Raw genomic sequence first — 288,358 nt, 5'->3', positions numbered from 1 at the left:
CAGAGGGGCCAAAAGTCTTTCATCTATAACTCTTTAACGTTCAATAATTTGTACTATATTACTGGAGCAAAGATGCTTATCTTAACGATTTACAACAATATATGATAAGATTGTGATCAAATGTTACGTAATAAGGGGTCACAAGGGGCCAGAATGCTAAATCTTGGACGCTTTATATCTCGAAAAGGGAGAATATTTTGATAAACAATATTGAACAAAAGATGGTCAGAATAATGTTCTAAATAATATGCATCCTTTCAATTTTTGTCAAACGGCCCCATTAAGGACTTGGAGGGGTGGCCCCTAAATATTTCCATTCAGCATATCTCTACAACGAAAAGAAATCTCTGAATAGTTGTTGAACAAACAGTCTTCAAATTCACAAGACCTTTCAATTGATATCAAGAAAAAGGGGCTGACCCCTCAAACTAGGGGCTCAGAGGGCCAAAAGCATGTCATCTATAGCTCTTTGATAATGTTATATAAATCAAAAGAATGAAATCTAATTAGGGAAGTCTATATATTATTATCTTTTAACAATGATCATAGTCAAAATCATATCTCATCTTATCGAAAAATCGGACGGAAGACCTACTCGTTGCTCGCAACGAGATCTCATCTAGTTATTATTATTATTATTTTTTTTTTTTTAATTTATTTTTTTTTATTTTTTTTTTTATTTATTTATTTTTTTTTTTTTTGGCAAAACTTTACCAAACGTAGACCTTGGTAAAAAACTTTTGAAAGATTAGTGCTAGGGTTTATATATTTGATTATGACTTACTAAACCATCACCATATTTTCTGAATGCTTGGTGTTAGGACTTTTATATTTCTCATGTGTATTCCTTGTGAAATGACTTGTCTGTGGGTACCAACATTTTTGAGTTTTTGATCAGACTTTGAGTATGACCTACAGATGAAAAAACTTTAACCTTGACCTTGAGCTGCCATACTGGGGCATCAGTGTTCCAAAGACACAGTTTGTTTTATTAAGTATTTCTTGTACCATGTACATGACTGCCACACATTAAATCACTCTTATTAAAAATTTCAAGCTTTATTTACAGAATGGAAAATAAAACAGATCAGCCAAACACAACGAATACTCCTGCTGACATCCAGGAGTGTCTGAGATTTACTCTTGCTCTCTACTATGACTTGGGGATGCCTATTTATGCGGTACAATATATATTTCTCCATTTAAATTGATTGCCTAAGATATTTTTCATTGTTAAATATTTCACTTCCAACAATGTCATGTATACTGTACAGCAGGAAATTAACTCACGGAGATAATATTCGCGGAAATAAAAATGCCCCGAATTCAACATACAGAGAATAATTCTTCAAAAATTGATAAGGATAAATTGAAATATTACCGATATTTGTCATTAGATTCGGTAACTCTATTTACGTTTCCTTGTAAACATAAAAAGCAGTAATTAATATAGCAGAGATGTAGACTGTCTTCCTTATTATGAGGGTGTACGGATCAATCACTAACAAGTAGTTGTTGTTTTTTAAAAGCTTAATTGATAAATAAACATCTAAAACTAACATTTAATTCTGCCACCCAGTAGAGGTGCCATGTAATTATCTATAAAACATGTATTGTTAGAATTCACCCGTGCATATCACTCAGTCTTATTATCTTTAATCAAGGCACTTACGTAGTAAAGACAACACTGTTACACATGAATTCAATTTTATTAACAGTTCAACATTTTGACTATCGGTACTGACAACTGATTTAGATTCAGAGGGATTAAAAAGACCTGCAAAAAATACTACTCAGTACTCTACTCAAAACATATCTATTCATGAACGAACACCTGCCAAAGGGCTTCTTTTTTTATTCTTTTTTTTTTCTTTTTTTTATACATGTTTGCCATTGTTTGGGATACGACTGGAAATCACTTAAATAAATCACTCGCGCATAGACTCATATGTATTTCAAAAATATTTAACAAAAAGAAAGAAAGAAAACAAGAGAAAGAAAGAAGAAAATTTATATGAATGCATAACAGTGTAAATCGTACAGCATTTTGTCTTCCAATCGGGATCAGTACGGTGTTTCAATCTATTTAATCGGGTTCAGAATCGACACAATATGCAAGGAAAATACTTGCAGTGCGGAAAAGGTTTTTGTAACAGTATAATTTTTCCTTTCCGCGAATTCAAACGACCGCGATTTGCTGCAAGTTGAACAAATCGCGATCTTTTCCGACCGCGATTTTAACCTGCTGTACAGTATAAACAAAGTTAATTTCTTTTGTTTTTGTAAATGATTACAATGCAAGTGATAATCTGGAAAAAAATCACATATTCTGCATTCAAATATTACTTAAAATCTGTGACTTTTGTGAGACAGGTCTTGATAATAAGCATTTATATCGCATGTTTTTGAGCCCATGACACTGTATTTTGAAACTGTATGTTATGCAGTTATCACACAAACTGAAATTTAAACTACTATGAAGATACATTAGGATCATTCTCACAATGCCAGGGGTGCGAAGTCAACACTGGGGTCCCCACGGCAATGTGTTGACGCAGGACAACTGGTATTGTGAAGATGCATCGGGATTCGAATATACGAAAAGGATCGCTGTAGACCGACAATAAAAACTGACTGTAATCTCTTTTAGTAATCGTATCTTTTCGGGTCTTTCCGGCAAGCTCGATAAAACACTCGAATGTATTTTTACATGAGTCGCTTTCTATTTATTTTTAAAAGTATTAAGATGCATATTTCATTGTCCCTTCTGTGGTATATAGTTACATGCAATACTTTTACATTTTAATGACGGTCAGCTAGAAACTCTATAAATAAGAGGTCTCCATACATTATACTGATGTGTTTTTTTAAATGGGCGGTTGTCATGAGCACCTAAATAACACATTCGAGATTGTTTTTCAGCCGTCGAAAAGGCCCGAGAAGTTGATTTTACATGGTATAATATCCACTCATTATTTGACAGACTACACCTCAAATAATACAACGCATATGCTGTAAGCCAGGCAAGCTTAGTGGGAGCAGCTGGCGTTTATTTTGATAACGATACATAACTATCAGACATACATTACATTGTATGCGAAACAATAAAGTACTGCAATATATTTCTAAACTACGTTAATGTTATTCATTATGCCCCTATCGCAGGCATTAAAAACCGCCCAGAAAAAACCATAGACGGGTAACTATGGAAAACCTGTGTCCGCCGCCATGTAAATAATGTCTCAAGGGTGAATGCCGGACGTTCATTCGCCGCAGTACTTAAAATGCAAAAACACTATACAATATGTATATGTACATCATACAATGTTTTCCCGCTATTCTACGAAACGCGGGAAAACACTAGTACATTGGTCTTACTATTCGTCCTTTTTTTTTAAATTAAAATAAATGCCTGAACTATAATGCTAGTAGCAATGAAACATGGTGATAACGAACAGTAATCAAGATCAAAATCCAATTGAACAACAGAGCAAACACAAACCTCCAAAATCATCAGAGGCGAGATCATGTGCCATGGATGAGAAAGCATCTCCTGTCGACCGGTTACACCCGCCGTGTTCTCTTTGTCATGATCAGGTAAACGGAAAAATTCAAAGAAATTTCAGTGTCTAAATACAATTAGTATGAAAAATTTCAGTCAGCATTCGATCGTTTGATAGAGTGTATTTGCTGATATGTCATTGTATCGACCATAGAACTTACTAAATGATGACTTCAAACGATACTGTATATATCTTGTTTCCTCAACTTGTTTGTCAATAGCTTGCCTCAAAATTGATCGTACGAAGAGCATTCTCTTGTGTATTGCATCAACTGGGAGACATAAACCCCATATGCAGGTGTTAAGGGTATAATTGCAAGATGACGATAGAAAAGTTGAAGTCACCACTTTTATCATAAAATTTTGTTATTGGGTTAACATTAACTTCTTTTTCTAGTAAAATATCTAAATATGAAACAGGTGTGTCCGACTCTGTGGTGCCTTTTATTTCAGGTTCAGTGGAATATATCGAATCGACATATCAATGGAAGTAACTATTTTTAATTGATAATACGTCGTCGATATATCTTAATGTCGAGTTGAAGGCCTCATCAAGTGTTTTCTTCATCTCATGTGCAAGTTTTTGAATAAATTTTGCTTCATACAAATATAAAAATAGGTCTGCTAATAACAGCTCGTATAGGGTACCCAGAGGAATTCCAATAGATTGTTGGAAGACCTGATCTCCAAAATCTCTGAGATATTATCAATAAGAAACTCAAGCATCTTTTCAAATATCAACTTCAGAGTACTTACATGAACAATCAGAATGTTTGTAACCAAATAAATTTGTATATGACCATGACAAGGTACGTAAATTTTGAAAGTTCCATTTTCATTGAAAAAGCAGTTCTCTATGATTTCAAAAAGCCTGGACATAATTTATCGTGGGGGATGGTTGTATAAATGTGTATAAAGTCGTACGTTTTTGATGTTATTGATTTTGGTAAAATTATGTGATTTGAAATAAATAGCTGACCACAGTTAAATTTATTTTAATCTTTAATGATGATATAGAGCAGGCGAAGTATGCGTTCTTTAGGAAACTTTTGTTTAAATATTTTACTCACAATTTCATCTTATCAGATGGTGGCCACAATTATTATAACTTTTTTCGAAAAAAGACGATGTAAAGCAGAATTCTGTCATGGTAGGCCAGGACTTCCATTGTGAGTATTCATTCGCTTAATTTTAGACTCTCTGTGTATATGCTAGATATCATAAGTTTAATACATCAGGATTAGTAAAGTTTACTGTCTTTTTTCTCTTTATTTAGACCAACCAACTTCTTAGATGGAACTACAAATTCCATAGCAAATGCTGCAGCCTTTGGATGTACTCTTGAACATATTATGTACTATGTATTTATTGGCCCTATAAAATGGACAAACGAGAGATGGTTATTTTGTGAGTACGAGGGTTGTTCGATAAATTCGAAGATGATCGCAATATATTTAGATTGCGTAAAAGTACCCTTTCAATATTCTATCAATGAAATCTTTAGGAAAACTGTAATCGATATTTACAATATAAATAAAATAATTGAAATAACTAAATAAAATATCATTTAATTCTATGTTATGACTCCTTGCGGTGCAGTAGGTAAAATGCACTTCTTTAGAATTTAAATAGTCATATTGATAGGCAATAGATTTTTTATTATGGCGCTAAATATATTGCCACTCAAGTATTATATATAGTGGTGCAATGGTTAGAGCGCCAGCGTTTGTTTTAGAGTAGCGAAATAACGAATCGATCCTTTCTTCACGGCTGCTCAATGGACTTAAGTGCAAAGTATAGGTCTAAATTTGCACCGCTTCACTAATATTGAGACTCCACCACTTCACGGTGAAGGACTGCAAAATTAGACCCATACTCGGCACTAAGGTCCTTTGAGCAGTTAGGAATCTTTTTTTGTCAGCACCTACTGCGACACGGGACCTGGGTTTATACGGTCTCATCCGAAGGACAGGTTTCCGGCCCCACAGTGGGATTCGAAACCGTGACGTAAGGATCAAGTCCTTTCTCCGCAACTCAAGAGCAAACGTTCTATCACTGCTTCACGCAGGTGAACTTAATCGTAATATTTTATGAAAAGCACTAGTGCTGGCTATCTTTTTTTTGTTAAAAGGGAAATTGATGCACTTTTTCAGCACTCCAGCTTCTCCTTACATGCTTCCTAATGTCTTTAGTATTTTACCCAATATTTGCTTGCTTGAATTCACCATCAAGACTTTTTGGATCAACTATCGGATTTTTCTACACCTTATTATTGTGAGTAGTAAAGAAAATTCGATGTTTTCTTTATAAATTGTCATTTTAATCATTTTTTTAAATATTCAAAACCTGTATTTTATGAATATTATACTCGCAGGACTCTGGTTGTATTTAATCAAAATTACCTCTGTAACCAGGGAGCATGGGTAAGATATTGACAGTTTTCTTTGGTAAAAAATATTTTTGAGGGATAATTTAACCTTTATTTCTTTAACTATTTTAATGTGTGAGAGAGAGAGAGAGAGAGAAAGCGATACCTGGGTAATAAGGTTGGTCGAACGAAATTTTGTTAAGATAGTGCTGTAATAAAAAAAGTTTATACGAGAAGCATTATTTCAACATATGATATGTTTCTTATGTCCGTGTTGCTGCCAAAAGTATGATTTTTTTTTTTAAAGTTGTTTTATGTTTAGGGTGGAAATTTGATGTTTCAATATTAAAAGCATTGCTACAAAGTTTTTATAAGGGTCTCATAATTTAATGTTTCTATGGTGGCATATTTTTCCCCTCGAATGCAAGTTATTTTCCACAGATTATGTCAACATGCAAGTTATTATGTCGACATGCAACATAAATATGTTGACATGAAGGAAAATTGTAATCAGCTAATAATGTGGAATTTTTTTTCAAAATTATCGAAATCGCTCAGATGCAACTTATTTATGTTGATTTGCAACTTATTTAAATTATGTTGATTTGCAACTTATTTATATGTTGACATGCAGCTTATTTATGCTGACATGAAATTTTCTTCTGTTGACATACAAGATAAACATATCAGCATGCAACTTGTTTATGTTGACATGCAGAATAATTATGTTAGCATGATCAAGTACTTTATAAGCTATATATTTTTGTGGTATCGAAATGATATGTTTTTGGAAATCTTTTTTAAAAAATCCGAATTTGCGGAAAAGTCCCCTAGCACTAAGTTCCGCAATTTTCACGATGAGTTGAACCCGGGTTATTAATTCATGGATGTGTTGGAAATACTAAAACAACAACAGAAGTCCTGAACAAATATCTTAGAGCACCATCAGCAGTACATGCAAAAGTTTTTGTAGCAACTGAACTTGAACTTCTGTGTAAAGAATAAAAAGAATATGAAAAACAAATTTCCAGAATTTAATTTTCAAAGCTGCCTGGTACAAATTTGGTGCCCGAACACACAAAGATGTTCTGGCACAAAATTTATATCCGATGCGGCTATATAAGTAACTTTCATGCAAACAAATACATAAATATACATTTTATGTAGTAGTGTGTGTTTGAGTTTTGACTTACATATGTGCATAATTATCTTGCAAGTCAACATAAATAAGTTGCATGTTGACACACATTAGTTCATGTTAACATAAATACGTTGCACGAAGACATGAATAAGTTGCATTTTAACATAAATAAGCTGCATCTCAACATAGATAAGTTGCATGTTGACATGAATAGGTTTCATGTTGACATATCTCAAATGTAAGCACAACATAAATTAGTTGCATCTAGCATGTTGGATGTCATTTGTGGCCGATATTCGATATTTTTTTTTCGGGGGGAGGGGGGGGGGGTCCAGTTCTTAATTGATTAAATTTACCTTGCATGTTGACACAGTTCTGATGCATGTTGATATATTTATGTTGCATGTTGACATAATTATCTTGCATGTTGACATAATCTGTATAAAAATATGTTGCATACAGGGGCCAGAAATATGCCACCACATGTTTCAGATTATCAACGAAATATGTTATGGTACATGTAATAGTGGTGTTTTTTGTACAATCTTTGTGAAATCGAGCTTGCTATACTTTATCATTATTGAATCTGAATTAAGCATTATTTAGTATTCAAGTTACATCTGATTTCAGGAGTGGGCATTTTACGTGGTGGTTCTAATTTGTGAAACTTATCTGTTGGTTCTTTTCATTTACCGTACAGTTACATCACTGTCGAAGAAATCGGTCAATGTAAGTATATCGAGCGTAATTTTAGCAAAGATTAAAAAGAATTTACAATTAACCTTACCTTTGATTTTGTTTCAGTGCAAAGAACCTCTCGTCAAAGTAGATCAATTGTTACATGTCCGAGATTTGGTCCGGAAACCCAAAAACAGTTCTGAAGAAAATAGAATAAAGTAATTTATCATATTTTTTTAAAATAAACAAATCAACAGTTGTATTGATTTAAAAGATTTAAATTTATTGTAAGGTTTTGTTTCTTTAAAATACATGTATATCAAGAATTGAGGGAATGTTTTCGAACATTGTTTAAAGCACTTTTTTCATACATGTAAAAAAAAAAATCCATAAATTTATTTAAAGTAAGAATTTTTTTTATTCAAAATATCGTATCCAATGTCGGGGGTAAAACATATTTTAATGGATAATCAATACTCGGAAAATATTTAGGATAAAATGAAATATGAAGATATAACGAACAGTAATCAAGCTCAAAGGCTGTTGGAACAATACAATTAGGAGCAGAGCAAAAATGGACCTCCAAAAACGTTAGAGGTGGGACCAAGTGCCAAGAAGGAGTAAGCAATCCCCTGTCGATCGTCAAACTCACCGTGTGCTCCTTGTCAAAATAGGGCAAATGAAAAAATCCATAGACAATTCAGTGTGAAAATAATATTCTTACAATTTATATGAAAACGTCAGTCAACATTCGACTGAACGCTAAACTGTATTTGCTAACAAAGTCATTATATCGACCATAAAATTTGCAAGATGGTGTCTTTAAAAGTGACTGTTGATATGCTTGTGTCATCAATTTTTGGTCAATAACTAAAATTGTTCGCGTACATGGAACATGTACTTGCATATTGAATCAACCGGGAGACATAAACTCCACATGAAGATGATTGTTGAGTATTGCTATATAAGTGACGATAGAAAAGTTGAAGTCATCAGGTTAATCATTAAGTTCTGCTTTAGTTTTCCATTAATGTCTTCTTCTAGTAAATTATCCAAATATAAAACAGATGTGTCAGACTTTATGGTGTCTTTTATTTCCAGTTCATAAAGATCAACGTAGGGATGAAAGAGGAATTAAATTATGTCAATTTTTTTTCTAAACTGGTTAAGAACAAGGCAAAATATATGTTTCATACTGTGCTTTTAGAAAGAAGATAATTAAATACGCACACGGTATTTTGGATGAGGCAAAGCTATGCTGTCTACACAAAAGTCTATACAGATGTACCACGAGGACTGTTGCCATCAATACAATAGTCTTGCTTGTCTTTTATTATGTAATATCCTTCTCCAAGATATTCGACTTCTTTAATATAACAATAATATTACAATGAAACAAAACGTAAAGCTAAGATAAATATTCGACATTTTGAAATCTGCTTATGATACCTGTATCATACCTTTAGGCATTCCTATTGACCATCATTGTATCCAAGAATTTAGGACAATTGTATGATGACCTTTCGTCAAAAGAATACATCTTACTGGACTCGATCAAAATTTCAGAGAAAGTTCGCCGCTATTTGCAAACTGGAACACAGGTTATTAGAGGCAAGTACACATAAATGCCCTAACCAAGTTGAATAGTATTTTTTGTTTTCTCAAAGTTGTAAAATCATAAAGAAAATGTTATATTCATTTGCTCTCTCTCTCTCTCTCTCTCTCTCTCTCTCTCTCTCTCTCTCTTTAGGCAGTATTTATTTTCAAGGCTAGAAATGTAAAACCTTGCTTTCAATTTTCAATAAATACTTTTAACCATACATTTTTACATTTCAGTCTCCCTTATCATCGCTAATGTCCTTTCAGCTGTTTATCTAATCGCCAATATGGTCCTCATCTATCGCTCTCAGAGACAACATATCATTCAGATATGGAGAGGAGACAGATCTTTCATTCCTAGAAATTGTATTCAAACACATGGTGATATGGTGGTTTGTAGATCTCTTATTTTATATGTTTTTATTTTCAAAGCTTACCAAAACTGATTCTTATGACTGGCTTATGATTACATTTCCATAATGCAAAAACAATGTAAAAAAACATTACATTTCCTATCATAAAAAAATTGACTGATATTTGAATAAAATCATGCGATTAAAATACATTTTATCTTCCAGATGAAAAGTTTGATGTATGCAGGAAACCAAGTTTCGCATCTTCTTGGAGGTTTAATTTGTCTTTAATTAAATTATTAATATTATAATTAGGATTAACATTTCAACTGTTTTAATGTGAAAAAATAACAGGATATAAAATTTTCTATCGATTGGTCCTGAAATGTCTTTTTAGAATGTAATTTAATATATATATATATATATTTCCCATGTAGGTTATATAATTTCACAGACAGTTGTGTTTTTATTCTGTGTTCTCCTGGCCTATTGTGTTGTCTTACCTATCATGAAAGAGGTTCCTGTAAGCTTCCTTTCACCATTGGAGGCTTTATTGTAAGTATTAGTTTATTTTCATCTTCAATTTTAATATTTAGTTACATTTTTAATTAGATTTTAGTATATATACATATCATTTAGTCGTATTTTGGCTGACTTGTTTCATACCAATTTTTTGGCCTTTGTTTTTATACTGAATTTGACTATGGGAAGTTTCGTCTACCTGATCAATAGATAGGACTCACAGCCGGTGTGACCGGACAGGGAATGCTTACTCCTCCAAGGCACCCTGGGCTCGTATCATAAAGCTTGCTAAGTTTTTTACTTAAGTAGGGTCATAAGTATGAGTTAAGCAAAATCTTAGGACCAGCCTAAGTACTTTTTGTGTATGTCTTAAACCGTAACATAAAACGAACTTACCGAGGTCTTAGCTAAGTCAAACTTACGTTCAACATGATTCTCTAGGTTTTCACTTTATTCAAAAAGTGGCAATGGTTCAGTGTAAATGCATGACTTTTGTTTATGACTGGAGACTGTGATATTTTCAGTTACTTTTTCTTGTTATTCTTGTGTTTTGACAAATGTTCACACGCTTTGTCATTGTCGCAGACATGGCACGATAAACGAAATTGAAACTCTAATAAACAAAAGTACAAAACAATAGGGGTATTTTGAAATCCCGACCCCCACTATATATCAGCGAATGTCAGCAAGCAAAGACTGTGATGTTTTATGATAAACTTATTTACAATTTAATCAAGGATCGAAAAGAATAGCTTTTTGTATGTCTCCAACTTATCAACAGTTCTCTCTCTCTCTCTCTCTCTCTCTCTCTCTTGGACGGTAGAGAATCGATGTCTGAATTTTCGCTTGTTGTGTTCTACTTTAATCTAATTTTCAGACATTCTTTGATAGCTTTCTAGTCAACATCGTCTAATTCACCGACAATTTTCGTATATTTAAAAATCTATTTCATTTCATATTTTCATAGTGAACATACAAATCCATGATTACAGTGTACAATTTACTTATAATGATAAGCGTTTATAACCTAGTCCCAGTAGCATTTCAATAGTATCCAAAAAATAAAATTTGTGTCTACGTGTACTCCATGTAGAGAGTGATTATTGGAATCAGTGATCAATAACACCCCACCCCACCCACCCCCCTTCTCGACGAAAAAATAAAATTCTTATACAAGTACTTAATAGAGATATTTATTTTCCTAATACATAATATGAATAGAGGAATGTTTTAACGTCGGGATTCAACATTTAATAGTTCTAAATACGTGTACATATAAGTTAAAACATACTTAAGTCACCTCTATCGATCGCTTAAGTTTTGCTAAGATTATCAAATCCTAGCACGCTTCTAGTTACGGTCTTAAGTTTTAGACTGTACTTAAGTCCTTCTTAAGCATGGTCTCAATGTTACAACTTTTATGTCTTTATGTTACAACTCCCTAAACCCATTTGTGGAATTTCCAGGGGTTCGTGTTTAATGCCCTCTTACATATTTGTATTGTTTGTAGATATTTTATTTCACTGTTCGTTATCTTCACCTTTTACATGTTAAAATTCTTAATTATTCTACAGTATATTATCTTACCGCTTTCAGACCTGGAGTGGTATTCATGTTCATTTTTCGAGTTGTTCTTAGAATCATCAGTCGTAAAGCTTTCTTACAAAATCATTACATCAGTTCTGACAACGGTGAACATTGGGAGAAAGTACTGGCTTTGGACAACAGGTAACCATGATTAAATGGGTAAAGTTTTTTTTTTCTTTACTTTTTTGTATCATATTTTTCCTCCAAAGTTCTCCAGTGATGGATTCTTTATGAGTGAAAAAACAAAAATCTACATATTTTTTTTCAGGCGAGTGTACCAGAACTTGTCCTATTTCCTGTTTTTCTACTATATACTGATAGGTTTATTCAGATGTCTGTACCGTGTTATGATGTCCATGTGTTTGGGACTATTTTACATAGCGCGTATGGATAGATCTGTGTTATTTCCTGGATATGAACATCTTGATATAAGTAAGTACACTAAAAATGTCGTCTATACTTATGTAAAGAACAATGATTTGATGCAAATCCGACGAAACAAATCTCATTTAATTGATTATGACTTTTATGTAACGGTTAAGTTGAAAAACTGAAAGAAGATTTATTGTATTTTAACTTAGAACCTTTTAGCCACGGTAGAAAAATCCAATACAGTATTCTGTTTAAGGTTATATGACGTACCTTGGCTTCCTGGAAGTAGAACTTCACCATTGCCACCCAGTAGTTGTTGTTTTTTGTGACCAGATGATCAAAGCTGTAAAACTGAGCTCCTCTTCATCCAGTAAAAAACACAATTCATTGCAAAATGCTCATGAAAGTAGCGAGTATGATTTTTCCCAAGGCTACACAGCTAAAGTAAGAAATAAGTGGCAAAAGATGAAAACTTTGATCTGTAACCAGACACTTTGTAAAGATTCTAAATCAAATTGTTCTTTTGAGCATCCTCTTCATGCCAAGAAAACAGTAGTGGAATCCTCAATAATTACACCCCCCGACAAAGTGTAAATAAAAAGTATTAAACCAATTATTTTTTGTCATTTTATAGTTTTGGTATATTTTTTAGAAATAGGAATTTTAAGTTTTCAACGTCATTTACCTCAACTAAAGGAATCTAAAATCTATACAAACATCAATATGGACATTTATTCCAATTTGAGTTTTTGTACCACATAATTTTATTAAATTTATTTAAGTACTAAGCGTTTATATGTGTGGTGTAGATATGATAATTAACCTGTATTGTAAATATTGACCAAAGAAAATCGCATTGTTTCTTTTTTTGATTTTATTTGTATATTGATTAGATTTATTTTCATCTGCCAAAGTATCCAGGGAGAAAATTAATTTTGTTTTACAACACTTCAGAAAGACGATTTACCCCACTACAATTATTATGTTCTCTTTCAATTAGAATTACTTAGTCATAATAATTTTTTTTTCAAAAATACACATACTTCTTCTTTTAAATCTATTTTCTTAACTTTTATACATATAAGACTATGAATTCTTTGATTGTATGGTGCAGGCATGTATTATTCAAACCCTCAAATCAATAATTTACTGAATCAGCTGATTCTAAGATTCATATGCAAAGGAAATATTCAGATACATGTAATGACTATGGAAAGAATGAATTAGATCATTCAGTTTGTACAGAAAAGTGTCAAAATATATTCTCCCTTTTTTAAATCATAGATGCAGTGCTTTCTAAGGAAAGTAAGCTGTAGTAGATGATTAACTAGCAAGAGGTTTTAATTTTGGATTATTTCCATTTTCCAAAATTTAAGGAACTACGAGGGTTCTTTGAGTTAACGTCATATTATATGTGATTTGACATCTTAGAATTCGTAATCATTTTGTAGAATTCATTATACTTATGTATATTGACATGTTTAGAAAAAAATCTTTAATAGCATTATTCTGTCAATGAAATACACGTGTAAGATTCAATTTAGCTATTCTGATCAAAGTTTGCCCGCCGTCTGTTGGTCTGTTTGTGTATCAATTAATTTATCACATGGGTATATGAAAAAAAAAATTAAAAATCTCCTTCTCAGGAACAGCAAAAATATGATTTGTCATTTAAGATGCCAGTATCTTCATCTAGCGTAGATTCAAGTTTGTACATATTATAGTCGGGGGGGGGGGGAACAAACAATAGGAGACAAAGTTCATCATTGTAATATAAAAGAAACGCCTTTTAAAATCTTCTCAAGAACAGCAGTGCAATTATGCCATATCATTATGCAAGCATGAAAAATAAGTAAATCCCATCTTGATACCTTTATATTTATACACAAACACATTATCAAATTGGAATTTGAGACTTTTTTAATTTTTTTGCATTTTTGTCCCCCGATTTCGCGAAAGCGACGGGACATTAAGGACATATGCAACGTACCTTACCTACTGATAATTTTTCAAGATGATCTAAATTTAAGATTATAGTGCCGTCAGACATTCGTAGACAAAAAATCAGCATGCATTACCAGGGGTTTTGAAAAGATATCAATTGATGAAATTTTTTGTATAATTCAAAGGAAAATATACAAAAATTACTGAACATATATTCTAGATGTTTTGTTTATCCAAACTTGTTTTAAAAGAAGTGTACAACAGCATATATAGACATTCAAATGTAGCACACAGATCCTTTAAGTATTGGAACTCTTCAACTCCAGGGAAAAAGACAATAAAGTTCAAACTACGTTGCGTATGCCCTTAAATCTCATTCTTGTGTCCGTCTGTCAGACTGTCTGTCACAATAACTTTAACCTTGGTCATAACTTTTGAATGAGAAAAGATAGGGCTTTCGTATTTCACATGAACATTACCTGTGACCTCTCCAAATATACTGTGATTTTTGACCCCGTGACCTTGACCTTAAAATTTTATATTCTTCTCAAAAATTTTAACATTACTTTAAATTGGCCATAAGTTTTGAATGAGAAAAGATAGGGCTCTCATATTAAACATGTATATTACCTGTGACAAGACCTTTCCAAATATTTTATGATTTTTGAAGTTTGGCCTACTTTTTTTTAAAAAAATTATCTTTGCTTATAACTTTTGATTGAGGAGAGATAGGGCTCTCATATTTGACATGTACATTACCTGTGAAAAGACTCTTCCAAATATACTGATTTTTTACCCCTTCACTTGACCTTGAAGTTTGACCTACCTTTCAAAAAATTTAACATTACTTTAAATTGATCATAAAATTTGAATGAGAAAAGATAGGACTTTCATTTTTGACATGTGCATGACCTGTGAAAAAGTGTTTCCGAGCATGCTACGATTTTTGACCCCTTAACCTTGACCTTCATGTTTGACCTAATTTTCAAAAATTTTAATTTTGGTGATTACTTTCGAATGACATATGATAGGGCGTCCATATTTGACAAGTGAATTACCTGTATCAAAATGATTCCGAATGTGCTGTGATATCTGATCCCGTGACCTAAACCTTCAAGTTTGACCTAATTTTCAAACATTTTTTCAATGTTGCTTACTTTTGAAGGAGCGAAGATAGGGCATTCATACTTGACATGTGCATTACCTGTGACAAGCATTTCCACATGTAATTTGATTTATAACCCCATGATCTCGAAGTTTGACCTAATTTTCAAAAATTTTAATATTTCAACATAACTTTTGATTGAGAGAAGAAATTGCATTTACATTTGACATGTGCATTATCTGGTTTAAGACCTTTCCGATTGTAAACTCCGGTTTTTGATTTTTTTCACATGTGCATTACTTGTGACAAGACCTTTCGGTTGTATCATGATATTTGACCTCATTACCTTGATCTTGAAGTTTGATGTGGTTTTGAGAAGCTATAATCTTTGTCATAACTGTTATTAATTCAGTAATTTATGTCTATTTTGTATAATGCACAGACAAGACAGGACACACAAACAAGACAGTTACAATATGCTATAAATAATGGCATCCCATCCACTAAAACACCGTGAGCGGGGAACCTCATTTTTTTTTAATTTGCTAGTTTTTTTCTGATTTTAGATACTGACATTTCAAAAACTAATAATAATTCTGTTTATAAAAGACAGTCATTCATGGAAAACTTTACTTTATGATAAACGTGTTGAATTAAAATTTTTCAACGTCAACTCCTTTTTATAAGCAATATACTAGTTTCACTTGCAAATGATGTTTATGTCTTCTAGTTGATTCGGTTCGCAAGAGCATGATCTACGTATGATCAACTCATAAAACTAAGCAGTCTGCTGGCAAATAATCTGATGTTAAAGGGTGTCATTTTCTCAAAATTCAATGGTCGATACAAAGTCCTTATTTGAAACGTTTAACCTTTTAAGTACAAACTGTTCGGTTATTATTTTTACCATTTGTCTACACACTACCCCTTTTACCAAAACAAGACAAAGGGTTCGCGGTCGTTATTGCCGGTCGACAGGGGATGCTTTCACCTTCATGACATCTAATCTAACGTCTGATGTTTCCAGGGGTCTGCCATTGCTCTGTCAATGAAATACATGGAGATAACGAACAGAACTCAAGCTCAAAAGTCCATTTAAACAATGCAAATCAGGAGCAGAACAAACACGGACCTCTAAAAGATCAAAGGTGGGATGAGATGCCATGGAGGATTCAGCATCCTCTGCCAATCGGTCACATCCACCGTGTGCTCCTTGTCATGATCGGAAAAAACGGGAAAATCCGTAGATAATTCCATGTGTAAATAATGGCCCAACAATTAGTATGAAAAAAAATCATTCAGCTTAATGATAGATTGTATTTGCCGACAGAGTCATTGTATCGACCATAGAACTTAAGAAATGTTGAATTTCAACGATACTGTTGATATTTTTGTTTCATCAACTTGTTTATCAATGACTTAGCTCGTTTTAAAAATTGTTCATGCGTAGAGCATGCTGAGAGATACACTGAGAGACACAAACCCCGAATGCAGGTGATAATAATACGAGTATATTGCTGCATAAGTTAGGGAAGTTGACAATTGAAAAGTTAAAGTCATCACGTTTATCATAAAGCTTAGTTTCTAGAGGTTACCATTAACGTCTTTTTCTAGTAAAATATCCAAATATGAAGCAGATGTATCACACTCTGTTGTATCTTTTATTTCAAGCTCACTGGGATATATCGTGTCGACATATGCAACTGAGATATATCGTGTCGACATATGAATGGAAATAACTATTGTTAATTAATAATGCTTCGTCGATATATCTAAATGTCGAGTTGAAGGCCACAGCAAGTGTTTTCTTCTTCTCATGCATAAGAATAAATTCTGCTTCATATGAATACAAAATATGTCTGCTAATAACGGAGCGCAGTTGGTACCCATGGGTATTCCAACAAATTGTTGGAAGACCTGGTCTCCAACAATCACATAGATATTGTCAATCAGAAACTCAAGTATCTTCTTAATATAAACTTTAGAATACTTGTGTGTACAATCAGAATGTTTTTAACAAAATATTTTGCAATTGACCAATGATAAGGTAAGTAAATTTACGAGTTCTATTTTTACTGAAAAAGCAGCTGTCAATGATGTCAAAAAGTCTGGACTTCAAAATATTTTTGGGAATGGTTGTTTATATAGTATGAGAAGTCGTTAATTTATAATGTTAATGATTTTGGTAAAATTTTGTGATTTCAAATTTTCCAAATGTTCCCTGGAAATTTTTAGAATCCACGCCTGATTTACACAACTTCTCGAATATATATAATATATATAGAAAGCACTACAAAAACCAACAACACTGTATATCCTAAGTGTCGGATCTACTAAATAGATACAAGTTCAAGGATGGAAATAAGAGCCCCGTTACAGGCCGCATGTCAAGATAACGAATAGCAATCAATACAAAAATTGGTGCAACACTATATATATATATATATATATATATATATATATATATATATATATATATATATATATATATATATATATATATATATATATATATATAATTTAATTTCGTTTGTATACTAGCCTCTGATTGGTTAATATCCAAAAAGGAACACAAATTATTTCTGTATAACCTGGTTTGGTATGGGGACACACCCCCCTGACAACCAGCTGAATCACCTGTATCCATACAATCCTCTCATTTCCAGTCCTCGGGATTCATGGAAAATTCCAGATTTAATAAATGTACCTTTAATTTCAAACAATAATTCGATCTTACCACATGTAACCAAACAACATGGCTGCCATGCCTATGTATCAGTTTTTACCTCCCCTCGATTCCCATCACTTCCGTTACTTCCGTTACTATGGTTGTATTATTGAGCGGCAAATTTGAACTAATAAAAAGTAACGAAATTTTAAACCCATAGTTATTTAATGATTTTAAAATTAAATTATAAGGAATGACTCTAATTCTTGGCCAAATTATTCGAGTATAACCTGGTTTGGGTCAGTTTACGCTGTTTTATAATCCGCTTCGCGGATTATAAAGCGTAAACTGACCCAAACCAGGTTATACTCGAATAATTTGGCCAAGAATTAGAGTCATTCCTAATATATATATATATATATATATATATATATATATATATATATATATATATATATATATATATATATATATATATATATATATATATCCAAAATTGAAATAAAGTCTCAGTAATCGGATTACAATATTAAACAAATATAAAAAGAAAACACAAGAATCCTCCGTAAAGCTTTAGCGCTTTCATTAAAAATCTTCAGAAGCTTTACATTACAAAAATGTATACAACGGTAACATAGTAACAATGATTATGACGTTAAACTAAGCGGAACGTTTAATGTCTATATTGTGACGTCATAGATAAAATACTGCAATGATGATGAAAAAGTTCGGGAAAATCATAGGTAGTTTATAAGAGACTATTAAGTTTTGGCTTTAGAATACAAATAAAATGTTTTTCTTTTTCCCGTCTCTGGATATCACTGGCACATCTGAGTTTATAAAAAGGGAAAATGTTAAATTGTTTTTTTTTTCCACAAGTTTCCAGGTGTGCACTTAACTGGATTTGTCTATATTCAGGTGTACTGATGTGTTGCTTATGTACACGTACACGGGCACGGAGACTGTTGCCAGTTTCACCAATATAATATTCTTTGCATCCAGGACATATGATGGCGTATATGACATCTTTCGTATCACATGACATGTTGGCATTAACTTTAAATTCACGCCCGTTAAAACTATAACTCGTCCCTTCTGTAATGTAGTCACATGTGCCGCAGCGAGGGTCCGTACACAAGAAGGATCTGTACCATTGTGAGCAATATTAATACGAGGGATATCCGTTTGGAGGAATTAAAATTGTATTTATTGAGTCAAAATACCCAGAGCAACTGGTAGATAATAGTATTATGAAAGCCAAGGAGTGTGATAGAACACAATTACTTTCAAACACACGACGTGCGAAGGACGGAGAAACTATACCCTTTGTTCACACGTACAATCCGAGAAATAAAAACATCAATTCAATTGTTTATGAATTAAATAGCTTACTTAGAGAGGATGAACAAACGAAAACTACATACAAAAACTGTCGTTTTATCAGCAGTAAACGTCAGCCCATAAACCTTAAGAGAATACTTTGTTCCTCCCAATTCGCTGACCATAATTATACAGTGTCAAAGTGTACGGACCCTCGCTGCGGCACATGTGACTACATTACAGAAGGGACGAGTTATAGTTTTAACGGGCGTGAATTTAAAGTTAATGTCAACATGTCATGTGATACGAAAGATGTCATATACGCCATCATATGTCCTGGATGCAAAGAATATTATATTGGTGAAACTGACAACAGTCTCCGTGCCCGTGTACGTGTACATAAGCAACACATCAGTACACCTGAATATAGACAAATCCAGTTAAGTGCACACCTGGAAACTTGTGGAAAAAAACGATTTAACATTTTCCCTTTTTATAAACTCAGATGTGCCAGTGATATCCAGAGACGGGAAAAAGAAAACCATTTTATTTGTATTCTAAAGCCAAAACTTAATAGTCTCTTATAAACTACCTATGATTTTCCCGAACTTTTTCATCATCATTGCAGTATTTTATCTATGACGTCACAATATAGACATTAAACGTTCCGCTTAGTTTAACGTCATAATCATTGTTACTATGTTACCGTTGTATACATTTTTGTAATGTAAAGCTTCTGAAGATTTTTAATGAAAGCGCTAAAGCTTTACGGAGGATTCTTGTGTTTTCTTTTTATATTTGTTTTATATATATATATATATATATATATATATATATATATATATAGTGTTGCACCAATTTTTGTATTGATTGCTATTCGTTATCTTGACATTTCTTTGAGAAATTAAAATGAAATTACTGCAATTCTTAATGAAGAGTATGATTGCCATTTTAATCTTATACATGCTAGGTACTAGGTGACCTGAGGAAGAAACCTATAGATTCAAAGATCTGAGTCAAAGACAGTGGTACATGTAGTTGATAAAACGTCAACAACGTGGTGGATACGATTTGACAAAATTTATTTGACAACCAATTAATCACATATACTTGCTATATTTATGTTTGTATGAAGTTTATTCACACGAGTCCAAATCAATAAAAGCGTTTATCAGTTTATTAGGAGCTTTCAGGCAAATAGTCAGAATATAGCTTGGAAGGCGCATGGTTGGCTCACAATCTATAATAATTAACTTTGTAGATTCCAGTACATCGCAAAATCATAAGACTAACTTAGAATACACCTTTTGTGCAAACATTTCTCGCTAAATTACTTACAAACTAATTAAATTTCAGATGCATTCTTGAGAAAAAAATATTTGTTATTAAATTTAGCTACTTAAATTTCTTGATAAACATATTTAAATAAAACATTACGGAATAGTTTAGTTTTTATATTCAGAAAATACCAGTTAAGACTCATTTTTCCATTCATGATAGATTTAATCTTGGTTGTTCGAATTTTTTGTTTGTTTTTGACGTTTTACACAAGGATGAATTGTTACTAAGTGTTAGCATTTTCATCCATTTATTGTAAATCTGGTTATTATAGGCCCTGGCACTGATACTCCTGACAGAACTATAGCTCTTTCTCGCTAACTCTGTTTTACTTGAATTCGGTGAATGTAGACTTAAATCTGTTTTATCATCATGCTCCTTGAGACTTTTCAACAATTCCTCACAGAATACACGCAGTACAGGATGGCAATGGACCAATTCCACGTGTAAAAGACCTATATATATCATGTATCCTTAAAAAAAAGAAATGAATGAAATTATAACGCTATAGTATATACACGCTATATACGGGTATATCTAAAAGTTTATGTTATTTATCACATGTATCTCAGGAAATCAGTAATGTGAATTTTAAAAAAAAATCCAGTGATTTGTTTTACAATTTTAAAGAAATTGGACAAAAATATACAACATAAAAAGGACACATTATTTGATAAATGATAAAATCGTACCATTATCGTAATGTTCAAATCCAGACACTAAGACACTTCTGTCAAGTCTCGGGACAAATACCAGACCAATCACGAGTGAGTACATTACCCGACGGAGACATTTAAAAAGTCCGATTAGTATGTAGAAGAAAAACAAAAAGAAGGAAAAGTTGTGGTAAACTTTCCTGAAAATATAAAAAGAAAACTACTACACATGTATCATGTTTGCAGCATGAAGGAAAACTAATTTGTCTTATTAATCAATTCTTTTTATTAATATTTGGTTTCATTAATTTAATTGCAAATTTGGTGGTAAATTATTTTAATCAGTATTTATTTATAATCTTAGAACAAGATCTTGAGTCAAATCTGAGGGAAAAAACTATATTTTTCTTTGCTATCAGATAATAATATAATAACAATTACAAAATAATCATTGATTTTAGAACCATTGAATGAGTACAAATATTATACAATAATCTTTTATATTACATAAGAAGATTATTTCGCAATTTTTATTGGCTGAAAGAACTTTAAGTGATATTCAGCCTTTTGTGATATTAACGCGAAAGCCGGTCCCTGGAATATGACATCGCATGACTCACCGTTCGGCTGCACCAAAGTTACGTATAACGTGACGTAATAAAATAAAAAAGCAAATTCTTACCATTGTGACGTAAGGACAGCCAAGTCTTTTCAGTAAGGATTGTGTCAGATTTTTCATTTTGAGTGATTATATAACTATTATGGACTTCAGTGAACAGTTACTATGTGGTAAAAAGGATCCATGTCAAGTGATATTGATCCCAAACACAGAAAATAAAACTTTGTCTTCGGTCAATATCACTTGATATTGGTATTATAACTGAAGTCCATAATTGTATATTAGCGCCTACATTATCGATTATAATTTGATCTGAATCTGCATTCGATATCAGTATGCAACATTTTAATGTAAATTCGTCAGATTTCAGATATCAGCGTTTTCATATGCCTTTGCACAAAAAAAATCATTAAATAAAAAAAAAACATACCTATTATCTAAAGCTAATGTCCTTTCAACTCCAACACCATTTTTTGATGATATCCAGTATTTTTGTAAAAATATCTTCTCTGACAGCTTTTTTAACGCATAAACAAAGATGAAAGTAACTACTACTGAGGGTCTGAAATAAAAAGCAGTATACAAATTCAAAACGATGTTCAGTTTCTTGCATTATTTTACTAGATAACAGTCAATGAATCAATATTAATCGTTTTTTGTGGTGACTGTTAACAATACATCTAAAAAATAAATAAGTAACTTGTGTTTATCCCAGGATTTATGCTTTGAAAATAACTTTTTATTCAATCATTTAATCAATGTAAAAGAGAGTATTTGGTACAATTTATCATAGCTGCATATCATAAATAGCCATGTAGCAATACATGCATCAATAGCAACACATTATTTTCATTAAACATACATATCTGTTCTTACATTAAGAATTTCACTGGTTGAAGAAATGCCTCTGGAACCTTTCCAAGGAGAGGAAGAATGACGAAAAACGCAAGGATCATGCATAATACAAACACCACCAGAACAGAAATTAGGTAACCTTAAAAACAGAAAAATTAATTAATTCATTTACAGGTTTATTATTAGACATTCAAGTAAGGTTATTGCACAATCCAAAGAGATGCTGCGGCCATTATTCTCCAATAAATCACAAACGTCATCGGTTTCCTTTAATTTTGACTGCCTTCACTAGGAAAAGGATAGAGGTATCTTTTGATTGTGATGCAAATTGATGGAAAAAAATTACTTTGAGTTCGGATTACATCGTACTTTTTCTAATCCTTGAGATACGAATGAACGAGGATAGCATTTAATTGTGACGTCATAAGACTCAAATCTAGCTTCTGCATTTCTCTATAAGAAAAGTTTAAATATTCGCCGTAGCAGAATAGAAATAATCCCCCTCATCGTCGGAATTGTTGGAGAATATACCCCTCAATCTGGGGATTTTGTTGGCAAATAAAAACCGAGCCCAAAGGGCGAAGTTTTTATTTGCCAACAAAATCTCCAGATTAAGGGGTATATTCTCCAACAATTCCTCCGACGCGGGAATTATTTCTTAATTTTAGGGGGATGAAATATGACACATATTTATTAATTGACCATTAACAAAATGCTTATGGATCACACGTTCAGCTGAGTCAGCATTCCTTTCTAACAAATGAAGTGAAAATTAATGCATTCTCTACTTTTGCACCAACTTGGCTCTCTAGCTTTACTACATGATTTATTTATTTAAAAAAAAAAACTTGTTTCTTATTCCGAATTTCCTTCATTCCTCTGTTCTTCTTCCGTTGGAAGTTTATGCATGGTGTTGAGCGTTATTCTTCGTGTGGTGTTCATGATAAATGCCTTACAGGCAATATATTCAGTTAAAATATGAAGGTTTAAAAACATTTGGCCTCTTAACTTACTCTACACACAGCTGGTGTGGTGGTAAGCTGCCTGGTGCTGACCTGAGCTCTTCTTTAGAACTAGTTGATGTTACTACCGGTAGCAATCTGTTCCATTCCCATATGGTTCGCGGAATAAAGGAGAAAAGATTCACGTCCTTCCTGGTAGATTGAATACGGTCTCTAGTTCTGCTTTCTGTGAGGGTCAGGCAGATGTCTGCTGGGATTGCTTCCAAGTTCTGCTTGATCTTAAATGGTAGCAGGAGGCAGATCTTGACTCTTCTAACTGATTGTTGTTCCCATCCCAAAGAGCTGATCATGTTGAAGACACTACGTTGTTGTCTGTCCCAATAGTTTTTGGTCATAAATTGCATTGCTCTGCGTTGAACCTTCTCTATTAGGGCGCTTTGACAGATGGTATGAGGATCAGATAGGAGCATTGTACTCTAACATAGGTCGTATGATAGCCTCAAATGCTCTGATGTTCTGTATCCTATAAGATTTCGTTTGGGAAAGCCAAGAGTTTGGTTTCCTTTTGCTGTTAGGCATCAATGTGTTTAACTCACGGCGTTGCTGCCCAGGTACTTTCTTTGAGTCACTCAAGAGCGCTGATGACCCTGCACTTGGAAGCCACATGGATCACCACACACTTCTCAGGGTGAAACGCCATCTGCCCCACTCCCTCTTCCATTTCTCAAGAGCTTCCAGGTCATCATTTCACAGAAGTGTCCTCTGCACAGTTGCCTGGTTGATATAATAAGCAGTTATCCGTAAATAGTCGGACCTCTGCAGTAGTTACCTTTGGCAGATCGTTGATAACAGAGAAATAACAGTGGGCAGGACTTGCTGTTGTCTATTGTTAAGGAAGTCCTCACCGGAGTGTGTTCCTCACACCATAGTTTCCTAGCTTGCGTAATAGTCTCTGGTGGGGGACCTTGTCTAATGGTTTTGAGAAGTCAAGTACAATAGGTCTACTTGTCTTCCCTCGTTCAAATGTAAGCATTGGTGATGGTCAGCTGGGTCTCACAGGAGAGTCCTGATCTGATGCCATTTGACAGTCACTGAGACTGGTCGAAATGATCCATTATCTGGTTATGGATGATATTCTTTAGTGTCTTGCAAGATTATTGAAATACACGTTGATATCCGATTAAATTATTTCCGATTACTCAATCAACTGAATAGTAAGTGGTTTATAGTTAAAATATATAAAAAATATATATATTTACAGTGCATTTGAAAGACTAAATACGAAAACAAATTTGATTGATCAGTTCATTTTAGAGGAGAGAGTCTAATGATCAGAAAAGAGCATAAAATATATTACCTTGTAAAAAGGCTAATAAGATTGTTTATTTGAATTTAATTCATTTTCATACTATTGATTATTGATTTACCGGTATATATCATTCGATCCAATGACTCACAGTGAAAATTTAACTTAATTTACGAAAGAAAAGGAAAAGACGAACCTAATTCTTTTCACTCATTTAATTTAATTTTTTAAGCATTTTATACATTATATTGTCTCTGTTGATTTAAACGAGGTAAGTCTTGACAAAATTAAAAGTCAGGAGTCAAATGATAACAAAATGCATTCGTTTTGGCTTTTTCCAACTTAATTGTGTTAAAACAGTTTCAAATAAAGTCATTGAGATTGTAACAAATAATAATAATAACCCAAACCTAGAACACTAGTTGCCTTTTACTCTGGAAATATCAATTTTTTTATGTTTGACAAAAACTGATAATGGCCTGCAAAACTTTTAAAACGCTGAAAGATTTATTCAAGTTCCGCAAACTCTGAGTGCTTACTTTGTTTGAAATGATGAGGTGACGAAGAATATAACGAAATGTTAAATGTATCTAATCAGCAAAGACACTCAACAGATAGACGGACAGATGGACACTTTTGATCAAATAAGCTCATTTGAACCTCTGACTCAGATAATCATAAAATCCTTCATTTTCATAAATTTAAGTAATCTTGAAGCGAAAATTAACTGCTGTACTTACCCCCAAGAAGGTGAGAAACTTGAGTTCCGGCATATATCAGTGACTTTGTCTACAGAATGGATTCTTTTTTATAAGAATGTAATTTGTGTCAAATTTTTGCCTATACAAGATTTACTTGTAGAAAGAACAAGGTATGGTTTCAATAAAAATCTTGCCCTGTGTTTTTCTTAAAAATAAAAGTGATGTAAAAAATTAAAACTCATGCTTTCTGAATTACTGAAAGTCCATGCAGAAAGATCATACAAATCTTTTTTCTCACATGACCTTCCAAATGCTAATTGTGACGTCATAAACTTGTGCATTTTCCCGTATTTTCTTAAAATGTTGCAGAAGACACCAATTTTCAATGGAATTTTCTTTCAGATAATACTGTCCACAGGCATAGCCCACAAAGATTTTGAGATATGTGATTTTTCAAAGAATTTTACACAACATATCTAAAAATTAACGTGGGCGACGGCTGTGGACACTATTTTCTTAAGGAAAATAACCCTTGAAATGGGTCATTTGAGGCTTTTTCTGTTTAAAATAGAGAAATGCATCAAATTAATGACGTCATATATCCAGAATGGTACTCCATCATGCTATATTCTTTCCTGATTCATTACAGTCATATACTCAACTAATATTTAAGCCAGTTTCAAAACTTTTTGAAAACATTAAATTTTTAGGGCACAATAAAGCTAAAACCATACCTTCTTCTTTGCTTTTTAAATACAAAATACACGAGGATCCTTCTTTACAGTATAAATCACGGACAAAATCCCTGCTATTTACAGAATACTAAAGACAAAAATTAAAAGGGAGAATACACTGTTTAAGCAAATTGACATATTATACTGACACTTGGATCAGAACAACTAACTGAGGAACGTTATTTTTATAATTGTCGATGCAAAAAGTGAAATTTCTCTGTAAGCAAGGATTTCACTACTTAGAAGCATCTTTTATCGTCGGGGGAAACCAGACCAAAACATATTTTTATGCAAAAAAAAAAAAAAAAAAAAAAAAAAAAAAAAAAACAGAAAGGTGAAAATGTTGTATCTAAACTTTGTCCGGCTGAGGTTTGGCGGCTGTATTTCACGACTATAGATGGTCTGTTAAGGAAATTTACAGAATAATTATCTAGTTTTTGAATGGTAAACATGTATAATTTTCGTCAAATTTAAAAAGATAGATGTATTTGAATGTGGATGATTGCCGTTATTGACGTTTAACCTTTATTTAATATAACTAATTGCTTCTTCCCTTGTGTCTTTTTATTGGATCTGTCAGTAGTAAAAAAAATTTTGGCGGAAGTTCTGATAATACATTGATTCCCCTTAAATAATTTACTATTTCCATTGGTTGGGGAGAAATTGCTTATAGTGAAGAATGGTTATAGAGGGGTTATAGGGGTTGAATGTTAAGAGGGAGACAGAAGAAGAAACATTAAAGATATTTTGGATAACTTTCATAAAGAATATTGGTAATGCATAAAATTATCGCACGAAGAGTACTAACCACCATGTCCCGGCTGTCCATTTCTAAGCATTTCTTTGGTATAAAGGATCTGTCTCCTCTCCAAACACTGAGGAGATGTTGTCTCTGTGAGTAATACATCATTATCATCGTCGATATCACGTATAAAGCAGACAGCACCTGCGCTACTATGAAGCTCCCTAAAATCGAAAGGTTAAGTCGTATAGTTGGTTACATTGAAAATTGTGTAATTTTCTGCTTTTAATTTTAAGAGCAATTGGAACAAAAGGAGATATTTTAAAACTATTTTCCATTCCCCCTGAAAACTTATGATAAATTTTATAGGTAAACATTACTAGCTTGCTGTTTTTTTTCAATAATGACTTGGATAAAGTACTCATACGATCACTCTATTTCAAAACTTTTGATACATGAATTATGTATATACTTACAACTGACCGAGTCAAGATAAATCTCAAAATTATCAGCTGATACATTCCATGCCCTTAGTTGCAAAATCAAGCCTCTGTTAAGCTTCCTGACAGCATTTGAAACATCCACAAACACTATAAAAAGCTAAGAAGTTTTTTTTAATAATCTTGAATTAGATATTTAAAGATAAGAAATCGTAACATATAAGAAATAGGATCCGCCACGTTTTTTAACAATACCTGTGTGTGCAAAAGACAGGTTAATTGGTCATTTTATTAAATGGTTCGATTTTTCAGGTCATGAGAGAAATAGTTTTAAAAATACCTGATAAAAGCTTAACAGAACAATAAAATTAACTGCCACTGTCCGCATTGTACACAGTTGAATGCTTCGGTTCAGGCAACATAGTTTTGCTTCCTCAACTATCTGAAGTGTCCTACTCTTCAACATATATCTGATAAACAAACACAAAAAATAAGTATAAATTTGACCTATGAGATAAACTGTGTTTAGATGTACTAGTAAATGTCGTCCACAATCTTAATCCAGAATATGTTACAAAATCAGGCAGAAATTTCCATTTGCATGAAAATGGAAAGCAGATTATAAAACAGCGTAAACTGACCCAAACCAGGTTATACTCGAATAATTTGGCAAAGAATTAGAGTCATTCCTTATAATTTAATTTTAAAATCATTAAATAACTATGGGTGTATAAAATTTCGTTGCTTTTTATTTGTTCAAATTTGCCGCTCAATAATACAACCATAGTAACGGAAGTAACGGAAGTGACAGGAAGCGAGGGGAGGTAAAAACTGATACATAGGCCTATCAGCCTTGTTGTTTGTTTACATGTGGTAAGATCGAATTATTGTTTGAAGTTAAAGGTACATTTATTAAATCTGGAATTTTCCATGAATCCCGAGGACTGGAAATGAGATGATTGTATGGATTCAGATGATTCATCTGGTCATCGGGGGGGGGGGGGGGGGGGGGGGTCCCCATACCAAACCAGGTTATACAGAAATAATTTGAGTTCCTTTTTGGATATTAACCAGTCAGAGGCTAGAATACAAACAAAATGAAATTATTATAGAATGTGCCTAATAAAAGTTTTTTTTCCACCCCATTCTGAAGAAATGACAAAAAAAAAATGAAATACCCTAGTGGCACACTTTCTGCTTCTTGATGTTTATCCAAAAGCTCACGAACATGTGTGTACTGTGATGATTTGGCAACAACCTTTGATTTCTGTAATAAAACTTATTTTAAAAAGTAGGAATCAACGTGCACAAAACGAAAACATCAAACATTTAGGCTAGTGAGTGAAAGAAGTTAGTAAAATATCAAACATCATACTCTTGAAATTAATATGACAAAAAGATGTTTTCACGTTATTGAAATAAAAGAATTCATAATTCAATTTTTTAATTAAAACAACTTATGTACTTCAATTCTGCTTTGAAAACAAGATTCACGGGAAAAATAATACTTTAATTTTTTTTACAAATCACAGATCATATCAAATTTAAATGTTCTTACCCGCCTGGCTTTCCCAGTGGCACATTTGTAAATTTGATAAACTAGTCGAAATGCAAATACACACAAAAGATATCCCTCACAAATAAAGAACGGTATATATCCGCAAAGTTCCTAGAATGAAAAGAATATGTACACCAGTACTTACAGAGCTTTTTCTGTTATCAGAATGCCAAATGAAATTCTTATTCTTTTTATCTATACTGTCCGTCCGTAAACTTTTTTTTCTTCAAAACGCTATTCCTCCTACAGTTTTAGTCTGAGTTAAGTAAGACTTGGTACACAAGTACACTATACTAAGAAATATAAATCTGTAATTCAGGATTTTTTATTTCCACCAACGGTGTTGCCATGGTTAATAAAAAAGAAATTTCTGCAAAATTCTTTCAAAATGCTACTCCTCCTATAGTTTCAGTCTGATTTCAATAAGACTTGGACACAAGTAGACAACAAAGTAAACCAAAATACATGTATACCAAGTACACACCAGTAAAGCTACAGTCTGGTTTTTAAAGATTTAATAGTTGTGTTGGATTTTTAGAAATGTTCTTTGTTTCAATGAAATTTAAATAAATAATTAACTTTATATATTTGGTTAAGATACATGTTTTACAAGTATGTATAAACTTCTATAACTATTATCAACTGAAAATGTGTGAAATTAATCTAGGGACATTCTTACAGAAAGCAGAATCTATAAGATAATTGTAAACACAAGATTATTTTTTGAAAATATTATACATGTATACAAACAATAAAATGTTAAACCAAGTGTTTGTAAAAATATTTTACATATGTACATTCTTCTGTAGTATATATTTTTTCTTTTATAATTAATGATAATGTGATTGATAAGCCATATGGTTTAAGGAATAAATAAACAGAAATCACTGGATAGATACTTACAATGAGATCATTAACACAATAATTATACTCTGTTAAGGATATCAAAAACCTGTAACATAAAAATGACAATATCACTAGGTTTTGTACAATCATCTCTAAAACTGCAAAATGTTTCGATTTTTATTCTTTATTTGACTCTTTATCTATTTGTATAGCAAAGGAAATATATTTATTAAGATAACCACACGTTTATACATTGTATATTGTGCGAGTAGTCATTGACATGTAAGAGTGTGAGTTCTATGTTCCTTACAGGAATATTGTGTAGAGAAGTCCAATGATTGGGGGACCGAATTTGGACGGAGAATTCACACAGGAAAACAATGGATAATAGGATATTCCCATAAAAATCACATTCTTCAACAGGTAAAAGGCTGTTTAAAATAAATAAATACATACTTTTTTTTAATTTACGATTGTTTTTTTCTCACAACGTCAATAATGGATATATTTGGTGGTAAAATTATTAGAATCTGCATGCAGTGTTCATTCGAATGTGAATAGTGATTGTGGAATGAAGATATTAGAACTTAATTAAATATGTTTACTTTGATCATTTAACAACCTGATTTTTCGCTAATCAGACAGTAATTATGCAAATACTTACTTGCTAGCCACGGATCAACACTAGTAGAATCGTCTCTCAAGAATAGAATATAAAATAAGTAATTTATACAACATCCAAAACAGGCTGCTGTAGGCAACACATTTTTATTCCCGTCCAAAATATTGATTGGTCTGTCAAAAAAAAAAAAGAAATTAAAAGAAATATTTAATAATTAATTAATTTGACTGTTTAATAAAAATTCGCATCTTACACTGGAAGTCCGGGTCTTCCACAGAAAACATCCTTCTTGTAATTCCTTTTTTCCAAAAATATTAAAACTAATATTGTAAAAATCTGAAAATTTAAAAAAAAAAGATCTGTCAAGATAATAAAAGTCTGCATTACAGAAATAACTTACATCACACTCAAGTAATTATGCAACACAAATCCAATCAAAGATTTACCAAAAACATTAGTATGAAGAACTCTAAAGAGAAGGAACATTTTTCTTAATTTCTTAATATCTGACATTTTTCTCGAAAAGTGTTGCCTTAAATCGTCTGTGGTTCAATCCCCGAAAGACTCTAAGGCAAATGATATATTTTTACCCCTTATCCCCCAAAAAAGGGTGTAGAAAATATGTGTTGGGTTGAAAATCCTTACCCCTAATCCTACGAGGGCGTTATATCCATAGAGTAATTGCTCAACATAAGAACACGTTAAGTCTGTGGAAGAGTTTGTAGTATTGCTGACATCTGTTACCTCGAGAAAGACGGATTCTCTAAAGGTTAAAAAAATAAAATTCATAAAAATACGGTATATATAGTACATCAAATAAGTGTACATCTATATGGTATCAAAAGATCTTACTGATTCTTTTTCTGAGTCACAGGAATTTTACCTGTAAATGTGAATAAATTTCCGTGAAAAACTTCAAATGACAATAAAAAGTCGATGTTGCTAGCGTTCTACGTTTGCTCAAAGAAATAAATTCACTCACCAGAATACCATTGATAAAAGTAACGTACATTAATTAAAGAAAGAATATGCAGGAAAATATCCCTTTATAGACGCATTGTTGAAATAATATTGCTAGCAAAAATAAACATTATAATTCAAAATAAGGACAAGTGCTGTTTGTAGCACCTTTTTCATTACTTTGCCTTCTTCAAACTTAAATTTGAATTTGACTTATCATTTCTGTTCCCAGAATCAAGTTTTCTTTCTTTTGAATTTATCTTGGTACAGTTTGCAGAAAGAATAAGGAAGGAAGCTTCAAATGTCGGATTTCTATGTCTATTCAAGGAAAAAAACTTAATAAATCGGATGTATAGTTAATTTTATAAACCATGCTTTAGAAGATCAAATGTGAAATAAATCTATGCTCTAAGGGGTAGCTTGTGTCGGATACATAGTTTTTTTTTTATAAACCGTACTTTAGAATATTAAATTAAAATCTATGCCTAAATCTTTAAATTTAGTGAGATTGAGTCTTGATTAGCTATTTTACTCTTCATATGGTAATAACATTTCCCAGTCCCTCACTGAATCTATCTTCAAATCTGCCCAAACAAAATATTTTCTTTAATTGTAAGGCTCCTAATTTTAGTGTATTAAATATTCCAAACAATCAACATAAATAAAAAATTAGCATACCTACATGTATACTGTATTCCTAAACTTCATAAAAAACCTGACAAACAAAGACACATAGCGGGGTTCTAGTAAATGTTTTACCAAGCCTCTTGTCGCCCGCGTGGCGCAGTGGTTAGAGCGTCTGCTCTAGAGTCGCGGAGTAAGGAGTTGATCCATACGTCGCGGGTTCGAATCCCACTGTGGGACGTGGAGGCCGGTCCTTCAGATGAGACCGTATAAACCGAGGTCCTGTGTCGCAGTAGGTGCTGGCACGAAAAAGATCCCTCACTGCTCAATGGCCGTAAGTGCCGAGTGTAGGACAAAATTTGCAGCTCTCCGCCGGCAAGTGGTGGCGTCTTCATATGAGTGAAAAATTCTCGAGAGGGACGTTAAACGACATACAAACAAACAAACAAAACCAAGCCTCTTTCCGGTCCTTCGGATGAGACCGTATAAACCGAGGTCCCGTGTCGCAGTAGTTGCTGGCACCAAAAAGATCCCTCACTGCTCAATGGCCCTGAGTGCCGAGCATACATGTAGGTCAAAATTTGGAGCTCTCTGCCGCGAAGTGGTGGCGTCTCCATATGAGTGAAAAATTCTCGAGAGGGACGTTAAACAACAAACAAACAAACAAACCAAAACTCTTTCTTTACTCCTCACTAAATATTAACAGCAGTGAAGGAGAAACTTCAGGAGTACTGTGCAATGTTTAATACAATATATTCGAGAAATGGTGTAATTCGGATGACGATTCTTAAAAACTCCAAGGAAATTTTAGAAAATTTAAAATCACAAAATTTTATCAAAATCAATAACATCAAAATACGGCTTTACAACACTTTATACTACCATTCCCCACGACAAATTAAAGTCCAGGCTTTTTGACATCATAGACAGCTGCTTTTTTTCAATAAAAATGGAACTCGTAAATTTACTTACCTTGTCATTGGTCATTTGCAAAATTATTTTGTTAAAAAACATTTTGATTGTACACGTAAGTACTCTGAAGTAGATATTAAAAAGATCTTGAGTTTCTGATTAACAATATATATGAAGTTTTTGGAGACCAGGTCTTCCAACAATGTATTCATATAAAGCAGAATTTATTTTTAAAAACTGATACATAAGAAGAAGACACTTGCTGTGGCCTTCAACTCGACATTTACATGTAGATATATAGACGCCCTATTATCAATTAACAAAAGTTACTTCCATTCATATGTCAACTCGATATATCCCAGTGAAAGAAAAGATATTTGGATATTTTACTAGAAAAAGACGTTAATGATAACCTAACAACAAAACTTTATGATAAAAATGATGACTTCATTTTCCTTTTCTTAAGTAACAATATATCCTTATAGCATGCATATTGGGTTTATACCTCCCAGCTGATTCGATACGCAAGAGCATGCACCACGTACGAACAATTTCCAAATCGAGGCAATCTTGTGGCAAACAAGTTGATGAAACAAGGATATCAACAGTCTCGTTGAAAGTCATCATTTCGTAAGTTCTATGGTCGATACAATGACAATATTAGCAAGTACAATCTATCATTAAGTCGAATGCTAACTGACGTTTTTCATACTAATTGTTAAGCCATTATTTAAATAGTGAATTGTCTACGGATTTTCCCGATTATCCGATCATGAATGAGCACATGTTGGGTATGACCGGTCGACAGGGGATGATGTTCACTCCTCCTTGGCACCTGATCCCATCTCTGATGATTTTAGGGGTCCGTATTTTCTTTGCTCCCGATTTGTATTGTTTTAATGGACTTTTGGGCTTAATTACTGTTCGTTATCGCCAAATTTCATTCTTAACTTCCTTTTTTTCACTAAGGAAAAAATATGCACATTGTACTTCATTCGCAAGTCACAATACCAGGAAGTAGTGTTAACATTTCTAAAGATAAATACATTTTATGCTATAGGATCACAACTTTATTTGTTCCTTTTAGGCAGTCAACTTAAAAAATGAAAAAATAATAATAATATTTTGCATTTTAATGCAACATAAATAAATATGCGAAGGAAATGTAAAATGTGGCATGGTGAAGACATCAAATTCGAAACATTTGTACCAATTAAAATGTTATGGAACTTTTTTAGTTTTTGATTTGTAAATTTTCATCTTTTCAACTTTTGAAAAAAAGGCTAATTGTTTATGCATTTGGTGATATTTTTGGTTTCAATTGTGATATTTTTATGCCCCCGCCATGTAATTGCCGGGGCATAAAATGTTACCCCCTTTTCCTCCCGTCATTCTGTCATTCCGCCATTCCGGACTTTTTTTCTATTCCTTTAGAAGATGAGCTGATTTGAGGTATGTTACATGTATTTGATATTGATAATTACGGATCAAGTTTGAGTTTGTCAATTGATCATTTTTACAAAAGTTATCGGCCCTAAGGCTTTGAAAATTTCCAATATTTCACTGTTTTCTGGACTTTTGAATTTTCTTTTTACTATGCTTGTAGATAATGAATAATTTTTGTATGTCTCTTGATTTTGTTGACATATAGATCACTTTCCAATATCGCGTTGATTGACCCCTTTTAGGAAAGTTATGGTTCTTCGACTTTAAAATTTTAAATAATTCAGATTATATCACAGGTAAATTGTTATCACATTGTAAATTGTATAATAGGGAGAGTTGACTCTCATGGTTATTTACACATGTTATCCCTTCTTCAGGCATGTAATATTTTTCTTGTTTATCATATTGTATGTACACCTTTTACATATTTTCTCTTCACTATTTTTTAATTATGAAAATAAATTGGTACTGTAGCTGACGTGTGAATAGCTTGAGTTTAAACCCACCACCACCCCCTTTCCTTTTAATAAGGATTAAAAACTATCGAGTTGGCAATATTTTAATGCTTACTTATATAAAAAATTGACTGTACAGACCGATTTCTGAATTCGATTGACGGGTAAATTATATTTTTGGAGAATTTAGCAGTCTAAATTTATTTTCATATCAACACTCTATCCACACGTTAGGTGCTGTGAACATTTCTGTGTAACAGAAGTATTCTATGTTTAAGTTAAAAGGGTCTTTAATTGTAAATTATTGTAATGATATGGCTTATGTACCAGTGAAGTTTGAAATGAAACTTTATTTTCAGAAAATGTTCCGAATGTTCGGCGATGTTATACTTGTAGACAGTGAGCTGATAATTGATATGTTACTTGATATTGATGACTTTCAAGTCAAATATGAGTTTCGTGTTAATTGATCCATCTTTACAATAGTTAGGGTCCTTAAACTTTGAAAATTTCTAATAATTCGCCGTTTCCGGACTTTTTGTGCTATATTTGTAGATGATAAGTTGAAATTTGTTTTGGTATGTTACTTGATATTTTGACTTACAAATCAAGTTCGAGTTTCTCATAAATTAACACATTTTTACAATTGTCATGGCCCTTAAAATTTCTAGTAATTTACCTTTTTTGGAACTTTTTCATTATTTTGCTTATAAGCGATTACGATTTTAATCAGCTTAAGTATGTTGTCATACACAGGTAGAAAACTGACTCCAGAAAACAAAATAGCGGTTTGATATTTTATTTTTGGTGCCATTTTCATCCACTATTATTTTCACATTTTTGGACGTTAAAATATTTCAAGTTTGCCTGTAAACACGGGGGCATTCTTGTTACTCTGACATGTCTAATTACCTTCACATTTTCATACTGTATCATTATATAATTAGTAATAAAATACAACTACTATAAAAGATTCGGGCGCAGAACCGTTTCTAACAAAACAGTTTCAAAATTGGGGGGAGGGGGGCAGCTTCCCTAAGAAAATCTGACAAGCAAAAAGAAAATCAAACTGACCAAAAGGGGGAAGGGCAATTTCCCAAATTATCTGATAAGCAAATAAAAGCTAATTTACTGTCCAAACCTTGGAATTTGCCAGTGCTCAACCTTACAACATCAAAAAGGGGGGTAGCATCTAAAGGATATTTTCCTATATCAAATTCCATGTGAGTGAAAATTTTTCGAGAGGGACGTTAAACAACATACAAACTATAGTAAAACACTATACTCAGAAAAAAGGGGGGAGGGTTCCCTTACCCCCCGCCTTCTACGGGCCTGTCATACTTTGTAAATTCGAAGTAAAATCACTGCATTTTATCCATCTTATCACCATTTTCTTCCAGTCAGTAGGATCGTTACCATATTAAAAAATCAGTCCAGAAAACATTTTAATTTATTAAATCTATTTATGGCTTAGTTTTGTGACATATCAAAAGGAGAGTCAATAATAATGTTTTATTCCTGTATTATTTGTTTTTAAATTTAACAATCACTTTATATTCGGGGGGGGGGGGGGTAAGTTAAACTTTCCTTGATAATGAGGTTTTTTTACTCTGATCGGTGACAACCATCATAACATAAAATTCCTGTTGTTATCAAAAAATAACGCGCATTTAGTTTTAATAAAAGTTGCTAGGGCTTTGCTTTGAGAGAGACAATCCCGCAGTGTATTATGTAAATGTACACAAACCAAAATGTTTACAAACATCGTATAGAATCGAAAAATGACCACCCAAATTTTAAGAAATGATTGTCACCTATCTTTACATTTAATCCCTGAATTTTGGTATCCATAAAGGTTCTCAATCACCTTAAGCTACGTCCAAGTACTGAAATATATACTAGTATACTGTGCTGGTACAATCATTTACTTACGTAGGCATAACCCGCATGGTTTCCAGTCCTTGTCGTTTTATGAAAATACTGATAGCACAATACTCGTCAAGGTTTTATCTAGGTTTATGACCTGAGATTACAGTGAGGTATTATTTCTGTATCAATAAGATAATGAATTTCAACGCATTTGTAAACCGAAAAAAAAATGAACAAGATATAAGTTCCTATAAGATAAAGCATTCATCTTTTAGTAAAGCTGATGTTTATTACGAAACTATGCGGAAAACTCAAAGTCAAAGTCAAAGTTCATTCATGATAACACTAAGTACATGTGTATTCGCATTTGAAACCGTGAAATCATAGTTTAATTTTAAAGTGAAATCACTGCTTAAAACAAGAGACCAAAGATTGAAAATGGTTATCAAAGCGAAAGTACCTTTTGAAAAAAAAATTGATACACGAAAATGTCTGAGTTCGTGATAAGTGAAAGTCCATTTTAATATTTCTTCACTTAAGGCAGGCAGATATGTTAAGAGTTCATTGTATCGATAATGATCCTCTAATTAACTAATACTTAAAGCTGTATTTCGCTTCCATTTTCAATGGAGGTATAGCGTAGTGAAAGCAAGTCTTTTTTTCAACGAGCGGTTTACATATAGCACGTGTAGTATGCTATTCCTACACTGTTAGGAGACGGTGTAATTAATATATATATATATATATATATATATATATATATATATATATATATATATATATATATATATATATATATATATATATATATATATATATATATATATATATTAGGATGTCAACGAGTACCGGGTACTCGATCGAACGTCCGAGTATCGAATACTAAAAATTGTACTTGGTCACTCGGAAGTTAGTTTTTCTTATTTCAGTGTACATATTTTATTTAAAAAAAATATCAAAAAAATAACTTAATACTGCATACGGTTATTAGCGTGTCATCTTCTAAACCTGTAAAAAGAAAAAAAACGTTATCGCCTGGGGCTGTTATATACACCTGGTACACAGTTGTTCTCACCTATTGTGGTTCTTAATTTTTGGATGGCTTCAATGATTGCTTTCAGTGAACATCAATTCGATTAAGTATGGTCTATTATCTTCAAATCCTTTTTAAATTATTTAGTTCATATATGGCAGCGAAATCGGACATGCATAGAAATGACAGTACCAACTTCAAAATTGAAGAAATATTTAGAAATAACTAAAGATTCAAAAAAAATATTGGAAAGCAGTTTGCGTAGTAAGTTTTTTATGGGGGAAACAACCAACTTAGACTAGCGATCCCAACAACGTCCTTTCCTTCCCTTTCGCTAGTCCAATCATCACAAACCTGCGTAACGGATTGTCCTCCTTTTGCATTGATGAAATAGATCCTAAACAAGAATTGTAAACCATTTATAATTTTGATGTATTAATAATGTCTTTTGTGTTTATTTGATAAATAAATTTAGTACTAAAAAATCAATTCCATTGGTCTCGATGTTTCTATACATTTATAAACGTGATAAAAACAGCTCTGGGGTTTAACAGAGCTTAACGTGGCTCAAGAAAATTAACACACTTGTATGTACATTTTTACATGTACCGAGTAACCGGGTACTCGATCGAAAAAAAACACCCGAGTAACATATATATATATATATATATATATATATATATATATATATATATATATATATATATATATATATATATATATATATATTAAGGTCAAGATCTAGTAAATGAAGAGTGCCTACAGATTTCTCAAATTTGAGAAACAAATTCCTTTTAAAATCTATTACAATTATAGCTAAATAAATTAAGGTGTATCGGGACATGATTTTTAGATAAACTCAATGAAAAATCATATTTAAAAATGCCTTTTTAAATGAAAAATGAAGAGAAGCAGGTTTAAAAATGGGAGTTTTCTCCATCTCAAACAAAGGAAATGTATCAATATTGCCTACAGTCTCTCAGAAAACGGCTTTTCATATCTTCTTGACCTCTTTTTTAAAATGATATTAAATTGAATATAGGTATCGGAGTTCCTTTTGATATGATTTTAAATTGAATTCCATGAAAATGCGTCATTTTCTACATAATTCTGTTATGGCCATAAAGAACGGGGAAAAGTATTAGTTTAAATCAATTATGACGTCATAATTGATCTAGCACCAAAAAGACAGTCTAAACTCATTTACTAGATCTTGACCTTAAGAAATAAGGTATCATTTTTAAACATCTATCGGGATATAAATACGGGTTGGTCACGAGATCAAATTTGATCTCGTACCAACCCGTATTTATAGCCCGATATATGTTTTAAAATGATACCTTATTACTTATATTTACATTTGTGACTTATTCATATTTTATATTTGCCTGAATATAATCCTTAACTCGTGAAACGTTTTATTTTTCAAACCCAACGGCACGTGTTTGATCCATTGATTGCGCGTCGACCCTTTATGACGTCACTGAGAAATTACGTCGAACTTTTATGACGCGAGGAACTCGTGTTTATACGGATATAGATACGCGTTGCTTTTAATAGTGTTATATAAAAGAAAACATTTGCAAATGAATATATATATATATATATATATATATATATATATATATATATATATATATATATATATATATATATATATATATATATATATATATATATATTCAACATTAACAAAACCAGAACACCAATTTCACTCTTATATTCACTTCTTAGAAAATTCCTGATGAGTAAATGAAACTAGCATTCCCTTAAAGTACAGTGAATTACTATTTTGTAGGGATGTCTCTACTCTAAAACATTTCCTTTCTGATATGACCTGTCTTTATTTTTTCTTTATGTCACAAAATGTTTTATTTTGTAAGGATGATACTTCTTCCTTTTAAACAAAGAATGGATTGAATGATATTAATTTCATCTGATCAAACACAAAATCATTAAAAATCAGGTTTTCCCACTAAAGATTGTTACTTTAACTCTCTGTGCAAAATACATGATTTATAACAATTATTGACACTTTTAACAAAGAGTATGTTTTTGAAGAGTACTAAAACTGAATACTTTTGTAAAAGTTGACCCGCTTTCAGTTTGTAAAGTATAAACAACATGGAGACCTCTTAAAATCGTCATCAAATTTTCCGGTAAAATCAAATAAACTTCCTTCTTCCCGAATCTTTATTCAAATGTTCAGTTCGAACATATACTGATGAATGTATAAATTACGGAATACATAATTGTGAACCATCATGGAAGTGGATTTTGGTAAATCGATGTACGAGAGAAAACCTAGAATTGTGCTGAATGATGGTAGTGATGATAAGCAAATTCAAATACCAGCTGGAAGAGACGAAGAGACATCAGTGACCGGTATTGCACGCAGAGGATCTCCCCGAGCTTCCTTTAATTTTGGAAACATTTCAGTCAAAGACCTTAAGCAGAGTTTGAAAGAACAGCTTTTTGAGAAAGACAACAAGATAAGCGAAGAATCAAAAGCTTCCAGTGACGTAAACGAAAAGACAATTATTCCACAGCACCTTGGAATTGTACCTGATACCCAAATTTCTGTGTCTGGATCTTTGAGTTCTTCACTCTATTCCAAAGAGAAAAGTAACTCACAGAATAAAAACGAACCTGAGAAATCTAAAGCAAACAAAGAAAAGGTAAACTTAAATAAAAGTGTTACAATTAAGAAGCCTTTATTGGATGACCTGAGTGATGTGTCCGTCAGAGATAGATCCACTCCATTGGTAAAACTGATCGTACAGGAGGCAAGAAAGGCGGACAGACCTAAAAGTGATAAGGGTGAAGAAGAAGAGATTATATTTGAACATGACCACTGTTTAAAATGCTTTGATAAGAACTGCAATCAAATGAAGGATTGTCCGGTAGTGAGATGTAAAAACAAATGTGGCGAGGCAATCTTTCATAAATGCAAACAGAGAGAACATAATGAAATGTGTAAGTATACAATAATTCCGTGTATCAATAAAACTATCGGATGTCAGATGGAAATGCCGAGATGTAAACTTTCGTATCATCTTAAACACTGCTCTAAAATGAAGGAGGATAGGATAGAGAGATTAGGTGCACCTGATTCTTCCACGAATAGGCTCTCTGGGGAGTATCGCCATCGTCTTTCTTCCAAGAGAGGTGAAAGACATACAGAAATAGTACATGAACACTGTCTGCAATGTCACAACATGAATTGTTCCGAGTACCATGAATGTAAGATTAAAAAATGTCCCAGCAAAGGCTGCTCCGTGAAACTTCATGCATGTAAAGTCAAGGATCACAAAAGAATTTGCCTGTTTAGAGAGATTCCGTGCATAAATAAAGAATACGGATGTCAATACAAACTGTCTAGAATACTTCTTACAGAACATTTACGTGAATGTCCAGTTATGAATTTTGAAGAGTTGACATTACCTCCGTATAACCTTTACCAAAACATCATAGAGCAAAGTCATCATTGTGACAACTGCTATAAGCTGAACTGTAAAGCTCAGGTTGACATAAAATGCGCCCTCAGGGAATGTTATTGTGGAATTTTTCTTCACAATTGTAAATGGAGAGACCACTATGAAAACATATGCCCTACATTTGTCATGCGTTGCATAAATTTTGAAGCAGGGTGTGAGATGTTTCTCACCCGTTGCATGCTAACAACACATCTTTTTCACTGTCCTGCCATGAATTGGCAAGGACACAAACAACCACTAAACGAGGAAGGAGATGACCAAAATGGCTATGCTACAATTGGCGAAACCACGAAATTTGCAGATAAAAATAATTCTAATGAGGAGCATGTGTATGAAAAACTCCCAAAACGCAAGAAAAGGAGCAAAAAGAATTGCAAAGTGATGTAGAGAAAAAGCTGTTGTAAATTCTGAAAGAAGAGTAAAATTATAATCAAATGTAAAGCTAGATTTAAACTTTGTCATGAAATATATTTGTAATCAACTTCTCATTTATATTTAATCAACTCCTTTAAAAACATATATTCAAAATATTTTTTTATTATGATGTTATTGTTTATGCATGTGATTTGCAAATGTGTAAACATGTATATGTAAATTTTTTTTTATTTTTTAGGAAAAGAGAGTTAACAATATGACTATTAGCAAAAATACATGTTCTGTTGTTAAAATCGTAGTGTTTCGATTAAGGAAATTGTATCATTATTGTTTTACACATCTATCAGCTTCTTCAAAAATGTAAGAATTGTGTATTATATACATAGAATAAAATAGCTATCTACATGTAATGCTATTAAGCGCTTTATGATTATCAGAACAGCTGATTGCTCTTGATGGTTGATGGAAATATGCAGCAGAGTATCACATACACAATTTATATCATAAGAAAATTTCTAACCTTTAGTGTGTATACTTTCACAAAAATACTTTAAGGGATTTGTCTTATTTTCGTACTTATTGGGTGATGAAAAATGAGAAATTGATTCCAACCCAGACAGGTGGCACGTGATTGTGTTAATCAACTGCCAACGACACTTTCTTTTTCTGGAAGCTTATGAAAACCAAAGTTTCTCAAAGTGCATTTTAAAAAAAATTCTTTGTCCTTCCGGGGACTTAGAAACACTCATTTTTTTTTATCTGTAGCGTACCAAGATTTTTAAAGGTTCATTTTTGAATCAAATTTGAACTTGGGGAACTTGTTCTTTAAAGAACAAAGCATATAAATAATAACAGTAAGAATTGGTGTACAGATTAGCCAGTCCCTCCTCGTATGCCACAGGGTGTTCGTGTCCATTTTATTCCCACAAAAGCCAAGAAAAAGCCTTCAGTACATACATTGTCTGGATAGAATTTCCTCCAAACAAATGCATTGCTTTTTAAAAGTTAATAAGCTAGGCTCCTTTTCCAAATCACACATTTACACATAAAATTTTTTTAAAACCCCTGTTTAATTTTTGCTAAATATTATTCAAAAAGAGTTCAAATTTGTCTCAATAATATCCTTGAAAAGAAATATTCACAACAAATGTAAAAATACATGTATGCTGCAATTGTTGGCATTTTATCAAGTTTGCGCGTATTTTATATCTGAAGATCAGAAACATTAAGAATTCGTGTTTTCTATTTGTGACGTAGTGAAATACACTTTATTACCAATGTTAATATCAGTGATGTTTATACAGTTCCAAATTTTTAAAAATATAAATGCGCATTATTGTGTCACTGTGCTTTTGATATTCCCCTCAGATTTATCCAAATTATCTACATGTATACCGTGGTAGAAAAATAAAAAAAATGTTAATGTTTGCCAAAATATCTTCTTTTTGATTGAGATATTTAAAGCCAAAATAGCATTATCCTTTCTTTTCATATTCTGGCCTTGAGCTCATTGAACGTTAAAATTGTTTGTTCCTTGTCAATCTATTAAAGACTAAGCGTCAGTACAAAAACTCTGACAATATTAGTTAATCAATTATACTTATTAAAATAACAATCTGTTTTACAATGCTCAATTGTAATTAAATTTCGTTACATGAGTTTCTTCAAATACGGAGATTTTCTTTGTTTGATAAAAATCTGAACAGCTTCTTACGTTTTTCATCATGCTAAGGACATCCCATCAAAAACAAAGATTTATTAAAGCATTTCTTTTTATGTATATCCCATTATCAGTCTTTTTGAAAGTTTCTTTGGGATGTAAGAGATCTTGAAATTGTGGAGAGTACTTGATTCTCTCAACTTGTATCATTCGACTTTCCAACAAACATTCACTGAATACAATAGAACATGTAATTATAAATATACACTCGTATCAAAATTTAACCGTTGGTTTTAAAATTTCCAAAAAAGACAAAAATGGTATTCAAGATTCAAACTATGTGCTCGTTATTACCCGTCTGTCTTCAGTGAACAAATTAGGGATGGGGGTATCAATAAATTATGTTCATGTAAGCATGTGAGATATGGAATTATGTGCCTATAGATTTATCTTTGCAACATTATTGAGAATATGAAATCAAAACCCAAGACCACCGCACGACGAAGGTAAAAGATCTCGAAACAAGAGAAAGAGATACAAAATATCAAGCTCAATAAGAGTTAAATTGAGTTGTACTAAAATACTTTGGTCCATTTTTTCTCAAGATGTCATTTCTGTTAATTTCGGAGTTATCTTGATGTCAGATCCTAAATGTTTGATCATTGTAAAAGTCAGTTTCAAAGTTTTTGTCAAATATATCAAATGTCATTAAACCTTCACTATTTTTAATGTAACGATAAGATTAAATCTCTTCTAGAGTCAGTCATTTTTTTTTCAATTTTAGTGCAGTGTCTTGGGAACGTTGCAAGAACTTTTGTGACCTTATTTTCTGTCATTTAAATCCTCGATCTATACAGTTGTTAGACGTTTGCAACAATCATTCAACGAGAATAAGTATCATTAAAAATTAATGTTAGAAATAACATTACCTTAGTTTAGATATGGATACAGTGCAATTTCTTACGATTTTGGTCATTGTAATATTACGTGTGTTTTATTCAGGTAAAACTTTCCCTTCATTTAAGATAAACTTATTGTCTTCTTTAAGATATATGTATGTATTTAGTTTCCTTTGTCTATTTTATCCTTATACTTCAACGATAAATTAAGAATCATTTTCGTCAGATTTGTGTTAACTTTTATTCGATCATTTTTCTTTCAATTTAACTATCAATTTTAAGTATTTTAAATAATTCGAGCAACTATTTTATGAGAGATCTATTTTTAATAGCATTAGGAGCTAAATAGTTTGAGGTCTCAACTCTTACCATTTTTTTTCTTTAATTCGTTGTATATATTTCGTCTTTAAATATAAAACAAATAAAGAATACAAAGGTAACACTGTTTTTTTTTTATTATTATTATTTATTATTGAATGTTCCTATAGATTCCGCTTTAACAGACAACACTCTGCAGGCTTGCTATGGTAATGGTTTTGAGGACTTTTTAACACCTTCGTGTTCTTCCGGCGAAAAAATATATATTTATGACGTGTTTGTGTACGCCAAGCACAGGTCACTCAACTGTCCCACTATAGCCACATCTCTAGACAGAAATATCACATACTGCTGCAATTATGTCAGCCAGAAAGAGGACTGTGGACAAAGATATTTTGGAACCGCAAGCGATTTTGAACATGCACATTATTCGCGATGTACGGGGTTGGCAACGTGTGGCGGAATACAAGTAGCATGGAACTACACAGAACATTTCTGCAATACAACTATTTTTGCCGAAAGGACGAATTACATGAAAATGTGGTATAATTGCATACCAGGTAAGAATTTTTTCCTTGTTAATTAACTTGTAAAATATTTATCAGATTCTACATAAAATGTAAAACAATATGCTAGATAACAAAATATATTAATTTCTCTCGAAAATTGATTTTACTTAATTTAAAAAAGAACAGAATTGCATCAATATAATATGTTCATCCATAAGAGATGTTTAATGTTAAAGATAGAACGAGTTTTAGTTTATCCTTGTTATTGATAACGATATAAGGATGTGACAAATCAAATATATCATTCTTGTTATCTTAAGATGAAAATATTTGATATCATGATACGAAATATACTCAATTCTATTTTACAACGTCCAACTTTTTTCAAACTTGAATTTGAAGGAAACGTGAAATACTCTTAAAATGTATACATCACAATTCTAATTGCCATTAAGTCTCAGCAATGCTTTGTAATATATTGTGAGAAAGAACAACGCATTAAAAATTGTTTTTATTATCTTTCATTCGTAATTATCAACTCGGTATAGTATTTTTTTCATTTTTTTTCTTTTATGCATTCTAATATGTTTTCATGTATTCTATGGCATGTCAAACGTTGCAATATTCGATCTTTTCCATTTGTATTGTATAACTTTCCATTTGTATTGTATAATTTTTATTTGTATTGTATAATTTTTCATTTGTATTGTATAATTTTCAATTTGTATTGTATAATTTTTATTTATATTCTATAATTTTCCATTTGGATTTTATAATTTTCCATTTGGATTGTATAATGTTTATTTGTATTCTATATTTTCCATTTGTGTTGTAAAAAAAATCATTTGTATTGTATAATTTTTCATTTGTATTCTATATTTTCCATTTGCATTGTATAATTTCTTATTTGTATTGTATAATTTCTTATTTGTATGCGATAATTTTTCATTTGTATTGTATCCGAGGATTGTTTATTTATTTCGTTACGAAGGATGTCATTGGTCATAAAATTTAGTCTGTATAAAGGTCTCAGGTGCCCATCACAAACTTAGTCTGGTACCCTTCCCACAATTCCGATCGCGCACTCTCTACAAACACAAACTCGGCTCCTCTATTTGCGGTGCATGCTAAGGGACGACCATTTGATTCTCGGGGGTGTCGAATCCGATTATTTATTTTCATTCTCTCGCAGGAGAGAATATTTATTTCCAATATGACCAGAGACAAGGAGAAAAACAAAAAGAAGAAAATCCGCCCAAACCCGAAAACTCAGTTTTTTGGGGGTGGGGGTAGTTACCACCACTCAAGGTCAATTTATTTATTTTCTCAGTCAGCATTCCTAAGGACAGATTATTTATTTGCCATCTACCAGCGCTCCCTTTTTAGAATCCAATGACCGTCTAACATGCTCGCAAATACATATGCCGCCGAAATATGGCTGAAATATTGCCGACTCGGCGTTAAACAATAATCAATCAAGCAAGCAAGCAAATACATATGAGCCCAGTTTGCTTTGAGCATCCGGAACATCTTCAACCCGATACAGGCTGAAACTTGACCAATGAAATCTTTCGTAACGAAACAAATAAACAGTCCGCGGATACAATACAAATGAAAAATTATCGCATACAAATAAGAAATTTTACAATACAAATAAGAAATTATACAATGCAAATGGAAAATTATACAATACAAATAAAAATTATACAATACAAATGAAAATTATAGAATACAAATAGAAAATTATAGAATACAAATAAAAATTATACAATACAAATGAAAAATTATACAATACAAATAGAAAATTATACAATACAAATAAAAATTATACAATGCAAATGGAAAATTATACAATGCAAATGCAAAAGATCGAATATTGCAACGTTTGACATGCCATAGTATTCAGGTACATTGTATACTAGCAATTTTCATGGGACACTTATAAAATAAAACTTGAAAGATGTCTAAAAAATAATTAGTAACTTACCTTTAAAGTGAGATTTATTTTTACTTCAAGAAGATATTTCTCAAAAAATCAAAAGATTTGCCCTTCATGTGGAAAAAAAATCTTTGTCATACAGAGATATCTCTTTAAGCAAGTCAACAGAATAAAACACACAAGCGACCAGGAGATACTTTCAAATTAAACCTCGATTTTTTTAAATAAACAAAAACAACCCCAAAAATGATAGGAGTTGAAGATGTTTTGTCCATAAAAGAATCTTATTCCTATTTTTAAAAAAAAGTGAGGGAGGGGCTTATTTTGTACAGGTGTGAATGCCTTGAGGGCTTACAGTCTACCTGTGGTCGTTTGTCTCCTAATCCCTATTCACAGGAAGTGAATAAATGCATAGTAAAAGACCCAAGAAGTCAAACTTTACTTGTGCTGGGATTTTGAGTAGTGTTGTCAAATCGGACGATTTTTAGTAACCGGTTACTCGCTTACTTGTTTGATCGAGTACCCGGTTACTCGGATGGTTTTTTCTTCAGACCTCTAAACACTCTTGTTCGTATTATATATTCAATAATAACTATAATATGTGTAACGTCATTACAGTTTCCATATTCATCTTTCATAAGACACAAACCATTAAATGCACTTTATCTATTTATAATTACAAAAAGCTTCTAAATAAATTCATTTTCGAATATCCCCTAACAGTTGGCTGCTTTTGCAGGGTGTCCTTTATATATCGCTGGTTTCAGAATGTGTATGTCAAATTCATTTCACATATTTAATTTTACACCTAACGGATTTAAATCTAAAACAAAAGAAATATTTCGGAATATATGCTTTTGATGGTTGTGTCGGCATCTTGTTTAATCCTTTACTGCGGACTAGCACAGTTTAATAAAGTGTAAAATAAGGTGTTTAAATCTCTGCCTTTAACCTCCTTACCCCCACTGAATCATTGTAAACCTTTCGGAAAAAGAGATACATGTATCTCTTAGACCTAATGAGATATCTCTTTCTGTTTGGGAGATGTCTCTTTAGGAAACGAGATTTCTCATTTAATCAGAGATCAGAAATCCTAAAACGTCTTCAATAAATATTCAGTAAACCTGTCTAAATAGTAATCGACGAATCTTTCAATACCGTTCTCTTTCACTTATAACAGAAGAAGTACCTGACGAATCACTGATAAATGAGTTGTGTAAGTCTGAACACAAAATATTGTAAAAATCCCTCAGCCTTTCTTTGATGACCTCTAAACACTACTATATATATCCAGAATATTAATGGAAAAAGTGTCAACATACTTGAAATAATATTAATTATAATTCATTATTATAGATTCCTCTTCACTTTCTATTAACTCGGTGTCTACGCTAACAGCGGATGCAGTGTTCCTCTTCAGCGAAAATTATCCATCGATGATGTCCGAGTGTTCGACTACATCCGGCGCCACATGTAGAGTACAGATATCCGATGGGTCTCCAGTGCAAATAACCGCTCTTGACATCCAACTTAGTGAAACGTCTGGAATCTGTCAACAAAGAATTTACATTACTGATGGATCCACGAATAGTGAAATTACTTGTGAGAATAATAATGACTTTGTTAAGAAAGTTGTCTTTACAAGTTCAAGTAGCGCAATTGAAATCAGATTAGATAACACAGATACTACAACTGCTGGGAAATTCTGGATTCAAATTGAAGGTTAGTTTTTTTTAAAGCTCTATTCACTGGACAAAATTGCTAACGCACCACTCAATATTCTTATATGTAAACAAACATTTTCTAAATCTGAAGGAGTAAATGTAATATGCAAGATGAAATGGCCATCTTGCTAATTTTTCAAAGGCAGCTGCACACTGTTCTTATAGGTAGTTACCGATGGTAGTCGGGGATGTTGCAACAGCGACTGTATTCCAGTTTTCTCAAATTATAAAGAGTGATACATGTATGTCTATCATATCGCCTAGAAGTCACCCTGTGCTTTGGTTAGCTGCAATAATGTAGCCATCTCCCTTTTTGTTGTTGTTGTTGTTGGAAGGGGGGGGGGGCTACAACTCCTTAGGATCTCCGTAATGGTGCAAGTGATTTCGGCTTAAATTATCAGTAAATGGCTATTCTATGAACATTTCTTACCTGAACTCCAAAAATGTAGTTATGCAAGACATAAACCGATCCACAAATATATAGAACAATCCATATATATGCTATTTTTCGTGAATGTCAACTTCACAAAATGAATTTATCCACCATGTTTACTGACCTTGATGGATTTTATTTTGGGACAGCCAATGAGAAATGGGATATATGAAGTGGATCTATTTAGGAATTCCTTTATTTTAAGCATAAATATCGCTGTTTACGAAAAAAAAAAATATCACATGGAACGGCTTTATTTATCGATATTTAGTGATGCCATACAATACAATCATTTACAACCACCGATATTTGCTTTATCAAGTTATTCTTTTCAAGCGCAAGTCTCAGTACATCACGCGAGAAAAGTCGACTCGATATATCCCAGTGAGATTGAAATAAAAGATACTACAAAGTCTGACACATCTGTTTCATATTTAGATATTTTACTAGAAAAGGACGTCAATTGTAACATAACAACAAAGCTTTATGATAAACGTGAATACTTCAACTTTTTAATCGTGAATTGCAACCTCCCTTACTTATGTAGCAATATACCCTTATCACCTGCATATGGGGTTTATGTCTCTCAGTTGATTCGATACGTAAGAGCATGCTCTATGTATAAACAATTTCTAAAACGAGGCAAGCTATTGACTAACAAGTTGATGAAACAAGGTTATCAACAGTCTCGTTTGAAGTCATCTTTTCGCAAGTTTTACGGAAGAGACAATGACCTTGTCAGTACATACAACCTATCATTGAGTCAAATGGTGACTGACGTTTTTCATACTTATTGTTAGGCCATTATTTTTTACACTGAACTGTCTGCGGATTTTTCCGTTTTTTCCCGATCATGACAAGTAGCACACACGGCGGGTGTGACCGGTCTGCAGGGAATGCTCACTCCTCCATGGCACCTGAGTCTACCTCTAAATTTTGAGGTCCGTGTTTGCTCTGCTTCAAATTTGTTTCGTTTCATTGGACATTCGAGATTGAATACTGTTCGATATCTTCATATTTCATTTCATATTCACTAAACTAGTCACATCATTTTCACTAAAAGAAACAAAATTCTTAAGCCCGTTTTGATATTTTCTTTTACAAAATTATCCAAAGGAACACCCTGAAGAAACCATAATGACTCCCCTACAACAATTTTATGATATGTACTCGTACAACATCGCACTTGAGGTGTTTTATGAATGCTAACATGAGTTTTTTAATGAATGCTTACATAGAGAACACAAACCATAAATATGAATAAAAATGAATTCCTCCCAAAAGTGTGAGTACGATTTCTCGGCATTTCTAATAATGGGTATACTTCATTTAACATAGTATTCATCAATCAGCTTGGGCATTAAATGCCTTTCTTTTAATTATGGTAACATACTAGTAATTATACATCAAATTTTTGATAAACACGTTTGAAAAGATAATTTTTAATTGTGGTGAACTGTCACTTTTGTGTAGTGTACTTTTTTAAAAAGAAAGTGAGCAGTATTTCTGGCTTAAGTTTATTTACTACTTGATTCTGTATTTACAGCCACTCAAAGTTCAGGACGTGTCGATATCGAATGTAAAAACGCCACCGCTTTGTTTGGTTGCGGATCTTCCATAGCACTGTCTAATAGCACTTCTACCGCAGATTCTTTATCAACTAACACAACAGACAGCACAAGAACCGCCTACTCAGTTCAGATTAACTCTACAAATTCTGAAAACTTCAGTTCTTCTACTAATTTTGTTTCTACGTCTAGTGTTGAAGAGACATCCATAACAACAGCGTCATCAGCTGTGGCAGAGACATCAACGACTCCTAATTCGAACACTTTCTCAACAAAGCAGGACTCAACGTCAACGGACAGTTCCCTTGATATAAGTATTAAAATGATAATTATGAATATGTTTCTATATTTTGCTGTTGTAATTACCGGTAAATATTTGTAAAAACAGAACGATATATAAAGAATCATAAGTTTACTTTTCAATTTTAGGCTGGGTGCTTACTATTTTCCCGGGAGCTATAGGCAGTGGTGTATTATTTGGATCCATAGCGTACGCTTTGAATAGGTGCAAGAAAAGGGTAAGTTAAAGACTTGTCTTTACGACATCTTTCATTTCTATATGCCTAATAAAGCAGGTATAAAAATATATCTTTCGAAAATACCTATCTAATTTGAGTTGATATTCCGGGTACTCAAATACTGGAGGTTTGGCCTTTATTTTCAGTTTACTCAAATGAAGGTTACGCCCAGGAGATGAATGGGTTTCAAAGAATGGTTCTATAACAAAGATGGAGAAGGCCAGGGTTTTTAAGTTTTTTAGCAGTGCACGAATCTGTGATAAAATTGTACATGCACTTGTTTTTCGGTCATTCTTATTATTGTTTGCTATGTTTATTATTCATGGTTATAGTTAAGCAACCAAAGAAAGCAGTGTAAGAGATGTGATTACTTCATACTTGTTCATTCTTATAAAATTTTCTTTGTTATTATTTAAACTAACAATTAAAACATTCCAAGAATTCAAAGTCTCTTGTCTTGAAATTGTATAACCGAGCTAACATGCCTTTGCTTTCGGTGAATTTCCATACTTAGATCTCAAGCACAGTATAATTAACCTGTGTGGTCCATAGTAACTTCGACAATTTTGAAGATAAATCTCGAGTTCACCCCAAGAACAGTAGCCGGAAAGCTTATTGTTTTAATTCAGTTTTATTTTGGGTCAATTAAAGTTAAATGTCATTGATCAAAATTCAGAAGTGAATTATCAATAAGGAGTCACCTAAGTCATGTTTTTGGAGTGGATTAAAATCTCTTGGCTTGCAAACATAAATGTAGTGTAGATTCAAGTTTGTATAAAGCATACCCCACCCCCATCCCGGTTCAAAAAGGGAATTATAGTATAGGAAAATCGTTTACGAATTTTTTTCTAAAAACTAGCACAAAGCTACAACTTTTATAACTTGCATGACTGTATCTCCACTGGCGTACAGTGTACATGCGTCCAAAAAAGTGTCAAACACTAAACATTAAAACTGCATTTCAGATACATCCTCAGGTAATAAAAAGTTTGTTCAAGTCTTAATTCCCACAACAGGGACCGCCAAACATTTTATGAAAATAACTTAATCTTGTCAAAATGAAAAAAGATGAAGATAATGAATAGTGGTCGATCTCAAAAATCTACAAACAATACAAAGCTGTGAACAGAGCATAAACATAGAACCCCGGAAATTCCAGAGATGGGATCAGGTGCCAAGGAGGAGTAAGCATCCTCTGTTGACCCACCCGCCGTAAGTCCTATGTATTGATCAGGTAGAGGGAACATTCCGTAAACAAATACAAATTCAGTATAAAAAGGGCTTAAAATTGGTATGAAACACGTCAGCCATAATACGACCCAGTAATAAGTTATATTTGTTAACAAGGTCATTAAAACCATCATAGAATTTAAGAAATCCTGACTTTAAACGAGGTTGTTAAAATCCCTGTAACATCAACTTATCTAACAGTAGCCTGTCTCGGTTGACTAAATATGAGCATGCTTATTTTTATACAATTCAAGATTGTTTAACTTTCATATGTGACCCTGGGGCTATAAAAGAGATCCAAAACTTTGCACTTGTCCTCATGTAGTGTAAAAATCAAATCTGTCTAAATCATAGACCAAGTAGAGAGGTATGAGAGGTTTGAGTTAGTTTCTTACCTTGTCAGCAGATACAATTTATCATTGAGTCAAATGCTGACTGACGTTTTTCATACTCATTGTTAGGCCATTATTTACACACTGAATTGTCGACGGATTTTTCCGTTATTTCCCGATCATGACAAAGAGCACACGGCGGGTGTGACCGGTCGGCAGGGGATGCTCACTCCTCCATGGCACGTGATCCCACCTCTGATGTTTGGAGGTCCGTGTTTGATCTGCTCCTATTTTGTATTGTTTGATGGACTTTTGAGCTTGAATACTGTTCGTTATCTCCATATATTTCATTACAAAGAGGTAGATATTTTTAAAAAGCTCAGAAATTAAAACTACATAAATATGCTCATTAGACGACCTTTAAGTACCTGGGCCTGCCTCAGACGACCGTTCAAAACCATGGACCTGCCTCAGACGACCGTTCAGAACCATGGACCTGCCTCAGAAAGCCGTTCAGCATCATGGGCCTGCCTCAGACAACCGTTCAGAACCATGGACCTCCCTCTTGTTTGGGAAACAATTTAAGCAGAATACATGTAATCTAAGATCCTGTAATGTAAGACATGTCACTTACACGTCTTCATTCTTTAGAAACGATACATTTTTGTTTAATATACAATCTCTTAACTTACGGAAAATGAGCTTCAGTTTAATGCTCTCCTTGCTGAAGATCAAATACTTTATGAAAAATGTCTGGATTCAATAAATTACTGATATGAATAAGATTATGGGTGAATGGAGAATTGTAGAAGCCTTAGAATCAGCTAGTAACCAGTAAAAGGCCTAAGCTGTTCAACCACTGGTCTGAACATAGTAGTCTCTAAGGAGAACAAAGGGATTACAAAATAGTTAGTTTCTTGATATACTGCTCAATAAACTCAATTTTTGTAGACAATTTTTTCGCTTTTATTTAGCTGCATTAGATTAAAAAACAACTTTATTGAAGATATTGCCAAAATTGGTGCGTCAGTTATGTCTAAGGTTAATGTATATTTCCCCAAATAAGCAGACGATTGGCTTGAAAATGTGGCTTTCAGATCTTTCTATTTATGTTCTTTCCATTGAAAGTATTAAAGCGACTAATTACAAGGCCATTTATTAATGTTTCAATCATAATTAATTTATTAATATTTTATGATCAGATTTAACTGGTATTGTTTCCTTTATGCTTCAAGAATACGAAGAAGTTGGGTAATTTTTCTGATGTGAATTCGTAGCCTGAATTATAACAATTTTGTGCAATACAAAATTAAAAAAAAACGTTGCTATTGTTAGTTGTCTTTCTGCAGTAGGAAAAACCTGACAAGAAGATTGTCAGTCATTTGTACTCTTTAAACATAATTATCTTTTTAAAACCAATTCAGTTGTCACTTAACACAATGACCATAAAGCATAATATATCGACCTTTGTGTGAGAAATTATTTTCATGGTATGTCAAAATTCTATACACAGACAGAAAAGGCTTTATTGGCGCTCAATTATTAATTTTGAGATACTAGAACTTTAAGACAGTTTGCTGATAGTGATAACTGTCTTTAAAAAAGAGGGTTTTCCATTAAAAATGATTCTATTTCCAAAACATTTTAATTGAGTAACTTTCTTTACCAAGTAGATTAGACTCTTGGCACTTATTTTTATAATTCACCGTGTATTTCCAGCATTTATTTTAAGTTAAACCAAGTTATATTTTCCTTAAGAACGGATTTATTTCCTGATCTCTCACCGGTCAACTCCACGCGCAATCTTGCATTCAAGGACCAGGAAATACAATAATAATATCTATTGCTCTCTTCTGACAAGAAGAACAGCTGATAAATTTACTACAATACCAAAATACCATTACCTTACTCTGTCCTCATCAAGTTCCTTTTCTATGAAAGCATATTAGGATCAATCTATGGAGAGAAAAAATTTAAAAGGCGTTATAACGCCTTTCGAAAAGGCGTTATTACGCCTTTTCAAAAGGCGCTATTATGCCTTTTGAAAAACCATTTTTATGCCTTTGACATGCCCGTGCTTTTGAAAGGGGGGAGCCTCCCCAAAAATGACTAGCAAACAAAACCCAAGAACCAAAAACACACACACACACCCGAAAAAAAACTAAACTGCCTAAACTATAGCAAGACTATTCTCCCAAAAAGTTGGGTGGGGGAGCCCCCCCCCTCCTCACACTCGTACTACCGGCCTACTTGATAAGGCGTTATATCCAAAAATGGAAAGGCGTTAGTTTATATTAAAAAATATATGAGAGATTGAATGAAAGCCATCTTTATTTATGCAATATTTAAAAGTATTTCCTATTTTCCTGCACATCTCGCAGACAACTGTTTGCATGCGTATAAAGAGAAGTCAACACTCCACTTAAGAAAATCCAGGATATAGGCAGATGCAGCTTGTAGCTTTGCTGGCCATATGCATGTATTAAAAATTCATGTCAAATTTGAAAATATGTTTCTCTCCTCTTGGAAAAAAAGCAGGCAAACTATTTGCATGGATATACTGAGCAATTAGCCTTCAACCAAATTTGTGAAATCCATGACCCTCGATAGAGGTGTCTGGCATCAGAGGAGGACAAAGTTAGTTTAACATTAAAAATTTATTACACATTTAAAAATCTTTTTTTCCTGGAAATCTAATTACAAAATGTTTAAATTATTTTCTGAGAAAATAGCCATATATTTAATTGTGAAATTCATGTCCCGAGGGTAAGATTTCAGCCCCCGGAGTGGGCCAAGTTAGTCATGTATTGAAAATAAAAGGTGGAATAACGCCTATTTGAAAGGCGTAATAACGCCTTTCGGAAAGACGTAATAACGCCTTTCGGAAAGACGTAATAACGCCTTTTTTCGCGTTATTACGCCTTTTCGAAAGGCGTTTTAACGCCTTTTAATTTTTTTTTCTCCATAGATTGATCCTAATAGGCTTTCGTACTTTTCACATCGCACAACAGGTTTTTAAAATTGTCCGAATTTCCTATAACAGACGTTAATTTAGTGCGTCCTTCGAAATTTGGGCGTCTTGCGACGAAAAAGCAACCATAGTCCCTCTTACATTTTGAACAGATTTTTTCAGCAAAAATGACATTTTCTTTGTCACGCTAATTTCAACGTCCCTAGAACTGTTAAGTATGATATTAACTTGGAATATCCAATGTAATAAGTCTGTATATGAGTCTGAGATAACCAAAAAATCTTTCGGGAACGTAATTCCAACTTTGGAACTTGGAAAAGCCTAGATTAAGATTGGAATTACCAACTTTAATGTTGGAAAAACCATGGCCAAGTTTAAAGTTGGAAAAGCCAACTTAAAAAAATACATGGCACAAACGCTTTCGGAAAATCTACTGCCTATTAACACATAATCCATGCATTTACAAGAAGTTACCAGAGACTTCCAATTAATGGCACACCCTGGAAGGTACATTCAAATGTTTCATAATTCAAGAATATTCTGAAAAGTGCATGTTAAATAAGCATTCATAGTACTCTAGACGTTTAAATAAAGTCATTCACAATAAACTGATGAAATATTAGGCATTCCACTCATATATACTACACAACACCATATAATTGTTATGTTAGAATATTGGGAAGTTGGGGAGCGACAACCGATACAAAGAATCACCGATACCAGACCTCGCAGAGTTTGATAAGTTTTGGAGTTTTGGTGACTGTGTAAAACGGGAACCCAGCTTATGCAATTTCTCTTGTTCACAATACAAAGAAAAATAGGATTTTCTTTCCAACCGTGTTCTGGTGTCACAAACTGAACTCTCTTGAATTACCTATCATTCCTGGTTTTGATTTATATTTGTCAATAAAATATTTTTTTAGAAAAAAATTGTGGCCCCAATCCCTGTGCTGGAAAATAAGATTTGAACGAACTCGAATTTGTGCCAATATGAGGATGCTTCCAGATAAACTTGAACCCTTGAAATTCTTACCAAGAAGAAAGAGTAAGAAAAAGTAAAATGTAATCACAGACTTGGATACTGCTTCATTTGGGAATTCTAGAAAACATTAATCACAAGCACTAGTAATGAACACTAAATACTTAGTTAAAATAAAAACAATAAAAAATAACAACATTTGAAATGTAGTCACAGGTTCAAATTCTGCATTGTCGAATTAAATTTGTAAACGCATGTTTCGTCTTGTCCACTGTGAACTGTCCTTTGAAGTCGAGTCCAGTTTTGTTTAAGTTTTTGAAACAAGAGTCGTGTATGACTGTTACAGCTGTAACAACAGTAAATAATGTTATATTGTAATAACGGGTTACTGTGTATGTTTCTGTAACACTAGATGTAGACACGTACCTACTAGGGTTTTATCCTAATTATTAGAATTAGTAGATTTTAGTTGAACAGAGTTGACAATGGTTGTGCTGTCCGCTATATATTAGTTAATGAAGATGGAAAAGTAGAAATAGACATTGCTTCACCAACCACAACCAAACAATTTTTTTTATATGAGATCGGTACATGTCCTGAACTTTGAGATGCAGCTGTAAATTGATTTTAGGAGAAATTCCAACGATTTTCGTCCCCCCACAAAAAAACAGTATGTAAAGATTTAACCCTCTTCTTGAATCCAGAATTTCCCAAAAGTTGTAGTATCTGTGTTATGTAATCTGATTCTCTCGTGCTAATTAAATTTGTCTATAATTATATATACCTTTTTTGGTAAAATGATTATCATTACAAGTATTTTCATTATTTGTGGATGCATCAGTGAAACTCCTCAGATAGGGTACCTACTTTCGCCGATAAAATACTAATAAATCAAGTGAATTGAAATTATACTTCCATTCATATCTATTTACATATAAACAATCTACATTACTACTAAAGTTCATTCCGAAATTCCGTAGACATGTACCTTCTTTATTTTCATTTTACCCCCCAGTTTGTAAGTCGAATTAAATCAACCTATAGGCCTGTGGTATATGTTAAAACAGATTCGATGCCATATGACGTCTAGAAATTTCCATCAAGACTGAGATCGGCGATTGGCACACAGCTTATTTCTTCTATTTCTTCTATATCACTTAAATCACGTTTTGATTGAATAATTCCCTAAGATGACTTTTTAATGAAATATCTAAAGGATTGCTTGTTTTTCAGTTTCATTAAAAACTGTTAGTTACTTACCGGTATATCCGCCATCCGTAACCACCAACGTACTCTCTATTTTCTATTTCAATAAACTTAGGAGAATGTAGACTTTTAAATAAATTTATGATAATTACTATGCGAGTGAAATCTAAATATAGTTTACGGACATCATCTCGTATGTAGGGATTCGGAGTTTATTTGCAAAATTCATTAATTTATATTTTTAGATTTTGGCACATAACTTTTTACTTGTACATGATTTGAGCAGGGATGTAATGTCAAAAAATATATATATATAGTTTGCCATGGTTAAAGCACTTTCATGGTAATTTTGGAAGAAACTGATATTTCAAAAGTGGATCGACAGCTTTTTTTCATGAAACCTCCTGATCACATTGAATGTGATATTAAGTCTTTTGTAAAAGATAACCAAGTTCATGGCCTTTTCATGATTTTAGGTCACCCCCTTTGCCCATTACTTTTCTAAGAATTTGGTAAGAGATTTTAAAATGCAACTACCTGGGATATGTAGTTGAGAACTCTAGTTTTGCAAACTTATTTACGATTGCTGTTATGTGCATGCACGAGCGCGTAGCTTGCGCTTGAAATTTAATAAATTTGGTGGGCATCAACTTTTCGAATATTTTGGCAGCTTTTCACTTGTACATAATTTGAGCAGACATTAATGGAAAAGTTGCTAAGAATAAAACATTCTACACGTTGCACAAAAAAACTATTGGTTATTTTGGTTACAAAGCACTTTTAAGTCATTTTTAGAAGAATCTGGTATCTTTTAAAAAGTGGGTTAACTTTACTGTTTGTAATGAGACCTTCTGATCACATGCATTGAACATGAACGAAAGTCTCTTGTGAAAGACAATGATAACCGCATTCCTGTTTCTAAGTTATGACCCGGTTTTTTGATTTTAGGATGACCTTAGCTGTTGTCCTTCACTTTTCTCAGAAATGAAAAGAGATTTATGCTTGCAAATACCGGTACTTGGAATAAGTATAATAGCTGAAACATACTAGATTTGCAACATTGTTCCAGATATACTTTTTTCGTGAATGCACATGCTCTTAAAAATTGGTAAATGATGTGGAAATCAACTTTTTGTGTAATATAACTTTTCACGTGTGCATGATTTAAGCAGACATGTAATGTAAATGTTGCTCAGAATTAAAATTTCTACACCTTTCATGAAAAAATATTGGTTGCTATATACATGTAGTTACGAAGCACTTTAAAGGTCTTTTTTTTTTTTTTTTAGAAGAATCTGATATCTCGAATTTGTGTTCACTGTTTGTCATAAAACCTTCTGATGATATTGACACGATATGAAGTCTCTTGTAAAAGACAAGAATAACCACAATCAGTTCTCTTCTAAATAATGATCTGCTTTCTGATTTTAGAGAACGTCTGTTGTCCATCAGAAACGGAAAGAGATTTGGGTTTGCAAATACTTGGGTTAAGTTGTTGAGACATTCTAGTTTTGCAACATTATTTCAGATTGCTCTTGCGAAGATGTACATAATTTGAGCAGACGGGTAATGAAACAATTGCTGAGAATTAAAAGTTTTACAGGTTGGACGGGGAAAAAATTTGATTGTCATGGTTACGAAACACTTTTTTGTTAATTTTTAGAGGAAACTAAACTCGAACTTGTGGGTAGACTGACTGTCATCAAACCTTCAGATCTTATAGAACATGGTATGGCGTCTCCTGTAAAGGACAATAATGGCCACATTCATTTCCTGTTCCAAGTTATGACCTGTTTTCTGATATTAGGTCACTAAGAGCTTTTTTCTTTATTTTCCTCAGAAATGGAAAGAGAGGAAGGAAACATTTAGTAAACTTGTATTAATGTAAAAATTATTTAGAATGAAGTTATTTTAGTTTATCGGGCAAATCAATGAATGTCATGATTAAGAGATCATTATGTATTTTTTTTTAAGAAACTGAATTCTCAGAATCAACCTGGCAGATTGTCAAAAAATTTCAGGTATAATGCCTTTACGGAAAAGCCTCTTGCTGCCATGGCAAAAAGTCTTGTATGGCAACAAGTCTCTCTTTTATTTTCTCACGTGAACTATTATTAATAATAATTTAGTAAAGTTATTAGTATCATTTTATTTAGCAAAAAAGATAATTTCACTTCCACATAGTACAACTGTCTTTTGTTTGGATGGTCAAAACATATGAAGCTTTTACACGAGTATTTAATGATTTAGATGTATCTGTCAGAATGAAGTATGTAAGCGAAGGCATCCATAAAGGGACAACAAATAAACATCTATTTAAATAAAGGAAATACTTGCATGTAAAGACAATACTGTGTGTGAAAGCTTTAGCATCTGAAAGCTAAATCGACTGACATAAATTCCATATACTTATGAAAAACAGGTAGCTTTAGGGTGTTATATATGACTTAGTTAAAATTTTGTTACACGTTTGTGTTTCTGTGTGTGTGTATGACAATACCCAAACCCAATCCAAACTTTGCACCACAATATACTAATGACGGAGAATACAAAAATCCGAAGTTAAACAATTCGGAATAAACAGATTTTACTATTACTTTGTACTTTCATTTTCCTTGTGACGTCACAATAAGCGCACCGGTTATTAATGATCTTTATCAAATAGGCGTTTGGATTTACGGAAAAGGGTGTTTTGGTTATTATTGGTAAGTTTTCACTCAGTTTTCTCACATATTTACGAGTTTGAATGGATTTAGTGTATTGAAGAATATTTTCATGATGTGATTGTAAGTAACAAAGTTATAAATCACCTGTAGGTCACAGTATCATGTGACAGTACATTCACGTATACTCCCCCCCCCCCCCCCCCAGAATATGTTATCCATTTACTATTTTTAATAGTAAGAAAAAAAATTGTTAATAGCACAGAGTTGGCATTTTTTTTTTAATTTGTGTAAAATAAATGATTAAATTGTTAGGGATATCGGTAAATAATTACAAGTACATCAGTTCAGGGGGATATTGGAATGGATGGAAAGGTCAGTACCCAGTCCCCTCTCTTTCTTCACAGGAGCTCGTAAAGCTCACTCAGTCACTGGTAGGATTTATGCCTGTTTCTCAGTTATTTTCACTTTATGGATAAAATTGCCGACTCCTATGCTTTCTCCCACACACCCCTACTCTCCCAATTTAGTGTATTCTCTATTGAGAAGTTGATGGTTCATTTTAATACTCCCCCTCAACTTCTCTACAAAAGGCCTAATAAAAGCAGTTCAGAAATTGACTAAAGGAAGAACCAAACAGGGTCCCACTTCTATCGATGTTTTAGGATTGATGCATTATCATAGGCATATTTTGGATGCACAGATGTTGTTTTGCAATGGAAATGCAATTAAAAATACACATTCTGCTGACTTAAAAACATTTATCACAGTAGAACACTTACTTGTGATATCTGTGTCACCGTATTCGTTTATTAATTCAAAACTGCTTAGAATTGAACTCGGCTGACCTCTAAAAAAAGTCTAAAACTTTTTCTCCGGATAAATTGGATTAAATGTTCCAGTGTTAAATAGTTATCCGGAGGAAAAGTTTTGAACTTTTTTAGAGGTCAACCTGGGTTCAAACGCAGTTTTAAATGAATAAACGAATCCGGCCACACAGATATCACAAGTAAGTGTTCTATCATTAAAACCATGTTTTAAGTCAGCAGAACTGGTATTTTATTCACATTTCTATGGCAAAATAACTGAACTGCCATTATTAGTCCTTTCGTAGAGAAGTTGAGGAGGAATATTAAAACGAGCCATCAACTTCTCAATAAAGAATACCAATAGTGTATAAACTTGATTCTGATGTGTAAAGGTATGTCTGTAACAAATAAAACAATATCTGTTAAGTGTTATAATTTATCTTTTTGCTAATACAACTATTTGATTCTAAAGGGGGGATGGGCTGGGAGATGTTGGATATAAGTAATCTATTCTCAGAATGTTGAACATAAATAATCTGCAGTCTGTTTTACATGAGAACTTAATAGGACTAAGACCAAAAACTTCTGTTGATTGTAAAATCTCAAAAAATAAATGACTCTGTTTTTTTAACACATGTTTAAAGATCAAACCATTTTCAAATTTATGTTAAAAAAGAAAGTTATTCCCAAAATTACATTTTTGTCCTAGTCATAAGTTATTTTGTATACAGTGGCCCTGTCCTCAACTGGGAAGAAAATAAATAATCTGACCTTGACTGGTGGCATGCACCTACATTTAGAATAATTGAAAAGTCTTCTAACAGTAAATAATATTAAATTAAAAGCCTGACTACATACATGTACAATAATATGATGCATGTATAATTAATACACTCATTTGCATGTGTTATTATGTATCTACATGTATCTCAATTGGTCAGTTTGAAGCAAAATTGGAACTTTATCAACAACTTACCACCTACATGTATTACTATTACAGACTCAAATAGTTACTCCACATTGTTAGAATACATATGTGTTGTATGTTAATTGTTATGCTTATTTTTGGCCCTAATTGACTAAGAAATTATATTTTATACTGTATACAAGTTTTCTTATTCCGAAAAGTTGAAGTCGTACAATTAAAAGATACATAAGTTAGAGAACTCTTTTTTACCAAACTAGTAACGGTAGCCCCCCCCCCCCCCCCCCCCAGCAATAAACTCGTCCCAATTTCCGCCCAATATTTTACAATCAACATATATATGTTATTTTTGGAATAAGTTTCAGAATAATTAATCATTAGGAATCAAAAATTGCATTATCATGATTGTTTAATTAACACCTTTAAAGAAGGTTTTGTATTTAAATTAATGAATATGAGGGAAAATGTTGATTTTGTCTCATGTTTTATGTACTTGCCTGTACGTTTTATCATGTTTATTACATTTTGCTTTTTTTATCAGTTCTAATATAACTTTATATGTTGAATGTGGAATACTTGCTGTTATGTCTATTTATTTTTTACTTTTTTCTTGAAATCATGAGTATATAAATACTTGCTGTTATGTCTTTTTTTTTTTTTTTTTACTTTTTTCTTGAAATCATGAGTATATAAATACATATTTGCATGAAATGTACATGTATGTATTTCAGTACTTACGGTTAATAAATGTTATAGATGACCATGATTTCAGAAGACATTAGTAATATTTCAGTTAATTTAGTTATCATTAACACAGGTTTTTAGCATAACATTATGATATAAATTTTTAAAAAACATTTGTAGTGTGTATTTTGTATATTATCATTAATTCAGAAGTTTTGAAGTGTATATAGTTCTTCCATAGAAGCAGAATTTTTTTACCAGTAGAAAGAAAAGCTGTTAAGTTTCAATGGACTGACTTCACCTTGATGTATTTTTGTACCCAACTCTTAAAAGTTTCCCAAGTTCATTGCATCATTTTACTTTTTGTCCTGGAAAGTCATCTTGTTTTCGTTTTGTAGAGGTGAATTGTTTAGTTTATCTGATCATCTATATTTAAATATCTTGTCATCATATTGTCATATTATCTCTGGGTTTTTAATGGGACTTCTTTCATTTTCATTTTGTACTTATACATGTATACTTAGAGGTATTGTTTGGAAAATTTTTCTACTAGTCTGTTAAATTTAAGTCTTTTCTTTAGGAGTTAATTGATTTATATGATGTAAAATATATGTACATATATTACAGCAACATTAACATGACTGGAAATACTGTTTATTTAGAATATTATATTGAAGAAGTGTAACAGAGGTTTCTAGAAGACAGGTATTTCAAGAATTGCCCACACATTAGCATGGTTAGGTTTATAAACATTTGTAGATCTAAGATACTGAGCACTGAGCATCTCACTTAAACACATGTATGTATTGAAACTCATTATTGCATAAATACCAGTAGGTTAACATAATATGCACAGGTGGTGCTGAAGATATGTAAATAAGTTTCTAAATTCAGGAAACACTTGAATCAAAGCACATGTATTGAATTTTGACAGGAAAATGTAAAAGAGTCTTAATACATGTACATGATCATTATGATGAACAAGAAATAAGATAAAGTACGGCTTGTTCATCCATGCAAATTTTTTGCTTACCAAGTAGGTAGTGAAATGTTTATTGAGGTACAGTGTAATTTATCAAAGAAATAAATCAGGCCTTTTATGAAATAGGAATAACAGGAAAGGCATGCATGTTAGAGAGTGTGGGTGTATTGATAACACCCTTAAAAGAAAACCCTCTGGTGAAAATTCAGTGGTTGTGTTGGGTGTATGTTTCATTGGTAATTTGCTTATCAACAACATCAACAGTAAGCTAATATAAACAGGTAAGGAGGAGATGGAGGGTACACACCTTTATTAGAGTTCTGTTCAGCTGGTGAGTAATAGTGACCGTGATGAGTGTACATTGAATACATTCTATGGTAATTCATGCAGTCCTCTGTTTCTGTAGTACATTGTCTGATTTTATTTTTTGTAAAAATCATACTGTTATTTTTTCATACATGTATGTCCCAAATCAGGGGTATTGTAAAATATTATAAAAACATCTTGTCCATTCTTAAGCTTCAGGTTTCAATCCTCTCTGGTGTGGGTGTAGATTAAAACTCATGGCTTGCAACGATTCATGTTGTCATGAAAAGTATAATCCCTGTTTGTATCCAGAAAGATCACAATCCATGGCTAATTCTTTATAATATAACGAAGTGTACATGTCACAGATATTTTTTGTCAGGAATGCAGGACTTGGAGTTACTGCAGTTATATGAATATGTAATTATCTCATGGACATTTTATTGATTACATTTTGGTTGGATGTAATAGAGATTATTTACAGATAACATTTATTATTTTAAAAACAAACCTTGATGCATGTATGGCTATCATTTTAGTCAAATTACTCAAATATTTTTAAAAGTTGACATGTTTGGATTCTGTTCATGAAAACTTTTAAGCGCTATAATGACCCTCTGTTCTAAATTTCACAATTTTTTTAAAGCTTCCCAACATTGATTTTCATCAAGAGCTAATCAGATTCAAATGAAAAATAGTATAAGGTATGAAGTGCTGCTTATTTTTTATGTCAGCTCATGATATGAAGAAATTTTAACACAGAGAATGGGAAGAGTAATAATTTTTTGTCACAACATAAAATTTTGATGGAATTGTAGGATTTATTACTTGGAAAGTTATTTCTCTTATCAGAGGGTTGGTCCCCCTTAAAATATTTAAATATAATCAAATTGATTTAGAAATTATCTAATTCATTGACATGTACATGTAGGATATGTATTTTACACAATCTACAGTAATTTTCATATTTTATTCAGATTTTGTCACTGTTGCAGTAAAAAAAAAGAGAAAGATACTCATAGAAAGAAAAAGCAAAAAAAAAAAAGAAAATTCAAAACAACTATTTAAAGGGGGCATCTTGGTTTTGCATTTCATAAATTGGGGTGTTCAAAGCTCTGTTTGAGGAAAAATCTAATATAGAATACATGCAGGTCTACCCTTTAAAAGAAAGGGGGAAAGTAGTAATTGTGGGCTTTATTCTGTAATCAGTAAAGAAATTTTATACTGTAATTGTAGTGATTTCACTGTAATCAAGGTACGTGTATCTGTTATGTATACCATGTCTTTAACCAGTAAACACAGAACAATGAGTTATATGTGTGATTTTATTTTTCTCAGGAATGAAAAATGTCTAAAAATAACAATCTAAATTTTTCGTGAAGCTAAAAAAAATTAATCTGATTTTTTTTTCTGTTGGCTACATGATTAAGCATGTAAAGCACATTACCTGCAGTTTTAAGGAAGTGAGCTCAATTATCTAAGACAAATGAAGATATTATTGTATGGTTGATGGCACGTCTCCTTTCAGATAAAAAAATATTACACTCATTAATGTCTCAGGCCACACAAATAATAATCCCCTGTCTGGACACTCTGTATATTGATTCTAGATTTCTCTTTACTCAGCATTTTGTGATGACCACTGGTGTTTTTAGCCAGTATTTAAATTCCGAACATTCTGTCCTTGAACCTTGATCCTGCTGATCGTGTAAATTGTTGTTGACAAATACTGTGCCTGTGTGAGATTTATTGCCCTGTTGTAAAGAGGTAACATTGGTGGTATTGCCTAATTAAAGACTATCTGTTGGCACCTCTTAGGACACAGGGCTTGATCATTCACGACAGGAGTGTCTATAAGAGAGAAGATAATTATGCACAGTGATGGCTTTAAGATAGATTGTGATGATGGATTAAGATGTACAGACTGTAAATGACTTGAAGGTATTTTTCAGGATTTAAGGATATTAATGAATAGGAAGAATTTTATATGTATGTACATATACTTTTAATTACAAATAATACATGAACATTTTTATGGTATTCAGGAATAAAATGTGAAATACTGAATGTTCATTTATATACCCTTTAGTAGACAAGATATTTTATAAGATCTCTATGAAATTGCATCTCGTGTAGAAAGGAAAACAGTCATTTTTAACATAATACTACATTCATCTGTGTATTCACTTGATGAAAAACCATCAAAACAATGATTTTCTTTAATGACATACTTGTATTTGGTCATAAGAGGAACCGTGCACTTGAGTATTAAATGAGTGAGTTTTAAGTGTTTATTCATCCACATTGAATGAACTTTGAGCCTACTTTCTTGTTATCATATAGTTATGTATATATAGAATCATTTCATTGTTGTGCCTGGTACATGTACATGTGACTTAAAACAATAAATAGTTTGATCACTCTAACAAAGTTTATTCTTAACAATTCAAAATTTATTTATGCATTGAAATGTTTACACTAACATTCACATGCTACTGGCAGTAAATGTTATTTGATGACACGATAAACTTCAAAACATACTTATATACCTGCAGATATGAATTTTATCTGCAGAAACTTGCATAAACAGTGTATTGACATATATATATATACAGCAGCTTAATCTCATATCTATAATGTGTTCAAGCAGTTGCTAAATGGTTTATTTTTAAAATCCCTTATTACCTTTTCTCCTCTACCAGGGATTTTATGTAGCTGTCAGAAGGCATGCATTCCAAGAATCAGTTTTTTTCAGCACTTGCATCCCTGCTGATAAATGTTCTTTTAAGAGTTAAGACTGAAATTCAAGTCACTTCATTATTATTACTTTAAACTTAAGGAGCTCTATAATGTCTCTGACCTAGACGACTTACAAAAATAATCCTAAATATATTTTCTCGAATGTGTATGGGTGAATTGGTGTGTAATAAGATATTTACTCTTGACTGTCAAATTTTTTTTTCAGATGGAAACAAGGCTTTTACCCCAAATCAGGTTGCTAACAGTACACAAGGATGGATTTATTTATGGCACACCTGCATTGGTAATGTAGTGTTCAAGGTGGATTACTGATCAATGAATGCGGATGGCAGCAATGCATTTAACTATTGGACGAAGTGATATTGACTAAAAGTTATCTGTACAGTTGAATGATTACAGTCTAATTTTTTCTGGAGGACAGACACAAAGAAGATGGGGGCCGTCAATAGCTGCTGTATTCCAAAACATATTGACTCGGATTCAAGCACCCCCAAAAAGATGGGACACAGGCGGAATTTGAGTGCAGCGTTTAACATGTCTGCGATGATGGAGGGGGATGCAGGCCAAAATCTTTTGAATATTAATTATGCTACAGAGGAAGAACTAATGACTTTGCCAGGGATTAACAGAGCCACAGCTCAGGCAATTATTGAGTATCGAAGAAAAATTGGTGGTTTTAAGAAAATTGAGGATGTGGCTTTAGTGTCTGGTGTTGGTGCAGTGAAATTGAATATAATTCGAGATGAAATTACTCTTTCTATGAAACGACAAGGTAGTACTGGACCTCCAACAGAAGAAAATTCTCCAACAGGTAGTCGATCAGACATTTCATTTAGAAGTGAGACATCTAGAAAATCTAATGGAAAAATCAATGTGAATTCATCTAATGTGTTCCAGTTAATGAAAGTGAAAGGCATTGGACAAGTTCTGGCGGAGAATATAGTTACATATCGAGACAAAAAAGGACAATTTAAGGCAATTGATGACCTTATAAAGGTCAAAGGAATAGGTCCAAATTTACTCAGTGCAATAAGAAATCAACTAAGTCTAGATGATTCAGAAAGCTCAAACAATACTCAACCTAATGGACATGTTCCAAGTGATTCCATTAACAATGGCAATGCATCTATTCCTCCCAAACTGTCAAATAATGACCATAATCATACCAATTGTAGGATATTATCAAGCTCAACAGAAAATATGCTGGACATTTTAGAACCTATTATCAAATCGGGTACCCGCCCCAAAGTGACACCTTTCAATTTCAAACATAAGAATCGCTCTGTTGTGAGGGTGGCCTCTTGGAATGTGGAAAGATTTGACGAAGAAAAAGCCAACAATATAGGAGTCCGAGAAGTCATCTGTATGACTATTCTGGAGAATGGGTAAGTGTGGAAAAGGAAATCAGGAATTCTTTATGAATTTGTGTACATATTACAGAGTTTCTTCATCTCAGAGGTCTTAGCATTTTATAGGTTTTCTCTGAAAGTGATGTACAGTTCACCATATACAGCATACACACATAACCCCCATCTTCACCCCCACCCCACCCCAATGTCTCCATGCATCATATACCACAATGAAATAACTTGCATCATGATGTAAGCTTAGAGAAAGTTCGTTTTTTTATGAAACTGTCAAACAAAGTAACATACTGAATTGATTTTTAAAATAAAATAGTGAGAGGAATTCAGTTACAAAGTCAATTACGAATATTGTTTTCATTTACACAATGAGGAGAGCACCAAGATCAGACAAAAAAAATTAATAGAAAATAAAACGCAGATGTGATGACGGTTGAAGCATTGTTATACACATCATCACTGATGCAGCTTAATCATTACCAGTAATGACTGTGCCAAGGATGCCTTGTCTTTTGATCATGTGACCTAATTCTGACACAGTGCTCATTAATGTGCAATTAAGCCCCTTTGATTTCAGTTCATTAATACATTGTCTATGATGGACCATTCATACTCTTATGTGTCAAATCTATTATTTCTTTAGTTCATACATGTATAAAGATTTATAACATTATAACATTAATTGTACTTATACATGTCTATATAATAATTTAAGAGTATTATATATTAAAGATTTAATATGAGATTTGCATTTGTACAGTGTACACCAATCCTTTTGATTGAGGACTTGAACTCTTATCTATGAAATTAGGCCAAATAAAAAAATATGTGTGATTCCGGTTACCCGACCTTCCCTATTTTATACCCCCGACCCTAAACTTTTTTTTGGCAATTTTTATATTTTTTCCGGAATTTCCCCTGATTTCCATCAATGGCTCCAGTTTAAGTTTTAGTTTCAGCAATGACGGCCTCCTTGCAAAACATAGCACAAGTGTTTAATAGTGTTTTATCCAAAGCAAGCTAGCATGTAGGTGTCCCCTACCAATATTGACTAGTATATTATCACACCACATCTAAATGCCATTTGCAAAGCAGTGATAGGTATTATTTAGAAAAAATTAAGAAAATCATTTTGTTAAAAAAAAAAAAGAAGAAAAAAAAAAAGAAAATCCCTACCTACCTACCCTAATTTTTTTGGAAGTGTAACCGGAACCACACATATTTTTTTGTTTGGCCTTAGCAAGGTTCTTTCTGATGAAAGATTTCTTTTTAATTGATCAAGCACTACATGTATTAACTGTGGATTTAGAAGTTCTTGTACATGTACTAAAAGTTTGAAAAGCTGTTCACTTTAATCAGTTAAAATCATAGACATTTGATATGTGGAATATATTAAACTGTTAAATGATATGCATATTTGCACATAAAGCATGCAGTGCATGCATTGATAGTGTATTAACTAGTTACTCCTGTCATCAACCACTCTGTGTTGAGCAGAACAGTTAAGTCTTAACCCTTAATTATAGCAGGAGATTATAAATATTTACTTGTTTAAAAAAATACATATTAACTGCTGCACTGTTACAAAGAGGAAATGAAGTATCATTTATGGGGTTATTGATTATTGTAGTAAGCAAATAGAACTTTCAAAAAGATCGATGGTTTCTAAAGTGTAGCATGTATAATATATCTGACACTGTAATTTATTACTAGTTATATCTTTATGTTACAAATGAAGTTTTATTTGAACAAGATGATAGTGGTAACCATTGAATTTCAACATTATATAATATAATACCGATATATATCTTATTTACAATATGGTACAATGTACATAGATCTATTGTTTGTTCTACCTATATTATGAAACCTGGTCTACAGTGTATTTCATATCAATACACTGTCTTCGGGGACTAGTGTATTACTTTTAATATTTAACACTATATTAGTTTAGGTTCATTATCCCCATTATTGCTATGAAGTGTATTTAGATTTGGTCCAAGCAGGGCTTGATAGAGATAAAGACTGAGGGACAGATGATAAAAACAAAAAAATGGATGCCTGCATGCAGGGTAATCCCTAAGAATTTAAATATAAGGGGACATTTAAAAAGTAGAAGGGGACTCTGGGTTCCTTCCCTAGTGGGGAGTTTAGGAGGAATATACCAAAATAACGGGGGTAACCCCATTATAAGTGGAGAAAATCCCAGGCCTCGGATCTTAGGGACAACTCTGCTGCATGGATTGAGATATATATATATATATTTGGACCTATTTTAGTTGTAAATGATGAAAATAACAAATTTCTAAAATATTACGAAATTGTAAACTTTCTATGATATTCAAAATTCTACATTTCTGCATTCATCATCAATCTATATAATCAATCTATACAGTTTTTTATAGGACATTATCGTAAAATTTAAAAAAAAATTAAAATCACTTGTACAGTCAAGTCTTATTAATCTGGACACTCATGTCTTCTGGATTAATGAAGCATCCTGGTTACTGAAACATACCTTTTATAATTGGTAGATATATAAATAGAAATACTGTTCCCCACAAACTTGTCCGGATTATTGGTGTCCAGATTACTGATGATTGAATGTATATACAATCATGTATATTATAATAGGTCCCTGTTTAAATCACTAGGTAGACAATTCAAGTTGCTAGTGTATCCCTTATATATGTACCTGTATTGTAATTAAAAAGAGTATGGTGAAAGATATTATGGTAGCTAGTGTATTATAAAGCGTAATAATTTAATTTTGTTTGTATTCTAGCATCTGATTGGTTAATATCCAAAAAGGAACACAAATTATTTCTGTATAACCTGGTTTAGTATGGGGACACACCCCCCCTGACAACCAGCTGAATCGTCTGTATGCATACAATCCTCTCATTTCCAGTCCTCGGGATTCATGGAAAATTCCAGATTTAATAAATATACCTTTAACTTCAAACAATAGTTCGATCTTACCACATGTAAACAAGCTGCTGGGCCTGTGTATCAGTTTTTACCTCCCCTTGCTTCCCATCACTTCCGTTACTTCCGTTACTACGGTTGTATTATTGAGCGGCAACTTTGAACTAATAAAAAGCAACGAAATTTTACACCCATATTTATTTAATGATTTTAAAATTAAATTATAAGGAATGACTCTAATTCTTGGCCAAATTATTAGCTCTTCTGAGCCAAAGGCTCAAAGAGCTAATGCTATGGCCATTTGTGCGGTGTGCGTAAACTTTTTAGAATATGGGCCATAACTCAAGAACCCCTTGGCCAATTATTGTCAAATTTGTCACAGGGTATCCTTGGCCCAAGGGCTCCCTTTTATACTAAAACTGGGGTTGTGACCCTTTAACAAGGGGAGATAATTAGGAAAATAGAAACAAAAGTACTGGTTGCTAAAAAATCTTCTTCTCTAGAACCACTGGGCAGATTATCACCAAACTTACACAAAAGGATGAGGATATGTTGTAGATTAAAATTTGCACGGGGATTTACCCTGGGGCAAAGGGCGTGGTCTCAAGGTCACTTCAAAGTTGACCAAAAATTACATTTTATTAAAATGTTGATATTTTGCTTACTATAAGGACTAGGATCATCAAATCTTGTCAGTTGGTGCATCTAAGGACCTCATATCATGTTGACTCAAAAGTAGGTCACGGTGACCTACTTTTTAAATTTTGCGGCCATTCTTTTTCAAAATAATTTAGAGGCATATTTTGAAGAATTTAAGGCCTATGATCATCAAACTTTGTCAGTTGATGCATCTTGGGTCCTCAAAGTACGTCAACTAAAAAGTAGGTCACCATGACCTACTTTTTGAATTTTATGGCTCATCTTTTTTAAAACAATTAAGGTCATTAATTCGAATACGGGGAGGCTTAGAATCATTAAATCTTGTAAGATGATGCATCTTGGGGCCATAAAACATATTTATTAAAAAGTAGGTCACAGTGACCTACTTTTTGAACTTTGCAGGCATTCAATTTCGAAGCGTTTTAGAGGCATAATTTGGACATTTTAAGTCCTATGATCATAAAACTTTGTAAGTTGATGCATCTTGGGTCCTCAAAAAAGGTCAACTGAAAAGTAGGTCACTGTGACCTACTTTTCAATTTATATGACTATAATTATATATTTCAGGTACTAATTGGCTTAGAATCATCAAACTTTGTCAGTTGATGCATCTTGGGTCTTCGGAGTAGGTCGACTAAAAAGTAGGTCACAGTGACCGTCTTTTGAAAATTTATGGCGTTAATTAAATATTTCGGGTACTAATTGGCTTAGAATCGTAAAACTTTGCCAGTTTATGCGTCATGGGTCCTCGGAGTACAACAACTGAAAAGTAGGTCACGGTGACCTACTTTTGGAAATTTATGGCTTTAATCAAATATTTCGGGTACTAATTGGCTTAGAATCATCAAACTTTGTCAGTTGATGCATCTTGGGTCCTTGGAGTAAAACAATTGAAAAGTAGGTCACTTTGACCTACTTATAAAATTTTATGGTTATAATTTTAAAAAATATTTTAGGTATTAATTGGCTTAGAATCATCAAACTTAGTTAATGGGTCCTCAGAGAATGACAAGTGATAAGTAGGTCACCATGACCAACTCTCAGGTACTAATTGGCTTAGAATCATCTTGGGTTCTCAGAGTGTGAATTGGAATTTCAAGGGTTTATCTAAATATACAGGATACTTCGAGGCTTCAAATAGAAGTGATAGGTTGTACAGTTTATCAGAAGAGCGATTCAAGGCCCATGGGCCTCTTGTTCGAGTATAACCTGGTTTGGGTCAGTTTACGCTGTTTTATAATCCGCTTCGCGGATTATAAAGCGTAAACTGACCCAAACCAGGTTATAATCGAATAATTTGGCCAAGAATTAGAGTCATTCCTAAAATAAGTGTAAGACATTTGTGAACATTATACACATGTAACTTGTATATATTTCTTTTCTACAGCTTTGGGGTTGTTGCATTCCAAGAACTAGCAGATAAAAATAGTCTTCAAAAGGTATGCATATTAAATGTTCATGTTTGAAGTATCTTAGAAGCAATAATTTATGTTTATTCGTTAAGTTTTTCACTTATAACCATGGTAACTGTTTTGTGTAAGCCTATCATGTATTCTGGCTAAAACAACATGAACAAGAGAAAGAGAGTTTCTTATTAGTACCAGAAGATTATTATGTCATTTGCAGTCAATTACTTTATAGTTTCTCTGGAATCTCTAGTTTCTGATAAAATTTCAATGTTTTAATCATGCACTAGTCCTCATAAAAGCATCAAAGACAGAAAGCCCAAACATCTAATTGTAAAGATGATATAGTTAAAAATTCTAGCATAATTAAATATTTTATAACATTTGTTTTTTTATTTATGCTATTAGATTTGTGATGAATTGAACAATCCCACAATTACCCATGTCATGAAATGGCCTGGAATGAGGGGCACCTGGAAGTGTGTAGTTTCCAAGGCAACAGGAAGAATGTACAGGGTAGGTATCACATGAAATAGGAGGGATCTGTATTTATTTGTTATTTATCGTGTTTATTGTACTGATGTTAATTTGCTTTTGTAAATAAGGAAGCTTTCAGTTACATAAAGGAAATGAATGATTTGTATGAGTCTTTATAAACAGAAAATTTATAAGGAAATTCAAGATATGCTACTAATGCATTTCCACCAATAAAATGGGAGGATGCATAGCATTTACCCAATAGTTTGTTTTATACATCAAGAAAAAATATGAGCATATATATTGTGGTGACATCTTAGGGATGAAAGTCTCATTGAGAGGGCAGGGAATTACCTGGGTATTTGATTTAACTTTGAGGTAGTTCTGGAATATGTATGTAGAATTACTCTCTTGAGTGACCTTTTAATTTCCAGATGTGATAAAGTACAGAATTTAAAGATCTCTCCTGTAAAAATTCCATGTATGGCTATTGAATTCTGTTGGCAAGAGATATAAAAAATATATCCTCAGTGGTAATAACATTTGTAAATACATGTAGTCTCAAAGAATTACAAATTTAAAAGTCTGTATGTTGTGCTTAGAGAATATGAACATTGAGTGTGTTCCTTAAGGTTTAGAAAAGTCAATATGATGAAGGAAATAAACCTGTGAGATTAATCAGTTTTCATACCTTTGTTTACAAATGCAGGGTATGCTTTACTGTCCATGCCATGGCAGGATGAACAGATGTCCCAATGGTTTTTCTGATGACAAACTGTCAAATGTATAACTGTATCAAGTTCATATTTTATGTATGTAACTTAGTAGATGTCTGTTTTTGAGGTCACAAGGTGCCATGACATGTGGATTGAAAATTCATTTTTGTAGAAAATCCATTTGAAGTCAAAAGTTTAAGGTCAAGGTCATTTTTGAATTTGACTGATTTTCCTTTTGCATATTTTTTTAAACGAACCTTTATTGAGACATTATGACATGATGATACATGTAGTTAACAAAGAAGGCCCCCCACCCACCCCAAAAATGGATTTTTTTTTTCAAATTAATGACTGCTTTGAGCCTTTGAATGGATTAAAAAACTATCAAAAAAAGGCCCATGGCAGTTCTGTATATGCATGTGACTTATAGAAATTTGCATTTATAATTTTCTTAACTTCTTTTAAGAAACTTGTACTTTCAAGAAATCAATACCTCCAGACAAGAACAGAAATATCATAATCTGTCCCTGGGGATTAATTATCAAGCTTGCTGTACAACAGCTTGGATTCAGAGTCTAAACTGTCTTTAATGTGATCTGTCAAATTAAAGGTCTTTTTTAGAGTCAGGCCTGCAAGTGATGCCTTATCACTCAATTTATGCAATGTTTCTTGTAGTTGGATTGTGTAAGGTTTGATGAAATTAAAAAAAAAATTGAGACCATTTACTGCTCAATTTTCTTTTATTAATGAGCCCCTAAAACTGGTAAAGCATACCATATTCTACTGTACTATGTGCCCTGCCCCTATTAGTGCCCCTGAATTATTTTTCAGTTGTCGGAGAATAAGGACTCCCTTTTTATTACCTTATAATGAAGTTGAGTGTTGCTGGTGAAAAACTTTAAAGACACATTGCTTCTGGTTTCCAAAAATCTAAATTATCCAATCATCGATATTTTCCCATGACACTACACTGTAATGTTCCTCCTTGATTCACAAAGAACATACTGGTACTGTCTAAATACTAAATAACCTTTTTGAAGTTTGTGATTGCCCAGGGTGCTTAATAGAGAGAATATGGTATTATTTTTGAGCATCATAAAGATGCGTAATGCCTACAAATACAGGACAGTTATAATCACTTGTATGCATGTATTTGTAAATAATCTACTTAATATTTATATATACCTGAAAATCTTCAATGTCATTTATTTAAATTTTGATTTTGAAGAATTTCTTAACCAGAAAAAGAGATCATTTTGTCACAAAGATTATAATTTTCTAACCTTCTGTAGCAAAATTCAAAGTCTGGAAATTCTGCCAAAAGGTTATTAGTTTAGTGATAAGGCCATTTCATTTAAACATTTCTTCAATTTCCACCGTATTTTACATATTTTAATGTTCTAGCTGAATAATTTAGATAAATAAATTAGAAAAGATTTTATATAATGATATAGAAAAATCACTGTCATCTAGGGATAATAATTTGGTGTATTCATTATAATGATTATAGTGTAATACTTTATGAATATATAACATTTGGTCATTTAATTAACACTGCTGTACACTTCACTTTAGTAGGGTACTTTGCCATCTTTGCACTGCTCTCATTATCTTTATAATTCTGTGGTTATTTATTGTAGAGTTTGGAATATAATGGGTTTCTGTATGACACATCACAAGGAATTTCTCTATCAAGTTCTGCCAATTTAGAAAAGCCAGCTAGTTCCACTAGAGACTTTGTTCGCAGACCCTTTATTGGAATTTTAAAGGTATGCACCTAAACATATTTAGTACTGAAACAAGATGCTAAATCTATGCAAAAACATCTTTCTTTTTTTCAAAAGAGTTGCCTACAAAGAAAAGAAAAGTGTATTCAATGGGTATTACAGTGAAATGAAGTTATCCCACTTTCAGCTTGTCTTTTTACATCAAAAGCCTCACTTTAATAAAGAGGGTTTAGGCTTCAAAATGCTCAAAATATGCCTCTAAAACAATTTGAAGATGAATGCATGCAAAACTTTAAAAAAACAGGTCACTGTGACCTACTTATCTTTTGTTAGGACAAAAAATATGCCTATAGGTACGAATGATCAGTTTTATTTTTTGATAGATGAAGAAGTTTGACTGTGTAATGGCTAGTGTCCATCTGAAGGCTACGGGACTGGACAATGAGGACTTGGAGAAACTCCAGGCAGAGATAGACAATGTACCTAAGGTTGTTAAAGCTATAGAGGAGCACTACCCAGGTATTGATCAACCATTTTCTATTTCATAGAAACATTACACATATGTACATTGAGAGTAAAGGTTGAAGAAGACACTGTTTGGGCTTAATTGTGCCCTATAAATTTAATGTTCTTAAAAAGTTATTAAATTGGCTATAACATGAGTTGAGTAGATGAATATGATAAATCATTAAAGAATATGGCAGGAAGGAGGACCATTCTGGAAATATGACGTCATTAATGTGGCACATTTCTTACTTTTATGCAGAAAAGCTTCAAAATGACTCATTTCTGTGTTTATTTTCCTTAAGAAAATAATGTCCACAGCCCTCGCCCACTTCAATGTTTAGATATATTATGTAAAATGCTTTGGAAAATCACATATCTCAAAATCTTTGTGGGCGATGCATGCGCTGTATGTTTTCTGAAAGAAAATTCCACTGAAAATCGATGTCTTCTGCAACTTTAAAGAAAATACGGGAAAATGCACAAGTTCATGATGTCACAATTAGCATTTAAAAGGTCATATTGGAAAAACAATTTGTATGTTTTTACTGCATGGAATTTCAATAATTCAGAAAGAATGAAGTTTAATTTCTTACACCACTTCTAAAGTTTAGAGAAATACAGGGCCAGATTTGTATTGAAATCATACCTTGTTCTTTGCTTCATCATATACAATATGTAGTAACCCATTTTTCTGCTTCTTCAAATGGCCATGAATCACAAGTTGTATTGAATTTCCTAATTCAAAATGGCTAGCAAAATTACATTTAAATGTAGGAATTTTCTATTTTGTTCATAAAGCAGTTGAAAATTAGTAAAGTTTTATAATATATCATGTATCTCTGTGTATAAATGACACTTCAACAGGATAATATAAGTAGGCATATATACCAGGTAATGATTTATCCTATAAGCAGTACCTAACCTATACATATATATACAGTAGGATGTGAGTATATTTACCATACACGCACAAGGGTAAAAATACCTATACGAAAACTTTTGTTCTGGGTGGTTCAATTTAAAATGGGTCACAGAACATAGAGGTTATATTTAAGTGTGGCTTGCATTTGTGTCTATTTAATAATTTTCTCATGTCTTTCTTGTCAGCTTCTTTAGGTAACTTATTTGTATGAATTTTATTATATTAAACAGTTGAGATATATTAGCTGAATTACATGATTTTATATTTGAAAATAAACCCAAGTGTGGTAGGGGTGCGTGCAGTGCAATCCTGTGGTACATCAGAATTACACTAGTAACCTGTGGTCATAGCCTGTACTTCTTATCCAATGGCGTACATTCCTTTCTGCTGATATGTAGGCTAGTGTGAAGTCACAGATTTAACTTGATGTGCAAAGTGTGGTAAGGCAAGGAGCCCTCTCTCGATAGGTATTGGGGGGGTCAAAGGGAGCATTTTTGCAAACTCAAAGAAATCTACGATTGTAATTTGACCAGTGAAAATAATATTGTAAACATATTTTCAGTTTATATCATGACATGAAGACCACTTAACAAAATTGAGAACTCTTAACTTATCCTTTTACTCTGCTTAGAAAATATGGTAACTTCCTTACTGAATAATCCAAATAAAAGCAACGTGTTTAATTTCCTACTAACCAAAAGTATTTCCAGTTATCAATTTCATTTCCTGCACTAATCCTGTTGCTGTCGATGGTTTGAAATTGTCTGATAAGACTTAATATAACACTTGAATTTCGGCTTTAAAAAGCAAAACTGTAAACATTTACATTGGATAGGTATAAAAGTGTGAATTGCTAAGAATTCTTTTTTGGCATTTGCAACAAAATAAGTAAAAAATAGGTTAAAATAAAAGATTTATTATTAACTCCCCTCCCCCATTTTTTCCACTAAGTTTTTTTCCCTGACAAAATGATGTGTAGGCTACAGCCTTTTTGCCTATATGGAATATATGTCACTGTTATCATATTATTAATTCCAAAGACTGGATTTGAATTTTAATAATGACCATCAGGATTTATAGAAAATGGCACATTTGAAGGGATGTACAGCACAGACATCTATACAAAGTTGAGTATGTCATTCACAAAAATATTTGATAATAAGATACAAAACACAACAAAGTATCAACCCAGACTTCATAGCAGACTGAAAGAAATGAAGATAGTGAATCTCATGGGGGACCACCATGTAAAACACAAACAAAATGAACAACAAAAAAGTAGACATTGCCAAACTGTGCATGAGGAGGCAAAATATCTTGGATACGAGGTGGTGAAACATTGTGGATGAAGCAGGGGAGTTATTGTGTACATTGAATAAGAACATAAGGAGAAGATAATGATTTATTTATGTAGGTAAAGGTGATCTAAACAAAATTAATATAATATGTTTTTCTAAGAATACTATTTTCAGAAAGAGATACACAGGAAAAATAAAAAAAAAAAATAACCAAAAATTTGGATGAAAAGCATGAGTTAAAATGCTTTAGCTAAGTTCGCAATTAATTGGCCTAGGACCCTATAAATATGATTTGTGACAGATTGTAAGGCTTGGGGCCTGATGAGTGCATTTGGACTCTGTTGGGTTTAGGAGATAGAGAAGCTTGTACACTTCTACAAACATGAAATACACATACACTGTGGAGCCTCATTTATCTGGATGCCACAACTTCCGGATGAAAGTTATGGAGAACAATTTATATTTATACATGTATATACTAAGTATGTTTCAGTAATCTGGAAACTTCATTAATCCAGACGGTTTGGTCGGGAACACAAGCGTTCAGATTAACAAGGCTTGTAATTTTAAAATTAAATGATATAGAATAAAAGATTTCATTGCATTTTTTCAGGAGAGAAGGATATTATACTCCTGGGTGATTTCAATTTGGAGCCAGATTTAGAAGGTGAGACAAATCTGAAATTGCTTTGTCATTTATGCTACTTAGTGCTTACAAATACCTGTATAGATGGGTTAGGTATTTAAATTACATGAAAATTGAAAAGGAGCATATTGAATTTCAAGGTCATGATATTCAAATGAACTTTGTGAACCCCAATGATGTACTTTTTGTACCATATTTTGTGTGCATCTTAGATGGAGTATTAAATTAAAAGGGCATAGACACATTTGCATTGCTGTTTTGTTTACAATTTTGAATTTCTATTTTTATTATGCCCCCTCAATCAAAGATTTGGGGGCATATAGTTTTAGCCCTGTCTGTCCATCTGTCTGTCCACAAAAACTTTAACCTTGCCCATAACTTTTGATCGGTTGGAGCTATGACTTTCATATTTCTCATGTGTATTCCTTGTGACAAAACCTTTCTTTGGGTACCACTATATTGGACCTTTTGACCTTGACCTTGGAGTTTGACCCACTTTTGCAAAAAATTATCAGACTTTAACCTTGGCCATAACTTTTGAACAGTTGGTGCTAGGGCTTTCAAACTTCTCATGTGTATTCCTTGTGACAAGACGTTCCTTTGGATAGCAACAACTTTGACCCTTTGACCTTGACCTTGGAGTTTGACCTACTTTTGAAAAACTTAAACCTTAGCCATATCTTTTGAACAGTTGGTGTTAGGGCTTTCATTCTTCACATGTGCATTCCTTGTGACAACACCTTTCCATGAATACCAACAACTTTGACCTTGGAGTTTGACCTACTTTTGAAAAATTTAAACTTTTGTCATAACTTTTGAACAGTTGGTGCTATGGCTTCCTTTGGTTACCAACAATTTTGGCCCATTGACCTTGACATCAAACTTGGTACACTGGTACCCTCTAAGGAGTAGATAACCCCTAATGATATTGAAGTCAGACATTCTAAATTTGAACTTGATCCTTTTCAGTATTGTCACACCCGGGGCATTATACATGCATGTAAAAAAAAAAAACAAACTGCCATGATAAGGAATTAAATGTACAATGTATCTCCTTGAATTCCTCATAAAGAGAAGCTTAAAGATTTCCGTCCCACATAAGGCATTAATAGTTTGATGATTTATTTTTTTATATATTTGACAGATTTTGATTGTTTGCGAGAGAGAGGCTATACTAATGCAATACCTGTGGGAGCTTACACAAATATCAGCAATAAGAATTTGAAAGGCAGTCGCACCTATGATCACATCTGGATAACAAAGGAAACAAAGAGTGTAGCCACTGGTAATGTTTGTTTTATATTTATTCCTGTGTGTGTATGTTTCAGTCTTGTGCATCTGTACTGTTGTTTTTGAAAACAAATGAACAAAAATTATATGAGCTCCTGTCCAATATCAAAATTGAAGATTAAGAAATATTGGAAGGATTTTAGCTCACCTGAGCTAAGGCTCAAATGAGCTTTTCTGATCATTTTGTCCTTGTCAGTGCAGGTTGTTGTTGGCATTCTCATTGTAAACTTTCCACATTTTAATCTTCTTCTCTAGAACCAATGGGTCCATTTCGTCCAAATTTGGAATTTTATATGGAAGCATCCTCAGGTAGTGTAGATTCAAGTTTGTTCAAATCATGACACCCAGGGGTAGGGCGGGGCCACAATGGAGTATCAAAGCTTTACATAGAAATATATAGGAAAATCTTTAAAAATCTTCTTCTCAAGAACAGCAAAGCCATGATGAGTCATATTTATATGGAAGCATCTTCAGGTAGTGTAGAATCAAATTTATTCAAATCATGACCCCAGGGGTAGGGTGGGGCCACAATGGAGTATCAGTTTTACATAGAAATATATAGGAAAAATTTTACAAATCTTCTTCTCAGGAACAGCAAAGCCCTGATTGATCATATTTATGTTGAAGCATCCTCAGGTAGTGTAGATTCCATTTTGTTCAAATCATGACACCCAGGAGTAGGGCAGGACCACAATGGAGGATCAAAGTGTTAAATAGAAATATATAGGAAAATATCTTCTGATGAAGAACTACAAAGCCATGATTAGTCATTTTGATATGGAAGAATCCTTAGGTAGTGTAGATTCAAGTTTGTTAAAATGATGACCCCCGGGGATAGGGTGGGGCCACAATGGGGGATCGAAAATTTTACATAGGAACATATAGGAAAATTTCTTCTCAAGAATTGAAAATTATGTTTAGTCATTTTGATATGGAAGCATCCTCAAATAGTGTAAATTCAATGTTGTTCAAATGATGACCCCTGGGGGGGTAGGGTGGGGCCAAATGGGGGATCAAAAGTTTTACATAAGAACATATAGAAAAATATTTCTTCTCAAGAACAGAAAAGCTATGTTTAGTTACCGTATAACGGGTATTTTCTGCGGTTGTCCAATTTTTGCGGAATTTTGCGGATAGGACAAATCCGCAAAAATTACAATCGCAAAATATTTTTCAATATTTCTTCAGATATATATATTTTAAGTATGATAAGTGGTGCGTATGTCCTTGTTGGCAAGAAAATTCTGGTGTCATCGAAATTCGAAGATTTTAGATATCAGGATTTTTCCAAAACATATTGAATTAAAACGTTGCTGTAAATAATATCAATTTAATAAGTTTATACAAAAACATCTTTTCTTGTACCTACATGTACTTCTTTATACGGATATACATGTACATGTAAATGACTAAGAGAGATTTCGCAATTAATGGTCTAAACTCCGATAGCTGCAAACAACACATAGTAGCTTTTTCTTTAACACTTTTTTCAATCTTGTGTTTTATCTGGAGACCATAATTACTGCTTGTATACACAAAGTGGCTTGATTGTCTCGTGAATTTCACACAATGCTGACGACTGACAGGATTAGTTACGCCTCAATGCACATGGCACCTATGATTGTACACGGTCAACTTTAGGTTACCGTAAGTTTTGGGGTATAGGTCGATACTTTTTTTCTCAGAACCGTTGGGGTCGCCCAATTTAACGAATCGAATATGTTAATATAACTAATTTCAATTGCTCACTGTTACATGTACTGGTAATAGTCATTTGCGTGTTTTAGCAAATCCCTGGACAAGAAATATAAAAATGGCGGTCATCGAAGTTAATATTGTACCCCGGTAAACAACGTCGGAATAAAAGAATGTGTCCAAGATGTTCTAAAATTGAAATGGTTATTGGTTGATTTCAGGTATTTCCCTAATAATAGCTGTTGTATACTACCGTATTTATGTGTTTAAGGACAGAGTCAAACTACGACGGCATTGAATAGGCAAGTTGGAGAAAATACGTTATATCACAATTCAAGGAAATTTTAACTATGTTTGTATAAAACACTGTTAAAATGCTGTACTCATAAAAATACCAGTTTATTTTCTCAATACGTTAATATCACGGGTTAAATTAAAGAGGTTTACATGTTCTGATACGTAGTATATACGTAAGAATCTCTAGAAAATCGATAAACAAAGCTTCGTCCTATCTTCCGGATTCGTCCTATCTAAGGATTTTTTAAAAATTACGGCTGAAAATGAGCCTTTCGACCTATATACCCCATCGACCTATACCCCCAAAATTACGGTACTTGATTATGCAACTGTTTGTTTGAGCTTAAAATATAAACACCAGATTAATTTTGATGGCAGTTATCTATAATTGTATTTTTTAGAATATGGCTTGAATGCATTAATTATCTATATATTAAAATATTTTAATAGATCGCATAAAACGTTTGTTACAATGTAGAATAAAGATTTTTTATTGTTGTTTGGGTGGACCGATACTGCAATAATACATTTTAATTGGGACTAGACATAATTTTACAAAGACTAACTGAAAGATAGTAGTTTAATTAAGCTTAATAGCTTAATACCAGTTCTCATGCAACTTTGATCAATATGTCTCAATGAATTTATAAAACGTAAACATGGCAGCTATCTAATTATTCTTAGAGATTGGTGATCATACCCAGTAAATAATTTTTTGCGGTATGATGCAACCGCAGAAATTGAAAACGCAGAAATTAATTTGCTATCTTTTAGGGGTTAAATCGCAAAAATTTCCAACTGCAGAAAATACCCGTTATACGGTATATTGATATGGAAGCATCCTCAGATAGTGTAGATTCAAGTTTGTTGAAATGATGACCCCTTGGATAGGGAGGGGCCACAATGGGGGATCAAATTTTTACAAAGGAATATATGGGGAATTTTTTTTAAATTCTTCTCAAGCACAACAAAGCCATATGTTATTTTGAATGGAAGCATCATCAGGTAGTTTAAAATTCAAGCCCCCCCCCCCCCCCCCCCCCCCCCCCCCCCCCGTTTTCTTTTCAATACTGAACTAATTTGTGCTTTTGCCTAGCCAATGTGCTCAGGTGAGCAATGTGGCCCATGGGCCTCTTTTTTTTTTTTGGTGATAGCATACTTTAAAACAAGATATTGTGTTACATAGTAGAACATGTTATTGAGAACTATCCCATAATTCAGTGTTTTCTCCTCACACTTACTGACAATATTGTTCTTCATTTAGGTAACTCTGGGGTGGTGAGAGAAGGATTGACCAATGCTCTTATTCCCAATGGCTGGAGCTGGGGAGGAGTGGTTAGTGACCACTGCCCAGTGTGGGTGGAGCTTTACACAAGCAAAGACTTGGACAAAGCTGACCTAAGCATAGGGGCAGAGGCTATCAAATTTACACTGGGAACAGAGGGCTAATAGAGACAGCTTTGTTACAATATGATACACTGTGAGATGAAAGTTGAGATTTATCATGTTTATAATCTTGCCACAATTGAATTTTGTATACTCTAGGATAATTAATTGTTGGTTTTTGATAGTTTTCTCAATGCATTAAAAAGACTGTGTTCTTGATTGCTGTGTTTGAGCAAAATAATATGTGTATCATGAATTAAACTTTGTTATTGATTTATATACATGTACTGCAGTGTATGAAACTGAAGAATACTAGTTTTAAGAAACAATCTACGAGTACTTGTTAAGACTTAGCAATAAAAGTGTGTGAAATAGTTTATCAAATCCAGCATCTGGGCATTTATTCACATTTAATTATTTTTTTATACTGCTTCAACTTGTTGTTTTGATGGTTGATTTTGTTTTGTTTTCTAATCTTACCAAAATATTTGTTACATGTATCTAGTGCATGAGGGTAAATCAGAGATGTTAATCTTATTTTACTTTAATTTTATATAGTATTTATGGAATTTTTTCCCCTTTAATATTTTAACATTAATTTTTTCATCATGTTGACCTGAGTCTGACAACCATTTTATTATACTCTTTGAAAAATTATTTATTAACCATAATTTATTTAAATAAACACCAAAGTACATTGTACTAAAATTATCTGTACAAGAATGAATATTTACAATTTCTTAACCAAGTAATTTCATTTCATTTAGCTATGTGTATTTTATTTTCATTTCCACCAAATGATTTAAATAGTAATTGTCTCTTTTTAATTTTACTAATGCAATAAGTTTACAAACAATGCAATGCTACAATATCATATCTGTGTGCCAAAGAAATCAGTCTAGATAAAAGATGAATTTTTGACAGTGGATATTTTTTTTTTACATGATTGTAATTTATCATTATGGTACAGTGGGGGACTATAGATACACACAAAAAACATGTATTTCTGCCCATGTTTTATATATATGAACTTGCATACATTTTGTCATGACACTTTACTGCATGGACATTCTGATTATTTTTATTCCATCATTTTCTTCATTTTATCATCATATGTTTTACATTGCAATTGTACTAACATACATGTACCTGTATATCTACATGCACAGCTAGACAGAAGACATGTCACTGCATTCTATCTACTGATATTAACAAAACATACTCATAACTGAAATTTGTCTCTTTTGCAGCAATATTATCTTCTTATAAAAAAATACCTGTGAGTGTTTGCAGTATTTTTTGTTATCACCATTCATATAATTGTTATCAATTTAAGTACTGTTGTTAAGTGTTTGTGTTCAGCCAAAATAAGAGTTAAAATGTAGTCTTGTTTATTTCCTCTCTCAAACTAACCTGGAAGGAAAAAAAATGTTTTGTTTCTAAGAGATGTTAATTCTTGTTTCTCTGACCAAAATATTTAAAAATAATTTTTAATGTTTTTTTTTTTCTGAAGAATGAAATGATATGCAGTTAGTCTAATACATGCATGTAGTTTTATTTTTGGTTGGGAAAATTAAGTAATTTTTATGCCAATTATTAGTCAAATCCTGAGGAAACAAACAAAATTTAAGTTTACACCTTATGCCAAATTCTATGTTTTTAACTAAATTGTAATGACAATAGTGAATACACATTGATGTTGTTATTTTAGTTTGTATACACCATGTAAAGGAAAATTGTTTCTGAAGTACAATAATTTTAAATTAGATCAGATGAAATAAAAATGACATTCAAGGAAATTTCATTGACACTCAAAAAATTTATGACCTCCTCAAATGCTCAAAGTAAATTTATGTATTAAGGTTAAACATGAATTTGTATTCCAGACAGTTGTACTTTAAGTGGATGATCTACTTTTTTTGATTAAAAATGTAGATGTTTACTCAATTATGGTGACATCTTTGTACCATGTCAATAGAATTCAGATTCTAAAGGATGAAAGGTACAAGTATATATATATATATATATATATATATATATATATATATATATATATATATATATATATATATATATATATATATATATATATATATATATATATATATATAATTATACTATATTGGCCAGTTGTTATGTGATGGAAGAGAGAATAAAATTAACAAAGATGAAATCATCAATAAATAATGATGCAAAACTATTTGATTGTACTTGTCATTTATCACAAAGGAGGTTCACAGAGTAATTTTGTTTTAAATTAATGCATGTACATGGTCTGCAAATAGCTAATAGGGGTTTTGGGTTGCTCATAATACATGCACATGTATGCATCATTCTCTAGACTCGAGTCAGATCTTTTTAAAGGTCATGGCATATGTTTAAATGTCTCGAGTGTAATTTTGGTGCCATGACTCTGGCCATCAGAGGTAACCTTTGTCTTCAGTACAAGCATATGTTTTTCTCTTTCCAAGTCGTTAATCAGTGTTTCTGGTGGATCCATGTACAAACATTAGGAATATTATATGTACTTCGATCCTCTAGATCTTGTTTCATGTGGATTGATAGAATTAATAGTTTTGCAAAATTTTTAAAGATTGCCTCTACAAGGACCTCAAATTATTAGCTCACCTGAGCTGAAAGCTCAAGTGAGCTTTTCTGATCACCCGTTGTCCGTCGTCCGTCCGTCTGTCCGTCCGTCTGTAAACTTTTCACATTTTCAACTTTTTCTCAAGAACCACTGGGCCAATTTTAACCAAACTTGGTACAAAGTATCCTTGGGTAAAGGGGAGTGTAAATTGTTAAAATAAAGGGCCAAGTCCCCTTACAAGGGGAGATAATCAAGAAAAGACAAAAATAGGGTGGGGTCATTAAAAAATCTTCTTCTCAAGAACCACTGGGCCAGAAAAGCTGAAACTTAGGTGGAAGCATCCTGGGATAGTGTAAATTCTAAATTGTTAAAATCATGACCCCCGGGGGTAGGGCGGGGCCACAATAGGGAATCCAAGTTTTACATTGAAATACATAAGAAAAATCTTTAAAAATCTTCTTCTCAAGAACCACTGGGCCAGAAAAGCTGAAACTTATATGGAAGCATCCTGGGGTAGTGTAGATTATAAACTGTTCAAATCATGACCCCCAGGGGTAGGGCAGGGCCACAATAGGGAATCCAAGTTTTACATTGAAATATATAGGAAAAATCTTTACAAATCTTCTTCTCAAGAACCACTGGGCCAGAAAAGCTGAAACTTATATGGAAGCATCCTGGGGTAGTGTAGATTATAAACTGTTCAAATCATGACCCCCTGGGGTAGGGCAGGGCCACAGTAGGGAATCCAAGTTTTACATTGAAATATATAAGAAAAATCTTTACAAATCTTCATCTCAAGAACCACTGGGCCAGAAAAGCTGAAACTTATATGGAAGCAACCTTGGGTAGTGTAGATTATAAATTGTTTAAATCATGACCCTCGGGGGTAGGGCGGGGCCATAATAGGGAATCCAAGTTTTACATTGAAATACATAAGAAAAATCTTTAAAAATCTTCTTCTTAAGAACCACTGGACCAATAAAGCTGAGACATATTTGGAAGCATCCTGGGGTAGTGTAGATTCTAAATTGTTCAAATTTTGACCCCCGGGGGTAGGGCGGGGCCACAATAGGTATATTAAAAGGGGGGAAATCTGGTAAAGAACAGCATGGCCAAAGTTACTCAGGTGAGCGATGTGGCCCATGGGCCTCTTGTTCCATATGGGATATTAATTTCTGAATTTCAACAGAAGGCATACTCAACACAATCATACATTTAATTTGCCTGTAATATGACACACAAAATTCTTTTTTACTCTGCAATTCTACTTAAATCATGAAGTTGGGACCTGGGGAACAAGTGTGGTGGGATTACTGATTGATTATTATAATTAGTGATGGAGGTTATGCTGCCTTCTAGAGATTAAATATAGATTGAAAAATATTTTTCTATAACTGAAGTTTTTTATGCTTAGCCCAGGTGCTTGGCCTGAATAACACAGTGGAATTTCACAGTTGTTTTGGTTGAACGGATGTTATTTAAGTAATAAGATTCATACTTTGTCTTCTAGATGCTCAAGAGTTAAGGACATTTGAAAATTATTATGCATTTTCATTTTGGATTGGCTAACTTAAAAGCCAATCCTGGACACCTTACACAAGGGGCATAAATTTCAAAATGTTGGTAAAGGGCACTTTTGTGCATCATTATGCCTACAATTTGCTTGCCATTGAAAAAGCTTGAAAGACTATTATTTTTTTTCTAGTCCCCCTTAGGCGCATTATAGGCAGACACCATGTCAAACAGTCTAACCTTGTTATGTGGAAGTTGTTGGGACTGAGAAAAAAAACTGATAGAGTCCAAGGGTTTGAGATATTGAGGGTAAAATTCATAAAGAATTTGAAGTTGATACATGTACTTCCTAATCGCTTCAACTAAAGTTCAACTGTACAAAATTTTTCTTCCTCTTTACCCATTAACATTTCAAAACACTGATATTAGAATGATGTAGATATAGACAACAAGAACTAGGTCACATGTGACAAAGACATCCCATTAAATGATGGAAGGGGAACCCCCAGTTAGCAATGCATATATGTATTATAATGTTGTCTTTGAGGAAACTAAAAATGTACACAACTCAGTATAAAATAATATACCTGAACAATAAGACTGCATTAATTAAATATGCTTTTAAGTTAGATAATATTTAATATATTCCTCTGTATAGTTTTTAACTTTTTCAGACGTCAGATTCTGCATTTCAAGATGTTCAACTCAGCTTAATCTTGATGCTATCAATTTATTAAGTTTTCATTGCAATTATAATTACAAAGTGCATGAACAATAGCTTTATACCTTTCTTTCACACTGACATAAAAATTTTAATTCTTGTTGGTGACCACACATGGATTTACAATATGAACAAACAAGTTTGACAATAATAAATAAATTAAAAATTTCCCATTAAATACATCAATGAACTAAGCACTAGAGTAATAAAATTACATCAAATGACAATCCACTAACAATATTTGTGACCATCAGTTTGATAATAATAATAATGTGATAGATACATGTAATATGCATGTAAATAACAAATTGATTAGTAAATTTCACTCTTCACTCGGGAAAACACACAAAATTAATATCAAATATATACTAGGTAAATGGATAAATTTTATGTGCTATATGAAATTCTTTAAATTAATGCATTTCAATGAAATTAGTGAAAATTTCTAATGGTACAAAAAAAAATTATGTCCTTTGACCATAGAGAAGAAGAGGCAAATTGAAAAATATTACTCATTAAAAAAAAAAACTGTTTTCAAACAATTAAGAGATAAATACAGTAAGAGAATAGTAATACTATGATTTTAACTGAGGTATGGAATTCAAACTTTTAAATATCACGTATGTAAACTGTGTGATGAACAACACATGTACAATGTATCACACAACAATTTCTCACTGCTAAATTATTTTTAGTGCTCAAACTCACAACAATTTCATATTATTAAAACATAATATGTACATGTATGTTGTTTTTTTTCCCTACATCACATTCAAAACTTGCAGTTATCATACTTTGATTTTCTCTTGCATCATGACTGAATTAGATTCAATGATAGATTGAATTATTAACAGAACAAATCATACATACATCTACTTCTACAGAAGAAGCATTTGTACAAACATAAGTTATGAGAACATTCAACAAATCACAGTCTGAGCAAAATATGGATTATTCTGAAAGACATTGCCATGTTTAACCAAGAAAAATTCTAGTTTACAAGCTTCACTCTCCAAGCACTGCTGTAAAACTTATTTAGTATGAACAAGTACATAACAAATTTACAGAAATAGTGAAGTTTTTTGGGATCCCCAGTGAAATTCTTAACAAATCCTTGTAATAATTAATTCTGATATAACAAATTTACGGATATATAGCAAACTGATTTTGTAGAAGTAGAAGTTGAAAATAAAGGAAAATTACAAATCTTATTAAGAATTTTCAAAATTTTAAAATTCAAATTATTGACCTGGCATTATTACTTTTCTTGAAGAAATTATACATGTATTTGCAATTCAATGAATCAGATATATTTAGTACCCCAAGGAAAGTTTTGTATTGATTACCTCCCTGAACATATTCAGTATTCATGACATACAGGTGGATATTGCAAATTTGCAATATACAAATACTAACCCACATTCATTTTACAGATACAATAAATTTAAACTTAATATGGATAGAGTGAAATAATTCACAGGTCCCCAGGACTTCACTATAACCAAGTTTTACTGAATCCAGAAAACAAACAATATAGGGAGCTCTGTTTACACTTTTTTTTTGTATGTCTGCACACAATCCTCTTCATCTAAATATGATATCTTTTATCAGACAATATGCCCATTTCAAGCACAAGAAATTTTGTACCTACAAACTGAGTAAAAGTTAATTTAATTTCGACTGTATCTAATTATTTATCAACTTTAGCTTTCTGACAGTATATGGTTCATCTCCAAGAAGTTCCATGCAAATTAATATAGATTTCCATACAAGGAATGTAATTCAAATGTAATTCAAACTGACTAAATCTTTCATTGAGGATTTTACCTTTGAAAAATTCTGTAAAAAGACTTCACTTACAACACAATGTACACATATCAACAATTACTTAAATCAGGTAAAATTAAACATATGTATGTGTAATAGAATTATATGTTCTAAAAGATTATCTTTGGTAAGATAAGAGATCATAACTATACATATACGTTGTTAGCATATATATGTGTTTGAGCAAACTTGGTTTAAAAAAGAATGTACAATGGTAAATCCACATACATGAAGGTAAGATATTTATGGCTAAATTCAATGTCCAAAAGAAAGAGAGGCTGTGAACACATAACTATGAAAGTCCAGCTTCCTTTAGGATATGAAACCACTGTTTTCTAAAGACATTTCATGAAACAACCAAAGTACGAGATCAGTGATGGTTGACTTCTGGAGTGTGATTGATAAGACTAGTTTCTGCCTCGTCTTCAGAATCCGATTCTGAAGGGACGGCACGGACATCTTGGTACCACTGGGTGGCCAGGTGATTAATCTGGGTTCTCCCCTCCTTTACTTCCTAAGAAGGGAAATAAAATGTGTCCCAAAATATGGTATAAAATACATGTGTTACTGTAGATGTACAAGTACAGTATTTCTAATGTACATAAACAAAAGATTTTGTGCAAATAGCAATTCGAAACCAGTTGAAATGATAAAACCTGCTTTGAAGAATTTTTATGACATGATTTACATACTAGTATTTGCATAATTTAAACAAAGAAAACAGTGACGATGTTGAATCACTGACAAAATGAATGAATGTCTAAAGATTGCCAATGTTTCAACACATCAAATATCTCATCATGGTGAAAGTGAATTAATAAATGCTAGTAAATCAAAAAAGGTTAACTCAAAATTTCTAGAATAATGAAATTTCAAACTTTCAACCTGTCAAATTAACCACAATTACAATATTTTGTTCCATAAACCCCCTAATTACCTGTTTGGTAAATCTCCGTGTGAAGAAAGGTATCAAGTACTTTGTGTCAATCTTCATGAAGCCTTTCTGGTGTGGCCTAACATAACCTACTTCATACTCCTCCTCTGTCAGCTCAGATAAGTGGTCTGTGTCCACTGTCTCTCCCTAGTGGACAAATAAAAACCCATCATTTTATATTCTTGTAATAAGGGTAACATGGGATGTGTTTTAATATAATCTCTGATGTAACTGTTTGACTATATATTATATACACATGTACACATTTATACTTGTGTTAATCATCCTTTAGTTAAAAGATTAACCTTTCCAGTATAATTGATGACCTCTTTCACATGTAAAACTATTGTTAGAATACCATGCATTGCTGATTAAATATGTAGATGTGTGTTTACATAAACCAGCGAAGAGGTATATTTATTAGAACCCTTACCGATTCTATTTTTTTTAACTGTGGACACATCAAGGCTTAATGTAATGTTCAAACTTTGCTTCATTACAGAGTGCATAATGGTTGAACTTTATAATGAAAGTGATTAACTGGCATGTTTTTTGTTTTGTTTTGTTTTTGCTATACACGTACACAGTGCCTATCACCATGGGTTAATAATTTTTTTGTTATCTATATGCATACGAAGAATTTCTCTTGAGTGTCATAGTGGGATAAGTTTATCATGAATTTTTTTTTAAGCAAACATGCAAACTGTTTTTTTTTCCATTCATTACACATAGTGGTATTCTTTAATTCATATATAGGTTGTATTTTTTACACAGCTGCTGCTATTCTTTGTGCTATTCTTTGTGAACTTAGGCCAATCACCATAAGTACTGTGAGCTAGTTTCATAATTAATTTGTTGTCTGAAGCAAGTGCAATTTTTCATTACATACATGTATCTGCGGGTGTCTGCAGCAGTTACCAGCTAATATCCACAACTTACCCCTTGAAATATTAAAAGTTATAAGCAAAAAAAGGTTAACTGAATTATAATTTTGGCTTGTTTACTGGTTCTAGAGCATTTCATGTCAAATGTGGTGATAATGATCTGATCAAATGTAAAATTCAGAATGATATCTGTATCTAAATATTCATACACCTGCCTTATATGGGTAAGGTACAGGTATCCTTTTCTTCTGATTTGTTTTTCAGTTCATTTATTTGCATGCTCCTCCAGCTACATATACACCTATACTAATTGTACATCTACCTTGCTCAATTCATATTGCACTGCACACTTAAGATGTATCTCCTTACATGCAGAGTGTATCAAGATCTTGACTTAAGGACATTATAGCAAAGTTCAAGGTCACTAACGGTTGAACTAATTAAAACATAAGATTCCCCTCTCTGAAGCAACAAAAAATGACTTGATCCTTTGAACAATAGTTGTTCTTGTACTGACCTTGTTTCATGACCTTGAAACAAGTTTTATACCTAAAAGGCCAAACTCATTTCTGCATGTACATGTTGAGTGTAAAATGGTTATCATATTTTGGCACCTTTTGCATTGCTTCTTCTTTATGTACACGCTAATACATAATGAAAAGTAATAAAACTGACTGTTTTATTATTGCATTAATCAGTTGAAGAGGAAGAATTGTCTGATCAATATCTTTAAAAAAGATTTACTGGACACTTTTTTTGGATAATTTTGTTAATATTTATGTATTTTACAAATGCTTTTCCTGTTCTAAGTTCAGACCAATGCTTTTAAAATAACTATGGAGGAATGGAAAGGGTATTCTCTCTTATTTATTCTATAAAAAGCTTTAAAATGTCAATTTCAGTTTTAAAAGTAGCTAAGTATAAAAGCTGTATACTTGTTACTATTAATAATATTCTTTTTTTTTCTAAATCAATAAACCTATCACAAATATTTAGGTAGATTTATAAACATGCATGTCTTATAGATTTCATAGGAAACCATTAAATTAATGGCAAAGAACAAACTTTAACACATACATGTATGTACATTGTATGCTCTAGGACATGTAGTACATGTATTTATTACATTTTCAACAGTGAAATACTGTAATTCATTTACTGAATAAAAGTGATATTCTGACAAAGTGTGAAAGGGTATCAAAATGGTATTCTCACAGTGTGAGAATATCAGAAGTGCGACAAAACTTACGATTTTCCTTCCCATCACAAAGAGTGTTTTTTAAAAAGATAGTTATAAGATAGAGTTAATAAGCCATCCTGACAGAGACTAATAGTTATACTGCCAAAGTTTTTCCAAAGATGTTAAAAATCCATGTTTACAACGTTTTTCAATCTCGCAATCGCTTATAGCTATGACGACTCAACCGCTCAACTATGATATCACAGCCTATAACACTTTAATATGAAAAGAAGGCAAAGGAAAAATCTAAGAAAATGTAATAAAAAGAAAATTCAATGTTTTGTAGATGAATATGGAATTTATTTCACTCGTGAGACAGGATTTTTTTATAATTTGACTCGTGCTTCGCACTCGTGAAAATATCAAAAAATCCTGTCCCACTCGTGAAATAAATTCCATATTCATCTGCAAAACATTGAATATCCTCTTTATAGACAATTTGGTTATTTACAGTGTACAAATACTCAAGAAAAGACACGCTGAAAAAAAATCTGCTAAGGAAGTTTAGGAGTCAAAGCAGAAAATTAAATGATTTACCATTTCCTTTGTTTTACTCAGTGAGACTTCTCTCTCTGATTTCTTCTTCTTTTTCTTTTTTGCTTCCAAGCACTGCAAAAGTCCATCATAAAGCCTGACGTGTGTATAATGTCTATGTACATTGATTTCTGGAAATGCTTTATAATAAAGTAAATTAAGAAAAGTTTCATTCAATGATTAGATTATCTTGTACAATTTTTTTTATCAGGTATTGTAGATTCCAGATTTTACATGAGTACCATTTATTACAAAATAAATGACAGACTTCAAATTGGGAGAACACAATTTCACATGTGGAATGTACATGTAGTTATCCATAGTAAAATATGGTCAAACATTGTGATATAAACAAAAGATTTTAAACCTTTCAAAACATTTTTAATATACTTCTCACTGATATGGGCTGTCAGATTGATCTGTTACCTTCATCATTGGTAGGGTCATCCCTCCCAGAAAAATGACGGTAAACAGTACGATGATTAGAGTGGCCGTGACTAGAACGTATCTCTTCTCCTGCTCAAACTCCAGGTGTAGACTGAGAGCAAAAGCAATAGCACCACGTAAACCTGTCAACATTAAAAACATGTTGAACTGAAAACATTTTCATTATGTATCAACCAATAATATGGGAATTTGGGATTGAATGCAAGTTCCAGAGCTAAGGGACATTCTCTCCCTTATCTTACGTTCACTAGACTTGTGATTCTTTGTAAATGTCTTGCACTGCTACTTTACTGGTAAATGTTTTAGGCAACTCATTTTTCTACTACATGTACACAGTATGATATATTTAAGAACATGATTGTATTATGTATATATGCACAAACATATATCTTAACACTGTTCTTGGTAATTTAGATCTCATTTCATACATGTGTGCTACAAATGATATACAAATCAGCCATTGTATGACCCAGCCATTTCTCTTTTGAAAAAAAAAACAACAATATATGCATTTTTTTCTCTCCTTATGTTGTAAGAATATGACCACTGGATATGTACTAATTTAAACAATATAAAAATATTTTGATATATATATGCAAAAATTTTGAATGATACTTGGTAAAACAGATAATGTATTTTCCCAATGTTTGCTATATTTTACAGTTCAGTCTACATTTGCAAATGTATAAAGATATTGACTCCTATTTTAGTAATACAGATGAACAATACTGCACACACAGAAATTTGAATGCTACCCCAGAAACTACAGAAATTAACTTTTATACAAAATACTACCCAAGCGTGTTAATACACACATAAATGAATAATGACTGTACAAGCATATTGTCTTAGAACACTACTGAAATGACACCTACCGCTAAACCACATAATAAATTGATTCTTCCTGGTGATTTTATGTTCCCTGAAGTAGTTCATGATAAATGACAGGGGAAAGATATTGCAAGCTCTTCCTATGAGTATCAGAGCCTAAAAAGAACAAATGTTTAATACCATATACATGTACATTTAAGAAATGAATTTCATTTTTGAAGATTCATGAGGACATGAACTACGACGCTTCACGCCGGCATATTTCATGAAGCGCGTTAGCGCTTCATGATAAATATGCTGGCGTGAAGCGTTGTAGTTCATGTACCTTATGAATTTTCAAAAATGAAATTCATTTCTTATATTTACATTATTTTTTTCTGATGATTTGCCACAAATAACGCCATTCAACTGTCATTTTTAAAGCAAAACAGTTTGCACTATAGTTTTGACGTCAAGTAAGGTATTATGACGTAACAATGGAGATATTCATGCTCATCCATGGTAGTTCATGAGAAAATGAACTGTATTCTATTTTGTAAAGAATCATAGGGGAAATTTATTGGAAATGTAAATATATACAGATGAACTTCAGTATCTCGAATAGTGTTATCTTGAATATGGCATAGATATGTCATTATCATGCTTCAGACAAATTTGTAGAAGATTGATTAATTGGCTACAGACAGATCACATATCGCCCAGAAATTTTTATTACCCCACCTCTGTTGATTTTTCGATGAAATCCTGGCTTACGATTGGTTGAAGTCTGTCACGTGAAGGGGGTGTATTACTTATACCTAGTCGCTTGAAAATCAATACATGGTCGATGTGGAGTTATCGTTCTTTTGTAACGTTCGAACAACTCGAGTTCACGCGATTTGCCGAGTGTCTGTTGACAATGTTACAGTAAACTAATGTAAGTAACGAAGATGGAACCTTTTTCTCCCTTTACTGAAAGTCTTCAAAACTGTCAGTACGTTATTACAGCACGAAACACTCGCAAAACAACATTACGTCACACAAAGTGACGTCATAATAGGCATTGTATGAGTGATGAAACATATATATAGTGAAAAAATATAATTTTACAAACCACAGACCACAAACATTTCATCGGTGGGGTAAATTCGTTACATAGTTTTGTAGTGACAGGGTACGGGATGATACCTGGTTAGTAAATTTCATACCTGGCTCGGCTTCGCCTCGCCAGGTATGAAATTTACTAACCAGGTATCATCCCGTACCCTGTCACTACAAAACTATGTAACTAATAATACACGGTCTCCGATCAGGAGGTGTATTAAAAATTGGGTGCAAGATTCTGTTCTATGTGTTTTTGATGTAAACAAATGGCCGCAAGGAAACGATGTGTTTGTTGAAATTTATTGTACGTATCTTTAGCTGTGATTATGTAATACTGTATATATGACGTTCAATGATATTTTGAATTACTGTATAAGTAGAAATTTTAGCAAGGATTCAATTTTAGCATTTTTAGCAAGGGTATTGAGATCGCTAAAATTGAATATCGATAACAATTCATACTGCATTGGAGATTACCGTTGTCTCTCAAGGCATCAATAAATCGCCAAAATTAACTTGCTAAAACAAAGTTCTTATTTTTAAGGACAAATCGCTAAATTTGTGTCTCGCTAAAAATTCCACTCTAACAGTATATTTTTTAATATGTTACTGAACTTGAAATTAATCTTGTTAAGGTCTTCAGCAGGATAAATTTTTTACACAGTTAGTTAGTAACCTAATATGGAGTCATCCAAGGTGTGAAATGGAAATCCATAATGATACTCAGCCTTCTCCTTGCCCACTATGGATTTCCATTTCACTCCCTGGATGACTCTGTATTAGGTCACTAGCTAACTGGGTAACTAATAAAGTGAGTTGGAGGTCCTAATCACTTTTTTTTTAATGTATTTTTAACCTTAATTTTGATTGCTTGGTCCTGTTCTTGATAATGAGATTTTTGACTGTATTAACAAAGTATCCATTCAAAACAAGAAAATTCTAAATAGATGATATTTCAGTATTTCCTGAGAAAATTTTCCATAAACAAATTCTGGTAAATATTTCACAGGTTTTTAACCATTACAATGAAACAATTACTTACAATGCTCCATATCACAAATGCAGGTTTAACAGTCAATTTAAAACTAAAAAGGGCTAAGCCTAGGTAGGCAAACACACAGGTTTCTGTAAAAGATCATAAAACACAGTAATACGTAAACGTCTGTACATACAAAATGTACAAAAGCCAACACAGTATTCTGAAACTACCAGTACACATATGCAATGTTTTAAACAGGAGTTTGTACATATAATGGTATACAATGAAGAAAACACAACCAAACATCAGGCACAGATAAATGACATAAAAACTCTTAAAATTCTACCAGTTAACACTTATCTTTGCTAAGATCCCTCACTACACAGAATATGTCAGAGCGTGTCTAGTGCTTTCTTACCAACAGAATATGTCAGAGAGTGTCTAGTGCTTTCTTACCAACAGAATATGTCAGAGAGTGTCTAGTGCTTTCTTACCAACAGAATATGTCAGAGTGTGTCTAGTGCTTTCTTACCAACAGAATATGTCAGAGTGTGTCTAGTGCTTTCTTACCAACAGAATATGTCAGAGTGTGTCTAGTGCTTTCTTACCAACAGAATATGTCAGAGAGTGTCTAGTGCTTTCTTACCAACAGAATATGTCAGAGAGTGTCTAGTGCTTTCTTACCAACAGAATATGTCAGAGTGTGTCTAGTGCTTTCTTACCAACAGAATATGTCAGAGTGTGTCTAGTGCTTTCTTACCAACAGAATATGTCAGTGTGTCTAGTGCTTTCTTACCAACAGAATATGTCAGAGTGTGTCTAGTGCTTTCTTACCAACAGAATATGGCAGAGCGTGTCTAGTGTTTTCTTACCAACAGAATATGTCAGAGCGTGTCTAGTGCTTTCTTACCAGCAATGAAGGCTATAGTTCTGAATGTCTGCTGGGTTGTAATTTGTGTCACAGGTGACAAGTTTGGATGAGTATAATGAGACATCACAATGCCACAGAACAGAATGGCCATAATACCTGGAAAAAATTGATTGAAATTCAAATATTTTGCTATAGGAACTTTAGAAATTTATATTAATAAATATTTTATTCATAACATATATATTTGCAAAGAAGGGAAATATTTTTCAAGACAATGTACCTTAATAACAGAAAAGTATCCAAATACATTTACTCATTAATAGGATAAACATGTACATATTATATAAGGATTTTACACATGTAAGTACATGTACAGTGTACATGGTATAATGGTGCTAGTGAGATCCTCTATCTTACCAGATAAATGAATTCCTTCAGCTAAAGCATATGGCAAATATGAGAATGTTAACATGAGTCCAAACTCCAGTGATGGAGTTTTCCTCAAGTCTATGTATTTCAATAACTTGACAAATTTAAGGAAAATAGTCTACTGTTGTAGGACACATTTTATAAATTATACTTTTTAAACACAATTGTTTCCATAAACACAATGCATATGTACTCGCTACTGTACATGTATGAATGTAAATGTACCTAAGAAAAAGAATTATACAATCTAGATCTAAATGTAAATGATTTTGACTAGTTTACAGAACAGAGTTACTTCCCTTATCATGTACAAAACTATTCTTCTGCTTTATGAAGTACCTTTTTTTCTTTAAAAATAAATCAAGATACAAGAACATTTCTAATTCCTCAAAGAGAAATAGCTAAGCTGGTAGGCTTATAATTGATACTGTTAGCGTACAATGTACATAAACTACCTGGTACTAAAAATTTTGGGCATTCTTCTTTTTGTCTGATTAGCACAATCATAAATTAGCGTATCTGAATTTAATAAATGTATAATCATGTATTAATGTATTAGCATGTACATAAATTAACAGACAAAAGGCACCACGAAAGGTGCTAAAATATGATTACCACTTAAACAGGTAATGTTTACAGTACTTAATGGATTATGTATCCTAAATGAACCATTTCTTTCGAGAGTAAAAAAGTTTCACTCATTCAGTTTTAATAATCAAAGCAACAATTTTCATCAAAGATAAAAACCAGTGTAAACATCTGCCCTCTTGTTGTCTATCTATTTACCAGGTTTTTTTTTTTTTTAATCGGACCAAAACTGTCAGAGAAGTAGTATTTTGAAAGAATTTTACAGAAATTTCATATGATCAAGGAAATCAAAAACAAACTCTACTATGTGTTCAGTCAAAAAATCAGTCAAAACTGTAAGAGGAATAGATTTTGAAAAAAAAAATTGTTTCATTTTGGACATCTTACCACTGTATAAGCTCTTCTCACAACACTCACCTGAAGTAACTATGGCCCTTCTGTTTTTCATCAGCAGATTCTTTTTCCTACATATTCTTATGCAAAACTTTGATCACATATTATGCCCCCACCCTACCCCAGGGATCATGATTTGAACAAACTTCAATCTACACTACCTACGAGAAGAAGATTTTTAAAGATATTTCCTAGTATATTCCTATGTATAAATATGATCCCCTGTTGTTGCCCCACCCTACCCTCAGGGGGTTATGATATAAACAAACTTGAATCTACAGTATGTCTTGAAGCTTTCTAATCTTTTCTGGCCCAGTAGTTCTTGAGATATTTAAGATGTCACCAAATTTTCACGAATTTTTAATTATTTCCCCTTGAAAGTGGTCGTGGTATTTCCTGTGAACAAACTTAAATCCGCTTCACCCAAGGTTGCTTTGTGGTATGTTTGGTTGAAATTGGTCCAGTGGTTCTTGAGAAGAAGTCAAAAACGTGAAAAGTTTACAGAAAATACATGCACACAACAGATGACAGACAGACGTACGGCACATATTTTTTGATCAGAAAAGCTCACTTGAGTCTTCGACTCAGGTGAGCTAAAAACTACAGTTTCTGGTACATGTACTGGTATCATATGGATAAAGGATACTAAAGCACTAATTAAGCCACACACAACTCCTATAGCTGCCGAACCAAAGAACATGACAAGAAATCTGCCAGCTGCGGAGAAAACAGCCTCTGCTTTGTTAGTGATCTGTACAGAAGGATCAGCATACTCTAACACAGTACTGAAAGGACATGCAAAAAAAATATTACAGGTTTGTAATAATGAAAGTATGCCTAACAACAACATTGATCTCTCTTTTGAAATAAAAGTTTAAAACTAGTGTTGTCAAGGAGTACCCTGTTAACTCGTTAATCATCGAACCATGTGAGTATCGGTTAGTAAAACTGCTATTTGGTTACTCGGATAAAAATACATTTTACATAGTAAAAGAAATGTTAAATTGTTTATAGATGTATACTAAAACATTTCTCTAATTTTGTTTACCATTAAACTTGATCTAGTGTTTCACAAATAGGATCGATTCGTTTTGATAAGTTTTCAAAGTTTATATAATTGATAGCTTTCATGGCCAGGGGTATACAAGATTCGAAGACCTGAGTTGCAATTACCTCATAATTATTAGTCAGAGGAACATAATTTAACGAGATGCCACTGAAGACATCGAAAGCTTGAAAGTAATTGAAACGAACAGCTGATCTGAAATCTGTTAAATGTACAGCTGTAAATTATGTGAAATGGAGTTAATGTATACTGGTGGGACTACAAATATGTTAAATCACCTAAGATTAAAACATAATTCGTAAATCAGTGATTTACTGGACACTCCACAAAATCAACCAGCAATTACGAGGTTCTTCTTCTTTGAAGATATTGTGGAAGATATAAGTGGAAATTTTAGTGACACGAAAGTTTAGCAATTTATCCTTAAAAAATGATATTTATTTTTAGCAAGAAGTAATTTTAACAATTTTAGAATGCTAACTAAAGACGCTATCACAAATAAAACGCGACTAATTTTTAGCGAATTTCAATTTTAGCGATCTAAGCACCCTCGCTAAATAATGCCAAAATTAAATCCTCGCTAAAAATTCTACTTATACGGTATTTGTTGGAGTTTGTAATTGTAAATAAAGTACATTTGTGTTTTATTTCGTAACGATAAGTAAAGGATGAGATAAATAATAGATAAGGAAATTGTGAGGAATATCATCCAAGTAACTGGGTACTCGATCGGAAAAGTAAGCAAGTAACAGGTTGCTAAAAATCGTCCGATTTGACAACACTATTTAAAACCATATATTATGTATGAAAACAAATGTATATGTGTATAATATGAGCAATAAGTTTCAAGTACATGTACATTCCTTTAGAAAACTTGAATGTACAGCTGCATCTCATTTGAGGAAATCTTGATATTTACATCTTTAAAACTAGTAAAGCTATCAAAGAGTTTTTGTTAGATATGTTAGAATTTGAATTCATCACTGTAAAAATACCACATTTGCAACATTAAACTCTATTCCAGAAAATATGGGTATATACATGTAATTATATAGGTGAATATAAATTTACAACAAATATCAACTTCATGCAAAAAATCTCTCATACATATAAATATTATATAACCTTCTGTTCACATTATAAATGTAGAACATCTTTAATACATACGTAGTAAGTACAATGGACACTGCATCATTCAAAACACTTTCTCCAAACACCAACATGTACAGTACCGGATCCACATCCAGAGCATGAAAAATGGCTAAAGTGGCCACAGGGTCAACAGCTGATATCAACGACCCAAAGGCAAAGGATTCAATCCAGCTTAGTTTGTACACCACTTGGGCCTAAAAAGAACAAAGAAAGATAGAATATGACTTTAATATGGATACAAAGGAATGCATAGATAAATCATACATGTACACTTTTTAAAGTAAAAAATTGGAATGAAATATTATATATACATGTGTCTTTAATATGAGTTGAACCATAAAAAAAACTCTGCTTGAATTATATTTCACTTGATACCCATATGATTTACCAGTAAATGCAAATAAATCAATTTTAAAATTTTGTGTTTATAAATTTTGAATAAAATTATTTATAAGCTCAGTGAGATCCTGAACCTGCATTCCATGTGCATGTGTATATTAAAATCATCTACAAACCTGCCCAAGTAAATAAATCCCACCTCCCACCACTAGGGCTGACACAACTGTCCCAAGAATGGCAAAGATCAATATAGAACCTATATTCTGGAAAAAGTTACCCTGCAAAGATATGCATTGTTAGGTACTGTACATTCTACATAATAGAAGAGGATTATATTAAAAAACAATACAAAAATTCCTAAATCCTCATAAGTATTGATAATATCATTTAAATGTATGCAAGTAGGAAATCATTCTTTAAGTCTTTTTTTTCCTCCTGATGCAAATAACGTGAAATTTAATGTGCAAGAAGTTGAAGGGAAAAAAAATCAAATAAATTTCAGCATCTTCAACCCTTTCTACTTACCTTGTGTAAATTGTATCCCGATTCAAAAATAATAGGTGGCAGTAATACTATGAAGAAAACTGTTGGATTAAAGGCTTCAGCATTCTGAATTATAAAAGAAAAATATGCTTATAAATTACTGGTATGATAATTCATGTAACTAATTTTAAAAAATCACTTAAACTATTTCACATCTGGCATGAACATGAAATCATCTCAATTCAAGCCTTTGATCTGAACAAAGCAATAACGTGCCCTATTAATACTTCAGATATTAAAAATAACAAATTTCTGATATGGGTTAGATAAAACTTTCAATGAGGAAGATGTTAGTTGTACAGTAAAACTTTTCTAATGTTGTGTATTCAGAAAATATACCTATTATGTTATTTTGTTATCTTGAGTCCCCAATTTTGCTAAATTCTATTGTTTAAAATATTGTCTGATACATTATGTTGTTTACTATGGCCAATTTCTATGGAACCAGTGGTATCTGGATTAAACAAGTTTTACTGTACATGTTTACACTGAATGGTAGTCTACTTCCTATAAGGGTACCAACAGAGTGTATGTAATATTTGTTTACCTGTCCATTTCCTGAATTTGTCACTTTTAATAACAATCCAGCAAAAGCACCTACAAAACAAGCCATTTCAAAAATTGAAATCAAACCAGCTTAGCTTTAATACATTCTAGGAGGGTACATGTATGTGCATTAAATTTAAGCTGTTTTAACTTATTTTCCAAAAAAATTGATAACATTTTTATGTCTTTCGGTTGAAATGAATTACAATTTGTCATTTAAAATCAATATACATGTATACTGAACTCACTATTTTCATTCTTTCTTGTGTGCAACATTACTACAAAGACTTACCTAATAATATGTCTGCTATACTCTCTGGCAAATAATGAAATCTCGTTTGAATAAGCATATGAGTTGTCAAAATTGATAAGGCTGAAATTAGAAGAGTTACCAATTAAAACACATGATTACAAAAAAAAAAAACTTCATACATATACATGTACATAGTAAATATATAAAGATGTGTGTTTCAAAGTCAAGTCCAGGGTTCAACATTGAGGCATGTCCATTTTATGATTCATGAAATTAATGATCATTAAATATTTAAAGTCTATGTTGTCAATTTAAAAGAAAATTCCAATGAAAGTTCTACTGGCCTTGAAAATTTCCAGCATATATACAAATGGGCTTATGTCAAATTCTGCAAAACCCAGAATATATTTTGACCCTCAAAAATTCTCTCTGGCTCCTAAAAGTTTACTTCAAAGGGTAATAATGACCCTTGGTTTTCAAAGTTAGCAGAAACACTTTTACAGATCCTGGTATTTCATTCATTTGTACAATTTTTTTAATTGAATAAATACTACAGCATATAATAGATACACAACTTATGATTATTTCATACCAACAAGAAGGAGGATAAAGAAGATAGTGAAACTACTGTGGTGCTCCTCCTCTGCAGATCCTTTTTTGGGGAGGTCCACTGGTACACGCTTGGTAGTGGAGACTGTAGAAGTTGTGACTGTTGTTGAAATATTAAGGATATCTGTACCATTTGTGACATTTTTCATGCTAAATCAAAATAAAGCGTTGAATTATTTGTAAATTAACAGATACTTATTAAAATAATTGTGGATAACGGTTTAATAGAAAAAAAAAATAGTAACATAATTTAAGGTCTGATACATACAAACCCTAAAAAAAAATATACTAGACTGTACAATACCAACATACTACTGTATGCATGCTTTTTTGCATTGAATTAATTTATGCTGTGTACACAGTAACAAATGTTCCACTGAACTGTCACAGTGTACTTAAAGTCAATTTAAGACATATAATGACAATCCAAGAAAAACTGTTATTTTCTACCCATGGATTGAACAGAATTTGTAATTCTGGGGAATTACGACCCCGAGGAAAAAGTACGTTTACACTATTTTTATATCATATCATCACTGATCATATATAAAGATCAAAGTACTTTACATTCACCTCATAGTCATTAGATTCAAGGGCTAATACATCTAAAATACATAATAAAATTATTCTAAATCTTAAGAGCTTAAATTTAAAACCTGTCATTCATGCTCGTAGAGTCATCCTCATGGATTGGAACTTCTGATGGTTTGGGGGGCTTGAAATTTGCATTTTGATTTTCTTGTTTTGACAATGAAACACATAATGCACCAAAAAAGAGAATAAAAACAGTAAAACTCTTCCCCATTGTGAATTATTTCGCTAACTTATTATGTGAAAGTGAATATCATGCTTGCAACTGCCCATAAGGCAGCATTGGTACAAATCTCATTCATTTTTTCTTGACACGGTGGTGTTCCGGAAGTTATGTGTCTGATCTTAGCAAGTCGTCCTATAAATTATCAGTTTTTTTCATTTATCAATGATTCTAAAATGTATTTATTTATATATAAAGGAAATTCATTTTTTTACTTGTGTTAGTAGGTAAATAAGGTATTGATGTAAAATTTAAAACGTAATCATACCATTGAAATGCACACATACGAAATATACAGTAACAACTTAACCAAAACTCGTGACTTTTTTTAGGTTATGATCAGCTGTTTGTTACCAAGAAGATCAAATATTTTAAAGCAGGAAGAAAGGTAAATAAGACAAAGGTACCTTAGTATTTTGCTGGTTTATCATGTATTAATTTCAGCCTTTCGTGGTTTAAATGATTCAAAATAACTCATATTTCCAAATTAAAAAAAAACTAAACAGAGGAAATTCTAATAGATCCTAAATCATGTCCTAGTACCAAATCAAAACACTGTTTTTCGAGATTTGTGTACATAGGTTGAAGTTCTGCGTGAAGGGAACGATTTGCAAAAATGACTATATTACAAACAATGGCAACATATGCTACCCTGTGGACTATATCAGATTCGGTGGAACAGAAATTCATCAGCAAGAAGGAGCAGATGGACTATCAAAAATCTGTCCGGATGGTAGCTGTTGGAACTTTTGTTGTAGCACCTCTTGTGTTTTCTTGGATGTTCATAGCGGAGAGGATGTTTCCAGGGCGAACATTCAGAACTGTGGCAAAGAAGATGATAACTGATCAAGTTGTTTTTGCTCCATTTGCTATAACATCATTTTATTTCTGTAAGTATCAAAGCAATATATCTATCAGCTGGTAAATTAAGAATAAATAAAAAAAAGCCAGGTTTTCTTGTTTTAAACTTCAAATAATTCCCCTTGGTTATATTGATAATCATTGACAAATAAATCATTGTTTAGGGCTGCAGCTAAGAAATCAAACTGAAGGAACATGTGGGCCCATGACTATGAAAGTTTTATGGTCCAACAATGAAATCTAAGACAGTACATGTACATGTGTATATTGATAGTGAACAATACCAGGGTATATATAGACTGAAAGTTTATGAATGTTTTTTTTAATTATATTTCATATAAAGTCATTCGTTGCGATTGCTTTGATTGCTGAGTGATTGTCATGAGCTGCCTGTGACACATTACAATGCATGTCAGGTTACACAAGTGCTGGTTAAATTTTAACTCTTTCAGAAAATGCTTAATTTTATCGATGATGCCACTTTAAAAATTCTTAATTTGGCTAGTAATAGCATTTTAGTTCATTTACATGTATTTGTAGTATTTATTAATTTTTAAGGACACCACTGGAAATGAGTCTTAAGGCTTGTATGGGTTATCCTTGGTATAATAATTTTGATTGTTCTATTATGAAAATTATTTTTGTCATTTTCTAATTTTGCTGCATCTTGTCTTTGTGTTTTGAATGTATGTTAAGTGACTATATAAGCTAAATAAATACCTATCTATTTATTTCACTTTCTTGTCACTAATTTACTAGAATTGGTGAAAAAGTAATTGGTTTTCTGCAGCCATGTTTTTATTTTATATAAATTTCTTAATTAACTGTATATGAATTCCATTTGTTTATATATTAACGGCTAAATCTCATTATAAATTGTATATTTACTAAATTGTATCTTAGTTTAAGGTATTGTAAGAATTTGATCTTAATGTGTAAATTTTAAATTTACCCGATATAGACACATATGTCTTTTTCTGCAAGAGTATTATTCATTCTGTTATCTACTATTACAGCAACTTGTATGCTTGAAAGAAAGTCCCTCCAACAGTTTCAAGAAGAGTGGCTCAAGAAATTCCCAGTCACTTACAAGGTGCTATTTTATTAGTTACTTGAGATCAAGATGTTTCCTTGTTATTAACTGATGTTAACTGAATTGCATTTATTTTTATATGAGTTTTCATTTGCTTATAGCCTCATAGTATAAACCATCAACTTATTATGCCACATACAAAGTTCTGGGGTATCTAGGAATTGCCTTGTCCATCTGTCTGTAAGTCCATGTAATCATGTCTGGACTACAACTTTATAATGGAAAAACATAGGAAGCTCATACTTGATAGAAAGATTTGTTTGTCATGACTTTGACCCAAGGTCATTTTGGCAAGTTTAAGGTCACATTAGTCTGACATAAAAAAGTGCATGCAGTTGAACTTTGGTATCTCAAACATGGATATCTCGAATACCATGGATATGTCAAAGTGATTTGAAGGTCCCAGCAACTTATTCTTTAAGGTATGTCACTCGTCAGCCTTTTTGAAAATTTCAGTCAGAACCTCTTACTTAAAAACTATTTATTACAATTCAATCTTTATAACATATTTAAATTAAACAATGTAAAATGTTCAACATTCAATTAAAAAACTGCTCAAAAATTCACAAAGAAGCAAGATTTATAAGGGACTATTTCTTGTGGCGGAAGGATATTTAGCAGAAAATTCTGCAAATCTACACATTTATTAAATTTAATATCTTGGAACTTTAGCCTCACATACTTTTACTTATAGGATATTTTCCGTTATGATATGCCTGGAATATTAAATATAGGTCTCAATTTATATTTTTATAGCAAAATTTACACCTTCGCTCAACAAACATTGCCAAGAAATGAAGATATATCAAGGAAGTCGAGATAAAATTTACACAGTTTTTTGCCTGAAAATCGCATATTTTGATCAATATTTCAAAATTTACATCACTGACCACAACTTTTTCTTTCATTATTTTAAACTACTCGATACTTTTGACCGATCAGCACTTAAGTCGTAAAAAGTTTGATACAAGAAAATATTCTATTGCCTATTTAGATTTTTAATACCCCAAATATGAGACTTTTTTAGTGCAAAAAGGTCAAACAATAATTTACGCGCATTAATTTGCATGATTTGTTCAATGATAAATATTATTCAAACTATTTTACGTAAAATAAGATTATGTTTATTGCCATGGTTACATCTTATAAAATAATATAAAAATATGATAACGGTTAAAGTGATTAACCAAAGAGTTACAATTTAAGTGCAAAAAGGTCAACTTAATTGTACCGTAGCTCAGTTAGATGCACACTGACCCCCCATTTTCTCTGCGATTTTCAGTCATACTAAACGAGTACTTATCCAAAATATACTTCTCAAAAAATCCTTGATATAACAAATTTCACGAGTGACATACCTTAAGTAGTTTACCCATGGATGTCTGGAAGTTTTTTCTTGGTCCCAATGAGTTCAAGATAACAAAGTTTGACTGTATTTGATGTCTTATTTATAACTTTCTAATTGATCAACAACGGAGGTTCATACTAAAGGTAAAGATTACTTATGACATGACATACATGACACACTGAAGGTATTATGTTCAAGGTCACTTGCATGTATGACAACTGACAAATGGGATTACTTCAGCTTTTCCATCATCAACTTCCCTTATTTATCTAAGAATATTCCAACACCATCTGCATATGGTGTTTATGTTTCCCAACTGATTCAGTACAAACAATTTTTAAACTGAGGCAAGCTTCTTACAAATAAGTTGATGTTACAAAGATTTCAAGAACCCTGTTTAAAGTCAGCTTTTCACAAGTTCTACAATCATTTTAATGACCTATTTTGTGAATACTACCTATTGTTGGGTCACGTTGTCTGCCATGTTTCATACCATATTAGGTCATTGCTTTTATGGTAAATTTGACCATGGGGTACTCTGTCTACCTGATCAATACATAAGGCTCATGGCACCTGATCAGTCAGGTGTTCTTACAGCTGATCTATCTTAACTTTAAGGTCAAGTATTCTTTTAGTTGATCTATCTGGCCTCTGATGAACAAACATGCCTGACCACTACACATGTATAAGAGACACAGTATAAATGAACTGAGCATTATATTGATAATTTGTTTGCTTCTATATCACTGTTTTGTTTAAGGATAAAATTACATTTAGATGATGTAAATTTATTTTACAGACTGGTGTCATGTTTTGGCCATTTGTACAAGCTGCCAACTTCTCACTTGTTCCATACAAGCACAGGTCTAAAGTAATTGGTTGTGCATCTTTTCTATGGTCGATGTTCCTTTGCTATGAGAAAGAACCTTCCAAGGTAAGTGATCTGTAGATATATTTTACCTAAAACAGTTTTGATCTAGGCTGCACTGGTTTAGTTTAATTTGGTGTAAAACTATTTAATTCACATGTATTTATAGGAGATCCTTTTTGTAAATGGAATTAAAGAGAGGGTAAAATAATTAAACCTTGTATACTGCTTTTCAGGAGGAAGTTAGTCAAGAAGAAAGTTGATGATAAAGACATATAGAGTTAATTAATGTTAAATGTCAATAGTACAGATTTTGATTCTTATTTGATTCTGTGATATAATTTTTCTGCTGTTCTTTTTTTAATTTCTAATATATACACTTTATTTATTATGAAATTTTTAACTGAACTAATGTATATAAAACATTTTTGGAATTTTTTTTATAGATATATATACAATGTGCTTCTTTTATTAAATAAAAAGAAAACAACAGCTTTATTTGAAAAAAAAAATGACCCCGTCATATTTTGATAATTTGAATACCTAGTACATTTTTGAACATACTTATGATAATAGTATAATAATAATAAACATAAGTTTTGTGCAGTCACATACTTGTATTGCCATTCATTTTATCCCATAATTATATACTGCCATTTTTATCAGTTTTTGAAGTCATTATATACCAGTATTATTCTGCACTCCATCTGCCAGTGTTTCACAAAGTTTGTAAATCTTGATTGCAAGGTTGTGGTCAGAAAAGCAAAATATGTAATCTTTAGTTGAGAACACTTGCAGTACTTATTATAGTAATAGCAAAGCTTTGCAAAAACTTTTAATTTAAGAAGTTAATTGTCAGCATAAAAAATGGGAAATTATTTACAAATACACATAATTAATACAACTGAAAGACAAAAGTAAGATTTGGTTATTTTGATATGGCAATGAGTGCTGCTATATTGTTTTCAACATCTACAATAACACAAAGTTCTGTAACTCTTAGACTATCCACGTGTATACTAGTAATTGTCTGACGTCATGGCGTCAGACAGTACTAGATTTAGCCAAGGCTTTTTGGTCAAGTTGTTCAATAGAATTTTTGTGATAACTCGATCTTGGAAACTTCATCCTTACTTAACTATCAATTGGAGAGAATGGGGATTAATGGAAACATGCTAAACACCAAAGCAAGCCAGAGCATTGGACCTATTTATTATCACATTATACATTACACGTTACATGACATTTGGCCATTTTCGAATGCATCATTTATCGTTGAACATCAGTGTATCTCCAGCAAAACAGCAGGAATGAAACTGGTCAGGTCAACACTTGTCTGAATACCCTTATCAGATTAACTAATAGATGTTTATTTTCAATGCATACAAAGTCTTTCTACCTTTAGAATTTTATGAAGTCTATACTGACATATTCCTAACTGTGCAAATGTTTGATTTATCCTAAGATTAAAAATACCCAAGTGAAAGAGAAGATGAACATTGTTTTTGCTAATACTAGTATGCAAAGATGATTAGCTAATTTATAACAAGTTTATTATTTTAGAAAATCATAATTATCCAAACTATTTATCAAATGATGTTTAGATTTTTATGTGTTGTAAGTTTTTCTTTCAAAAGCAATGGTTATATCTATGCATTCAGGAACAGGCCGGGTGGAAGAAATTTCACGGGGAGGGGGTGCACAACCCAAAATTTTCAGTTGGGGACGGGCACTATCAAGAAAAAAATTCCTTATCAAGCAAAAAGAAGTTATCATACTTTATTATTGCCATGATTTAGGAGACAAGTAAAATGTAGCTATGTTTTTTGTAGCATATAATTTATCGGCAAAATATTTGGGGAGGGGGGGGGATGTCCTGAGTCTTCACCATCCTCTCCCGGTTCCAATGGCCATGAAAAAAAAATACAAGTAATTCAGTGTATATAGAATAAATTCATGTCTGAGTTTTATTTGATGTAGATGCCACTGGATTGATCCGTCTTGTTTTTTAAAAAAATAAATATTAAATATATTTCTGGACTCAGAGTTATGTTGATTACGTTAGATTTAACGTTTCTTGATTTTTCGTAAAATAGTTTGCTCACGTCAGACAAGCTTTTTAAGAAAGCTAATACTTGTTAAAGATTAGTGCTAGCAGTTTCAGGACTAATTGGTTATAAAAGTGTATGGACTAGGATGTTTCTTGAATTTTCAACACCTCTTATACTGGTATTTACTGTCATAATGTACATATGAAAATAATGCTTTTTTTGTATATTTTAAATCCTTTTTACACTGAATTCTGTTGCACTAGTCCTAGTCAGTGCTGTGCTTGATTGCTATGTAATTTGAATCAACATCTTATTCAGAATATTTTATCTCCAATCAGAAAAGCTGGCAAAGTAGACATATATCTGTGTATTCCAGTCTTGTATTTTAGAATGTATATTGTGTACAGTAGAACATGCTTATAAGAAATTGATGCTTACAACGAAGTGATTTTCATTCCAAGTGTTTATTGTAAACTGAAGGGATAGAAAGAATTACCCTTATAATTAAGCAAATTTATCCATCCCTGGCACTTCGTTATACATGTACATGTTTTACTGAATATTTTTCTGTAGCCTTCCAGATTAATATAGAATTTATTCTAGAAAGTGTTGATGAATAATTTATTATAATAGATCATCCCGGTTTTTAATGTTTGTATGTATCTCCAAGACAGTTTGTTGTTCATGTAGTATTTTGGACTATATACATGTGCATGTTTATTTTTTTTTCTTATAATCATTTGTGTATTCACACATCCTCCAAGTTTAACACATAGGTGGTTCACAGTTACTACATATTTTCTAAAACACTATTTCAATCAGACATCTTTGAAAATAAATCCTCTCTCTTGACTTAAAACCTTATAGCTCTAAACAAGAAATCTATAAAGGTAATGGGAATTTACATTTTAAATGTGTTATAGATTCAGTAAGAATGAAAATGTCTCCTCCAGTAAATGTATTTTGAAATGAAGGCTTCATTTAAGGTAGTCCAATCCTCAGGTTCTGAAAATCAGCAGTTTAGTAATTGTAAAGTCTCACAAAAATGTCTCTGAATTTGCATGTTTTTTATTCTTCGTGGGTATGTTAGTTCTTCTATTTCCTACAATTAGTGTATAATACATAGTGTAAAAAGTTTGTGCTGTTATTGCAAGACAACACATATCACTTCTAATTTTATATCATGCTAAAAAGGCTGGATTAAAGGAAATTTGATTTTTCTAAAAAATTGTATATTTTTGTATTTTTATGGGGTACAAATGTAAACTTTTTACAGGACCATTTTAAGGTTTTAAAATAACTTGAATCATATTTAGATGCATGAAATGAAAATTGCTGCATGGAAAAAAAATGAAGTATCATTTCAAGCTTCATTTCAAGACTTTTCAAATTCAATATCAATTTTAAGAGTTATAGTTCCTGGCTGAGAAGCAGATATCCTTTTAAATAAAACTGTGAAGTACAGAAGGAATAAAGGATTCCATCTGGGTACTATAAAGTTTCACTATTACTTGTAATCGTCCAGGGGTGGGGGGGGGGTCCGGATTTATTCATCACATTAATTATCTTTGTTTTGTCAGGTAAAATACATGTATGATAAACTTTTGGTGTACGTTAACTGGAGAAACTACTAATTACTTTGATTAAAATAAGAATTAACAAAAACCAATATTTCATTTTAATGTCTTATAATGTAAGAGACTTGTAATTTTTCCATATCATGTGAATCAGGGTTATACTAAATACTCAGGGTATATTTGTAGTATTATTTAAAAAAACTGTGGATATTTTCAGGGAAGGAAAACAAGGGAATCAAATTGTTTGAAACTAATTACCATAATGATTGTCGCCTTCTTACAAATGTACAACACATAGGTATGCACATTTTTTTTCTCCTAATTTGGAATGTTTTGTAGTCGTTAGTGACAAATGTTTTTAAGGGTTTATGTATGGTTATGTATAATTACACTTGATTGTCAATAAAAAAGGAGTCATAAATTTACAAACTTTCTTCTACGTCAAGAAGATGTCATTTGCCTTTATTTCAAAGATTCAAAAGTTCCACTGCATAAATTTCTTCTTTGAAATAAAGAACAGGGTGTGATAAATTAGTTGCAGACACTATACAATTATTGCTGTTTATTCTGTCAATAAGATGATTTAGCCACCTTTGTGGTCAAAGTACAATATGCACCTCTCCTGAAGGGCTCGGTGAATATTGTACTCCTTAGGTGGCTAAATCATCATATTGAAAAAAAAAACAAACAAAATTCATTTTTAGCTCACCTGAGCTTTAGGATTAAGTGAGCTTTTCTGATCAGGATTTTTTTCGTTGTCTATATACCCGTAGTTATTATTGTCAGTGTTAACTTTAAAATTTCATCTTCTGGGCCAATTTCAACCAAACTTGGCACAGAGTATCCTTGGGTGAAGGCCATTTAAATTTACTTGTAAGCTTCTTGACATAGTGTAGATTTGAGTTTGTCCAAATCATGACCCCTGGGCATAGGATGGGGTTACATGTACTTAGGCAATCAAAGTTTTACATGAGTATATATTGGAAAAATCTCAAGAAGAGCAAAGCCATGATTAGTCATACATATAAGAAAGTTTTACATGGGAAAAATCTTTAAATATCTTTTGCTCAAGAACAATAAAGCTCTGATTAGTCATAATCCACAGATAGTGTATATTCAAGTCTGTTCAAATTATGACGCCCCTAGGATAGGGTGGATCAAAGTTTTACATAGGAATTCATAGAAAAATTCTTTTAAAAATCTTGTTCCCAGGAACAGCAAAATCACGATTAGTCATATTTATACGAAAGAATCCTCAGGTAGTGTTGATTTAATTTCGTTCAAATCATGGCCCCCGGGGGTAGGGCCGCAATGGGCACTCAAAGTTTTACATGGGAAAACAAAAGACATGCATCTTTTAATTTCACTAGAACAGCAAAGCTATGATCAGTCATATTTATATGGAAGCATCCACAGGTACATGTAGTGTATATTTAAGTTTGTTCAAATCATGACCCTTGGGTGATCATATGGAGTCACAATAGACAATCAAAGTTTTACAAAGGAAAAAGTATCTGCTGTTGAAAAACAGGAAGGGCCCTAGTTATTCAGATGAGCATTGTGTCCATGGGCCTCTTCTTTATTGTATAATTTAATGATGAATTGATACAAACTCGTTAAGCAAACCATGATATTTTTCTTGATTGTGAACATTTGTGGACATCCGAGCCAAACGCAATTAGAAAAACATGCATGGTTTAAATAAACATAACAAGTTGTATTAATCTAGAATATCTCTATCTAAAAAAAAATGTCATGCACGTGGACTCGAAGTGGGGGAAGGGAAGGGGGCAAGAAGGAAAAAAATGATAACTAAATTGAGAAAGAACATTTGACAAGCCAAAAAGAAAGAGGAGAATTCTCCAATCTCCAAATCTTATTTAGGCGGGTGGGGTTGGGGTTAGGATCCATTAACATAGGAGGAACTTGACTATACTGGATCAAAATATATGGGTGGAGTGGGAGGGGGGCAACTATCCTTTCAATGAGCATTTTCTTACAAAATTAATAGTAAAAATTAACATTCAGCCCCCCTCCAATATACATGCAATACGTGCCTCAGTGTAATGTTCGCCTGAATGGAAGTCGGATCCAGGTGAAATAATTTTTCATAACTAATAGCTCTCAATCTATTTTTAGTCCGATGTGGAAAAAATAAATCCTTATGTTGACCTGGAAGGTCATGTGCAGGTCAATATAAGGATTTTTTTCTACAATGTTGGATGCAACGCAGTCTCCATTCACCCAGCAGTACATTTTTTTAGCTAAAGGAGTAGTGCATAACTTGAAATTTAGATTTCTTTACCATCTGTATCAAGAAATCTTGGAAATGCTAGATTAAATTGAAAGTCCACCCAGTAGAACTTTTCATAAAATATTGCTTTATTCAGACTTGTACGCATCGTCTCAAGCCACGGTTCGGAGTCCGCATATAACTCTCTCCAATAGGAGAGGATCGTACATTTTGGCCGTACGCGTGGTTTGCGACGATGACTTGTACTGTATATATTCTCTTTACTGACACAATTCTACAAAGTGGGAATAAACATTAATTAATAAAACATTCTTTTTAAAATTTTAATTAAGAGTTAATTACTTACTTTTACTAAAAGTTAGGAGATAATCAGTCATACTTTATTATTCTTTTTTTTTGGGGGGGGGGGGGGGCTTTTGAGACAAATGTTGAATAAGACAAGAGGCCCAAGGGCCTTAACGGTCACCTGAGTATAATACAACAATTTAGAGGATCCATAGAGTATAAAATGAACTGAAAGGTGAAGCTTTGTTACCCAATAGCAAGAAAAATAGGGTGATCAGGATCAACAAAATAATTAATCTAGTATTCATTGACAGTTTATAAATAAGGTTCTAATCTGTTCCCCATTTATCACTATCACTATAAAGTATATTAAAAAAACTATCAGTGCTTCTATACTATTTTAATCCCTTGTTGAAATCTATTACATTGGCCTCTCTTGGTCTTTGATAAACATTTAATAAGACAAGTTATTTTGTTCCATTTTTATTTATCTATTACTTACAAGTCTACCTGATCATTAAAACTATGAAAATACTTTTTGTATTATACAATAAAAATTCTTGCATAATTCTCTTATTCTATTAACCTTTCAAGTACATTGTTTACAGTGATTAATTATCAAAAGTAAACGGCAAAGGGGAATAACTCCTCTCAGTAGAATACAAATTAATAGAGCCCTGGCCAGGACCAGAACACTTGACCAAATGGTCCAGATGTTAAAAAATCTGGGAAAAATACCCTTCCTTATTAAAACTTTTACTCTCTTTGTCTCTGATATGCCCAAGTGAAAAGTTTTTAAAGGAATAATGCATTTTTACTACAGATTCACTATATCATCAATAGAGCCCCCTCCCCACTGAGAAACACTAGAGTCTCTCACCCTGGGACCAGAAGTTTGCTCATCATAAGTAATCACTTTGTTTATCTGCTTAACACTAAGGAGCAGACAGAATTATTTAATAGAATTAATGCATTTTCAATATATTATCAAGAGCCCCACCCTTACACCAGCACATCTGACCGGGATCATGCAATTCACTACTCTGGAAGAAGCACTCTTGCTCATTATAACTATATACTTAGATTCTTTGCTTTTTAACTAGAAGCAGAAAAGAATATTTTCAAAGAAATGTTGCTTTTTCACTATATAATCAATAGAGCCCCCCCCCCTTTTCACAGAACCCTTGACCCTGGGGCCATAAAATTCACAATTTTGGTAGAGTCATCCTTGCTTATCATAATTATGTATTCAATTTGTTTCAATAATACCCAAGAGTAGAGAAGAAGATTTTCAAAGAAATAATGCACTTTCACTATATGATCTGTATAGCCCCCCCCCCCCCCCCGGAACAGAACACCTGACCCTGGGGCTATGAATTTCATAATTTTGTTAGAGTCACTCTTGCTTATCATAACTATGTATTCAATTTGTTTCAATAATACCCAGGAGTAGAGAAGAAGATTTCCAAAGAAATAATGCACTTTCACTATATGATCTATATAGCCCTGCCCTAGCACCTGAACCCCTGACCCTGGGGCCATGAATCTCACAATTTTGGTAGAGGGGCCAATGCTTATTACAATCATGCCAACAGTTTGACTGCTTGATGTCCAGGAGTAAAGAAGAAGATTTTTAAAGATTGCAGTAATTTTGGTGGTTTTAGCCCCACCCCTCAGGCCCCAGGGGGGCAGGGACCATGATATTCACAATTTTGTTCCCCTTCACACATAGATGTCATATGCTAAAATTCGCTGAAATTGGTTCAGCGGTTTCAGAGAAGAAGCTGAAAATGTTCAAATGTTAACACACGACGCACGACAACGGACGAAAACAGATAGGAATAGGTCACCTGAGTGACTCAGGTGACCTAAAAATGCGTAACCATAGTCATCCTTCATTTGTAATGATTTTAAAAATTAGTCTTTCCATTTAATTCCTAATATTTACATTTGCAAATGTTTTCTTTTACATAACACTATTGAAAGCAATGCGTATCTATATCCGTATAAACACGGGTTCCTCGCGTCATAAACGTTCGACGTAATTTCTCAGTGACTTCATAAAGGGTCGACGCGCAATCAGTGGATCAAACACGTGCCGTTGGGTTTGAAAAATAAAACGTTTCACGCGTTAAAGATTATAATCAGGCAAATATAAAATATGAATAAGTCACAAATGTAAATATAAGTAATAAGGTATTATTTTTAAACATCTATCGGGCTATAAATACGGGTTGGTACGAGATCAAATTTACCATAAAGCCCTTCGGGCTTTATGGAATTTGATCTCGTGACCAACCCGTATTTATAGCCCGATAGATGTTTAAAAATAATACCTTATTTCTTAATTAAATTCATCCAATACCGTGAAACTGGGCACCAAAACGCTCGACATTTCTAAAAATAAAATAAACGTTCTCTTTTGCAGCAATCTGATCCGTTATATTCCTCACAAACCCTTGACCTAGCTATCGTGCTAACAATCTAATTTTGATGACAGGACCTTCCCTAGCCTACCCCGATGTAGACACGGGCTTTTTTTCTAACATTTTCATCCATAGATATTTTTATGACATGCGTATCTGTTATCTGGGCCCAAATGTAATCCATACAATATCAGTCTTGAAAAATTATCCCTTTTTTTAAATAAACATTTGCATTAAACTCAAAAGAGAAGATCCATTACTTAGAATTTTGTGTACATATCTATATAATAAACTGAAAAAAATGTCGCAAAATAAAATTTCAATTAAGGAACCGAAGGACAAGAATCTTAATTCTGTCATAAACTTTAATAAGAAAAGCAGTATCTTGAGTAATAATAAACCAAAAAAAAAAAGAAGCAAAAAACAAACAAACAAAATTGGGAAGGAGAAAATAGAGAGGATTTGGATGAGGGAGAGATGCATGTCCTATTAGAGATGGACGAGAGAGAAATGTGAAAAATTCTAAATGACAAGCTAAAAATAAAATTTAAAATAAAACTTGAAAAAAAACTATTTCGTAGCGGGGGGGGGGGGGGGGCAGTTTTTTCTCTTCAAAAAGACAGCCACCTTTTAAATAAAAAAAATCTCTACTAAGAGTTATCGATCTTTTCACTACGCAAATGAAACGAACGACAACTCTGTGCAGCTGCGGTGTAGCACCTACAATGTATATGCAGTCCTTTAAAAATATTAAACATAACTGACAACATTTGAGGTGAGAAAGGTACATAATCATAAAGAAATTTTGTCTATATTTAGGTAACAGTATACTATATCGTTACCATGTCATTCACAATAATTTTTATTATTTATAATTAATTGTCTCCTGAACCCAGGCATAAAATATGGAACGCCATAGCTGTCTTAAGACACATAACAAAGGCTGTGTTCCATGTAATAAAGAGTCAGTTATATAAGTTAAGTGCATGGTCAAAAATCCTTGTTAAAGGTTGAAGGGTATATGAGTATATTTTGGGTACATATGCATCTCTTATCAGCAACTTATATATCACTGAATAAAATTTAATGAGAACATTTAATGAAGCTTTCCATAATGGAAAAACATGGGCACTGCCATTCTTCCTATGATATTGGGGATATCCATCTCTTATCTGCAGCTCCAACTATATCATGTATATATACCATTAAATAAAATTAAAAAGATGTTCCCAGAATCTTTATTACATATATAGTGCCATTGTGCATATCTTTAAAAAGTACACTTCAGTTCTATGTTTCTGACACAGAGTCGAGATTTCATAAGCTCAGTTTAGAACTTTCCACCTAAATGCCTTGACCCCTATAATCACATTTGATATGAATTTTTTAAAAAAAAGTTTAATTAATTGTTAATATCTGAGAGTATTACTTATGTTTCTTTGATGTTATTGAACAAAATATGCCTGAAATTGGTTCCATAACTATGTTCTCTGGAAGAGTAAAGGTACATGTATACTTAAATACTATTTTACTTTTGATGCTGTAGGTCGCACTTAACATATTCTTCAACAAGGAGCAATTTTTCCCCTCTTCAAAATGACTATGGTACAAACTATGGCAGTCTATGCCACCCTGTGGACTATATCAGATTTAGTTCAACAGAAATTCATCAGCAAGAAGGAGCAGATGGACTATCAAAAATCTGTCCGGATGGTAACTGTCGGAACTTTTGTTGTGGCACCCATTGTGTATACTTGGATTTTCATAGTGGAGCAAATGTTTCCAGGAAGAGCAATCAAAAATGTAGCAAAGAAAATGATCACAGGCCAAGTTGTTTTTGCTCCTTTTGCCATTTCTACATTTTATTTTTGTAAGTCAAATCATTCATAAGACTGCAAATTTTATCTTAAAAATGCATGGACATCCACTGCATGACCATCTGTAAAATATTATACATACTCCTTTTATTACATAAGGTGGCAGTATATACTATTGAATATGCATGTATGTACATAAAGTTACTAGAGAAATTCTTTATACATTGTAATTAAGTTTCAGATTATGAAACCCCCCCAGAATTTATCTGATGTCTTATTTATTGTTTCAGCAACATGTATGCTTGAAAGAAAATCATTCCAGCAATTTAAAGAGGAGTGGTTCAAGAAATTTCCAATCACTTACAAGGTGCTTTTTTGAATGCAAACTTTTTAAAAATAAATTTTTTACAGGTTTTAAAATTTCCTCAGTCTTTGTGCATTGACATTTGATACCTCAGTTTCATCAATGTAGGTAAAGAGTAATTAATATCAATGAATCAAAATGGGAGACAAAAATGGAGACATAAATAAGGAAATATATATATATTTTGTATAACAACACCTAAAGGCAGTAAAAATGAGTGATATTTTGGTGGACAGTCAGGTTCATTTGATTTTGTTCGAATAGCTCATTTTTTTAGAGCACCTGTCAAGAGTTCGGGGTGGGAGGGATTGAATCTCGTCAACTGTATCCCCCCATTACAATATGAATAAGCTGATTAATAATACTTTGTAGACAAATCTCATGTTTTGGCCATTTGTACAGTCTGCAAACTACTCACTTGTTCCATACAAATACAGACCCAAAGTGGTTGGTTGTGCTTCTTTTATATGGTCCATGTTCCTCTGTTACAAGAAGGAGCCCTCCAAGGTATGCCATTCACAATGTTTTTGAGGAAAAGATACCTGCATCTTTGCTGGCCAAGTGTTTCTTCTGAGTTCAGTGCAGCGTATCAGAAACACTTGGATAGCAAAGATGAGATGAAGCATAACATTAATTATGTGCTAACATACATGTAGTAAGAGAAATTGGTATTTTTTGCATCTTTAAAACAAGTACATGTACATATAATTTTTGTTCAGTGTTGTGTACGACAAGTACTGTATACAGTTCAACTTTTGTATCATGAACAACTATAACATCATATGCCATGAATATGTTGACCCCGACAAAGTGAAATAAATGTGTTGTGATTTTTCAGGAAGAAGTAGTGAAAGAGAAAAGCTGACAACAAAAACAGATAGGAAATTGACCAATGAATTTTAAATATCTATTGTGTTGTTTCTCAGACAAACACTACGAGTATTTTGATATTTTGTAGCTAGAACTGTATATGTAAGTACAAATGTAGTATATGTATGGTGATCACTGATGCAAGACTGATGTAAATACATGTAAATGATCTTTCACACTTTTTGTCCTTGCAAAGCTACAAAAATAATTAATCAAAAAGTCTTATTTTCCACAGAAAAACTTCTATAGTTCTTACATACAGAATATACTCTATAGGTGATTAGTACATATTATTTGATGAAATATTCAAGAGAAAAAGTGGGGTTGGTGAAATTAGCCACTAGACACAGTGTTTCACAATAAAAAATTCTTCCATCATATCCTTTCTTTTATAATGTTTAATGCTATCAGGTATTTTTTGTTTTTGTTGCAATTGAGGAATCATGACCTCAAACACCACGAATGTGTCAATAAATTGGAAATCCCAAACACTTCTTTTTTTTTATGAATTTAACCTTCAACATCTCAAACCTTCAGATATTTCACAGTTTTTTCTTCGTCCCAGCATCCTCTTGATAACAAAGCTTGATCTCTATATTGACTGATTTGTTGTTGACACTTATGTGTTTTCTACTACCTCATTAGAGCTACATTAGTTTATTAGTACATAACACATCTCAGGATATACTATTTGGTAGACCTCAATCAATTAGAAATTTGTATTCAAAGGCAGATTTTGAGAGAGAAACACATGTACAACAGAAGCAAAAATATTTCAAAATTTTTTTTCATCATCTGGAAAATGGAAAACAGACAGATAAAAAAATGTACACTTTCTAATTCTAATTTTAAAACATGATGACTCAAACTTAAGAAAGACCTCTAATGATTTTGAGGCCAAAAGGTGAAGGATCAAGATCACAAATTCAGATATGGTATAAAATTTTTAGATTCACCTCAATACTTTCTGTAAAACATGACCCCTGTTGATTTTGAGTTGAAGAGTCACAAAATTGTATTTTGTTACGAGTTGACTAATAATACATCAAATAAATTCTCTGATATATATCTCTGAATTAGTTTGTTAAAAAATTATGAAGAAGATATACATGAATGTATGTTTATGCTTTATTTTTTGCTTTCAGTTTGACTATATCTATATCCATTTTATACTCAAAATAAAACTGGTTTATAATAGATTTATCAACCAAATACTCTGACTCCAAGTACGCTCAGACGTAAACCTGTTTATAACATATACATGTAAATGAAAAGAAATATGTCAAACTATTTTTCTGTTACATCCATAAGTGATACAGTGTATAACATACAAAAAGATATCAAAATTTTGAAAAATAATATTCAATTCCATAAATGAATAATTCTTATAAATAAAAACTACTCTCTCTAAATACAAAAATTTATGGCGGAGTTCTAATATTCCTTTTTTTTTGAAATTATGTCTAAAGGAATATAACATTTACTGTTGAAATTCTCAGACAGACTTAGAAAAAAATGCACAAACTTCTTATTCCAATAAACTTTTTCTAAAAATCACATTACTTGTCTTCTAGAAATGTTTTTTTTTCTTTTTTATTCCTTGAGCATGCACACAAAGCAGATGCCTGCCATTGTAACCTCCACACATTGTGTACCAATGCCAGACAGTTATAAAAGTACAATTTTTTCTGATTAGTTGGTCAATCATACCATAATTTTTCATGTAATTTGTTCATTAGGAAAAAAATCCCTAATTAAATAAGGTTGTATGGGTACTTTCTGAACATCTTAACTGGAGAGTATATGGCACAAGCCTTCATTTAACATTATTTGATATGTAAAGGTTGTTAAAACTAATGTACCGGTAAGCACTTTCAAAGCTACACTGTGGCATAAAGATATCAAAAGTTTACTCTGTTAAGTGTGTGTGTGTAGGTTGTTCTTTTTTCAGAGTGTTCATGAAAAATAATACTTTCACAATTTTAACATAAATAGAAACATTGTTGGTATTCCAAGAAGTTCGGAAAATTTATACCTCAGTAGGCCTTTCAAAATATGCTCTTTTTTTTTTAATTCCAATATTGTTTAAACTAAATGAACTTGTGGCAGAACAGTAAGATATACCTTTTGTAATGACTGAGAGACTATCATTACATATAAAAAAGGAGAGAACTTATGAGAATTTACAAATACAATTAATTCTTGTCTACTGGTACACATACATGTACTTTCAAAATTGCATGCACATGTTCAAAATTTTTTAAAAGAACTGAAATTGAATTTAGACTCAGTACTCTGAAAAATGCCATTAAAAAAAATTTATAGGTCATGGACAATTCATCTACTGACTACTGAATTCACATCTGTAACACAGAAAAGATCACAGAAACATGAAATGTACGGTTTAATAATTGAGAGAATTTCATCAATAAATGTACGCAATGTCAAAAGAAAATTGTGTCATCGTAATAATTTACTAAGGGTAAAACATATGAATCGAAATGTCTGGTTTTAAGGTAGATTTATTGATGATATATGAACAACACTTGAAAACAATCAGAGACTCTTAAAAAAAAAAGAAGAAGGAGATATGCTAGGTATTAAACATGTTTTTTCCTTTTTTATGGAATAAACATTCCCCAGTACATGTATTAAGCTGATTTTGGAGCATCATACATAACAGCACCATTCACTCTGGCATGTGTATGGACAAGTTTCGGTTGGTCAACAAATTCGATTCCGTAGATGTAAATCACAGCTAAAGATACAACACTGGCAGTGCCCCAGAACAAAATGTACATGAACTGCTCACTCCAGGATTCTGTAGTACAAATAACATTTCTTTAATGCATTTATAATATATACATGTATGTAGGTACATGAAATTTACACTTTTCGATTTTTATTCACAAGGCATATACATGTACATGTATTATTTTTCATTATTTTTGCTAAAAATTATTCTGACAAAAGACAATGATCTTTATTATGTTTTATTTAATCTTTGAAACTTATAGTGGCCCACATCCTAAAGTCGAGAATGAAATGGAAGTCGTAGTGCTCCCTTTCCACAGACTGACTTTAGCCTCCATGTTGGAATTGTCTAAGATCCACTTGGCCAATGAAAGATTCCATATCAAGTGCAGATTCAAATTTTAGCTACATTAGACTTGTCATTTGAATAAATAAAAGAGCTGTCAAAATACTTTTGCTCTGTGATCTTTCAAAGTTCAATGAAGGCCACATGCAGCACCCAATACTGAATGGTAATACGTGTACATGTATATACGATGTTAGGCATATAATCACTTAGGCTTGAGTCTTTAACCATGATTAATAGAGCACATCTTTTTAGGAAAGGAACAACTATTCCACATAAGAATTATATTCTTATGCAGTAAAATGGAGGAAGAGTTCCAATGTCAAATTTTTCAAGAAACTACACCATTTAGGGAGCCCAGGGATGAAATATAAAAAAAAATTCAAAAACTTAATGCTCATCTAAATCTACATGACCATTTATCATAATGTATAGCTAATCATGTGCAATAAGAATTTGTTTCATACCTCTACAAATATGTATTATATTATAATAGTACATGTATTGTAAATGTACTTTTTACAGGGTTAATATATTAAATGTCACAGAATCACAATTTCTGTTCAATCTGTCAGTAGAAAATTTTGCAGATTTGCTGGATTGCCATTGGATGATTTAAATGCACTTTTAGTATGCTGTGAAAAATTTTCGTGGAAAATTTGAGATCACAAACACAGTGCCTATAATCCCAATCAGAAAAAAGTACATGTACATCTACAGTATTCAAATATACATATATATTACTTCCATATATAAACTTACCATCTGGCAACAATATACTGATCAAACACATTCCCAGAGCAATCACAAATATCACAGGTACCTGATCAAACAGAAAGTAGGCACTTATACCACATTTATGTAACAGCTATCTAACCATACAGAGAGTAAACAGTTTTAATGGAAAATACAAAAAATTCTTTTTGCCTTAGTTCAAGTAACATACATGCACATGTATACACATTTAACATGAATATAATTTTTTCCCATTAAATGCAATTTCTTTTAAAAAGTAGTTTAAAATTGCATTTGATATTGCACTTGGAATGTTTCATAACTTACAGCATAAAACTTCCAATCTCTCTCTGCCTGCAGAGGAGAAGGTCTAGAAATTCCTTCATTTTCTTCCACAATATAGTTTCCAAGGATAAGGTCAATGGCATCCTGTAGCAATTTAAAAAAGAAAACTCAGGTAACAATATCGTTATACACCTTTTAAAAAAAAATCATTTTTAAATACATGTATGTACAGGTCAAGTATTTTATTGTTATGCTGTAGCCACCATGTTGCTAAATGTGTAAAGAGGATTGGAAGTTTAAGAACTATATTAAGAGGGATTCATCAAATTTCCTTGAACATGTAGATTTTAACTTGAATTTCCTCTACTCATACACAGTGTAGTCTATAGAGCTTGCTAGTGAAAAATTCATGACTTCTAAATTCACATGCTGTAATTAATAAACTGACAGAGTACATGTACCATTGTTTTGCTACAAAATCTTGGATGAGGAGTATCAACTCTGATACTGAAACAACAATATCCGAACATTTTCTGAGAATGTCAAGATTCAAAGGTCCCCTGTATATATGTTAAAGTATGCTATACGTACACATGTATATGAGCAAATACTACAATGATGGTACAGTGTGTCAATAGTAGTTGGCACAAATTTATGTATTCAGCATAATTATTTTCAGTATACAACTATACATGTGTATGTACAAAACAATTTTAAATGTGTTTTCAAGGGGCATAACTCTGATGTAATCTTAATCTACAGAAAACAAGCAATCTTGTGTTGCAATAAACAAACCTGACGAAAACCATCCCCAAAGTTATTCTTAAAATATCTGATTAAAGAATTCCAACCATCCATGAGAAGTCCCATTTTCGTCCTCTTTCCTTGCCTACAATACATTAATTACTTAAGTTAAAATTCTTTTGAAACAGATATAATATTTATAACATACAGTCAAACCTCATTATCTCGAACTCAGTGGGACCAAGAGAAAACTTTTTGAGATATCTGAAGATTTGAGATATCAAGAGTAAAATACATAAAGAATAAGTGGTTGGGGCCTCCAAATCACTTCGACATATCCATGGTATTTGAGATATCAGTGTTCGAGATATCGAAGTTCAATTGTATATATTCTTAAAGCTGCTTTATTTATTTTAGGAACTGGAAATTCAAGATAACAAAACATTACCGAAATTCTTAAAGCAGCAGTGTGCTCATTTCAAAAATATGTCTGGAACTGAAAACTTTGAATAAGAAAACACTACCTTGTGAAATCTGTTTTCAATGCACCAGTGCCTGCATACTGTTTGGATACTGCATCTGCATTGTCTGCCCAAACTGTAAATATTTAAAAAAAAATAAAAAATAAAAACAATTTTATGTAGTGAAAAAAGCCAAGTGTAACCTTCATAATACATGTACATAAATCATTTTCAGTATTTTGCTATACAAAGTAGAATATAATATTAAGGAATCTGCAATAAATGAATAAGTTAGAGTATAGAGTTGGATTTAAAATTCAATTTTTGAACTGAAAGATTTTACAATTGTATAGCTTCTCTTTAGAAGTAGATATACATGGATGTCAGTGCAGAATATTCACTTTTAGTCAAAATATCTTACAAATCTTTTAAGAAAATTTATTCCCTTTGACTCTTTACAAAAACAAGCATTTACTGACTGTAATTTAAATTCAAAGACTTACTGTTGTTGAATTTAGATATGAAAGTTTTCATGTCTGTTATTCTCTGGCTGGCCTCTAGAACACCAAGACGCTACAATATAAACAACAGAGTGATAAAGTTTGTATTTATTTTCAGGACTCACAAATTACAGAAGTTTATGAACCACTAGGATTTTGATAATAACAATAATGCCATTGTTTTGTATTACCGTTAGCTGTTTTTCTAGAATGATCCTGGCAAGTAAACCCTGAACTACATTGGTACGATCCAGACAGTCTATACAATTTGTCCTGAAAACTCCTTCCTGCTGACTTAAACAAGTCCCATCCTTTGACAGAGCAAAATACCTAAAATATAATAAATAACACATACTGATTCAGACAAAATAAATATCTACACCAAAGGACATTTTATCTATTTTCCATAAACGTGTACATGTACATCTAAAACAATAATTTTTAACAAATGAACATAAAAAAACAACTAATTAAAGAAATCCAGTATTAAATCTACATGTACATGCACATTTCTTTAGAGAAGTGAACAGGCTTTTGCCGACATCCACGTGGATGTAGGCGAAAGCCTCTCCACCTCTCTAAAGAGAATACTACAAGTACATGCTCCAACAACATGAACACATACCTCAAATTTTTACTTAACCCAATAAATCAAACAACTGCACAACAAAGTTAAACTTTTTGATACACTTGTACATGATTAAATTTCACAGGAAAAAATATTTTTAAAGATGTCTTAAACTAGCAACATACCCAAATCTTTTAATGTCTTCTCCAAGCCTGTCTGTTAGAATGGACAGTCGGTCCCATCTCATTTTTCGACATTCATGGTGAAAGTCAAAATACTCATACCTACAACAAAATCATTCAAAAAACCTTATCTACTCAACATTATAAATTCCAATGCAAAACCCATTCCATAAGTTGGAAAATCCCAATATTGTTGTAAGTATGAATTGAGGAGCATATATTATAATACCTGATTTTGGGGTTTTGAGTGTTTGTAACTGACTGAGAGAAGGCCTTCTCAAGCTGTCCTTCCCCACCAGTGTGGTTTATCTGAAAAAACACCCTAAAAGTTTAATCTACTGTATCAGCTTATATAGCAATGATTATAACAATCACAGAATGGTATTGGAACTTCATTTAACCAACAACTGTACAACTTAATACTTCTGAAAAACAAGCACATTTTACATTAATGTACACAGTACCAAATATTTCTGATTAAATTGCCAAAATTAACTTACCAAATTTATTAAGACTTGGTCTCCATAGTTAAAAACTAAATCATCGAAATGTCTTTGGAAGACCTCTATCTGCAAATAATTTAATTTTGGTTTTAACGCGTCATTTGATTGGATAAGAAAATTAGTTTATATTGTATAACTTGTGTTGCCTACATCACAATGACTTACATCAAAAACTTATCAATCCACTTGACATTACTTTTAAAATATGTTCAATTTGAAGGCATTTTTGAAGGAGGAATTTTCTTATTCTCTACTCTTAATGATGGAAAATTGAATTATAAGGAATAAATTTAATAGCTAGCAAAGTTATACTGGTATAACCTGGGTTGGAACAGTTTACGCTTTTTTATGAACAATTTTGCAGTTTATAAAGTGTAAACTGTCCCAACCCTGGTTATACAGTATAACTTGGGTAGCTATTAAATTCATTCCTTACATACAATATACATTAAAAAAAGAAGAATTCTATGTTTCTGAAATACACACTGAACATGAAATACAGTATATGTCAAATATTCTAGAGGAATCTAAACATTCTCCTATTCATTTAAATTGATCTAACATACACCAAAATAATTTATAAAAGAGTTCAAGTGAATTTTCTATACAAACATGACTAGATGTGTTAAGTTTGAACTTGGGTTTATATTGCAGATTAGGTCTTTGTGTCCAAAACAGTGGAATGGAACCTCGGATCTGTGAAATAAAAAGATTTCTTCATAAATATACATTGTACATGTAGTATCAAACAGCACAGTTCTACAGATACATTCTGAAAATTTATTCTTCTCCAAATTGCATTTAACGATAGCATCTTAATGCTAAGTACAGTCATTTTAATATTTCCGTCTCTCTGACCTATACTTTCTCTTAATATGTTGTAGTTATGATTATAATAATTTTTACAGATGTGACTTTATGTCTTTTCACATAGAAATAAGGATGAACAAACCTGAACATATGAACACTTGTTTCCTTCATATTGTATTATTTGTTCTGTTTCCACAAAGTTGGCCACCTGTCCCTCTGTGTCAATACCTCGGACATAAAACCGAGTGCCAGCTCTGTATACAGAACGTCGGGAGACCAGGATGTAGTCAAACGTCTTATTGTTGATGCTACATGACTGACATTCTATGACTGAGTGCAATTAAGGGGGAAATAACTCTTTATACGTGTTAATAAAACTGACATGCAAGTCAAAGCAAAATAAAATAATTGACAACTTATTCATATAATACTGGTACACTGTAAGTATGTAAGTAAGAAAATTGAAATTTAATGTACATTGATTTAGAGAATTCATTTATCAGTAACAACCATTAATACTGGAGTAAAATTTCTTTCAGACAAAGGATACAGCCATGCACTACAGGTAAACAATAGCGTCCCATATCTGATAACTGGGATAGTTCTCTTAACAGGTGTCCATTCCACATAAATCTGGGATCAGCCTAAAATACACACAATGAAACAACCCACAAACTATGCAGGTCTGACATATAAAATTATATGATGTAATTTAACCGGGAAGTTTATGGAATGTGTGAGACCATTGTAATGTACAATTTTTACTAGGATATAAGGAGTAATTGCCCTGTATTAGTTTATACATTGAACTAGGGGGGGGGGGGGAGTCCATTTTTACACTAAACTAAAGCTGTTTTGCTGATACAGTATAAATTTTAATACCCTTCCCAAGATTTGAAAAGACTTAAATTAAATCAAGTAGGATGATCGATAAAAAAAAGACAACATTATGAGAATAATGTTTGTGAGCACAAATGTCCTGCAACCAAAAATATAATTTACAACCAAAAAAAGGTAGGAATACATGTATTAATTTCCATATTACAGTATTACATACGCTTTCTACCAGTGACATGGTGTGGAAGTTGGAGCTTGTGTTATAGAGTCTCTGTTACATATTACATACCCTTTCTACCAGTAACATGGTGTGGAAGTCGGGGCTTGCGTTATACAGTCTTTGTTACATATTACATTCCCTTTCTACCAGTGACATGGTGTGGAAGTCGGGGCTTGCGTTATACAGTCTTTGTTACATATTACATTCCCTTTCTACCAGTAACATGGTGTGGAAGTCGGGGCTTGTGTTATACAGTGTCTATTACATACCCTTTCTACCAGTGACATTGTGTGGAAGTCGGGGCTTGTGTTATACAGCCTCTGGAGACTGTGAGTCAGATCAAAGTTGGTGCAGTAGTAATAGCTCTCCATCCTCAGAGCATACTCCAACATGTTCAAATAGGACTTGTTGTGTACATTCTGTGAATCAAATCAAACATCTTTAAAAAAGAGATTTTTCCTTAAAAATTATTAATTATTGCTCATCATTTAAATACCACATCTAGTGGGATAAAACAAAGATTTATAAACCACGTGAATTCAACAAATTGAATGTTCAGATGCTAAAACCTTTCTGCAGTTATTTGTCCCTAATTTGACTTGAAATGACAGAAACAGAGAATTTATTCCACAAAATATTAAGTCTTTACTCTTTAGCAAAGAGCAAGGTTCACTTAGGGCCTATCTGGCCCTGTGAATTTCTGAAAAATCAAACTGATCAGTTTTAGTTGAGAGTACATTAAATATCACCAGAACCCTTGGTGACTGCATGCATGATTTTCTCACTAGTCATTAGTGCTGTTTGATATTACTGAGTAACTGGTGAATTCCGAATTTCTTTGTTCATAATATGTATCACAGTATTTTTTGTGAATACCAGTTCAGGTTCGATATTCTGTAAAATGTTACAAAAATAGTTACTTGCCTATATGTTCAAATAAGAAATCGCTGCAAATGACACAGACCTCAATGAGACTGTTGAATACTATTTTTATTCTTGTGACACATGTGAAGCCAGACAATGTTGATATCAACTTGAGCCAAAACAGGAACAAATATGATATCTGTGTTTGTTTCTTTCTTATTTATAAAAAATGAGAAAAAGCAAAAATAGATATGAATGTAAAATTGTGATATGTTGCAACACAAAATTTGATATTCCAATATATCGAGATACGATTTTTTAGTCGCAATACCCAGCACTACTAGTCAATGTATTATGATGTCATAAATTGTGTCATTATTCTCATATCTTAACAATTTCTTGAAAACAGCCAAAATTTTAAGCTGTTTTTCACTATTCTGCATAAAGTCCCAACCTCTGATCTAAAGGATGCAGAATAAAATAATGAAAGAACTGTTTTTCAAGGATATAAAACATGTTTTAATTTTTGGATCAAGGGGTGGACTCTCATTTTAATTCTTTGCTGAAGGTACTCAAAAACTCCTGATTTCTGCAAAATTCAAGAAATGAAATTTCACAAAGCCTGTTTTTTAATTCCTGTACTCTCAGAAAAAAACATCGTTATAAGAAATGAAAGCACTAAATCTCTACTTCATATTGATGTTTGAAATGGGACAAAGGGTCTTGGTCTATTCATTGGTATATGGACAGGGCCATTTTATGCATGAAGTGAACCTAGCTCTTTAAGTTAATCATCTGATATCACACCTGTTGTTCTGTTAGATGCAGCAGAGTCCTTTTAAAGGATAACACCTCAGTGCCAGCCACCTTCCACACTGTGTGACCATTTATCTCACCAATCTTTTCCCTTTTCGTGATAACAATGAGGTAAGGTCCTAATTAAGAAATGCAAGTTTCATGTTATTTTGGTTTTCAGCAATAGTGATGATAGACATAGAACATTTAACTCATTACGAGTTCCAATAAGGTCCAATCAAAGGATAAAACAATTGTCTCTCCAGCAAATTTGTCAAGTCTTACAAAATACAGCAAACTGACATTCATTGTACTTAAATTATTTTTTTAAAAAAAAATACCTGCTATGAGCCTAATAATCCCAAATACGCCATAGATAGGTTTGGTTATACTGGAAGTTGGAAGCTGCCCTTTGTTTGCTGTAACAAACAGAAAATTTATCTTTATTTGTTACTAATCCTCAAATTCATTTAAAATGAATACTTGTAAGAGACAAAGAAAGATTTATTACATTCTTTTCCAATTAATACTCAATAATTTTATTGCACACTGTGGTGAAATTCAACATTGTGCATGATATAATGCAATTCAATATACTTTACCCTGAAGACTAATTTCTTGTGACACTCTATCTAATACCAATAATTCATCTATCCCAGAATCCACGGGCTGAATATAAAATTTGTCTGAGGTCACATGACTGAAAAAAAAACAACAACAAAGAACTTTTTTTTGTCAATGTTCTTTGCAAGATGCATACATATACCGTACTTTTACTCAGAAAGAGAAATGTATTGAACCCTTTTATATTCTATACATTAAAGATGTCCTCTAATATACTTCAATCACCCTTAATACTAGATTCATTACGTCTCTGAACCAGAACTGCAGAAGTACAGCTTAAAAACGTTACATGTTTATAACCATTAATATTTCATGATTTTATTTTCTTTTATTAATAAATTTCATTTTAACTCGATCTAGAGAATATTGACATGTAACACACAAACTTGCTTCAGAGAGATATTATTCAGCATTTGCATCTCTCAATTACAAGTTTAATTTAGGAATGACTCTAATTCTTGGCCAAATTATTCCAGTATAACCTGGTTTGGGTCAGTTTACGCTTTATAATCTGCTTCGCAGATTATAAAACAGCGTACACTGACCCAATCCAGGTTATACTTGAATAATTTGGCCAAGAATTAGAGTCATTCCTTATAATTTAATTTTAAAATCATTAAAGAACTATGGGTGTAAAATTTCGTTGCTTTTTATTAGTTCAAATTTGCCGCTCAATAATACAACCGTAGTAACGGAAGTGATTGGAAGCGAGGGGAGGTAAAAAGTGATACATAGGCCTAGCAGCCTTGTTGTTTGTTTACATGTGGTAAGATCCGAGTTACTGTTTGAAGTTAAAGGTACATTTATTAAATCTGGAATTTTCCATGAAACCCGAGGACTGGAAATGAGAGGATTGCATGGATACAGACGATTCAGCTGGTTGTCAGGGGGGTGTGTCCCCATACCAAACCAGGTTATACAGAAATAATTTGTGTTCCTTTTTGGATATTAACCAATCAGAGGCTAGAATACAAACAAAATTAAATTATTATACAATATTGTGAAATTATATACAACTTAAGAAACTGTTCATGTGCCGACGATGTAGCAAAAATGAACAGGGACAGATAACTCCAATCTATGTGCATAATACGAACAATTCTGAAACTTCTTAATGGCCATCTGGAGTTTGATAGAAGTTTTTTAAAATGTGTTGGGATTTTTTCCTTTCGGTGGAAGCCATGTATACAAGCTAAAAAGAAAGATGTTTTATGATTATGATAACCAGGTTATACAGAAATAATAGTTTTTAATAATGTTTTATGATAATGAACCAAGAGAGGTTCATTCCATAGCATGTAACAACTGTGAATTATGGTTCCACAGGAAATGCTTAAATATGAACACCTGTGTTTATGAAGCTTTTGGTAAGACTGACGTAAGCTGGTATTGTTGTCAGTGTGGGCTCCCAAACTTCAACACTAGCCTCTTTGAGGATATTGATTTGACCAGCATGGAAAATAGCTGTGGCACGCCATCGCACTCATCACATATTTCCATGGCGTCTGACTTTGACCCTGACACAGTAGGACCACCTCAACACACGTCGTCACCACAAGCTTCTAACAGAGCCATCAAACATGAGTTTGACAAAAGAAAGTTACGTGTTATAATTGTCAACTTCCAAAGCATCAAAGCCAAAAGAGAGTCTCTATGGAACTTACTGTCGGATATTGACCCTGACATTATTATCGCCACAGAGACCTGGTTACATGAGGGAATCACGGAAAAGGAAATCCTCCCAGAAAACTACCAGTTCCTTGATAGGAAGGATCGACTAGGCGACCCACATGGAGGTGTGGCAGTCATCGCCAAATCCAACATTGCTGGGGTCCAAGTTGATACAGACACTACCACAGAATTTACAGCAGCTGCGATCACCTGTAAGCACAGTAAAGATCCATTGATCGTTGGTTCGCTATATCGACCACCAAGCAGCAAGGTAGAATACATAGAGGAGTTGTGTTTAGCTGTCAGAAATCTTGCCAGGAGATATCAAGGTTCAGTCATGTGGATTGGAGGCGATGCCAATCTGCCCGACATCGACTGGAAGTCTTCCAGCACCTCTTCCCATTATAACCCAGCACATATCAACACCACTTTTATCAACACTATATTCGACATTGGAGGTGAGCAGGTGGTAGACTTTCCTACTAGAGGTACCAACACCCTAGATGTTTTCATCACGAACCGCCCCTCCTTACTAAACAGGTGCATACCATGCCCGGGCCTAAGCGACCATGACACGGTCATGATTGATACAAACATAGTGCCGTCCAGACAGAAACCAGTCAGACGCCTCATCCATTTATGGAAGAAAGCCAATACATCGAAGATGACAGAGGGTCCCGACCATGACTTGGCACACTTCCTTGACAACTCAACACATAACACACCCATAAATGATCTTTGGACCACCTTCAAGACCATCTGCCTCAACACCATCAGAAAGCATCTACCAACCAAATGGACCTCAAGTAGATTTAACCAACCATGGTGCAACAGGAAAATCAAGCAGCTTTCTAGACAAAAGCGAAGAGCCTTCAAAACATATAAAAAATCAGGCAGGGATAAGGACAGACAGAGATACAGGCGCCTGCAGAAGTCAACCCAGCAGGAATGCAAGAGTGCCTATGACACGTATCTGACATGGTACAGGAGGATTCCAACAGCAAGAAACTCTACTCCTTCATCAAGAGTAAGAAGTGTGACAGTGCTGGGATTGCTCCACTTCACTCTGACGGAAATCTCCATGGAGACCCACAAACAAAAGCTTCTCTCCTGAACCAACAATTTTCGTCAGTGTTCACCACAGAGGATACATCTGACATCCCATCCCTAGGCACTAGCACCACCCCATCGGCACCTGATATCAGAGTCACGGAGAAGGGCATGCTGAAGCTCTTGCAAGGTCTCAACCCTAACAAGGCGTCTGGCCCAGATGAGATCTCCACTAGATTTTTGAAAGAGATGGCTCATCCAGTTACACCAGCACTCACCAAGATTTTCCAGGCATTCATTGACCAAGGTCAAACACCAGAAGACTGGAAAACAGCCAATGTCTCGCCGATATTCAAGAAGGGTGACAAGAGCAAGCCTGCGAACTACCGTCCAGTGTCCCTGACCTCTGTGTGTTGTAAGGTAATAGAGCACATCATCCACAGCCACCTGAAGAATTTCTTTGAGTGTCACAACATCCTAACCGACTACCAACATGGGTTTAGGAAGAAGCGATCCTGTGAGTCCCAACTAATAACAACAATCCAGGACCTCGCCATTAGTATTGAAAACAACACCCAGGTTGACGCAGTGCTGTTGGACTTTTCCAAAGCATTTGACAAGGTCCCACATGAGAGGCTGCTCGCCAAACTAGACCACTATGGCTAACGTGGCAGTCTACTAAATTGGATCAGGAGTTTCTTGTCTGGCCGAACTCAGAGAGTACTGGTCGAGGGACATTTCTCACCAATCGCACCTGTTACATCAGGAGTGCCCCAAGGAACGGTCCTCGGCCCACTGCTTTTCTTAGCATATATCAATGATTTACCCTCCAGAGTGAGATCAAAGGCCAGGCTATTTGCAGACGACTGCCTTCTGTACAGGGTCATCAATACAGAGGCCGATGCCAGACAACTCCAAATGGACCTTGACAACCTCCAAAAATGGGAATCTGACTGGCTTATGCATTTCAACCCAGACAAGTGTGAGGTCATCCGTATTACCACCAAACGGAAGCAACGCACTACCCCATATTATATCCACGGGAAAGAGCTAGCCGTTACCACCAAGGCCAAGTACCTAGGGATTAACATCTCCAACAACCTATCGTGGAACCATCATATCGATAGTGTTTGTAAGAAGGCAAACAACACCACCGCCTTCTTACGGAGAAACCTCTCGTCCTGTCCAAGGAACATCAAGGACAAATGTTATAAGACCTTAGTAAGACCCCAGGTAGAATATGCATCCACCGTCTGGGACCCTCATACAAAGAAAAACATTGATAAATTAGAAGCGGTGCAAAGAAGGGCAGCTAGGTTCGTGACTAATAACTACAACACCACCAGTAGTGTCACGAGAATGATCGATAGGCTAGAATGGGAGAGTTTACACCAACGTAGAATCAAAGCAAAGGCTACCATGATGTACCGTGTTGTCCATTCCCTTATTGCCATAGACCTGCCTCCCCAATTCAGCCAAACAGGAGCAACCACAAGGGGACACCAACACCGATACAGGATCCCATTCTGCCGTACCAACATCTACAAGGAGTCGTTCTTTCCTACTACCATCAGGATATGGAACCAGCTACCCGAAGACACCATCACGGCCATGTCCCTGGAGTCCTTTAAGACCAGGATCCAGGGATATAAAGCACCTTAAAGGAATGAAGTACGTTTTTATCCGTTTTTTAAATTGTATATAGATGCGTGGACTCCCCCTCCCGCACACGTTTTTAAAACATAGTGAGATAATGTGCCGCAGTTGTGGCCCTTCACTTTAAAGGAAGAAGATTATTATTTAGTGGTTATTTTCAACTTCATAAATATGTATTTTAGATTTAGTGATTAAAACAATTAAGCTAAAGTCGATCTGCTCCATTTTGCTACAACTCAGTGGGACTTATTTTTTTCTCTGTTATAGAGTTAATCAGTTAGATAAAGCTTCTGCCTTAGATTTCAGCATTGTTTCAATGCTTTGATTCTAACTAAAACACAACAGGTGTTCTTCCTGTCTGATAGCCAAACAACATTACATGTAAAATGATGAATAAAAGTAGTTTTATTCTTTCTTATTCTCAAAACATTTTCGTAAAGCCTACTTTTTGGTAATGAAACTTTTTCGATTTAGATATATTTAACGTCGCTTTCTAATCAGTAATGCCTATTGACTAATAAATCGACAGTGATCGATGCCCTCTTGACCAGATTGAATTCAAGCTGCGTGATCGAAAGGTACTAAATCTAAAGCTATTGATCCAAAACAAATTTGTAATTCCATTTCATAAAATTCGCTTAGTAAAACCAATTTTAAGTCACAATGAAGCTCATGGTACAAAAATGAACGCCCACTTACAGATGGAGCGATTCGTGAACCGCCATCTTTGATGTTTTTCACGTGGACTAAATTACCTCAGTAGGCAGAAGAGTTCATCATTTGGTGGTGGATCTAAGAATTCTCGTACCTGTGGTTTGGCAAGGACATGCCCGAGATACAGTTAGAGACTACTAACGTTATATAAATATATTTCAAAAGCATCATTAGCGGACACAGTGAAAAGGAGGAGGGGGATCCGGACCCCCGGGATTTTATTAAAGTAAAATGACAAAAAAATTAATTAATTAAATAAATACAAAAAAAAATAAATAAATAAATAAAAATAAAAATTAGCGCCTATCTTCAGGAACCTGTGAGAACTGGGGGTATTTATAATAACATTGGTGAAAATTCTATAATTGAAAAATTTCACATGAAGTTTATTAAGGAAATTTTAGGAGTACTTTGTAAAACTACTAATGCTCCCTGCAGAGCAGATTTAGGTAGACATCCCCTGTGGACAAGAATACATTTTTCAAGTATAAAATTTTGGAACCATCTTATTACTTCCAAAAATACTTTAGTATTTAAAATCTATAAAGCAACAGTCAAAACAAACTCATGGACTAAAAATATTATTTTAATTTTCAACAAGTTAGGATTTTCATTCATTACCAAAATAGAAAATTCAATAAAATCACTTCTGAGAAACATAAAACAAAGAATATCAGAACAATGCTTACAAGAGGAATATGCAAAGATTCATAATTCATCAAAACTAAAATTTTATCAAGTTGTTTTTAATAATTTCAAACGCCAAGTATACACTGATATATTAAAAAAGAAAACAGGGAGATCAATTATTAGCAGGTTGAGACTTAGTGCCCATAACCTTGCCATAGAAAAAGGGAGACGTTTGTCTATACCCACAGATGAAAGATTTTGTAATATTTGCAACACAGGGGAGATTGAAGATGAATTTCATTTTCTATTCAGCTGCCATAAATACAATAATCATAGGTTAACTTTTGAAAGGAACTTGATGAAATTTTTTCAAGGAAAAATATCAAATATGTCTTATACTCAAAAAGTTAAGCTTTGTTTTAATAGCCATTGTCCAGAAATACTGAAAATAACACACTCACTTATTAAAAAATGTCGTGTATCTAGAAATTATTGCATTACATAATTATTGTACAAATGATGGTATGATTTATAAACATCTATAGCCTCACATTCTATACTAGAATATTGTATATTTATGTATGAATAATTGATGATTCTTATAATGTGTTGTGCCTTTGCCAATTATTGTAATTGTGTTTATGCCAATAAATATTTGCATTTGTATTTGTACACATGTATATACGTCCCTGGTATCTTTGAAATGTTTTTTTTCCTTGTCGATTTTTTTTTTTTTTTTTTTTTTTGCCTTAGACCCACTGGGATTTTCAGAGCTATTAAATTTAGGCATATGTAGTAAAGTAAACAAAACTTGACTTTGGAACACACCTCCCCCCCGAGGGGGGTACGTGATAAGGTTTTCACCTTTAGTTAGTCCCCCCCCTCTTTTTTTGCTTGTCAAATTTATTTGAAAAGGATTTGCTCATGAGTTGATGTGGACCCCCCCCCACCCCCCCTTGAAAAATTCCTGGGTCCGTCCTTGTGGAAATCAACCTCATTTGCAGTCCTGATTACAAGGAGGATCTATATATATTTCCAGTTTTGGTTGGTTTTATAAGATGATTGTGGCGGGGGTTAGCGGGGCAGATTGGATGTGAAGAATATACAGGTTTTGTCCCTTTTTTGCGCAATATTTGTTTTTTTTTTTTTTTTTTTTTTTTTTTTTTTTCACGTGGACTAAATTACCTCAGTATAGAAAAGTTTATGCAGGCTGGTCATCATAAATTTTTTTAAATATTATTTTGCAGTCAATGAGAATAATTTTTTTTTCTATGGCCATCCTAAAAAAAGTTTACTTTCCCTCTCCCGAGGGATAAAAAGAATGGTAGGCTTAGCATGTAGCTAGGCAATTTTTTTCTTTAAATTTTCATGATGCTTATTTTTTTTTTTTATATTATTCATTAATTTACAAAATGTTTTGAAATTGGAGGTATTGATTGAATTAAATAGTTGTCGACGGGCTCAGAAAATTCCGACATGAATTTTTAAATTATCGTTTTCCGAAGGTTTAAAAAAGTTTTTGATCGAACTATTTTTTGTCGGTCGGTCGGGAGAGAGCAAACAAGACATTTTTTATTTATTTTTTTTTTTTGAAAATGGCCTTTGCTGTGCCTTGGACGTATAATTATTAATTAAACTAATTCTACTAGTAAGTATAGTCCCTGGCTGTTCCTGTAACAATTTTAACCTTAATACACCAGCAATAAAGTCGAAATATAAGGCCGTCCCATGCACAGCAATGACGAATGTAGAATATATTCTGTGGGGTTTGATTAGAGATATCTGGAACATTCCAAGCTGACCAATTGAGGAAGCAAGTAGAATAAACCCACACACAGAAACATCGAACATCCGTATGCGATGACAAAAGAACTCTTCAGTGAGTGCAGTAGAGCTACTTAAGGACAATTAAAGTGAGTGGTCACTCAGAGAGCTACCGATTTTTAAGCTCTTTGTTATCGGAAAATTCCTTGAACAGAGAAAAAAAATGTATATCATACAAAAAAATGTAAACTTTATCACGACAATGCTATTAAATGACGCTTTAAATAATGACAGATATCTGATGATGATAAGCAGAAAAAATATATTTGAACACGTTTAAAATATATTTTTTGTTACAGTGCAAGGAATCAGTGAAAATGTGGGTAATGAGCTTAATCCGCCGAAGTCAGCCCACATAAGAGGATAACTGTTTGTATTTAAGTAATCCCTCTTCCGTTTTACTCACAAATTATTTTATGGACCACTGAACACAAGATTATCAGTAACCCATAAATGGCTGTGTTGGATATTTACTTAATTATAATAATCATATCAATGAATTTTACATCTTATCCGGTGAGTTGTGAAGGTAAGTCATATAAATCTCTCTCTCTCTCTCTCTCTCTCTCTCTCTCTCTCTCTCTCTCTGAATCACATTTATACTTTCAAAAAGGAATGACAATTAAAGATGATTAATATGATGTTTTCTTTTATTTAGGTTCTATAAATGGTGATATTAGCTCGTGGTCTGAGTGGTCTGAGTGGTCCGAGTGCAACAGGCCATGTCCATGGTCTTGGTGCAGAAACACAACCTGTATTGGAGCCAAATCAAGGAAAAGAACATGTACGAAGTCAGTTACCAATAACACCACTCCGATCTGTGCAGGTGCTTTTAAGGAAAATGTGCTTTGTATAAAAGCTAACTGTCCCGTGAAGGGAGAATGGAGTGGTTGGACCGGGTGGTCGGCATGCAGTGTTACGTGTGGAAGCGGTCATCGTCAAAGAAGTAGATTCTGTGCAGATCGCAAAAACCCGTGTCAAGGAAAAAACTTTGAAAAAGCTCACTGTAATGTGAAACTTTTATGTCCATTTGATGGTCACTTTGGCGAGTGGAGCGAATGGAGTGAGTGTTCACAGCTCTGTAGTGGGTTTAGGAAAAGGCACAGAACTTGTACTGATTCAGAACCAGGGCAAGGCAAAAACTGCTCGGGAAATCGGGAGGAAACACAAAATTGCTCGGACGACAGCTGTGAAGGTATATATTATTAGCTGATTATAAATTGAATAGACCTTAGATATGCACATAATTTGTTTGGATTTAGTTAATTAATTACGTATTTTTTCCCTAGTCCTTTAATTAAATAGACACATCACAATATTACATAATATTACATATTACATACATAATGTTTCATATTTTAAACGCAAGACTATGAGAGTCAGACTTTGTACCACGCGTTAGAGGTCTTTCTGACTTTTCATCGCACACAAGGGTGTATAGCCAAAGCCCAGTCATGTCGTAAACATGTATAAAAAAAAAAAAAAAAAAAGCGGGGAGGGGTCTACCTTAACATTCCTCTCCTGGTGGAAGATCAGGAAATACTTTAGAATTAAAATATTTTAACAGATTTCTGATTCATTTATTATTTTCATCATTAGTTCACTTCTTTCCGTAATTACAGTGTATATACATTGTATGCCTATATTTGAAAGAGATTCTTTATTAATATAGAGTATATCAAACTGTACTACATGTAAAAATCCCGTTCAATTAATGTTAACCCCCGGATAAAAACACACACAGCTAGTAAGTATACCCAACTCTTATTGTTAATGACAGTCTTGAACCCTTTGACCCATTGCTCAAGTCAAGTTAATGATAGATACTTGAAGCTGAATACTGATGTCAAAGTCTGACCCAATGTGGAGGGTGGTATACCGTAGGTATTAAATCCATTTTAAAGGTGGTTGATCTCGAACCTTTTACTAGAATTATACATTAAGCATTAATATTTTAATTTGGATAATTGAACAAAATTACGAAATTTCATACATTTTAGCAGAAAACAAAACACACGAATAAAAGAAACTTGACTGAAAACTTTAAGTTGTTTGACTGTTCAAAGCTCTTTTAAAGAAAGTTCAAACAGTTGCACAATACATAAATTCAACCTTTTAATCCGAGTCTCGATAAACAAAAATTGTAGAACGAATAAAAAAACCACACAATCATTTTTATAAAGCAGAAGTTGTTCTCTTTTCTGGTTTTAAAGATATGAATCAGAAAAAAAACTTACTGAGGTATAACATTAGTACATGTACAATGATGTTAGTCTTTAATTTCTGAGGAATTAAGATATATATTATTGTTTGAATTATTTAATCATATTACTCTCATAGTAGCTGAGGAAGTTTCCAGCTCAACGCCTATTTAACTTCCTTTGGTATTTAAACTTGATTCCATGACTAAGCAAGTGCTGATCATCATTTATGATTTCAGAGATATGGACGATAATTAGCTTGTTTTTTACGATAAATCTGATTTTAGAGTTATATATGGGTCACTTAAGGTTATACTAAAGGCTAAGCAGTGTAGCCTTTTTTTTTCTGAACCCGTAAATCTTTAATTTTTATGAGGTAAGAAAATGTTCATTGTGCCTACCCCATCCAGAACCCCCACTAATGGACCCTAACACCTTCGCCCCACCCCATCCACCCCACCTCGAAATAAAATTTGGAGTTTGGATAATTCTTCTCGTTTGGGGGAGGGGTCTCGTTAATTTTTTTAAAGACATTTTTTTTCCTTACAATGCCCCCCCCCCCTTCAAAATCCACCCTATTGCCTGACATTTAATTTTTTTTCTACATCGCACCTAGAATAGATTTTAAAAATTTCAATTTAATACAATGAAATATGGAGATAACGAATGGTAACAAGCTCAAAAGTCCATTGAAACAATACAAATCGGGAACAGAGTAAACACAGACCTCTAAAAACATCAGAAGTGGGATCAGGTGCCATAGAGGAGTAAGCATTTCTTTTACTTCCCCTAGTTCTTTAATTAAACCAGTCACTCCTTGTCATGATCGGGCATACGGAAAAATCCGTAGACAATTTAGTGTTTAAAAAGTGGCCGAACAAATAGAGTGAAAAAGGTCAGTCAGCATTCGACTCAATGATATATAGACTGTTTTTGCTGACAAGGTCATTGTATCGACCATAGAACTTGCAAAATGATGACTTCAAACGAGACTATTGATATTCTTGTTTCATCAGCTAGTTTGTCAATAGCGTGTCTCGTTTTAGAAATTGTTTGTACGTAGCGTAGGTTCTTGTGTATCGAATTAACTTGGAAACATAAACCAGATATGCAGATGATAAGGGTATATTGCTGCATAAGTAAGGAAATTTAACGAAAGAAAAGTTAAAGTCATCACGTTTATCATAAAGTTTTGTTGTTAGGCTACACCGTTAACGTCTTTTTCTACTAAAATATCCAAATATGAAACAGATGTCAGACTCTGTGGTATTTTTTATTTCAAGTTCACTGAGATATATCGAGTCGACATATGGAAGTAACTAATGTTGATTGATAATACATGTACATTGTCGATGTATTTAAATGTCGAGTTGAAGGCCACAGCAAGCTTAAGTTTTCTTCTTCTCATGCATAACTTTTTGAATCAAATCTGCTTTGTATATGAGTAAAATAATAGGTCTGCTAATAATGGGGCGCAATTGGTACCCAGGGGAAATCCGACAGATTGTTGGAAGACCTGATCTTCAAAAAATACATATAGATATTCTCAATCAAAGGCTCAAGCATCTTTATAATATGAACTTCAGAGTACTTGTGTCTCCAATAAGGAATTTTTTAACAAAATAATTTTGCAAATGACCAATGACAAGGTAAGTAAATTTACGAGTTCCATTTTATTGAAAAAAGCAGCTATGATGTCAAAAACCCTGGACTTTAATTCATCATGGAGATTGGTTGTATAAAGTGTTGAAAGGTCGTACGATTTTGGTAAAAAAAAATATTTGAATATGATAAAATTTTGTTATGTTTATTTTAATAAAATTTCTCTCACTGCGTTTGGCTAAGACTTCAGTAAATATAAACAAGTAAGATGGCATGGATTGCTTAACGAGTTTGTATCATTTAATCATTGAATCGTATAATGAACGAATTAATACTGTATTTTCAGTCAATAAGATGATTTAGCCACCTTCGAAGTACAATATTCACCTAGCTCTTCGGGCTCGGTGAATATTGTACTCCTCAGGTGGGTAAATCATCGTACTGACCTAAAAACCCCAGCAATAATTGTATAACGTCTGAATCGATTACTTGAGGATTTAGATTTACTTGTACAGGCTATCTAATTTTCTATTAGCTACAAGAAGACTTAAAATGTGACCCTGATTTTTAGTTATGGCATAACATTAAAGTTAGAACAACAACTTGGGAAGAATAAAGTCATTTTCTTCTTGGGCTTGAACAAAAATATGGACCTAATAATATTTTTATACTCAACTGATTCACTGACCACCATCTTTGACAATATGACCTTGGTTCGAAGCTTTGAGAAACCACAAATGCAATTTCAACTACATTGCACCAGAACGTTAAAAGTGTGTGAAGCGTGTTTTAGTTTCCTGGGATGAATTTCGGGTTTGTATGAATTTCAGGCCATGCAAACAACGAATTGACGAATATATGGGATCTGAGATTCCAACCTTAAAGGACATATCTTATAAGTTGCACATTTGAAATAAATAAAGAAAAATAAAGAAAAAGCATATTTTAAAAAGACTATCATTTGACGCAAATACATTTTAGATTTAACACCCCCCCCTTTCCCACTTATGTGTGAATTCAAGTGTTTTCTCATAAACATTTATCTTCCAGAAGATAGAATTTGCACCATACATGTACCAGCACAAGCATGGGATCCGGTTTAAGTATTGACTTCCTCTATTCTCTCCTTGCAGCATAAATTTATTTTTCTCCATGTAGGTGTTTTATGAGGCCAGCGTAGCGAACCAATTCTGAGCAATGGAATTATCCTTGTTGAATATATGCATTTGTATTCTATGGTCAATTGGCTTAAAATTCATACCGTCTATAATAATCTGCGATGGTAAGTATTACAACCTTTTTTTTCGCTCTCGTTAAAATTATCTCGAACACACAAGTAATGTCTATAAAGCTTTACTTTTAGAGTAATTTTCCTGATTTGTGTTTGCATTTTGAATAGTCAAAAACCAATTAGTTTAAAACCAAAAAGGAATAAAAAAAACTATTTCTAATTGCGTTTTACGTACTAGACAACAAATTTCAATGTATGTACCTTCCATGAAAAAATTGCTGGTGTAAGTATATATATATAGGAAGGATGACCGTTCATCTGGATACTATTTTGACATTCCTCATAGCACTAATACTTATTTTAATATTCTTCCCGTTAAGTCTTTGTTTGTTTGTTTTGCACCTTTTTTCTTTGTTGGAAGGTTTTCCAATTTGAATGGACAAATAAAAAAAATCATTAAAGTCATTAGGGAAGCCGTTTTGCCTTTGTGCATTTCTAAAAGAACAAACAGTTGATCTACATTGGAAATCCAGAAGTAATTACGTAATCTCACATCCTTGTTGACATTCATACTAGCCAATAGACAAACACATCTTACATTTCATGTATTGAGGCATCATTAAAAATGCGTAAAGAAGAAAAAAAATTAGAATGATAAAGTGTTTTCTTTCCTTTTTGAAAGAGCGGGCATTTGATAATAGATGTGTGTATTTGACATGCAAATACAGAATGCACATGATTCTCCCTCGCTAATTATTCATTTAACAAAGACCTTGTTTTATCATGTTATATTACCAGGCCAGTAGGAAGCGATTTCAGTTTGGGGAGGGGGGGGGGAGGCACAGCTATGCATTTTCAGTTGAGGGGGCACTATCAACTACCAAAAATTCCTTGACAAGCAAAAAAAAAAGTCATCAGACGTTTTTATTGAGGGGGCACAAGCATAGCTATGTTTTCTTAAATTAATGGGGGGCACGCCCCCCCCCCCCCCGTGCCCCCGGTTCCTACGGCCATGTTACCTTTTATTATATTGTGAATTAGTCGAATCTGATAGCCTGTCAACAGATGTTCGCAAAAAAGAAATATATATGTAATATTACCCTGCGAGAACAGAAACTAAACCCTCCAAGTGACTATCTAGCAACAGATAACAGTACTTGATAATGGGCGATATTATAAATATTATCACTCCTTGTAGGGTTTAATGAAATATGTGTACTATTCAGTATAATAAAACAAATATTGCACGTATAATCATTAAGGTACCAAAACCATTGTCAACTACAAGCACTTAGACGTTTTACTCATCTCTTATCCCAAAAATTTTACCAAAACATTCGATCTTGTTATTTTTAAACCCCAAAATATGGGAATAGCTGCAGAACTGTAGCGTTATGGTTTTATATTTTAGTCTTTGACCATAACGCTACAGATCCCGAAAATGCAAATATGGTGCAATTTACGGCGCAAGATTTTCTGCGCACACGGTTGGGGATGTATTTCTCCACTTTCCAGCATTGGTCAATCAATTAACAAACTTTCATTCCCTAATTCTAGACATATTTTATTACCAACCTGTATATTTCATCCGCCTCCTAACCCTTTACAGTCGTCTGTGCAGACCAATAAACTCGCTTAATTGTTTTGATTTTTTTTGGTCGGATGGAGACTTCGCTCAGAATGGCATGATTAACCATTATAAGAATACCACGACTACACTTCTTTTGGGTTTCGGATTATGACCTTTATCTGCTGCAAGTGAATCAGAATTGTACTGACGAGACAAGGACTATTTTTTTTTATATCGGTAAAAAATACTATTGACTTTTATGAAGAATGAATCATTATAGTCATTCGAATGTTACAGATTTTCAACAACCTTCTGTCTTCCCTAATGACTAAAATAGGCATTACATTTTAATAAAAATTTGTGGGAAGACACTTCCTTTCTGAGAACATAGTTTCTTAATATTTGCGACCTTGTTTGTATCACGATTCAAGAATTTCATCTTAATAGTTTATGTGTCTCAATGGGGCATAAGTACTGTAACAATTGTGGATGCAAGAAGCCCAGATAAAATGTCTCGAAAAGTCACACTCAGGAAGCCTGAATCAAGAAACATTTTAAGTACCCAGTATAAGTGTGTTTGGGGACAGCATGCACTGGAATTTCAGGAATTAAAAATATAAACCGATTGTAAATGTTTCAATTTTTTTCATTGTAATTAACCTCTCTGTGGATTGTCTCCTTTAATGACATAACCGAAAACAATGTTTTCAAGATATATTTTTACATGTGCAGCACAATACTAAAATAAACTCTTTCTTTACTACATCGTCAGCAAGAACTACAACTAATGTAAACAACAGAAAGTTCTTTTTACACTAATCCAAGGCATTTCATTTACGATGCTTTCATTGTCTTCATAAATACGTTCTAAGAATCCAATGCAGGTGACAATTTTTATAAAACCTACTGAACGTATAAAACGTATAGAACTAAGAGTCAGGGTCAGATCCTTTAAGGTATGTAATGTTATGCTGAGGTCAGTTCTGTGGGCTCTGCTGGAGAGGACAATCTTAATCTTCTACAAAAACAACTGGAGATGGTCTGTCGTACACGCCGCGACAAGAAAACGTAAAATATAGGATTGATACAGTTGTTTAACTGCAACAAAAAGGCACTTATAGTAACTGCCATGTAAGCTGGATCATATGCATCAAACTCGTAAAGCAGTGCCAACACATGCCATGGAAGGGGAAGGATGAAGAATGTTAAAATAATAGCCAGGCAAATCTGGTCCAGTTTACTGAGCGAGGGGTTCAACTGTTCAATTTTCTTTCTTTTGACAATGGAGATTTTTATTACATGGAATACTGTCATTATCATCAGTGGTATGAAGTAGGAGAGGACGAAATCTAGAATTTTGTTGCGTTTCCTATGATGCTTATCTGAATAATATGTCTTTAAGATTGCAGTTACAATGGAGAGGGTATACACTGCGATAATCGTAAAAATGACTGAGACTTTTTTAAGGATCTTGTCGGACTTTGAAGGACAGACGATGAATATGAAGCGAAATACAGACAAGGTTGCAATAAAGAAACCGGAGGCAATGTATGTAGCAGACATCACACATGCTATGAAGTTTTTGATATATGTATTGGAGAAATCACCTACACAGTTTTGAAGGTTACGAAAATTGCTCGGATCCATATATGCATAGTAAAGTAATCCCCACAGAACACCACCCAAACAATAGATACCATCCGAGAGTGCTAGAATAGCAATTATGGCAAAACTCCTGCTATGCAGCTTTTTGTTATTACTGATGACGCAAAAAGCTAATCCATTCCCGATAAATCCCACTGTTAACAGAAGAACTTTGAACCATTCCACATCTGGAAGTTTCCAAGAACAAGAGATGTTCGTTGTTTGCCGTTGAGTTGTCAATTCCTGTGTTGTCATAAAACTAGAAACTTTGGAAATGTTAGTTTGCGAAAAACTTGCATTTTCTTGATCATGATCCATATCTACGAATTCCAAACTCGAATCTTCGAACTTGATTCAGTGTCTGTCAAAAGAGCTAACAGGAATTTTGCAAATCTAGCCCAGTACTTTTCAAACATATACTTAACTTTTTTATGATGAAAGTCTCACTCAAACAAAAATGTCCTCTGTGTTCTTTATCAAAGTTAACACTAACAGAACATAGAATCCATTGATAATGTATGAAAAAGGAATAAAAATTCGAGATCAAGTTTTATAGTTATATACATATATTCAGTGGAGAATCCCTGAATACAATCAAGTGTCACCTTCGCTGGCATGAAATGATTTAGTATAGTATTAGATTACAACGAAGGATATTTTGATTTTTTTCTGATACGATTTTATATATTATGATGAACTTTAGATGAACCCCAATTGAGGATGTTTTTTGTGAACAAAAACAGTTCTAGTAGGGTCCAAATAGAACATTAAATAATCTTACGGGTTATTAAAAAGATGCTGTTGTCTTTGAAAAAAAATACTTAACTAAATATACATGTATATGAAAATGTTACTTTAAAGAGGAATGTACCAAAGGCAGATTCATATATTTACATCTTTATGGACATATTGTAACTTGATATTGAAATAAATAAGTTTCGGCTGATTATTAATTTTATGTCTTTCAGCCCAGTCACCAAATATTAGATTAATAGGCGGAACCTCTGCTATGGAGGGTCGAGTGGAAGTTTTTTATAATGGTTATTGGGGAACGGTATGCGATGACAACTTTGATGACAAAGATGCTGCAGTTGTCTGTCATATGCTCGGATTCAGCAGGTAGCTAAAATATTGTAGAATATTCAAAATATTTATATTTCATATACTATTCATATTTATGAAAATTATTTTTTTTCTGTATCCCTATAAACAAAGATTGGAGGGAGTAAACATGAATCACCAAGGTTCGTTTAGCTGTCAGTAGAAATCTTTTGCGTGGGGATTGTCTATGAAAAAATTTGACCCCCCCCCCCCAAAAAAAAATGTAGAAATAATTCATACCATATTAACACGGTCTCTTAGTATTTTAAGTTTAATTGTCAAAATAAGAAATAACACCTTTTTAAAGCTTTCACTGTGAATATGATACAGCTTTAAATTCTGTAAAAGGAATAAGGAGATTGAAATTATTGTCAGCGCGGAATATAATTTTGAAACTGAGAAACTGCAGATATTAAGTTAGCTTGTGACCCGAGGTGTTTTGACCTAGTTCAAAGTACAAGGATACAAATTATAAAATTATTATTCTAGCCGAAAAATTAGAAGCTTCTGCTTGAGACAAAGTTTGCTCGTGACTCGATCGCAACCAAATGTAATTTGGACGTCAAGGTCACAAGGGTGAGAAAAGCAAAGTAAATTTTTTGTGCCTAGCGTCATTTTGAAATGTAATTCTTTTGCCTAGGGTTGATTATGATCATGGGATAGAAACAAGGTAAAAAAGTTTAGAAGTATCAAATTATTGCAATGTATAAATATAAAAAGACAAAACTATGTATTGGAGAGGCATAAAAAGGTCATACTCGGCCTAAAGATTGTGTGAAGGTCTTACTTGGTTCTTAGCCATTCTTGTTTGTATAGGGTCAAGGTCACAGGACTCAGAAGTTAAATTTTCTTTTTGCCATTAATTTTTATGCTATAAAACTCTTTCATGCTCAAAATAAAAGTTTCTCACAGCCAGAGGTGTTACATCATTGAACCAGTTACATTTCAAGAAGATTTAATTAAGCCATTGTAATTTGCACTACAATATTTAGCAAGATGGTTTTATTGAGATATTATTTTATGTGTGCCCTTTTTTAGTTTCCCTGTGGGGAGTCTCACAAGGACAATTCTAATATTTTGTTATTTTGAAAATGAATATATGATGTTATTTATTGATTATAAAGGATAAATGCCAAAGCTAAGGGGTCAGCCTTTTTTGGAGAAGGATCTGGGCAGATTTGGATGGATGAGCTGCGTTGTACGGATTCGGATACCGATTTGTTTCAATGCCCCCAAAACAGCCGTGGCACCCATAACTGTGTACATGGAGAAGATGCCGGTGTCGTCTGCCAAACACTTTCTGGTTAGTTTGTGTGTATTAAGCTCATCGTGAAAAAGCTCTTATAATTATTATTTAACATTTACTACAGTCTGCCTCAACTGAGTGCTTTCACATCATTTTTGATGGTATAAATAAATTTTGACTTGTCTTGAAAGAAAATATCTTAAAACATTAAAGTGTTATTTCCAAAACCATTTTGATTGGATGCACACAACTTGAAACAAAGAAGCATAACAAAGATTATTTAAAACCTGAAAATTTTTAACAATGATATTTTTGGCTATTTCTGTTAGGCAAACGAAAGTTTTCAAATTTGATTCAAAATTTGTGCTACATGTACGTCATTATGTTTCTGACGACAAGCAACGAAAAAAAAAATAAAATGGTGGATCCCTGAACGAAATGGTAGCAATTTTTTTAAAGTTAAATTCCAGTAATCTTCAAATTTGCTTCTGTGCAAAACACTAGTTTAACTTATTCAAAGCAGAAAGTGTTGCGAAAAAAAATCATCATCGAACTATGTTTAAAAGCCAATGTGTGTTTGTATTTTAATATAAGATGCAAACTTTCCAAGATACTAACGTCATATACATTGTACTTTAAAAGTATATGACGTTAGTATCTTGGAAAACTATAACAATTTTTAGAATAATGCTTATAAGATAATTTAATAAAATATTTCATGAAATTAAAATCTTGATTTGTATCCCTTCAATATCAGAATGATTGTAACATTCATTCAAATAGAAGGAACAGATATCAGGCTTGTGAGCGGATCTAGTTCTTTGGAGGGTCGGGTGGAGATTTTTTATAAAGGTGAATGGGGAACTGTGTGCGATGACTCCTGGGATAATAACGATGCAGCAGTCGTCTGCTTTATGCTGGGATTTTCAAGGTGAGGCCTTTAAAATACAATGTAAATAAAATATATAATAATCTTTATCATTTACTGTTTTATGGCAAACCAAACTATAAAAGAATTTACTAATATGCAGAATATGTGCATACAAATTGAATAATGCACACCAGCGTGTTATGTAAATTTGCAAATCTGTGTGACTTATGGTAATTGAATTTTAAAATATGTTTTTAAGCCATTTTGTTTTACCAGAGTGATTTTTAGTAGGATGTGTTTTATGTACACACAACACAAGTGCAAATAGTTCCTACGTAAGGTAAAAAGAAATATTATTCATTTCGTTTGAGGAACGAATTAGACCGAAATCAATTTTTACTTGGTATTATTATGAATTACGTGATTGAAATTGGAAGGTTTTCATTCGAATACCTTTTTATTAAAAAAAAAAATTACTAAAACAAAGGTGGTATAATGAATTTCAAAAATTATTTAATCCCGACTCTAATCAAGACTTTGACACCACAATTTAAAAAAAAGGCTATCAATCAAAAATTACACTTGGAACGTATGATGCTTGATCATCTGCATGTGCCAAATACTTTTCTGAACATAGAAAATAAACGAAGAGGAAATTCGAAAAGTCGTCTATAAAGCAAACAAGCAAATTCAAAGAATTGTGGTCCCAGCTTTCGGTATCTTAGTGGATGGGATGTCATTATTTATGGCATATTGTAAGTGTCTTGTTTGTGTGACATGTTTTTCTGTGCAATATACAAACCAGAAGTCTCTGATGAGACTGTAGCTCTACTGGTCTGTAAGTATAACAAAGGAAAAGTAGCACTTGGATTTGAAACTTTGTAACATGCAGCAAACATTAAGAATTATGTATCTTAATGTAGTGTACTTTTGGCCAAGTTATATTGAAATCAAACAAAAACTGTAAGAGGAGTAGCATTTTTGAAAGTATTTCACAGAAATTTTGTATTTTAAGTAACCATAGCAACACCATTCACTGAAATCAAAAACCGATATACATTATTATGTAACGTAGCGAAGTCTAATTGTGTGCCAATTAGATTGAAATCAGACGAAAACTGTAGCAGGAGTAATGTTTTAAAGGAATTTTACAGAAATTTCTATTTTTAGTACCCATGGCAACGCCGTTCATCGAAATTAAAAACCGATGGACTAAAATATGTATCTTAGTGTAGTCTACTTGTGTGCCAAGTTATATTCAAATCAGACCAAAACTGTAGGAGGAGTAGCGTTTTAAAGGAATTTTACAGAAATTTCTATTTTTAGTAACCATGGCAACACCGTTCATCGAAATCAAAAACCGATGTACTAAATTATGTATCTTAGTGTAGTCTACTTTTATGCCAAGTTATATTGAAATCAGACCAAAACTGTAGGAGGAGTGGCATTTTGAAAATTGTTTACAGACAGACAGACGGACGGACGCCGGACACCTTACTATCGCATAAGCTCTTCTGGTCTCTGACCATTAGAGCTAAAAAGACATCAATTATTGAATTAATACAAGTTATGGCAAAAATTATGACTTCTCAAAACTATATCAAACTTCAAGATGAAGGTCATGAGGTCAAATATCATAATACAATCGGAAAGGTCTTGTCACAAGTAATGTACATGTAAAACAAGATGTGTTTGTGAAACACTGATGCCCCCGTTTGGCAGCTTATGGCAAAGGTTAAAGTTTCTCAAATGCAAGTCAAAATCCAGGCCAAAAGATAAAATATGTTGGTACCCAAAGAAAGGTCTTGTCTCGAGGAATATACCTGAAAATTTGAAAGTCCTAGCTGCAACTGTTCAAAAGTTATGGCGAAGGTTAAAGTTTTTTAAAAGTAAGTAAAACGTCAAGGTCAAAGTTGTTGGTATCCAAAGGAAGGTCTTGTCACAAGGATAACATATGTGAAGTATGAAAGCCCTAGCACCAACCATTCAAAAGTTATGGCCAAGGTTAAAGTTTTTCAAAAGTAGGTCAAACTCCTAGGTCAAGGTCAAAAGGTCAAAATGGTTGGTATCCAAAGGAAGGACTTGTCACAAGGATTACATATGTGAAGATGAAAGCCCTAGCTCCAACCATTTAAAAGTTATGGCCAAGGTTAAAGTTTTCCAAAGTAGGTCAAACTCCTACGTCAAGGTCAAAGGGTCAAAGAGGTTGATATCCAGAGAAAGGTCTTGTCACATATTAAGTTTGAAACCCCAAGCACCAACTGATCAAAAGTTATGGCCAAGGTTAAAGTTTTTCAAAAGTAGGTCAAACTCCAAGGTCAAGGTCAAAAGGTCAAAGTTGTTGGTATCCAAAGGAAGGTCTTGTCACAAAGAATGCATATGTGAAGTTTGAAACGCCAAACACCAACTTTCAGAAGCTATGGACAAGGTTAAAGTGTCATAAAATTTTGCAAAAGTGGGTCAAACTTCAAGGTCAAGTTCATAAGGTCAAATATGATGGTACCCAAAGAAAGGTTTTGTCACAAGGAATACACCTGTGAAATATGAAAGTCATAGCTCCAACCAATCAAAAGTTTTGGGCAAGGTTAAAGTTGACAACAGACAAACAGACGGACAGGACAAAAACAATATACCCCCGGGATCTTTCGATACGGGGGCATAAAAATATCAAAACCTAAGTATACAATCGGAAAGGTCTTGAAACAGGTAATGCACATGTTAAATGTAAATGCCATATCTTCTCTCAATCAAAAGTTGTCAGCAATGTTTAATTGTTTTTTAAATAAGGTCAAACTTCAAGGTCATGGAGTTAAAAATCTTAGTACATTTTGAGATGCTTGTTACAGGTAATGCACGTGTCAATTATGAATGCCCTATCTTCTCTCCTTCAAAAGTTAGCAACACTGATAAAATGTTGAAAATTAAGTCAAACTTGAAGGTCACGGGGTCAAATATCACAGCACATTTGGAAACATTTTGACACAGTTAATGTGTCAAACTTCTCAAATATGAACGCCCTATCATATATCATTCAAAAGTAATCATCAAAGTTAAATTTTTGAAAATTAGGTCAAACATTAAGGTCAATGTCAAGGGGTCAAAACATAGCATGCTCGGAAACATCTTGTCACGGGTATTGCACGTGTCAAATATGAAAGCCCTATCTATTCTCAATCAAAAGTTATAAGCAAAGATAAAAATTTTGAAAAGTAGATGAAACTTCAAGATCAAGGTCACGGGGTCAAAATCACAGTATATTTTGAAAGGTCTTGTTACAGGTAATGCATATGTCAAATTTGAAAGCTCTTCTCAATCAAAAGTTATAAGCAAAGATATTTTTTTAAGTAAATAAACTTCAAGGTCAAGGTCATTGGGTAAAAAATCATAGTATATTTGGAAATGTCTTGTCACGGGTATTATACATGTATAATAAAAGCTCTATATTTTCTCATTCAAAAGTTATGACCAATTTAAAGTAATGTTAAAATTTCTAAAAATTCCTTTGATTTATCAGTCGCTTATCAGAAATCAGTCTCTTATCTTATCAGGTAAAACATTCAGTTCCGTACTTAATAACAACTTATTTGGAGGAAAATGATTTCTTGGTGGATGAACAAAATGTGTTTCGAAAAGACAGATCCTGTATTGATGATATATTTACTCTAAACAGTGTAACTGAAAATAATGAATCTACATTTGTTACATTCATGTACTTGCAAAAAGCGTTTGATACGATTGGCAGAGAATTACTACAATATAGTCTGTTGAAAAATGGTATCAATAGAAACTTCTATCATGCAATAAAATCTCTCTATCTTAACACTGAATCTTGTATCCGGATAGGAGACCGCTACACAGGGTGGTTCGAGTGCTCCTCGGGAGTTCGACAGGGAGATAATTTGTCGCCCACGCAACTTGCGTTTTTCATCAATGATCTCGCTACGACCATCAAAGCATTAAATTAAGGAGTACAGATTGAAGAAAATTTCAATTTAAGTACAATTTAAGTACATGTGTATTCTGTTGTATGCGGGAGATATCGCAATCATTTCTCCGATTGAAAAGAACACACAGGACGTGCTCAATGTTGTGGACTCATGGTAAAAATTTGGCGTCTTCGGATTAATCCAAATAAATCCAAAATTGTTCACTTTCGGGAAAAAAAAACTTATGAACCTTTCTACGAGTATTTAGCTGTAATCTTTGATAAGATTATGGATTTTAAAAGAAATGTGGGAAATTTAGGAAAATCTGGAGGACGAACTCTTGGATCTATGATATCTAAAATACACTCCCTTAAAATGGTCGGATTTGAAACATTCGAAAAGCTATACCTCAACTGTGTTGCTCCTATTCTAGATTACTACAGCGGAGTTTGGTTCATTTATTCATTCATTCATACTTTTTTTCCCTCATTAGAGGATTATATGAAGACATAAAGGTACATATATACAATCAAGAATAAACACATAGTAAATATAGATACAAACAACAAAATAACATGCAATCAACGGCTAAACGAGCAAGGTGAAAGGGAAATAAGAAGATAAATAAATTAGTCAAATAATAAATAAATAGTATTGATATATTCACAAATTTGTAAATTAAAGGTCACTGCAAATTGTGAGTGTAAGTCGGTTGGCAAATTTACTATTGGAATTGGAGGGCTCGGTGAAAACATTTCTTATGTATCGAAAGTTGGACACATTAAGCTGCCGAAGATCTTTTCCAAATAGTGAATGAACAGAATTACGTCCAAGAAGAAAAAGAAATATCTCGTCATCTCTCAATGCACAAATTTCTGTAGAGAGGTGGACCTCGAAATGTCATCCCACCAGCAATTACGTAAATCCGATGTCAGCGAGCAAGAACAGGTGATGTGCATAAATATATCTAGAAAGATTTTGCCACAGAATCTGCAGATGTCTGGAATCTGTTCAGGAGGACTTGCTATGAGTTTACAAATAAATTTACATAACAGGATTTCATACGAGTTCGAAGGAACTGACCATACGAAACAGGGGTTCTGATTTTGGGTTATAGACAGGAAACGGTGGAAATCACTGTCGTTTAACATTCTATTGTTTCGCTGTGATTTATGTTGCTTAGACATTGAAGACCTCACAATCTTTCTCCAGAACTGTTTTGTTGGACATAACCCATTTATAAGCCAGTTTTGCAGGTATTCAGTAAGATTATAAGTAGATAGAATTTTGATAGCATCAGGTTTGAATCCATGTTGTTTGCTGGAAATGTCCTCCAAGAATGAATATAAACGTGTCAGGAAGATCTTCTTTGGGAGAGAGCGATGATCCATGCGACAAAGTCGCCCGAGAAGAAGCAGTTTACGGACGTCTATTTCCGATTTAATAGGTAGAACATTGAAATACTTTCACAGGTATCGGATCTTGTCGAAAAGCTATACCTCAACTGTGTTCCTCCTATTCTAGATTACTACAGCCGAGTTTGGTGAACTACAAATTATTACTGTGCAGAGATGGTGCAGTCCCGCGCCTTGCGGTGTTTTTTTAGGAATACACCTATTCACGCCATTGATTGCAATCCAAGAAAAATGTGGTTGGATGCCATCATACTATCGACATCAGATTAATTCTGAAATCATCTTGTGGACACTATAAAACGACCATCTGAGGTCTGGGACCGGGATCAAAATAACAGAACAAATTGGACTTCAAAAATTAAACTATAATTACTTACTTACTTATAATTAAACTTGGTTCTTTAGAACCGGTTTTGTTAGCAAGGCTATACAGTATAAGAAGTGAATAGATGTTTAAATACTAGTATTGGACGACACATAGAGCATGATAAAATTTTTATTTATATTTTTATTTAACTTTATAATGTATAATGATGTGATTTTCATTATTATATTTGTACAATATAATAAAGCTGCTACGTGTCGTTGCTAAGTCCAAAAGTGTGCTGTTGTTTATCATACTTTCATTTGAAAGTAATGAGTGGATTTAAAGTAGAAACTACATTTAAAAAATATGAAACTAAGAATAAGCACCACGTAATGTGTTTGAGACATCTTTGTGTCGTTATATTTATATTGGCCCATAATTGACTAAATTTTACTTTCTGTATTTACCAAACTTTAGACCTTTCTTTAATTAAAAATATAAATATGATTGCGTGATGAATTTGCAGGAAAACCGCCACAGCAAAAACATCAGCATACTTTGGACAAGGTAATAGCCAGATGAGGATTTGGACAGATGATGTTAAATGCCAAGGAGATGAAAGAGATTTATTTCATTGTAACAAGTCGAGGATGGGTGAACATAATTGTGGACATTCAGAGGATGCTGGAGTAGTTTGTTCTTTAGGTAGGTCTATCCAGTTCTGTATATCGTCTGCGTATTTTATTTTTGGTGATCAAGATTTAGGCAATTTCGTGACATGTCATGAGCTAAACTATAAATATACATATATATATATATATGAAATTGACCAAAAAAATTATGGAGATGATCAGCGCACCGACGACGACTTTTAAATAAAATAAAATAATACATAACTAGTGCTAATTGTAACGGGAACCGTTACAGATGTTCCCCAAACGGATCCCCAATCCCTTATGATGCCCCATTCCCTACAAGCTTCAATAAATTAGATAATACTTTTGTAATATAGATGGACACTTTATTTTTAAGGGTATTTTATTGGAAAACTACTCCGATATAGCCATATGGATATTAGCCAATCAAATTTCAGTGCATGTGCTTGCACATGTTTTCTACATTTTTCACATTTATTTTCTTATAGTGTCTCACAATACATACATTTGTTTTAAATATTAAAGAATTTCATTGATAAATAAGAGAGATGTGACCATTTAAGTATTAGCCAATCAGAATTCAGCATACGCGCATGCATGGCCTTGCATTCAATTTTGATAGTATCGTGATGTAGGAGCTCTATGTGCCTATCCATGTCGTAAATTTCATCCTGTTTTGTTGAAAACCAAGGGAGTTATAGACATTTAAAGTTTCAACTAATCAGATTGCAGCACAACTGCATGCACATGTTTTCAAGAAATTTCCTATATAACATGTTGTAGCACCTTATAATATATACTTATATTCTAAATTTCAAAGTATTTTGCCAAAAAACAAGGAAATTATTGAGATTTTTGTATCAGCCAATCAGAGAAGAGCGCACGTGCATGCGCGTGAGTTCACGCTAATTTGACCATGTCATCTTGTCTAGACTACTAATATATCTTTATATTTTGAGTTTCAAAGCAATTCATCAAGAAATATAAAAGTTACGGCTTCATCAAGTATATCAGTCATTTCACTCATTGCACGCGCGCGCACGTGCATGCATGTGCGCGCAAAATGACCTTCGTTCCGAACACCTACACAACATGCCTATTAACCCTAAAAAGGTTTCATGTCAATCGGATGAGTGGTTCTATGAGAACACTCCCGGACAAAAAAGTACCGGAGAAGAAAGTAGAAAAAAAGAATAATAATAATAAGAACTAGTTATAATTGTAACGGGGACCGTTACAGATGTTCCCCAAACGCTCCCCAACTCCCTTTTGGTGACTTTTTTCCTGTAAGCTTCATTAAATAAGCAATGAAGTATATTGGTCATTTTTTGCATTTCACGCGCGCGCACGTGCATGCATGTGCAGAATGACCAAGTCATCCCGTCTATACTATATATGCATCTTTATATTCTCAGTATCAAAACATTTCATCAAAAAATATATAAGTTCCGGCTAAATCAAGCATATTGGTCATCTTAGCATTGCGCGCACGCGCACATGCATGCATGTTCATAATGACCATGCCATTTTGTGTACACTTATAATATGTCTGTTAATTCATAGTATCAAAGCTTTTCATCAAAAAATATAAAAGTTACGGCTATATTAAGTATATTGGTCATTTAACACATTGCACACGCGCGCATGTGCATGCATGTGCATCATGGCCAAATCATCTTGTCTACACTTTTAATATATATATATATTCTTAATATCAAAGCTTTTCATCAAAAAATATAAAAATTACGGCTATATTAATTATATTAGTCATTTAACACATTGCACACGCGCGCACGTGCATGCATATGCATGCATGTGCATGATGACCATGTCATCTTGTCTACTCTTTCTATATATATATAAATATTTTGAGTATCAAAGCATTTCATCAAAAAGTATAAAAGTTACGATATTATCAAGTAAATTGGTCTTTTTACGCTTTGCGCGTGCGCGCACGCGCATGCATGTGCATGTTGACCATGTTATCTTGTTCACACTTTTAATATATCCTTATATTCTGAGTATCAAAGCATTTCACCAAAAAATATAAAAATTACAGCTATATCAAGTATATTGGTCATTTTACCCATTGCACGCGCACGCACGTGCATGCACGTGCGCGCAAAATGACCTTTGTTCCGCAAATCTACATAACATGCCTATTAACCCTAAAAAGGTTTTAACTCAATTGGTTGAGCAGTTTCCGAGAACACTCGCGGACAAAAAAGTACCGGAGAAGAAATAAGAAGAAAAAAGAATAATAATAATAACTAGACTCTTGTTGCCATGGCAACAAAAAAGTCTTCCGTTCTTCTAAATCTGTAAGAATTTGCTTTTTTCTGTGTAAAAAACATACATATCATATTTACTGTGAAAGAAAAAATAACTGGAAAAAAGTCCTTTCAGTACTTAAGGTACTTTGATTTTCATTATCAATCTTGTATAATACATTTGGCACCTATGAGAGATATACGTATATCATTAGCAATTTAAAAAAAAAAATGTTTGCAATCATTTCTAAGACAAACAAACAGACGAACGAACACCGTACTATCATAAACTTCACTGTGTGTATGTTTTGGCATAATTGTGATGGTGTTATAAAAAAATATAATGAATTAAGTTAGTATCACATTAAACGTAAAGTCACTGAGTTTTGTAAAGTTATAATATCAAGATTTGACAACATACCTATAAGACAGATTATTCAACAGTAATTCTTCAGCAATCGATTGATTGATTGATTGATTATACGTATGTTGTTTAACGTCCCTCTCCAGAATTTTTCACTCACATGGAGACGCCACCACTCGCCGGTGGAGACTGTAAATTTTTGTCCTATACTTTGGCATTTATCGCAATTGAGCAGTGGAGAATCTTTTTTATGCCAGCATCTTCTGCGACAAGGGACCTCGATTTATACGATCTCATCCAAAGGACCGGTCTCCACGTCCCACAATCGAAGTTCATAATACCGAGATATTTTATTTTTTATTTTATTCTATTTTTTTCACAAGTTTGTTGCAGCAGATTTACTTAAAGATCATACTTCAAGATCATTTCGAACTCAGGCTACTTAATTGCAGTGCATACAGCGTCAAGTGATTTTGATTGACAGGTCAACACACGTGCACTTCGTGTGATACTTTTTAAGCTGAAAAATATACAGGATGTGACCATGACTGACTATGAAATCAGAAAACATCTAATAAAGAATGGGTGTGACCGATAAAGAACTAATTTTTGGTCTGGATCGGGATTAAGAGGGAATCTCTCCTCTCTATCTCTCTCTCTTTCTCAGACATGTAAATTGAACATTTCATAATTATAAAATATGAAATTCTGTATACATGTAAATGGTAATGTTATTCACATGTTCCAGATTTAAATCTAAAACGAATATATAATTCAAATTCAAGACGGGGGGGGGGGGGGGGGCTTCAAAGGAATTAGATAATTTTATGAAATACAAGGAAGAGTACGGACGTCAGTTGCATGTACATGATTATATATCATTGCATAAAATTGTGTTCATTCAGATATACTTATCCCACATATCAACAGACTTGTACAATTTTTTTATCATGTTTTTTTTTCAAAAGAAACATATAGCGTACCATTATTTCACACACTCTTTAACTCTTTGAGTATTTCACAAGAATCCAAGAGTCGCCTTTTCACATCTTTTATAATTCCTTGGGTATATAGAGTATAGATCCTGTGTCATAAATAATTTAACCTTTTATCAAATACATATGTAATAACCAAATCTAATCTATAGATTGATTTTCTTTCTTTTCAGTGGCAGATATCAATTTATTTATAAAGGCTTTAAAACAGTACTGTATTACAATTTTCTATCGCTTAATTCCTTTTTTGAGTGTATGTAATATTTTTTAATATCGAAAGTAAAACTCGGAAATCGGGATAATTTCGCATTCAGATCATAGAGAATAATAAATCGTCTGCATTATAGAAGGCTTATAACTATCGTATTCTGAACTTAATATACGAAATAGATAAAACTGCATGCCTGTCCATCACTATAAATGTATATTCAGTGCTTATAATATATTTACTTGAATTAGCTACCTAGCATATATATATATTAATTTTTTTTTTAGATATATTCAAGTGTAAATTAACTAACTGTCAATACAGACTTACACTACACTGGCAACTTCAAACTTTACATGCACTGGAAGCGGTAACCAACGTCCTCTTAAATTTTGAAGAGTGAATATAGAACGTCTAAATATTTTGATATGGAGAGTGTATATGTCTCTAACGTCATCGATACTATTTCCGCCTTTATCTCGAAAGGTCTATTCTCACTTACAAGTCAGAGTTATCTTTCTTTGCCCATTGTCTACACACTAGGTAAATAGGGAAAATGAGGGTACCGAAAATCTGCAAAATGTGGAATCTGATTTCAAAACAAATTATATATTTAGTATTTGTAGAATAACCTCTGTTATACATAATAATATCTTGAAAAAATATTAAAAAACAAAAAAATTGAAAATTGACCAAACACAAGTTCACTTCCGGTTCGGACAGGAAGTACCGGAAACACACGAAAACAACTTCGAAACAAAGAGAATGTCATGATCTAATACCCCTGTAAATTTCACATCTTTACCTCAAACCGTTTCCAAGAAAAATTCCGGACAAAAGTCCATTTAAAAATTGGAAATTCGGCCGTAACTTCGGACCGGAAGTGAATTTTTCAAAAAACGGAATTTTGTATAAACTTCATATATCAGCCTATTATCATGTGAAAAATTGTGAAAATCTATCCAACCATCTCTGAGTAATCGCGCTCACAAAATTTGGGAGGAATAATAATAATAATAATAATAATAACTAGACTCTTGTTGCCATGGCAACAAAAGGTCTTCCGTTCTTATATGATACCGTTTGCATTGTTTTTTTATGTAGAAAAACGTGTACAGTATGTAATAATTAAGTTGTAAAGAATCTAAAATTTGTCCTTTCGGTACTTGCAGTTCATTGATTTTTACTGCAAAAATGAATGTATTTGTTGTCCTTTTATATGAAATTGTATGCATGTTTTTATTCATTAGTAGAAGCGTATTTAAACTATTTTTAAATTTAAAAGTTAATTTGGGGGGGGGGGGGGATCTAGAAAACAACCTGTCAGTTCTTACAGTACTTTGATTTTCACTACTAAAATGAAACTATCCACCATCCTTATATATAAACATAATAAATTATAAAACATGTAGTGTGGAATTGAATTTTGCATTTAGAGAAGCATCTATATGTAAGTCAAAGTAAAAAAAACAATACTTAATATCTTTTCAGTCCTTACGGTACTTTGATTTTTATTGGCTAATGAAAATAGCTTCCATAGGTAACTTATTGTATGCATTGATTTTTATGTATAGAAAAACATGCCTGTTTATACTACACTGTAGTTAGAAAAAATTGGGTATCTAAAACAGTCCTCTCAGTACTTCAGGTACTTTGATATTTACTGCAATTAAATGTAGTCTTCATTCTTATATATGATACTGTATGTATTGATTTTTGTAAGCAGAGAAACATGTAAACATAACCTTCATGTAAGTTAAAGTAAGAAATGCCCTTTCAGTACTTTCAGTACTTTGATTTTTTAAACCAAAACGAAAGTAGCTGAAATCTACAAAACGTGTTATCTGATTTCAAAACAAATCATATATTTGGCACTTATGGACCTATCTCTATTATGCCTAAAGATATCTTCAAAATATATTTAAAAACAAAAAAGTCGAAAAATGACTGAAACACAAATTCACTTCCGGTTCAGACAGGAAGTTCCAGACACAAACGAAAATCACGTAGAAACAAAGAGAATGTCATGATCTATTATTCCTGTAAGTTTCACATCTTTACCTCAAACTGCTTTTGAGAAAAACACCGGACAAAAGTACATTTTAAAATTTGAAATTCGGTCATAACTTCGGACCGGAAGTGAATTTTTCAAAAAACGGAATTTTATATAAACTTCACATATTAACCTATTATCCTGTAAAAAATTGTGAAAATCTATCGAAACATCTCTGAGTAATCGCGCTCACAAAATTTGGGAGGAATAATAATAATAATAATAAAAAGAAACAATACAATCACTATAGGTCTTCCGTTGTGAACGGAAGACCTAAAAAGAAACAATACAATCACTATAAGTCTTCCGTTGTGAACGGAAGACTTAACTAGATACTTATTGCCTAGGCAATAACAGGTCTTCCGTTTTCTTGACTTCTTTGAAAAAAAAAGCCCACAATCATCTCAATAAGATTACTCTAAATAATAACAAAAGTTATCTCAAGGCTTCTAAAGATATGTAGATACAGATAAAAACAAACGGAATTACTTTTCTGTTTTCTTTATGTACTTCGTCATGAACGAAAGTGCTCCAAACGAATAAAATGTATAAAAATAATTTGCATGGTAATGGACTATCTAACATCTGCATTAGCCAAACATTTCTGCAAAAAAAAAAAAAAAAAAAAAACTTTAAAAATTCACTTTTTTGCATCGCTTCCTGTCACGACCGGAAGTGACCACAACGTACGATTTTTACATGATGTAGATAAACTGGTAACTAACTATAAGTTCTGAAAGTTTTTGACTTCAGTCATGTAGTGTTTTTGAGCATTTAGGTGAACAAAATCTCAACTTGAGGACAGAAAAACACGCGACCGGAAGTGCATTTTCCTAAGATGGTTGACTTCACACTAGACAATTGCAGTCTCAATAACATATGTAAAAATCATTTCAAAAACTTTATCAATAAGTGATATTTTTGGGAATGTTAAAAATCCCAATAACATAGTTTCTCTTTTATAATCGGAAAGTGTCGTTTTTTGTTTCCAGTGAGACCAACACATATAGAAACTGTGAATGAGATTCAATTATATGATGCAAGTTTTATTTCAAAAGTGAAAAGTTTAAATTTTCGATTTCTTTGATCACTTCCTGTAACGACCGGAAGTGACGGCTGACGCTATTAACCCAAAAAGTTTTGCCTACTCATTAAATTCTATTACTCATATAAGTTTGGTGTCTTAATCTCTTACCGTTTCTGAGATCTCACTTTGACAAGTTCTTATTTTGCGGACAGTAAAACACGCAACCGGAAGTGAATTTTACCAAGATATTTGACGTTACTCTAGACATTTGCAGTCTAAATAACATATCTAAAAATCATTTCAAATACTTCATCTATAAGCGATATTTATTGGAAAGTAAAATACTCAAATTATGTAGTTTTTCTCCTATAACCGGAAGTTGACGTTTCTGTTTCCGGTGGGACTAACATATTTCGAAACTGTTAAACAGATGCAATAATGCGATGCAAGATTTAATTAAAATAAGAAAAGTTGAAATTTTCGATTTATTTGATCTCCTCCTGTGACAACCGGAAGTGACGGCTGACAGATTTAAACATATTCTGCAAACGTACTTGTCATGATCTATAATCCCTTAAAGTTTGAAGTCTTAATCTTTTACCGTTTCTGAGATATCGTCCGGACATGATCTCTTTTGAAAAAACGGAAATTGGACATATCTGACGACCGGAAGTGAATTTGGCAAAATCTTTAAAAATGTTTTTAGTTTATTTTATTTGTCATAATCCCTGAAAGTTTCAAGAAAATCCATCGAGCCATCTCTGAGAAATCGCTTGGACAAAAAACGGGAAAAAAATAATAATAATAATAAACAGTAGAATCACTATAAGGTCTTCCGCCTGAAACGGAAGACCTTAATAATAATAATAAGAAACAGAGTAAAAACAATATGTTCCCAAACTCCGTTTGGGGAACATAACTAGACTCTTGTTGCCATGGCAACAAAAAGGTCTTCCGTTCCTATATGATATCGTTTGCATTGTTTTTTTTTTCTGTAGAGAAACGTGTACAGTATGTAATAATTAAGTTGTAAAGAATCTAAAATTTGTCCTTTCGGTACTTGTCATCCATTGATTTTTACTGCAAAAATTAATGTATCTGTTGTCCTTATATATGAAATTGTATGCATATTTTTTCATTAGTAGAAGCATATTTAAACTATTTTTAAATTTAAAAGTTAAATGGGGGGGGGGGAGGGGTATCTAGAAAACAACCTGTCAGTTCTTACAGTACTTTGATTTTCACTGCTAAAATGAAAGTATCCACCGTACTTATATATAAACATGAGAAATTATAAAACATGTAGTGTATGAATTGAATTTTGCATTTAGAGAAACATCTATATATAAGTCAAAGTAAAAAACAATACTAAATATCCTTTCAGTCCTTACGGTACTTCGATTTTTATTGGCTAATGAAAATAGCTTCCATAGATAACTTATTGTGTGCATTGATTTTTATGTATAGAAAAACAGGCTTGTTTATACTATACTGTAGTAAGAAAAAAAGTGGGTATCTAAAACAGTCCTCTCAGTACTTCAGGTACTTTGATATTTACTGCAATTAAATGTGGTCTTCATTCTGATATATGATACTGTATGTATTGATTTTTGTATGCAGAGAAACGTGTAAACATAACCTTCATGTACGTTAAAGTAAGAAATGCCCTCTCAGTACTTTCAGTACTTTGATTTTTTTAAGCAAACCGAAAATAGCTGAAATCTACAAAACGGGTGATCTGATTTCAAAACAAATCAAATATTTGGCACTTATGGACGTATCTCTATTATGCCTAAAAATATCTTGAAAAAATATTTAAAAACAAAAAAGTCGAAAATTGACTGAAACACAAATTCAGTTCCGGTTTGGACAGGAAGTTCCAGACACAAACAAAAATCACGTAGAAACAAAAAGAATGTGATGATCTATTATTCCTGTAAATTTCACATCTAAACCTCAAACCCCTTTTGAGAAAAACACCGGACAAAAGTGCATTTTAAAATTTGAAATTCGGTCATAACTTCGGACCGGAAGTGAATTTTTCAAAAAACGGAATTTTATATAAACTTCACATATCAACTTATTATCCTGTAAAAAATTGTGAAAATCTATCGAAAAATCTTTGAGTAATCGCGCTCACAAAATTTGTGAGGAATAATAATAATAATAACTAGACTCTTGTTGCCATGGCAACAAAAAAGTCTTCCGTTCTACTAAATCTGTAAGAATTTGCTTTTTTCTGTGTAAAAAACATACATATCATATTTACTGTGAAAGAAATAAATAACTGGAGGAAAGTCCTTTCAGTACTTAAGGTACTTTGATTTTCACGATCAATCTTGTATAATGCATTTGGCACCTATGAGATATTTACGTATATCATAGAGCAAGGATAATTAGCATTTAAAAAAAATGTTTGCAATCAATTCTAAGACAAACAAACAGACGAACGAACACCGTACTATCATAAACTTTACTGTGTATATGTTCTGGCATAATTGTGATGGTGTTATAAAAAAAAATATAAAGAATTAAGTTAGTATCAAATTAAACGTAAAGTCACTGAGTTTTGAATATAATATAATATTAAGATTTGACAGCATACCTATAAGAAAGATTATTCAATTACAGTAATTATTCAGCAATCGATTGATTGATTGATTGATTGACTATTCATCTTCTTCTCTTAGAATCATTTGGCCCATTTATCACACTGGTCAAATCCTCACATTATATGACAAGAAAAACATTTAGCGTATTAGATAATTAAACGCTCTCGTGTTATGATCAATCCATTCTATTCATGTGAATAATATGTAGAATTCAAACGTATGCTGGAGATGCCCGTTTTCATACTTGTATTAAATGTTTAGTCAGTAACACGTCTTTCCGATGATGGCAAATTCACAGCTAATTAATTACCTATTTAAAATTCTAATATAAGCCTCGTATTGCACCACCGAAACACTAAATCTGTGTCAGAGTCAAGTGAATTTAGTGCGTTACTGTTGGGACCCACTTTCTTTGAAACAGGTCAAAGTGTTAACAATGAGTAGGTTGTTTGCTTAGTTCATTAAAATTTCTAATTAAATTTTTCTTGGTCATCCTTCCAAAGTTTAAATAAAAGTGATGCACCAACTACGGGTGTATATATGATAAATTCTCAAATTTGATTTTTTTTTTGTTTGTTCGTTCTTTAACGTCCCTCTCGAGAAATTAACACTCACATGGAGACGCCAGCACTCGCCGGTGGAGACTGCAAATTTTTGTCCTATACTTTGGCACTTATCGCCATTGATCAGTGAGGAATCTTTTTTGTGCCAGCACCTTCTGCGACACGGGACCTCGATTTAAAGGATCCAAAGGACCAGTCTCCACGTCCCACAATCGAAGTTTATAATACCGAGATATTTTATTTATTTTATTTTATTTTTTCACAAGTTTGTTGCATTGGATTTACTTAAAGATCATACTTCAAGATCATTTCGAACTCAGGCTATTTTATTGCAGTGCAGACAGCGCGGGTGATCTTGATTGACAGGTCAACACACGTGCACTTCGTGTGATACTTTTTAAGCAGAAAAATATACAGAATGTGACCATGACTGACTATGAAATCAGAAAACATTTAATAAAGAATGGGTGTGACTGATATAGAACTAATTTTTGGTCTATGTAAATAGATAGGAGGATCGGGATTAAGAGGGAATCTCTCCCCCCCCCCCTCTCTCTCTCTCAGACGTAAATTGAACATTTCATAATGACAAATCTACCATTATAGAATATGAAATTTTGTATACATGTAAATGGTAATTATATTCACATGTTCCAGATTTAAATCTAAAACGAATATATAATTCAAATGCCTAGCTGCACGAACGTCTCTAAATATTAATCAAGACGGGGGGGGGGGGGGGGGAGAGCTTCAAAGGAATTAGATAGTTGCATTATAAATTTATGAATTATAAGGAAAAGTACGGACGTCAGTTGCATGTACATAATTATATTTCATTACATAAAATTGTGTTCATTCAGGTACATGTATATACTTATCCCACATATCAAGAGGACCTGTGCAATTTTTTTATCATGTTTTTTTTTTCTCAAAAGAAACATACGGAGTAGCATTATTTCACACAGAATCGCATTTTCACATATTTTTTTTAACTCTGGAGTTTTGACAAGAATCCAAGAATCGCCTTTTCACATCTTTTATAACTCCTTGGGTATATAGAATATAGATCATGTGACATAAATAATTCAACTTTTTATCAAAAATACATGTAATAACCAAATCTAATCTACATGTATATACTGATTTTCTTTCTTTTAAGTGACAAATATCAATTTATTTCCAAAGGCTTTAATACAGTCTGTATTACAAATTTCTATCGCTCAGTTCCTTTTTAAGTGTACTTAATATTTTTTAATATCGAAAATAAAACTCGGAAATCGGGATAATTTCGCATTCAAATCATAGAGAATAATAAATCGTCTGCATTATAGAAGGCTTAGTAACTATCTTATTCCGAACTTACTATACGAGATAGATAAATTGCATGCCTGTCCATCACTATAAATGTATATTCAGTGCTTATAATATATTTACTTGAATTACATACCTAGCAGATATAGTAATTTTTTTTTACATATATTCATGTGTAAATCAATTAACTGTCAATACAGACTTACACTACACTGGCAACTTCAAACTTTACATGCACTGGAAGCGGTAACCAACGTACTCTTAAATTTTGAAGAGTGAATATAGAACGTCTAAATATTTTGATATGGAGAGTGTATATGTCCCTGACGTCATCGATACTATTTCCGCCTTTATCTCGAAAGTTCTATTCTCACTTACAAGTCAGAGTTATCTTTCTTTGCCCATTGTTTACACACTAGGTAAATAGGGAAAATGACGGTACCGAAAATCTGCAAAATGTGGAATCTGATTTCAAAACAAATTATATATTTAGTATTTGTAGAATAACCTCTGTTATACGTAATAATATCTTGAAAAAATATTAAAAAACAAAAAAGTTGAAAATTGACCAAACACAAGTTCACTTCCGGTTCGGACAGGAAGTACCGGAAACACACGAAAACAACTTCGAAACAAAGAGAATGTCATGATCTAATACTCCTGTAAATTTCACATCTTTACCTCAAACCGTTTCCGAGAAAAATTCCGGACAAAAGTCCATTTAAAAATTGGAAATTCGGCCGAAACTTCGGACCGGAAGTGAATTTTTCAAAAAACGGAATTTTATATAAACTTCATATATCAGTCTACTATCATGTGAAAAATTGTGAAAATCTATTCAACCATCTCTGAGTAATCGAGCTCACAAAATTTGGGAGGAATAATAATAATAATAATAATAATAATAATAACTAGACTCTTGTTGCCATGGCAACAAAAAAGTCTTCCGTTCTTCTAAATCTGTAAGAATTTGCTTTTTTCTGTGTAAAAAACATACATATCATATTTACTGTGAAAGAAAAAAATAACTGGAAAAAAGTCCTTTCAGTAATTAAGGTACTTTGATTTTCATTATCAATCTTGTATAATACATTTGGCACCTATAAGAGATATACGTATATCATTAGCAATTTAAAAAAAAAATGTTTGCAATCATTTCTAAGACAAACAAACAGACGAACGAACACCGTACTATCATAAACTTCACTGTGTGTATGTTTTGGCATAATTGTGATGGTGTTATAAAAAAATATAATGAATTAATTTAGTATCACATTAAACGTAAAGTCACTGAGTTTTGTAAAGTTATAATATCAAGATTTGACAACATACCTATAAGACAAATTATTCAATTACAGTAATTCTTCAGCAATCGATTGATTGATTGATTGATTGATTATACGTATGTTGTTTAACGTCCCTCTCCAGAATTTTTCACTCACATGGAGACGCCACCACTCGCCGGTAGAGACTGTAAATTTTTGTCCTATACTTTGGCATTTATCGCAATTGAGCAGTGGGGAATCTTTTTTATGCCAGCATCTTCTGCGACAAGGGACCTCGATTTATACGATCTCATCGAAAGGACCGGTCTCCACGTCCCACAGTCGAAGTTCATAATACCGAGATATTTTATTTTTTATTTTATTCTATTTTTTCACAAGTTTGTTGCAGCAGATTTACTTAAAGATCATACTTCAAGATCATTTCGAACTCAGGCTACTTAATTGCAGTGCATACAGCGTCAAGTGATTTTGATTGACAGGTCAACACACGTGCACTTCGTGTGATACTTTTTAAGCTGAAAAATATACAGGATGTGACCATGACTGACTATGAAATCAGAAAACATCTAATAAAGAATGGGTGTGATCGATAAAGAACTAATTTTTGGTCTGGATCGGGATTAAGAGGGAATCTCTCCTCTCTCTCTCTCTCTCAGACATGTAAATTGAACATTTCATAATTATAAAATATGAAATTCTGTATACATGTAAATGGTAATGTTATTCACATGTTCCAGATTTAAATCTAAAACGAATATATAATTCAAATTCAAGACGGGGGGGGGGGGGGGGGCTTCAAAGGAATTAGATAATTTTATGAATTACAAGGAAAAGAACGGACGTCAGTTGCATGTACATAATTATATATCATTGCATAAAATTGTGTTCATTCAGATATACTTATCCCACATATCAACAGACTTGTACAATTTTTTTATCGTTTTTTTTTTTTTTTCAAAAGAAACATATAGCGTACCATTATTTCACACACTCTTTAACTCTTTGAGTATTTCACAAGAATCCAAGAATCGCCTTTTCACATCTTTTATAATTCCTTGGGTATATAGAGTATAGATCATGTGTCATAAATAATTTAACCTTTTATCAGATATATATGTAATAACCAAATCTAATCTATAGATTGATTTTCTTTCTTTTCAGTGGCAGATATCAATTTATTTATAAAGGCTTTAAAACAGTACTGTATTACAATTTTCTATCGCTTAATTCCTTTTTTGAGTGTATGTAATATTTTTTAATATCGAAAGTAAAACTCGGAAATCGGGATAATTTCGCATTCAGATCATAGAGAATAATAAATCGTCTGCATTATAGAAGGCTTATAACTATCGTATTCTGAACTTAATATACGAAATAGATAAAACTGCATGCCTGTCCATCACTATAAATGTATATTCAGTGCTTACTTGAATTAGCTACCTAGCATATATATATATTAATTTTTTTTAGATATATTCATGTGTAAATTAACTAACTGTCAATACAGACTTACACTACACTGGCAACTTCAAACTTTACATGCACTGGAAGCGGTAACCAACGTCCTCTTAAATTTTGAAGAGTGAATATAGAACGTCTAAATATTTTGATATGGAGAGTGTATATGTCTCTAACGTCATCGATACTATTTCCGCCTTTATCTCGAAAGTTCTATTCTCACTTACAAGTCAGAGTTATCTTTCTTTGCCCATTGTCTACACACTAGGTAAATAGTGAAAATGAGGGTACCGAAAATCTGCAAAATGTGGAATCTGATTTCAAAACAAATTATATATTTAGTATTTGTAGAATAACCTCTGTTATACATAATAATATTTTGAAAAAATAGTAAAAAACAAAAAAGTTGAAAATTGACCAAACACAAGTTCACTTCCGGTTCGGACAGGAAGTACCGGAAACACACGAAAACAACTTCGAAACAAAGAGAATGTCATGATCTAATACCCCTGTAAATTTCACATCTTTACCTCAAACCATTTCCGAGAAAAATTCCGGACAAAAGTCCATTTAAAAATTGGAAATTCGGCCGTAACTTCGGACCGGAAGTGAATTTTTCAAAAAACGGAATTTTATATAAACTTCATATATCAGCCTACTATCATGTGAAAAATTGTGAAAATCTATCCAACCATCTCTGAGTAATCGCGCTCACAAAATTTGGGAGGAATAATAATAATAATAATAATAATAAAAAGAAACAATACAATCACTATAAGTCTTCCGTTGTGAACGGAAGACTTAAAAAGAAACAATACAATCACTATAAGTCTTCCGTTGTGAACGGAAGACTTAATAAAAAGAAACAATACAATCACTACAGGTCTTCCGTTGTGAACGGAAGACCTAATAATAATAAGAAACAGAGTAAAAACAATATGTTCCCAAACTTCGTTTGGGGAACATAATTACTGCTAATTTGTTTTGACTCTGTTTTCTAACGGTGGTCCAGGTTTTTTGTTATTGTCACCATCCAACCAAAACACTTTCTTGTCAGTAATTGCTCCTTCTCTCAAATTTTAAAAAGTAGCCAAACAAACCATGTTTGTCCCCACTTTAGTCATCATGATATGGATTTTTCAATCTATATAAGCGTAAAGGATCCTGTTTTTCTTGAGTATGAACTAAAATGTTCGTCCTTAACTAATCTTACATACATTAAACATCCTGGGATGCATAATACCATTCATGCTTTGGATGCTACACATGACCTTTATTTTCTTCATGAGTTCAAAGATTACTTCTATTCTCAAACAGCTTAAGTTCAAGTGTTATAAAAAGATAATTTGATAATGCTAGTAGAGTGTATACTATTCAATGCTTCTGATGTTAGTGCAGGTAAATTTTTCATGGAAAAAAAAATTAACAATGACCAACCTTGCTTGCCTAACCTTCGGATGATAGGTATTTAGTTTTGGAAGATGCATTTACTGGAACATTAACATGGCTCAGACTCCAGGATGGAGGTTGGTCGGTCGTGAATGTATAGTGGCAATACACTTCACATGGACGTAAGCAAGCAAATCATTTCTATGATATGATAAACATTTATATCCACAAATTTTCCTTGTAATGAGGGGAGACAATTCTGGCTATTCGCAGCTTGTTTTTGTGAAAATGTCATTTATTAAAACTAACAAATGACTAAAACTACATTTACATATTACATAGACTTATATCACAATTAATTATAAACATTTAACCCCCAGGAAAAATTCTAAAATTTTACCCCTGGACCAAGTTCGAACTCCAGGGTAGGGCTACATGGATCGTTCACGTATTGAAAATTCATAGCCTTTGAAAATATTAATTTTTACTCTTTCTAATCCTACTGAGATGCGTTTATACTATAGCCGAGTATTTGCATGGCATAATCTACTAAAACTCCCAGGATGGATCTTAGCTGGTCTTATTATGAAAGTACATTAAGTTTCATAAACCCTCTGCTCACTTATATAAAATGTTTCTTTAACGCTTATGATTTTCCAAAAGAAATGTATTTTATGAGTTTAGACATTTATGCCATTAAGAGTTATCTCTCTTATCGGAGTATCGATGAACCTTAAACCTTTTTGAATCATCGTTTAATCCATGGTTCTAGTATAAAAATTGTTTGCTTGATTATAAGGACCAGCAAGTCATTTTTAAAACTGATAAAATTAATTCAAGAAACTTTGTTTTGGTCGAACTCAGCACATACCTGATAGAAAGATGCAAATATTCATCATAAATCATATATTTTAAAACTAATCAGATTTTATACATTACTGGGGTATTTTAAGGCGTATTTCCTATACGGCCCTTAACCAACATGTGTATTTTTAAACAGATGAAGCTGTGCGACTAGTCGGCGGGAATACGTCTTTAGAAGGTCGAGTTGAAATACATCATGAAGGTTCGTGGGGAACAATCTGCGATGACGGATGGGATAATGAGGACGCAGCAGTGATCTGCTCAATGCTAGGATTTTCGAGGTGATTTTCTCATAATTATATTTGGAAGCTTTTAACTAACTCACACAAGGTGAGGAAATAAATAAACTGAAATTATATCAAGATGCTTTTATACATCAGACCCGTAGCAACGATTTCAAAAGTGGGGGGGGGGGGCAACTTCCCCCAAAAAATCAGACAAGGGGTCTAACGTCCCAAAATTATCTGACAAGCAAAACAAAAAAGCTAATTTACTGTCCAAATCCTGGAAATTGCCAATGCTCGATCTTACAACATCAAAAAGTGGGGGGGGGGGGGGCAACTAGCATCTGAAGGAAATTTTACTAATAGCAAAATACTATATTCAGAAAAAAGTGGGGGCCGCCACCCACCACCCCACCCCACCCCTTCCCGCGTTCTACTGGCCGGTTACATGTATTGGATAGATATCAAATACTTAACGAAAATATTGTATTTTCACTTTATAAAAACTTGTTTGATCTTGAAAAACTGAACATACTAATTAAGTGTTTCTGCTCTGCTCTGAAAAGTGAAGGGATGAACTGAGCGGATCAGAAACACTTTGTTGGTAAAGATGGCAAGTACCATTTAAAAAGATTTACATGGTTACAGTAACTCATATGTACCAATAATTTTTCTTATGTGTGTGTAAATGATGCTATTTTTGTATGTAAAAGACGCATGGTCACTTTAATTATATTATATTTATCAGAATCGGATTTTGTTCTTCATTTTCTGAATTATATTACGAAAAATTTTGTACATTAGAAACAACTCCATTGCAAAAGGCGGAGGATCGTTTCCTAATGGTGTGGGTCCAATATTGCTTGATGATGTCGGTTGCACAGGAAGTGAGCGGTTCATTTCACAATGTCGGCACCGTGGCTGGAATAGACATAACTGTCAGCATAGTGAGGACGCTGGGGTGTCTTGTAGATTAAAAGAAAGCAGTGTAAACGGTATGGATCACTGTTTAAGAAACACACAATTCCAAAACAAAAATGATGTGTTAAGCAGTTAGTGATTTCTAATTTTTTTTCCTAGTATATAAGCAGGATGAAAATGTAAGTCAAAATTGTATCTCAGTTGTAGCATTTTTAATTTTCATTTTTATGGCAAATTCCTTTTTGAATAAAGCGGCTATCCCTTTTTACGGAAATAGCTTCATCAATAAATCGAAATAATATACAAGAAGACGATGTAGTTTAGATTAAAATTTCTATAAATTATTCCTCGAATTAAAATGGAGCCTCAGTGGGGAGGGTTATCAAATGATTGTTTTTCATTGATTATTAATATAAAAGGAACATCTTCTTAAAAGTAATACGAGAGTTGTCCGGTATTATCGTAAACAACACACTTTTATTGATAAAAATAATGCGCGCAGTAAGCTGAAATTTCAGCAATTGTTTATTTATCATATTTGAGTACTTTATATATATATATATATAAATGCGGAACGTGTACATATTTAGAAGAGGGAAATAGAATCCAACTTAAATCAGGAATGGAAATTAGAACCAACTCACCAATGAACTGTAAATTCGAAAACGTTATCTACTGTGCAATCTGTCCGATGTGCAAAGAATTCTATATTGGACAAACGGGAAAACTAAATGCCCGGGTTCGTATACACAAACAACAAATTAAAGACCCTTGTGTGCGTAATACACAATGTTGTGAACATTTTGCAAAATGCGGCAAAGGAATATTTTTATAAACTTCCCAATGGAAATGAAAATCTACATTTGGCAAAAGAGGACTACTTTATCAAACTCTTTAAACCAAAACTTAATGGAAAATGATACTTTATTATATAACATATTGTAAGATTTTATGCATATTATGTGTTCAAGTTAATGCAATATTTATACATTATCTAATACGGCAACTTTACGCTACCTTGATCTATTATGACGTCACAATGAACTTTTGCTTTTGGACGTTACTAGGTAACCTACCTGACATTTGTATAACTGCCTGAAGAGCCTAACATGGCGAAAGCGCTTGCAGAAAATATTTTGTGATATTATATATATATATATATATATATATATATATATATATATATATATATATACATACATATGTATGTATATATATGTATCTATGTATCTATAAATGATAAAAGAAGACTAAAACAAAATTATTACTAGATCTTTAGGATAATTTATATTGATTTGCAAGAACATTGAAAGGAAAAGATGACGATAACGAACAGTGATCGATCCCAAAGATTCATATATGTGTAAAGATTGCCATGGGGATAAGGGATGGGCCAATGCTGGGGTACACAGTTTGGCATAAGAATAAACTTTATTACGAACGAATTTAAATAAACTTACTGTGTAAATTTGAGATAATGGTTGCAGTACAATATTTCACTCGTCCACAAAAACCGTACTACAGTACATTTTATGTTTGTATTTCACCTTTTATAAGGTTGTGGAACTGCTGATATCTTGATAGTAATGGACGACAGTGGCAGTGTCGGATCAGATAATTTCATCAAAATGAAAACCTTTGTGAAAGACGTCATCCGGGGTCTAAATTCAGTGCTATTTAGATTTGGTGTGATTACTTTCAGTGGAACTGTGACTAAGAAGTTTGGGTTTGCTGATTATGTTCACCTCCCTGACATTTTATCTGCTGTGGACACTATTGCTTTTAGATCTGGAGGCTCCACACAGACCGGTGATGCTCTCAGATATGTAAGACAATCGATATTTAACGTCAGGCGGCCAGATGCTGCTAATATTGTCATTCTATGTACGGATGGAAAATCTACCAATTCCGATGAAACAAAGCAACAAGCAGCTCAACTTCGCAGTCAAGAAGTACGAATATTTGCAATTGGAGTTGGTAGTGGTCCAGATACAGAGGAACTTAAAGCAATAGCTTCTTCACCCAGTAATGAACATGTGTTCCAAGTTTCTTCTTTTACAGCCCTTCCACAAATTCAGAATGCAGTGCAAAACAGAACATGCGAAGGTATTTCTTTATAATGGTTTTATTGAATTACGAGATTGTTAAACTATGAAGAATATTTTTTTTGTCATTTCAAAGATTGTAAAAAGTTCTTTGGAACAGATAATTCATAAAATAGATTTACTGCAATTTACACAAAATGTCTATTATAGCGTCTGTCGATGGGGGGTTCAGTGAATGGTCTACATGGACACAATGCAGTAGGACTTGTGGTTCTGGAACGAAAACAAGAAGTCGTACTTGCACTAACCCAGTGCCAACAAATAATGGTCGAAATTGTACAGGACGGTATTGGGAAAATGTACCATGCACGATAGCTGGTTGCCCAGTCGATGGACAATGGGGTGATTGGACGGCTTGGAGAGACTGTAGTGTATCATGTGGAAGCGGATATCAACAAAGAATCAGAAACTGTACAAACCCAAGCCCGCAAAATGGAGGTCTTCAATGCCGTGGAACAAATGCAGAGACACAAACATGCAATTCTAGTCCCTGCCCTATTCATGGCGGATTCAGTTCTTGGAATAATTGGAGCTCATGTTCAAAATCTTGTGGACTGGGATCAAAATCTAGAGGTCGTTCATGTTCTAACCCAACTCCGCAGTACAATGGAAGAAACTGCACTGGTGATTTCCATGAGACTGAGGATTGTCTTATAACACTCTGTCCTGTGGATGGAGGTTGGAGTTTATGGTCAACGTGGACACAATGTGACGTTTCATGTGGAGGAGGAATGCGTGTACGAAGAAGAACGTGTGATACACCCTTTCCACGCTACGGCGGACAATCCTGTTCTGGAGAAAATCACGAGGAAAAAGACTGCAATACAATGTCATGTCCAGTAGATGGTGGGTTTAGTCAGTGGAGTGACTGGAGTTCTTGTTCACAAACATGCGGCCTGGGGCAAAGGACTAGAAATCGCAGCTGTACTAACCCATCGCCAATGTATAATGGAAGGAACTGTAGTGGTATTAACAATGAAAGAGAGGAATGTCTCATAAAGAAATGTCCTGTTCATGGTAACTGGGCTATATGGAGTACCTGGACACACTGTAATGTTTCTTGTGGAGGGGGAAGGCGTGAAAGAAACAGACTTTGTAAGAATCCCCAACCAAGGCATGGAGGTCGGCCTTGTTTTGGTGAAGAGAAAGAAAGTATGGATTGTAATACGAACCCTTGTCCGATTAATGGTGGATTTGGCGAGTGGAGTAGCTGGGGTTTATGTTCACAATCATGTAATAGTGGATATAGGACAAGGTACAGGAATTGCATAAACCCCACGCCGTTGTTTGGTGGCTCTAACTGCTCCGGTACATGGGAAGAAACCCAAACATGTAATGATCATAACTGTCCAGGTATTTGAAATTTTATGTTGAGATAAATCAGAAAAAGTCTTATAATGATAATACTAGTAATGAGTATATCTATATATTTTGCAAAGTGAAATAAACATTCATTAGTTATAATATTTTAAGTTCACGGGGGATTTGGTGACTGGACACAATGGTCTGCCTGCAGTAGGACATGTGGATCTGGAAAAAGGCAAAGATACAGGGATTGTAATAATCCATTACCAGCTTTTGGCGGTAGAAGATGTTCTGGCGATTTTGTGGGAGAAGAAGATTGCATAGTTAAAAATTGTTCAATAAACGGCGGATTCTCAGATTGGGGCACATGGTCAACATGCTCAAAAACATGTGGAGGAGGATTGATATTCAGACAGCGATCTTGTAATGACCCACCTCCAGCATTCGATGGGTTAAACTGTACAGGCAGTTTTGTCGAATCTGCCTTGTGTCAAAGTAATCCATGTCCAATACACGGACAGTTTGGATCGTGGGAAGAATGGTCTCCTTGTTCTAGATCATGTGATGGTGGAACCCAATCTAGAGTGAGGAAATGTAATAACCCATATCCACGATATGGAGGTCAGAATTGTACAGGTGGCTTTTCTGAAAGCAGAAGTTGTAACTTGTATAAATGCCCTATTGATGGCAGCTTTGGCGATTGGGCGAGATGGACAGATTGCACAGTAAGTTGCGGCGGTGGAAAAAAATCTCGAACTCGGTTTTGTGATTCACCGAGTCCATTATTTGGTGGTAGAAACTGCAATGGTAGTTTTTCTGAAGAAACAGTTTGTAAAACTTTCCCTTGTCCAATCGATGGTTATTTTGATGAGTGGGAAGCTTGGACTGCATGTTCCCGTACCTGTGGTGGGGGGATACAAACAAGAAATCGGGTGTGTTTTGATCCAAAACATGGAGGCCGTGCTTGTACTGGGCATTTTGTAGAATCTTTAAATTGCAATACCCAAAACTGTCCCATTAACGGTAAATTTAGTGAATGGGAGACATGGACACACTGCACTCAAACTTGTGGAAGAGGGATAAAGAAAAGATCAAGATATTGTAACAAGCCAATACCAATGTATGGCGGAAAAAATTGCAGTGGAGACTTTACAGAAGAGAGTGTTTGTAATATCAATCCATGTCCGATTGATGGAAATTTTGCAGAGTGGAATGAATGGACAGATTGCTCACAAACCTGTGGGAGTGGTAAACAATATCGTAGACGTACTTGCTCAAATCCATATCCGCAATATGGTGGAAATGATTGTATTGGAAAATCCATGGAATCCATGAATTGCAACACGTTTTCGTGTCCTATTAATGGACGGTTTTCGTCCTGGAGTGATTGGAGTAGCTGCACTGCCAGTTGTGGCGGTGGGACATCAAAGCGAGTAAGAACATGCAACAATCCACCTCCTCGGTATGGAGGTAATAATTGCTCGGGCGAATTTGAAGAATTAGTAATGTGCATGAATAGTTCTTGTCCGATAAATGGGGGATTTGGTGAATGGAGTGTTTGGTCTTCTTGCTCCAAATCTTGTGGTACAGGTGAACAAACTCGTCAAAGATTTTGCGATAATCCAAAACCACAGTTTGGAGGAGAAAATTGTAAAGACATATTTGAAAATAAAAAAGATTGCAATACACAGCCATGTCCTATTGATGGACTGTTTGGTGATTGGCAATCGTGGAATACATGTCCAGTTAGTTGTGGAGGCGGAATAAGAAATAGAACAAGATTATGTGACTCACCATCTCCATCCTTTGGAGGAAGAAACTGTATTGGACATAATGTAGAAGAGTCCAAGTGTAATGAAAATCATTGTCCTGTTGACGGAGGTTTTGCTGAATGGAATGAGTGGTCACAATGCACACGAAGCTGTGGCAGTGGTGTAAAGATTAGAAATAGAACATGTGATAATCCTTTGCCACAACATGGTGGGAGGCCATGTATTGGACATTTTATTGATTATACAAACTGCAATTTTCAACTGTGTCCAATTGATGGTGGTTTAAGTGAATGGGGATCTTGGTCATCTTGTTCTGTGAGTTGCGCCGGAGGTATTTCAAAGCGATTACGCTTTTGCACAAATCCAATTCCAAGATACGGTGGGAAAAATTGCTCCGATAACCTTACTGAAACAAGGATATGTCAAACAAATTCTTGCCCGATTGACGGTGGTTTCAGTGAATGGAGCATGTGGTCAACCTGCTCAAAATCATGTGGGCTAGGTTCGAAACGTCGAGAGCGGCAATGTGACATGCCAGTTCCAAAACATGGAGGAAAAAATTGCAGCGGTCTATTTTCTGAAAATGAGTCCTGTAAAATTGGACCTTGCCCCATACATGGTGGTTTTAGTAATTGGGGAATGTGGGGAGACTGTTCCACTACATGTGGTGGTGGTAGAAAGACAAGAGAACGAAAATGTAACAACCCAGTGCCTGCTTTCGGAGGAAATAACTGTACTGAATCATTTTCTGAGGATATTGAGTGTAACACATTTTTTTGTCCGATAGATGGACAGTTTTCTGAATGGAGTGAATGGTCAATTTGTTCTGCTAGCTGCAATGGAGGATCTAAAAATCGAACACGCACCTGTTCCAGTCCACCTCCTAGATACGGTGGAAAACCATGCAATGGTCTTAGCACTGAATATGGTGTATGCAACACTCATCAATGCCCTATTGATGGTAAATTCACGGAATGGGGAAGTTGGACACCTTGTTCAGTTACCTGTGGTGGAGGTTTATCAAATAGAACACGTTTTTGTGCAAACCCAAGACCTCAGTATGGTGGCAAAAATTGCTCTGGTTTATTCAGTGAATCCCAAATGTGCATGGAGAATCCATGTCCTATAAACGGTGGTTTTAGTGAATGGAATTTATGGTCAGAGTGTTCCACATCATGCGGAGGAGGGTTAAAAATAAGGAAAAGGACATGCAGTAACCCTTCTCCACAATATGGAGGTCTGAATTGCACAGGTCAGAACAAGGACACGGAAAATTGCAACACATTACCATGTCCAGTAGATGGTGGATTTGGAAATTGGGAATTTTGGTCTGTCTGCACCTCAAGTTGCGGAGGAGGCACTAAACGAAGAGAAAGACAATGTAATTCACCAATACCAGCCCACGGTGGAAAAAATTGCGATGGCAATTATTCTCAATTACTAGAGTGTAATGAATTTCCATGTCCAATTAATGGTGGATTTACTGAATGGACCGCTTGGTCTCAATGCTCACGTAGCTGTGGAGGAGGTGTGAAAACACGTTTAAGAACATGTACCAACCCATCCCCACAAAATGGTGGAAAGCCGTGTAATGGTCATTTTATTGAATCTCTAAATTGTAACGTTTATCATTGTCCTGTTGACGGAGGTTTTTCACTTTGGGGTGCATGGTCATCATGTTCTGTCACTTGTGGTGGAGGAAAATCAAAAAGATCCCGCTCATGTTCCGACCCATCTCCTTTATATGGAGGTAAAAACTGCACTGGTGACATGGAAGAATTTACAAACTGCAATACACAAAACTGTCCCATCGACGGAAGATATAATGATTGGAGTAGCTGGTCAGAATGTTCCTTAACGTGTGGAGGTGGCCTAAAGGCAAGATCACGACGATGTAATAATCCCTCGCCACAGTATGGCGGGAAACAGTGCAGTGGCAGTGATAATGAAAGTTCATCATGCAATCAACAGCCTTGCCCAATAAATGGTAAATTCAGTGAATGGTCGACATGGTCGACATGTTCCAGAACATGTGGCGGTGGCACAAAAACAAAGTCACGCGAATGTAATAACCCTATTCCAGCATTCGGTGGGGAAAATTGTACTGGGCCGTTCCACAAGTCTACCGATTGTAACACACTCCCTTGTCAAATTGACGGAGGGTTAAGTATGTGGAGCGAATGGACAATATGCTCCGTAAGTTGTGGAGGAGGTGTTCAATTAAGAAACAGGTCATGTACAAATCCAGTTCCACAATATGGTGGGCTGGAATGTGATGGTGAGATGACACAATCACTCCTTTGCAACACACATGAGTGTCCTGTAGATGGAAAGTTCTCCGAATGGGGGTCTTGGTCTACCTGCACTGTATCTTGTGGAGGGGGCAACACAACACGCATTCGCAGTTGTAATAACCCTGTCCCGCAGTATGGAGGAAAAAATTGTATTGGTGAATCTGAACAGATAAAGACTTGCAATTCTGTTGAATGCCCAATAGATGGAGGATTCAGTGAATGGGGTGTTTGGTCAGAATGTTCTGTAACATGTGGGGGAGGGACTACAATTCGTAGAAGATTCTGTTCGAATCCAACTCCACAATACGGAGGTAAACTTTGCCTGGGATCATCAAATGAAACCAGAGTATGCAACACAGAAAGCTGTTCAAGTGAGTACATGTATTTTTTCAGTAAAATTTCTTACAAAAACATTGCTTTGGTTATAATACATCTTTTTGAATATATTGTTTTCTTTCATCTTTAGTTTGTGAAAATCCTAACACTGAATTTGAATGTCATAACAAAGCACACTGCGTTGATAAAACGTTTGTTTGTGATGGCTACCCAGATTGTGATGATGAGAGTGATGAATCAGAGCAAGCCTGTAAGTTATGGTTTCTGAAACGTTCTACTATCTCTTACAATAAAACAAGGAATTGGGGAGAGTATCGAAATATTTGCCATTTCAAATGACTAATTTTGTTTTTCCTATAGAGCTCTTTATGAAACGATATAAGGACTTTACTGGTCATGACGTAAAGTTTAAATACTTTAGCCACATTGTTACCACAAAAGAAATACCCAGTTTTACTTCTCTCCCACGATAAAGTTGGTGAATGCAACATGCAGTGTTATCTAACAAAGTCTGGGGACTACAAAATACCTGCTAAACGGGGAATCAAGTGTTTCACAAACATGCATATCATATTTTATTTTTTAGAAATACATGTAGTAATGTTAATTCACAGGGACGCTCCCTTGTGTCGCATAAGTTATAAATCAACAAATTGTTATCTAAAATATCTTTCTGAAAAGGAACACTTTCACCCCTACCAATGTTATTGTGATTCAAATTTAAGACACGTGGTCTAGGTTTACCCATTCAAAGGTTATAGGATAGAGATGAGTTTATAAATAAGATTAGCAGTAAATAGGAAATTGCTATAGTCTGTTTCTTTTAAAATCATGTCCTATGAAAAATGTGTTTCCAAACCTTTCTGAAAGATTTTAATGATTTTAAAAAAGGAAAGGGGGAGGGGTTAAAATCACAATCTACTTAATCTTCGCTTTTTTGATTATTTAGTAATATTTACGGCGAAAATTGAAGCCCAGTAGCGACAATTTTTCTAAAATGGTCCAACAGGCTGGTAGAAAAAAGTGTAATAGCTTCTACAATGATAAACCTTTGTTTACATTAAAAGGCTATTGTTATTATTGCGCACAGCGGATCTTACCACGAACAATGGACCAATCGCTGAATGAATAGCAACGTTTACTGGATAACTACATGTTTACATTTTACTTCGAACACGTGGTTCCGGTCAATCTACGATCCGATATTAAATGGACTGCAAAAACAATTGAAAAAAAAATATTGTTTTTATTTAAAAAAGAAATACAGAGATTAGAAACCAAGACGTTTATTACTTGTTGTTTTGTTGTTAACTAGAAAACGTACATAATAAAATGTAGTATGTGCCATGTTCAGAACACCAGCGCTTCATTGATAAGGAGAACGAGCAGCATCTATTACTGTTAGGCATGTAAATGGACAACAAAGTTTTTTTTATAACATCGGTGATTATATATGTCTCTGGCCAAGGAATCCACCTGACAATTGTATTCACCGATAGTACAACAAAGGAATACAGACGCAAATCACCTTACAGTATGGCTTTGAGAAACCTAGAATTCCACGTCTATTTAAGAAATGAATTGTTTGTAATTGGGCATAAAAGTTATAGAATAAAAATGGAAATCTTGCTTTTCATCTACGAAATGCATGGAAGAAATGTTTCCGATCGCCTGTAGATTTTGGGGGGTTTTTTTCCAAGCGTAAATTCTTGTAGTATCCGTAGTAACCAATAATGCCAACTCATTCAGCTGGTTTGTCAGTTTAAATCATGAATAAACCTGGTTTGCTAATCTGACGCCAAACATAAAGTCCCAATTCCCATCCAAGTATACTGTAGATCCCTAAATTTACGCGAGGAATTAATTATCGCGGAATTTCGCGAGAAACTACGGAAGCCGGTTGGTGCCAGGTAGAAAAAATATTTTATCTGGCGGCCGCCAGATAACTTATCTGGCGGCCGCCAGAAATTATGTGGCGGCCGCCAGAAACTTATCTGGCGGCCGCCAGATAATTATTTGGCGGCCGCCAGATAATTTCTGGCGGCCGCCAGATAGGTTTCTGGCGGCCGCCAGATAAGTTATCTGGCGGCCGCCAGATCTTTTTATCTGGCGGCCGCCAGAAAATTATATGGCGGCCGCCAGATAAGTTTCTGGCGGCCGCCAGATAGGTTTCTGGCGGCCGCCAGAAACTTATCTGGCGGCCGCCAGATAAAATATTTTTCTACCTGGCACCTACCGGCTTCCGTAAGAAACAACACTCGCGAAATAAAATTACTCGCTTTTATTTTAATGGTGCTCAAAAACGTGTTAAATCTCTTGAACAACCATCCAAACTCGAATTATTGTATTCGCAATTTGACGTTAAAGACCATTTCGCGATAATAAGTACTTGTGAAAAAATAAGGAATTTACAGTATTTGTGAAAAAGAATTACATAACTGCAGAAAATAATGTCATTAAGAATACATAGAAGTTTGAATGAATTCAAGAGAGATTGAAGTACATTTCTACTACATGTAATACTGTAAAGTGGTGAAAACTGAAACGCAAAATAACTTTTCTGTTTACCGTGTCTTCACGTGCTAGTCACTTCCTAGCCACATTTCCGTGAATAATTTGTAAAGTTTACCTTATCTCGCTGTAGACTCGCGAAATCTTGCCAGGTATCATAATTTGCAGAACACCGAAAAATAAAAGATTCCGAACACATTAGTAAGGGTGACTTTTAAATCAAATTCTTAAAAAATGATATTAAATGCAACATAATATGCACTTGCCCTCGAAACGTGAGGAGTTTAAAACTATCGAAAAACCTGCGAAATAATTCAGGGTTAGGGTCAGGATTAAAATGTTAATTGCTTTGTTACACAAAAGGTACGGAAAACAAGATATTTCTTTATGAAATTATTTTGCTTCGAAAATTATAATTACAGGTATGTATTATTGAAATCGGGGCTGAGGCACCAAGAGGGTTGCCCTGCTCGGATAATTTTACCAAAATATACCATAGAAAATAATTAATGTTTTGTTGTTCCCCTAAGTAATAAGGTGAGGAAACATTTTGGGGGGAGTTTTTAATATCTGATCCATTATTGCTTTAACGGTCTGTAATAAATTAAAATTAACCAACTCTTGTTGACAACAAGATGTGTTTGTGAAACACTATGCACCCGCCGGCAACAAAGTTCGAAAAAGCTATTTTTAGCATATAGGTCACAGTCAAGGTCACAAGGTCATTGACCTTGGTGTCATTTGAAATAACTTAATGAGTGGAGTATGCATACCAAATATGAAGTCTCTCTCTCTCTCTCATGGTTCAAAAGTTATGGTGAAGGTTAAAGTTGACAACAGACAGACAAACAGACAGACAGGACAAACACAATATGCGCCCCCGATCTATCGATCCGGGCGCATAATAAATTTTAAATAATAAACCCACTAAACATTTGTTCTCAATTGCACAATTGGATAAACACGATAAAAATGTTACGGTCCACATACATCTGTTCCAACTCCCCTTTCAATCTTTAAAATACCTCTCAAAATTTCTTTTTGCATGATTGATCTGTCACAAATTACTACAATCTCAGGAAGGCCCGGTTTGGTATATTAAAAAGTTGCAAAATCCAGTAATCAATGAATAATGCACTATTTTTTATTTGCAAGTAAAAAGGAAGGCAAATTCGCTGAGATTTAAATTAATCATTACAACATCAATTCATTATGGATTCTAAAAAGAATGTTTATAAATATTCTATTTCAATTACTATCAACACTATTACGAAGACCTTACAGGTCAAGAGCTTGACGTTGTAAGGATACTATTCGATAAGAGGACGACCAGTCTGTCTGTCCCTATTTATGAACCGATTAGTCGTCGGTGCTGTATATTGCAGTTTGCTAACTTTAATTAGCGCGGGGGAAGATAACTCAGTTACTTCCAATGTGTATTAGTATTTATTATAAATTTCTTGACATGGAAAGCGACAGCACTTCACAAACAGTAAAATCTTTATGGTTTTCTGCAAAGAGCTCTGAAACTCTTTTCATTTCATTATATATTAAATCTATGCTTAAAACTTTTTCCTTATTTCATTTATTTATTTTTTGTTTTTTTTTTGTGTTTTTTTTAATGTTATTATAATAGAATAAAATACATGTATTCATTACTATGTCGAAATTCAAAAGATATTTAAATTTGTAGCTTTTGAAAACTTAATTCTTTTACAGGTAATCTTGGAAAAACTAAAGGCGGGTTACCACCCTGTCCCGAAGGACTGTATAGATGTCCTAATTCGATGTGTAAACCAAGCCAACTTGATTGCTAGTTCAGTAAAATGAGAACTTTTGTAAATGCAAAAATGTTTTTGAATGATTTTCTGTTGTGTAACTTTGTATAAAAAGTTTTAATCAGAACTTATTTTAGAAGTAAGTTATCTTTTGTTTTTAAATTGAGCAAAGTCAACTTTTAGTGTGCATTATATTTACTGAAGTCAGATGAATCTTGTATCAACTGCAAATTTCAAGTAATTGAGTATTACATTTATTTGTTTTCCTGAGTTGTGAATTGAATACAATACCATTGATTCGATAGAAATCAATGTCATTTCTCGTGTAATAACATTATTAACTCTTATGTTGGAAGGACAGTTTTCAATACCATAAACTTAGAGTGGATTTAAATCAAAATTTTGATGGCGAATAACTAAATTTCTTTTTTAGAACATCTTTTGAATATTCAAATAAAAAAATAAAATAAATAATTGTTTATTCCATCTTTAAAATTACTTTAAAATGTTACAAGCGTTTGAAATTTCGACTTCAGTCTAATCTCAGTTTATGATCTTTTAGAAGAATTAATTCACTGAATAGCTCTAACAAAAAATGCTATAGTTTACTATAGTTAATTATAGTTTACTTTTATAACAATGTTTTTTCACTATAGTAAATCAAAGCATTTTTACTATGGATTTAAGATTGTTATATTTTTTATTCTTCAATTCACACATGCACATTTTGTTATATTAAATGGAAGTATTATTTGTATATTCACATAGTATTTCCAAGATTTACATAACTGTTAATGAATTTAAGAGATTTTGAGCTTTGAAATCTTTAAAAAAAAAAAAAAAAGAAAGAAAGAAAGAAAAAGATCTAGAACTAAGTTTCATAGTAAATCATTTTTTTTTACTTCAACTATTGTAAACTATAGTTTATGTTAGGGAGATGCTAGTCGTCAATCTGTCTATATGTGTGTTCGTCCGTCTTTTTAGAAATGTATTTTAATGTCACCTTGCATTTAGGTAACACGTATGTAAGTGGACTTACTCAAAACAACATAACTAAATTTATTTTTTTTAATTCTGATTTTGATAAACGATGTAGCTATAGCTACTTGAACAAGAGTATTAATACATGGAAATCTTATCATATTTTACCTCTATATAATTAATTAAAATTTGGTCTTATTATCAATTAAAATTAATTTGGTTTGCACGTACGACTACACAAAGCTTAGGCTGTTCTTTCTGTTTCTTTATGGGTTTATGATTTCGGTGAATAGTGATATTAAATATTTTTCAAATGTACTTCTTAATTTAAAAAAAAAACTGTACAGAGTTAGAGAATATTAATTTACATGTCCACAGTGTTCACGGTTCTGGAATTGTGAAACAAAAAAAGTTATCGAATTAAAGTTAGGCTTTTTCTCTTTGACTATTATACGTAAACCATTCGAGCTAGAGTTTTTGAATTGTACAAGTTATGTTTCATTGAATTAAAATTCAATATTATATATATATATATATATATATATATATATATATATATATATATATATATATATATATATATATATATATATATATATATATATATATATGGCAATTTCTAACCGGTTAACCGATTACTCGGTCGGAACGATGGAAATCGGTTAGAAAATCGGTAATCGGTTAGTCGAAAAAAATTTAAAATATATGCAAAATTGAACGCAATCTTCTTAAAATTCATTTTTAAGAAAAGAAAATTCTTCCTTAAACATTGATAATTTAGCGTTTTCAAATATTTATTTAAGCTGATTTGGAGGTAATTTTTGGCTCTCCGGATTAAAATTGTGGGGTAATTGATCAGTCTGTGATGTGTAAATTACTGTTAAAACACCATGTAGTTGCCCAGACTGTCCTGTAATTCTTTAATGATAATAATCACCGTTGAGCACTTTGAATTGGTGTGTGTATCTTTTGCAGTTATCTATCAAATTAAATTATTAAACAAACATTGTAAATTAAGTGATAGAGTTTATACTTAGTTTTGATTATGGTGACAATGAAGAATGAACTTGTGTGACTACATGTAGCTCTGGAAAATCAACAACGATTTTTCAGGCATATTTATGGTTTTTCTGAATTTTTTCTTGTCTATTGAAATAACAATATATGCATGTAGTTTTCTGATAAAAAACAAGGACAAATAGAATGTTTTTAACCTCTAGCATCTTTTTTTTTTTTAAGTCTTCTTGTGCCTAGGAAAAGAGCTACTTGAAAAAAAGTCAAGAAAATGTGTAGTTTGATACGATTAACCGGTTAATCGGTCGGAACGTCTTGCGGTTAACCGATTAGGAATTCTGTATTCGATTAACATCCCTAATATATATATATATATATATATATATATATATATATATATATATATATATATATATATATATATATATATATATATATATATATATACATATCCCTTTGATTAGGTCGATCCATAGATATATCGACTTCACAGAAAAGCATATGCGACTTTACAGAATAGCATATCGACCGAGCACGAAGTGTGAGGTCGATATGCTTTTCTGTGAAGTCGATATGTCTATGGATTGATCGAATTTAAGGACTACATTTGTTATATTATTTTCTTTGATACAAATGAGACTTAAATGATGTTTTAACCATTATAGTATATTTGCACGTTTTCATTATCTGACATCAATATTCACCACAAAATTACAACTCTATCTCAGCGCCTTTGCATAATATTATAGTTTATAGTAACATTTGTGCAGTTGTTAAGGCACGGTAGCTGGCTGTACCAAGGTGATGTTAACTTGTGTTTTCTGGACATGGACATTCTGTTCCAATTCGATAGAACGTGGGATATCATCAATTCCATCCGATTCATCGATTGATTCTTTCATGAGAACTTCTTCCTGTGAATTTGAGAGGGATAATGAATTGTAATCTTGCAAGTGGCTCGAACTAGTGATTGTGTCCGTTATCTTTCTTCCAGTTCATTTCTCGGAGATTTTCGGCAACATAACATTCTTAGTGTTCTCATCGGTCTTCCGTTAATATGTTTTAAGAGAACTTTCAGCTTTGTGTCCAGTAACCGACATGATTTGTCGACTTGGAATTTGTGCCGAATCTAACACACTTACTGTGGCTCGACATGAATGATTAGTGTAGCCTTCATTTATCCCAGCACTAACACAAATTCTCTTCATATACAGTACCATTTCATTATGACTCACAGGGATGTTACTGTAGTAAATATTGTCTTTAGGAACACTTCAGGCTGTTGGAATAATCATGGGCAATTAGGATTGAGTCGTCGAAGATATTTCACAAAACTTCTTACAAGACATCGGTCACTTTCTGAATTTATACAACATAAATTCTAAAATCTGCTGTGTAACTGATTATCTGATTAAACTTAGGGTGATTATCATAATTATAGTAAAAATAAAATTATATATCCTTTCTTTTACATTTCAAAGATTTACCTTTAATCTCATACATCCTTCCATCGGATGATTTATCATAATTTTCTTGATGATTCTTTGTCTTTTCATCTTATGTTTTGTAAACAAACAGATTTCCCTCGCCTTTCTTTAATACAAAGTCTTGTCGTGTTAGAGAAGAAAGGTTTTCTCTGCCTAGCCGGCCAAAGTGTAACATAATGTCCATAAAGACCTTAAACAAACTAGACAAAATAAATCTAGGGTGAATTCACATGCATCGGATACCTTAGTACTTCAGGTATCACACCGGTAATTGACCAATCAAAATGAACTCAGTTGTAGTTCCATACATAATAAAAGAAATATTTTTTCATTGTGAGAAATTTTTTTTAATTTCCCTTATTCTATTTTTACATATTTGGTATCTGTGCTTAGGATATTTTATGTACTTTGTAAAATATTAAAGGTTTTTGACAGGAACTATTTCTTTCGGGACATAGGAGGCCACTTCCTGGGGTGCACACAGGATGTTTATAAACACATTGAATACACGTGGTTTTGAGGGTATTCCTGTTTGCGGATGGAAAAAATCAGAAAATGCCGTGTAGGTACCCTATTTTTTGGTGTCAGCTGATGTGACTGGTAACGTTTAACACTTCCTGCTAAATATGTTTTCATGCATTCGAATACCTGATTTTTAATGATTTTTTAATCTATATAGAATTACATAGTGAAAACAATTACCGGTGTGATACCTTGAAGGTGATTGTGTAAAATCATCTACACCCATATCAAAGGCAGTTTTATTTTTATAAAGGCATATTTCAACAAAATATGTCATTTTATGAACTTTCTGTGTGAAAGCACATATTTTTAAATTTAGAAGCAGGGTTGACATTAATTTATTCAGATTTCTATGTAAAATACTAATAATATGTCTTGTTTTACCCTCAAAACTCCAAATTATGACTTTCAAAGTAGGATTATGCATCTGACATGTAGAAAGAAGTTAGAAAATGTTGGGGTTTTTTTTTTATTTTAGATGACTTTAAACTCTGTGCACCACCTGACCGCAGTCAATTATAGTGTCTACAGACTTTGCCGTAAAAGCACTTTAGGCTGATTTTTTCAAGAAAAGACTAATTCTGGGTTTGCGAATGAGTTTTCAACAAAAGCGATAACTGCGATAAAATGTGAAGAAGCAAAACATGTTTTTAAAAAGTGTTAAATTTTACAGAGACTGGGTTTACTTTCATTTTATTCACCTTAAGTGATTCATTTATCACTGGAGTGGAGGAATAGAAATAATGAAATGAGTTAAATTTGTCTAATAAAAGTAATGCACAAATAAAATTTATTAAGAATTTTTCAAAAATAAGAAGCTTATAATTATGACCAAAAATGCATAAATACTGTCAGGGCATGAGAGTGAATACTTATTCTGAGTCCCAACCATGCATCATACATATAGTACAGAATGTCACTTAGCACTATGGTATGCCTGATATGGTTCTCTAGACTTTTTCCATGCTTTCGCAGCTGACATTCAAGATTTTTCAGTTTGCCGGAGAATGTTTTTTGTCATTTTACCACTTTTATGTAGGTGTTGACCCTCTCTTTTAAATTAAGTCTCAGTCAGGATGTTTATTTTAGCATGATTTGTTAAGCACATTAATGTACTGAAATATTAATAAATTACAAATTAAAGTGATGAAGAAATTTGACATATTTACACAATCAAAATATCAGAATAACCATAATTCAGCTAATAAAGTGCCCTGTTCTTCTTTTGTCACTTCCTATAAATTTTATCAGCAGTTTTTGTACACCCACCCACCACCTCCAAGAATCATGGAGGATGGCCTGATATTAGTTTCTTTGTTGCATTTATTCACATTTAAAAGTGTTAAGACCCATAAAAATGTTTAAGATTTATATTTTTAAATTTAAATGTTGAATTTTTATGTAAATTTGGTGAAACAAAAAGATGTAATCTTGAATTAATCATGCAAATTCATCAAACACCTTTGAAATTCCTGAGTAATTCAATGAAAAGAGGATAATTATGTCTGTTCAATTGGAATTTCATGGCTAATTTGTGTCTGCAGAGAAAGCCAGTTACATAAATCACAACAATAAATTACATCTGAATTGTTTACTCCATTTTCTTATCATCAAAGCAAGTTTAATGGAGTGTCAGAGCTGTCCAGAACCTCCCCAGATGCTGATATCATTTGGACTGCCCTGTATTACAACACAGCTTTTAGATAAACTTCTGCATAGCAGGTTGTAGAAAAGTACCTAGGCTTTATTTGGAACATAAAATGACCAGATGCAGATTTTATTATCAGCCTAATATTTAACAATTTCTGTAAATTCTGTCATTCTTAGGAGGGTAAAATGCAATTTTGTTATGTAATAATTGCATAATGGTCTCAGACTTGTGAATTATTTTTTGTTTGTTGTGAAGAACAGTGCATATACTCTCCACGGATGAAATTCTGCTTCAAAATATGCACAAAAAACTTCTGTCAGGGTGCTCAGTGTGTATTCTTGACTGCTCTGGAGTAAGGGAGATAAATGCATCATATCTCCAGCAATAATGGGAATTAGATCCCCAGACTTCAGGATGTTAGTGACAGTTATTTAAGAAATCTCAGGTGCAAAAATGAAAAAAAAATCTGACAACTTCAAAGGTCCTTCAATTTCAACGTACAAGTTCTAGCGATATCGCTACCGATCGAATATGATCAAAATGGAGCTTAACATGTAGTATGTGATAAAAATATTAATATGTGACACGATTGTATGCTATTTGTTGAGAAAATATCATTAAAATCGATTCTTTTTAAATGAGCCAGAATTCACCGTAGATCGGAAAATATTCACCATGCATCAGAAAAACGGTAAATTTGAACCGGAAAAAATGTCGTAACTTTATCTCGGTTTTTTAATTTAGTGAAATGGAATTATTTTCATCTTTTATTTACAAATTAACTTTCTACTTTAATTTGATTGACTATATCGATCCACTAATGTGGAGAGATTTTAGTTGCATCACATTGCCTAAGAAAGGCTTTACAATGCTAGTTATATGTCAACTCGCGCAGTTTCTCGTGGGTTTTCACTCGGAGCTTTTCGGGTGGCTCATACCCTCGTACACTAACCTCTCGGACGTGAACGGTGTTCTACCATTTTGCTAATACAATCATGCGATCCAATTTGAAATTCCTCGAAATGTTATTTCTTTGAAATCTGAGTTACTTTGTGGTATGTGACACGATTGTATTAGCAAAATTATAGAACACCGTTCACGTTTGAGAGGTTAGTGTAAATTGTGAATTTGAAATTCCTCCAAATGTTATTCCTTTAAAATTTGAGATACTTTGTGGCACGCCCAACACCATGTTTCTGCTTTCAAAGATTAAAAACATAAGATTGTAATCAAAACACATATACAAGAAAGAATTAGACAAGTTTTAAAGACTTTTTTGTGAACTTTATGCAGAGCGAAATATGAAATGAGTTTAAAGGCAGTTTCCGGTGGAGAAATGTATTGTTTTGATGAATATTCCCTCATTAATCACGTCCGAGGTTTGTATGGAGCGTAGCGAGTCAGCCGAGAATTGCCGATTGGTGGGTTTTCATCTTCTAGTTTGTAGAAATAAAATGAGTCTACTTCTAGTCGTCATATATCGATAATTTGTATTTTCAATATATACAAATGTATTTAAAGCTTTTATTTTCTATTTCCGCTCAAACCAACTGTCAGTTGGGTTCTATACGAAAAGGGAAGTGATTATCCATGTATATGAAAGTGTCCGATGTATTGTTATTTTGTGTCCGATGCACGGGGAAATGAAAATATTAGTAAAAAAAAAAACAACTGTAAGAAATTTATACGAATATTGATGTGATATTTCTGGAATTTTTTTTTTTTTTTTATCTTTTTTTTTTTTTTTTTTTTTTTGGTAAAATTATCAATCATTGACAAATTTAACCTAAGACGGCTCGTTCCCTTGGCCTAATTACAAAAAAGACAACTAAAAATTTAATCACTCCGATAAACTTTGATATTTACAACAATTTCTTATCCATCATTCGGTGTTTTTTTTTACATATGATATTAGAGTACCTACATGTACCTTGTACTGCAACATTTTGGCATTTTCTAGGTTTTGGGGTGTGCGTACATGTATATTAATTCTAAATGTTCGTTCGAGATGGATGGATGGTGAGGTATAGACGACTTTCACATTTACAAACGTTATTTCCCTTTGCGGGGTCAATCTGGGGTCAACCGGCGTAAGACACTGTTTTCCCTCTATACCAGTACCAACTTCATGGGACAATGGCTTACAATTGAAATCTGTATGAATATGTGTGTTATGTTTTTTATGTTGCCCCATACTATGGCAATACAGGCATGGATCTAAATTGTCAGATAGCGTTTAAAGTTGAAAACATTTACAGGTAAGTTACAAAGGTTATAGTGAGAAAAAGGAGAGTTACGTCGCCTATTGCCGCTCGACCCTGTCTTTTGAGCTTTTTAGTCATACACCTGAAAGCCTTTGACGACTTTTAAAGTCACTTTCTTTAAGAATGTCAATATCAGATCTTGTCTTATCTAAATGTCTCTGTAAACCCTGTCGATATGACATAAATGTTGTTTTTTAGCTCACCTGAGCTGGAAGCTCAAGTGAACTTTTCTGATTACTTGTTGTCCGTCTGTCTGTCCGTCCGTCTGTAAACTTTTCACACTGTTACCTTCTCAATAACTACTGGGCCAATTTTGACTAAAGTTGGTACAAAGCATCCTTGGGTGAAGGGGAGTTTAAATGTTAAAATGAATGGCAATGCTCCCTTACAAGGGGAGATAATAAAAAAAAAAGACAAAAATAGGCTGAGGTCATTAAAAAAATCTTCTCAAGAACCACTGGGTCAGAAAAGCTGAAACTTACATAGCATGGAAGCATCCTGGGGTAGTGTAGATTCTAAATTGTACAAATCATGACCCCTGGGGGTAGGGTGGGTCCACAATGGGGAATCAAAGTTTTACATTGAAATATATAGAGAAAATCTTTAAAAATCTTTTAAAGAACCACTGGGTCAGAAAAGCTGAAATTACATGGAAGCATTCGGGGGTAGTGTAGATTCTAAATTGTTCAAGTCATGACCCCAAGGGATAGGGTGGGGCCACAATGGGGAATCAAAGTTTTACATTGAAATATATAAGAAAAATCTTTTAAAATCTTCTTCTCAAGAACCACTGGGTCAGAAAAGCTGAAACTTTCAAAGAAGCATCCTGGGGTAGTGTAGAATTTAAATTGTTCAAATCATGACCGCAGAGGATAGGATGAGGCCACAATACGTATTACAAGGGGAAGAGCAGCAGGGACAAAGTTACTCAGCTGAGCGTTGTGGCCCATGAGAAGATGACCATAAAAAAATTGAAGAAATTGAATGCTCAGTATAGTTGTTATTTTGCCATTAATGTCTTTTTCTAGACATACAAAAAATATTCAAATATGAACAGATCAAAAATATCTGCTTCTAAGAGTTTAGATAAAAACATTACGCCAATTGCTGCAGTTTGACATAACGTGGAAAAGAATTTTCAATCGAAATATCTGCTTCATATATTTAAATACAGAAGACAAATTATGTAAAATGGGCTCTCAAATGGCAAATGTATTTTTGGTAAAACAAATATTTAGAGTCAAAAATATTAATTTCATAAATGTAAACATGTTAAATTAGTTTTAGATTCAGTCCAAAATGTCCAAATAATAATTTTAACATTGAGAGTCAGAAACATTAATTTCATGAATGTAAACAAGTTAAATTAGTTTTAGATTCAATCCAGAATGTCCAATAATAATTTTAACAATGCAAATTCGCTAGGGAATAAAACAATCTTTTCAAATTCAATTAATTGTGGATTCTTCAAAAGAATGTACATAAATATTGTATTTTAATTGTTAAAAACTATTACGAAATCCCCCTCAGGACCCTGACATTGTGAAGATACTAGTCGATAAGAGGCTGTCTGTCATCCGATGGACCCGTGATAAGCCACATCCTGCAGCGGAATTCGAACCGATCAACTCCTTACTCCGTGACTGTTGAGCAAACGCTCTAACTACTGCACCACGCGCGGGATGGGGCTGAGTTTATTGAATGTTAGTTTGGAAATTTTTGAATAAAGAAAAGAACTGTGTACTTGTTGCATAACGTGAATGCGTTCATGAAAATCCATGATTATCATTGTCCTTTATTACCGTCTTTCTTGGAAGACGGCATTCAGAGTTGAAGTATTTTACAGTCTTCGGACTATGCACTTCCTCTCTTTTATGATTGGTAGAAATTGCATGATGAGAAAATTTTCAATTATTTCATAGGATGAAATGCTGTTCAAGGCAAGGGAGATTATTTTCGTACGACTTAACGATATTTCAAGATTTTCAATCTTAAAAAAATATGACAAAACGAACAGTGGAAATTGGCATTAATTGATTCTAAATAACATGCTAGTTTTTTTTTAAAACAATTACCAAAAAAACATTTCTATATTTTCATTGTTAACAGAATTGATCTTTATTGCATGCAAGCTTTACAGCTTTATGTATTCTTTTTCCCTTTGTTTTGCACTGTTTTTCTAATCTGGATTCGGTCCACAATTAAAAGGTGAAGGTCAACAGGCTTAAATGTAGCGCATGTAGGAAATTCACATGCCTCACTTTCATTGATAATAATAAAAAAACAGCTGACATGTTTGTGATACTTTTTGGGTATAGAATAAAAATTTAATGACTAAAGTTTACAATGATATGCTTCAAGGTACATTTCAAGCATAAATTATGCATAGATATGTGTATTGAAATGGGAGGTAATTTGGTTTGTTTACACTTTTTAAGCCGACCGAGAGCTACTCTGAGGACATGACTTCAGAAGCTTATTAATAACCAGGGACTACCACTTTGAACACCCCTATTTTTGGATATGAATATTTATCTGACACATTGCTGTATCATTTGATCAAAAACATTTTAGAAATGAAGCTTTTAAAAAAGTTACAAACAAAATAAAACACATGTTTTTACTATATAAGTCTACACGTATTGTAAGCTAATCAAAATGTTGTTTTGCTGGAAAGGGATGAAAGAACGGATCCAAAAGGAAAGACGCCCATTCAAGGGTTTTTCAGTGTTCTTATTTGCTAAGGCTAAACGTGACGTTTGACTCTCCTCCCCACAGAAGGAGTGGATCCATCGTAAGATTTGTCCTTAAAGTAAACAAGATGTTTTTCTCTTTATGATATCTAATCCCTTTTTATTGCACGAAACAGGTTAACTGTTTTTAATTTTCTTTTTTCCTTTATTTTTCTTTTTTATTTATTTATCTATTCATTTTATTTATTTATTGTTATTCCGAAATTTATTTAGTGAAAAATATTTCTTAAGGAACACCCTTCTCGCAAAATTCCTCAATGTTAGGTTTAGGGGTTCTTGGCCTAGATGGGACATCTCTTATAATTTAATTTTATCTAATAATTACGTTATAATATTTAAAAAAAAAAAAAAGACTTCGAATTCAGGGCGTTTTGGATTGATATATCCCCTTGCACTTTCTCAAACTAAATTTTATTCTCAATGTTTAAGAAAAGCAAGATGATTCTAGTGTAGTAATAAAAGATATTAAAACTAGAATCAAGAAAATTAATTTAAAAAAAATGAAAGGGAAAAAATCCAGACAAACGAGTGTTGCTTGTTTGTGTTCAGTGATATTTAGTGTGTTAGCAAATCAAACATATCCGGTAAAATAGAAAAAAAATGATAACAGAGCTAGTGGCCTTCGTAAACCAAAACAGATGTTTGATTTAAAAGTTATGAAAAATACCGTTGTGATTGAATACTTAAAAATGATTCATATCATTTCCTATCATTTTACTGAAGTTACTTTTACAATTAATTTAGAACTTTATAAATACAAACAGCAATCAAGCTTTTACCACGACATTGCAAGAAACATTTTACAAAGTGTACTTGGTTTTTACTACGTATACAAATGAACATTTAAATGTTTATAAACTTAAAATAAAATACAGAGTAATATTAGATACACCAATAAAAATGGTTAGAAAGGATCTATTAACAAACAATGTACAGTATTAAACAAATGAAAAAATCAAAGAAACCCATCACAAAAAATCGTATTTTCGAATAACAAACATCGAACAGGTACATGATATTTCATAAATAATTTACTAAATTTAAACAAAGGTGTGTTTCCATATTGTTTTTAATACAGTTCAAATGCACCAAATTTATTTTCTTGCAATTTATATTTGATCCTGTTTGAATTTTGCAATGAGGAAATACTTTAAACTTTTTCACAATACATGTACTGATACAGTCGTGGCGCAGTGGGAGTTAGAATCCCACTACGGGACAAGTCGTTTCAGATGATAAACCGACTCCAAAGCTCTAACTACCGCGCCACGCAGCAACATGCTTAATCGGGGAAAAAAATAAATAAATTCACACACTTCAAATGTCAGATCTACCATATAACACTGTAATAAAATACAAATGATTGGAAATCATAAAATGCATTTAGAGGTATTGCAAAATATTGAAAGATTAGCCAGGATTCTTTCGTTGAAAATACACAATCCTCTCCCTCCTTTAAAAGGTACTCTCCATGTCTGCTTAACAAAAATGTCTGCAGTAACCAACGCCCAAGATATGACACAAATAATATAACATGAATTGACAAGGATACCACCGAGTTTCTCAGAATGTTAGCTGGGATTCTTCTGGCAAGGATAATGTAAACACTGTGATAAAACGTCAGAAATAAATGAAGGACATTTTTTGTGAATATTGTACTTGACCTTTCCACGTAACACGACGTGGCGGAGATGCTTCCGATTATGTTCATGACTACGATCCCGGCCATACAGCACAGCAGAACACCGTCCCATGTCGACATTGTTAATTTTATGGGAGAGATAGAGTCAAGATTTTGTATACCAACGAGAACTACCACCAACGCTATCGCTAGGCAAACAATAACGGACACATCCCAAATTTTCTTTACTGTGATAATTTCATTAAAGTACACAAATCTCATCAACACAGACATGGTAAAAAATGGTGCAACCAAAAATATTCCAACAAAAAAGGACGTGATTTTGACGGATTTCAATCTTTGCCTATTGCTATCTATAATTTGGTCGTTATTATCTCTTGTTGAATCACTGTCTTTCCAGTTTTTGTCAACTTTAAATCGTTCCATCCACGATTTACTTCCGACCGAGGGCCATAATCGAACTAAGAACATAGATGATATCAAGAGAAAGAGCATATTAATGCTTAGAAGAAACGGATTCAGTACCCTCGATATGTTTTGGAGTTTAGAATGCCAGTAGCAATAATCATAAACAGTAGCATTTGGAATGGTCATTGAAGAATTAACCTTTCCAAAAGTGTAAATATCCGCAATTTTTACTGTTACAAAATTGATCCATATGCTTAAATTGACCAAAAGTATAACAGCAATAAGATAATTAGTTAGAAGAACGCCTTCCAATCTTGTATTTCGTAAATACGTTATGGCGCCCATTTGCAACAACATAAATGTTATTTTAGGTAATGTATAGAAAATTTCTTTAATTCCTTCGGAAGTTGTTTCTGAATTGACAGCGATACAATCAATAATTATTGCCAAACTAATCCCTGTACGAAGAAGAACACCCAGACCAGAAAACCACAAGAATATTAACTGCAGGCTTATACTCTTGTGCTTGAATTGCTGTCTCCGAACAATGTCACATGATCTGCAGCAAAAAATTAATACGAGAAGAATCATTATCCAAACTGTTCCTGCAACCATTAAACTCACTAAAATCGCAATTAATATTTTGCTTGCAAAAGGATCTCCTCTCGGCTGAGCAGAAAAGCATCCGATGGTAACAAATAAGATAGCTGCTGAACAGGCATAGAAAACAGTTGCTGAGGTACTTCCGTCAGAATTAACAGTGGCTGTTGGATTTCCGAAGCAAAAAGGACTAATAAACACGAAAGTTACCAAATTTGAAATTTTGGTTCTGCAATTAACTTCCATGTCTGTGAAAAATAAAAACACATAATTATTCACCCTTTTCTCTCTCAACTCTCAACACACTCTCTCTCTCTCTATATATACATATATATCTATATATCTATATATATGTTTGAAAATTTATCTTATACTTTTGATCAAAACAGTTCTAGGATTAATTACAAACCAATCACGTTTTGAAAGTACGAGGTTTCATATATCTCATACTTACTTTTCCCATTAAAAATAAACAACAGGTGTGATATATTATTTCTAGAGTGAGTTTTCAACACGAATCTTTTCGAAGGATTGAATGGATATCATTTCGACAGCTGCGGTACAATGGTCAATATGTTTAAAATTGCCTGATTTGAATTTCTATCATGTACAATTTAATCCACAAGATAATTTATACGGTTTATAAAATATATCTTCATGTATAATATTTTGACGTACATATTTTTTTTATCTCGTGCACTTCATATTTATCAAAAAATGTATATAGTCTTAAGTTTTCTTTAACAAATATAGACGTATAAAAAGACTAACGAAATCAATCATTTTTACTGTTATCAAAATATGTCTCAGGGCAAAATTCAAAGGTTTGAAAAAAAAACCATATTTGAATATATAGTCTAAAGATAACGAACAGTAATCTCAAAATTCCATCCAAACAAAACAGATTGGGAAAAGAGCAAGGGATCAGGTTTCACAGAGGAGTAAACATCCCCTATAGACTGGTCACGCCCGCCGTGTACTCCTTGTCATGATCCGACAAACGGAAAAATCCTTTAGCAATGGCCTAACAATTTGTATGGAAAACGTTGGCGAACGTTTGCTTTTATAATAGATTTTATCTGCTGACAAGGTCTTTGTATCGACCATAGAATTTTTGAAATGTTAAGTTTATACGAGACTGTTTATATCTTTGTTTATTACATTTTGAAGGGTGAAAAACTAATTTATTTATTACATAAAAGTGAAATTCTGTCACAGTGTGAAAGAATATCAAAGTAATATTCTGTCACAGAGTATCAGAAAACTCAAGATTTTCCTCCCCAGCCTATTTTAAGATAGAGAAAGTAAATAAACCATCCTGACAGAGACTAAATCCGCCAAGGTTTCTCCAAACATGTTGTTGAAATCCATGTTTACAATGTTTTAAATCTCACAATCACTAAGCTATGACATCTCAATTGTAATTAAATGCATCTATAAATAAAATATAGAAATATTGTTTACATTTGAAAAAAAAAAAATTATAAACATGTATGTATAACAGGCTATCCCACGGTACGAAAGACATCACTTAATTTTTGCATTTTATATCGAAAATTATCAACTAATTCTACCCGGTTAAAAGCCCACAATACTGTGGGCTTTTAACCGGGTAGAATTAGTTGATAATTTTTCTCCTAACTTTCTGTTTTGATGCTAACTCCTCTCGGACACCTGTTCTTATCTCTGTTATTTCCAGGGGGTTGATCCGTGTTTTTGCCCTGTTCATGATTCCTTTCGTCTACTCTATTTATGACATTTGACCATAATTTGTTATCTTTTTCCCCTTTTATATTTCAACTAGCATATTGGCACGACAGAAAATTCAAAGTCTTAATCGAAAATGCCTACTCCTTGTAAAAAGATTCACCATTACATGTATTCGGATTTTTGATGCTTGCTGTCAATGGCGTAGAATACTTCTGCATTAAAAGACATTACACTCGTATAATAGATACTTTCTCAAGCGCTTGAAAGGAATGACCGAAATTGGCAGTGTGAATTTCAGTAGACCTCTAAACGTTGTGTAAGTTTTTTGTCTTTTCTTTTCATTTTTTGGGCTTGTTTCAAGTTATAAGCGTATCCAAAAAGACGAGAAAAAGCTTTGAAATGATGAAAATCTAATAGATGTATTCTAAAAGTCACTGAAATTTAATTGACATCGTAAAAAATGAGGTGGATGCGCGCACGTGGGAGAGACTCTACGTGAATGTATTAAAAAGAATAAAAATGAACTAACCTAGGCGCTAAAATCCTAAATCCTCGTCAGTGTCACTGTGCAAGGCTCTCGTATTGGATGTCTGGGAAGGCGTGTTGAAGGAAGCTTTAAGGAAAGTTTTGAACCACTTAGCTATGAAGCATTTTAAATATGTACATTTTCAGAGAGGAATCAGGAAAATATTATTCTCTTAGGACGATCATAATTTTCCTGGGAAATTAATTGTCCATGCCAGAAATGCATATGATATAACCTAAAATACATAGTTTGTCAAGTCTAGTTCAAAAGTTTGCTTCGGAATTTATTGGTAAATTCACGATAGGAACAGAGGATGTTATAATTGTACTTGAGGTACAAGATTATACTCTTCAATGCCAATTAACCTGAATAGGTCAAATGGCCAGTCCCTATTTAGAGGTGCGGGGAGGAGGTTACAAATCTCCTTTGTTTTTTAAGAAAACTATTTATCATTTCAACATTTAACAAGTGTACTGTGGGAAGGCGCTGCTCTTTTTCCCTTTCCATTTCAAGGATCACGATTAAAAGTTGATTATTGTTTTATTGTACACAAGTTATCGATGGTCAATCAAAAGATTGTTAAGATTTGTAGATGTCAAATGATTTATTACTAAAAATGATAAAAATTCTTTCGGAATCGATTATCTGTACAGGTACAACTTTGAAGAACTGTACATGAACAAGAAATAAAATTTTAAGCCATGAAATTTTATTTTAGATCAGCAGATATCGGCCATCGTAAACTTCAGATTGCAATGTCGTTTTCCTTCCTCCTTCCTTATGCTAGCCTCCTAACCATTACACTACACAACTTCTGACAAATCATGTCATTTCAATCATTTCTGTGATATGTTTAAGGTACATGTAGGTAATGTCTGTCTTTCCGGTCACTGGAAGTGAAGTCACGGGTCTCTCGGATGTGACGTCACGGTAAGCGTTGTTGTTCTAAAGACCTCTTACTGCCACGGCCTTAAGATCCATGCATAGGTCAAAATTTGTGGCACATAAAGCATGCAGGTGATGTCTCTTTATGAGTGAAAATTTCTCAAATGAGACGTTAAACAGCAATCAATCAATTTTGAATCGCTTGGGTTAGTACGATGTGGCATATACATTGTACCATAATGATTGTTTGCAATAGCAAAGTTTCTAGTTCTAATACATGTATATCATTAGTAAAGTGTTTTCCGACATATGAAAGTCGAAATGATAAGCAAGTTAAAATCTTCCAAAAAAAAAAAGATTTATTTATTTATTTTCATTTCATTGTGTGATCATATTACAAAGTACATGTACATGAATAAGAGGTGTAATATACATGTACTATGTACATGTATTTATGTATCAATTTTCTTTCAAAATAGTTCAAATTGCAATTATAGCAAAAGGCTTATATTAAAATAAAATATACTCCTAAAATTAAAATAACATGACTCAAAGATATTTCATAAGAGGATATACGCATACAATTTATGTCTCCTCCTTTATTAATCTCTCTCTCTCTCTCCTCTCTCTCTCTCTCTTTCTCTCTCTCTCTCTCCTTCTGAAGACTTGTTATTCATAAAAATTGTCTCTTAATCATACAACACACTAGTACAATTTTTTTTCTAGTTTTTTTTTTCAACTAGTATCCGTTAATACTAAGTATTGAAGAAGGAAAAATGTAGATTCTATAAATGATTTCCACGAAGAAAAATGTGGGAAACTAATTAGTTTACAGTCTATATTTCTAAGGGTCATATTAAACATAAACCGTCTATTAAGGAAATAATAACGAGAATGATTAAAATTGCCTACGAAAATCCTACAACAATTGGGTACTTAAGAGAGGATTTAAAAGTGTAATTAATTCAAAAGGACTCAAAGTACCGGACACGTAAAATTGCCTATTCTTTCCCATATAGTGAACATTAGAATTATTTCAAATTCATATTAGAACAAGATGTGTTTGTGAAACACTGATGCCCCCGTATGGCATCTTATAACAAAGGTTAAACGTTCTCAAATGCAAACCAAATATGTTGGTACCCAAAGTAAGGTCTTGTCTCGAGGAATATACATGTGAAATAAGAGAGCCCTAGCAGCAACCATTGAATAGATATGGAAAAGGTTAAAGTCAAGGTCAAATGGTCAAAATTAGTGGTGCCTAAGGAAAGGCCTTCTCACAAGAAATATATTGGTGAAATATGAAAGCTGAAGCACCAATCGTTCAAAAGTTATGATCGACCTAGGTTTAAGTTTTTTCAAAAGTAAGTCAAACTCCATGGTCAAGGTCAATGGATTACAATTGTTGGTATCCGAAGGAAGGTCTTGTCACAAGGATTACATATGTGAATTATGAAAGCCCTAGCATCAACGGTTCAAAAGTTATGGCCAAGTTTAAAGTTTTTTAAAAGTAGGTCAAACTCCAAGGTCAAAGTCAAAGGGTCAAAGTTGTTGGTATCCAAAGGAAGGACTTGTCACAAGGATTATATATGTAAAGGATGAAAGCCTTAGCACCAACAGTTCAAAAGTTATGGCCAAGGTTAAAGTTTTTCAAAAGTAGGTCAAACTCAAAGGTCAAGGTCAAAGGATCAAAGTTGTTTGTATCCAAAGGAAGGTCTTGTCACAAGGATTACATATATGAAGTATGAAAGCCCTAGCACCAATTGTTCAAAAGTTATGGCCAAGGTTAAAGTTGGGTAAAATTTAGCAAAACTGGGTCAAACTCCGAGGTCAAATATGGTGGTACCCAAAGAAAGATCTTGTCACAAGGAATACACATGTGAAATATGAAAGCCATAGCTCCAACCAATCAAAAGTTATGGGCAATGTTAAAGTTTTTGCAGACAAACGGACAGCTAGACAGACGGACGGACAGGGCAAAAACTATATACCTCCGAATCTTCGATAAGGGGGCATAAAAAATTAGAAAAGTTATCTCTTCACCCTTTCGGTCAGTGCTGTCTTGTACGATTGTCGATTCAGATTTCAAAGGCGGGGCCAGAAGAAGGGGAAGAGCTTTTTTTAGTTAAATAAAAGCTGTTTTGAATCTACCAGTGGCATATATTACATGTACTTACTATTTGTGTTTAGGTCAGTAATTTGAAAAGGGGAACCTTCTCCTCTTGTTTGGGGGAGGGGGATGGTACAAAGATCCTTGATTAATTGTCAGACACGTTGTATCAAATGAGTCGGGGGGGGGGGGGGGTCCGGACTTTTTTCTCAACATTTAACTATTGAAAATATGTTCATTGAAAGGCTGGTCCCCCTCTTTTCGCTTTAGCATATTAGTTAAGCCGAATTGGTGCATATTCCGGCGAAACAGTCCATGCCCATTTAGTTGTTCTAAATATACAGAGTAATACTGTACGCTAAAATATAGATACCCGAATAGTTCACTGTATTGAAAAATTCTATACTATGCTCTAGAATAAACTAGCAGAAAATAATTTTTAGTTTTGATATGACACTGCTTTAATTTTTAACTTGAATTATAATACAAAATCTTACCGTGTGTACTATAAAAAAGAGTATCATAAGATTGTTCGAATCTGATAGAATAAAACTGTATTAAGAATAATGCAATGTTCTATTTCTTAATACAACCAGTCAGATGTTTCTGTATATTAGGGGTCAGGTACTAATCGTCCATTTTTTTTTTATTTTACCGATATCTTTTATTTCAAGTTCATAAGGATAAATCGTGTGAATGGAAGGAAGTATTGTTAATTGATAATACGTCATCGAATTGAAGGCCACGGCAAGTGTTTTTTTTTTTAAAAATAATTTTCTTCTCATGTACGTTTTTGAATAAAATCTGCTTCGTCTGCTAATAAGGGGTTGCAATTGATACCTTGGCATGAAGATTCCTACAGATTGTTCGAAACTTTGATGTCTAAAAACTATAGATATGGTCAACTCGAGCATCTTTTTAATATCAACTTCAGTGAACTTGTACACGTACAATCAGAATGTTTTTAACAAATTTTAAATTTTGCAAATCACCAATGACAAGGTAAGTAAATTTACGAGTTTTATTTTTATTGAAAAGGCAGCTGTCTAGAATTTCAAAAAACTGGACTTTAATTTATCATGGGAAATGGTTGTAAAAAAGGAATTACCAAAAAGAGTGATTGAAACTGTGCTGATATTGCTTTGAGAGAAATATTGCAGAAAAACAGCACGTGCATTTATCTACGTTTTGGAAAACTTGTATTAATGTGTGTACATGATAGTAGTATTATACAAAAATATTTTAATACTTGCACTATTATAAAAATCGTATTGTGCATGTGTACCAGCCTTTAAGGATTCGGGAGACATCCGAGCGTCTGGTCTAACATATCCTTAACCTTTAGAAGATATAATTTCATAGAAACAGAGGAAATCCAAATTTAATACTTTAGGTCTAGCCTTAAGACGCCAAAAAGAAAAGAAATTCTACATTAATTTTGCAGAACTACAAAATAATGAACTAATAAGAAAAAAGCGTGGAAAGAAATGAAAATTGAAATGCCGGAGCTTTTCTTTGCTTAAATAATGTACAACTTTAAATATCTCTAATTAGACACAGTAATTGCGCTGATTTATGAGGAATTTCGATTTTCAACGAACCGTTAACAGGATACTCAAAATGAATTTTCATAATTTTTTTTTTACAATGAATTTTAATGTCAAGTAACCATTTAACGAATACTCTAATTGAATTGTCATATACTTAAATGATTTTTAATCCAGCTGAGTAACTCCACTCTAGCTTATCTTCTTTGTAGAACTGTCAATTGGACTGGGTTTGTGGTCTCTGCTGTGTTTTGCAGGTCTCTGCTGTTAGGAATACTTCTTTTTATGCATTGATACTGATGCAACCCCTTCCGCCCCCCCCCCCCCATTGGTGAGAATTAGTAAGCTGCACATGTAGATTTTTCATAGAAACATACTCCAATATTATTCTGTGCATTTTATCACTGGTGAACTTTCTTATATTCTATGAACATTTGACAAATTTTGAATGCTCTTTTCGTCAATTTTTTCTTAAAAAATTGAGAAGCTTTAGCACGTGGGTAGCTGAGCTTTGAAAGGTTTGAGTGGCTCTAGTTATGTCCAGAAGAGGGGGAAAGGTTTTAAAAAGTTGGGTCCGAGTATTATGAAGTTTTTTACACAACAGATTTAAAATTATTGCATAAAATTATATATTTTTACCAATAAAACAAGAAACACAAAACATACTGGACAACTGTACATAAAATATTAGGAAAGGAATATTTTAAGCTCAATGTAAGCGGATGAAGTTTTAACACTCAATCATTTGCATAGTAAAAATTCTAATTTAATAGTCGATAGACGGACAGATGATCATCAATTTACCGTCAATTGTATATTCCAATAGAGTTATCATTATGATAGACCTTTTTCTCGTAAAGGATTTTCTTTGACCTTCTTTGCTGCATTAGGTAAGTTCAGATAATAGACTTAAATTGCTAGGAAGGTTTTACATTGAAATTATTTATATTTTAATTATGACAGAAGAGTGATATCGATGGTTGCAAAATATTTTAAAGTTATTCTACATATTAAGCAGTTAGTGACCCGAATGTATAATTTACTATCTTTGAGTGAGTTATCTGTATGATATATGATATACCTGTGTAACTTATTGAAGAGATTAATAAACAGATTTTGCTCTTCCTTTGTAGTCATTATGTCTGTAATGTGTCTCTGATAATTGGTGCACGTAAAGGGAAATAGATGCTATCATTTGGGGATTGTTATCACAGTAAGAATGAAAAGTGACCGCTTTGGTACGAAATAGACAGGCTTTTATCCCATGAATTATCACAAAATATAAATACATCAATTCATCTGTCTATAATTTGCAGCAGATAATAAAATATAAGGAAAAAGTACTGATTTCTGTAGTCCGTACATTAATTTTTGAGTAAATTATCAATGTATTAGAACCCTCTGAACAAGAGTTATGGCAAAAGTAAGTGTTGACAACGAGATGCTATCTGTTGTGTTATGCACAAGTTTTGGAACCATTTTATTAACCATTATATGCTGGTATGCTGGACACCAAAATACGTCTGACGTTGCACGGTTTGTAGTTTGGAGTGTCCTCATTTTTGTTGTAATATGCGGAATTTTATGTGAAATCACAGCGTTTGTCTTGATTTGCAAAACAAAACAACCAATGTATGTGCCTACAAAAGAAACAAATTTGCGAATATTTTTGCTATGGTTATGCGGGATGGTTAATATAATTTATCCTGTGTTTGCCATGATACGCGTTCTGGAATGTTTTTGGAAGATCCAGTACAATATTTACTATGGAATGTTTTCGCTTCTACCATACCTTTTGTACATGCTCTTTATCATTTTGCAACTGATTTTGGTGATGAAAAGTAGACTCAGAAGAATGAATGACAAATTTACCAGCCGTCCATGCATTGGGATTATTTCTATAGCAAATATGGCGATTTGGATGAACTCCTTTGTGTCAGATATATACGGATTTTATTCTCAAGCAAAATTAAATTTTAACCACACTATTCTGAAAAATGATATAGAATGTCAAATGAATTCATCGACAAATTCTGCGTTTCGGAAACTCTTGCCTTATTTGATTCCGTTTAGACTAAAATTCTGCCTCATGGCCACATTTCTTCTTTTTCATCTATGGCCGTCTGAATGTTTAGCTTGTGAAAATCTAGCTTCTTATGAAGTTTTACGGAAGAATTCGTCGAATCGTTCGCATGTTGGCTTTGTTTTAGGAATATTTATGACATTCCCTATTCTATTGTTTACTTGTCTAAGGACACTAGTTATGAAAGAAAATTCGCAATCAGTATTTATCGCAAATGAACTGGTCTTTCTTGTATTTAATCTAATAACCTTTATTTTCATTCACTGGCTTACCTATTCTACAAAAAATGAACAAACCACAAAGGTTGTGAATGAATCACATTCTTATTTTCTGATCCTGTCTTTGATGGCTGAGTTCTCCTTAAACATCATCGTCCTGGCAGCGTCTCCGTTTAGTATTTCAGATGCAACAAATCTTGTCTTTGCAAAAGAACTTTTTTCACAAGCTACGTCATTCTATCAAACACTGCTGATTTTGAAACTGAGAGGTCCCTCGAAAAAAGTTTTAAGATGGTGTGAGCAAGTAATGTGCATTGATTTTATATTGTCTTTTTACAACCTAAGTTTATGGTTTCATTACACCTTGGGAGGATACTCAAGATATACCAAGCAAAATTCTCCTTCTCATATTTGGATAATAATAGAGCATATCTTAATACCTTTGTGTACATTTTTCAACTTCCAGTCAGGGATGGAATTTTTCACAATCTCAATGCAATCTTCTTAATACGTGTACTGTTCTACCACATTTTAATGATATGGCTTTTTTTTTTTCTTGAAAAAAAAAAACACATTTATGAATTTATAGAAATTGAGGAGTCATTACAATGTATATCTGGACATCCATGTGAAAAAACTAACCTTTATACTCTGTATAATAATAAATTATTGTTTTGATGTCATTTTTTGTCCCTATAAAATTGAACTATAGTCAACTATAGTTTACTATGGTTAACTATATAGTTTACTTTAGTTAACTATAGTTTATCAAAGTTTCAATGTTTTTACTACAGTAAATCAAATTTCAAAGTTTTTACTATGCATGTAGTTAATTTAAAGTTTCAAAGTTTTCACTATTATAGTCAATCAAAGTAGTTAATCAAGGTTTTCACTGTTACAGTAAATCAATAGGCGTCTCCATATGAGTGAAAAATTCTCGAGAGGGACGTTAAACAACAAACAAAAAAAGTAAATCAAAGTTTCACTATAGATATTCAAAGTATCAACGTTTTTACTATAGTAAATCAAAGTTTAAAAGTTTTTACTGTTAGTAGTAAATCAAAGTTACAAAGTTTTCATTACAGTTTATCAACTTATTAAAGTATTTTGATACTTTATTGCTTATTTTGCCGTTTTGGGGGTAGGGTGGGGTGAGGTTCTTGGATAATTTAATTTAAATGTTCAAATTAATTCAAATGCAATATTACGTACATTTATACATTAAGAACAAGATGTGTTTGTGAAACACTGATGCCCCCGTATGGCAACTTATAGCGAAGGTTAAGCTTTCTCAAATGCAAATAAAATAAGTTGGTTCCCAGAGTAATGTCCCGTCTCGAAGAATATACCTGTGAAATATGAAAGCCCTAGCAGCAACCATTAAAAAGATATGGAAAAGGTTAAGGTTTTTTAAAAGTGAGTCAAACATCAAGGTCATGGTCAAATGGTCAAAATTACTGGTGCCCAAGGAAAGGCCTTCTCACAAGAAATACACATGTGAGGTTAAAGTTTTTCAAAAGTACGTCAAACTCAAAGGTCAAGGTCAAAACGTCAAAGTTGTTGGTATCCAAAGTAAGGTCTTGTCACAAGGATTACATATGTGAAGTATGAAAGCCCTAGCCCTAACTGTTCAAAAGTTATGGCCAAGGTTAATGTTGGGTAAAATTTTGCAAAACTGAGTCAAACTCCAAGGACAAGGTCAAAAGGTCAAATATGATGGTACCCATAGAAAGGTCTTGTCACAAGGAATACACATGTGAAATATGAAAGCCATAGCTCCAACCAATCAAAAGTTATGCGCAAGGTTAAAGTTTTTGCGGACAGATAGACAGCTAGACAGACAGACAGACGGACAGGGCAAAAACTATAGTATCTTTTGCTAGGGTTTATATATAGACACTTCACTTTCCTATGTTATTTTTCATACTGCTTATGTATCAAGGCTTATAGTAATAATAATAATAACAATAATAATAATAAAAATAAAAATAGCAATATTAATAATAGTGGTTTATTTAGAAAAGGTAACCCGATTACCTTAAGGCTCTTCCTCGGGACCTACTTCAAAACAAATTTATAAAATATATGTAATAAACACACATTACAATATCCGTCAATAAAATATTAACACAATACAACAGATTCATTAAAACAATAAAAACTAGATGCTGTCATAAGACAGTAATACAAGTTATACATTAAAGCAAACCCTTTGGGTCATTCCTGCTCTCTGGAACCGGAAACAATCAAATAGCTTTCATTAAATCAAAAGCCCCTAAGCCATCTTAGTTCGTATTATGACACATTAAATAGTATATGGGGCCATGACCCCCGAAGTCATCCCCACCCCCTGAACTTTCAAATGACCATATATATATATATATATATATATATATATATATATATATATATATATATATATATATATATATATATTGGTTGAAAACTTCTCCTCTTAAGCACAAATAATATTGTTCCTTGTGTCATTATGCATTAAATGGTATATTTAGGTTTTGACCTCTTGGAAGTCACCCTGAAATTGGAAATGATCACAATAGGAACCTGTGTCAAAAGTGTGTCAATGATAATCTGACATTTCATTCTTGACCCTCTAGGGTCAGCCCACCCTCTTAGAATTAGAAATGAAAATCATTCAGAGACTCGCCATTTAACTTTGTGTACATGTACATTTTTGTATATTTACAATTAGTTTATGTCAGAACAAGGCATTTGTTTATATTGGTAAATATGAACGACCCGGGGGCTGGGAAAGAGAAAAGGGGAAGGAGTTATGTCTGCATGGTCATAAATGTTGGAAACTCCTACAGTTTGTGAATATAACCCCATTTCCCACTTGTCATCTTCATTTACTGACCTCACAACATGCATGTTTATTAATTCAAGAGATTATGGACTTTTTGGTCATATGCCTAGCTCTCCCTTGAATCAGGAATGGTGATATAAATATTTTTAGAATAGTTAGGGATTAAACAGGTATTGCACAATCTTTTAAAATTGATTAAGCTCTGTAGTTGAAAATAGCTATGATATTGATGGTATAGCTTCATTTTGCTATTCAAAACACCTTGATTACGCTATTTAATCATACTTTTTTCAAAAATGTGCAGTTTTATTGACATGGATAAAAGTCACATTATGTTGACATGGAATAAATTCTAAATTTTCAGCTATGAGCTGTTCTGAAAACAATAAATGAAAAAAAAATTGCTTTTTAAATAATGTGTCTCCTTCCGAAGATTTGAGGTCACAATTAAGTTTATTAAGTTTTGCATGGGGTTATATACCTGGAGTAATCTCTCTCTCTCCTCTTTTTCTGACATCTACTTGGGCGAAAAAATGATATGTAATTATAAGTGAAGTTTTTTAAATTGATTGACTTTTACACTACTTAACTCATACTGCAACTAGAATAATATCTCTTCCAGAAATGTAAAAAAAATAAGTTTACTCACTATCTTGTCGTTGATCTACATCTACATGTAATTACGAAAGGACACAGCCAGAAGTCTTTTCTCGTGGAACTTCTATTTTTCAAGATCATGTAAGTTCCTGACTTAAATCCATTAGAATTAAGATACATGACACTCCTCATGTTTGATTAGGCAGATAAAAACTAAATGTTGAAAAGTACTCACTGCGAACAATCACTTGACTTGTTGAAGACAGGTAAACATACCCCTCAGGGTATAATTATCATACAAAGACCTGTACATAATTGAACAGTCAGGATTAAATCATCATTATCTAAGTTAAAATAACAAGATACACACTAGATGTGTGACGAAATATTTAGAAACATAAAGAGTTCTATTTCCTATATAATTTATTCTTTCTTGTGTAAAACAATTGTTCACAAATGAAGGGTCAGACCTTCTTTTAAGGGGTGATAAGAATGAGTGAAAAAATAATGGTATTTCAAAACTCTTCTTCTCAAGAAACACTGGGCCAGAAAAGTCTAAAATCATGTGAAACTTCATTACATAGTGTAGATTCAATTTTGCCCAAATCATGACCTTCAGGGATAGGGTGAGGCCAAAATAAGGGATCAAAGTTTTGTAAATATGGGAATGTACAGTGACACACGCTTATAATCAAGTGCCTGGAACGGACGATTTTGCTTCGTTATAAGTGTAATTGTTCATATCCATTAAGTTAACAATATATTTTAAAGTCATGGGGTATGAAAATCGCTTCGCTGTAAGCGTCAGTTCATTATAATTATGTGTGTTCGCTATAAGCATGCTTTACTGTATAAGAAAACAATCTTCAAAAATCTTCTTCTCAAGAACCACTGGGTAAGAAAAGTTGAATATTATGTGAAATATCATTACATAATGTAGAAACAAATTTTTCCTTCTTTCAAAATTCTACTCCTATAGTTTTGATGCGACAAGTAGACTATACTAGTCTAGATATCGTTTTTGTCAGTTCTCTTTTTCGATCAAACTTTGTCCTAGCCGTAACTTGACAATCCTTTGACATTAAGACTTCAAACTTAGAACATGGAGAGATGGTGTGAAGGTGGGGTTGAGGCCACCATACTTTTTTGACCTTGACCTTTTGATAAAGTCAAGGTTAATCTTTACATCAAAATATAGTCCAGGCTTTAGCCTGAGAACCCTTTGACATCAGAATTTCGAACTTTTAACGTAGAAAAAAGACATTTACACGAGGTGCACTGCATCAAATTTTAGACCTTGACTCTTTTCTTCATTCAAGGTCAAATTGAGAAAAACACCTCCAAACCTTAAGAACCCTTTGACATTAAAACTTCAATCTCGGAACATGGAGAGGTGGTATGGAGAAAGGGTGCACGCAAAACATTTTTTTTACAATGACCCATTTAAAAAGTCAAGGTCAATCTTTTAATGAAAATATAATTCAGGGCATAATCTGAGAACCCTTTGACATTATGAATTCAAATTTGGAACATGGATAGAAGACACTGGCACAAGATTTGCTGCATCATTTGTTTTACCTTGACCTTTTCTTCATTTAAGGTCACATTAAGAAAAAGGACAACCGACCATAACTCATGAAATCTTTGACAATAAGACTTTAAACTTCATTGTTGGCCCCCCCCCCCCCCCCATTTGACCTCTAGAGTGAAAATGAAAATTCCAAAACCTTCTATTTATAGGACACCACCAATCATTTTCCAAAAGATGATTAGGCTACTGAATAAAATGTAAGAGGAGTTCTGGGAACCAGGGTCTTTTTTATATTAAAAAAACCGTCATTTTACGACCCCCATTTGACCCCCAGGGTGATAATGAAAATTCTGAAACCTTATTGCACATCTACAGGACACCATCAATCATCTTCCAAAAGATGATTAGGCTACTGCATAAAATGTAAGATGAGTTCTGGGAACCAGGGTCTTTTTGTATATAAAAAAGGTCATTTTTCGACCCCCATGTTGAAAATGATAATTCCGAAACCTTATTGCACATCTAGAAGACATTACCAATCATCTTCCAAAAGATGATTAGGCTACTGCATAAAATGCAAGAGGAGTTCTGGGAACCAGGGTCTTTTTGTATAAAAACGTCATTTTTCAACCCCCATTTGACCCCCAAGGTGAAAATGAAAATTCCGCAACCTTATTGCACATCTACAAGACACCACCAATCATCTTCCAAAAATGATTAGGCTGCTATCTAAAATGTAAGAGTAGTTCTGGGAACCAGGGATTGGTAGAAAAACATCATTTTCAACCCCATTTGACTCCTTGGGCGAAAATAAAAATTCCGAAACCTTATTGCACATCTACAAGACACCACCAATCATCTTCCAAAAGATGATTAGGCTACTGCATAAAATGTAAGAGGAGTTCTGGGAACCAGGCTTTTGAAGAAAAAACGTCTTTTTTTTACTCCCGTTTTGCCCCCAGCGTTAAATTTAACATTCCAAAACCTTATTGCACATCTACAGGACACAATCTATCATATTCCCAAAGATTAATTTTTTTCTGCTTAAAATGTAGGAGTAGTTAGATTAAGAAGAAAGTGTGACAGACAGACAGACGGACGGACCAGATTAACAACAATATACCCGAAATTTCTCTAGAAAGTACGGGTATAAAAATTGTCAATATATTTACCATAGAACAGCCGCATATTGTCAATATATTTACCATAGAACAGCAGAATTTCATTAAAAAAAAATAAAATAAAATAATAATAATATTAATAAATGTCCCTAGACAAGTGATGCTGCCGTATATTTATTTCCGGTTCCTGTTATGGATGCATGGTTGGTGAAAAACTAGCCAGCGTTGTTTGTCCCTTTCTATGGAATGAATGTAGATTGGTATAAAGGTATTTAATAATACAGAGATTCTACCTTGCGTATAAATTTACATACAGTAGATTGAAGTTTCAATATGGGTGAAAGTGTCAAATCTATAAACATTAACAATATCGAGGTCAGAGATGGCGCCAAAATCATAATGGCGGGGGTGAGAAGTTTACCTTTTAAAGTTAATCTAGATGAGGTGGACTTGTCTGTGAGAAGTATATATAAGGAATACCCACAACAGTGCTTACCTGACAATTTTAAAAATCCATCAGGACCTAAAGCAAAGAAACTTGAATTTGAAAAGATAGACACTTCGTTATATGAACCGTCAGCGCACATGGTGGCTTTTCGGATTACGAGGGAGAGATTGGAAGCATGGATAAGAGCTCTGGGTGTATTGTATTATGAACATTATGGAAAGATGGAAGGATCATACTTAGTAGACTGGTATGACGAACCAAATGAATGGCTTGACGAAGGTAACAAATCAATCTGCATTGGATTGTTGAAAGAACCACATTTACTGTACAAAGTTACTTTGTTTGTTAACACAGGAGTAATCCAAGCACAAGGGATACAACACGAGATCTTTGCATGCAATGATTTCCCAATGCTTCTTTCCCTGGTCAATGCTATTTGTGACTATGAAAGATCTACTAGAGCTGTTCACAATGAGGTAGCTGACAATGTGTTTGAGGACACTGATGATGAAACCTTATTAAAAACAACAAATGAAGCTATGTCAAAGGACCAAATGGAAGAAACTCCCCAAGCTACATACAAGGATTTCGAAAAATTACAGGAAATTTTTGTTGAATCGTTGTCCAAGTTGACTGAAACACAAACAACACTAGTATCGAGGGTGGAGAAAAATCTGTCTGATTCATTACAGAAAGTGACCAGAACTGTAAACAATTTGCAGACCCAGTTCAATACAATGAAATCTTTGAAGGATAAGCAGACCAATGACACAAACTCAGATAAACTTCAGTCTCATATAGCTGATATTGAAAAACAATTATATCAGACACGCACAGATAAATACAACTTAACAGTAGAAAATGCGAGATTGGAATCCCTGCTGAAAGCAGAAAAAGCAAGAAACAACACCATGGATGAGACATTGAGAAGAGAAGTCAAGAATTTGAAACATGAAAATGAACACTTGTCTGAAAAACTTAACACAAAAAAATGAGGAAAATGATCAACTCATGGATGAAAATAAATCACTGAGAAAAAATGTTGATAACCAGTTCAATGAAATTTTGTCCCTTAAATCTCAGCTCTCTAGCATGTTCATGAGTGGTGGAAAGGACACTGAAACCAGCAGGGCAAAAGAGATGACAGACCTGGTAGTCAATGCTGGGAAGAATAACAAGAGACCCATGGGCCACATCGCTCACCTGAGCACATTGGCTAGGCAAAAGCACAAATCACTTCAGTATTGAAAAGATTACCTGGGGTGGGGGAGGGGGTCTTGAATTGTTAACTACCTGATGATGCTTCCATGTCAATATAACAAATGGCTTTATTGTACTTGAGAAGATTTTAAAAAAAATTTCCCATATATTCCTTTGTAAAAATTTGATCCTCCATTGTGGCTCCTCCCTATCCCAGGGGTCATCATTTGAACTTGAATCTACACTACCTGAGGATGCTTCCATATCAATATGACTAAACATAGCTTTCCTGTTCTTGAGAAGAAATATTTTTTCTATATGTTCTTATGTAAAACTTTCGATCCCCTAATGGGCCCCATCCAACCCCTGGGGGTCATCATTGAACAAAATTGAATATACACTACCTGAGGATGCTTCCATATCAAAATGACTAATCATGGTTTGCAGTTCTTCAGAAGGATATTTTCCTATATATTTCTATTTAAGACTTTGATCCTCCATTGTGGCCCCATCCTACCCATGGGGGTCATGATTTGAACAAAATAGAATCTACACTACCTGAGGATGCTTCCACATAAATATGATCAATGAAGGCTTTGCTGTTCCTGAGAAGAAGACTTTTAAAATTTTTCCTATACATTTCTATGTAAAACTTTGATCCTCCATTGTGGCCCCATCCTACCCATGGGGGTCATGATTTGAACAAAATAGAATCTACACTACCTGAGGATGCTTCCACATAAATATGATCAATCAAGGCTTTGCTGTTCCTGAGAAGAAGACTTTTAAAATTTTTCCTATACATTTCTATGTAAAACTTTGATCCTCCATTGTGGCCCCGCCCTACCCCCGGGGGTCATGATTTGAATAAATTTGAATCTACACTATCTGTGGATGTTTCCATATAAATATGAACAATCTGGGCTTTGCTGTTCCTGAGAAGAAGATTTTTCCTATATATTTCTATGTACAACTTTGATAGTCCATTGCGGCCCTGCCCTTCCCCCCGGTGGTCATGATTTGAACAAACTTGAATCTACACTACCTGAGGACACTTCCATATAAATATGACTCATCATGGCTTTGCTGTTCTTGAGAAGAAGATTTTTAAAGATTTTTTCCTATATATATATTTCTATATAAAACTTTGATACTCCATTGTGGCCACACCCTACCCCCGGGGGTCATGATTTGAACAAACTTGAATCTACACTACCTGAGGATGCTTCCATATAAATATGACTCATCATGACTTTGCTGTTCTTGAGAAAAAGATTTTTAAAGATTTTTCCTATATATTTCTATGTAAAACTTTGATCCTCCATTGTGGCCACGCCCTACCCCCGGGGGTCATGGTTTCAACAAACTTGAATCTACACTACCTGAGGATGCTTCCATATAAATATGACTCATCATGACTTTGTTGTTCTTGAGAAAAAGATTTTTAAAGATTTTTCCTATATATTTCTATGTAAAACTTTGATCCTCCATTGTGGCCACGCCCTACCCCCGGGGGTCATGGTTTCAACAAACTTGAATCTACACTACCTGAGGATGCTTCCATATAAATATGACTCATCATGGCTTTGCTGTTCTTGAGAAGAAGATTTTTAAAGATTTTTCCTATATATTTCTATGTAAAACTTTGATCCTCCATTGTGGCCACGCCCTACCCCCGGGGGTCATGGTTTCAACAAACTTGAATCTACACTACCTGAGGATGCTTCCATATAAATATGACTCATCATGGCTTTGCTGTTCTTAAGAAGAAGATTTTTAAAGATTTTTCCTATATATTTCTATGTAAAACTTTGATCCTCCATTGTGGCCCCGCCCTACCCCCAGGGGTCATGATTTGAACAAACTTGAATCTACACTACCTGAGGATGCTTCCATATAAATATGACTCATCATGACTTTGCTGTTCTTGAGAAAAAGATTTTTAAAGACATGAGTTTCATCTTTCCTGGCCCTATGGTTCTGGAGAAGAAGATTTTTAAATGTTGCCATTATTTTTTCACTAATTCCTAATTATCTCCCCTTGATAGAGGACGTGGCCCTTCATTTGAACAAACTTGAATCCCCTTTACCCAAGGATACTTTGTGGCAAGTTTGGTTGAAATTGGCCCAGTGGTTCTTGAGAAGAAGTCGAAAATGTGAAAAGTTTACAGACAGACAGACAGACAGACGGACAGACAGACAGACGGACAGACAGACGGACGCCGGACAAAATGTGATCAGAAAAGCTCACTTGAGCTTTCAGCTCAGGTGAGCTAAAAAAACCAATGGCCCTTTTAATAGGTACTTCTAACGTGAATGGCATAAAAGAGGATAAACTTACATCAGACGTAAACGTTACTAAAGTAACAGCTTTTACTCTGGATGAAACAAAGAATGTTATCATTAACTCTTCGTGCATACCTGATGTAGTAGTTCTTCATTCTCTAACAAATGATGTTGGAAATATTAGTCCTGAAAAATGTGCCGAGAAACTACAAGGGGTGGTTGAGGTTATTAAACAGAAGTGGAAGGACGTTCACACCATCATATCTCTAACCACACCAAGAGAAGACAACTCCTTGCACAAGGTAAACTGTGAGATCCTGGATGGGATAATAAAGAGAGACTACATGGAGTATCCTGGAGTTCATATTTCTGACAACGAAAACATGTGGCATGGACATCTACCTACAATCGAACTACTGAATCCCAATGACAAATTTCACTTGTCTCCGAAGGGAACATCCATATTAGCGTCCAACATGAAGAGAGCAATGCACACCGTATTAAAAATCGGCAACAACTCCAAGGGATATACAAATAAGTATCGAAATAGGTCGAGCTACAACAACCAGGAAAAGCATTTCCAGGCGAATAACCGTAACAATTACTATAGGAGCAGTTTAAGCTGGAATCATCAGTACCAGGACGATAATTATAACCGCCAAAAAGTCCGAACTATTTTCGTTGAGCATGGAAAGGGCCATCAACACAAGGGTGGTTAATTGTAATTCAAGTTGTTCTGTAGATCTGAAACTGGTGAACCTTAAAATTATAACTTAGTTAATTTTCTTTATTTGTATAAATTTTATCACAGTAGAATACAGTTAAGGGTCCAAAATGGACAAGTATATGTATAAAAATAGCATAAAAATTTGTTATTGGAATGTTGGAGGAATTTTTACACAGGGTGAGAATAAACTAAATGACAAATTATTTTTGAAGGAGGTGAAAAACTATGATATTATTATATTAAGTGAAACACATGTTGGGTATAATACCAATCTTTTTATTGATGGTTTTACATACTTCCCTGTATGTAGGGACATGTCTGCAAATGGAAGATTTTATGGGGGAATTGGCATTTTTCGTAAAAATTGTATTAAGGAACATATTAAGTTATTACCAGGTACCCAGAAAGATTTTCAGTGGATTAAGATAGAAAAAAGGTTTTTTAATCTTCAAAATGATATTTATCTTTGTGCATGTTACATTCCACCTTCCAATTCAACTTACTTTCAAAAGTTAAATTATGATGTTATTGAAATTATTGCGAAAGATGTTAATAAGTTTAAGAATAAGGGGGAAATTATGATTTGTGGGGATATGAATGCACGCACTGCTTCATCAGATGATTTTATAGAACATGATGATGTAAGGTACCTTCCTCTTTGTAAAACATATAAGATTGATGATAATTTTTGTAAACGTAGTAATCGTGATGTCATTTTAAATGAAAGAGGTAAAGAATTGATTGATTTTTGTATTAGTAATCAGTTGAGAATTATTAATGGTAGATGTATGGGGAATATTTTTGGTGATTACACATGTTTTAACACACATGGTCAAAGCACAGCTGACTACCTTGTTGCAAGTGAACACTTAGTTAAACAAATTCTATATTTTAGGGTATCAAATTTTATCCCAACTCTTTCTGATTGTCACTGTAAAATATCATGGGCAGTTTTAGCAAAATTTAAGGAAATTAATTCAAATGCTACTAATGCCAGAACCTTGCATCCCGCCCCTCAAAATTTTAAATGGAATGAAAATTCCCCTATTAAATTTCAGATGGCTCTAAGTTCAGATAGGATACAAGAAAAAATCAAGTCTTTTTTAGATTCTTTTATTACAGAATCTACTTCTACTGATATCGAGAAAAAGGCAGAAGAATTCAATGACATTATCATAACTGCTGCTAACATGTCATTAAATAAGCCAGGTCATAAAAGTAAGAATATTAAAAAGCATAAAAATAAAAAGTGGTTTGATTCAGACTTGCAAACAATGCGCCGTAGATTGATTGCGCATGGAAAAATTTATAGCATATTTCCAAAGGATCCAGTTGTTAAGAATTATTACTACAGACTTCTTAGAGAGTACAATAAATTAAGAAAATTTAAGCGTAAAAATTTCCAAAACTCCATTCTAAATCAACTTGATGCACTTCAAAATAAACAACCAAAACAATATTGGAAATTAATTCATGACCTAAAAGATAATAATAAAGACAATTCTGCCGCAAACATAGATTCTGAAACGTGGGTAAATCATTTTCGCAACCTTCATTCTGTTTGTGATAACTCTTTTAAATCAAGGATACAAGAGCTAGATTTAATTTTGGCTGACATGGAGAAAAATCCATCCTTTAATGAACTGGATTTCAAGATTTCACATAAGGAAATTGTAGATGCAATAGCAAATTTAAAATATGGAAAAGCCAAGGGGCTTGATTTGATATCTAATGAAATGTTAAAACATAGTCAGTCCTATTTACTCTCCTGTATACAAAAGCTCTTTAATAGTTGTTTCACATATGGTATTTATCCTCAAACTTGGAGTAACGGGTACATAAGTCCAATTTTTAAGTCTGAGGATCCAAACAGCCCTGCAAATTATAGGGGTATTACAATTACCAGCACACTTGGCAAGTTATTCAACAGCATTCTGAACTCTAGATTAGATAAATTTCTTAAAGAACATAATCTAATTCACCAATCTCAAATGGGTTTTACCAAAGATGCAAGAACATCTGATCATCTATTTGTGCTTAGGTGTTTAATTGATAAATACTGTAGCTTAAAAGAAGGAAGACTATATGCTTGTTTTATTGACTTTCATAAAGCTTTTGACAGCGTTATCCACACAGGATTAAAGCTCAAATTACTTTACATGAATGTTGATCTAAATTTTATAATATTATAAGTAATATATATAAGAATAGTCAGGCATGTGTGAAAATTGGAAGGTCCTTCTCGGATCCATTTCCAATAGCTATAGGTGTCCGTCAAGGGGATAACTTGAGTCCTTCTTTATTTAAAATATTTATAAATGATTTTCCATCATATTTAGATTCATGTATTGATGAAGTATCACTTCAGACAAAAACTGTTAACTGTTTAATGTATGCAGATGACATTGTTATTTTATTAGCATCAGCTAAAGGTATACAAGCAAGACTTTCTAAACTTGAAAAGTATTGCTCTGATTGGTGTTTAAAGGTAAACATTCAAAAAACTAAAGTCATGATCTTTAATAAAGCTGGTCGTAATTTCACGCAAAAACTAACGTTTCAAAATAATAGGATAGACTGTGTATCTAGGTACAAATATCTTGGAGTTCACCTAACTGCATCTGGAAGTTTTCATGTAGCAAGATCAGAGCTTTATAAAAAGGCGTTAAAAGCATATTATAAACTGAGAAATGATTTTATCAATTTGAATCCTGGGATTAAAACGAGTATACATGTATTTGACTCTACTATTAAACCAATTCTTTTGTATAATGCAGAGGTGTAGGGTGCAAGTAATATCAATACTAAAAGATTCCTAAAATGCCAGAAGTTAGAAGTTGAAGACTGTTTCAGAAAGAATACACCTTAAATTCTGTAAATATATTCTTGGTGTTCATAAGAAAAGTACAAATTTTGCAGTATTGTCTGAATTGGGAAGGTTCCCCCTGCATTATGATATTGTCAAATTGTTAATCAAAAGTTGGTATAGATTTGAAAATTTGTCCACAGAATTTCCTTTACTTAAAGATGCATATGAATGTAGTAAAAATCTTTATGTACATGGAAAGAACTCATGGTTCGCATTTGTACAGAAATTAAGAAATACACTGAATATCAAAGATGAAGTAATTTGTTATGGGAAGCATAAATTTAAGTCACTCTGTCATAAAACCATATTAGATTATTATATAAAAAATTGGTATACAAGTCAACAAAGTTATACTGATGGTAAATTAAGCACATATGTAAAACTCAAACAAAATTGGGGTTATGAGAATTATTTATCAGTAGTTTAAAATTTTCATCACAGAAAATCTCTATGTAAATTAAGAATTTCTTGTCACAGATTGCAAATTGAAGTGGGATGATTTACCAACATCCCTCGTGAAGATCGATTATGCAATAGATGTAACTCTAACAGTGTAGATGATGAAACTCATTTTCTCATGACATGTAAGAAATATGATCATCAAAGAAAAGAAATTTTTCAATCAATTAAAAGTAAATTTCCAAATTTCTCGGCATTAGATGATGAACAAAAACTTTTTTGGTTACTCAATACTGAAGACAAAGAAACTCTTAATTCTGTGGGCAAATTCATAAATGATAACATGTTGTAGTAGTCATACAGTTTTATATATAGTATTCCCTTTAACTGAAATAGTACAATATTATTGTTGAAATGAGTATAATGTCATTTACAAGTTGTTATACTATCCATTGGCATATCTTTTCTTTATTATTGTAATAATTTCATACTTGTCTGTTATGGGCTCTAAATTAGAAAATAAATGTTCTGTTCTGTATGCAGATTCACTGAAGGGTAATAGAAGGGTCGTAATAAATCGATATATTGCAAGGGCATACCCTCAATGAATTATGACAAGCTTTTACACATAAATACAAGAGGTATGAAGATATTTGAAAAGTGCTGCGAACCTGTTGAAATCTTGCAAATGAATTAATTATATCTATATTTAATGTACTTGACCAGCAAAATATTCAACATACTGTTTAATAAATGTAATTTTAGCAATTAGATAGTACAGTCTATATAGGTTCGCAGCACTTTTCACAAACTACAAAGAGTGTTGAAAATAATTGTATATTAAACTTAGATTTTTAACTTGGTTATGCCCTTGCAAAATTGGAATTTATAGATGACCTCAATACTTCAGGTATATTTGCAAAAATCACGTGACTGCAACATCACGTGACAGTCTAATTAAGAAAATCTAATCGTCCTCGACATGTAGTTTTCAACCACATTATATTTTTCCGATAATAGTGAAGTCCTGAAAAGGATCGCCCATCCTTGTAAAGAATGTATTTTTTATGTAAAAAAAAATTCGCCGATATTTCTATTTGGCACCTTAACTGTACTGCGATGTGTATGAAAATCTCAGATAGACAAGCTTGTGCTCTATATTTTCTGAAGTGAAAAGTTGACGAAATTCCATCAAAAGTTGACGAAATTCCATCAGAAATGAGAAAATTCGGTAAAATGTCCTACTTTGTCACCCTCTTATTGCCTCCGTGTACACTATGAATAAAGTAAGTGCTGGTTTTTTTAAACAAACATTATTTAAAGTTCTTAATTGTAAACTATCACAATTTTAACCGTGTTTGATATATATATATATATATATATATATATATATATATATATATATATATATATATATATATATATATATATATATATATATATATATATATATATATATCAAATAAGGGACTAACTTCTGCCCTAACCATACCTTGTCCTTTGTTTAGAATATACTAATTGATTTAAATCAAATTTGATTAATAATTGACATATTCAAATTCATTAACCATTTTGAAAAAAAATATAGACTTGACGCCCTTGGTCTACTGGAGACATCGATAAAATAATTGTTTTCTGAGTGTCTAAAAAAAAAATTAAGTTGGGCCACTTTTAGTCTGTCGGTCAGGAGAGGGCAAACAAACTATTTCTTAAAGATGGCCTTGAATGTACATGTATCATTCATTATAAAATTCTGCACAAACAAATAGCACTAAGAGAGAATTTCTCATTGTCGACTATTTGTTGTTGTTGTTGTTTTTGTGTTGTTGTTGTTTTTTTTTGGGGGGGGGGGGTTATTATAAATAACTTATTATCAGAGCCCACAAGTATACACGTGATCTGTATATGTAGAAATCTAAGCAATCGTTCTTCTGTTTACTGTCATTTTTAAAAGCTGCATTTTCAAAGTCACCTATAAAATTCACAGACTAACGTGTAAACATAATACAATGAAAACCAGCAAATTCAAAGAATTACGGTTCCCTGCTTTCGGTGTCTTATTAGTTGGGATGCGATTATTTATGTCATATTGTAGCTGTCTTGTTTGTGTGTCCTTCCTTGCCTGTCCATTACACAAAAAATAATTTTTTAAATTAATAGAGGTTATGATAAAGATAAAAGGTTCTCAAATCGGCATCAAACTTCAAGATCAAGGTCATGAGTTCAACTATCATGATTCAATTCAATCTTTCAGATCTTGTCACAAGAAATGCACACTGAAAAATTATGAAAGCCCTGTCACCTCTGAAACAAAAGTTATGACTGAAGTTAGACTTTTTGATAAGTTGATAAACTTCTAAGTCAAGGTCATGAAGTCAAACAATTAATGATAGTTCTTTTTGGAAGGTGTTGTTACAGGTAATGTACATGTAAAATAAAACCCTATCCTCTCTCATTTAAAAGTTTTTACCAATGTAAAAACATTTTGAAAAAGACTGTCTTAAGGTTTACTAGTAACTTTAAGGTTAAGGTCTCGAGGACAAAAAAACAGAGTACATTCGAAGAGGTATTGAAACAGGCAATTTACATGTCAAAGCCAAGTCTTCTCTCATTCAGAAGTTTTCACCAATCTTAAAGTATTGTAAAATAAGGTCAAACTTCAAGGTCAAGGGATAAAAAATTACAGTAAGTTTGGCAAGGTTTTGTCACAGGTAACGCATATATCAAATATAAATGTCCTATCTTCTCTCATTCAAAAGTAATGACAAAGGTTAATGTAATGTAAATTTTTAAATGTAGGTCAACTTTAGGGTCAAGGTCACGTGGTCAAATATCATAGTAAAGAAAGTTTGGAAAAGTCTTGTCATTGGTAGTGTACATGTGAAATATGAAATCCCTATTTTTTCTCATTCAAAAGTCATGACCAAGGTTAAAGGTTTTGTGACTGACAGACAGACGAATAAAATTTAATGTCTCCCTGCTTTCCCGGAAAAAAAATCCAGTAGGTATTTCTTAATGCACATATATGTTTCAAATTTTCATTTTAAACCTAAAATTTATTTGCAATTAAAAAATCTACCTTCAAAATTGGCTAAAACATCATTTTCCCTGTTAGAGCAACCATTTTTGCACGATTTTCGGTCTATAAGTCCTTCAGGGCAGGCCTGTCCCTAAATAAATCTGATATTACCATAGGATGTGATCTTAGGAATAATTAAATAGGAGTCGAAAAATCACAAAAAACTACCAAAAATAAGGAAACTTTTTTTGACAACCTAATTTGTTTTATACCGTTTTATTATATAGTCAGAAAAGCTCAGAAGTTTACACTGCTAGCTTTAAAGCCGAAGTTTCTTTATAGATCCGTGGTTTGAATCCACCTGGCGCCACACTTTTGGTTTTAAATACTCGTCTTTTCAAACACCATTTTAATTTTTTTTTTATAGGGGTTTGTATATTTTACATCAATTATTTGTCTTTCATGAATGTTCATTAAATTTTGATATAAAAGACGTTAAAGAAAAAGCAAATCATAATTAAATTCTATGTAACTTAAAGCTGAACACGATTCGTAAAAGGAATTTGTCCGCCATATTCGATTGTTCACTCGCTATATCTAAGGGCCCCTATATAAAGCCGCTCACTTAGTCACTATTCAGTGTAATCAGTCATCACCAGTTTAGACGAACATATGCTACATAACACTCGGCAGCGACAAAAAATTACTATGTACTTCTAATGCAGGAGAGTAAGATACCAAAGAAACTTACAACAGTTGCACAGGTCAGTGCTGTATACAAACAAAGACAAATACACGTAACTGCAATAAAATATAAACAAAGGTACTGTAAGATAACCTGCACGAACACGTGTAGCCATTCCACGCCGATACCCTTGACAATAAAGCAGTCAGGTGTAACGAATGCGAAGGGTGCTGATATCGTAGATATTACTAAGTATTATCGAAAATGGCGTATGCCTATTTACGAGTCGTGTTCAGCTTTAAACGAAGTCAAGCGGATCTATACCTCAAAACAGCTAGCACACATTCTTCAAGGTCAAAACTGAATTATTCACTGTTACTCGAAACATGCTTGTATTTTCGTCTGCAATGAGCTGCGATGGATTTCTGTTCATTTATACTTTTCAATGAATTTGAGATCTTAGAATTTTATCGATTCAGTGTATTTAGTTATAATTCCAATCTTAATTTTATTTATTGATTTCCTGTGTTTTGATTGGACGAGAACAAATTCAAGGAAAAGTTTACACATCGATAAATCTCTCGACCTGAACTACTTTCTTGCCCTAGCTTTTATTGCAAAAAAAAAAAAAAAAAAAAATGAAACGAATCGTTACTTCTAGTCTGTTTTAGCTAAACGATTACAGAAACTTTAAATTTAATAAAAACAAAACTGACGACATGCAGGACTGATCTACAGACGGAAATGTTATGTTTATGTAACTGTCAGATCCCGAGTGTGATTTTTTATTTAAAATCTCTCGTAGGGTATTATCGTCGTTCCTAATGCTTAGCAAATCAGTTCAGTTCTCGATAGGTGATAGGAAAGAGAAACGTACATCAGACTATTGCCTTATTAGCATCAATTTCACATTTCTACATCCTATATTCTGTCCCGTCTTTAAACAAACCAGAGCAAATCAAGGGTGTCGTCGGTATGCTACTTTCAATAAAGAGGGTTTGTCGTAAATGTCAACATGGTCAAGGACGAATTCTTCTGAAGTCTACTTGTATTTACGATATTAGTTGACTTAAACAATATTTGAAGAGTTTTTATAAGTTTGTTTTATTGAATGTTTTGACAATTTAAGCTAAACTTTATCGATGTTCATCTCGATTACGTTTCATTTCTACATCGCAACATAAAGTATTCCTACGCTGTATATAGAAAAAACGGATTGTATGGAGGCTTCCAAGAGAAATATTTTAAAACTTCGTATTTGGAATTATAAGAATTAAACGTTCTTTTAGAAAAAGTTATCGATGTGTAAACTCTTGACATTTTACTCACAAACTTAAACATAAAAGTGCTTCTCACTTTTATTTAGTTTGTGAGTAAAATTTCAAGAGTTTACACATCGATAACTTTTTCTAAAAGAACGTTAAATCCTATATTATTCCATTTTTAATACTACAATGTAGTACTTGTTTATGGAGGCGGAACGAATACGAAGTGCTTGTATTAATATATGAGCTGACTACAGTATTTTTAAGTTTCGAAGTACTTTCACGGTAGCTCAAGATCAGTCGGTAGAGCGCTCGCTCCGTGATCGGAAGGTCGTGTGTTTGAATCACGGCCGCGACTGACCTTAGTTGATAGAAAATAGGTAGCAACTATTCCTTCGCCAAGCGCTCGGCACTTTGAAGTGAAAGTTTCGGGTCCTTTGGATGAGACCTTAACAAGAGGCCCATGGGCCACATCGCTCACTTGAGTACATTGGCTAGGAAAAAGCACAAATCAGTTCAAAGTTAAACATGGGGGGGGGGGGGGAATTTTAAACTACTTGAGGATGCTTCCATACCAATATAACAAATGGCTTTGCTGTTCTTGACCAGAAGATTTTTAAAGATTTTTCCTCTACATTCCTTTATAAAAATTTGATACCCCATTGTGGCCCCTCCCTATCCCGAGGGTCATCATTTGAACAAACTTAAATCTACACTACCTGAGGATGCTTCCATATCAATGTGACTAAACATGGCTTTGCTATTCTTGAGAAAAAGATTTTTTCCTATATATTACTATGTAAAACTTTAACCCCTAGTGTGGCCCCACCCTAACCCCTGGGCTCATGATTTGAACAAAATTGAATCTACACTACCTGAGGATGCTTACATATCAATATGACTAAACAAGGCTTTGCTGTTCTTGAGAAGAAGATTTTAAAAGTTTTTTCCTCTACATTCCTTTGTAAAAATTTGATACCCCATTGTGACCCCACCCCATCCCGGGGGTCATTATTTGCACAAACTTTAATATGTAATACCTCAGGATGCTGACATAACAATATGACTAAACAAGACTTTGCTGTTCTTCAGAAGATTTTTAAAGATTTTTTCCTATATATTTCTATGTAAAACTTTGATCCCTCTTTGTGACCCCACCCTGACCCCGGGGGTCATCATTTGAAGAAATTTGAATCTATACTACCTAAGGATGCTTCCATATCAATATGACTAATAATGGATTTCCTGTTCTTGACAAGAAGATTTTAAAAGTTTTTTCCTCTACATTCCTTTGTAAAAATTTGATACCCCATTGTGACCCCACCCCATCCCGGGGGTCATTATTTGCACAAACTTTAATATGTAATACCTCATGATGCTGACATAACAATATGACTAAACAAGACTTTGCTGTTCTTCAGAAGATTTTTAAAGATTTTTTCCTATATATTTCTATGTAAAACTTTGATCCCTCTTTGTGACCCCACCCTGACCCCGGGGGTCATCATTTGAAGAAATTTGAATCTATACTACCTAAGGATGCTTCCATATCAATATGACTAATAATGGATTTCCTGTTCTTGAGAAGAAGATTTTTAAAAAATTTTCCTATATATTCCTATTTAAAACTTTGATCCCCCATTGTGACCCCACCCTACCCCGAGGGGTCATGATTCGAACAAGCTTGAATTTACACTATGTACATGTAACGAAGGTTTCCTATAGGTTTCAACTTTTTTAGGCCAGTGGTTCTTGAGAAGATTTTTAAAATATTCCACCAAATTTCCACTATTTCAGAGTTATCTCCCCTTGAGTAAGGCGTGGCCCTTCATTTGAATGAACTCGAATCCCCTTTACCCAATGATGTTTTTTTTTTTTTTTGGCAAATTTGGTGGAAATTGGCCCAGTGGTTCAGGAGAAGAAGTCGAAAATGTGAAAAGTTTACAGAGGGACGGACAGACGGACTACAGACAAAATGTGATAATAAAAAGCTCACTTTAGCTTTCAGCTCAGGTGAGCTAAAAACTGAGACCCCGTGTCAAGGTAGGCGTTGGCACAATCAAGAACCCTCACTGCTCAATGGCCCTGAGTGCCGAGTAGAGGTCTAATTTTGAAGCCCTTCACCGGTATATGGTGACGTCTCTATATCAGTGAAAAACGCATTTTTTCAAGGTAGAAATAGTTGCTACTTATTTTTTATCAACTTAGGTTAGTCGCGGTCGGGGCTTGATCCCACTACCTACCGATCACAGAGCAAGGGCTCTACAGAATGAGCTACCGTGATGGTGGAAAACATGGGAAGAAAATCTTTAAAATTCTTCTGTTTAAATACAGCAAAGCCATGATTAGTAATATTGATATGGAAGTATCCTGAGATAGTGTAAATTACAGTTCCCCCCCCCCCCAATCCGTTCAATACTGAACGGATTTCTGTATTTCCTAGCCAATGAGCTCAGGTGAGCGATGTGGCCCATGGGCCTCTTGTTTAATAGACTTGTTCAAGAATCCAATATATCGGATATCGCATGATAAAATGTTGTATCGAATCGTATCGAATTTTTTTGCCAATTACACAGCCGGGGGGGGGGGGGGGTTTAAAATGTCCAAAAATTGAGGGGGAGGGACTTCTCCAAAATAATCCAGCAATTTGCCAGTGCTCGACCTTACAGGAAGAAAAAAAGGGGGAACAAGCATCGAAATGAATATTTACTCTAGCAGAATACTATATTCAGAAAAAATGCCCCCTCCCCCCCCCCCCGGCGTTCTGAGGGCCTGGGTTGTGAAATACAAAGAAATATGTTACTATGATAGACATTACTATTACATTGAAAAGTAAAAAAATCAAAAAAGATTTTCGAGATAAAAAATAAAAATGCGTCAATATAAAGTTGCATAGTTAGAACTTTTTGAAAAAGTTTCTCCCATCTCTTCATACTACATGCATTGCCTAGGGATAAAATGATCTATGAGAAGCGAATTACTACATGTATTTAGCCTAAAGTCATTAACCGAAACGGAAATCGATAAGATTTTTGTAAAGTCTAAAACAATTTTATGACCCCTTTCACAGTTACTGCCCCTTGCACTATAAAGCTTGTTATCGCTATAAACCGTAGAGATTTTATTTCTTGTGCTTAACATAAAAACCTAAAATTTTAATTGGCCAGTTGTAAAACATGGGACAGACTGCAATGTGATTGCAATAGACATTTGGCCTTAAACACCTGGTCAAGCTCAAAGTAAAGGTCACTGATTTCTGAAACTTTCATTTTTTCAACTTTTAAGCCATTTCTGGTCTCTTTTGCATAAATTAAGCTATAGAGGATTAAATATGAAACATAAATAAATTTAATTTAAAGAAGGTGGAAAGACCTCTGATTGTTCTGTGAACAATTAGCCTACTAACTGTCTTTGTAATCCATACATATGCTCAGTGTTTGCCTGATTATAGATTAAGATAAACTCCTAACAAAATTGATCAGGAAAATATTTACACCGTAAAGAATAAAACTGAAAGAATACCAATGATTTTTCGTATGTCAAAAATGTATATATACTTTTACATGTACATAATATGTACTGAATTACTTTAAAATTGAATTTCTCCTTCACAAGCAATGTAAGTATTTGCTTCCAAAGGATTTTCAGACCATAACACGTACTTCTCTGACCTAAGCAAAAACCTTTTCTGAAGTAGATCATCTGTGAGAAGAGAGCCTTCCATTTTCCCAAAGAAATATAAAGATGTGACGTTGCAGATTGACGGTGAACGTTGACGCAGATATCGATTTTTTTTTCAACGTGTTTGGACGTTTTGACGCGTCTAACTTTTGTCGTTGTTTCTAACATATGGATAAATTATTTTCCTTTATATATTTAAATGATATCTGAATTTCCTAGTCCACTGATTTTAATAGATATAAAATATTTAGAAATTTATTCGAGACTGGTTTCTTAACTACATCTATGACTTATAGTGTAACTTGTATGGGTGATGTATCTATGGATGCACACTACCTGATTAACAGAAATGATTATGATGCCAGATCTGACTTTCACCTTCTGGGTAAATGAACACTTTACGTTTTGAGAGCTGGTGCATTCCCGAGTAAATATAAATCCTACCAAAATACCAGAACATTCGTTTAATAAGGATCTTCCCTAACAAAAAATACTATAGTAAACTATAGTTAACTATAGTACCAAAGTAAAATCTTTGGAACTTTGATTTACTATAGTAAAAACTTTGGAACTTTGATTTACTATTGTAAAAACTTTGAAACTTTGATTAAGTACGATAAATCCCGTGGAATTATGTTTTTGATTCCCATTCTTTACATTTTATGATATTTCAAGTTTAAGATTCATAAAAGCTTTAGAGAACATTTTAAAAACCCGACCCCTCCCCTAAAAGAATTATGTACAAGATATGAATTTTAATGTAAAGGTCGGGCGCTTGCGCCGATAAATAAGCAATATTTATTTCAATGTATCTAATTTTAATGTTATGCAGATGTAACGTAAGTCTTATTTATGGAGAAAAAATAATATATTATAAAAAAAAAATTGTGTCATTAAGAATCAAAATATCTGCTTCATCAACTTCAGTCAACATGAATTTTTTTTAAATTTATAAATGTGAATGTTGCATTTGAATTAACTACTTTGTATATTTAAATAAAGATATACAACAAAAACCAGCCCCAACCAACCCCATATCCACCCCCTCCCCTAAAACGGCTAAATAATAATAAAAAAAAAATACATAAGTTGTTAAACTAATAAAAAAAACTTTGAAACTTTGATTAAGTATAGGGAAAACTTTGAAACTTTAATTAACTATAGTAAAAACTATGGAACTTTGATTTACTATAGTAAAAACTTTGGAACTTTGATTTACTATAGTAAAAACTTTGGAACTTTGATTTACTATAGTGAAAACTTTGGAACTTTGATTTACTATAGTGAAAACTTTGCGACTTTGATTTACTATAGTTAACTATAGTAAACTATAGTTGACTATAGTACTTTTTTGTTAGGGCGACCTTGCATTACCTATTGATAACATTCGGCGAGGTGACTTCTATCTTTTATTATCTGTTTAAATAGGATCATAACATGGAACACATGTGCTACTCCATATGATAATTTAATTACGGACGTTCAAGATGTTCAGATTTAGTATTTGGTACTTAAATTTCCATAATGATTGCAGTTGGGAAGCAAAGGAAAATAGAAAATGTAACTTGCGAAATATAGATTTCATTCGTCCGTTAATACAGTAGTACTTGTAAGTGTGTATGTGGACATGTCTTGCCGGGTAATATTTTAAAAAATAGAACAGTCATGTTCAATATCAAGTATTGTAAACGTATATTTGTACAGGGGCCATAAGACCGCGGAACATTTACTGGCAAGATTAAAAATATATAGCCACGTCATTTCCATCTTTTACAGTCAAAACATTTAATGATAGACTATGGGCGGGTACAATTCGACACGGACACGGACGTCCGAGAAAACATTGGATTGAAATTCTAGTTCGAAATTCATTTTCAATCCAACTGAGCAGTTTTCAAACGCAAAGTGTGAATGTATGATCCAAAAGATTTCAATTTCCAAATACATGTTGTTTGAAATTATAGTAGTGTGTTAGCTCATACTTTTAAGGACACGAAAAAATCATAGAAGACAGAGATTATTTTTTCAGGGGACCGCCATTTGATTCTTGAAGGGGGGGGGGATGTCAAAACTTGTCGAGTCAGATCATGCCCTCACATGACAGAATATATTTTATTTCTAGGATGACAAGAGCTATTTTTTTAGTTTTGTCCTCACTGAAAAATGTTTGACAAATAAAAACTGCGAGGGGTATTCAAAACTACAAAAAACTTTCTTATTTATTTCCAAGATCGTTCAGCCCCCCCCCCCCCCCCAACACTTATACAAAACAGAAATCAAATATTAGTCCCTTTATATTTCTTTAAAAACACTGGACAGAAAATTCTGATTTATATAAATTTCAATCTATTCCGAAATTGAAATTATTTGTTTTCTATGTCAATCAGTAACACCGTGCCTTCTAGCGTAGCTGAGGTGCATTGAAAATGAATTTTAAACTAGAATTTCAATCCAATGTTTTCTCAGACGTCCGTGTCGCATTGTACCCGCCCATTTCATTGTTTTGACTGTAATGGATGGAAATGACGTAAGCTGCATATTTCCAATTCTGCCCTTTAGTGTTTCGCGGTCTCAATTATGCAAAATCACAATTTCTGTTCAATCTGCGGGTAAAACGTTAGGCAGATTTTTTTTTATTACCATTTTACATGTATGTCTTAATCGCACTTTAAGTATACAACGACAAATCTCCGCAGAAAATTTGTGAACAAGAACATAGCGTAAATTAATCCTAGACGAAGTACGTCTACAGAAGTATGATCCCATGTAAAAACTGTGTCATTTTATTTTCAAACAAACAAAATCAAATTTAAAAGAATAGTTGTTTAACATATAACAACACCAATTTTTGTGTTAAGATTTTTTTTCACATAAAACAACTTGTAGGTTAGGTATGTTAGCCATATTTACGAAGTATTAAAACCCTAGATACATAACAGTAAGGCAGTATTTTTTCTACATTAAAACCAACTTTAGTGGACTAACAGTCAAGTTGGCTTGTTTTACACGACGAATCAGGGCATCTGAACAGCCCCTCAGGGCAAGGATGTAGCCCGTCTTCGGTTTCCCGTATGTTTGTACCTTTCGAAAAATACAAAATTTTATATTAAACATCTTCTGGCTGATGGCATGATATATCTGTATATAACTTGTTAGAAATACAGTTTTGCAATAATGTTTAAAATTCGGACATCATATAATGATATGGAGAATATTGCCTACTTTTTATATTAGACTGAAATGATATTTGAGAGCAATACGTGAAAAAATGCATCATAATTAAAAGCACTATTTCCATTTTTGCCAGATATTTTACAGTAAAGGGGCTGTAAATAAAATGCATGTACTCACTTGAGCAGCTTTCTATGTTGCACACTCTTGTTTCATTCGATGATCCCGAACATAGTTTACCTTCGTATTGCGGAGCTGGATTCAAACAGAATCTCTTACGGAGTGAAGTCCCTCCCCCGCATGTGACCGAACATTCTGACCAAGCACCCCAAGGTGAAAATCCTCCTTCAACAGGACAATGATTAATGTTACAATTCAGATAATCGAAAAAGTTACCATAACATGCCTTTCCACCATATTGTGGGGGTGGATTATTACATTTTCTTGCACGCGTTTTCACACCTCCTCCACAACTTTGCGAACATTGAGACCAAATGCTCCATTCAGTAAACCCACCGTCTATAGGACAAGAAAATTCATTACACTGCAGTGACTGAGAAAAGTTGCCGCTACAGTTTTTCCCACCATGCGAAGGTAATGGTGAATTACATTGTCTCTCTCTTCGTTTGGTGCCTCCTCCGCAACTTGAAGAGCAGACAGACCAGGATTCCCAATTTCCAAATCCACCATCCACTGGACAAGGTAATATGTTGCAATTTTCCGCATGTTCATGCTGACCTGTGCAGTTTACACCTCCGTACTGTGGAGAAGGGTTACTGCATGTTCTTCTCCTCACTTTTAACCCTCCGCCACATGATGTGGAACATTCCGACCACAAATTCCATTCATTGAAACCACCATCAATGGGACATTGATTCTCTATGCACAACTGTGATTCACTGTATAAACCAGAGCAATTTTTGCCACCATAATGAGGCCTTGGGTTTGCACAGAAGCGCTTTCTAGTAGATAAACCTCTGCCACATGTAACTGTGCAAGGTGTCCAAATTCCCCATTCTGAGAATCCACCATCAATAGGACATTGATGAGTGTTGCAGACACCATATTCGGTGCTGAGACCCTGGCAGGGTTTCCCACCGTATCTAGGAGATGGACTAGAACAAGTGCGTGTTCTGTTTTTAGATCCTACGTTGCAACTAGAAGAACAGATTGACCATTCACTCCATTCAGAGAAGTACCCATCTATCGGACAGAAAAATGTGTTACAAATATTCTCTTCAGTATACACTCCACTGCAGTTTTTTCCGCCATACATTGGTTTTGGCATATTACAATGTCTTGATCTTTTCTTAATCCCTCTTCCACAACTTTGAGTGCAGTATGTCCATGTTTCCCATTCACTAAATTCACCGTCAATGGGGCAGTTCTGGGTATTGCAATTTAAAGATTCTGTAAAATGTCCGGTACAAGCACGACCTCCATGTTCTGGATCAAAACAAACCCGATTTCTTGTATGTATCCCACCTCCACATGTACGAGAACAAGGAGTCCAAGCTTCCCATTCACCAAAATAGCCATCAATTGGACAAGGAAAGGTTTTACATTCTATTTCCTCAGAGAAATTTCCACTGCAATTTCTACCACCAAATAACTGTCTTGGAGAATCACATAACCTAGTTCGAGTTTTTTTCCCTCCTCCGCAACTTACTGTACAATCTGTCCAACTGGCCCATTCACCAAATTTGCCGTCAATTGGACATTTATACGAATTACAGCTTTTGCTTTCAGAAAAAACACACGTACAGTTATGATCTCCATTGCACGGATATGAGTGATAACATTTTCTCACTCTGCTTTGAGTTCCACCAAGACATGTACTGGAACAAGAAGACCATTCTTCCCACGATCCGAACTGTCCATGCACTAGGCAAGGACTAGTGTGACATAAGACATATTCGACAAAGTTTCCTGAGCAGTTAAGTCCATCGTAAGCTGGAACTGGGTCATCACAATATCGCTGTCTGAACATCAATCCTTCTCCACATGTCTTTGAGCATACTGACCATGTACCCCAATGTGAGAATCCCCCGTTTATTGGGCAGTTTACAACTTTGCAATCATCTTCTTCTATAAACTCGCCAGAACACATTCTACCCCCATAAGCTGGTACTGGATTATTACAATCCCTGTATCTTTGCCTTTTTCCAGATCCACATGTCTCACTGCAGTCAGACCATTGTGTCCAGTCGCTGAAGCCCCCGTGAACTTAAAATAAAGTGTAAGCAAATGAACCCTATAAAACATCTTAATCTGCCTATCAATCATCCATACTAGATTAGTTTCATTTTCTTAAAAATATGAGCAACTTAAACTTTCAAATACCTGGACAGTTATGGTCATTACATGCTTGGGTTTCTTCCCATATACCGGAACAATTGGATCCACCAAACATTGGCGTGGGGTCTGTGCAATTCCTGTTTCTTGTCCTATATCCACCATTACACATTTGTGAACATGAACTCCATCTACCCCACACGCCAAATTCACCATCTATTGGACACGGATTTGTATTACAATCTATACTTTGTTTATCTTCACAAGGTCGCTCTCCATTTCTTGCTACGGAATTATTGCAAAGTCTGTCTCTTTCACGAATTCCTCCTCCACAAGAAACATTACAATGAGTCCAGGAACTCCAAACAGCCCACTCGACATCAACAGGGCATTTAGTAATGAGACATTCTTCCGTCTCATTGTAAAAACCACTACAGATCGTTCCATTGTAACTCGAGAATAGACTAATACACGTGCGACTCCTAGTCCTCTGTCCCAAGCTGCATGTTTGTGAACAAGAACTCCAGTCACCCCATTGACTAAACCCAGCGTCCATTGAACATGCATTAGTATTGCAGTCTTCTGCCTCCCGATCATCTCCAGAACAAGGTTGTCCTCCGTAGCGCGGAAAAGGTGTATCACACTTTCTTCCCCTTACACGCACTCCTCCTCCACATGACATATTACACTGTGTCCACGTCGACCATGAACCCCAACCTCCATCTATAGAACAAAGTAATATGAAACAGTTCAAAGTCTCCTCAAAAGCCCCGGTGCAGTTTCTTCCGTTATACTGGGGAGCAGGGTTTGAACATGAACGTCTTCTAGCTTTTAACCCCAGTCCGCAAGATTTTGAGCATGAACTCCAATTATTCCATGAACTAAAACCACCATTAATAGGACAGGGACTAGGATTACATGTTTGTGTCTCTGCAATTGTTCCTAGACAGTTAAGCCCACTATTCTGTGGTCTCGGATTTGTACAGTTTCTACTTCTTTGTTGATAACCACTTCCACATGATACACTGCAATCTCCCCAAGCCGTCCAATCACTCCATTCTGTATCGACAGGGCAATCAGCTATCGTGCAATTTACATTTTCCCAGGAAGACCCTGAACAATTTCGGCCATTGTCGGCTGGCACTGGGTTAGTGCAACTTCGACTTCTTGTTTTCATTCCTGTTCCACAACTCTTACTGCATTGTGCCCATGATGACCATTCACTGAACCCCCCATCGACAGATGCTATAATAGACATTTTCATAAAATATAGGCTTTTATATTTTATGAATTACATATAGTGAAGAACTTTGTTTACAATCCTTTTATGCACGAAAAAGATTTTTTTCATAGTTTAACAATTTCGAAAATTCAAACTCGTAAGAAAATACCTTGGCATGTCCTATTTTGCAGTGCATTCTGAATTTGTGGAAGGGCTGAAAAAGAAGAAACTTGGAACACATGTTCATTGCTGGGAAAAGAAGCAATTGCCTTAAGTTCCTCTGTGTCTGGACCAGTGCCTACGCCGATTGCAAATATTCTTACTTCATGACTGCGAAGTTGAGCTGCTTGATGCTTTGTTTCATCGGAATCGGTAGATTTTCCATCCGTGCATAGAATGACAATATTAGCAGCATCTGGCCGCCTGACGTTAAATATCGATTGTCTAACATATCTGAGAGCATCATCGGTCTGTGTGGAGCCTCCAGATCTAAAAGCAATATTGTCCACAGCAGATAAAATGCCCGGGAGGTGAACATAATCGGCAAACCCGAACTTCTTAGTTACAGTTCCACTGAATGTAATCACACCAAATCTAAATAGCTTTGAATATAGACCCGTAATGATGTCTTTCACGAAAGATTTCATTTTGATAAAATTATCCGATCCGACACTGCCACTGTCGTCCATTAATATCAAAATATCCGCAGTTCCACAACCTTTTTAAAGTAAAAAGCAAACATTTAAGGTATGGTTTTGTGGACGACTGATATGCCCCGTGGTTTCAATTATTAAGCTACAATATATTAATGCTTGATATCAAGAATTATGTCTATATATTATGTATCTAGCCCTAGTCGTCATAATATTACTTGACAAACTAAATTTCTGATACTTCGGAATCTTACATAAGCTTCAAATAAACTCAATCTCGACCCTTTTTTCCTTTTAAATAGTGTTGATATAAGGCATTCTTAAAAATTACTCCAAGGAATATGGCATTTTTGAAGGGATGCTACCATACTGATTTGATCAGTTGTTGTATAACTATTCCGAAGAAGATAATTTATAGATTCCACAACTTCGACACCCCTAGTTCTAAATGCGATAATAAATTTGTATTCTTCAATAGGATGTTTATAGTAATGGGACTGCTTTTGTTGTTGCCGATACTATGAAAACACTTTGCATATTCTGTTTTCAAATTCCTATGTAGATGTTTAGTCCCCCTTTTTTGTGGCCCCACCCTAGCCCAAAGGATTCTAATTGAAATAAAATTCAATATACACTGCATTCATTCTGGTGCTATTTGCATATGAATTAGAGACATACTACGTTTTGAATATTTTCTTTCATATTCCTTAAATATGTAAAACAATTACATGTACACCCCACTACAAATTCTGGTCCAACTCTCATTCCACAAGCATTGATTTTTAGAAACTTGAATTTACAACACCGTAACGTCTGCATATTATTTTAATTCATTGGTGTATGTGATTTTTCCCTTAACATCGCTACTTATAATTAAAACTTTTGTAATGATCTGAAGAAAATATATATATATATATATATATATATATATATATATATATATATATATATATATATATATATATATATATATATATATATATATATAATTTTCATGAGAATTTTTTTTTTTTTTTTTTTTTTTGACTATTTGCCTCAAATGTCTCTAGTGTGGTCGAAATAATTATGAAATATGGAGATTACGAACAGTATTCAAGCTCAAAGTCCATTAAAACAATACAAATCTGCAAAATGCAATGTTTAAGGAATGAACATTGTCAAATTTCAAAAATGAAACTGATAATTCAAACGTACTGTTTTGGTGGGTGGTAATACTCGGACTTGGTGGCTTTTGTTTGGGGCTTACAAAATCGGAAGGAGAAAATTTTTATTTCTGTTAAATTTGCCTTTAATTCTTTTGATACGCCCATACACTGCATAAACTATGCTGAGCGGCGCAGTGCGTACTGTATCAAATTGCCATGTAAAGTTCTTAAAGAGTTCCAACATGGAAATTTAGTTGTCAATAGAAGTGTTGGAACATTTTAATAGAGGTCAAAGGCAAGAATTGCTGAACGCAACCGGTAAGAAAGGTGGTTGTATAGTGGAAATTACGAGTTCCTCAGCTGGTGCTCTAGAATGATTTTTTTTAGATTGAACAGGGAATTGAAATTGAAAAAAATTGAAAGGGATAAAGTGCTAGGATTCTATCACAGGTGCTTGTGGACAGGACCCCCCCCCCTTTCCGAATATACACTATGGGTCCAAGGATATTTTTATTCGTCTTTTTCCATAAATTAATCTTCTAGTATACATTTACAATGTATTCTATATGAAAAATCCATATATATATATATATGGATAAAAAACTTTAGGTATCCAGGCAGACGGAGAAAATTGCATGTTTTTTAATATTTACATTGTACTGGTATTTTTGTCCCCTGCTTTCAATGAAAGTGGGGATATTAATTTGGATCTGTCTGTGCGTCCGTCTGTCTGTATTTCTGTCTGTCTGTTTATAACACTTTCGTTTCCATGCGATATCTCGAGAAGCCTTTGAGCTTTTGCAATAAGATTTTACATCACAACTCCCTATCGCCTAAAAATGACCTATATTAATTTTGAAGTTAAAAGATCAGAGGTCAAGGTCATAAATTCATACATTCTGTCTGTATGTAACACTTTCGTTTCCGGGCGATATCTCAGGAAGCTTTTGACCTTTTGCAAAATGTCCCACCCCATTTTATTTTATTTGAGTCAATTTTTTAAAATCAAAAATCAATTGGAAATTTGTTGGCATCGAGTACGCTTAAAGCTTTAGAGTTACTCCCCGTTTGTATTAAAAGTGGCGTGGCACTATTTTTAGTAGAGGAGCATGTGGAGACTTATTACATATAACACAGGTTCTCGGCGGACTTTATATATTATTACATGGTAAAATCTATTAGAACTCTAAAGCAAAGACTAAATTAGACACCATGTGTTGTGTAAAATTTTGACAATATCGAACGTGTCAAGAACGAAAAAATGGACGTTATTAAGGACAGTGGAAATCTGTGATATTTTCAGACAAAGCACAAGTATTTGTAAGTCAAACGAAAAATATATATTTAGAAAAAGCATAACATGTAAACCACCAATATACACAAAGTATTTTGAACCCCGCCTAATTTCATACCAGGAGTTATGACGTGTGGCATGTACAAATGTTCTCATAAAATCAGTATAACATTTGCCAATATAATTGTGCCCCCTCAATAATAACGCCTGATTACATTTTTTTTTTCGCTTGTCAAAGAATTTTGGTAGTTGATAGTGGACCCCCCCCCCAACTGAAAATGTATAGTTGTGCCCCCTCAAAGTGAAATTGCTTCCTACGGGCCACAGTGTGATAAATATTTTTTATAAAAAGTCTTGTATACATTTTAAAGAATAACTGGTCAAATCTTTATATCCATATTGGCATTTAGATGTGAAAATATTGTATAAGAAGATCGTTATGTAGATGTTTACAATAAAAGAAAATAAAAAATAAATCCGCCCATCCGCCCCAATTTTTAAGCACATTTATGTGGCCTTAATGCCAAGAGATCAAGGTTAACCTTTTCTCTTTGTCCATCTGCAAAATTTTCCCATGTCTTCCACCATCTTCCTGGCGCGGATCCAGGAATTTTTTCGTGAAAGGGGGAGGGGGTCCGCCAAAATCTAAATTCCAATCCAGAAATTTGTTGACAAGCAAAGAAAAAAAACCCTTAATTCCTTTCCCAATTTAACCGTGAAAAACCTATTTCTTAACAGGGGTCCACGTTTTCGAGGGGGAAGTATATGTGTACAGGGAATAATAGCAATGTACTGTGAAGTTCAACAATCTGTGCAGCGAATTTCTGTGACGTACAGTGGAAAACAGTAATTCTCATCCAACAGCCCATTGGGAAATAAATACTACGGCTAGCCATATATATATAAATATATGTGGTGTGTGTTTGTGTGTGGGTTTAAAATGTGGTGATGACATGTATCGGTTTGCACCTCTAGCTTTTGTCATATTAGCATTGTACATCGATGTCATATTGGTACTGCTATTATTCTTTCTAGAAATAAACAGACACTTGTGGATGGTAGCTGGAACCTTTGAAAGCCTGCAGTTTTTCCTGTTTATGTTGTTGTGGAGATAAATAGATAAATACTGTTTTTCACAGCTTCGGAAACAATTCGTTAATTCACTTCAGACATCGACATAATGTGATGCATATCAATGAAATCTTCCCTGAAGGTGTACAGAGACAACTATGAGCTAATAGAGGGTTGAGGAGAGGGACAAATAACATAAAAAAATCAAAGTGTGTAAAAAGAATTGTATATAAGTTGTCAAGACACAGTGTCCACTAACACGCTTTGAAAATTATTATTTTAAATGGGAAATCAAAGAGCCCTGAGAATACATTCTCCGATTACATATACATACAAAGCTAGCTGCAGAACTGTAGTGTTATGGTTTATATTTTAGTATTTGACCATATGGTCAACGACTAAAATATAAAAACCATAACGTTACAGTTCTGCAATGAAATATGAAGATAACGAACAGTATTCAATATCGAAAGTCCAATGAAACGATACGAATTTGGAGCAGAGCAAACACGGACCTAAAAATTTAGAGGTGGGATCAGGTGTCATGGAGGAGTAATACAAAGCGAGCACAAGACACTGGTGCGAAAATAGGCAAATACTGGTAGGTCCACATTACCAAGCCCAAATGAGATAGGATGGAAGTTGAATAATGGTAGTTTCCTAAAAACTTAAAACTAGACCATTCCAAAGATTTTCCTAGATTTTATTTCTTTCAGCTCCACCATTTTTGGACATATGCAAATGTAAAATCTTGAACAAAAAAGAATTTAGAAATAGATAGAAAACGCACAAGAGAAAATTCGAACTTTATAGGTAAAATGGCTAAATTTTATGAATTTAAGTGATAATTTAAGTGTTTCATTATCATTTGCTAGTTGCAATCCTCCAGTAAGATTGTTCGCGCATTCTTTCTCTCGTTTAAATGATCTAGTTGCAATCCTCCAGTTAGATTGTTCGCGCATTCTTTCTCTCGTTTAAATGATATTGAAATTGACATTGTCAGCCATTTTGACCATTTAACGCCATTTTTATGAAGGCTAACATGTTGTTTCGGATTCAGCATACTCAAAGTAGGTTAAAATTCATGCTGGACCAAATAATATTTTTTTGCCGTCACACGTACTTTTTTGTAAATAGGACCAGACAATACGTTCTATTTCCATTAGTGAACTCCTCAAAATTAGAGGCGCTTTTGGTCGTCTTACTGGGACAGCATGGCGTTGCAGATAATACAAAACATGCCAATCTCAATTCAATTTTAAACGTTAAATGTATTTGTCATTCCAATTAAAGAAAAGAAGAACTAAAAGACATATGTAAGAGAACGAGAACCCTAAATTTATCACCCATTAATAAAAAATACGACATTTCCGAGGCATGTGTATTGTATTTAGAGGTACCAAACGATAAATACGTACATACGATCAACAATAGATATAAATTGATATCGTTGTCATTCCAACTCTTGATGTATATAAATTTCAAAACAATAAAATATTTCATTTGCATTTTCTTAGGATCTGTTCATCGACATTCAACATATTGTTTTCATGTTTATGTTACGTTTGTCCCAGAAATCCCGCGAGATTTGTACATTTTCCGACTTTATCACAAAAGAGCGCACTAAGAAGTATAACTCTTCCATAGTGGAAATAGAACCAATTGAATATGTTTGAGAGGGATCAGTGCTTCGTATACAGCTAGCACATCCTTGATTCACACTTCTTTTACCAGCAAAATAATCTGTTAGAAGATCACTTGCTAAAATGTTTTGATCGTTACTTTATTGTTCCCATTCCGTTTGTTTAATTCCTCTCCAATACGAAGGAGTTCCTTTTACAACAGGTAATCGCAAAATTCATTTTTCTTTTAATTCACATTCTGCATAAAATATGTAAAAGGGAAAAAGAGAAAGCACCAATTTCTTAGCATATAATTTAAAAATTTACTTAGAAGAGAACCATACCGCTTATACTGCTTTCCTTAAACTCACAAGACACCCCGGCGTCCTCACTATGCTGACAGTTATGTGTATTCCAGCCACTGTGCCGACATTGTGAAATGAACCGTTCACTTCCTGTGCAACCGACATCATCAAGCAATATTGGACCCACACCATTAGGAAACGATCCCCCGCCTTTTGCAATAGAATTGTTCCTTATGTATGAAATGAAAATAGAAGATAACGTACAGTGATCGATGAAAAAAAAACTACAAACAATTCAAATTTGTTAACATGGCATAAAACAGGGACCCCTGGAAATTCCTGAGGTGGGATCAGCTGGTTCCTAAGAGGAGTAAGCACCACCTTTTGTTTTATTAGGCATATCAATATATTTTTTCCTTAGCCGATTATTCGATTGCACTATTCGAAAGATAGTCGAATGTTCGGATCATTTTCTGAAAATAAAATTTTATTTTAAACTTCACTGGTACGTTACGTATTTATAACTCAAAAACATTTTTACCTAAATTTATACCAAAAGTAACATCAAATGTCTTTGTTGCACACAGATGTTCACAAGAACATAACGTGTTTATATGAAATTTTAGACTGGTAATTTCTCCAAAATGTATGATTCCCCCGTCAATCGCATTCATAAATCGGTCTGTAAAAGAATTGTCCACATGATATTTTTAAAGCTTTAAGTTAATAAAATAATTGGGAAAAGGAGGGTGGGGGATGTAAACACGATGTATCCATACTTCAGGTGCCTGTGATATTGTAAAACAGTTAAATACTGCTTGTTCAATTGTTGATTGCCCCGACTAACAGAATGTCTTTACAATATAAGAGAATTGTTTTAAGGACGGATGATATAAACAAAAAATGGATGCATGGATTGATATATATTTTTGAAGTTATTTTGGTTATACATGTACATGAAGTAAATTTCAAATTTATATCAAAAAATTGTAAACTTTCTAGGATGCTCGAAATTCTACCTATTTAGCCGTCATCCTAATAAATCTATACAACTTTCATCACTTTAAAGGACATTATTGTGAAACTTTAAATGAAAAATTATAATCTATGCGGCTAAACTTATTCATATTACTTAAATAAACATGGCTTTAGTGGTAATTTTTATGATTTTTGAGGAAAGTTTGTATCATCTGTCCTTAATAATATTCGAGAAGGCTCACTGGGGGCCGCCAGAGAAACCCAAAACTCTCAAAACTGGCCACATGATATAACTTTTTATCGCCGATATATGGCTGAAATAGTGCCGATTTAGCGTAAAACATTAATCAATCAATCAATCAATCGTTTTCGAAGTGTCAAAACATGTCACGGTTACGGTTTGTTCCCTGCATTTGAATTTTCTTAGAAAACAAAATATAATTGGTGCATGGTACATGTATGAGATCAGGTCTTATTAAAAAATTAAAAAAAAAAAAAAACAAATCCAGTAAAGTGATCCATAATTTATTACAAAAGAACAAAGATATTAATTGATAAATAACTCCCGCGATAGTGGAGTATCTTTCCACATGTACACAGAGAGTCAATAGTTTTTGTTGATGAAAATTTATTTATTTTATCAAATGTGTCTGAGGAAAAACGGTTTCTCAATTTAGAGATGAGAATTCCATCTCGTTTTCACTCTTCCATTTCATTTATTTATTTGAATGTCGTTTTGTCATTCGATCGTCGGTCCATTCGACTGAACGTAGTAGTCGACTATTCGTTTATATCCCTAGTTTGTGACCGTGTGTCTTTTACACCACATACACACGTACAGATATATCAAATTCGTTTGCGCAAATCAGTTATTGCGATTGAATAAACAATTCTACTCATTTATAGCCATCTTCGCATGCTCACAGTTTTGTATCGGCCCGGATCCTCTTTGTAAAAGAGTGAGTCAGATCGAAACTCTGTGCTAGCAGGAAAAAAGGTGAAGATGACGAACAGTGATTCATTCTCGAAAAATCTATAAACAATACAAATATGTGAGCAGGGCATAAACCACGGACCCCCTGAAACTCCAGAGGTTAGATAAGGTACCTAGGAGTTCGTTAAGTTTGTACAAAAAAAAAATAAATAAATAAATAGCGATAAATGAATATATTTAAATTGCATTTCGACATAATTTTATTTATTCATTAACCCATAGTGAGTGACTTTATTTAAAGCTTGCAAGAAATAGTACGAAAATCACCTCGAAAATCCTAGCATTGAGCAGATCACTGCTGCATCCTCATTATCCCATCCGTCATCGCAGATTGTTCCCCACGAACCTTCATGATGTATTTCAACTCGACCTTCTAAAGACGTTTTCCCACCGACTAGTCGCACAGCTCCATCTGTTACAAGAATTTAATTCATATTAAACCAAAATTATGGTTTTGGTTAAAATGATATGGTCCAAGTTTGCATGTACATTAATCTGAATAAATGTTTACTGTAAATATCATGCATTAACGTGTGATATGGTTTGTTCCTTTGATTAATTTGCGATTTTACACTACAAAAAAGTGTAAAACTGCATCAAAATTTACCATTGCAGGTAAATTTGTTGTTTCTGTAAATCACTTTTCAATCGCGACAACTTTTTTCGGGTAATTACGCGAGACGGTGTGCTCTTGAAAATTCCACTCACGCGTAGATTTTTATTGACATAGGATATATACAGCAATAACGGGCATTCATGAAAAGTTTGTCTCGCTTGTAAATACCAAATACCTACATGTATCTCGCTAAAATAATGTTTCGCGAATAATTGGTGATCTACAGTAGTTAATTAAATTAACTGATAATCCTGGTAAACTTTTATTTAACAAATATTAATTTTTATTTGGGACTTGGTCAAAGGGAATGGCAAAGCCCCCCCCCCCCTTTTCCACGAAATTTTTACGATTTAGAAAGACCCATACAACAGGTGTGGCAGCAGATAGGTCAGCCTTCTATTCAGAGGTATTTTGTATCCTTGAGGAAACGATGTGTTGCAGTAATTAGAGCAAGAAGTGGTCATACTCCATACTGATTAATTAATGTGAATTTTCATTATGAGGGTATATCATGTTCTTTACACTTTGCTTCAAAGTCTGGTCTGTCGAGATACTAACATAAAATTTACAACCATCAAATTAAAAACATATATCATTAACTATGAATTAAAATTACTTATTGTATGCATTTGTTCTTTATAACTTAAAAATGCTAGGTGCACACTACGAAATTGACAGGGTCCGAGAACTACACTGATTTGTTGGACTTGAGAATGGATCTGTTGCCCGAAACGTTTAGCTAATATAGCACAACGAATTTGATTCAGTTCGCAGCCAATGTCCTTGGACCCAGTTTTGTGACACATCTTCACTAGCTGTTTCAGGTTTGTTTCACAAAATGTACACGTATTGTTGATTTGTAACTTTTAAACTGTGTCTGCAAAATACATTTTTCACGAGTTTAAAGAAAAAAAATATACTTGATATTAAATATCGTTTATCAATGTCATTTCATTGACGTAATGTATTGTTGATGTAATATAACATAACCTGTTTAATTGAGTTTTCAAATGTAATCTACACAATACAGAAGGACCTGTTTTTTTAACCTTGTTTACATTTTTTAGTGTTTCTGCTCCACGTTTATGTCTGTCGTCATTCTAGAAATAGCTAGCACATCAATTGCCGAGCAGCACACTCAACGGTCAAGAGTACGCGACTGCTGTAGCCAATGAAAATAGAGCAGGTGGTCAACAGTGAGAAGACTTGACCGTGACCCGGTCAACAGATCAGGAGTGCAATAAATTTGGAACTTTTTTTAACGTAATGTTGGTTTTAAATTTTAATAGTTTATTAAGAAGAAAAAATGAAGGTGTATGTATAATAAAAGAAACGATCATGATACGACTGAGAGAAGTTTAAAGTTTGGCTATTGCATTGCCAATGTAAGGTCAAAGGCAACAACTCGTTATTGTGCAGTTCGTTGTGAATGTTTCCACCATAAAACGTCTGTCCGTTGTCTGAGAGGAAGTGGAAGGGTAACTGACTGTGACGGAAAAACTGATAGAAACCGATTTCACGAGCTTTGTCTGCGATCTCGTCGACCTTACAGCGAGTGCTTTTATAACTCCTGCACGTCAAACGGCTAATTTTCCAGCATGATTACCCCATGTAGCCATGTAGAGTTTGTCGAGACCCTATTCTTTGTACGAAATGATGATATTCAAGTACCTTGGTCAGAAAAGAAGCGAAAATAGTGAACCTTGCAGTATTTTACTAAATGCCAATGCCAATATTGTCCCCTTCTATCAACACAAAGACATCAGTCCACTTTATATCATTTGTCTTAATGCATGTTCAAACTAGATGTGTCAGGGTTAAACGAATACCCCAGCTGATATGCGAATTTTAAATACCGGTAGGTGAAAGTCCAAGAGTGCAAAAATGGGTGGACATGGCAAAAAATACACTGTAAGATAAAATTATACTGCTGAATCTGATTTCTGGAAAAGGTTGTCTATACAATACATAAGCATGTATAAACTTTAATTACACATTAATGATATGTAAAATTTAATATTGATAGTTTCCGTACATGATAAATATGAAAATCGTTATTTTAGTATGGAGTAGGTAGTATATCTATCTATATTTTGGTAAAAGGTGGTCAATTTTCCTTCTCATTTTATTTTGAGATATAGCAGTCCGTCTTAAATCCATCCTTTCAACATCAATGAACTCGCGGAGCAGTGGTATGATTGCTGGAATGTAAATGCAGTGCATGATTCCGAGTTTGAGCTCAACATTTTCCATTTAGGCTTTTTGAAAATGTTTTTTATTCCCGCACTTTCTAAAAAAAAGTTCGGATATACTGTTGTTACCCTGGTCCGTCTGTCACATTTTCTTCTTAATGAAATATATCAAGATAACGAACAGTATTCAGGCTCAAAAGTCCATCAAACAATACAAAATAGAAGCAGAGCAAACACGGAACTCCAAACATCAGAGGTGGGATCAGGTGCCATGGAGGAGTGAGCATCCCCTGCCGACCGGTCACACCCGCCGTGTGCTCCTTGTCATGATCGGGAAATAACGGAAAAATCCGTCGACAATTCAGTGTGTAAATAATGGTCTAACAATTAGTAAGAAAAACGTCAGTCAGCATTTGACTCAATGATCAATTGTATTTGCTGACAAGGTCATTGTATCGACCATAGAACTTACGAAATGATGACTTTAAACGAGACTGCTGATATTCTTGTTTCATCAACTTGTTTGTCAATAATTTACCTCGTTTTAGAAATTGTACATACGTAGAGCATGCTCTTGCGCATCGAATCAACTGAGAGATATATACCCCGTATGCAGGTGATGAAGGTATATTGCTGCATAAGTAAGGGAAGTTGACGATTGAAAAGTTAAAGTCATCACGTTTATCATAAAGCTTGGTTGTTAGATTACCATTCTTTTCCAAGTAAAATATCCAAATATGAAACAGATGTGTCAGACTCTGTGGTATCTTTTATCTCAAGCTCACAAGGATATATCGTATCGACATAAGAATGGAAATAGCCATTGTTAATTGACAATACGTCGTCGATATATCTAAATGTCGAGTTGAAGGCCAAAGCAAGTGTTTTCTTCTTTCGCACAAGATTTTGGACAAATTCTGCTTCATATGAATACAAAAAAGGGTCTGCTAATAACGGGGCGCAATTGGTACCCATGGAAATTCCAATAGATTGTTGGAAGACCTGGTCTCCAAAAACCACTTAGATATTCTCATTCAGAAACTCAAGCATCTTTTTAATGTCAACTTCAGAGTACTTGTGTGTACAACCAAATAATTTTTTAACAAAATAATTTCGCAAATGACCAAAGACAAGGTAAGTAAATTTACGAGTTCCATTTTTATTAAAAAAGCAGCTGTCAATGATATCAAAAAGCCTGGACTTTAATTTATCGTGGGGAATACTCCTACATTTTAAGCAGAATTCAATTAATCTTTTGGAATATGATAGGTGGTGTCCTATAGATGTGCAATAAGGTTTTGGAATTTTCAAATTTAACTCTGGGGGGCAAAACGGGGGTTAAAAAAAACCCACTTTTTTTCTACAAAAGCCCGGTTACAGAACTCTTCCTATATTTTACGCAGTAGCTTAATCATCTCTTGGAAGATGATTAGTTGTGTCCTGTAGATGTGCAATAAGGTTTTGGAATTTTCATTTTTCACCCTGAGGGTCAAATGGGGGTTGAAAATATGACGTTTTTTTAATATATACAAAAAGACCCTGGTTCACGGAACTCCTCTTACATTTTAAGCAGTAGCCTTATCATCTTTTGGAAGATGATTGGTGGTGTCCTTTAAATGCGCAATAAGGTTTCGGAATTTTCATTTTCACCCTGGGAATCAAACGGGGGTCAAAAAAATGACTTTTTATTTTATACAAAAAGACCCTGGTTCTCAGAACGGCTATTGCATTTTATGCAGTGGCTTAATCATCTTTTGGAAGATGATTGGTGGTGTCCTGTATATGTGCAATAAGGATTTTGAATTTTTTATTTCACTTTGGGGGTCAAATGGGGGGGGGGGGGGGGCGAACAATAGCGATTAAGGTCTTAATGTCAAAGATTTCATGAGTTATGGTCTGGTTGTCTTTTTTCTCAATTTAAACTTGAACGAAGAAAGGGTCAAGGTTAACAAATTGATGCAGCAAACCTTGTGTCAATGTCTTCTATCCATGTTCCAAAATTGAATTCATAATGTCAAGGGTTTTCAGATTATCCCCTGAATTATATTTTCATGTAAAAGATTGACCTTGACTTTATAAATGAGTCAAGGTAAAAAAAAATATTGGCATGCACTCTTTCTCCATACCACCTCTCCATGTTTCAAGGTTGTAATTTTAATGTCAATTTGTCAAAGGGTTCTTAAAGAAATACACGCTATATAAACGCCGATTTTTTATGTAAAACAAAATGATTAAATGGTTTGAGAAACATGATGAAAACGTAATGAAAAAATAATACCTTCCACAAAGTTTTACTAAATAAGTCGTTTTAATTACAAAACAATTAAGCAAGATCTGCAATTAAAAGTTCAGCCTTTTTAATTAATATTGATGAAGGAAGTGCGTAAAGAGTACATAGGCACACATGTCCGCGGGAAATCACAGACGACGAGGTACGTTGCATTTTGACTTTTTGACTACGGTTATGGATGAAAGGTTAATATCTGTCATAACAGAGTAGATGGTTAATGGACCTTTGCGAGAAGCACTGACTTTTACTGTCGACGGCTTACTTTTACATTTAAATCTGTCTTATGTACGGAGGTACAGAGTTGTTAATAGACAGGAAAACCTTAATATTGATTAGAGGTATGGTGTTAGGGGCACTTACACGATTTACCGGTATGCAACCAAAGCAATAGATGATTGAAGGCAGAATTACATAATTAAATTACCTAACTCCTGAGGGGCAGTATCTCCTTTCAATCATATTTTCTGAAGGAATGAAATAAGGTAGAAAAAAACATTTCGGAAGGAAAACTAAGCAAGAATTGGTCAATATGGGAAGGGAGGGGGTTGAAGGTAGGGTGGATGCCTTTCCCATCCTAGACAACGTAATATGTGCTCTGAAATGGCCCATTATTATCGTTAAATTAACTTTTAAGCTTCATATTTATATCGCAAAAGAGCTTCCATATATTGTCCTAGTGTAAAAGCAAGTCCTCAATTGTAAATGTCAGCGCTTCTCGCAAAAGTCCAATACTGGTTGCTTTAAAAGAAAAGTATCTTTAAGTGTTAGACGTTTGCAATTCATGTCGAAAGTTATTTGTTTACCAAATGGCCTACCTCGTTTTCTTGACGCCATTTTTGTTTATAGTCTAAAAGTAGCGACGGTGTCACGTGACGCAAGTTATAGCGTGTATAACTTTACGTTATATTTTGGAGGTGTTTTTTTTTCAATTTCACCTTGAAAGAAGTTAAGGTCAAAATTTTGGTGCAGTGCATCTTGTATAAATGTCTTCTTTCTATGTTACAAGTTTGAAATCCTAATGTCAAAGGGTTCTTAGGTTATAGCCTGGACTATATTTTGATGTAAAGATTGACCTTGACCTTATCAAAAGAACAAGGACAAAAAAGTTCGGTGGTCTCGGCCTCACCTCCATGCCACCTCTCCATGTTCCAAGTTTGAAGTCTTGATGTCAAAGGGTTGTCAAGTTACGGCTAGGACGAAATTTGATGGAAGAAGAAAACTGAAAAAAACAATATGTAGACTAGTATAGTCTACTTGTCGCATCAAAACTGTAGGAGGAATAGAGTTTTGAAAGAAGAACAAATTTGTGTCTACATTATGTAATGAAAGTTTCACATAGGATTCGACTTTTGTTGTCCAGTGGTTCTTGAGAAGAAGATTTTTGAAGATTTTTTTCTTATCAGTAAAGTAAATGCTTATAGCGAACACGCTTATAATGAATTGACGATTACAGCGAAGAGATTTTCATTCTCCATGACTTTAAAATATATTGTAAACTTAATATATAAGAGCAATTGCACTTATAACAAAGCAAAATCATCCGTCCCAGGCACTTAGTTACATGTACATGTATAAGCGTGTTTTACTATACATTCCCATGTATACAAAACTTTGATCCCCTATTGTAGCCTCACCCTATCCCTGAAGGTCATGATTTTGGACAAAGTTGAATCTACATGTACACTAAGTAGTAAAGTTTCACATAATTTTAAACTTTTCTGGTCCAGTGGTTCTTGAGAAAGATTTTTTTGAAATACCATTAAATTTTCACTCATTCTTATCTACCTTAAAAGAAGGTTTGACCCTTCATTTGTGAACAATTGCTTTACACAAAAAAGAACATTTTATATATATATATATATGTTTATTCACCAATCAAGGGCCCTCAGGGGGCATATACAATTATTTCAGAATGATTACATATAAATAATATTAAATTATATTATAATATGACAGAATATAAATCATATCTATCATGAGGGTACAAATGAAAGATGTACAATAACACGAGTAGGATACTCATGAAAATGCAAGATTTGTAACATAATCACAATAGTCTGAAACTGGATCAAAAATATTGAGTAGGAAGAAAACTGAAGGAAGATAAAGAAATTGACAATAATAGCAGTATGCTAATATATGTATATAGTGTGGCTTGAATACAGAGGGCACCAGGGGACGATGCCTCTGCATAGTCAATCTTACTGACACACCTGTACCCTAAGTATTCAAGACACTCATTCAGAATCATCTAGGTGATAGCAAAACTAATAACATATATAAAAAATACTTAACATATAATTATGTACCTACTCAATTCAACCTTTTTTAAAGTGATTATAGGTATTTTACATTCTAGTATAAAATACATAGTTACATACCAACATACATATACACAGTCGTACATATATATACATATCTACATACATTATTATAATACACAAATATACCATTATATTTAACAGTAAATAAGTAATATTAATACTATTATTTAGTATAGAAAAGGTAGCTTGAATACAGAGGGTACCAGGGGACGATGCCTCTGCACAGTCAATTTTACTGGCAAACCCGTACCCTAAGTACTCAAGGCACTCAATCATTTCACTTTTAAAGGTTATAGGGGGAAAACACAAGTAACATATAAAAACTATGTACTTTACATAGAATAGACCTTAATAAATTTACTAATATTTTATATTCCAGCTTTCAGAATCATTTTACTAACTTGAATTAGTATTTGCACATCCTCGTTGGTCATAAGCCAAGTTAACTTATTATCACTGTCCAAGTTGTGAAAATTCTTACAGGATTTGTTTATTAATTCATACAAGACATTTCTTTCATCTTTAACATGATTACATGAAAGAAGAAAATGTTTCTCGTCATCAACTGTTTTGTTGTTACATCTAGTACAGTGTCTTTCTTCTCTAGGAATGCCTATATATCTTCCCCTTTCAATATTAAGTCTGTGAGCTGATATGCGAAAACGTGTAAAGCTTCTCCTCTGCTCAAAATTCTTCAGTAAATTTAGATATTTTTCCTGACCAAAATTTTGTTTAAAAGTACTGTAGCAACTTAGTTTTTTGTCAGAATTTGATTTCAGTTGTGAATTCCATTCCCGTATATAGTATCTAAATAAACAATCTTTAAGTGCACGTTTGAATTTATGTCTTTTGACTGAAGTTAAATCGCGAATGCCATTGATACTGGTGAGAAGAAAATTAATGGAGCTGTACCAAGAAGGAATATTCTTGTCAAACAGTGATTTGGATTCATAATATGCATCTTTTAAAAGTGGAAAAGACTGGCCTAGATTTTCAAGTCTATACCAGTAACTTATCATTGATCTTATAATGTCAAAGTGCAGGGGGAATCTACCCAAATCAGACAAAACAGCAAAATTAGTTGCAGATTTATGCACACCAAGTATTGATTTGCAAAATTTCAAGTGAAGTTTTTCACAAATTAAGTTGGAGTATACTTTTCAATAGTACAGCTGGGGATGCTATTTTTTTAGTAAATGGGTTAAAATAACCCCAAATTTCAGATGCATACAGTAAAATAGGTTTAATAGTATGGTCAAAAATGTGAATAGTGGTTTTAATGTCAGGATTCAGGGAAATGAAATTTTTTCTGAGTTTAAAAAAATGATTTTAATGCTTTTTGATAAAGCTGCTTTTGAGCAAAAGAGAAAGAGTCAGAGGAACAAAATGTTACACCTAGATATTTGTATTCAGACACACATTCCAGTTCAACATCATCAAAGTAAAATTTAGTTTTGGTGAGCCTACCTGCTTTGTTAAAAACAATAATCTTAGTTTTAGATGTGTTAATATTGAGACCCCAATCATTGCAGTATTGCTGTAGAATATTAAGTTCTTGCTGTACACCTTCTGCTGTAGAGGAGAGTAAAATTATGTCATCAGCATACATCAAGCACTTAATTGAAATTGAATTTATATAAACTGGCTCAGTAGCTGAGTTTAGATAATCTGGAAGATCGTTAATAAAAATTTTAAATAAATTGGGACTAAGATTGTCACCCTGCTTCACACCTAATGTTATTGGGAAAAAGTTTGTAATCTTATTACCGATACGGACACAGGATTTGCTTGATGTATACATGCTTTTGACTACTTGATAAAAATTTGTTCCCACACCGATTCTGAGGAGTTTAATTTTGATACCTGTGTGGATAACAGTATCAAAGGCTTTTTGAAAGTCAACAAAGCAGGCAAACACTCTACCATCCTTAGTATTACAATACTTATCAATAATTGTCTTAAGTATATACATATGGTCTGATGTTCTTGCTTTTCGAGTGAAGCCGATCTGATAATCACTTATTATATGATATTTTTCTAAAAATTTATCCAGGCGGATGTCAAGTATTTTATTAAATAACTTTCCTGTTGCATTTGTAACTGTAATGCCTCTATAATTGTTTGGATCAGAACTGTCATTACTTTTATGAATAGGAATAATGTACCCTGAAGACCAAGGTTTTGGATAATATCCAAAAGTAAGACAACTGTTGAATATTTTATAAAAACATGGTAATAAAAAAGTTTGACCACATTTGATCATATGGTTTGAGATATTGTCCAGGCCTGGGGCTTTTCTATTTTTTAATTTTGAGATGGCATTCGAAATTTCTGCTATGGATATGTGATTATCAAGTTCACTGAAACATTTTTCTTTTTCCAAATCTGTAAGAATAGTGTCAAGCTGTGCCAGACGTTGAGCATACTTGGATTTTGGTTGGTTTAGATTTTGGAAGTGGGAGACCCAGGTGGATGGGTCAATTGCCTCAGATCTGTTAGTGTTTTCAGTACCTTGCAGCTTATCAATTAAATTCCAATAAGATTATGGGTTTTCTTCATGTAGAGTTTCCAACTGTTTTAGTAGAGATTGCCTATACTGACGACATTTGTATTTCCTTGTTTTTGTATATTCTCTATAGAGTTTGTAATAGTGATTTCTGACCGCAGGATCTTTGGGGTACTTAGAATATATCTTTCCATAGCTAAATAAATTTCTTCTCATGGAGTTTAAGTCTGAATCAAACCATCTTTTTTGGTTTCTGTTGGACTTTTTGCGATTTTTTTTGCATTTTTGAAGGGACTTATCTGCAGTATTAATTATGATATTTGATAATTCTGTTGTGGCATTATCAATTGATGAGGGAGAATCAAGATTAGTTCCATTTAAAAGATTGTGTAATTTTCTTTGAATGTCCTCCGAATTAAGAGCAGCTTCAAAACGAGCAGAAGACTCATCAGACTATCTATAGTTTGGTGATACAGGGCTTGAGTTGACATCATCCATATCAGATTTAAGACAAAACCTAGCAGACAGTGACCATTGCAACAAACAGTGGCAATCAGACAATGTAGGTAAAAATTCTGATATTCTAAAATACAATATTTGGTTTAGTATATTTTCTGAAACCAATACATAGTCAACAGTGCTACATCCATTTGGCGTAAAACATGTGTAGCTACCAACTGTATCTCCGAAGGTACGACCATTTAATATTCTCAATTGATTTGATATACAGAGATCTAATAAATCTTTGCCTCTATTATCTAATTTAGAGTCCAAATTATGTCGATTAATAATCTGTATGTCAGCATTGTATCTTGAATGAAGAGGAATGAAGTTATTATCATCATTTACAATGAAATCAGGTTCAGTAGAAACTCTTGCATTGAAATCTCCACATAACAGAATATTACCCAATGATTTGTAATGAGCTATGTCTTTTTCATTGCACTCCAGAATATTATAGACAATACTTTTGGAATAAGATGAATTTTCCGGGGGGTTATACAATACACAGATGAATAAATCTTGATCGAAATTGAAAATTTTTTTCTCTAACTTTATCCACTGAAAATCAGATTTTGTGTTCTTTAAAATCTTTATATGTGGTTTGAATTCACTTCTGCATAGCATGGCCAACCCCCCAAAAGTTCTGTTGTTATGCTTTGATGCAGATCTACACACAAAGTGACTGTAGTATTTTCCTATCTTGTGGATACATTGATCATGACCTACATGAGTTTCAGCCAGGAAAATAACATCAAATTTTTCTATCTGTTTGAGAAAAATTGTGTCATTCAATTTATTGTATGATTTGCTTAAAAGGCCCCCTACATTCCAGAAGCCCATTTTCACTGATGAGTAAACAAAAGATGACTTCATGATCAAAATCAAATGAGTAAAAAAATAGAGAGAGAAAAAAAGTACTTGGCTTCAAGTATCTAACCTTTTATAACTTATTTATCTGAACACTAAAATCTAATAAAGACATTGTCCTAGCTGCTTACATATTATGTTTTATATATTCAGTAACATATAAATGCACCTGTAGCTAAGTACTAAAAATCAATTTAGTATCTCTTATCTTAGAGTATTAATAATAACTAGTTGAACACACACACACACACACAAAACAGTTTTCAAGAACAAAACTACACTGTTTCCCATTTTACAATTACATGAATACATTAAAATTTGATGTAACCCCGACCTCGGCCTCTCCTATTGTTATGGCGGAATCTGGATCTGGATCTTTCTTGGACTGGAATGTTCAGTAAAGTATGGATGCTTTTTTTAATGTTGGCTGCTAGTATTGAAGTTCCTTTAACAGAGAGATGATATCGGTCTTCTGTAAGAAAGTCAGGGGTTGGATTGCCATCTGTAAGCATGTTACTGTGGTCACAAAACAACATCATTGGTTCCTCTGACAATCTTTGCTTTAATATCGCATTGGTAATTTGCCCATTGGTATGGTGTTCTAGGTTGTCCAGTCTAGGAGTGGCAAGTGAGATTATTATATTGATGTTTTGCCACCTGTCTTTTGCTGTTTGAAGCAGATTCTCCAGGCCGTCAACACAGGCTTGCGGTTCCATTTTTGTCAGGTCATTTGTAAGCGAGTGAAGAACTAATATATCTGGGTGTAGGTTACAGGTTTAGATATATTCAATGGTTTCTTTCATTGTGTATTTTATTACTTTTGTGGTTTCTACAGCTGGGCTAAGTTTGCTTTCGTTGACTCCTTTTACATTAGATGTCCCAATGAGTAATGCGCTGGGTTTTGTAGCTACTGTGCCATGCTTAGGCTGAGGCTCTCCAACTTTGGAACTGCTCACTGCTTGAGAATAAGATATGGGAGTTTTCAACTGTTTCTCCATTCTCTCGAGTGTTTCGATGACATCCTTTTTAAATTTATTAAGAGAAAGACAAACATCCTTGATTTCTTCTAATTCTCTGGCACACTGATTTAACTTCTTCAAGCAGGCTTCATTGTTTTGATTGATATGATTCACTAAATAGTCCATGTCTTTTCCTTGGCTGAGTTCGAGTTTACCTATTGCATCAGTTATTGTATTTTCAAATCTTTGAAGATTTACTAGCTTTTCGTCAATGTAATGTGATTAATCTTGACTTTTTGCTTGAGCAGACTTTTTTTCCAGTGTTTCCTCCTCATCGATTTCGGCAACTACATACTCAGCACTCGACCCCTTATTTAATAATGCCTGATTCACTGTTTCGGTGTTTTCTGTAGATTCAGTTGTAGGTGGCAGTTTTTGGAGGAGAACTTGGTTAAGCAGACGTTTCAAAGTTGGAAAATGTTTCTCCACAAACAGCATGTATTTACTACCCTGAGCCCTTAGAGTCCCAGTTGTTACAAAAAATGTAACACTGTATGCTAGGGCATTGTCTTTTTCTCTAATTTCAATAACAATAGAGTTACCCTTATCAGAAGCATCTTCCCATATTTCAGGGTCATCAAACCATTTGATATTGTACTTATCACTTTTGCCCAGGTGATCATAATAAAATGAATCCAAGGTCTTGATCCAAGGATAAATGCGCTGTATAGTGGTGTGAAATGTAACCATGTTTGCCTCTTTCTCGTACAATTTTAAGTCAAGTTCTTCAAAGAGTGAATTTTTCGCTTTACCTGTTCTTTTATTAAGCTTTTTTGGTAAGCTGGACGCTGGGTACTCGGATACAATTCTGTTCCAAGAAGAGTCAATTGTCGGCATTTCTGTTATGTCCGCCATTTTGGCGCGAACCAGTGAGTACGTAAAATGTTTCAGACTGATTTTAAACTGATTTTAAACTCTCGAGCAAGTACACTTTGCAGCACTCATACAAGAACAAGTCAAAACTGCAGGAAAGTCCTCAGATTTTACAAAAATTTGGCTAGGACAATGTTAAATAAACTTCAGTGCTCATGTGTTTTTTCAGGACCAACCATCTCGGGTCCCGAGCCCGATATTTATATGAGAAATAAAACTCTTTGTGTTTCTAAATATTTCATCACACTTCTAGTGTGTTTCTTATTATTTTAACTAAGATAATGATGATTTAATCCTGACTGTTCAATTTTGTACAGGCCTATGTGTGATAATTATACCCTGAGGGGTATGTTTGCCTGTCCTCAACAAGTCAGGTGATTGTTCACAGGAGTACTTTTCGACAATTTAGTTTATGTCTGCCTACTCAAAACACGAGGACTGTCATATATTTTAATTCTAATGGATTTAAGTCAGGAACTTGCATGATCTTGAAAAGTAGGAGTTCCTTGTGAAATTTGTAACAAACCACGAGAAAAGACTTCTGGCTGCGTCATTTTGTAATTAGATGTAGATTAAAGAAAAGATAGTGAGTAAACTTATTTTTTACCTTTCTGGAAGAAATATTTTTCTAGCTGCAGTATGAGTTAATTAGTGTTAAAGTCAATCAATTTAAAAAAAAACTTCACTTATTATTCCATTTCAATGTATGGCTCTGCCCTAGTAGATGTCAGAAAGAGAAGTAGAGAGAGCGAGAGATTACCCCAGGTATATAACCCCATGCAAAACTTAATAAATTATGATCGCAAATGCTCCGAAGGAGGCGCATTATTTAAAAAGCAATTTTTTATTAATTGTTTTCAGTAGATGTCAGAAAGAGAAGTAGAGAGAGAGAGAGATTACCCCAGGTATATAACCCCATGCAAAACTTAATAAATTATGATCGCAAATGCTCCGAAGGAGGCGCATTATTTAAAAAGCAATTTTTTATTAATTGTTTTCAGAATAACTCAAAGCTGAAAATTTAGAATTTATACCATGAAAACATAATGTGACTTTTATCCATGTTAATAAAACTGCACATTTTTGAAAAGAAAAGTATGATTAAATAGCGTATCCAAAGTGTTTTGAATAGCAAAATCAAGCTATAATGTTATAGCTAATTCAACTACAGAGCTTAATCAATTTTAAGAGATTGTGCAATACCTGTTAACCCTTAACTTTTCTAAAAATATTTATATCACCATTCCTGATTCAAAGGACAGCTAGGCATATGACCAAAACGTTCATTATTGAATTAATAAACATGCATGTTGTGAGGTTAGTAAATGAAGATGACAAGTGGGAAATGATGTTTATATTCATAAACTGTAGGAGTTTTCAACATTTAAGAGGTCCATGCAGACATAACTCCTTCCCCTTTTCCCCTTCCCATTCATATATATATGTACATACCAGTACCTTGTTCTGACATAAATTGTAAATATACAAAAATGTACATGTACACAAAGTTTAATGACGCGTCTCTGAATGATTTTCATTTCTAATTCTAGGATCGTGGGCTGACCCTAGGGGGTCAAGAATTGAAATGTCAGATTATCATTGACATACTTTTAACACAGGTCCCTATTGTGATCATTTCCAGTTTCAGGGGTGGGGATGACTTCCAGGGGGTCATAACCTTAGAATATACCATTTCATGCATAATATGACACAAGGAACAATATTATGTATGCTTAAGGGAAGTTTTCAACCATTTTCAAGATTCATGTATATATACATGTGTATATGATCAGTCTCAGGGGGGTGGGGATGGTTTTGGGGGGTCATGACCCTATATACTATTTTTAAAATGTGTCATAATTCAAAACTAAGATGGCTTAGGGGCTTTTGATTTAATGAAAGCTATCTGATTGTTTCCGGTTCCGGAGAGTAGGGATGACCCCAGGGACTTGCTTTAATGTATAACTTGCATATGGCATCCAATGATTTTTGACACTTTTCAAACTATATGCCCCGTACCATTATATTAATTTGCACTTCAGCTTATTTTACCCCGTTCTACACAGGTCTAAACCTTTAATATAATTGTAACGTACTTACCGCCTGTTAGGTACTGTTAACTTCATAATATAATTCATTTAAAACACATTAAGAATCATGAGAATTTCTACTGGTAATAACGATGCCATTCTCTATCCAAAGTTGTTTTCCGCTACGCTCCATACACCTCCGTCAACGCTCGTTGTACGAGATTCTTGTACAAGTTTGAAACGGGGAATATTTGAAATTAAAATAGTAATTAATTATTGTAATTATCGATAAAGAAGATAATTAGTCATCAATTTTAAATTTATCATCCCTCAAAACGATTTATTTCTAAAGTTTTAAGGGAACTATTTTGCGGAGCAAAAATTAAAAAATAATAAAAAAAAATCCTTTTAAAGGGAAATGACATATATGGAGATAACGAACAGTATTCAAGCTCAAAAGTCCATTAAACATTACAAAATAGGTGCAGAGTAAACACGGACCTCCAAAACATTAGAGGTGGGATCAGATGCCATGGAGGAGTGAGCATCCCCTGCCGACCGGTCACACCCGCCGTGTGCTCCTTATCATGATCGGGAAATAACGGAAAAATCCGTCGACAATTCAGTGTGTAAATAATGGTCTAACAATTTGTATGAAAAACGTCAGTCAGCATTTGACTCAATGATAAATTGTATTTGCTGACAAGGTCATTGTATCGACCATAGAACTTACGAAACGATGACTTTAAACGAGACTGCTGATATTCTTGTTTCATCAACTTGTTTGTCAATAATTTACCTCGTTTTAGAAATTGTACATACGTAGAGCATCCTCTTGCGTATCGAATCAACTGAGAGATATAAACCCCGTATGCAGGTGATGAAGGTATATTGCTGCATAAGTAAGGGAAGTTGACGATTGAAAAGTTAAAGTCATCACGTTTATCATAAAGCTTGGTTGTTAAATTACCATTAACGTCTTTTTCAAGTAAAATATCCAAATATGAAACAGATGTGTCAGACTCTGTAGTATCTTTTATCTCAAGTTCACCGGGATATATCGTATCGACATAAGAATGGAAATAACAATTGTTAATTGACAATACGTCGTCGATATATCTAAATGTCGAGTTGAAGGCCACAGCAGGTGTTTTCTTCTTATCAGGTATAAGATTTTGGACAAATTCCGCTTCATATGAATACAAAAAAGGGGTCTGCTAATAACGAGGCGCAATTGGTACCCATGGAAATTCCAATAGATTGTTGGAAAACCTGGTCTCCAAAAACCACATAGATATCGTCAATCAGAAACTCAAGCATCTTTTTAATGTCAACTTCAGAGTACTTGTGTGTACAAAAAGAATGTTTTTACAAAATAATTTTGCAAATGACCAATGACAAGGTAAGTAAATTTACGAGTTCCATTTTTATTGAAAAAGCAGCTGTCAATGATATCAAAAAGCCTGGATTTTAATTTATCGTTGGGAATGGTTGTGTATAAAGTTGAAAAGTCGTAAGTTTTTAAACTGTTGATTTAGGTAAAATCTTGTGATTTCAAATTTTCCAAAAGCTCCTTGGAATTTTTAAGTATCCACATCTGATTTACACCACTTCTCGAATATATTGTTGCACAGTACTCTTGAAGTTTCCCCTTCACTACTGTTAATATCTTAGTAAGGAGTAAAGAAAGAGGCTTGGTTGAACATTTACTGGAACCCGCTATGTATCTTTGTTTGTAAGGATTTTTATGAAGTTTCGGAATCCAATATAGATATGGTAATACGAATTCATTTTGGTTGTTTGTAATATTAAAAATATTCAAAACTGACATATGATTTTGAAGAATTTCTTCCTTAGAAAGAGAACTGTGAGTATAAGTTGGATTACCACTTGTAGAATTAAATCCAAGTTCCTCTAAAATACATTTAATATACATGTAATGACCCTTACAAACAAAGACAATGTTGTTACCTGCTTTGTCAGCAGGGACCAGTACGTACTGATCTTGTAATCTATCTAATCCTTTTTTCACTTCTGGATTATTGAATACAGAAGGATAGATTAAAATAAATCCTGTTTTCAGATGAGAAACATTAATTAAAATCTATTATTAATAGAATTTTTCATCATTTACAATTTTTCCAAGAATCTTGTATAACAAGCGTTGATAGAGGTGTATGGAGCGCAGCGGAAGAGAATGATAACGATGCAAGTATACCATGTGCAATCAAATTATGATAATGGTAAAAGTAGTGCTCATAGTGTGACGAAATTCCAACGCATGCAAAGAATTTTTCCAAAAAGGTGTAATGTGTAAAATTTATATCAAAATTGCATACGATATTTTTTTTTAAACATAACATTGGGTATCTTTTCCAAATATGGCAGGAAAACAGATGCATATTGTGGGTGGCCGGGGATTGATTTTTTACATACATATTGTTGATCGGGTGCGGGTTTGAAAAGGTATTTTTCCGACCCAAATACTGAAAAAAAATTGCACAATTCGAGCATTTTCAAAGGTGGTCATTTTGGCATCTAAATTTTTAATGTTTATCAAGGCGGAATGTACTAAAATAATATTTGTTGTTTTGACAATAAATTCAACAAGTTCCAATTCTGAGCCAAAAATTACACACACCCCTCCTACCCCCCGCCCCCCCCCCCCTTTTTTTTTTTTTTTTTTTTTACAAAAATCTTTCAAAAATTCTCTCTTAAACAGAAATTGTATCATTAAATTCCGTAATATCAGCATCTAGTTTTTTGCTTTGTGTATCTTTTATACGTTTTCTTTCTTACTTTTATAATAAACATAACTTCGAAAAGTTCTAATAAACACTTTACTCTCTGAAAATATTGCGGAAAAGTTTTATTGAATTTTGCAAATTCATAGCTACTTGTTTTATTTTTACTGATTTTCTAAGCCTTTTGTCTCGAAATTAGAGTAATGAATTCGTAAAATGATTGTTATTTGACAAAGTTGCACCGTCCAAAATGATATTGCATTGTAAAATCACATAATTGTGTGGGGTCAAATTTTCGTCGTTTGATGTGTTATGTATTGTTAAAACTGCCCGAGGCTAAGCGTACGAAATCTAATTATCGCGTTTGCAGACGATTTTGAAGATGTCATAAGTGAACAAAGATCTTACTTTATTTTGGACAATCAATACGTTCTTGAAAAAGGTTGATCAAAACTAAATAAATGAATAATTAAAAGTAAATAAAATGTTCATCAAAGATGATAAATGATAAATTCAATTCAAATTTTACGAGAAACACAATTTACTTTTTTATTGCTAAATATATTACGGTATTAGTACCAAGATTCGAAAATAAAATTTTGAAAGCTGCACGAAAAAATTAAGTAGGCGAATCTGCTTTTGAGTTTCAAATTGAAAATTACACATGATGACTAGCATTGTTGTTTTTCCTGATAACTTAATTTAAGGTTCATTGATACTCTGATAAGAGGGATTTAATGACATAAATGTTTATTATTCCTTTATAGATTTGTCAAGTTGAAATGGTCTTTTTTTTGTTTATTTAATTTTCCCCACAAGCTATGGTATAAGTGTTGGTATTTTACTTGTAAAATACATTTCTTTCGGAAAATCATAAAAGTTAAAGCTACATTTGATATGAGTGAGCAGAGGGTTTATGAACCTTAAAATGTTTAATATGAATCTTTTATTCAGAACAGTAAGGCAATTTAAGTCTTACTGAAATTTAAGTATTCTCATGTTAAGTGGATTCAAGTTTAGTTTAACCATAATCCATATATTGGAGCTAAGGTGGGGGTATAATATTGGGTAAAAATTGATTTAATTATTTTTAAAATCTACCAATTTAGATTTTAAAGCATAAATTTTACAATATTTTACAACCTACAATGTAGTTGATATCACCGATACACAAATTGAAACGATGAAAACCATCATTCTAAAGTATGTAGCTGTAAATTACAGTAAAACATGTTTCTAAATGTTGAACAACTGATACATACCTAAATTATTTCAAATCTAAAGTAATAACACATTTTGTTTCGGAAATGCACAATTCGAAGTATTTTTACCCATTTTGCGGAAAGAATAATGCGTTTGCATTATCGATCGTGATCGTTCTAGTATCATGTAGAATTGTGCGCGTGAAGGATTGTTCGTGTATCGAGGTCAATCGTATTATATGCTTTAAATAATAATAATTTCATTGCAATATGTATCGGCAATATGTATCGGTAACGATCCTCTAATAAAACTTTGTCCAAATATCTGTATCTCAATTCCATTCTCAATGACCGTGTAGTTTAGCTCGACGCCGCAAGAATTACATCGCCATCGAAAGCAATTTTTTTTTACTATAGATGACCGAGCGGTCTAGCGCGCTGTTTCTGCATTGTTAGGATACACAGGTTCCGCATTTCGAGAGTGTAACCCTAGGTTGGGGCGGCTTGTTAAGTGAATTTATCTCTGATATATATATATATATATATATATATATATATATATATATATATATATATATATATATATATATATATATATATATATATATAATACCGCTTAATTTTGCCAAATAAATAAATCTTGAAATGCAGGTCATAAAATGCCTAAAATCTAAATACTCCAAATATAAAGTACAGATGCAGAGTTAGCAGAACCTTTAGTTACCTAAAGAACAAACTACTCCAGCATCCTCTGAATGTCCACAATTGTGTGTACCCATCCTCGACTTGTTACAATGAAATAAATCTCTTTCATCTCCTTGGCATTTAACATCATCTGTCCAAATCCTCATCTGGCTATTACCTTGCCCAAAGTATGCTGATGTTTTTGCTGTGGCGTTTTCCCTGCAAATTCAGACGATTTACATAATGAACAAATGTCAGAATTACATTTCCTTTGATCCATTTTTTTTTCATTATTACGACTTCATTCAAATAGAAAGACCCTAATGTATAAATCAATGCCTGAAAATAATGCTTCTGACTCTGTTTACTTTGTAAATTTTTTAAAAAATCATTTAGAACACGGGTTTTTTTTGGTTCATACAGAAAGTTTCGAGGTTGTGTATTACAATGTACCTCAACAATTTCTATTACAAACCATAGCTGTTGTCTCGTTTTGAACACATATATATTTAGATTTAATTTTTCTTTTTGTAGGTTCTTCTTTTATTTTAAACTTTTTTATGGATTGTTTGCACTTTTACATGTTTGTCCATAAATCGTATCCTTTGATTCACTGTTATTAATAAAAATAAGACAGAAAAAAATATCATAATAGTAAATGAGTACGGAAATTTTGTTTTCAAAGAATGAGGGCGCTTCTGATTGGCATTCAGCAGGAATCTAGACGCACTTGAAAAGTGAAAAATGATTGATCTGTCACAAGAAATTTTAGCATTCTTTTGAAGTATCGGGTTCCTGTGAAATAGGAAAAGGAAATGTTTCCCCTTATTGATTTGATTTGCTAAAAAAAATTAAGTTGAAAATTTGCCAGATGAGTCATTTGGTACAAACTGTTCCATTTTTAAACACGTTTTTTCCTAAAAATTTGCTATCTCTGAGTTATCTCTCCATGAAAGTGTAAATGGTTGCGATTCTGGGGAGGGGGTTACTCCATGTAATTCGGAGATGGATACCTTGTGTTCCGGGTATTATTACACTACACACGTATGTGTTAAAAAATTTATTACCGAATTAAGTGCCTGTGGTGTATTTGCAGTGTTTCATTGTCTTTTTAAAATCGTGAATGTTTGTGTAGCCTAAGTAGTATGCGTCACCAGTCCAGCGCACTCTGGAATCGAAAATATTGGTTCGATAGTTGCATGGAGCGTCAATTACTTTTCATGCAAACAATCAATTCAGTTTCATTTTATGTACTGAATTATTTGAATTTCAAAACAGATAAATTCTGGTTCACTCGCACCGAGAGCGGAAGCAATTTTTCCAACGGAAACTTTAAACTCAACTAGTCCTTAACTGTACCCTATTTTCTCATAGGTGTTTATTATTTATGTGAAGTTTTACTATGCCATCGTAACTATAAAGATAATCGGTTTTAAATATTACAATTTGTAAAGGTATTTCAAAGTAAAATTGAATGTAATATTTTCATATGCAGGTAACTTTGAAAAGTCTGTCCAGCTGTGGTCAGCCGCCGACCAAACCGTGGAGATTTAAACTATGTTTCGTACACATCATTCCTGCAGATCACACGCCAAATACGACCATCTTCTTTCATTCAATAAGACTGTAATATTAAAGTGGTACCTTGAAAATCCCAGCATGAAGCAGACGACTGCTGCATCGTTATTATCCCAGGAGTCATCGCACACAGTACCCCATTCACCGTTATAAAAAATCTCCACCCGACCCTCCAAAGCACTGGATCCGCCCGCAAGCCTTATATCTGATCCTTCTATTTAAAATGAATGTTACAATCATTATGATATAATAATAATAAACATTTAAGAATTTAATTTAAGGAATTATTTTCTTACAATAATTTTCTATCTTTTTTACTTTTGATGAACTGCAAAAATCTACACTACCTAAGGATGCTTCCATATAATTATAACGAATCATGGATTTGCTGTTCTTGAGATTTTTAAAGATTTTTCCTATGTATGTAAAACCTTCATCGCCTATAGCAGCCCCGCCCTACCCCAAGGGTCATGATTTGAATAAATGTGAAGCTAAACTACCTGAGGATGCTTCCTTGTAGTTTTCTATTTTCTCCCCCCCCCCCCTTGTTTTTAAGATTTATTTTTAAAAAAAATGCCATTAAAATTTTACTAATTATCTCCCCTTGGAAGAAGGCGTGGCCCTTCATTGGAAGAAATTTGAATCCAAGGATACTTTACGGCAAGTTTGGTTGAAATTGGCCCAGTGGTTCTGGAGAAGAAGACAGACAACGGACAAATTTTGATCAGAAAAGCTCAAAACTCTTTAGTGTGCAGTGTAGAGAAGGATCTAAAGTTCTAATCTGTTCCCCTTTATCATAATCACCATGCACTATTAGTGCTTCTGTACAATTTTAAACCCCATATTGAAACCTCTCACAATGGTCTCTCTTGCTCTTAGAAGAACATTTAATAAGATATTAAGTTATTTTAGTCTCATTTTTATTTATCTATTATTTACAAGTCTACCTGATCATTAAAACTATGAAAGTACTTTTTGTATTATCAATAAAAATTCTTGCATAATTCTCTAATTCTATAGCTATCAACCTTTCAAATCCATTATTTACAGTGATTAATTATCAAAATTGAATGGCAAAGGGGAATAACTTCTATAAGTCGACTACAAATTAATAGAGCCCTGCCAGGACCAGAGCACTTGACCAAATGGTCCAGATGTTCAAAAATCTGTAAAAATACTCTTACTTATTAAAACTTTTACTCTGTTTGCCTCCGATATGCCCAGGAGCAGAGAAGAATTTCACAGAAACAATGCATTTTCACTACATATTCAACACAGCCCTACCTTAACACCACAACCCATGACCCAGGGTCATGAAATTCACAAATTTGGAAGAGGTACATGTACCCCCATCATCAAAACTATGCACTTACATGTAGTTGAATATTTTCGAAGAATTAACACATTTTCACTAAATTATCAATAGAGACCCCCCCCCCCCCAAGAAACACCTGAATCCCTGACCCTGGGACCAAATTTTGTAAAAAGGACCCTTGTTTATCATAACTATGCACTTTGTTTAACTGCTCAACACTAAGGAGCAGGCAGGATTATTCAATAGAATTAAAGCGTTTTCACTACTGTATACAGGGTTATTGTCGCCCCTTGGTATTTTCGCCCTTTCACACTTGCAAACAATTTTGCCCCGTTTTAAATTCGCCCAGTCACAATTCTGTTTGATAAATTATATTGTGTGTTTTTTTAAATTCGCCCCGTTTTAAATTCACCCATCTGTGAGTAGGGCGAAAATAAAACGGGGGCGAAAATTTCCCTGTATACAGTATATTATCAATAGACCCCCATCCTTACAACGGAACATCTGATACATTGGCCATGAAACTCACAATTCTGTCTCTTGATCATCATAACTATACACTTAGTTTCTTTGCTTTATAACCACCCTAGCAAAAATACTATAATTAATTATAGTTTACTTTAATTAACTATAGTTTACTAGAGTATCACAATTTTTACTATCGTAAATCAAAGTTTTTACCATAATAAATCAAACTACTAGTATTTTTACTATTGATTTCAGACTGTTTTATTTTATGTTCTCCAATTCATACATGCACATTTTTTTTTATATTAAATGAGACTATTATTTGTATATTCACATATTATTTCCAGCTTTTGCACGACTATTATCGAGTTTTGAGCTTTGATATCTCAAAAAAGTTCCAGTGTTAAGTTTCATAGTAAATTAAAGTTTTTACTTTAGTTAACTATAGTAAACTATAGTTAACTATTATACAGTAAACTAGTTAACTACAGTTAACTATATTAAACTATAGTAATTCTTTGTTAGGGCAGGAGCAGAGAAGAAATTCAAGGAAATTATGCTTTTTCACTATATAAGCAATAGAGCTCTCCCCTTTCACCAGAACCCCCCCCAACCCTGGGGCCATGAATTTAACAATTCGGAAGAGGCATCCTAATTTATAAAAAAAATCCTGACCCTAGGGCCCATGAATTTCATAATTTTAGTAGAAAGCTCAAATGCTTATTAAAATCATGCCAACAGTTTGATTGCTTGATGTCTAGGGGTAAAGAAAAAGATTTTTAAAGATTGCATTAATTTTCGTGGTTTGGCAGAGACCATGAAATTCACAATTTTTGTTCCCCTTCACATATTTATGCCATATGCCAAAATTGGTTGAAAATGGTTCAGCGGTTTCAGAGAAGATGGAAATGTTCAAATGTTAACGCACGACGGACGACGACAAACAAAAACGGATAGCAATATATGAAGGTCACATGAGTGACTCAGGTCTTTTTTCTCCAGTATTTGTGGACTCGCTTTCATGCTTACAATCCATACAAAATATAAACATTGACTACCCATCTATTTTGAATATTTTAATTCAGTTCTATGAACTCAATCAACAAAGTAAAATACATGTAGCTGACTTTTATTGGATTCCAAGTCATATTGACATCCCTGAAAACAGTAGTGCTGCAAAAATTGCTCTTCAGTATGAAATCCCACGTTTTAAAATTCCTTAAACTAGCTGATCTAAAATATTCTTCAAAATAATATAATGTTCTTTCGCAATTTTTTGGGAAATTCGTAATTAAAAAAATAAACTTTATGGTAAAGGAAGCATAGTTAACAAATCGTCTGACTTTGGCCTGAAACGTCAAGACGAAGTGATCACCTAAAGAATATGTTGTAAGATTCTCAACAACACTTGTGCACAGTTGCCATCTTTAATACACACTACATGACGTCACAATTACAAGGACACTAATACAGTTCACATGACAAGCGGCATAACTCTGTAAATCTTGTTACATCTCCCTTTTTAAGATATTTGTGCGTTTACAGTTTTACAAATCCTAGAATCCTATTGCTAAATAAATATACTGTAAATTTGAAATGTCCGAATTTAGAGTTCTGTGTATTTCAATTACTCATAACATGATAACAATAAAACATTTCTTAAACAAATCCGCCGCATTTCAAAACATCACTGGACACATGAATTAACTTTAAACAGAAAAAGAGTTTGGTAACGTCCATACTTGTAGACAAACACAACACTGAAATTATTACAAGCGTTAAGTTTGGTATCTTGCCGGTAACACTGACGCTCTTCCCGACCTTGTGAATCGGACTTTGGGATTTGAAATTTTCACATTTTCATTATTTTCACATATTTTGACACTTTCACTTTTCACTGCCTTTACTGGCTGACACGACTCTTTACTACCTATAACACTCCTCGAATCTGTATGCGTTGAATCTGCCTGCATTGGTGGAATGATCACTACGTCGTCTTCTTCCTCCCTAGAATTTTCTGGAACACTCCTTTCCTTGGTTTTCACTAAATCCTTGTGATTTCTCCTGAATATGCGGTTTCCTGATTTTACTATGTAGGATCTTGGTTCCTCGCATTGTTTGACGACTTGTCCTGGATTCCATGAAGTTGATGATGATTGATGTGAACGAATTCTAATTACGTCTCCTTCTGATAATGGTGTTCTTTCTTTGGTATTTCTATCATAGTAGTGTTTTTGCTTCTGCTGTTTAAATTGTAGATTTTTCCTGACGGATTTCCCAGGGAAGTTGTTGGGTGTGTAGAGTGACGATTTGGCTGGAACGAAAGATCTGGTTCTGCGACCCATCAGAAGTAGCACAGGTGAAAGTCCCACACCAGGAAGTGGTGTATTGCGAAGCTCTAAAAGAGATAAATACGGATCTTGATGGTCTTCAATGGCCTTTTTCAGAAGTTTTTTGGCTGTCTGAACGGTCCTCTCTGCTAGTCCATTGCTCTGAGGGTACCTTGGAGATGATGTGATGTGCTTGAAACCGAAGTCTCTAGCAAAAGCTTGAAATTCGTAGCTTGAATACTCTGGTCCGTTGTCGCTAACGAGTTTTTCTGGAATTCCATATCTAGCAAAGTTTTGACGGAGACATTTGATAACTGTCAGACTTTTGGTATCCTGTAACATTGACAGTTCAAAGAACTTAGAGAAGTAGTCAACAAGTACTAGGTAAGAGTCTCCATTCAAGTAGAAGAGATCAGTGGCAACTTTTTGCCATGGTCGGTTTGGCACTTCATGTTGTAAGAGTGGTTGTTTCTGCTGTTTATTTCTGTGTTTATTGCAAATTTCACACTGTTCTACAAGGTCTTTAATTTGTTGACTCATCCCAGGCCAGTAAAGTAATTCTCGTGCTCTGCTTAAGCTTTTTTCAATTCCCATGTGGCTCAGATGAATTCTTTTCAGCATTTCATGACGCATAGATAAAGGAGTAATGATTCTATCTCCCTTGAACACAAGTCCGTCAGATATGTTGATCTCATCTCTGAAGTTCCAATACAGATTTAACTCCGGATCAATTTTCTGTTTGGATTCTGGCCAACCATTAATCACGGTTTTCATCAGTTTCCCTAGTATTTCGTCCTTTGCAGTTTCAGCCTGGAATCGTTCCACATTTTCACATGTTATCGGTTTGTTCTCGAGTATATGAACCTCAAAGTCATTTTCTGATTCATCGTTTCTTAATGCTGCGCGACTAAGAGTATCGGCAATGTGAAGTGTTTCTCCCGGTGAGTACTTTACTCTCAAGTCATATTTCTGGATTCTTAACATCATTCTCTGCAATCTCGGTGGTGCATTGGATAATGGCTTTTTGTAAAGACTTTCCAGTGGTTTGTGGTCCGTTTCTATGTCCACTACTTTCCCATACACGTAATCATGAAATTTAATGAGTCCAAACACAATAGCGAGTAGCTCTTTTTCAATTTGAGCATAGTTCTGTTCAGCTGAATTTAAGGATCTCGACGCATAAGCTATCGGTTGATTTCCTTGTAGAAGACATGCTCCCAGTCCTACAGAAGAAGCATCTGCTGAAATTTTTACTGGTGCTGACACGTCATAGTATTTGAGAACAGGTGCACTTGTAATTGCACATTTCAACTCCTCCAATGCTTGTTGGTGTGTCTGTGTCCAATGCCATTCAACATTCTTTTCTAGAAGTTGACGCAACGGTCTGTTCACTGTTGACATATTGGGTATGAATTTTCCTAAATAGTTAATCATTCCCAGGAATCTTTGTAGGTCTTTCTTGTTTTCCGGACTCTTCATCTCAATTATCGCTTGAACTTTACTTCGACAAGGCTTCAATCCATCTGGTCCAAACACATGACCTACGAATTTGACTTCTGACTGACTGAGTTTACATTTTTGTCTGTTGAACCTCAAGTTAACTTCTTGTGCTCTTGCTAAGACAGCTGAGAGTCTCTGATCATGTTCTTCTTGATTCCGTCCATAAATCAAAATGTCATCAGCTATAGTACTACACCCATCAATGTCTGAAAAAATTTGCGATATTGTTCTCTGAAAAATTTCCGGCGCACTAGAAATTCCGAAGGGTAGACGTTCAAACTTGTATCGCCCGTAAGGAGTATTAAATGTTGTCACCCAAGTGCTCCTCTCTGACAACTTGATTTGGTAAAATCCTGAGGCAGCATCAAGAGTACTGAAAACTTTTGCATCTTTTAGCGTTGCGGCTACCTCCTCAACTGTTTTCAGCGGATAATGTTCCCGTTGAATTCCGCGATTCAAGTCCCTTGGGTCCAAACAAATTCTTACTTTTCCATTGGGTTTTTCTACAATGACGATTGGATTAACCCATGCTGTTGGTTTTTCTACTTTCGTGATGACTTTCTCACTAACCATCCTGTCTAACTCTTCCTTGACTTTCGGTTTTAAAGCGTGTGCAACTCTTCGTGGAGGGTGCACTTTAGGTGTAACATTTGGATTCACTTTAATGTCATATTCTCCTGGCAAACATCCGATTCCAGAAAATAAGTGTTGGTATTCCTTGATGACACTGTCAGTACTCGCAGTACTTTGATTTTCATCGACCAGATTTACACGTTGGACAAGCTTCAAATCCAGACAAGTTTGTAAGCCAAGTACAGGTACAACATCATGATCCACAACATGAACTACAGCATCATAATACTTCTGTTTGTATTCTAACACAACGCGAGTCTTGCCAATAGTTTTGACTTCATCCTTGGAGTATGAGATTAATCGCGACTTCGATTTGCTAATATTCCTGATTCCTGCTTCTTTGCAAAATTTCTCCGTGATCACATTACACTGTGCCCCTGTATCTATCTTGAAGTCAACGGAAATGTCATTGATTTTCACTCGAACCATCCAGTCCTGTTCCCTATCCTTGTCCGTGGTCTCGATTCCGTATGCTAGGAATTCGTCATCTGACAGTGAATCTCTATCTGCATCCGAATCGGACTCATGCTGGAGCATGTGTACACGGTCTCTCCGACTTTTACACATTTTTTCAAAATGATTCATTTTCCCACATTTTCTGCACTCCTTACCGTACGCTGGACAGTTTCCTCGAGCATGAGAAGTTCCACAGCGCTTACATTTTCCTTGCCGTGGTTTGCTTTTGTCTCTATCACGTGTCGGTTTGTTGTTATTATGACGCGAATTTCCTCTGACACGCCTGAACCCGCCATATGCTCCTTGCGCGACCACGTGATTTATAGCTTTCTCATCTGCGATATTTTTAATCTGTGATTCACTGGCTTCATTAGCACGACAAATGTCTATAGCCCTCTGTAATGTAAGGTTTTCTTCTCTCAACAGTCTCTTTCTTACAGAGTCACTCTTGATCCCGCATACGATCCGATCTCTGATAAGAGAATCTTGTAAATTTTCAAACTCGCAACTCGCAGCTCTTTGTTTTAGATCAGTAACATATGCATCTATGCGCTCACCTTCTTTCTGTACCCTGGTGTTGAACATGTGCCTTTCATATGTAATGTTCTTCCTCGGGTTGCAATAAGCCTCGAATTTCTCACAAATGTCCGCGACTTTTTCTTTATCTTTGTCATCCCAGGTAAACGTATTATAAACCTCAATGGCTTCAGCGCCAACCACGTGGAGTAAGGTCATAGCCTGCACTTTATCATCTTTCTTCGCCGTTCCGGACGCTATATTATATATGTCGAATTGCTGCTTAAATCGCCTCCAGTTCTCCTTTAAGTTTCCGTTTAAGTTGAGTGCGGCTGGAGGGTTTAACCGGTCCATTTTTCTTCTGACACCATGTAAGATTCTCAACAACACTTGTGCACAGTTGCCATCTTTAATACACACTACATGACGTCACAATTACAAGGACACTAATACAGTTCACATGACAAGCGGCATAACTCTGTAAATCTTGTTACATATGTATTGTGCATTTATTCATTATTACTTAATCATGTGAATTTCAACCAGAATGTAAATCTTGTGGCTTTCATTTAATTATTACTCATATTCTTATATTCTGTTACTGAAGATGGGACTGATTTTTTGCCTATTGGAAGTTGACTTTTTGTAGTGTACAAACGATGCACTTTTTACAAAAATTTAATGTTTACACTTACACAATTTTAGATTATTTACACGAAACGTTTTTAAATGAAGATTTAGATGTATTTAGTTTAAGCAATTTTGTTGATAAAGACGTATGTTTTATATGTTTACATATTGAATTTTAAGTTCGTTAAATAGGGCGTTCAGTGGTGCCCCATGTCAGGGATTACAACCCCCTTAGCACGCAAAAGATCGTTTCTCTGGTTTTCGAAAAAGGGTAGGCTCATTTGGAGGGAGTCAGAAGAACTTTAAATTATCAAATGCCGGTCATATGACCTAAACTGAGTCACAGATATATCCTAAAATACTGCCGACTCGGCGTTAAGCAATAATAAATCAATCTATCCATCCATCAATCTATTAAAATCAATGTTACAATCATCCAATAATCAATCGAACTTTACATTCTTCTATTTAAATAGATGCTACAATCATCCTGGTATTAAATTGATACAAATTTAGAACTTCAAAAAACATAACTATTAGTTTTCAATAATTTTCTTGTAAGCATCATTTTCAAACATAATATATTCTGTCTCTACGGTACCACATCATCATTTTTATCATTTTATCACGAAATATATAGCTACATGTGCCTTGGCTTGTAAACTAGGTTCAATCAAGGAAGAAATGTGTACCTTGAATTAGTCCAACTGGTTTATTGACAAACTAGCAAATTTTCACACAACAAGGATTTAACGTTTCGAAAATGGTCGGGGTCTTTCGATTCTTCGAAATTAATACCGTTTTCTCGTATGTCGGACAGTAATGACCTAAACTATGATGCACATTTTTATAAACTTTAATTAATCGTGATATACTTGTTTTGCTTCAATTTGGAAATAATAACACTTCATCACATCATCAAAAGATCTGGGACAGACTAACAGTGTTTATTTATACATGTAGCTCTTACATGATGGACTATAATAAAAATTAACTAACCAGAAAGCACTTGGCAGACGACGCCGGCATCCTCTCCGTGTACACAGTTGTGGGAGCCACGCGAGTTTTGGGGGCATTGAAACAAATCTGTATCCGAATCCGTACAACGCAGCTCATCCATCCAAATGTGTCCAGATCCTTCTCCAAAAAAGGCTGACCCCTTAGCTTTCGCATTTGCCCTTTGAAATCAATAACCATCACCGTCATATTCAAAATGAAAAAAAAAACCAACTTCTAGTCGTACTAAAATCCCAAGGGGGGGGGGGGGAACTTAAAAAGGTCCATATTTTAAAATACTTTTAATTAACACTCCGTCATCTTGCTACAAATAAAGTGAAATTCAAATGGCTTAAATCTTGATGAAATGCAACTGGCAAAACGCTGTAATACATGTACCTCTGGTTGTGAGTAGCCTTTGTGCTGAGTAAAGAAGATATCATCCACATGCCTAGCATATAAAGGTCTTTTAACTTCTGGGTCATTAACTACGTCAGACGCAACCTTTGTTCAAAATAGCCTCTTGATGCGCTTCTGTCTATTAAAATTCTACATTTCTAGGACATTCTGAATTTAATACCTCTTAATTTCTTTACCTTGTCTAAATACTTTGATGATATTCATATCTGAGAACAAGTATTATCTTCTAAAGTTATTCCCACAGGTACATATTGTCTTGACATACCTATTGGTATGCAAAAAGAACAATTTGCAGGCTCAGTAAAGGCGTCTGCTTCTTTAAAAATAACCCTGCACCTACGGCACTCCATTCACTTGATATCTCAAAACATTGATCACTTATTGTAATTCTAGAACTAGAGGCATTCAAAGAATAATAAAACTAGTTTTGAGATAATTCAAGTTATATTAAATTTTCCGGAACGCCTCTAGAATTCTAAGATTTGTTGTTTTGAATACTAGGATTTTACAATTTGCAATTGTTCCGGACACGTTAAAGCAAAGTTTGAAAAAGTGTTAAAAATAATATAATAGGAATTATTTGCAGAAATTGGGGGTTTTACGATAAGATTAATGTTTTGAGACATCTGGTGTACGAAATGCGTAGGCGCAGCGTTATTTTCAAAGAACAGGCCATGTAATCAAGTGAATGGAGCAGATGCCATTACGGAACCTGCATACCTTCACTCTTTTACATATCAGTTAGGTATGCATATTGATAAACCAAGACCCTGGTCCTGTGCTTATTTATTTACATAATAAACATTTGGTCACATGCCACCTTTGCCCCGAAAATAATTTCCAGGTTTTATTTCAGACCCGTTTCAAAAATGAAAACTTTCTAAAATAATCTTATAAGCAAATAAAAAAAACATAATTAACTGTCCAAGTCATGGAATTTGCCAGTGCTCTACCTTACAGCAACAAAAAGTGGGGAAGCCAACCAGCATCTGAAGGGAAATTTGCTATAGCAAAGTACTACATGTATACTCAAAAAAAGTGCCCCCGTCTCTGCTTTCTACGGGAATGTATTTCTCTGCTTCAAAATTAAAGCTGCCGGGGTTAGGGTGAGGACATATTCTAGAGTCGCAAGCAAAATTTGTATACAGAATATCTTCTTGATCTTTTCTGAACTGTCCTTGCTGCAAGATCAATACACTGTCACACCTTTACATACCTTACACCATCCGCAAACTTCGTTTGTTGGTTGTTATAAAGGATAATCGAATAAATAAATAAAAGTATTCTGAATGTTATACAAGTTACTTTGTTACCTGCTGAATCCGAGCATATGACAGACGACGGCGGCCTCTTTGTCATCAAAGTTGTCATCGCACACCGTTCCCCAATAACTATTATAAAATACTTCCACTCTTCCCTCTGTATCAGACGTTCCGCCTATTAATCTAATATTTGGTGACTGGGCTGAAAGACATAATATTCATAATAAGAAACTCAATTATTTCCACATCAAGTTACACCATATTGATATAATTATATCAACAGCAGTTTTGTATATGGAACATTCCTCTTGTAAATAAATTTTTCATAATTTATAGTTGTTGCAAATTCGGGTTTATTTAACGTTCATCAGATCATGTTAAAATCGTCAAATACAACTAATTTTAACTTGAATATTATCTAATAGTTATACTCAATCAATAGTAGCTATGATGGTGATGGTCATAATTGTTTTGTTGCTAGCCAAGCCCTATTAAAAATTTATCATAGTTTACTACAATTTACAAAAGTAAATACTTTGATTTAAAATGGAACTTTACTCAAGAACTTTTATCGAGAGTTAGAGCCTTTATATTTCTAAAATTCTGGAAATAAGAGTAAATATACAAGTAATATTTCCATTTAATATCAAAAATATTATTTCATGTTCTGAGAAAATAAATATAAGAATTTGAAATTCGTAGTAAACATACCTTGATTAAGCATAGTAAAAACTTTGATTTACTATTATAGTGAAAACTTTGATACTACAGTAAACTATATTTAACTATTATTATAGTATATTTTTTTTTGTTAGGGAGGGGACAGTCTAATGTAAGAAATGAGCTGAATGAATCTTCGCTGAATATACATGTATATACATAACTAACAATAATCTGCGTTTCTTATTCCTTTGCATACATATCCAATTGTAAAATCAAAAGTAGATGTGATCTCGTTGCGAGAAACGACTAGGCCTAGGTCTTCCGTCCGATTTCTGAAGAAACAAGATGATATCTTGACTTGGTTGATTAGACAAGGACGACTAAATATAACAGGAACAGATATTTATAGATACACATAAGAGGTGAGATCTATGAATTTTAAATAACTTTTTCGGTTCTTTTTCAATGATTTCCAGTGTGACCGGAAGTGTTAAAAATGACTTTAAATTCCACATAAAGTGTGTAAGAATCATCTCTTAAAGTTTCGATGAATTATACTGATTTTTCGACAACTTCCGGTTTGGAAGACGAATTCGAAACTTCCGATGGAATTAGTATCACTAAAACACTTTATAAGACTCTACCATGGACACTTATGAATAAAAAAAAAATGCATTTCTTAAACTACTTCCGGTGTACAACAGAAGTGACAGCAACAAAATTGAAACACGTATGTCTTATCAATAAGTCACGATCAATTATCTCTGAGAGTTTCAGAGTCAATCTGAAATAGTTTCTGGGAAAACGGGGGGACAAAATTTCATTTTTAAAACAGACAATAGGCCCAAGGGCCTTAACGATCACCAGAGTATAATACAACACTGTAAAGGATCCATAGAAGTATAAAACAAAACTGACAAATGAAGCTACATGTATGTTGCCCACGAGTTTCAACAATCTGGTAAAAATACCCTCTCTTATTGTAACGTGCGAGACCCGAGTGATCTCCTTGGTATCGTAATTGGTTTTCCAAAGTTTTACAGGGGTGATAATGAGTGCAAAATATACAAATACTACGGACATTTTTCTAATGTGCAAGGTATTTAATATATAAATATACGTTTTTGTCTCTTGCCTAGTGCTACAATTAAGTACACAAAGAGAGTCTTGGCTCTACAACATGGCGATTTGCCACTTTTCACGAACTACAACATGTACCCTAGTCACCATGGCACTCTGTAATCACTTGATCACTTTGTTAAGGTATAGAAGAACTTTATGCAGTGTCTTGCCGACTTAACTCTGATCTCCATGACGTTTCATGACAATAACTCATCATTTGTCAAACAGGACACTATAGTATACACATTCTGTACACAATTGGCCCTATCGCTACAAAAATAATCTTTATGTCAATCTTTTATACTGTTTTCCCGGCAAGAATCCGACTTTTAGCATGTTTGGCTCATTCAAACCAAACATTCAATTTAATTTTGTTTATATACAGTGTATATAAAACATTCTATCTTGTATTCGCATTCAATCAAATAACCTGTTATTAAAATTATATACAAGGATTTCTTGATTAACACAAAGGGAAGTAACTCTCATTTGCTTCACTTGTTACAATTTGTACTCTGTCTGTCTCTAGATACCCAGGAACAGAGAAAAGGCATATTTACCTTAAATTGCATGTATTTATACAATTTCATCTATATTATGGCATTTCGATTCTTTGCTTACATGTAATACTCGGGTGCAGAGATTTTCAAAGTGCTATATAATCAATAGAGCCCCGACCAAACACCAGAACCCCTGACCCAGGACCCATGAAATTCACAATTTTGAAAGAGGTATCCTTGCTTATCATAACGATGCATTTAGCTTGATTTAGCTTGATTGATTAATATCCAGGTGCAGAGGAGAACATTTTTAAGAAATAATGCATGTTCACTATATATTCAACAGAACCCATCTCTAGCACCAGAACACCTGACCCTGGGTCATGAATTTCATAATTTTGGTAGAGGGCTCAGTGCTTATTACAATTGTGCCAACAATGTCCAGGAGTAAAGAAGATTGCTTTAATTTTGATGGTTTAGCACCACCCCTCAGGGCGGGGGGGAGGGGGCCTGGGGCCATGAATTTCATAATTGTTACTTACCCATAGATGCTATATGTCAAAATTGGTTGAAATAGGCCCCATGGTTCCAAAGAAGAAGCTGAAAATGTTGGCACACGACGACGGACGAAAACAGATAGCAATAGTCACCTGAGTAAACTCAGGTGACCTAAAAATCGGCCATAACTTGCGACTTAAAGTGACGTCATCGAGACGACGATAATTTCCGACAAGGTTGAAAGCAATATCTGTAAGATCTGAAAGTTTCATTTACACCATATAAATCGACCGAATAGTTCTCGAGAACATGCCTGCACAAAAATCGGTAAGAAAAAAAATAATATATATATGTAATAGGGAAAAAGGAATCAGGTTTTCCGTCTCCAACGTAAGACCTTAATTAAAAAGTTTATTGTGTGAGACTTTACTCACTAAAACAGGAAAGTAGTGCTGATTTGGTTTGCGTAATTGCTTTCAAGTGTTTGTTTCATTGAAAGGCAAGTTAAGTGTTTTTAAAGAAATGGATTACGATAAGGAAGTGCAACTTTTATGCAAAGTTTTTTAAATTTTATGACATCACCATAGCGGACCTGAAAATTCAGAACTAAAGAACAAACACTTCCAGATGTATTCTAATTTCTAGAGTTTTTGCATCATCGATACAAACAAAAAACTACATACATGTAGCATGATGTATGCCATAATTACTGGTATCTACTGTTTGGAATGTTCTATGGGGATTTTTTTATGCAAACATGGATCCAAGCAATTTTCCTAACGAATTCAAAACTGCGTCTGTAATTTCTCCAGTGCATGCATAAAAAATTTCAGTGCATGTATGATGTCTGTATTTAAGTTCACATGAGCTGTAAGCTCAAATGAAGTTATATAATTACCCGGAGTCTGTCTGTCTGTAAACTTTCGAACTTCGTCTCAAGAACCACTGGGACAATTTTTACCAGGCCAATTTTTAGCAAAGTTTGCGCAAAGGATATTTGGTTAATGGGTTCAAAAATCATTCAAACTAGAGCTGTCCAAAAGGGACAAATACCTCACAGGGTTTTCAGAGAAGGTGCCAAGTCGCTAATATTAGTATTTGATGGATCTCATGGAGAGGTGTTCACAATTTGTTTAAACATTTAGAGTAAAAATTTATCGGTAATTACTCATTATATTTTTTAATGAATGAAACTAAGGCGCAGCCTAATAAAATATCAATACTTTTTTTGTATTAATCAATAACATTTGTTTTATTACATTGAAAAAATAAATAACAATTTTTCAAGTATTTCTCTGTTGGAAAGTATAGATGCATTATTTATCCATTTCTTCTACAATAAATATAGGTCAAGATCTTGACACATCCTCAGGTCACAAGCAATCTTTGTGTGAGGTGGAAAATCCCAACATTATTCTCCATAAGAAAGATACAGACCGGACATGGATTATGAACTTTTTCATTCAGTGACCTTGAACTTGCCCAAATGACCTTGGGTCAAAGTCATGACACATCCTCAGGTAATGAACAATCTTTGTATAAAATGTGCACTCACCAAGTTTATCCATTAGAAGATATGGACCGAACACGAATTATGAACTTTTTCTTTCAGTGACCTGAACTGCCCATATGACCTTGGGTCTAGGTCATGACACACCCTCAGGTCATAAGCAATCTTTGTGTAAAATGGGAACACACCAAGTTTATCAATAAGAAAGATATGGACCGGACAAGAATTATGAACTTTTTCTTTCAGTGACCTTGAACTTGCCCAAATGACCTTGGGTCAAGGTCATGACACACCCTCAGGTCATGAGCATTCTTTGTGTGAAGTGGCAGATTCTAATGTTCTTCCGTTAGAAAGATATTAACCGGGCACGTTTGCACAGACAGACAGAAAGACGGACGGACAAGGTGATTCCTATATACCCCCCAAACTTCGTTTGCGGGGGGGGGGGGGGGGTATTATGAAGGGTCAAAGGAAGATAATAAAGAAAAGGTAAAAGTAGGACCATGCATGTCATTTAAAAATCTTGGGACAGAAAAAAACTTAATATGTGTAAGCTTCCTGATATAGTGTAGATTCTAAATTGTTCAAAACTTAGTCTCCAGGGATAGGGTGGGGAGATCAAAGTTTTACATGAGCATATTTAGCGAGAATACTTTACCTAAAAAATTATATTCTCAAGAACAACTAGACCAGAAAACGATAAAACATGGGTAAGCTTTTTGACATACTGTTGATTCTAAATTGTTCATATCAATGGCTCTAGGCAAGGGTGAGGTCACAATAGATCAAAATTTTATAGTGGGAATTTAGGGGGAAAACTTTGAAAAGCTTCTCAAGAACCACTGATCAAGAAAAGACTGGGAAAGTGTGGTTTCCAAATTATTCAAATCATGACCCCCGGGGTATGATGGTGTCAGAATAGAGTTCAAAATTATTATTTGGGATAAATCTGAAAAAATCGTTGTTCAAATCATTGCCCATGGGGTAGGGTGCAATCCAATAGGAGATCACGTTACTAGTATTTTATATAATGGATGTATACAGGGAAAATTTTCTCTAGAACAGTAAGATCCTGTTGGTCATATTGATATTGAAGGATCCCTGTTATGCATGGATCCATTGACCCAATTTAGCCAGGATGGACCCCAATATAGGGTGACAATTTATAATCCGATTAAGAAGGGGGGTCTTTTAAAAAATCTTCTGAAGAAAGCAGGACTAAAGTGACTTAGGTGAGCGATGTGCCCATGATCGTATTGTTTTTGCTTATAGTCATCGAAGTACGATGAGATCCTTCAACAATTCTAATTAATTTTCACAATAATTTCTTTGTATGTCTTCTCTATTGATATAAGACTATTCAGATAAGTCATTAAGGAAAATTTTAAAACTTTCTAGTTTGCAATACTCTTAATCATAACGGCATTTTATGCAAAAAAAAAATATATATTCACCGTCAAAAATATGAAAATTCTACCTTTGCTGAAAATTGACTAGCTTGATTTACTTGGTAATTACATTCTTCACCCTTATCCTCCATGGGCGTGATGACAGTGTTTTATTGTTCATGTATATAATCTAGATAAAATAGCAGTTATTTACTATAGGTGTTCTAATTTTGCAGTTAAGCAATTGTATCAATCATATACTTCATGCTTTCATGGGTTGGTGTATGCAACAAACTATATCCAGTTGGATTTTAGCTCTACTGGTCAGAGGCCAAAAGAGCTTGTGCGATAGCAAGGTGTCCGTCGTCCGTCTGTCTGTAAACAATTTTTCAAAATGCTACTCCTCCTACAGTTTTAGTCTGATTTCAATATAACTTGGCACACGAGTAGACTACACTAAGTTATATAAGTATCATTATCAATTTTTGATTTCGATAAACGGTGTTGCCATGGTTACTAAAATTAGAAATTTCTGAAATACTCAAAACGCTATTCCTCCTACAGCTTTGGTCTGATTTCAGTATAACTTGGCGCACAAGTAGAATACACTTCAATACATATTTTTTTTATCGGTTTTTGATTTCAATGAACGATGTTGCCATGGTTACTACAAATACTTAATTTTACTAATGGCATGCAAATAGACTACACTGAGATTCATAATTTTCTTTATTGGTTTTTGATGAATGATGCTGCAATATATTATCAAAACAGAATTTTCTGTAAAATTCTTTCATATGGCGACTCCTCCTATACAATTTTAGTCTGATTGCAATAAATCTTGCCACAAGAAGAGACCTAACCTTCTATTTATTGTTGCAAAGTTTCAAGTCCATGTGCTACATATTGTACTTTTAAGTACAAAGCAGTAGAGCTACAGTCTCGTCAGAGGCTTCTGTTTTTTTTTTAAGATAAGCCTCTCCACTAGAGATGAACTCAGAGTGACCGTATGGATATTACTCTGGCTCACAGGTTTTCTATGAATGAGTATTGTGATATAAAATGATGCATGTAATGCTATAGATAAGTTAAAAATTTTGATTTTTGCAAACTTATACATGTATACATTAGGGCTGTGTATTCAGCAAAAAAAAAAATCGATACGAAACGATACAATATTTTATAATGCGATATCCGATATATTGGATTCTTTAACAAGTCTATCAAAAAGTCTTATAAATCATTCAATGCATGAATTTTATAAAAAACTAATTGTTTTATAATCCATTTCGAAGGGCTCGTCTCACTGTCTCTACAAATTAAACTTCAAAATCAAACTTTTAATGACTGTAAAAACAATATGTTAAAAAAAGTTGTCTATGTATAATATTATAATATTTATCTAAGATGTCCTATCTCCTTAATGATTATGTCATTGATCAATTTTAATTCAAACAGTGAAAATCTAATCTTTGGTGTTTTTTCACAGAATTATGAGAAAATCTACTTGTCCAATACGTATTGGAAGTTATTTTTTCGATACGATACATTCTTAAATATCGATACGTATCGATATATTGATACAGCCCTAGTATACATGATTCCTAATTTCAACTTTAGTACTTTAAATACAAATAGAGGGAACAACAGTGCTACTTTTATAAGGATCCAGTTAACGAAATTCAAGATACAACCAGCACGCAAACAGAAATCAGAACAAATCGAAACGGTTGATTGATTGATTGTTATTGCTTAACGCCGAGTTGGCAATATTTCAGCCATATTTCGGCGGTTAAAGTTTATGTTCCGGGTTGAAAGTTTTTTGGGTTTCCCTGGCGGCCCCCAATGAGCCTTCTCTTTTTCGAAACCCAGAGAAACGATCTTTTGCGTGCCAAGGGGGTTGTAATCCTTGACACGGGGCACCATTTAACGTCCCATCCGACGGACATAATTTTAAAAATATGAAAACTGTTAAACTTGTAATATAAACAAATTGTTAATTAAAATAAATAAATCTAAATCTTACTGTAAAATTCAGTTTCCTTCAAGTATTGTAAAATTGTATGAGTATTAATATTTGTAAAAAGATCATGCATTGTTTGCACATTATTAAATAGTCTGCTTCTTACAGGCGAAAAATCAATACATTCAAAAAGTATATGATGTATAGTCATTGCACAGTCGCAAGATATACATTCAGGTTGGTGTTCCCTGTTTAGTAAATGTGAGTGAGTAAACCTTGAATGTCCAATTCGTACTCTTGATATAATTATGACTTCATCCTGACGTTTCAGGCCAAAATCAGATGACTGGTTAACTTTGTTTTGTATTGCATAAAGTTTATTATTATCACAAAATTCCCAAAATATTTGCCAAAGAGAGTTTACATAAGTTTTTACTAAATATTTGAGATCAGTGTAAGGAACTTTAAAACGTACAATTTCATAAGTGCATATTTTGCAGCACTGTCAGCTTTAGTATTTCCAGGGATACCAATATGACTTGGAATCCAACAAAATTCAACAACTTTACCTTGTTTAGTGAAATGAAAGTACTTCAATTGGTTAAAATATCTAGAATGTATGGATGGTCAATGTTCATATTGTCAATGGATTGCAAGCAAGAGAGCGAATCTGAAAAAATTGTAAAGGAATATTGAATGTAATCAAAAGCAAGTTGTATTGCCTTTGCTTCAGCTGTAAATATTGATGCTTCATTCGGAAGTCGTGTAGATATAACATCTTTTTTAACCACTGCTGCAGCAGCAACTTTGTAAATCGATACGGTAAAGTTTGGCCAATATACCCTATTTGGTCGTCATCATTTGAACGTAAGTGGAAAAAAAAGATTTACTTACCATCACAGAATGCTATTAAAGGTATAAAATTTAACCAAATGGTCAATAGAATACAAATATTCAACAGCAATAGTTCCATAGCTCAGAAAACGTTCGCTATGCTGGCCATATAAAACACCTACAAGAAACAAAAACTGCGAGTTATAAGTTCTAAAGAGAGAATAAAGGAAGTCAGTACTTCTACCGGATCTCATACTTGTGCAAGTACATATATATGTTACGTGCAGTTTGGATTCGCAACGACCATTTTGGAAGACTTTGCCAAAGGGGGGGGGGGGGGGGCTGAATAACTTTTACGGTCTCAATGGAAACATTTTTGTCAGGGTGGTTTAATTTATTATCTAATTATATTTTTTTTTCCAAACCTTATCTAA

General features: G+C 33.5%; 13 protein-coding genes across 14 annotated transcripts in view; 8 read left to right on the top strand and 5 right to left on the bottom strand.

Annotated features, from left to right (window-relative positions):
- LOC133171787 (stimulated by retinoic acid gene 6 protein-like) overlaps nt 1–12,795 on the top strand; it is a 16,678-nt gene extending 3,883 nt beyond the window's left edge. The window contains exons 2-16 of the mRNA XM_061306589.1: nt 1,070–1,181; nt 4,649–4,731; nt 4,839–4,969; nt 5,716–5,836; nt 5,937–5,985; nt 7,702–7,800; nt 7,876–7,967; nt 8,957–9,086; nt 9,216–9,360; nt 9,586–9,740; nt 9,927–9,975; nt 10,139–10,256; nt 11,820–11,951; nt 12,079–12,242; nt 12,439–12,795. Coding sequence (XP_061162573.1) covers nt 1,071–1,181; nt 4,649–4,731; nt 4,839–4,969; nt 5,716–5,836; nt 5,937–5,985; nt 7,702–7,800; nt 7,876–7,967; nt 8,957–9,086; nt 9,216–9,360; nt 9,586–9,740; nt 9,927–9,975; nt 10,139–10,256; nt 11,820–11,951; nt 12,079–12,242; nt 12,439–12,776 — 1,917 coding nt within the window. The 5' untranslated portion in view covers nt 1,070 and the 3' untranslated portion in view covers nt 12,777–12,795. The remainder of the gene's footprint in view (nt 1–1,069; nt 1,182–4,648; nt 4,732–4,838; nt 4,970–5,715; nt 5,837–5,936; nt 5,986–7,701; nt 7,801–7,875; nt 7,968–8,956; nt 9,087–9,215; nt 9,361–9,585; nt 9,741–9,926; nt 9,976–10,138; nt 10,257–11,819; nt 11,952–12,078; nt 12,243–12,438) is intronic.
- Nucleotides 12,796–20,708: 7,913 nt separating this feature from the next.
- Nucleotides 20,709–34,486, bottom strand: LOC133204921 (stimulated by retinoic acid gene 6 protein-like). Its single transcript, XM_061340662.1, has 17 exons — nt 34,468–34,486; nt 31,451–31,481; nt 31,244–31,361; nt 30,852–30,934; nt 30,641–30,771; nt 30,287–30,407; nt 30,034–30,082; nt 29,131–29,241; nt 28,751–28,839; nt 27,913–28,042; nt 27,609–27,732; nt 27,199–27,356; nt 25,696–25,744; nt 22,709–22,826; nt 22,263–22,394; nt 21,250–21,413; nt 20,709–21,030 (listed from the first exon to the last, which is right to left on the bottom strand). The coding sequence occupies exons 1-17, from the start codon at nt 34,484–34,486 to the stop codon at nt 20,711–20,713; spliced, it is 1,947 nt and encodes a 648-aa protein (XP_061196646.1). The 3' UTR covers nt 20,709–20,710.
- A 5,659-nt stretch (nt 34,487–40,145) lies between these two features.
- LOC133172542 (uncharacterized) lies at nt 40,146–41,833 on the top strand. The gene has a single exon (XM_061307456.1). The coding sequence runs from the start codon at nt 40,162–40,164 to the stop codon at nt 41,779–41,781; it is 1,620 nt and encodes a 539-aa protein (XP_061163440.1). The 5' UTR covers nt 40,146–40,161; the 3' UTR covers nt 41,782–41,833.
- Nucleotides 41,834–44,820: 2,987 nt separating this feature from the next.
- Nucleotides 44,821–51,668, top strand: LOC133205987 (uncharacterized). Its single transcript, XM_061341891.1, has 5 exons — nt 44,821–45,206; nt 48,451–48,816; nt 50,798–51,133; nt 51,249–51,337; nt 51,484–51,668. The coding sequence occupies exons 1-5, from the start codon at nt 45,179–45,181 to the stop codon at nt 51,514–51,516; spliced, it is 852 nt and encodes a 283-aa protein (XP_061197875.1). The 5' UTR covers nt 44,821–45,178; the 3' UTR covers nt 51,517–51,668.
- A 15,714-nt stretch (nt 51,669–67,382) lies between these two features.
- On the top strand, nt 67,383–85,175 carry LOC133205276 (endonuclease/exonuclease/phosphatase family domain-containing protein 1-like). The gene is made up of 8 exons (XM_061341049.1): nt 67,383–68,569; nt 73,524–73,575; nt 73,951–74,058; nt 76,376–76,504; nt 76,846–76,981; nt 79,803–79,856; nt 80,980–81,120; nt 84,382–85,175. Exons 1-8 carry the CDS (start codon nt 67,617–67,619, stop codon nt 84,564–84,566), a joined length of 1,758 nt encoding a protein of 585 aa, XP_061197033.1. The 5' UTR covers nt 67,383–67,616; the 3' UTR covers nt 84,567–85,175.
- Nucleotides 85,176–89,312: 4,137 nt separating this feature from the next.
- Nucleotides 89,313–105,775, bottom strand: LOC133205717 (sodium/hydrogen exchanger 8-like). Its single transcript, XM_061341581.1, has 16 exons — nt 105,528–105,775; nt 104,855–105,021; nt 104,302–104,382; nt 104,011–104,060; nt 103,446–103,529; nt 103,097–103,198; nt 102,597–102,775; nt 101,010–101,148; nt 99,371–99,476; nt 98,993–99,109; nt 98,146–98,228; nt 96,065–96,176; nt 95,169–95,311; nt 94,746–94,817; nt 92,088–92,231; nt 89,313–91,664 (listed from the first exon to the last, which is right to left on the bottom strand). Exons 1-16 carry the CDS (start codon nt 105,674–105,676, stop codon nt 91,521–91,523), a joined length of 1,872 nt encoding a protein of 623 aa, XP_061197565.1. The 5' UTR covers nt 105,677–105,775; the 3' UTR covers nt 89,313–91,520.
- A 422-nt stretch (nt 105,776–106,197) lies between these two features.
- LOC133206179 (mpv17-like protein) lies at nt 106,198–110,311 on the top strand. Its single transcript, XM_061342109.1, has 4 exons — nt 106,198–106,575; nt 107,563–107,639; nt 109,787–109,921; nt 110,092–110,311. The coding sequence occupies exons 1-4, from the start codon at nt 106,302–106,304 to the stop codon at nt 110,116–110,118; spliced, it is 513 nt and encodes a 170-aa protein (XP_061198093.1). The 5' UTR covers nt 106,198–106,301; the 3' UTR covers nt 110,119–110,311.
- A 9,698-nt stretch (nt 110,312–120,009) lies between these two features.
- Nucleotides 120,010–121,988, top strand: LOC133171790 (mpv17-like protein). The gene is made up of 4 exons (XM_061306592.1): nt 120,010–120,318; nt 120,556–120,632; nt 121,002–121,136; nt 121,468–121,988. The coding sequence occupies exons 1-4, from the start codon at nt 120,045–120,047 to the stop codon at nt 121,492–121,494; spliced, it is 513 nt and encodes a 170-aa protein (XP_061162576.1). The 5' UTR covers nt 120,010–120,044; the 3' UTR covers nt 121,495–121,988.
- Nucleotides 121,989–122,854: 866 nt separating this feature from the next.
- Nucleotides 122,855–137,840, bottom strand: LOC133171788 (phosphatidylinositol-3-phosphatase SAC1-like). The gene is made up of 18 exons (XM_061306590.1): nt 137,804–137,840; nt 132,706–132,803; nt 132,445–132,522; nt 132,116–132,243; nt 130,714–130,863; nt 129,938–130,031; nt 129,530–129,717; nt 129,190–129,273; nt 128,575–128,643; nt 128,304–128,383; nt 128,078–128,176; nt 127,516–127,654; nt 127,328–127,397; nt 126,888–126,960; nt 126,415–126,508; nt 125,662–125,763; nt 125,362–125,422; nt 122,855–124,320 (listed from the first exon to the last, which is right to left on the bottom strand). Exons 1-18 carry the CDS (start codon nt 137,827–137,829, stop codon nt 124,151–124,153), a joined length of 1,803 nt encoding a protein of 600 aa, XP_061162574.1. The 5' UTR covers nt 137,830–137,840; the 3' UTR covers nt 122,855–124,150.
- A 2,468-nt stretch (nt 137,841–140,308) lies between these two features.
- On the top strand, nt 140,309–141,481 carry LOC133204920 (adhesion G protein-coupled receptor B3-like). Its single transcript, XM_061340661.1, has 3 exons — nt 140,309–140,327; nt 140,572–140,595; nt 140,931–141,481. The coding sequence occupies exons 1-3, from the start codon at nt 140,309–140,311 to the stop codon at nt 141,479–141,481; spliced, it is 594 nt and encodes a 197-aa protein (XP_061196645.1).
- Nucleotides 141,482–145,237: 3,756 nt separating this feature from the next.
- LOC133205964 (SCO-spondin-like) lies at nt 145,238–187,929 on the top strand. 2 transcript variants are annotated; one of them, XM_061341871.1, is made up of 12 exons: nt 145,238–145,357; nt 149,489–149,639; nt 150,746–150,924; nt 151,654–151,798; nt 157,913–158,091; nt 174,579–174,723; nt 175,471–175,661; nt 177,145–177,693; nt 177,843–179,045; nt 179,166–183,434; nt 183,530–183,649; nt 187,630–187,929. In XM_061341871.1, the coding sequence occupies exons 1-12, from the start codon at nt 145,273–145,275 to the stop codon at nt 187,725–187,727; spliced, it is 7,314 nt and encodes a 2,437-aa protein (XP_061197855.1). In that variant the 5' UTR covers nt 145,238–145,272; the 3' UTR covers nt 187,728–187,929. The 2 variants fall into 2 exon arrangements, with proteins under 2 accessions (XP_061197855.1, XP_061197853.1); XM_061341869.1 differs by having other exon boundaries at nt 151,651–151,798.
- Nucleotides 187,930–199,688: 11,759 nt separating this feature from the next.
- Nucleotides 199,689–201,256, bottom strand: LOC133172016 (uncharacterized). The gene has a single exon (XM_061306818.1). It carries the CDS (start codon nt 201,254–201,256, stop codon nt 199,691–199,693), a length of 1,566 nt encoding a protein of 521 aa, XP_061162802.1. The 3' UTR covers nt 199,689–199,690.
- A 34,252-nt stretch (nt 201,257–235,508) lies between these two features.
- Nucleotides 235,509–288,074, bottom strand: LOC133172194 (A disintegrin and metalloproteinase with thrombospondin motifs adt-1-like). Its single transcript, XM_061307041.1, has 11 exons — nt 287,985–288,074; nt 279,498–279,648; nt 277,768–277,946; nt 268,987–269,134; nt 267,383–267,561; nt 247,759–247,903; nt 245,559–245,749; nt 239,599–240,147; nt 238,256–239,452; nt 236,093–238,138; nt 235,509–235,822 (listed from the first exon to the last, which is right to left on the bottom strand). Exons 1-11 carry the CDS (start codon nt 288,061–288,063, stop codon nt 235,722–235,724), a joined length of 4,965 nt encoding a protein of 1,654 aa, XP_061163025.1. The 5' UTR covers nt 288,064–288,074; the 3' UTR covers nt 235,509–235,721.
- Nucleotides 288,075–288,358: the final 284 nt, after the last annotated feature.

The sequence above is a fragment of the Saccostrea echinata genome, unplaced genomic scaffold (assembly GCF_033153115.1).
Source record: "Saccostrea echinata isolate AGI-Se365-2 ecotype Australia unplaced genomic scaffold, CSIRO_AGI_Sech_v1 ptg000054l, whole genome shotgun sequence".
Taxonomy (NCBI): domain Eukaryota; kingdom Metazoa; phylum Mollusca; class Bivalvia; order Ostreida; family Ostreidae; genus Saccostrea; species Saccostrea echinata.
Note: the sequence above shows the minus strand (reverse complement) of the source record. Positions and strands in the feature narration are given on the sequence as shown.

Coding starts and splice junctions, on each gene's coding strand:
- LOC133204921 (XM_061340662.1), bottom strand. Junction 30,772..30,851: donor GGAAGACCCGGACTTCCAGT/GTAAGATGCGAA, acceptor TTTTTTTGACAG/ACCAATCAATATTTTGGACG. Junction 22,827..25,695: donor AGTTTCTCACCTTCTTGGGG/GTAAGTACAGCA, acceptor TCTGTTTTTAAG/GTTACCTAATTTCTGTTCTG.
- LOC133172542 (XM_061307456.1), top strand. CDS start 40,162: ATGGAAGTGGATTTTGGTAAATCGATGTACGAGAGAAAACCTAGAATT.
- LOC133205987 (XM_061341891.1), top strand. CDS start 45,179: ATGAAAATGTGGTATAATTGCATACCAG. Junction 48,817..50,797: donor ATTCTGGATTCAAATTGAAG/GTTAGTTTTTTT, acceptor CTGTATTTACAG/CCACTCAAAGTTCAGGACGT. Junction 51,134..51,248: donor GGACAGTTCCCTTGATATAA/GTATTAAAATGA, acceptor TTTCAATTTTAG/GCTGGGTGCTTACTATTTTC.
- LOC133205276 (XM_061341049.1), top strand. CDS start 67,617: ATGGGGGCCGTCAATAGCTGCTGTATTCCAAAACATATTGACTCGGAT. Junction 73,576..73,950: donor ATAAAAATAGTCTTCAAAAG/GTATGCATATTA, acceptor TTATGCTATTAG/ATTTGTGATGAATTGAACAA. Junction 81,121..84,381: donor AACAAAGAGTGTAGCCACTG/GTAATGTTTGTT, acceptor TTCTTCATTTAG/GTAACTCTGGGGTGGTGAGA.
- LOC133205717 (XM_061341581.1), bottom strand. CDS start 105,676: ATGGGGAAGAGTTTTACTGTTTTTATTCTCTTTTTTGGTGCATTATGT. Junction 101,149..102,596: donor GTGTCCATTGTACTTACTAC/GTATGTATTAAA, acceptor ATGTCCTTTCAG/TACTGTGTTAGAGTATGCTG. Junction 94,818..95,168: donor TGACCCTACCAATGATGAAG/GTAACAGATCAA, acceptor GGACTTTTGCAG/TGCTTGGAAGCAAAAAAGAA.
- LOC133206179 (XM_061342109.1), top strand. CDS start 106,302: ATGACTATATTACAAACAATGGCAACATATGCTACCCTGTGGACTATA. Junction 106,576..107,562: donor TATAACATCATTTTATTTCT/GTAAGTATCAAA, acceptor CTACTATTACAG/CAACTTGTATGCTTGAAAGA. Junction 109,922..110,091: donor ATGAGAAAGAACCTTCCAAG/GTAAGTGATCTG, acceptor ACTGCTTTTCAG/GAGGAAGTTAGTCAAGAAGA.
- LOC133171790 (XM_061306592.1), top strand. CDS start 120,045: ATGACTATGGTACAAACTATGGCAGTCTATGCCACCCTGTGGACTATA. Junction 120,319..120,555: donor CATTTCTACATTTTATTTTT/GTAAGTCAAATC, acceptor TTATTGTTTCAG/CAACATGTATGCTTGAAAGA. Junction 121,137..121,467: donor ACAAGAAGGAGCCCTCCAAG/GTATGCCATTCA, acceptor GTGATTTTTCAG/GAAGAAGTAGTGAAAGAGAA.
- LOC133171788 (XM_061306590.1), bottom strand. CDS start 137,829: ATGGCGGTTCACGAATCGCTCCATCT. Junction 125,423..125,661: donor GAGATTGGAAGTTTTATGCT/GTAAGTTATGAA, acceptor CTGTTTGATCAG/GTACCTGTGATATTTGTGAT. Junction 124,321..125,361: donor CAGTATATTGTTGCCAGATG/GTAAGTTTATAT, acceptor TTTGTACTACAG/AATCCTGGAGTGAGCAGTTC.
- LOC133204920 (XM_061340661.1), top strand. Junction 140,596..140,930: donor AGGAATCAGTGAAAATGTGG/GTAATGAGCTTA, acceptor TCTTTTATTTAG/GTTCTATAAATGGTGATATT.
- LOC133205964 (XM_061341869.1), top strand. CDS start 145,273: ATGGAATTATCCTTGTTGAATATATGCATTTGTATTCTATGGTCAATT. Junction 179,046..179,165: donor TAATGATCATAACTGTCCAG/GTATTTGAAATT, acceptor TAATATTTTAAG/TTCACGGGGGATTTGGTGAC. Junction 183,435..183,529: donor CAACACAGAAAGCTGTTCAA/GTGAGTACATGT, acceptor TTTCATCTTTAG/TTTGTGAAAATCCTAACACT.
- LOC133172016 (XM_061306818.1), bottom strand. CDS start 201,256: ATGGAAGTTAATTGCAGAACCAAAATTTCAAATTTGGTAACTTTCGTG.
- LOC133172194 (XM_061307041.1), bottom strand. CDS start 288,063: ATGGAACTATTGCTGTTGAATATTTGTATTCTATTGACCATTTGGTTA. Junction 245,750..247,758: donor TCAATGCTAGGATTTTCGAG/GTGATTTTCGTA, acceptor TTCATACATAAG/GAACAATTCTATTGCAAAAG. Junction 238,139..238,255: donor TAATGACCATAACTGTCCAG/GTATTTGAAAGT, acceptor CTTTATTTTAAG/TTCACGGGGGCTTCAGCGAC.